Source organism: Poecilia mexicana, unplaced genomic scaffold (genome assembly GCF_051168715.1).
Source record: "Poecilia mexicana isolate PSO_F unplaced genomic scaffold, ASM5116871v1 scaffold_18, whole genome shotgun sequence".
Classification (NCBI taxonomy): domain Eukaryota; kingdom Metazoa; phylum Chordata; class Actinopteri; order Cyprinodontiformes; family Poeciliidae; genus Poecilia; species Poecilia mexicana.
In genome coordinates, this window is record NW_028263387.1 from 25,370,746 (window position 1) to 25,648,297 (window position 277,552).

The following is a 277,552-nucleotide window of genomic DNA, read 5'->3' on the forward strand; positions in this document are numbered from 1 at the left end:
GATCTGCACCTGGGCTGGCTCTCTCCCTGGTTTCTATACTTGTGAGACACCCAGCGTCGGTCTCAGGGCCCTGACAAAAAACCATAAGCCCTAGGAAAATTTTGAAAACATTTTACAGGAACAGGCATGTGTATCTATGTCATGACCAACTTTGAGATCAATAGGCCGCTTTTTGTGCCTGTGAGGGGGAGTTAAAGAGAGTTTTGGAGTCAGACCTCCACTGTCCTGTGTGTGTGTTTCAGAGAGAAATCTTAGTGATGCTGTGAGTTCCTCAGATTAAAGTTTTTTCGTTTTTTTTAATTTATGTCGTCATTTTTACACAGAATCCCACTAAAAGTAATAGCTCCAATGCCGGGATCGAGCCACTCGTTTTGATACCACTTTTGTTGGTGGGCACGCAGCGGTACGAGCCGCATTAACGGTAACGGAAGAAAAAAATGGAATAATAATAAACAGACATTCTATTGGGTGTAGAACAATAGGTGCCTGCCATGCAATGCATGGAGGCAGTGACTGACCTGCTTAGCAGGTCAGTCACTGCTCTCCTTATGCATTGCTAATGGCAGGCCCCAATTAAGCAAATTGGGGCCCAAATGATCAATAAATCAGTTGGCCAATAAATGTATCCTATATTATACATGTATAGGATATAATGTAAACAGCACTATTAGAGATTCAATAAGTTTATAGCAGGTGTGCGAATGATCTAATACTCTAACTGTTTATTCTAGCAATCCACATTGTTAGCAGAACTAGAGGACCCCAAAACCAAATTTTGCTTAGGGCCCCATGGAGGCCTGGGCCGCCCATAGATTATGATCATCCAACCATGTTTGTGTCAGGAACATAACATCAATATTCTGCTCAGAGATTAAGTCAGTAATGAATAGTCTTTTTGCTGATAGTGATTTTATGTGCACACAAGGTCACAGTAAATAACACAAACGGTCATCAAGATCACTGGGCAGGACTAGCCACGGCTCCCACAGCGCCCTCTGGTGGAACTAAGGAAGAAAACACTGAGCACCAGAGGAAACCCCAGATCCCAGACACCAACAGCCAGACCGAGGCCACTTTTTTCAGGTGGTGTCGGTCCGCTTCCAAACAAACTCTGCTTCGCTCTGTGAATACAGACTGACCTCAGTGCAAACCAACTATAGGAAACATACGTCTTTTTGGACTTTATGAGCCACCATTGCTGAGTATTGTGGAAGAAATGAGCCTTTCAGATGCTGCATGTACTGAATGTAATGAAATCATGTCTGATCTTCCATTTCTGCTTCGTGATGCAGCATGTTGTGGATATGGAGGTCCAAAACTGACATAACTGAAAATAAAAGCAGGAATATATTTTGTTTTTCCTCATCCTTACATGTTTTCATCAGGAAAAGTAGATAGATTTTATATATACAAAAGTAAAAAGATGAGATGAGGAAATGACAAAAATGATTTCATTCTTTATGCCAAACTAATAAACACACCATACAGTTCTAACTGGGTCATTTCTTTCCTCCAGTTGAATGCACAGCTTTGTATTTTAGCTAATTTGTGCTCAACACATTTCACAGAGAAAATGAAAATAAAAGTTGCTGCAACATTTGACTTAAACAGCATGACTACAAGCTATAAGTAAGTGAAACTAAAAACAGGAAGAGTTTTCTCCTTTCACAATTTTGTTTTTATTTTTTCATTTTTTCGAGATAAAGGCCCATAATCTCATAACAAAAAAGTTGGATTTTAGTATTTGGTGCAGAGCGACTTCAAAGTCAGGAATTGTCTGCCACTGTATGGTGATAAAGGTTCACGTAACTGTCCTTTAGTTGTGAGTTTAGTGTCCTAAACTTCTGGGAGACTTTTATCAGTCAGGTCAAACACCAGCAGATCCATCAACACTCACAGATCAAACACTGCAGACTCACAACACGACCGGCCTCCTATCACAACTTTAAATATCTGCAATTTGTACAACCACAGCAAATTTTAAATTTTATTTTATTTTGTAAATGTTGTCAACATTTTACATTTTATAAACCACAAATTAGAATCTGTAATCTCTGAACCTTCTGGTGTTGTTTTTGTTATTATTGTGACATTTTTATTTTGTGCTGCTTAGAGGGAGGACTCATACTTTTGTTGTTGTCATGGTAACAATAGAGACTAATGTCTTCTGTTTTCTCCAGTTCTCTTCTATAAAAACATGGGGCCTTGTGGCTTAAGCAAAAATTTATATCGTTATCAAGTATTTCTAAGTCAATGAGGAAATTTCTGGAAATTTATTTCTCTGTTTATTTTGAGAACAAAATGAAAAGAAAAACAACCATGCACAGAGCAAAAGTATATATAATAACTAGTACATTATATTATTCAAATGTGAAATATATATTATTAAAACAATAAAGTCCTCACCTTACAAATTGATGTAGCTGTATTTTTACTCTCTAGGCATAGAGCACAAGGTGGTGGTTCTGTTTTCATGTAGAGCAATTTCAGAAAACACAACTCAAAGAGAATAAACAACACATCATTTTGTTTTTATTCCTAAAGGTTTTATTTTTTCAAGACAAAAAAATAAAACGATGAATATTTTACTTAATTTTTACCACACTCTAAGAAATAATCCTGTAAATTTACAGTAACATACTGGCAGCTATAGACACCAGAAGTTTTCTGTAAATACACAGTAGCTGTACGTAATTAATCCTGACGGTAGGTTATAAAGTGTCCTGGTAACAATACGTCATGTGTTTTGATTCATATTCATTGTCACATGTTGTTTTTATTTTTTCTTTAATTATGTAAAGCACCTTGAAATGCCTTGCTACTGAAATGTGCTGTACAAATAAAATTTGATTGATTGATTGATTGATGTGCATCAGACACTCTAATCCATGCTTCTTTGGAGTGAAGGATTGCATATATCACAGCCTGAATCTGGTTGTACTCGTTCATGGTTGTGAACTCATGCAAGGTTTGCCCCCATGGATAGACCAACACATAATGATTTGATGAAGAAGTAGCTGGACTTTGTTCATTAAGAATTGTGAAATAAAAGAGAGCAATAGAAAATCAGAGAGTCTTGTTGGAAATCACCTCGGCTCCAGCCCAAGTCATCTTATTGGCAACATACTGAAAGCAGCGATTGTTGATCAGAGTCCAGCCAAAAGGACAAGAAATAGATCCAACTTGATCTGACAATAAACAAATGGATTCAGAGTTCAGATCAAGACGTGTATGTGGCTTTAGGCTGATAGTGACATTGTTCTGTTGAATCAAAATGATTTAAAATTAAATTAAATATTAATTACAGAACACATCAACACTTGTGCAGGTCAAACCTACATGTGTGCTTTGCAAGGAGCAGTGGAGACATTTTAAGAAAAGGCTATTAAATAATCTGCAGAGAAAGCATGTGTTATGTTTTAATAAGGTATACTACAGAAGAGTATGACTTCTTCTAGTATACCTTCAAATCATTTAACGTTTGTGTTTGAGCATTCAGTCTGAGAAAATAAAAATAAAAACTCCCACTGACCGCCACCAGGAGCGCCATCAATGGAGACAGCTGTGGATATTTAAAACAGGAATTAGTGTGTTTGCTTGTATTTTAGTCACTTTATGACTTCTGTATAAGTAATAAATACTCACAGACAGGGTCGCGGTAAAGGGGTGAAAAGAGATGACAATTCTAGGGGCCCTGACCAGCAGGGGTCACTCCACAATTTAATTATTTGTATTTTATTCATAGACATAAAATGATTATTATATTGTATTTTCAAAGATTGCTTTAGCAGGAAAAATTTAATGTTACCCCTTCCAGACCAAAAACACACAGATCCATATTTGCCCTGAACTCCCCTCTTTGCGTTAAATAGTTCGTTGCTGCTTGGAGCGCTTTAGAGTGACGCAGCTACAGTCGGTAGGAGCTGCAGCTGAGTACAGCGGTGACTGTGGCGGTTACTATCCTGCTAAGAAAAGTTATAAAATCAGGTTTTCAAAAACAAAATAGAGAGAGGGAGAGAGAGAAAAAAGCAAGAGTGTTAATTTATAACCCAGTTTTTCTCCAAGAGAGGTGTGTAGACTGTGTGAGATTATCAACCATTTAGCATAATTAGCTTAGCTACATACTACTGTTTGTCTCATTTTCATTAGCATTTAATGAATTAAGGAAAAAAATTACCAACATATTCATATATTTAACTTGTCCCTTTTACCACTTAACAACAGATGAGTCAGTCAGCAGCAGCTCTAACCCACGTCCCTCCTGACCTGTTCTCTCCTGAGTGAAATTAAAGCTGCAGTATGTAACTTTTATATAAATATTTTTTCACATATTTTTTAAAACTGTCATTATGTTGTGACAGTATGGTATGAGAGGTAATCTGTGAAAAATCTATTTCCTCTGCTTTCTCCCAGTGCTAGAAACAACCAGTCAGAGACGGAGAGTTTTAATGCTGTCAATCACAATCTCATGTGGTGCTGCTCATTCCTCCTCCTCCTCACTTTGTGCCATGCTGCAGCTAGCATAGCACAGAGCTGTGCAGATTCAAACAGTGAATGCTCAGTTTAGTTAGCATAGCTACCAATGACGGCAGATAAACAGTTTCTTGTAATAAGTTGTTTCTCCACCATTAGCATATTTAGCAGTGAGTGAATGAGGATGATTGACAGCGCTAAGAGCGTCCTACTTGTTCTGATTGGTTGTTTTGGTCAGATTGGTGCATTACTTTAACCAGTAATAGTAATTCAGGAAGGAGGTGGAGGAGATTGATTGTTTTCACAGATTATCTGTCTCATAACAAACTGACATGGTGACAACTTTAACAAATATGGAGACTTTTGACTGTTGCTCATGGGGAGAGACATTTCAGTATCTAAAACTAATAGAAAATGTTAATGCAACCTACCTACATACTGGATGTGGACAGTTGGATGTTAAATTCTTGAGCAGTAAATATTGTGCTAATTATCAGTATTGAACCAAAGAAAGCAAGGCAGATGAAGCCTTTAAAATTGTGATGCTTTTTATGGGTCAAATAGACTCACAAAATTGTAACAGCAGCTTCTGTTAAAATACATTTTTTGTCAGGGGGCCCATGATTTCTGGCAGTACCCCTGCTCACAGACACCACTGGTCAGAGCCACCATGGAAAAGACCAGGAGGAACACAGTCAACAACTTCATGATGGAGACGATGCAGGTTTACAATCTGAAGACGAGCAAAAATAAATCAAACATGTTAAGCAAATTCAAACAATGGCACAAAAAAGATGAGCAGAAATCTGATCAGCAGACCTGGCGCAGAAAGATCTGTCTTCTTGGAAAGTCAGCATCTTTAACTTTTACTGTAAAATCACTGGATATTTATGGAGCTTCTGCTGTTGCAACTTTCACAAGATGAGGAAATGAAATTCCACAGAAATGAACTGATAAATCACTTCTGGTTCAACAGGAACTGAAAGTGTTGCAACTAAGTCCTGCACTTTGACTGCCATATAGTATATTTCTCACTATAGTTTCTTTAGGTACATTCAATATAGGTTTCTCTCTGTTTGGTCGTCGTCTTTGTTTTAAGTGCATTTAGACAAAGTTCACAGATCAAATAATTTATTTATCTTTCCACTTCCATTTAAAAGGCAAAAACGGATAAACTGTTCATATTGAGCACAGTAAACTGCCGTTTGCCTCGTCTCAGGTCGTCCTCAGTGACTGTGGAAGAAAGAGACTAGTGAGAGAGGAAACCAGGACAACATGACCAGGCTGAAGGAGCTCCAAGCTTCAGCAGCTCAGATATGAGACTCTGCATCAGGAGCAGATCGGACAAAAGGTTTGGGAGATTTTCCAAAAGGCCGATCAGTTCTGAACCTGCCACTGGTCAGTGTGTTTAATTTTTTTACCACATAAATAAAGTGCAAATGTACCTTCACATTTCTTCCAAAACACTGAGGAGTGTATTTAGCAATCACAAAGGTGCAGGAGAGAACGTATAGCTCTGATCGTGAGCATCTACATTTATTACCATGAACGCAACACAGCAAAACTTTACACCTCTGCTCATTTGTACACCATGTAGAGTGAGTGGTTCTGGTTTGCTCTCACTGAACAGTTACCCTCCCTGCTTTCTAGGTATATTTGTCAGTTGGTGGAGGAAACTCTCCTGATCGATCTGATTGGACAGATTTTCAATTCAAATCCAACCACAGCCTGCAATGGACTTGGTCTAATTTAATCAGCCAAACATTTTTTTTGATTATTTTCTGAGTTATAATCTTTAAAATGACATGAAAAAAGTATTGAAACATTTTCACTCTTTCAGCTACCATGTGATGTCAGGATAAGTGGCAGAGTTGCACCATTTCTTGTTTTCTCACAACAAATGTGATTTTCACACATGAAAATCACTAAATGCAGTGATATATTGTGCATTGTAATGTCCAGACGTCTGGATGTTTCAGTACTTTGACTCAAATCAGGATCTCGTTGTTCCAAAACAAACAGATAAGCAGCCGTCTCTCTGAACTGCTGCTGCTGCTGGTCGACCTGCTTCAACAGGCTAAAATAGACCTGAATTTTCAAGATCACACAACTCATCTATAGCTCTATATCTCAGAGCTTGTTTATGGCATTTTCACTAAATTCCCAGATATTTGAAAGAGTCAAAATAGTCCAAAATGACCTTACAGTTTGATATATCCTGATATCTTCCTCTTTTCTGTTTTTTATTCACATTAGAAAATGTAATGGAGAAACACTGATTCAATTAATATGGGTGATTGTCATCAGGAACATATTCTGCTCAGGCATGAAGTCAGTATGTTGTGGATATGGAGGACCAAAACTGACAACTGAAAATAAAAGCAGGAATACATTTTGTTTTTCGTCATCCTTGCATGTTATCAGGAAATGAACATAGTTTTTATATATAAAAAAAAGAGACAAGGTAGAAAGGCTTGCATAAAGAGAAGGGAAAATATGTATATATAAATACACTTGAATATGCTTAATCAGGGAAAATTAAATGTATATATTTGACAAACATGTGTAAGGAAAATATATATACATATCTTCAGGAAAAATATTCACATTTATACTTTTCTTTTTAATGTCAGTTTTGGTCCTCCATACATGGATCATTCAGTTGCGAAATGCCAAGCGGTGTGTTGCGGTCAGTGGCAGTGGAACAGGTATTGGTCAGGTTGTTCACCACCTGCAGGTAAGGTGCTGGAGAGTCTTGCCCAAGGAACCAACAGTGATGGATGAGGTGAGGACTTAAACTGGCAACCAGTTGCAGGACAAACTCTTACCAGCTTCATGCCACAGAAAACATCTGGCTTGAAGCCTTCTTTGGGCCATTCCTCATCTGGAATGGGGTTTGGAGGATTTTCAAACTGTGGTTGGATGATGTTCCTGCCAGCATGGGTCACAACCAGAACATGTGCAGATGAAACACCTCCCAATGTCAAAATGATTTCATTCTTTATGCCAAGTGACCCAACCTGGTCATTTTCTTCCTTCAACCCCACAACTTTGTATTTTAGCTCATTTGTGCTCAACATGTTTCACAGAGAACTCCTGACTTGCAACTTATTTATGGAAATAAAAGTTGCAACATTTGATTTAAATAGCATGACTACAAGCTACGAGGTGAAACCAAGTTTCTCATTTCACAATTTTTATTTTGTTTTTGTTGGGGGGGAAGCAGACATCCTCCACTGGATCCGTTTTAGGCCTCAGCAGGTGGCAAGTTTTTCCTGACGCAGATGGAAGGCAGCAAAGTAGAACACTTCACGTCATCCCAGCACTTTTTTTCTAGGAGCAATAAAACAAAAACATCAGATCATAAAAACCACCAAGTGGCCTACACTGTCCTGAAATATTTTTGGAAAGGTCGATCAAATAAAATCACCTCCTGTTAGTGCAGTAAATGTATATAAAGGTCAATTAAAGTTAACATGCACAAGTTTTCCACATGAGTCCCAGCAATGAAAAAACAGATTGTGTGAAATTCTCTTTTACTTGAATAGTTCATCTGAATGCAGTGCTGAAGGGTAAGTGCATTATTAGGCTGTCCTGGACACCAGTTTGTGTAGGTCAAAGGGCTTCCATCGCTCCACAACCAAATGTTTGTCTGGAAGACAATGTACAGCAGACGACACGTTTCATTCAGTGTTTCACAAAATACTTAACCAAAGTGTACTGGTTGCTATACCTCCTGTCCATCAGAGCCTCCAATCCATGCTTCTTTGGACTTTCGAGTTGCCGTAAATATCAGAGTCTGAAGCTGATCGTTATCCTCCTGGCTGTGAACTGAAGCAAGGTTTGCCTCCAAGGTCAGACAGTGTTTCTACAGATAAACACATAATTCTGTGAAGCAGCTTGACTTTAAGAACTGCAAATTACAACAGCAAAAAAAAAAATTGAGAACATTGTCAAATCACCTCAGCTGCAGCCCAAGTCTTGATATCGGCAACGTAGCGGAAACAGCGATCGTTGATTGCAGTCCAGTCAGTGGGACACTCAACAGACCTCCGGAACAAATGAATTTTTTCTGACAAACAAATGCAAAGGAAATAAAAACATCCACTGACCGTCACCAGGAGAGCCATCATCTGGGGCTTTAGAGCTTTTAAACAGGATTTGGTATGTTTGTCACATTATTATTTCTTTATATTCAATAAATACTCACCGTCACCATGTACCAGTGAACATTTCTCCATTATGAAGAGGAAGAACACAGCCAACAACTTCATGGTGCAGATGACACAATGCAGATTTGCAAGCTGAAGAAAAGTCAACACTGACCTTAGGTACAGCTTTTACTACAAGGAGAACCTTAGAGCCTCTTTTTACCAGATCACACAGGCAAGTTTGTAAAAGATTAACAGAGGCACTGCTGCAAATTATATAGAGCTTGAGTTCAAATGTAGTCAATTTTATTGTTCAGAAATGACCACACCAAAAGTGAGTCTACACTGGCCCTGGGATCCGTCAAGTTCAATAATAGTTAAAACCCATTTAAATAAAATTAGACTGCTTGGGGGAGGAATAAGGAAAACATAAATACACCCAAGTGTTCCAACAGAAACACACAAATCCTGGTGAAAAAGAAAAACTCCCCTTCCACTAGTCTCAATCTTAAACAGCTTGGGACTCAGGGACAGCATAGGTCCTCATTTATAACAAGCCAGAGGGCTACAATAGAAACTCACCTTCCATAAAATATACACTTTTAAACAATAACTACCCAAAAAGAACTAAACTAAAGCAAAACTGAAACAGTAGCAGGCCAACCTACACACAAGAGATCAAGTTAAACAAGCATATTAAGCAACCAGATAATCATGAGAAAAGGCCCCCTGCCTTCTCGAAAGTGAAACCAGTAAAGGTGCTCCTGACATCACTCTCTAAAGTTTGTTCCCTAAATCAATCAGTGGCAAAATCAGAAACAAAGTCTAAACCCACCTCAAGATCAATGTTACACATACCTCTGTATGAACCATCAGCCTGGGATGTGAGCTCCTCAGCCATCAACCTGCTTTTAAATGTAAATGCTGATTACCTGTCTCCCTAACAAGCCAGCTGCGCTCAGTCACAGCGTCTCCCATATATGGGCAAGAGGAAGAGTGCGCTGCAGCCTACTTCTGGGACAAGATGCCCCGGCTCCAAAACAAAACATACATGTTAAGAAAATTCAAACAATGGTGCAAAAAAAAAAAAAGATAAGACATTTTATCAGCAAACGTGATGCAGAATGATCTGAATTCTTAGCCAGCCAGCACCGTTAGTCCTTACCGCAGAACCACTGGCTTTTTGTAGAGGCTTTAATTTAGCTACTTTCACAAAATGATGAAATTGGATAGAAATTCCTGATTCATCAGGAACTGAAAGTGTTACAATGAAGTCCTGTACTTTGTCAAAATAGGACAAAACAAACTGATGAGCAGCCGTCTCAGCACACAAAGCAAATTCTCCAGAGTTAAGATTTCAGGGTTAGAGTACAGTGTTGATACTTCAGTGTTGTTTTAACCATAAATTACTCACTAAAAGTGTAATAACCAGCAGTACCAGATTCATTTTTGAGGTGTGGGTCCATTTGGGTGTTTTGTCACCTCTGTTGCACATTTTGAATGTTAAGTTGACATGAGGACACTTGTCAATCAATTCAGTGGGTTTGTCCCAATTTGTCCCAAAGTATTCGCCTCTTACCTGGAGGACAAAGTTGTTGGCTCTGCCTTGCTCTGGGGTCTGGCTACTGATTTGCTGATTGCTTGTTATTAAATGAGCAGTGGTCAAAGTGATTTATGGAAAATAATTGGAAAAATGGTTACAAGTTGTCAGTGGGGAACATGGACAAGACATGCTTTATTTAAGCATTTCTATATATTTATAGACTTTATTCCATTTTCAAAACTGGAGTCTGGAAATAGATAAATTAGATAAATGCCTAGAGCCGACCTAAGAAAAGCTAAACACAGTGATTTAAAGTTACTAAAGCCACATTTTGTTATCATTGCATCATATGTTTAAAGCTACTGTATGTAACTTTTTCGAAACCGTGGATTCCCCCTTGCTCTCTCCTGCATCAGGCAGCATAGCTCTGTTAGCATTTCATAGAGGTTTTCGCTCTACCTGTCTCAGCAGCTGCACGGCATTTATTTTTAGCTCTTTAAGGTAACAATCACCTCTTAGAGCCTTCCTTAGTTTTGCTGGTACAAATGACTCAAAGTTCTATGGAGAAATGTTGAGGGCACAGATTAAGTCCTTCAGAAGTTGTTTTCCAGTCTGGCTCTGTGCTCTTCTTTCATTTGGGAAATTATCCAGATTCACCAGATTTTTTTTCTTTTCTTTCTTTTCTTTTTTATTAAATTACAGCCAATAGTGTCACAGTGTGGCATTGTCTAAAATTACACCAGTCAAACGCAAACGGAAAGTGATAAAGTTAGCCTTCCTGTGTTTACTCTACAGATTACAGTACAGAATGAACCACGGTGCGTCATCAGTCCATCGGTTGAAAAAGATAGACGTGCATGGGGAAAAGTATAACAGAAGATATATATTTTCAAAGTAATTATGAATTTGGTGTATCACAAACATAATTATTTTAGTTAATAGGAAAACTACAACATATTTAGCCCAACATGTTCAACTAATCCTGGACCCCTTAATCGGTTTAACATCCTCAGATGAGGATGGGGAAAGTAATAAAGTAAAAGCCTAAATGTGGAAACCCCATCATATGATAAGGGTCAAAATGATAAGGATTTATTTTTAGAGAGTTGTAACTTTTCAGATAAACCCAGCAGCTCTTGGCGAAGCGTTTGCTCATTCTGCCAGTCAGAGGACTGACCTCAGACTTTGGTCAAGATTTGGTAACACTAAAACTAAGTCCAGTGAATTTTGGGTGTATGTCAAATTACAATGTTGACTTCAATCAAAGGAGTTAAAATGTGTTTTTATGTAGCTTTTGAGTTCAATAAGTTGAGGGCCTCTTTAGATACAAAGGTTTTAAAAATTGACTGAGTTCGGTGGTACTGTGTGTGGAGCCTATGCAGATCGGCCCTGGTCCTCGACCCAGCTCTGACGGGTTCGACTCTCGACCCGTTGATCTTTGCCACAAGTTTTCTCTTCGCTCTCATATCTCACTTTCCTGTCAATCCACTGAAAAACAAAGACAAAAAAATCCTTAACAACAAAACAAACTTAAGTCATTTGAAGTAAAGTGACAGGATTGACCAGCAAGGTGTCCCACAATGCATTTTCTGGTTTCTCCATGTCCAGGATGGCTGCAGTTGAAGTGTTTTAACTTAAGGTAAACGTTCAAAGCACCAGGGTTTTTTATGGAAAAATATTGTGGTTTTAAAGGCAAACATTTCTGATTTTCTATCTGCTCTTCTCTCCACCACACCAGCTGTTGGCTAGTGGTAACGCTCAGCCTCTCCCGATTCAAACTCATCTCATTAAAGTTAGAGTTAAACAGCTAAATGTGATTGAAATATTTTCTACCTTCAACAACAACAAACATAACTTGCGTCTATAAAAGCAATGCAGCCAGTTTAGCTAGTTTTGATTTGCAAGCCATAACGAGGCAGTTTATTATGATTCAGCCAAAGTAATGAAACAAACTGCTGTCTGATTTTTACTGTTAATGTACTCAGGACCAACCAACCACAGCCTGCAATGGTTTGCCTAATTTGCCAATTTTTTTCTGTTATAATCATTAAAATGACAAAAAATTAAGTCTTGAAATATATTTTTTGCTGCAGTTACTATGTGATGTCAGCAGGTGGCAGAGTTGCACCTTTTGGTATTCTATTTTTTACACATTTGTAATGGTTTAATTTAATTGCCTCTTAAAGGTATCAGATGAACCTCTGTTATCCTTTGTTGCATTTGAAAACAACACATCTGAACAGTTCTTCAATTAAAATATCAACACCTGCTTCTGCAACCCTGCCTGACATCAGATGATACAGAACAAACTATTATTACAAGCAAATGGGACAGAGAGATAACTAAAGTAAACAGAAGTGTTGAACGTGAGCCTGAATGTTGGAGCCAAAGCAGATCAGTTAACGAAAGCTGGAAATATCATCTTACATGGATCAATGTGAAATTAAATTAAAGCATTCCACTCAATGACTCAACAAACTCAAATGTATTTTAGAAGAAACATGTAACAACTGCACTTTAAATGTTAATACTGCAGCAAAGAAAGTAGCAAACTAGGAAACTTTCCCCATTTTAAAATTTTCATTAGTTTCAGTGAGATAAATTCTCTACACTCCTAGAAATGGCTGTAAATTTACGGTGGAATTCCAGCAGTAACGTACTGTTATTCCAAAATACGGTAGGATATTGTCAATTTGATGTCTTCTTCTGTTGTCACAAGACTGACGACTAGCAGTAAACTACCGCAAAATAATTATTCAATACAGCTCTTTTCCTAGGCAAGACATTTTACTTGTATTTGCATCTTAGAGAACCGGCATTTAAAGACAATATTAAATGGAAAGAAAAAAAAGTACTTTCCATAATAAATCTTTTAGGAAATGAATCGAAATCTACAGAGCATAATTAAAAGTGTTACATTACAATAGGCCTTCGCAGCGCTTCGCTGCTCGGGCCTAATTACTAGTGTTGGTGTTGTATGTTAACAATATAATAATAATTAAACACTTGTTTAGTCAAATTCAAAGATAGGTTTGTCAGTTTCCCTAAAGAGATGGTCTTTGATAGAGAGTTGCTCCCACAATCGCAACATATCTGTGACGTCACGTGTTTGCCCTGGAGACAGTAGTATGGCGTCTTGTCTGGATCTTATCATAACAAGGTAGTTCCCCAAAGCTATTAAAACATGCTCTTTTTGTTCTTTCTTTAATGTATTTATGTAATGTAATGGTGATGTATTGTCTCAATGTTTGTAACTCCCTGGCGGACATTATACCACACTGTATGCTGCGTTTATACTGTTATATATTCTGTATCTCAATAAAGATCAATTAAAGAAAAAAAAGGTAAGTTCCATGTTAAGACCATCATGTTTTTGTTTTGATTATTTTTTGTGAATGCATTAACTTTCTGTTTGCGCAAGAGTATCAACTTATGCTTAACGTAAGTTTATTTGTTTGGATATCGCGGTACGACTGTTCAGTACAGGGGTCTGTTATGATGACTTCAACACATTTCTTCTGACAGGTTGGTAGAAGAAATGCTGTCCAGAATGTTTCTATAAGCTGATTAATTTCTATAATCCATAATGTCTGAGTTGTGTTCATGGTAATTATTTCTGACATTTTTATGCTTTATGTTGTAGGTGGTGAAAAATGCTCTCCAGGGTAAACCGGGTGGACAAAGTATTTTCAATGACTGTGATGGTGACACACACACACACACACACACACACACACACACCCCCACGCACACCCCCCCCCCCCCCCCCACACACACACACACACACACACACCCCCACACACACACACACACACACACACACACAGGTGGGTCTGGTTAGTTTTGCTCACACTTCTCTTTAAAATCTTTATTTATTATCCTAATGTGTCTCCTATTTATCCTGTTGTTCCTCCAGGCTGGGAAAACCAGGCGTTCTTCTGTTGTTTCATGTGCTTCGTCCTACATCCAAAGGCCACAAGAAGAATCCAAAACAGCTCATGTCAAACTGTGGACCATGTTTTCAGATATGTGCAGGTATGTGGTTATTCTAATGATCCTACTTCTTTGTAGAAGCACTTTCTCATTGGCTTTGTTTGCTATCTGAATGTAGCTGTGCTGCTAAATATATTTAATAATTTTTATTATTCGTCTTCTTATCATTATGTCAAAGATGCAAGCCAGTGTTGAAGCCTTCCTCATTGCCGTACAACCAGGACAGCCCTTCCTCCTGCATGTTGGTGAAAACAAGAGCAGCACCAAAGACACTTCACCATCAGTGATCACAAGATCATCCAAGGTAGCTTTTGATGAACTTTCAAAGCACACTTCACCTTAAGTGCAAAGTACCATGAATTCCTCTATAACTTCTGCACATTAATCCAGCCTGCAGTTTTCAACATTGATGTGACTTGCACGACAATCGAGGAGTTTAAGATCCTTGCTTTTACTTTACCTGGCAGAGTGGACACTCTTTATTATGATGATCATTTAAATGCATACTGTATCAATAAGAGGATTTGTTTTGTGTTCTTCCAATTAAGGACTTGGTTTATTACAGTCCCTGTGGCAAGCAGTTTTCTGCATGGTCAGCATTGAAGGCCATATTGTCTTTGAGAGGCTCCAGCCAACATTCCAGACAGGACAGTGTTGTCCATCTTCTACTTCTTCAACCTCCAATATCAACATGAGGCAGCCAAGACTTTGGAGTTCATTCAACGGTAAAACCATTCCTGTATTTTTTTTTTTACAATGACACGGTTTGAAACTTTTAAAGCAAGTTATGATTAACATTTATTTATATATTGTACCAGCTGTATTCATAATGCCACACTATTTATATTCTCAGGATTGTCCCATTTTTGATTTTGTTTTTTAGTTGCTTCATTGGGATTAACCCAGAAAGGGGCACAAAAGCTGGTCATGGGAAGATGGTATCCAAAAACACAGGAAAGACCATTCAAAACAAAAAGTGACGGTCAATGTTCAGGTTTCCACCCTCATCAAAAACCTGATGGACTTTGAGTGGCATCTCATTCAGGTTAGTTGTTCTATTCTTTTCTTTGAAATCTTTCTGTTTCCATATTATTTAGAATCTAAATTGTATTGTCTCTTCTTTTTCCATGTTGGACGGTGCCTTCATCTGCTTCTAATAAAGTAAGTGCCACTTACACAAGTGGCACTTACTTTAATAGATGAAAAAACCATTAATAGTTCACATCTTAAAACCCTGTTAATATTAGAATTCCACATTATTTCAGCCATGTTGAATTTCAGATTTTGGAAGTAATTTTCTTTGATTTGTTTAGTGATACCTAAAGCATGGATATTTCTTTAAGAACTGTGTTTTTATGTTCATAAGATTGTAGAAATTGAGTTAAACCCAGTTTTTGTCACTGTAAACTGAAAGTCTTCAATTTTTATTCCAGTGTTGGTGAAACTATATATGGACTTTGAAGGCCTATTTTTTTATTTTTTACCAGTTCTCTGAGGAATGGTTTTGTGTTATTCGTTTTGAATGTTTGAATATACTGGAAATATATGTGGTTTGAGGCATAGTGGTGCCTTTAAATAAAAATTTAGTTCTGAAGGTTGCTTATCACATCCTCTTTTGTGTTATGTGAAGTTCTGATTATACAGATTATGCATTTTAGAACCTCACCAATTGTAGCACTTCTAAGAAGCCTACACTGGGTCAGGTATTAATGTCCTATCGTAAAACTAAGACTGTACTTTAAAAAGTAGCTTTACAGTTTTCTTTGCAGTAGCTTTCTCATAAAGTGAATGCAGTAGTAAAACTAAATTTACTGTAAAAATACTGGAACGCTACTATTTGAAGGTATATTTACTTTCACCACTATATTTTACGGTGGCCAACAGATACAAACACCTAGCAAAGATGAGAAAAACACATGCAACAAAAAAGAAATGCAAACAAAAAATGTTGAAAACAGCAGTGATCCAGACCACTAGGGGGAGTCGAACAAAGAACAGCTGTGTTCGAAGTCGGGTTTTGTATCCTTGGGTTCTCGAAGACCGGAAGAGAGAAGCTGTAGCTTTCAGCTACCTGCTTAGCCTCTACCGTGGCGTTCTGTTGCTTAGCAACCGTGACAACGTGAATCACATAGTGGCGAAGGAAAAAAAAAACTGACTCGAAGTATTTTTTTCTCCTTATTTCTCTATTACTCTTAACTACCGGACTTGCATTGACGGTAATCTGCTGTCAGGATTAATTACGGTACAGCTACTGTGTATTTACAGTAAACTTCTGGTGTCTATAGCTGCCAGTATTTGACAGTAAATTTACAGGATTATTTCTTAGAGTGTACATTTATAACTCCATTAATATGAAATCCTGAGGAAATAACTTCAAACCTTTGATGAGAGCAGTCCCAGGATAAAGTAAAGACAAAAATACATCACCAGCTGATAGAAAGTAACGTTTCTCTGCTTTTATGAGGAAAGAACCTCAGGTTTGACTAAAACTTGTTATAATGTGATATTTATATTGTAATAACTAGCATACAATAGTGTTACAAATAATTTGGCAAAACAGAACATCACAAAGTCAGAATAAACCACACATTGTCTTGTTTTGATTCCTCAAAGTTTTATTCTTGCTAAGCCAAAGAACAGAAGAAAGTTTTGCTCAGATGATCCTTTATTATAACTCATTCAGTCTGATCTGATTACAGAGAGACAATCCAGCTGCTGTTTGCTTGTCGCTTCATTCCTTAGGTTGCATTAAAGACAGAAATGATATGAAGTGAAGAAGCAGAAATATATTTTGGGTTTTCTATGAAGGTGCAAAAAGGCAGGTAAACAGAAACTCCTAGCATTCATCCTCCACTGGTTCTGTTTTACACATCAGGCCTCTTTGGGAACCTTTTTTTCAGGCCTTCTTGGAGCAGACAGAAGGTCGAGGGTAATGACACCAGCAGTCATCCCAGCACTTTTCATCTAGGAGCAACACAACAAACATCAAATATCAGTCAAACGTCACATATAGAAAATCCTGAGGTGGCAGATGAATTGTACAGTTGAACTAGATATTTGTATACACAGAATAAGTTAAATCTGACCAAACTTGTCTTGTTTTAAGTTGGATACAACTACCAAAATTATTATGATCTTCAAATTCATAAGTTGACACATTTTGGTCAGTGTCATTGATATCTGTCTCAAAGTCAATGACTTGGTTCAAATGTGTGGAGATCAACTAAAATGTTTATATGCACAGTAAATCAGCTTTTCACCCAAGACCGGTGATACCAACAGAAAAACAGACTTGTGTGATATTTCTTTACTTGTATAGTTCATCTGCAGGCAGTGCTGTGTGCCTAATCCATTATCAGGCTGTAGGTAACACCAGTTTGTGTAGATCATCGGGCTTCCATCACTCCAAAACCAAATCTTCTCCTGCAAGACAAAGTTCAGCAGATGACACATTTCATTCAATGTTTTATAAAATACTTCAGAAGTAAATTGTACTGGTAAAACTACCTGCTGTCCATCAGTGCCTCCAATCCATGCTAGTTTGGACCCGTGACCTGCTGCAGCTATCAGATTCTGAACCTGATGGTACTCGTACGCGTTGTGAACTGATGCAAGGTTTGCCCCCTTGGACAGACAGTTTTTCTACAGATAAACACACAACAACTAAATGAAGTCTGTTTTATTTCTCACTGTGAAATAAAGCAGAGCAGCAGGAAATAAGAGCACAATGTTGTTGGAAATCACCTCTGCATTTGCCCAAGTCATGTCATTGGGAACATAGAGAAAGCAGCGACTGTTGATCGGAGTCCAGCCAGAAGGACAGGTGATGGATGTCTGGATCGAGTCAAAATGTGCTGATGAAAAACAAACACAGGCTTCCAGCTAAATGGTTTATGTGGCATTAGTTTGATAATAACTTTATTTTGTGACAAATTATAACATCAAAATGATGCAACAATAAATTTATTCTAAAACATAATGCCCACATTGTCAAGACATAACTCAGTGTGTACTTTAATTTATTTAATACTCACTGGCCTGAACGACCACAGAGGAAACCAGGAGGAACACAGCCAACAACTTCATGGTGGAAATGATAAGATGCAAATTTGCAAGCTGAAGAAAAGTTAAAATAAAGCATACATGTTAAGAAAAACTGTGGCACTAAGACAATAAGAAATTTGATCAGCAAACCTGATGCAGAATGATCCGTCTTCTTATCCAGCCAGCACCTTCAGTCCTTACTGCAGAATCACTGGGTATTTATAGAGCTTTTAGTCTAGTTACATCCACAAAATGAGGAAATTATATGGGTAGAAATGACCTGATAGTTCACATCTAGTTCAACAGGAACTTAAAGTTGTGACTAAGTCTATGCAATCGGTTTCTCAATGCTGGGTGGTGGTCTTTGTTTTAAATTACACTTTGTGAAAGTTCAGAGTTCAATTCATCCAGTTATCTTTACCTTAACTTTTCTATTTAGAAAGCAAAAACAGATAAACTGTTTATATTGAACACAATAAACAGCCGTTTGCCTCGTCTCAGGTCGTCCTCAGTGACTGTGGAAGAAAGAGACTAGTGAGAGAGGAAACCAGGACAACGTGACCAGGCTGAAGGAGCTCCAAGCTTCAGCAGCTCAGATATGAGACTCTGCATCAGGAGCAGATCGGACAAAAGGTTTGGGAGATTTTCCAAAAGGCCCATCAGTTCTGAGCCTGCCAGTGGTCAGTATGTTTCTTTTTTTTTACCACATAAATAATGTGCAAATATAGCTTCACATTTCTTCCAAAACACTGAGGAGTGTATTTAGCGATCACAAAGGTGCAGGAGAGAACGTATAGCTCTGATCGTGAGCAAGCTATTTATTAACACAGATTAATCAGTTAATAAATAGCTTTTCCCCATTTCATATTGTTTCTGAACTGTTTGTGCTTTGCTAGAGTAGGGCTGCAATACGTCGATCGCGGAAGATTTTGAGTCGATCTCGGGATTAACTGAACGACACCAGGAGGCTGAGACCAGCACTTCCTCCTCTGACTCCTTATCAAAGCGTTTGTAATTTTATTAAAAAACAACAAAAATCAGAAAAAGTGTTCAAATGAATGACCCAACAAAAATAATAATCTCAGTAGTTTATACTCAAGCCCAGGCTCGAAATAAAATTCTATATATCTACCCCATTGATGTGTGTCCTCCATCGCTGTGATTATTTTGTTATGTACTGATCCTGATCTGGGGGGGTGAGGTGGGAAGGAGTGTGATGTTTACGTATCTTAAAGGAGATTGGAAATATGCTGCCCTTCCAAGGCCAGACGGGGAAAGCCAATTCAGATACAGAATGTCTTAGGTCGGATAGATTATGAATTTCAATCTTCCCTAAAGTCTCTCCGATACATCTCAGTTCCCAATTATCCAAATTAGTTTGGTTGTTCCACTGAGCCGAAACTAGCAACTTCTCCAAGATCGATTCTATTCCCTTAATGAGCTTTAGAGTCCTCAGCAGGGCTGAGAGTCTCAGAAAGACTCACATCCAACTTGCGTCTCTGTCCACACCGACAGTCTGAGTGTTTGCTGCTAGTTCGGCCAAGTCCGTCACAAATTCGTCAATAAGCCAGGAATCCACAAGCTCCAAACAGCAGAAATCCTGTTATTATGAATAAATCCCACCGGATGTGTCCCCGCAGGACAAGAGGGCTCAGTTGCAGGACAAACTCTTACCACCATCATACCAAAGAAAACATCTGGCTTGAAGCTGTCTTTGGGCCATTCCTGGTCTGGAATGTCTTGCCTGAGTTTGGGGGATTTTCAGTATGTGAGGTTGGATGATGTTCGTGCCAACATGGGCCAAAAGCTTTGTATTTTAGCTAATTTGTGCTCAACACATTACAGAGAAAACACCCAACTTAGCAACTTATTCAAGGAAATAAAGGTTGTTGCAACATTTGATTTAAATAGCATGACTTCAAGCTACAAGGAGGTGAAATGAAAAACAGGAAGAGTTTCTCATATCACAATCTTTATTTAGTGTTTTATTTTGCAGGAAAAATAAAACATGGAGCAGTGTTGTGGAAAAAAATTATTACCAAGCACTGTTCAGGTAAAATAGCTGGAGATAGGCACCAGCAACCCTCCTGACCCCACTAGGGACAAAGGTGTACAGAAAATGGATGTTCAGGTAAAATCACTCAATCAGGTTTATTTATGAATGGTGCACAACTCAGAGAGCTTGTAGGACAATCAATCATGAAGCAGATCTGGATGAAAAGCTCTGCCAGGCAGAGTCAACACATGAGTTTTATACCAAGGATAAGGAATTCAAAACAAATGGGTAAGACAGTCTGGTTCTCATGCAGCTGTGGGAAACAACTTTCAACCTTGTACATGTAGCCCAAATAGCTTCATTTGCTGAGAGTTAACATTTAATATAACATGATCAGCAGATGTTAACTTGTAGTAATTTTCCACCACAGCAGTCATCCTCCACTGGATCTGTTTGAAGCCGCAGCTCCTTTGGGTGGCGAGTTTTTCTTGACGCAGACAAACGGCATCCTAAGAGGACAACTCACGTCATCCCAGCACTTGTCAACTAGGAACAAGAAAACAAATCAAACATCACATCAGAAAAATCACTAAGCAGCCTACACTGTGTCATAAAATATTTTTGAAAAGTTGATCAAATAAAACTTTTTACCACAAAAATATCACCTCCTGTCAGTGCAGTAAATGTAAATTTAGGTCAACTAAGAAGTTAACATGCACGATAAATAAGCTTTTCACCCATGAGTCCTTTTAGCAACAACAACACAAAAAAACAGATTGTGTGAAATTTTCTTTTACATGTAGTGTTCATCTGAATGCAGAACCGATGGCCAAGTCCATTAGGCTGTTTAATACATCAGTTTGTGTAGGTCATAGGGATTCCATCGTTCCACTTAAAAGCCCTTGACTGGATACAGCAGATGACATGTTTCATTCAATGTTTCACAAATTACTTAACAACCAAAGTGTTCTGGTAACAATACCTGCAGTGTATTAGAGCCTCTGATCCATGCTGCAGTGTTGAGACCAGTTGCCTTTAATACCAGTTTCTGAATCTGTTCATAATCGCTTTTGCTGTGAACTGATGCAAGGTTTGCCTCCAAGGTCAGACAGTGTTTCTACAGATGAGAACATAATGATGTGCTGAAGAATTAGCTGGACTTTCACACTTTCACAATTAAGAACTGTAAAATAAAAGACAGCAAAAGAATGAAGAGAACATTGTTGTCTGAAATCACTTCAGCTGGAGGAAAAGTCTTGGTTTTGCCAGCGTAGCGGAAACGGCGATCGTTGATTTCAGTCCAGCCAGAGGGACACTCAACAGATCTCTGGAGCAAATTAGCTTTTTCTGACAAGCAAATGCAGAGTTCAGATAAAATGGGGTAGGTGGCATCAAAATGATGTAACATTAAATTTATTCTACAAAATAACTCTCACATTGATTAGAAATAACTCAGTGTGTACTTTGAAAAGTACAGTGGTGACATGTTAAGATAATAAGCTAAATAATCTGGAGAAGGAGTACAAATGATACAAGATCTATTTTTGAGTTTGCATTTTGAACTCTAATGCAGAGGAAATAAAAACATTCACTGACCGTCACCAGGAGAGCCATCATCTGGGGCTTTAGATCTTTTAAACAGGATTTGGTATGTTTGTCACATTATGATTTATTTATATTTAATAAATACTCACCGTCACCATGTGCCAGTGAACATTTCTCCATTATGGAGAAAAGGAGGAGGAACACAGATAACATCATGGTGCAGATGACGACACGATGCAGATTTGCAAGCTGAAGAAAAGACAGTCCTAACCAAGAAATCATTACTGATATAAATTTGTTATAAAAGTATTACTGATTGCACTTTAAAAAATTAGGTCACTTTATGTTATTAAAGGTAAAGTTTAAACGGTAATGATTTCTTGGTTAATGTCAAGTTGTCATAACAAAGACATTTTGAATAATGTCAACTTTGTATTAAAAGTGTCATAATTTACCGAATGACACTTTATGACAACAGTCATAAATATTCATGAAGGCTTATTGATGTTCATGACAGGTGTTATGTCATGTTTATGACAGGTGTTATGACAGTCTTATTCACCCCCATTCAAATAAAGTGTTACCCAAAGGGGTTGGCTCTGCCATGCTCTGGGGTCTGGCTACTGTTAGAGATTTTTTGATATCATTTTGTTATTACATTAGTTTATATTCAGTCTAATGTTAATCAGTATTATTGTGATTTTCAGTTAAAGTGTTCTCTTCCTTATGTGTGTATAAACTGACCTGGAGGTCACGACTGTCTGTTCATCTTCATGTGAAACAGTTAACTCTGTATTTCTCAGACCTTAAATTCTTATCAACCAGAATACCTCCTAACTGCCTGTGTGCAGCCGTATTTTGTCTTGTTGACAATTTGACCAAGATTTGAACCGGGCTCAGGCTGTAGATCAGATATCACACCTGGGTTACTAGTTGTTTGGGTTAGAAGTTTTACGACCTCTGTTGTTTTTCCTGACTGCCCCCTTGGCTGTTTTTCTTTGACAATAAAACAGGGGCTCACGCGGAAGCAGACCAGAACGCTCTGTGAACGGCTCGGAGGAGCTGCTACCAGAGACTTCTCCTTTTGCAAAAGCTTGGCCATAAAATTCATGTACGTTGTCTGTGGTTCTTTTATGTAGGTTCAAGAAAAATACCCATCAGCTACTGATTTGCTGATTGCTTGTTATTAAATGAGCAGTGGTCAAAGTGATTTGTGGAAAATAATTGGAAAAATGGTTACAAGTTGTCAGTGGGGAACATGGACAAGACATGCTTTATTTAAGCATGTTCTATATATTTATAGACTTTATTCCATTTTCAAAACTGGAGTCTGGAAAAATGTAAACGTTGGATAAAAGCATGTGAGGTGGCCATTTATGTAATGTTTGCAACTTGTAATTTCTACTAATTTAGTTTTCTATTTTGGGAAGTTTAGAATTTATTTAAGTTAAGTTTAGATCCACAATCTGTAGTTAATTTGTATATTTGAATTGATTATGTTGGTAATTGGTTAGACCTTCCCATTAATTTGAGTAACTAAAACACACCGGGTGCTGAGTGGAGCGATTGTTTGGCAAATGTTTGGTGTGTGGATGGGAGGTTTTTTGTAAATTATTTTTTGACCACTTTCAATTTCACTTTTCATTTTTTTGTACTTGAAACGTCATATTAAGTTTACTTTCATTTTTGACTAAGTTGTAGGACATTTTTGGTAATTATTTTGTCGCTATTTTTACAAGAAATAAAAAACATATTTTTTCAAACAAATTAAGTCGGAAGTGCGTTCAAATCAAAAACCACCTGTTAACACCCACGGCCTTGGTTGGAATATTGTTTTTTGGAAACGAGAAGGCCGCGACAGCATGCAGCCGACCAAAGAACAGCCAGATATGGTGATTGATGGTATTAAAGCAACATGCCAGTATGAAGGTTTAGTTGTCAGTATATGCATTTGCTGTACATTTTGAAAGAAACTATGAGTTTGGTGTATCACAAACAGCAATTTTTTTAGTAAATAGGAAAATTGCAACATATTTAGGCCAACATGTTCAACTAATCCTGGAATCCTTTATCAGTTTAACGTCCTCAGATGAGGATGGGAGAGAGAGAGCAGCACAAGCTGTTCCTCTTCCTGCTCCAAGAAAGAAGCAGTTTCAGATAAAAACATTTAGATGAAAACATTCGTTTTTTATCTAATGTTTTCAGACAAAAACGCTTTAACACATTATATCAATTCAAAAATCAGATTAAAACAACAAAAAGTAATAAAGTAAAAGCCTAAACGTGGAAACCCCATCATATGATAAGGGTCAAAACGATAAGGATTTATTTTTAGAGAGTTGTAACTTTTCAGATAAACCCAGCAGCTCTTGGAGAAGCGTTTGCTCATTCTGCCAGTCAGAGGACTGACCTCAGACTTTGGTCAAGGTTTGGTAACACTAAAACTAAGTCCAGTGAATTTTTGGGTGTATGTCAAATTACAATGTTGACTTCAATCAAAGGAGTTAAAATGTGTTTTTACGTAGCTCTTGAGTTCAATATGTTGAGGCCCTCTTTAGATACAAAGGTTTTAAAAATTGACTGAGGTTGGTGGTACAGTGTGTGGAGCCTGTGCAGATCGGCCCCACACCAGCTGTTGGCTAGTGGTAACGCTCAGACTCTCCTGTTTCAAACTCATCTCATTAAAGTTAGAGTTAAACAGCTAAATGTGATTGAAATATTTTCTACCTTCAACAACAACAAACATAACTTGCGTCTATAAAAGCAATGCAGCCAGTTTAGCTAGTTTTGATTTACAATTCATAACGAGGCAGTTTATTATGATTCAGCCAAAGTAATGAAACAAACTGCTGTCTGATTTTTACTGTTAATGTATTTCTTCCTATTGTGAAAGTAAATAAAAGGTGCTACAGGTCTTTTTCTTTAAGTTTTTACTTACTGTAGGATTTTTTTGGTTGTTCTGCAACCAAAAAGCTCCTCATTTTACTGCTCACTGAAAAGTGACGCTCTCCGTTTAGTGGCCATTTTTGTCACTTGTTGACAGTAGCTCTCCCGATCGATCTGATTGGCTGGATTTTCAACTCTAATCCAACCAACCACAGCCTGCTATGGTTAGCCTAATTGGCCAAGCTTTTATGTTTTTTTTTTTAGTTATAACCATTAAAATGACAAAAAACAAAGTCTTGAAATATGATTTTCCGCTGGAGTTACTATGTGACGTCGGCAGTTGGCAGAGTTGCAACTTTTGGTATTTTATTTTTTACACATTAGTAATGGTTTAATTTAATGGACCTTACCACAGGGGCCGTGTTTCATTGGCAAATGAGACACAAGTGGACTAAATGTGGACTAGCAGACCAACAGAAAGTTTTTGCGTCAGGACTCGAAAAAGAATGGTTCTCCACCGTCAGTGGGGAATCTGTACAGGCGATATCAGGTATCCTGATCGTATTTGCGGAACTAAAATTCACAGATTTCCAAAATCTGAAACGGAAAGCCTTGCTTGGATCAAAGATTGTGCACGACCGCATTTGCAGCTCAACCGTCGTAGGATCAATAACAACAAAGGACTGTCTGCTGGTGTAAATATTATTGTTTTGCTTTCTTTGTGTTTAGTGAATGAAAAAAAGAAAGTCAGTAATAAACATCCATTATGAAAACCTTTTAGCTAAGTACAGCATAATGGCAGTACCGATACAACTTCTACACCTTGAAGCCTGTCTGTTACAATGTGCAATGTGTACCGTATCTGACATGCATTAAAGATTTTATTCTACCTGAAAAGGCTTTTTACTAAACTGTAATTGTGTTAGCCACGTTAGCACCGAGTGCAGTGTATCAGGCCTAGGCACACTGAAACATTTGCCGGCAGAAATGCTAAAGTAATCGACTCAGACATACGTCGCAGAGAGTCAGTCGAAGTGAAAGACGCCATGTTTACATAGAAACTAAGCTCCACGAGGCTTTATTTGTGAGACATGCAGCCACGTGGGATTTTAGGGGGCGTTTCTGGGCGGAGCTTGGTGAGGTCCATTGGGTCAAGACTTAAAGGTATCAGATGAACCTCTGTTATCCTTTGTTGCATTTCAAAACCACACATCTGAACATATCAACATCTGCAACCCTGCCTGACATCAGATGCTACAGAACAAACTATTATTACAAGCAAATGGGACAGAGAGATAACTAAAGTAAACAGAAGTGTTGAACTTGAGCCTGAATGTTTGAGGCGAAGCAGATCAGTTAACGAAAGCTGGAAATATCATCTTACATGGATCAGTGTGAAATTAAATTAAAGCATTCCACTCAATGACTCAACATGTCAAACAAACTCAGATGTATTTTAGAAGAAACAACATGTAGCAGCTCCACTTTAAATGTTGATACTGCAGCACAGAAAGTAGCAAACTAGGAAACTTTCCCCACTTTGAAACTTTTGTTTAAAACATTAGTTCCAGTGAGATAAAATCTCACTTTAAATGAAATTTTTGGTGATTTACTTGTTGCCTATTATTTGCCTGTTTACTGTGTCCAACAACACATTAATTATATCTAGGAACATTGTTAACTAATTATTATTAAATCCAGAGGAAATAACTTCAAACTTTCTTCCACACATGCCTTTTAATGAGAGCAGTCCCAGGACAAAGTAAAGCCAAAAATACATCACCAGCTGATAGAAAGTAACTATTCTCTGCTTTTATGAGGAAAGAACCTCAGGTTTGACTGAAACTCATCATGTGATATTTATATTGTAATAACTAACATATGATAGTGTTAAAAATAATTAAGAAAACAGAACAACACAAAGTCAGAATAAACCACACACCATCTTGTTTTGATTCCTCAAAGTTTTATTTTTTGCTGGACCAAAGAATATAAGAAAATTTTGCTTAGATGATCCTTTATTATAACTCATTCAGTCTGATCTCATTACAGAGAGACAATCCAGCTGCTGTTTGCTTGTCGCTTCATTCCTTAGGTTGCATTAAAGAGAGAAATTATATGAAGTGAAGATGCAGAAATATCTTTTGGGTTTTCTATGAAGGTGCAAAAAGGCAGGTAAACAGAAACTCCTAGCATTCATCCTCCACTGGTTCTGTTTTACACATCAGGCCTCTTTGGGAACCTTTTTTTCAGGCCTTCTTGGCGCAGACAGAAGGGTTCCAGTGAGTACACCACATGTCATCCCAGCACTTTGCATCTAGGAGCAACACAACAAATCAGTCAAACATCACATAATGAAAACCTGAAGTGACCTAACAAGATGACTGAAAAGGATTAACTAAACTAATTTGCAACAATAAATTGTCATAAGCTTTTGCTGTTTATGTAGTAAATATACAGTTTTAACCAGACATTTAATTACACAGAATAAAAAAAAACAGTCTGAAATTAAGTCAGACCAAATGTCTTTGTTTTAAGGTAGTTTGAATTGTCAAAAGTATTTCTATCTGCTAAATGCCATAAAACTTGGCAATAATTTCTTTTGGAGATTTCTTTTGTAATTTTCTCCAAATTCAGAAGTTTACATACATTTGGTCAGTATCATGGATAACTATCTTTTGAACTGAATGAGTTTGATCAAATGTAAACTTCTGCTTTCAACTGTATGTGGAGGTCAACTAAAAGGTTTATATGCAAAGTAAATGAACGTTTTACTCATCAGTCCTTATACGAACAGAAAAGCAGACGTGACATTTTCTTTACCTGAATAGTTCACCTGTAGGCAGTGCTGGCTGTTTTTCCAATTATCAGGCTGCCATGGACACCAGTTTGTGTAGATCATCGGGCTTCCATCGCTCCACAACCAAGTGCCCCACTGCAAGACAAAGTTCAGCAGATGATATGTTTCATTTAATATCTTATAAAATATTTCACAACTAAAGTATCCTGTTAGAAATACCTGCTGTGCATCAGAGCCTCCAATCCATGCTTCTCTGAACCCGTGACCTGCTGCAGCTATCAGATTCTGAACCTGACGGTACTCGTTCCGGTGGTGAACTGATGCAAGGTTTGCCCCCTTGGACAGACAGTTTTTCTACAGATAAACACACAACAACTAAATGAAGTCTGTTTTATTTCTCACTGTGAAATAAAGCAGAGAAACAGGAAATAAGAGCACAGTGTTGTTGGAAATCACCTCTGCATCCGCCCAAGTCATGTCATTGGGAACATAGAGAAAGCAGCGACTGAAGATCGGAGTCCAGCCAGAAGGACACAAATTTGCTGATGAAAAACAAACGCAGGCTTCCAGTTAACTGGTTTATGTGGCATTAGTTTGATAACTTTATTTTGTGACAAATTATAACATCAAATTGAAACATTAAATTTATTCTAAAACATAATGCCCACATTGACAAGGTATGACTCAGTGTGTACTTTGAAAGGTACAATGGAGACATTTTAAGATGACTAATAAATTATCTGGAGAAGGATTGCATTATGTTTAGCAAAGTAAATACAAGAAGATATATTTTAGAGTTTGTGCTTTAGGCAGTCATGCCAAGGAAATGGAAACAATGACTGAAAACATCCACTGACTGTCACCAGGAGAGCCATCATCGGAGACAGCTTTAGATATTTAAAAAAATATATTTTATTTATGATTTCTTAATATTGAATAAATACTCATGGTTACCACTGGCCTGAACGACCACAGAGGAAACCAGGAGGAACACAGCCAACAACTTCATGGTGCAGCTGATAAGATGCAAATTTGCAAGCTGAAGAAAAGTTAAAATAAAGCATACATGTTAAGAAAAACTCACACTGGCACTAAGACAATAAGAAATTTGATCAGCAAACCTGATGCAGAATGATCCGTCTTCTTATCCAGCCAGCACCTTCAGTCCTTACTGCAGAATCACATCCATAAAATGAGGAAATTATATGGGTAGAAATGACCTGATAGTTCACATCTAGTTCAACAGGAACTTAAAGTTGTGACTAAGTCTATGCAATCGGTTTTTCGTGGCCGGGTGGTGGTCCTTGTTTTTAATTACACTTTGTGAAAGTTCAGAGTTCAATTCATCCAGTTCTTTCCCTTTCCAATTATGCCCCTTTTCCACCGGCTCTACTTCAACAAGCCGACCCGACTCGGCTCTGTTTCGGAGTAACCGGGTTTCCACCTGCCCAACTTGGCTCTGTAGCAGGGTACCGCCTCCTGGTGGGGGTGGGGGCGTATCGCCCCGCCTCCAGGCTCTAAAGAAGAAGAGAGAGCTGAGCTATTTTTATAGCCTGATTGTGATTTTTTTCAAGAAAATGTGACAGTGGGAGGAAAGCTGCGATGTGGTGAGGAGGAGCTGATCTCCGCCTTGCAGCGGGAGGAAAGCAGGTAGCTCAGACGGTTCAGGTAAGCTAACGGTGATTTTTGTTTTAAATTACGATGAAACTTGTAATAGTGCCGAGTATACATGAGCTAATGTTAGTCAGGGTGTTGCAAATAACTTAAAAATGTCAGAATTAATTCATAATTTATTCCAATGTGTTTTCATGTTGGTAAACTGCCGCCGCAGACCATCGTGGTTTGTGCAGCCTTTGGGTTGTAGGACGTCTCATCAGTGTTCGTCTTCCTGCCTGCTGGTCGGTCTTTACCTTCAGGATGTCCAGAGACCTTCACCTTTCTGGAGCAGGAATCACATGAGCTCAATATGCTGATGAAATATTTGATTATAAAAATGTGTCTGATGTTACAGAGTTGAAGTGCATTAACAATTTGTTGTTTTTAACTTCTCAATACGTTTAATTATGATTCACCAGATGTCCAAGTTATAGCTGAGAACAAATAAAGCTTTTTTCCTTCTAATCTGACTGGTTCTAGTTCCATGTTTCCACATTTTGGACACTAAGAATTATAAGTTTAAACCGAGTCTTAATTATCACTAAGGTTACAGGTTTTGGACACATTTTCTCACTTTCTTACATTGAAGATTCTCCAGGCAGACAGAAACAGTGAGTGAATAAATGTAGATAATTAACAGTTACTAACGTGTGAGTTACATACAAACAGACATTAAGCTTTATATATACATACAAAAATAATAACAGTAGAGAATTTTGTCAAGAGGGAGAGAGCATAGCTCTGATTGTGATGTTTAGTCCCAGGCCCATGAACGCAACACGGCCAGCAGTAAAGAGCCTTGCAGCCTTAAGAGAGTGAAGTGTTAGACCCTGAACGTCTCATGAAAATATTTAGCAAAAAAGCTTGTTGAGGGTTCAACGTTAATTAGCTGAGAAGTGCAGAAGTGACATTAATAGTTAACTTTTTCACAACATTCTTATTTTCTGAGTTAATCATTAAAATGACCAGAAATAAAATCTTGAACTATTTTCACTCTTTCAGCTGCAGTTACGATTTGATGTCAGCAGGTGGCAGAGTTGCACCATTTGGTGTTTTCTTTGTAAGGTGTGATTTTCACAAACCACAATCACAAAGTGTAGTGATAATCTTTGCATTGTAACGGATAAGCAGGTCTTCCTGCAGAATGCATCTGGTTCCTGCTGGTGCGATACAAGAGAATCTCTGTTTGAATTACTGACAGAAAATCAAGAAAAGTTGATTACAGGAGTCTAGAATAAAATGAAGATTGCTTCATAAAAAATGGATTTTAAAGCTCGTCTTAAAACCCATCTATTTTACTTGGCTTTTAACTCCAGCGGGATCTAGTTTTAAATTGTATGTTTGTTTTGTTTTTAAACTGTCAGTTTATATTTTTGTATTTTTTTCATTATGTTGTGTTTTAATGTACAGCACTTTATATCAGCTACAGTTGTTTTAAAGTGCTATAGCATGGATTGGTTGAGATGCAGTGATTGAACATTTCACATTTATGTCTGGACATGAAACGTTTTATACACTGCCCTACATACTTTTAGTTTCATGCTTCATGGAATTGTCTTATTGTACAAACGGGTTCGATTCTCGACCCATTGATCTTTGCCACACATTTTCTTCTCTCCTATTTTTCAGTGGATTTCCTGTCAATCCATTGAAAAATAACGACAAAAATCCTTAAAAAAAAACAAGTAATTTGAAGTAAAGTGAAAGTTTATGTGACAGGATTGACCAGAAAGGTGTCCCCCCATGCATTCTTTGGTTTTTACCATTTGCCATTATACTTTAATGGTAATACAAAGTAAAAAATAAAGGAGAACATATCGACTTAATTATAAAACTAATCAATTCAATTGATAAAATGATGCAACAGATTCAACTTAAATACAATAATTGTGACTCAACATGTTCGTCTTGGAGTAGCTTTACACATAGGCTGCAGTTGAAGTGTCATAACTTAAGGTAAACGCTCATAGCACCAGGGTTTTTTATGGAAAATATTGTGGTTTTAAAGGCAAACATTTCTGATTTTCTATCTGCTCTTCTCTCCACCACACCAGCTGTTGGCTAGTGGTAACACTCAGCCCCTCCTGATTCAAACTCATCTCATTAAAGTTAGAGTAAAAGAGCTAAATTTGATTGAAATATTTGCTACCTTCAACAACAACAACAAAAAACTTAAGTGTATCAAAGCAATGCAGCCAGTTTTGCTAGTTTTGATTAACAAGTTATAAGAGTTTATCATGATTCAGCCGAAGTATTGAAACTTACACACCCTAGTGAAAAAAATGTATACTTAGTATATTTCAAATATACTTAGATTTGTGTAAATATATTTTAAGTATACAAAGTATTAAGTGTACTACTTATAAATCAGTGGTTCTTAACTAAAACAGGTAAGATCTAGTAATAAACGGCATTAGCTCCAGTTCTTACTCCGGACCAGATGGTGGCGGTATTGCACACTTTCAGTTGTTTTTTTTTAAAATGCGCGTGCCATAAAGAGAAGAACATTCACGGAGCCAGAGAGGATAACGGACGCTGTTAAATTCACAGTTTTTACTCGCATAATATTGCCTTAAAAGTAGAGAGGGCCTTGATAATAGTTAGTAGTTTTGGTAAATTAAAGCTGGTGACGTCCTAGTCTGAGTTAGACGACAACACAACAGGACAAAAACCGATGGAAATGAAATATGGGTCACGAAAGGAACCGAAGGGATGAAGGCTAATAACGTTTTGCTAGCTGGAGGTAAGTTTTCTTATTAATTATCTTCGTTTAATTATAAACAAAGATATAAACCAACTTATGTTGGTTTCAGAAATAATTATTTTATCAATTTTATTGTGACTTTTATGGTTTTTACTATAACAAGCATTCATGTTATAACTGCATATGGAGGCTGTTTGTAGCGACTTCATCATAAACTTAAACTGGTTTTAATTAAGCTCAGTATGCCAAAGAGACTTCGATAATATTGTGAGGTTGCTGTTATAACTCGTTCATCATTGTTTTTATCTTCACCGTGTTTTTGCAGTCTAAGCAAATGAAGGTGAAAGAGGAACCCAGGCGTCAGGAATTAGAAAACCTGCAAAGTTCTTTGCGTTTTGTTGCTTTGCTGCCATGATTCTAACACACCTGAGCAGCTGTGCACAGCAGCAGCAGGTCTCCTTCGCTGCCACACAGGTGTAAACCCAGCGATCGTCTTAGCCCTCATGTTGCATTTGAAGGTGGTCGGAAAAACAGCTTACAATGTGTTAGCAACGGATTAAACAGTTTTAAGTGCTGAAGAAAAAGTTAAAGGGCCCAGATAAGGGAAGTGTGGAAGCCCTTACTGTATTAACTGGACATGGCAGTAACAGAGAGTTGGCCACTCTGAGGTAGAAACAACAAACTGCTTCCAGTCCAAGGTGGGGCACAGTGGACTCTGGGGCTGGGCAATGTCCCCCAATGCCGCTGGGCCTGAACTGGCCACAGTTTTAACAGCAGAAACTGGTGTGTTTCCAACACTACGTGCAGAATAAATGTTATTTAATTTGAAAATAATTGGACATAATTTATTCCCCTTGTTAATCTAACGTTTTTCTTTCATACATTTTATTTGTTGTTGGCTTTCAGGGCCCTGTGATGGACTGGTGACCTGTCCAGGGTGAACGCTGCCTCTCATCTGATGGCTGCTGGAGATGGGCACCACCAGCCCCCCTCACCACCCTGCAAGGATCAGTGTGTTCAGATCATGGATGGAAATATTTTAAGGTAGTTTGTCTCCTTAGGTCCACACTTAAAACAGCTTCAAAGTTGATGCCAACATCAACTGATTTTAATATATTGATGACTATTTTTTTTTCTACTTTTAACTTACACAGGCAAAAAGACACCCAGAAAAGTTCTCCCACCCCAGGCATCCGGTCCCAATCATCATCAGTTCAGATGATGCCACATACATAGAGTCCACAACGTCTTAAAATTGTAAGTCATACATTTTCTTTGCCGTTTTTTCAGTACTAGTGACACTCTCCGTTTAGTGGCCATTTTTGTCAGTTGGTGGCAGTAACTCTCCTGATCTATCTGATTGGCTGGATTTTCAACTCGGGTCCAACTAATTGGTCAAGCCTTTTTTGGGGGAACGGGGTTTCATAATTAAAATAATATGAAATATGTCTTTCCGCTGCAGTTACTATGTGATGTCAGCAGGTGGCAGAGTTGCACCTTTTGGTATTCTATTTCTTACAGATTAGTAAGAAATAGTATTAGTTTGATTTAATTGCGTCAAGACTTAAAGGTATCAGACGAACCTCTGTTATCCTTTGTTCTGTAGCATCTGATGTCAGGCAGGATTGCAGAAGCAGGTGTTGATATGTTCAAATGTGTGGTTTTGAAATGCAACAAACTATCATTACAAGCAACTGGGACAGAGAGATAACCAAAGTAAACAGAAGTGTTGAACGTGAGCCTGAATGTTTGAGCCGAAGCAGATCAGTTAACGAAAGCTGGAAATATCGTCTTACATGGATCAGTGTGAAATTAAATTAAAGCATTCCACTCAATGACTCAACATGTCAAACAAACTCAGATGTATTTTAGAAGAAACCACATGTAGCAGCTCCACTTTAAATGTTGATACTGCAGCACAGAAAGTAGCAAACTAGGAAACTTTCCCCACTTTGAAATTTCCATTAGTTTCAGTGAGATAAATTCTCTACATTTATTACTCCATTAATATGAAATCCTGATGAAATAACTTCATACCTTTGATGAGAGCAGTCCCAGCACAAAGTAAAGACGAAAATACATCACCACATGATAGAAAGTAACTTTTCTCTGCTTTTATGAGGAAATAACCTCAGGTTTGACTAAAACTTGTTATAATGTGATATTTATATTGTAATAACTAGCATATTATAGTGTTAAAAATAATTCGGGAAAACAGAACAACACAAAGACAGAATAAACCACACATTTTCTTGTTTTGATTGCTCAAAGTTTCATTTTTTGCTATACCAAAGAATATAAGAAAGTTTTTCTTCAGTTTGTGTAGGTCATAGGGATTCCATCGTTCCACTTAAAAGCCCTTGACTGGATACAGCAGATGACATGTTTCATTCAATGTTTCACAAAATACTTAACAACCAAAGTGTTCTGGTAACAATACCTGCAGTGTATTAGAGCCTCTGATCCATGCTGCAGTGTTGAGACCAGTTGCCTTTAATACCAGTTTCTGAATCTGTTCATAATCGCTTTTGCTGTGAACTGATGCAAGGTTTGCCTCCAAGGTCAGACAGTGTTTCTACAGATGAGAACATAATGATGTGCTGAAGAAGTAGCTGGACTTTCACACTTTCACAATTAAGAACTGTAAAATAAAAGACAGCAAAAGAATGAAGAGAACATTGTTGTCTGAAATCACTTCAGCTGGAGGAAAAGTCTTGGTTTTGCCAGCGTAGCGGAAACGGCGATCGTTGATTTCAGTCCAGCCAGAGGGACACTCAACAGATCTCTGGAGCAAATTAGCTTTTTCTGACAAGCAAGTGCAGAGTTCAGATAAAATGGGGTAGGTGGCATCAAAATGATGTAACATTAAATTTATTCTACAAAATAACTCACATTGATGAGAAATAACTCAGTGTGTACTTTGAAAGATACAGTGTTGACATCTTAAGATAATAAGCTAAATAATCTGGAGAAGGAGTACAAATGATACAAGAAGATCTATTTTTGAGTTTGCATTTTGAACTCTAATGCAGAGGGGAAAAAAACATCCACTGACCGTCACCAGGAGGGCCATCATCTGGGGCTTTAGCTCTTAAACAGGATTTGGTATGTTTATCACATTATGACTTATTTATATTTAATGAATACTCACCGTCACCATGTGCCCGTGAACATTTCTCCATTATGGAGAAAAGGAGGAGGAACACAGATAACATCATCATGGTGCAGATGACGACACAATGCAGATTTGCAAGCTGAAGAAAAGACAAAACAAAGCATGCATGTTAAGAAAATTCAAACAATGGTTCAAAAAAGACACTTCATCAGCAAACCTGATGTGGGATTATCTGCCTTCGTAGCCAGAAAGCAACTTTAGTCTTTAGCGCAGAACCACTGGCTATTTATATATCTTTTAATTTCGCTACTTTAACAAATCGCAATTTCTATCCAATTCCAATGTTGAAATTGGAGAAGAATTCCTGATTCAACAGGACCTGAAATTGTTACAATGAAGTCCTGTAGTTTGACACTATATGAGCTCACTGTTCCAAACAAACTGATGAGTTTGATGAGTCCTGCTGTTTCAGCACACAACGCAAATTCTCCAGAGTTAAGACTTCAGAGTTAGAGTACAGTGTTGATACTTCAGTGTTGTTTTCACCATAAATTACTCACTAAAAGTGTAATAACCAGCAGTACCAGATGCATTTTGTCCCAAAGTAAACGCCTCTTTCCTGGAGGACAAAGTTGTTGGCTCTGCCATGCTCTGGGGTCTGGCTACTGATTTGCTGATTGCTTCTTATTAAATGAGCAGTGGTCAAAGTGATTTATGGAAAATAATTGGAAAAATGGTTACAAGTTGTCAGTGGGGAACATGGACAAGACATGCTTCATTTAAGCATGTTCTATATATTTATAGACTTTATTCCATTTTCAAAACTGGAGTCTGGAAAAATGTAAAAGTTGGATAAAAGCATGCAGCCGACCAAAGAACAGCCAGATATGGTGATTGATGGTATTAAAGCAACATGTCCCTATGAAGGTTTAGTTGTCAGTATATGCATTTGCTGTACATTTTGAAAGAAACTATGAGTTTGGTGTATCACAAACAGCAATTTTTTTAGTAAATAGGAAAATTGCAACATATTTAGGCCAACATGTTCAACTAATCCTGGAATCCTTTATCAGTTTAACGTCCTCAGATGAGGATGGGGGAGAGAGAGCAGGACAAGCTGTTCCTCTTCCTGCTCCAAGAAAGAAGCAGTTTCAGATAAAAACATTTAGATGAAAACATTCGTTTTTTATCTAATGTTTTCAGACAAAAACACTTTAACACATTATATCAATTCAAAAATCAGATTAAAACAACAAAAAGTAATAAAGTAAAAGCCTAAACGTGGAAACCCCATCATATGATGTGGGTCAAAACGATAAGGACTTATTTTTATAGAGTTGTAACTTTTCAGATAAACCCAGCAGCTCTTGGCGAAGCGTTTGCTCATTCTGCCAGTCAGAGGACTGACCTCAGACTTTGGTCAAGATTTGGTAGATGTGATGTCGGCAGTTGGCAGAGTTGCACCTTTTGGTATTTTATTTTTTACACATTAGTAATGGTTTAATTTAATGGACCTTACCACAGGGGCCGCGTTTCATTGGCTAATGCCCATTTCACGTCACAGCGCAGCTACCACGTGCGTGACCGTCTCACAGACACAAGCGGACTAAATGTGGACTAGCAGACCAACAGAAAGTTTTTGCGTCAGGACTCGAAAAAGAATGGTTCTCCACCGTCAGTGGGGAATCTGTACAGGCGATATCAGGTATCCTGATCGTATTTGTGGAACTAAAATTCACAGACTTCCAAAATCTGAAACGGAAAGCCTTGCTTGGATCAAAGCTTGTGCACGACCGCATTTGCAGCTCAACCGTCGTAGGATCAATAAGAACAAAGGACTGTCTGCTGGTGTAAATATTATTGTTTTGCTTTCTTTGTGTTTAGTGAATGAAAAAAAGAAAGTCAGTAATAAACATCCATTATGAAAACCTTTTAGCTAAGCATAGGGCTGAAACGATTCCTCGAATGATTCGAGTACCTCGATTACTAAAATTCCTCGAGGAAAATTTACCTGCCTCGAAGCTTCGTTAATTTATGTTTTATTAGTTAGCGCACCGTGTTCCGGCCGGGACTTCATTTGCGTTGCGCGGAGCTCTCACTTCCGCCTCTGAGTTGTTGACAAAAGCTAAGTCTCAGCGGCATAAAGTCCAATCTTCAAGATTGGCCCGTGGGGATTTAATTGATTGATGATAATGCCCGACTTTTTATCGTTTTTGGGGAACCAATAAGCATCCTTAAAATGACTGGGGGAATGCCTGGAGTACGGCAGCATTTCTCCTCCGGGGCTGCTGGTTGAAAGCGAATGGCGGGAAGAGCGCTGAGGTGAGCGGATAGACTGAACAGGGCGGGCGGCTGAGTAGCTGATGCTTACCGTGTAAAAGTAGCTTTACCGACGAACCGCACAATAAATTTCATATCCCGGTCTGAAGAAACGGGTGGCAGAGCGCATCGTACATGGCTGGTAGATGAGTTTCTGAGTGTGACCAGTGAAGGTGTCGTAAATATCCCGTATTGCTTCCCCCCGTGTTCGTCCCCCGGTCTAACGGTTCGTCAGTCCGCTGGTCTATTTCCTCCCCTCCACCCCATCTTACGTTCGTTCATTCGCCCTCTCCTCCCACTCCAGGCGACATTTCCCGTATTTTCAAACCCAAAGCGTGACAGGTTAGGTGGCAAGGTGAGTTTAATTAATCTATTAAACTCACTGAAGATGAATACATAAACTAAAGGCTGGATTGTAGACATTTTTATAAGCATATTTGTGAGCCTGCCTCTTTGTTATTAAATTCAATATAATTTCAGATTTTTCTATTACTTTTCTTCTGGTTAACTTAGAAAGTGAGCTATTATTGTTACAGGTTAGTTTTCTAAACTACAAAAAAGCAAATTGGACTGATATTGATATCTGATAGTAACACCGGTATTATGCCAGATTTACCAATATTTCATTTTATAATTTTTTTTTTATCAGATTACTCGATTAATCGTCAGAATAATCGATAGATTACTCGATTACTAAAATATTCGTTTACAACAGCCCTAGCTAAGTACAGCATAATGGCAGTACCGATACAACTTCTACACCTTGAAGCCTGTCTGTTACAGTCTTACGTTAGCTGAACAGATCAATATGCAATGTGTACCATATCTGACATATATTAAAGATTTTATTCTACCTGAAAAGGCTTTTTACTAAACTGCAATTGTGTTAGCCACGCTAGCACCGAGTGCAGTGTATCAGGCCTAGGCACACTGAAACATTTGCCAACAACAGAAATCACTGATTTCAAAAGTAACCCTCAAAACCATGAATGCAGACTTACACAGCCTTGCAAAAACAATAGGCATCAGTGATCTTGTTCACAGCTATATTTCTGCTGAGGGTGTGAGGATCTGCTGTTTTCCGGTAGCATTTTGCTGTGACGCGCACAATGTTGGAGGCATCACGTGGCTCAAACACCTTGATATCGTCCAAAAAAGATGACATGTACTTGTTGGTTCCATTGTCGTGGCTGATATATTGTGAAAATCCGGCAGAAATGCTAAAGTAATCAACTCAGACATACGTCGCAGAGAGTCAGTCGAAGTGAAAGACGCCATGTTTACATAGAAACTAAGCTCCACGAGGCTTTATTTGTGAGACATGCAGCCACGTGGGATTTTAGGGGGCGTTTCTGGGCGGAGCTTGGTGAGGTCCATTGGGTCAAGACTTAAAGGTATCAGATGAACCTCTGTTATCCTTTGTTGCATTTCAAAACCACACATCTGAACATATCAACATCTGCAACCCTGCCTGACATCAGATGCTACAGAACAAACTATCATTACAAGCAAATGGGACAGAGAGATAACTAAAGTAAACAGAAGTGTTGAACTTGAGCCTGAATGTTGGAGCCGAAGCAGATCAGTTAACGAAAGCTGGAAATATCATCTTACATGGATCAGTGTGAAATTAAATTAAAGCATTCCACTCAATGACTCAACATGTCAAACAAACTCAGATGTATTTTAGAAGAAACAACATGTAGCAGCTCCACTTTAAATGTTGATACTGCAGCACAGAAAGTAGCAAACTAGGAAACTTTCCCCACTTTGAAACTTTTGTTTAAAACATTAGTTCCAGTGAGATAAAATCTCACTTTAAATGAAATTTTTGGTGATTTACTTGTTGCCTATTATTTGCCTGTTTACTGTGTCCAACAACACATTAATTATATCTAGGAACATTGTTAACTAATTATTATTAAATCCAGAGGAAATAACTTCAAACTTTCTTCCACACATGCCTTTTAATGAGAGCAGTCCCAGGACAAAGTAAAGCCAAAAATACATCACCAGCTGATAGAAAGTAACTATTCTCTGCTTTTATGAGGAAAGAACCTCAGGTTTGACTGAAACTCATCATGTGATATTTATATTGTAATAACTAACATATGATAGTGTTAAAAATAATTAAGAAAACAGAACAACACAAAGTCAGAATAAACCACACACCATCATGTTTTGATTCCTCAAAGTTTTATTTTTTGCTGGACCAAAGAATATAAGAAAATTTTGCTTAGATGATCCTTTATTATAACTCATTCAGTCTGATCTCATTACAGAGAGACAATCCAGCTGCTGTTTGCTTGTCGCTTCATTCCTTAGGTTGCATTAAAGAGAGAAATGATATGAAGTGAAGAAGCAGAAATATCTTTTGGGTTTTCTATGAAGGTGCAAAAAGGCAGGTAAACAGAAACTCCTAGCATTCATCCTCCACTGGTTCTGTTTTACACATCAGGCCTCTTTGGGAACCTTTTTTCAGATCTCTTTGGCGCAGACAGAATGGTTCCTGTGAGTACACCACATGTCATCCCAGCACTTTGCAACTAGGAGCAACACAACAAATCAGTCAAACATCACATAATGAAAACCTGAAGTGACCTAACAAGATGACTGAAAAGGATTAACTAAACTAATTTGCAACAATAAATTGTCATAAGCTTTTGCTGTTTATGTAGTAAATATACAGTTTTAACCAGACATTTAATTACACAGAATAAAAAAACACTGTCTGAAGTTAAATCAGACCAAATGTCTTTGTTTTAAGGTAGTTTGAATTGTCAAAAGTATTTCTATCTGCTAAATGCCATAAAACTTGGCAATAATTTCTTTTGGAGATTTATTTTGTAATTTTCTCCAAATTCAGAAGTTTACATACATTTGGTCAGTATCATGGATAACTATCTTTTGAACTGAATGAGTTTGATCAAATGTAAACTTCTGCTTTCAACTGTATGTGGAGGTCAACTAAAAGGTTTATATGCAAAGTAAATGAACTTTTTACTCATCAGTCCTTATACTAGGTACCGGCAGCGACGCTCTTTCTACTCAGGAATGTGAGAGAACGCGCGCTGATCATAGAAAATGCCCTAACTTCCCACCATCAAAAGTCCTTTTTAGAATATTTTTTTTCCAAAAGCAACACTACTGTGTTAAAGTTCATTGATTTTCCTTTCCAATGATACCAGTTTTATGTATGTTGAAGCAAATTAAACACTTTAAATTTCCCAGTAATTTTCATAATTTTTTCGAAAAGCCGCATTATTTATGCTAATTCGAACGCCCCTCCTGACACATAGTTCAAGAAAATCAGTTGGCGCGTCACGAACATATGACCAAATGAGTCAACAGTGATATCATATTAAACCTTAAACTATAGGCTTTCTCTACATACCCGGTTTGTCAAGGATTATTTTTTTAGTTTTTTTGTAAATCATAAAAGTATCAAAACTTCGTCAAATAGCGAACGAATTATAAAAAATAAACCAGACAAACTGGGTATCAAAATAAAGATTAATTTGTTAGCTTTAATATAATACAGGAATCACACTTGTAGAATCAATGTGCGTGACGCGCCGAGCATATCATCAACGAAAGGCACGTCGCCCCTCTAGCATAAACAAATGGAGCCGCCTTCTGTGGACGCTGCTGACTGTTCGGATCACTGCTCTATTCCGGACGTACTAATTCCATCCTTGGGTAAGTTAGACACACCTTCTTACATCAGATATCTTTAAAGTAATGTAAAGATAATAGTTAGCGTTATTTTGATATGTGATTGTAGCTATTTAATCCGGTGTGGGAAGGCGGTTTCTGCCGATCTGGTCGGGCTTTCTCTAACTTCGCCGTCCTGTTAGCAAGCTGCTTGTTTTTAGCTGGGTTTCTATATAGCTTACGCTTAAAATACAAAACGGAGTGGTAGAAGATGGAGCGTATATGTGTGAATTTAGATACCTGGTCAATAAAATAAATAATATTGATTGTATATTCTCAGAGAAATGGGTTCGGTCTTGGAGCGGATTTTTATTTTTTTTTCATTAGTGTGCCGCTTGCGCTACAACCAGCGGTTAAGAAACAAAAATATCAATGCTCATTATACATGCTAGTTATTAAAGATACGTTGTTACTTCATTTCTCATATCGGACTCTTTTTATAGACTCTAATTTTACTTGTCTGGTGACATCGCAGCACAAACGTGCGAGGTTTCACAGACGAGAGTCTGTGAAATCGATCGATTTCCCAATGTCTGTACAGAAAAACATCCGACATGACAGTTCATGGATGAAAAAATAAACAAATGAACATGGTGTTTTTTCATGTTTATTAGTTTTATTTTGTGTTTTTTTTAACAATAAGATGTGTTCATTTTTATAATCAAAATCAACGTGAGCAATAAAGAAAATCAGGGTATCTAATTTCAGTAGAAGGTCAAATACATGTAAAGCTTAAAAAAATTTGATATTGAGAATATTCATTGCTGCTTTCTTGTTTTTCAGTGAATGATGACTACTACTCGTTAAAATACATCCTGCTGTTCACTGGAAAAGGGCATCGACCAAGACCACCGTCTTGAGACTTTGTTCAAAGTTCCAGATACCACAGACTTTGACGCCAAGGTCGAAAGCAAATTTGTTTTTGCATGGAACATTTCAGTCACCACTACCAATGGGAGAATCTGGACAGTTCAGGAGATAAAGGACGTCAAGATGCGATTCAAGGAGTATCTTAATTTGTACTTATAAGTACTGACCTGATAACATTCATTGCTAGATAAATTTTCCTTTGGGATAAATAACCTTTTTTTTATTATTATTTCAAAAGATGTTTACTTGCCTTTGGTTTTGTTCCAGAATCCAGTGGTTCATCTCATATATGTAAAAATGAGTGCTTTGTCTGGTGAAGTGACTGGATGTGTCCAAAAAGAATAAACTCTAGACAATTTTTATGAAAAATGGCACCTTCTTTGGCACTTTTTCAGATGGTCGCTAATAGTGAATTTTCCATTAAAAAAAAGGAAAAATCTATATTTTCTGTGCCAGCTTTATTAAGAAAACTACTGAAGATAGCCCTAAGTAAATGTCTTTATCTGATGCAGCAGCCTAATTGACATCTAGGAAGGAAGTTTCTATGAAACGCATAAAACAACAAACATTTTGGAGCAAGTCAAAAATTGTCTAAAATACGAATTTTTTAAAAAACGCCTCAAAATCCATCTTTCCTACCTGCAATATTAAGGAAACTATTGAAGGTAGCCAAAAATGGATGTCTTTATAATGTTCAGCAACCTAATTTACTTGTACTAAAGAAGTTTCATTGAAATCCAATGAAAGATACAAATTTGAGGAGTGGTCAAAAAATACTCAATTTTGTCTATTTTTGAAATTTTGTTCCGTCGGTCAAATTAGCTTAGGAAGCATTTTTGCAGCCAAATAATTTTTTGTTTGACTGTCCCAGACCCCTACAAAAAATTGGGCTTGTTAAAATCACATAGCAGCCTGGGAAAAATGGCTTTTGGGCCTTAGTTTCAATATATATTTTTTAATATCATATCCCAAACATGCCATCTCTGCTGTCAGGGTAAATATTGAAATTTCTGTTATTTTAAAAATTCAATTTTTTAAAGAACCTTCATTTTTAAAGTAAGCTAATTATACTGCACATTTTCATGTTTTACAATATAATTTATATCTATTTAAAGAATGTAATTACAAATAAGTGTTAAATTGATTTATTTTTTGAGTAATCGACTTTCAAAAACCACATCTTTTTCTACTCCAAGGTGCGTTTGTGGGAAGGTACACCTAACCCCCAAAATCTCAAAAACCGTTAGAGATAATGGGCTGAAATTTTTTCTGCTCTTTTTTGGTAATACACTTAGTAGAAAAATGCATTTAGAGTACCAAAAATCTAAAGAAAAAAAATTGGCTGCCGGTACCTACTTATACCAACAGAAAAGCAGACGTGACATTTTCTTTACCTGAATAGTTCATCTGTAGGCAGTGCTGGCTAGCAAAAAAATTATCAGGCTGCCATCGACACCAGTTTGTGTAGATCATTGGGCTTCCATCGCTCCACAACCAAGTGCCCCACTGCAAGACAAAGTTCAGCAGATGATATGTTTTATTCAATGTCTTATAAAATATTTCACAGCTAAAGTATCCTGGTAGAAATACCTGCTGTGCATCATAGCCTCCAATCCATGCTGTTTTGGACCTGTGACCTGCTGCAGCTATCAGATTCTGAACCTGATGGTACTCGTTCAGGTGGTGAACTGATGCAAGGTTTGCCCCCTTGGACAGACAGTTTTTCTACAGATAAACACACAACAACTAAATGAAGTCTGTTTTATTTCTCACTGTGAAATAAAGCAGAGAAACAGGAAATAAGAGCACAGTGTTGTTGGAAATCACCTCTGCATCCGCCCAAGTCATGTCATTGGGAACATAGAGAAAGCAGCGATTGTAGATCAGAGTCCAGCCAGAAGCACAGAAATTTGCTGATGAAAAACAAATGCAGGCTTCCAGTTAACTGGTTTATGTGGCATTAGTTTGATAATAACTTTATTTTGTGACAAATTATAACATCAAATTGAAACATTGAATTTATTCTAAAACATAATGCCCACATTGACAAGGTATGACTCAGTGTGTACTTTGAAAGGTACAATGGAGACATTTTAAGATGACTAATAAATTATCTGGAGAAGGATTGCATTATGTTTAGCAAAGTAAATACAAGAAGATATATTTTAGAGTTTGTGCTTTAGGCAGTCATGCCAAGGAAATGGAAACAATGACTGAAAACATCCACTGACTGTCACCAGGAGAGCCATCATCGGAGACAGCTTTAGATATTTAAAAAAATATATTTTATTTATGATTTCTTAATATTTAATAAATACTCATGGTTACCACTGGCCTGAACGACCACAGAGGAAACCAGGAGGAACACAGCCAACAACTTCATGGTGCAGCTGATAAGATGCAAATTTGCAAGCTGAAGAAAAGTTAAAATAAAGCATACATGTTAAGAAAAACTCACAGTGGCACTAAGACAATAAGAAATTTGATCAGCAAACCTGATGCAGAATGATCCGTCTTCTTATCCAGCCAGCACCTTCAGTCCTTACTGCAGAATCACTGGGTATTTATAGAGCTTTTAGTCTTGTTACATCCACAAAATGAGGAAATTATATGGGTAGAAATGACCTGATAGTTCACATCCAGTTCAACAGGAACTTAAAGTTGTGACTAAGTCTATGCAATCGGTTTTTCGTGGCTGGGTGGTGGTCTTTGTTTTTAATTACACTTTGTGAAAGTTCAGAGTTCAATTCATCCAGTTCTTTCCCTTTCCAATTATGCCCCTTTTCCACCGGCTCTACTTCAACAAGCCGACCCGACTCGGCTCTGTTTCGGAGTAACCGGGTTTCCACCGGCCCAACTTGGCTCTGTAGCAGGGTACCGCCTCCTGGTGGGGGTGGGGGCGTATCGCCCCGCCTCCAGGCTCTAAAGAAGAAGAGAGAGCTGAGCTATTTTTATAGCCTGATTGCGATTTTTTTCAAGAAAATGTGACAGTGGGAGGAAAGCAGCGATGTGGTGAGGAGGAGCTGATCTCCGCCTTGCAGCGGGAGGAAAGCAGGTAGCTCAGACGGTTCAGGTAAGCTAACGGTGATTTTTGTATTAAACTACGATAAAACTTGTAATAGTGCCGAGTATACATGAGCTAATGTTAGTCAGGGTGTTGCAAATAACTTAAAAATGTCAGAATTAATTCATAATTTATTCCAATGTGTTTTCATGTTGGTAAACTGCCGCCGCAGACCATCGTGGTTTGTGCAGCCTTTGGGTTGTAGGACGTCTCATCAGTGTTCGTCTTCCTGCCTGCTGGTCGGTCTTTACCTTCAGGATGTCCAGAGACCTTCACCTTTCTGGAGCAGGAATCACATGAGCTCAATATGCTGATGAAATATTTGATTATAAAAATGTGTCTGATGTTACAGAGTTGAAGTGCATTAACAATTTGTTGTTTTTAACTTCTCAATACGTTTAATTATGATTCACCTGATGTCCAAGTTATAGCTGAGAACAAATAAAGCTCTTTTCCTTCTAATCTGACTGGTTCTAGTTCCATGTTTCCACATTTTGGACACTAAGAATTATAAGTTTAAACCGAGTCTTAATTATCACTAAGGTTACAGGTTTTGGACACATTTTCTCATTTTCTTACATTGAAGATTCTCCAGGCAGACAGAAACAGTGAGTGAATAAATGTAGATAATTAACAGTTACTAACGTGGGAGTTACATACAAACAGACATTAAGCTTACATACAAAAATAATAACAGTAGAGAATTTTGTCAAGAGGGAGAGAGCATAGCTCTGATTGTGATGTTTAGTCCCAGGCCCATGAACGCAACACGGCCAGCAGTAAAGAGCCTTGCAGCCTTAAGAGAGTGAAGTGTTAGACCCTGAACGTCTCATGAAAATATTTAGCAAAAAAGCTTGTTGAGGGTTCAACGTTAATTAGCTGAGAAGTGCAGAAGTGACATTAATAGTTAACTTTTTCACAACATTCTTATTTTCTGAGTTAATCATTAAAATGACCAGAAATAAAATCTTGAACTATTTTCACTCTTTCAGCTGCAGTTACGATTTGATGTCAGTAGGTGGCAGAGTTGCACCATTTGGTGTTTTCTTTGTAAGGTGTGATTTTCACAAACCACAATCACAAAGTGTAGTGATAATCTTTGCATTGTAACGGATAAGCAGGTCTTCCTGCAGAATGCATCTGGTTCCTGCTGGTGCGATACAAGAGAATCTCTGTTTGATTACTGACAGAAAATCAAGAAAAGTTGATTACAGGAGTCTAGAATAAAATGAAGATTGCTTCATAAAAAATGGATTTTAAAGCTCGTCTTAAAACCCATCTATTTTACTTGGCTTTTAACTCCAGCGGGATCTAGTTTTAAATTGTATGTTTGTTTTGTTTTTAAACTGTCAGTTTATATTTTTGTATTTTTTTCATTATGTTGTGTTTTAATGTACAGCACTTTGTATCAGCTATAGTTGTTTTAAAGTGCTATGGCATGGATTGGTTGAGATGCAGTGATTGAACATTTCACATTTATGTCTGGACATGAAACGTTTTATACACTGCCCTACATACTTTTAGTTTCATGCTTCATGGAATTGTCTTATTGTACAAACAGGTTCGATTCTCGACCCATTGATCTTTGCCACACATTTTCTTCTCTCCTATTTTTCAGTGGATTTCCTGTCAATCCATTGAAAAATAACGACAAAAATCCTTAAAAAAAAAAAACAAGTAATTTGAAGTAAAGTGAAAGTTTATGTGACAGGATTGACCAGAAAGGTGTCCCCCCATGCATTCTTTGGTTTTTACCATTTGCCATTATACTCTAATGGTAATACAAAGTAAAAAAAAAAAAAGGAGAACATATCGACTTAATTATAAAACTAATCAATTAAATTGATAAAATGATGCAACAGATTCAACTTATCTACAATAATTGTGACTCAACATGTTCGTCTTGGAGTAGCTTTACACATAGGCTGCAGTTGAAGTGTCATAACTTAAGGTAAACGTTCAAAGCACCAGGGTTTTTTATGGAAAATATTGTGGTTTTAAAGGCAAACATTTCTGATTTTCTATCTGCTCTTCTCTCCACCACACCAGCTGTTGGCTAGTGGTAACACTCAGCCCCTCCTGATTCAAACTCATCTCATTAAAGTTAGAGTAAAAGAGCTAAATTTGATTGAAATATTTGCTACCTTCAACAACAACAACAAAAAACTTAAGTGTATCAAAGCAATGCAGCCAGTTTTGCTAGTTTTGATTAACAAGTTATAAGAGTTTATCATGATTCAGCCGAAGTATTGAAACTTACACACCCTAGTGAAAAAAATGTATACTTAGTATATTTCAAATATACTTAGATTTGTGTAAATATATTTTAAGTATACAAAGTATTAAGTGTACTACTTATAAATCTGTGGTTCTTAACTAAAACAGGTAAGATCTAGTAATAAACGGCATTAGCTCCAGTTCTTACTCCGGACCAGATGGTGGCGGTATTGCACACTTTCAGTTGTTTTTTTTTAAATGCGCGTGCCATAAAGAGAAGAACATTCACGGAGCCAGAGAGGATAACGGATGCTGTTAAATTCACAGTTTTTACTCGCATAATATTGCCTTAAAAGTAGAGAGGGCCTTGATAATAGTTAGTAGTTTTGGTAAATTAAAGCTGGTGACGTCCTAGTCTGAGTTAGACGACAACACAACAGGACAAAAACCGATGGAAATGAAATATGGGTCACGAAAGGAACCGAAGGGATGAAGGCTAATAACGTTTTGCTAGCTGGAGGTAAGTTTGCTTATTAATTATCTCCGTTTAATTATAAACAAAGATATAAACCAACTTATGTTGGTTTCAGAAATAATTATTTTATCAATTTTATTGTGACTTTTATGGTTTTTACTATAACAAGCATTCATGTTATAACTGCATATGGAGGCTGTTTGTAGCGACTTCATCATAAACTTAAACTGGTTTTAATTAAGCTCAGTATGCCAAAGAGACTTCGATATTGTGAGGTTGCTGTTATAACTCGTTCATCATTGTTTTTATCTTCACCGTGTTTTTGCAGTCTAAGCAAATGAAGGTGAAAGAGGAACCCAGGCGTCAGGAATTAGAAAACCTGCAAAGTTCTTTGCGTTTTGTTGCTTTGCTGCCATGATTCTAACACACCTGAGCAGCTGTGCACAGCAGCAGCAGGTCTCCTTCGCTGCCACACAGGTGTAAACCCAGCGATCGTCTTAGCCCTCATGTTGCATTTGAAGGTGGTCGGAAAAACAGCTTACAATGTGTTAGCAACGGATTAAACAGTTTTAACTGCTGAAGAAAAAGTTAAAGGGCACAGATAAGGGAAGTGTGGAAGCCCTTACTGTATTAACTGGACATGGCAGTAACAGAGAGTTGGCCACTCTGAGGTAGAAACAACAAACTGCTTCCAGTCCAAGGTGGGGCACAGCGGACTCTGGGTGGGCAATGTCCCCCAATGCCGCTGGGCCTGAACTGGCCACAGTTTTAACAGCAGAAACTGGTGTGTTTCCAACACTACGTGCAGAATAAATGTTATTTAATTTGAAAATAATTGGACAGAATTTATTCCCCTTGTTAATCTAACGTTTTTCTTTCATACATTTTATTTGTTGTTGGCTTTCAGGGCCCTGTGATGGACTGGTGACCTGTCCAGGGTGAACCCTGCCTCTCATCTGATGGCTGCTGGAGATGGGCACCACCAGCCCCCCTCACCACCCTGCAAGGATCAGTGTGTTCAGATCATGGATGGAAAGATTTTAAGGTAGTTTGTCTCCTTAAGTCCACACTTAAAACAGCTTCAAAGTTGATGCCAACATCAACTGATTTTAATATATTGATGACTTTTTTTTTTTCTACTTTTAACTTACACAGGCAAAAAGACACCCAGAAAATTTCTCCCACCCCAGGCATCCGGTCCCAATCATCATCAGTTCAGATGATGCCACATACATAGAGTCCACAACGTCTTAAAATTGTAAGTCATACATCTTCTTTGCCGTTTTTTCAGTACTTTTTAAAATACAAGAAGTCCATTAAAAGTGCCATGTTTGCAATATTTGGTAAATAATGACATTTTAATGCAAAGGTGGCGCTTTTAATGGACTTTTAATATAACTTTTAAAGAAACTTCTCATTAAAAGTGTCATTATTTATCGAAATACACTTCAAGACAACAGTCAGACATTCATTAAGACTCGTCATGTTCATGACGGTGTCATGTCAGTCTCATTATGCACACCCCATCAAATGAAGTGTTGCCAAATTGGTAATATATTGAAAGCACAATGTAATGTGTTTCACCTGGAAAGACACAAAATAATGTGCTTCATTACCATCCAGAAACCACTGTTGTGAAAGTCAAAGTCAAGTCCAAGTCTTTGAGAATTTTTTCAAGTCAAGTCTCAAGTCTTGATTTTAATGACTCGAGTTTGACTCGAGTCCAAGTCATGTGACTCGAGTCCCCACCTCTGCTACAAGCTACAAGGAGGTGAAACTAAGAGTTTCTCATTTCACAATTTTTATTTAGTTTTTTATTTGGCAGGAAAAAAGAAGCACTGAGCAGTCATCCTCCACTGGATCTGTTTTAAGCCTCAGCCCCTTTGGGTGGCGAGTTTTTCTTGACGCAGATGGAAGGCAGCAAAGTAGAACACTTCACGTCATCCCAGCACTTTTTTTCTAGGAGCAATAAAACAAATCAAACATCACATCATAAAAACCACTAAGCGGCCTACACTGTGTCATAAAATATTTTGGAAATAAAACTATCACCTCTTGTCAATGGTGTAAATGTATATATAGGTCAACTAAAAAGTTAACATGCACAATACATAAGTTTTTCACCCATGAGTCCTTCTAGCAACGGAAAATCAGATTGTGTGAAATTCTCTTTTACTTGAATAGTTCATCTGAATGCAGTGCTGAAGGCGAAATGCATTATTTGGCTGTCCTGGACACCAGTTTGTGTAGGTCATAGGGCTTCCATCGCTCCACAACCAAATGTTTGTCTGGAAGACAATATACAGCAGACGACACGTTTCATTCAGTGTTTGACAAAATACTTAACAACCAAAGTGTACTGGTTGCTATACCTCCTGTCCATCAGAGCCTCCAATCCATGCTTTGTTGGACTTTCGAGTTGCCGTAAATATCAGAGTCTGAAGATGATGGTTATCCTCCTGGCTGTGAACTGAAGCAAGGTTTGCCCCCAAGTACAGACAGTGTTTCTACAGATAAACACATAATGATGTGCTGAAGAAGTAGCTGGACTTTAATTAAGAACTGTACATTAAAAGACAGCAAAAAAAAATAAAAAATAAGAGAACATTGTTTTTGGAAATCACCTCAGCTGCAGCCCAAGTCTTGACATCGGCAATGTAGCGGAAACAGCGATCGTTGATTGCAGTCCAGTCAGTGGGACACTCAACAGATCTCCTTAGCAAATTAACTTGTTCTGACAAACAAATGCAATAAGGCCTCATAGCAAGTAGGGCTGTGTAACAATGTCGATTTTGAGATATATTTTCTTTCCTAGAAAAAAAATCAATATTCATCCGCAAGTATTGTAACATCCAACTGTCACCTTGTTCACTCACTGCTTGCTTCACCGGGAGAGTGATTAGGTCATCAGGCTTAGAGTGATTCCTTCAGATGTTAAGTGTCAAGGTTAAAAAGGTATCAGACTATTCAGAGCATGGTACTTGGTGCACTTTATTTACAGTTTGCACTATTTCAATTAAAAGAAACATGTTTTCTCACCACTTCTGATTCATTTTGTGCAGCTGTCGACTTTACGTGTGTGTTCATGTCCAACCAGAGCCAAGTATTGTGCAGTTGGTGTTTTTAATCAGTTTTCAGTTGCACTAATTCAGTCCAACTCTATAACAGTCACCAAAATCACTCTGTCCTTCTAAAATCTTTCAGAAAATCGCAAAAGTGTATTGAATTGTATTGTTTGATGAATATCGCAATATATATCGTTTTGTGAGCAGGGTAAGTATCGGGTATTGTATCGTGAGATTATTGTATTACTACAGCCATAATAGCAAGCCTCTTATTTGTGACAGTTGGCAACATCAAAATGATGTAACGTTAAATTTATTTGAAAACATATCTCTCACATTGATGAGAAATAAGTCAGTGTGTACTCCGAAAGTGGAGTGCAGTGGAGACATTTTAAGATAAGCCTACTAAATAATATGGAGAATACATTATGTTTCAATAAAATATTAGACAAGAAGATACATTTTAGAGTTTACGTTTTGGGCACTAATGTAGAGGAAATAAAAACATCCACTGACCGTCACCAGGAGAGCCATCATCTGGGGCTTTAGATCTTTTAAACAGGAGTTGGTATGTTTGTCACATTATTATTTCTTTATATATAATAAATACTCACCGTCACCATGTGCCAGTGAACATTTCTCCATTATGGAGAAAAGGAGGAAGAACACAGCCAACTTCATGGTGCAGATGACGACACGATGCAGATTTGCAAGCTGAAGAAAAGACAAAACAAAGCATACATGTTAAGAAAATTCAAACAATGGTTCAAAAAAGACACTTCATCAGCAAACCTGATGGAGAATGATCTGCCTTCTTAGCCAGCCAGCACCTTTAGTCCTTACCGCAGAACCACTGGCTATTTGTAGATCTTTTAATTTTGCTACTTTCACAAGTAGCAATTTCTATCCAATTCCAATGATGAAATTGGATAGAGCGCACTGTTCCAAACAAACTGATGAGCAGCCATCTCAGGACGCTAACCAAAGTCTCCAGAGTTAAGATTTCAGAGTTAGAGTACAGTGTTGATACTTCAGTGTTGTTTTCACCATAAATTACTCACTAAAAGTGTAATAACCAGCAGTACCAGATGCATTTTGTCCCAATTTGTCCCAAAGTAAACGCCTCTTACCTGAAGGACAAAGTTGTTGGCTCTGCCATGCACTGGGGTCTGGCTACTGATTTGCTGATTGCTTGTTATTAAATGAGCAGTGATCAAAGTGATTTGTGGAAAATAATTGGAAAAATGGTTACAAGTTGTCAGTGGGGAACATGCACAAGACATGCTTTATTTAAGCATGTTCTATATATTTATAGACTTTATTCCATTTTCAAGACAGTAGTCTGGATAAATACCTACAGCGAACCTAAGAAAAGCTAAATACAGTGATTGACAGTATTAAAGCAACATGTCCGTATTAAGGTCTTGTCATCATTGCATCATATGCATATGCTGTACATATTAAAAGTATAAGTTTTGATGTATCACAAACAGCAATTTTTTTAGTTAATAGGAAAATTGCAACATTTTTAAGCCAACATGTTCAACTAATCCTGGAATCCTTTATCAGTTTAACATCCTCAGGTGAGGATGGGAGAGAGAGAGCAGGACAAGCTGTTCCTCTTCCTGCTCCAGGACAAGCAGTTTCAGATAAAAATATTTAGATAAAATATTATCTAATGTTTTCAGACAAAAACGCTGTAACACATTATATCAATTCTAAAATCAGATTAAAACAACAAAAAGTAATAAAGTAAAAGCCTAAACGTGGAAACCCCATCATATGATAAGGGTCAAAATGATAAGGATTTATTTTTAGAGAGTTGTAACTTTTCAGATAAACCCAGCAGCTCTTGGCAAAGCGTTTGCTCATTCTGCCAGTCAGAGGACTGACCTCAGACTTTGGTTAAGGTTTGGTAACACTAAAACTAAGTCCAGTGAATGCTAGATTACAATGTTGACTTCAATCAAAGGAGATGATAATGTATTTTTTATGTAGTTAAGCCCTTGAGTTCGATAAGTTGAGGGCCTCTTTAGATACAAAGGTTTTAAAAATTGACTGAGGTCGGTGGTACTGTGTGTGGAGTCTATACAGATCGGCCCTGGTCCTCGACCCAGCTCTGACGGGTTCGACTCTCGACCCGTTGATCTTTGCCACAAGTTTTCTCTTTGCTCTCATATCTCACTTTCCTGTCAGTCCACTGAAAAACAAAGACAAACAAAATCCTTAAAAACAAAACAAACTTAAGTCATTTGAAGTAAAGTGACAGGATTGACCAGCAAGGTGTCCCACAATGCATTTTCTGGTTTTTCCATGTCCAATATGGCTGCAGTTGAAGTGTTTTAACTTAAGGTAAACGTTCAAAGCACCAGGGTTTTTTATGGAAAAATATTGTGGTTTTAAAGGCAAACATTTCTGATTTTCTATCTGCTCTTCTCTCCACCACACCAGCTGTTGGCTAGTGGTAACGCTCAGCCTCTCCCGATTCAAACTCATCTCATTAAAGTAAGAGTTAAACAGCTAAATGTGATTGAAATATTTGCTACCTTCAAAAACAACAACAAAAAACTGAAGTCTATAAAAGCAATGCAGCCAGTTTAGCTAGTTTTGATTTACAATTCATAACGAGGCAGTTTATTATGATTCAGCCAAAGTAATGAAACGAACTGCTGTCTGATTTTTACTGTTAATGTATTTCTTCCTATTGTGAAAGTAAATACAATGTGCTACAGGTCTTTTTCTTTAAGTTTTTACTTACTGGAAGATCTTTTGGTTGTGCTGCAGAGCCACAGCTAGCTCCTCATTTCACTGCTCTCACTGAAAAGTGACGCTCTCTGTTTAGTGGCCATTTTTGTCACTTTGTGACAGTAACTCTCCTGATCGATCTGATTGGCTGGATTTTCAACTCCGATCCAACCACAGCCTGCTATGGTTTGCCTAACTGGCCAAGCTTTTTTTTTTTTTTGTTTTGTTTTCTTAGTCATAATCATTAAAATGACAAAAAATAAAGACTTGAAATATGTTTTTCTGCTGCAGTTACTGTGTGATGTCAGCAGGTGGCAGAGTTGCACCTTTTGGTATTTTATTTTATACACATTAGTAATGGTTTAATTTAATTGCCTCTTAAAGGTATCAGATGAACCTCTGTTATCCTTTGTTGCATTTCAAAACCACACATCTGAACATATCAACACCTGCATCTGCAACCCTGCCTGACATCAGATGCCACAGAACAAACTATTATTACAAGCAAATGGGACAGAGAGATAACTAAAGTAAACAGAAGTGTTGAACTTGAGCCTGAATGTTGGAGCCGAAGCAGATCAGTTAACGAAAGCTGGAAATATCATCTTACATGGATCAGTGTGAAATTAAATTAAAGCATTCCACTCAATGACTCAACATGTTAAACAAACTCAGATGTATTTTAGAAGAAACAACATGTAGCAGCTCCACTTTAAATGTTGTTGCACATTAACTATATATAGGAAAGTGTTTTACTAATTATTAAATCCAGAGGAAATGACTTCAAACTTTCTTCCACACATGCTTTTTAATGAGAGCAGTCCCAAAAATACATCACCAGCTGATAGAAAGTAACTTTTCTCTGCTTTTTTGATGAAAGAACCTCAGGTTTGACTAAAAATTGTAATAATGTGACATTTATATTGTAATAACTAACATAGTGTTAAAAATAATTAAGAAAATAGAACAACACATAGTCAGAATAAACCACACACCATCGTGTTTTGATTCCTCAAAGTTTTATTCTTGCTAAGCCAAAGAACAGAAGAAAGTTTTGCTCAGATGATCTTTTATTATAACTCATTCAGTCTGATCTGATTACGGAGAGACAATCCAGCTGCTGTTTGCTTGTCGCTTCATTCTTTAGGTTGCATTAAAGACAGAAATGATATGAAGTGAAGAAGCAGAAATATCTTTATAAAGTTGCAAAAAGGCAGGTAAACAGAAACTCCTAGCATTCATCCTCCACTGGTTCTGTTTTACACATAAGGCCTCTTTGGGAACCTCACGGTTTTCAGACTGTTCTGGTGCAGACAGAAGGCCGAAGGTAATCACACCGCAGGTCATCCCAGCACTTTCCATCTATGAGCAACACAACAAATCAGTCAAACATCACATAATGAAAACCCTGAAGTGACCTAACAAGATGACTGAAAAGGATTAACTAAACTAATTTGCAACAACAAAATTATCATAAGTTTTTGCTGTTTATATAGTAAATATACAGTTTTAACCTGACATTTACATACACCGAATAAAAAACAATGTCTGAAGTTAAATCAGACCAAATGTCTTTCTTTTATGGTAGTTTGAACTGTCAAAAGTATTTCTATTTGCTAAAAATTACAAAATTATTTTGCAATTTTCTCCAAATTCAGAAGTTTATATTTGGTCAGTATCATGGATAACTATCTTTTGACCTGAATGAATTTGATCAAATGTAAACTTCTGCTTTCAACTGTATGTGGAGTTCAACTAAAAAGTTTACATGCAGAGTAAATAAGCTTTTCACCCATGAGTCCTGATCCCAACTGAAAAGCAGACATGACATTTTCTTTACCTGAATAGTTCATCAGTAAACAGTGCTGGTTGTCTTTCCAATTATCAGGCTGCCCTCGACACCAGTTTGTGTAGATCATCGGGCTTCCATCGCTCCACAACCAAGTCTTCTCCTTCAAGACAAAGTTCAGCAGATGATATGTTTCATTCAATGTCTTATAAAATATTTCACAACTAAAGTATCCTGGTAGAAATACCTGCTCTGCATCAGAGCCTCCAATCCATGCTTTTTTGGGCCCATGACCTGCTGCAGCTATCAGATTCTGAACCTGATGGTACTCGTACTCGTTGTGAACTGATGCAAGGTTTGCCCCCATGGACAGGCAGTTTTTCTACAGATAAACACACAACTTAATGAAGTCTGTTTTATTTCTCACTGTGAAATAAAGCAGAGCAGCAGGAAATAAGAGCACAGTGTTGTTGGAAATCACCTCTGCATCCGCCCAAGTCATGTCATTGGGAACATAGAGAAAGCAGCGACTGTTGATCAGAGTCCAGCCAGAAGGACAGGTGATGGATGTCTGGATCGAGTCAAAATGTGCTGATGAAAAACAAACACAGGCTTCCAGTTAACTGGTTTATGTGGCATGAGTTTGATAATAACTTTATTTTGTGACAAATTATAACATCAAAATGATGCAACAATAAATTTATTCTAAAACATAATGCCCACATTGACAAGACATAACACAGTGTGTACTTTAATTTATTTAATACTCACTGGCCTGAACGACCACAGAGGAAACCAGGAGGAACACAGCCAACAACTTCATGGTGGAGATGATAAGATGCAAATTTGCAAGCTGAAGAAAAGTCAAAATAAAGCATACATGTTAATGAAACTGACATTGGCACTAATCAGCAAACCTGATGCAGAATGATCCGTCTTCTTATCCAGCCAGCACCTTCAGTCCTTACTGCAGAATCACTGGATATTTATAGAGCTTTTAGTCTTGTTACATCCACAAAATGAGGAAATTATATGGGTAGAAATGACCTGATAGTTCACATCTAGTTCAACGGGAACTTAAAGTTGTGACTAAGTCTATGCAATCGGTTTCTCAAGGCTGGGTGGTGGTCTTTGTTTTAAATTACACTTTGTTAAAGTTCAGAGTGCAATTCATCCAGTTATCTTTACCTTTACATTTAAAAGGCAAAAACAGATAAACTGTTCATATTGAGCACAGTAAACTGCCGTTTGCCTCGTCTCAGGTCGTCCTCAGTGACTGTGGAAGAAAGAGACTAGTGAGAGAGGAAACCAGGACAACATGACCAGGCTGAAGGAGCTCCAAGCTTCAGCAGCTCAGATATGAGACTCTGCATCAGGAGCAGATCGGACAAAAGATTTGGGAGATTTTCCAAAAGGCCGATCAGTTCTGAACCTGCCAGTGGTCAGTGTGTTTAATTTCTGTCAGTGGCCCCCAAAGTGGATCCTGGAGGGCCGGCATGCTGCATGTTTTAGTTCTCTCCCTGGTTTAGCACACCTGGATCCAATGATGGGTCATTAGAAGATCATTGACATGCTGGAAAGGTTGTTACTACCACATTTCTTTCAAAACCCATGGAGGGTATTTAGCATTCAATAATTCGCTTTTATCAAGAGGGAGAGCGCATAGCTCTGATGTGAGCATCTACATTTAGTCCCAGGCCCATCAATGCAACACGGCCAGCATCCATCCATCCATCCATCCATTCATTCATTTATTTATTTATTTATTTTCTGTACACCCTTGTCCCTCAGTGGGGTCTGGAGGGGCTGCTGCCTCTCCAGCTAACGTTCCTGGCGAGAAGCAGGGTCACCCTGGTCAGGTCGCCAGTCTGTCGCAACACGGCCAGCAGTAAGGCATCACTGAAGTTTACATTGTACGTCCCAACGCTGCAGAGAGAGTGACAGTGGCAACTGCACCAGCATGCTAGGTGACCTTTGACCTGTCAATAAAGTCTGGTCACCTCATGTGTGGTGATCAGACATGAGGCTCAAATTAAAATAATGGAGCAGGACAGTCTTAGAAACACTATCACAGCATTAATAATGTATTGGCATAAGAATAATATTAATGTTTTTGACCGTATAGAAAACTGCAATAAATTAGAGTTTCTGTTTGCCACAAGCAAATACTTCATTTAAAATAAGAAAATATTAATTTACATCTTATTCATTTAGTCAGCATGTTTTCACTTTAGACTAAAATAGTTTAATAACTCGGGTCATGTTCCTGGCTATATAATTAAGACTGAGGCGACGCTGAAAACAAGTCAATTGGTAAATAGTTTGAAAGTGAAGGACAAAAGGGTGGATTCCACTTTAATGCAGCAACATTCAGTTTCCTCTTTCCAAATTTCAGATAACTAGAAGAAGACTCACAGTGAGCGCTGAGGCGATGAGTTCAGCCTGCGGTAAAACATTCAGGGTTCACAAAGATACAACCGCGCCTAGGAGGAGCCTCTTCCTGCAGCTGCTCCAAGGAACATATTTAAAGAAAACAGCAAAATAAAGAAACTCACAGTTTCAGTTTCATTTGATTAAACAGCTTATGCATCATAAGATTCCTGCAGGTTTAAATAATTTCATAAGTTTCTATTTGCTGATTGAGTTCTGCAACAGTTAATTATTATTAGTTCTTTTTCTCATCTTTGTTTTCCTTCTGCTTGATTAAACCTGCTCATAATGAAGACGTTGCACTTTTCCATTGGTGAAAAATAAATATATTTTACATTCAAGCACAAAGTTGTTTTCTACCCCATGATATCCCAATAAAACAGTTTTAATAATTACAATTTAAATTCTGAATAAATGAACAAACATTTGTGGAAATTATTCTACAACTTAACAAAAATATACAAAAGGAAATAACTTATATGCTTGCTTAAAATAAAATAAATATATTAAATACAGCAGTTTACATAAACATGCTCAGCAGGAACAGGAGAAAAGATGGAAGACCCCAGAAACCATCCCAGAGACCAGTGGTGCAGAAACTGAACATGTTAACCAAAGAACAGCATGTCAAAACTCTAAAAATCAAAACTGCATTAAGAAAGTGTTATTTCATTTATTCAGATTCATTATAAAGTGATGCAAAATGTCAATCTGCAGCTTTTACTTTATAAAATCCTCTATAAAACTAATGTTTTTGTTTAATAACTACATATTATGTTGAATAAAATGTTTTATTCTTTATTCCACTTTTAAGCATTTTTATATTCTTATTTTTGTGTGAATGTACAAGCTTTGATTTCCTGTTGCGCAACAATAGCCTCTCTGGAAGAAGGAATTTATTCTGTTCAGTTTCTACTTTATTCTAATTGTAGAAATCCTGCAGGTTTTTCTGGCAGGAAAATCCACTCAAGCACTCAGCCTTCTTGACTTCATAGTGATTTATCTTGCAATAAACTACCACATAGCAAAAATATGTATTCTGTTTACTGTATCAAAATCATCCTCATGAATTCATAGTTGATCCTCTTGTAAAACATAAGACCTATGTTTCAGAGGCAAACTTTGAAGAAACATTTGACTTATTTGCTGAAAAATTCTTCACTGCTCTGGTAAACGAGGAAGAGGAGAGTACGTGTTTTTAGGACAAAAAGATGGAAGAAGCCCTAACGAGTGTTTGCGTTGAAGCAACCGAGCGTTCCTACGTGGGTCGGTGCAGAGAACCATTTGGGGAGGGGAAACGGTTTCCTCGTACCTTCTGACCAAAGGTGCTGGAATCAACACAGCTGGACAGCTGAGATTACGAACAACTTTGTGTTTTGTGTGAACAAGACCGGGATTCCCACGTTGGTTCTGGGAGCTTGGAAGTTTTGAGGAGTCTTGATTTGTGGCAAGAAACTGTCCATCCTCTGAGTTATGGTCTGAAGACCTGAAGAATTGTGGGTAATCCAGTGGATTGGATTGGATTTTCCCCAACAGTTTAAGGATAATCTGGTCTTTGTTGAAGTTCTCTAACTTGAGATCAGCCAACTCTTTTTGCAGATTCTCGATGGTCCTGTTTGCTGTATTGTCGACCTCATCAGTATCACTCGGTGGGTTTAGTAGGAGAGTGTCTTCGCAGGTGACTCTTGTTAATTCATGATCCGATGAAATTCCTTGCGTTTGCTGCTTCCGCTCAACTTCATGGACAAAAACAAACAAACATAAATAACAAACTTAATTTAGGATGATATTTATTCATAGGAGTGGAATCTGATTTTATTGCCCAGTGTAAAGGCATTAATTAGCATTGGAATAAAAATCACATTCTACATTTAAAATCTTGAGTTTCCAGTTCTAATGTCAGCTCTGCTTGTCTGTACTCAAACAACTACTGCATTAACAATATCCTTTTAAATTTTGGTTAATTTAATGAATAAAGTTCAGATTTACCATGTTTAGAACAAGCCCACCAAACGCCGAAGACACATAGTCCAAGAAAGCAAACTGCAGCTATCACTTCAACAGAGAAAACGGCGAGCTTGACGGGCCTGGACCTCATCCACTGAGCTGAAACAACAACATTCATATGAACTGCTAAAAATTTAATCGACAATTAAATCTGTTCTCAAGTGGATCCTAAATTTGTTCCAGGATCACCAAACGATCTTTGGTATAAAGCATTTTAGCCTGTTTTGCATTTTATTCTATGTTGTTTAAAGAGTCTAAGGTCATTTTTTCTCCAATAAAATGTCACAGCACAAGATTTATGTAGAATACAGAATAGTCAAAAGGTGCCAATATATTGAAATCTAACATTGTGATTAGATTTAGTGAAACCATAAAGTGAGAAGTCAGCTTTGTACCTGAAAGGAGGATTTCTGCAGTTCTGCTCTGGTTCGTCTGTGGCTGTTTGACTCTGCAGACAATCCTGTTAACACAAATCAGAGTTTAAATATATTTATCTTTTATGCTTATTGTACTAGACCTAGTTTTGTATCTTTATGGACACTTTTGGTTTTCATTTATTATCCATTAAAAGAACATTAAACATTAATCTCCCAAAATTTCTAAAACTGGCAGATTCCTAACGACTGCTTTTGAGCTCCCTCTAGTGGTAAAAATAATCAGACACAGAAAGGCCACATGGACTTATTTTAGACTTGTTAGTATTTGATCCATCAACAAGCTTTTTTGCTAAATATTTTCATGAAATGTTCACGAACTAACACTTCGTTCTCTTAAGGCTGCAATCATCACTGTTTCTGAGGCACGCATTTCTTCTTCCACTCAACTTTCTGTAACTATGCTTGGATACATCATTCTGTGAAAAGCCACCTTTTGTATCTTTTTACTGTGGAGGGGGACAATTACCATTTTCTGGAGGCTCAAGGCCTGATTTGAGTTAATTAGCTGAGACGTGTAGAAGTGACATTAATAGTTAACTTTTTCACAACATTCTTATTTTCTGAGTCAATCATTAAAATGACCAGAAATAAAATCTTGAACTATTTTCACGCTTTCAGCTGCAGCTATGATTTGATGTCAGCAGGTGGCAGAGTTTCACCATTTGCTGTTTTCTTTGTAAGGTGTGATTTTCACACACCACAATCACAAAGTGTAGTGATAATCTTTGCATTGTAACAGATAAGCAGGTCTTCCTGCAGAATGCATCTGGTTCCTGCTGGTGCGATACAAGAGAATCTCTGTTTGAATTACCAACAGAAAATCAATAAAGTCAGAACAGTTGATTGCAGTTGCCTAGAATAAACCTCAGATTCTTCCTCTGGCTAACGTAACCTCAATCTGAAGAATTATTTACCACCAAGTCACTTAAATTGGCTCTGCTAAATATCAGCAAAATGACTTTTAGTTCATGACTTCATCACTTCTAACAGGAACATGGTTGGATGAAAATAATGAAGAAAATTTGACTCTTGAGTATTTGGGAATCAAAGAAAAAAGCTTCATGCAAAACTCCAAGGTATGTGGCAAATTTTTCAATGACTTTAGTGAGTTCTTATCTTTAATGAATGTTGGTTTTGACTGTTTAATAATTGTGGAAGACTTTAACATCCATCCATCTGCTGGGATTCAACTTTTTAAGCTATTTTGAATAATTAATTGAGCTAACTGTACTGTTTGATAACTAAATGAATTGGAATGCATGTATGGTTGAATTGAAATTATTTTTGTTTGGTAATGTGCCTTGAGATGATTTCTGTTGTGAATTGATGCTGTATAAATAAAAGGGGAGCAAAAAACCTGTGAAAAATTTCAAAACTTTGGTCTGACTCGACATGTTAAACAGGCAGCACACAATCAAGGATACACTCTGGACCTGATTATCAGTCAAGGTGTAAATGTTTCCATCGTCTGTAAGTGATGCCGTCCTGTCTGATAATTTCTCTGTTATCTTAGAAAGTAAAGTTTCCGTTGGCTCCCTTAGGAAAATGGACAACACAGCAGAAACTTTTAATCAAAACTACTCTTCCGCCTTGCCTCTATTCTGTATGACTTGATAGATAATTTCCATTCTAAAATTTAATGACTTATCATCAAAATACATTAAAAAACATTGTATCAACCTTCCAGATCCGTCAGATCTTCTGGTTCTGGTCTGCTTTGCATCCCCAGAACCAAACATGGAGAAGCAGCATTCAGTTTCTTTGCACCACAAATCTGGAAGAAACTTCCAGAAAACTGCAAAGCAGCTGAAATACTGAGTTCATTTAAATCCAGGGTAAAAACTCCACCTGTTTAGAGGTGGAATATTGATACTTGATTTGTATTTGGATGATGATTTTGATGATGGGGGCAAAATCTAATGTTTATTGGTTGTTTCATAATTTTTTACTGTATTATGTCTTTTTAGTGTGAACTGCCTTGTTTCTGAAATGTGCCATTCTAATAATCTTGACTTAAATTTCTTTCTTCTCTCTTTGTTTTATACCCAGTTTAATCTTTGCGCCCCACCAGTAACTCCTGTGTGAAGTAATATCTTGCTCTATGTTCTGGTAATTGGAAAGTAAGGAAAAGAAAAGCAGGTACCTCAATCTTTCAAGTTGACAACGTTTAACAATAAGCAGGTATATAGTTGAATAGTTGGTTGGTTAATTGACTGAATGACTAAAAGAAATCCTGACTTTCTTGTTCAGAGTTGAGTAATAAGGTATAAACAGAAAAACATGAAGACTTGTTCTGCTACCTGGCTGTGTGACTCTGCACGGTGGCTGTTTGCCTCACTGTGTAACATTCAGTGGGATCTGCTCTTTGTATCTCCACAGTGTCTGTGATGTTGTTCCCTTTTTCATCCACAATCTCCATCAGCGGAGCTGGCAGCCAGCAGGTCGCCTCACAGGCCACCGTCACTCTCTGGTTCTCATCAGAATCCACTGAAAGCTTTGGATTAGACACTGCAGCTGGAGAAATTAACAAACATCTTTATCTCCATGTTAACTTCTCTTGACTCCTGCCTCCCACTTTGACTAGAGTAGACCCAGGGCTTCATGAAAAATCCTCCAGCTTTAAGGATCTGCTCGATGTTGGATGTGAGGAGTTTCAGGTAGTCAAGGTTGTTGTGAGATGTCAAGATGTCATCGACGTAGACGTCTTGTTTTATACATATGTAATAACACAGGAGTCCCTCAGGGATCCATGCTCAGTGCCTTGAATCCATCCATCCATCTTGTAACGTTAGGATGAGGTTTTCTCATGACTCACCAGCGCCCCCTTTGTTGTTGAAACCACTCACATGCAGCAGGTAACCCTCACACTCAGCATCAACGTTTGATTATTTTCTAGTGTTACTCTCAGGTAGATTTTCAGGTCTCTGATGTTCCTTCATCTGCTCAGTGACATTTTCAGCATTTGGCGATCTTTTTAGTATAAATATTTTTATACTTTTTAGACAAATGCAGATATATTTGACCTCTCGTTCTAATGAACAAGCATTTCTAAAAGAACAGGCACAGGGAAGTTTTAAGCTTTGATTCGCAGAGGCTGCGGAAAAAGATGTGGTGTTTTGAGATGAAGCTCTTAATGTGAGAATCTGTGACAGTAAGAAAGACATGAAACATGGAGGAGGAAAAGCTCTCAAACATGAAGAGAGCCCCTAGAGGTCAGTGATGGTAACATTAGTGTCACCATGTTAGAAGGTGAACCTCGTCTTAATTTTCTTGCAGCCAAAACTGTAATGGATTAAGCTAAGATTTAAGTATTATGTTTTTTAAAATGATATTGTGAGTCAGGGGGAAACACAAACAATAGGAACCAGTTCTGGAGCAAAGCTGTAGAGATTGATGGGTTAGTGCAAAAACTTCTTTGTTTAATTTCTTATGTTTAATGTTTAAGTTTTTCTATGAAAAACTAAAAAGCAAAAGTAAACATGAGGATATTGATTTAATAAGTTTACTGTTCTAGATGACTGTAGTTCAGTAGAAACATGAGAAAAATAACTTGTGGCTTTGAAGAGGTTCCTGACCTGTGCGATAGTTATACAGGTGCTCCCTCTAGTGGTGCAGAAAAGATGTTTCACACAATTCAAATCAATTCAATACAACCAAGAACTTATTTTCTAAAGATGTTTACATTTCAGACAATTTCTATTTTAAAACTGGTTTAACGGTTTGTTTTGTGTGTGTTTAAAAGTAATAAAAGAATCAAACATAGCCATTTGCTTCTTATTTATTATTATAGAGCAGAAGAAAAGTGGATACATGCAGCAAACCCTCACCAAATAAAATTTATGCACAATCAACTGAATTACATTAAAGCTAGAGGAAATCATGTCAACCTTTGGTTGATTTCAATCTAATGATTGCATTTTATTTTAGTAAAAAGCAACTCATCATTTTTTGCTTTGAGGTGGTCTCTCCTCACCACCTCAAACCACCACCTTATTAAACGTCCCAGTTAAACGCCGTTTAACTGGGACGTCATCATTTACATCATTAAAACGTAGGCAGTGAGAAAGAGAAATAAAAATAAATTAATAATAGATAAAAAGTAAAAGTAAAAACATCAAAGACATCAAAACCCACTCTAATCCTAATTTAGCCATAAGCAACTCTAAACAGGGTTTTAAGTTGAGATTTAAAGGCTACAGGGAGCCAGTGTAGGGACTTTAAAACTGGTGTTATGTCTCTATCTTCCTGGTTTTAGTCAGAACAGCAGCAGCAGCTTCTGGATCAGCTGCAGCTGTTTGATTGATTTATTAGTCAGACCTGTGAAGACGCTGTTGCAGTAATCAATGCGGCTGAAGATAAATGCATGGAAACTGGAGATTTGGTCCAATTATTTGTTCAAAGGGCTCATTATACCAACATATTTCATACTTTTCAATTGGTTATTTATAAGACTGAAAAATGTTCATTGTTTTTAATTAGTTTCATTTTCTGTTTTTAATGATTTTATTTTGCAAAAATAAAAATAGAATTGTTTTATATAACACAACAAGGCCTGTCACAATAAACAATAGATGTTGCGCAGATCTGCTCATTAGTTCAGATGTGGGTGCATGAATAGACATTTGTGTGTGTACACACACACACACACACACACACACACACACACACACACACATTAGTATGCCACTCTGCAGCACTTCTCAGCAGGTGAAAGAAATCTGGCCCAATCAGCAGCACCCTCAACTCAGGTATATAAGGAATCCACCAACCATTTTACTGGTTTTGCAACAGAGCTGAGGAAGGCGCAAACAGCCTCCAAAGCAGCATTTCATGGAAAAGGACTTATAAGGACTACCGGTGAGCCACTAACTGGGCTCAATTGAATGTAATTTGACTGTAGTTTCACATTTGAGAACTGAAATGAAGAATTTATTGAAGTAACAGTTTGCACTGCTAGTTTTATAGTTTGGTTCCACTAAATGTATGTTAAGATATCTAATGTAAAAAACCTTATGTCCTAAAAAAAAGAAAAAAAAAAAAAACTAATTCTAAAATGTGTGGATTTGTTGATTCAAATTCAACCAGACATGAAATTTAATAATTTAATACTGTGAATTTATGGTTAAAATTGTAAAAGAAATGTATGTTTAAGGTTAAAAATGAAATTAGTCATTAAGATAAATTATTAACTTTGAACCAAATGTCTAAAATGTATGTTAAAATATTTTGTATGTGTTTTGTAGGTTTTTCACCTGTTCTGTTCATTGGTTCTCACTCATTGGTGAAAATAAAAAAGATTGAGTGAATTCCTGAAGTCTTCAAGTCCTCCTTTTCAAGTGTAGGAAGCCATGAAATTATAGGGCACTTGACAATAGATCAATTAATCGCATGATAAATTAAAAGAAACTCAATCATTTTCATTTGTTTGATTTATATTTTTTCTCTTTTCTCTCATTTTACCAAAAACTGAATAATAAAAGTTTTCAGTCCGGTGTTTTGGTTGCAATTATCCCTTTATTTAATTTAATTTTGTTTACAGAGATTTCATGATTTATTTTATTTGTTGATTCTGTTTGCTGCTTGCTTCTTATTTATTATCACAGAGCAGGAGAGAAACTGATTACAGTAGCAAACTATCACCAAAGATTTAAAGCACAATCAACTGGATTATATTTAGACGTAATAATATCAACTTTTGACTTGTGTTTAAGGTAAAATATGACGACTGATTACAAGAAAAAGCAACTCATCATTTTTTGCTGGATGTTTGACCTGCAGATTTAGTTGGCAGGACGAATCTTCATGCTGATGCTCTTCAGGGAGTAATCATATCCCTTCCAGTGATACCATTCCACTCCAACATTACGGAGAGTCTTGTCAGCCCCCCAGCGATAAACCCCATTAGGGTTTGCATGGTGACAATTATTGTACCAGAAAGCACCCAGATAGGATTTGGCACAGTTGCCGCTCGGCGGGTCCTGGTCTTTGTCAAAGGTGGAAAATTTCTGTCCGTTGTGATAGGCAAGGCTGTCTCCTGCAGAAATCATTACAGGACATGAAAACTATATGAATAAAAATAGACAATGAGTTGAAAACTTAAATATTGAAAAAAAAACTGTCATCAGACAAAAATAAGATTGTAATTTTTATATATTAAAAAAAATACTGGTTTTGTAAAAAGTTGTTTATGTTTTGTGAAATACATCATAAGAAGTTATGTTAATCTCTTACTAGACTATTAGCAGTGAGATCAATTAAATTTACTTTGATCAGGTTTTTTGCTGTGACCTGCCAACATCAATCTGTTTGCTTCAGAACCATAAGAACAAACTCTGGGTATAGATATCACTGACACAACACATTTAATCCAATGGAAGTGGTTTCTTATGAATCCTGAATGGTCTAATTATAGCAAATTAGCTTTATTAATATTATAGATGTTATACATATGTAATAACACATCCATCCATCCTGTCTAGTAACGTTAGGATGAGGTTTTCTCATGACTCACCAGCGCCCCCTTTGTTGTTGAAACCACTCACATGCAGCAGGTAACCGTCACACTCGGCATCAACTTTAAATGAGGAGTAAAGGGCAAACTTTTTGTTTCCTTCAAAGTCCTCCATGTCGACCATCAGTTCCTGGTTCTGAAGTCGTGTCAACTCATGGATGTTATCAAGACCTGCACAGACATGAAAACCATTAAAATTGGATTTTTACTGAGACTTTCACACACTAAGTACTTAGTTGGGTCTCCTTCTGCTCAGGTTACTGCAGCAATGCAGAGTGGCATGGAGTCAATCAGTCTGTGGCTTTGCTCAGGTGATATGAGAGCCCAGATTTTTCTGATAGTGACCTTCAGCTCTTCTGAATTGTTGGGTCTTCACTATTGTGTCTTCCTCTTCATGATACCCCAGAGATTTTCTATGACGTTAAGGTCAGGTGAGTTTGCTGGCCAATTAAGATCAGGTACCCCCTGATCCTTAAACCAGGTACTTTGGCTCTGTGTGCAGGTCCCAAGTCCTGTTTGAAAATTAAATCTGCATCTCCATAAAGTTGGTCAGCAGCTGGAAGTGCCCTAAAACTTCCTGGCAGATGGCTGTGTTGACCTTGGACCTCTGTGTGTGATGGTTCTTGAAGCACTGACTCCAGTTTTACTCCACTCTACATTTCTAAATGGGTTTTGTTTCACAATGCCCTCCAGGTTGTGGTTATCCTGATATATTCTAATTTTCTGAAATACTGAATTTGTAGTTTTAATTGTTTGTCAGCACAGGGGCGGAGCTATGGGGGGCTAGGGGGGCAGCAGCCCCTGGGGAGGGCCAGGATGGGAGGCAGAATATGACTTCAGAGATCCAAGTCTGTGTCACGTCTGATGAGGGCTGAGGTGGGCACTCTCCTGTTGAGTACGGTGCATATAGATTATATAAAGGAGTCATCCAGTAGATCATATAGTAGGCTGCCGCCGCCATTGTTGACTCATGGTTGCTAAAAACTTTACAAGACCGACTGATTTTAGTGACGAAGTCGGTGTAAAATATTGAATAAAATATTGTGCTACATGACTGGCTTTATTTTCACTCTTACATTTAACCTTATGACATACAAGTTTATAAGTTGATTGCCAATATTGTCTCCAAGTGTATTCTGGGTAAAACACATTACTAACCATCCACAACGTCATCAGTCAGATACTTATGAACAGATTGTAAAGTAGGTAGATTGGAGTATTTTTACAACAAATATGAGTGGCTTTTATTAGTATTTTATAAAATCATGTTTTCATGAGTTGATTATTTTGGGTATAAAGGGCCCAGTTATTAGCCCCGCCCCCCCGGCCCAACGCCACTGTGTCAGCAATAATCATCAACACTAAGAGAAGTAAACATTTGAAATATATCAGTCTGAGTGTAGAGAATGAATATAATATACAAATGATACTTTTTGAATTCAATTACTGATTTAAATCAACTTTTTCACGATATTCAAACTTTTTGACTTGCACCTGCACACCATCACTTAGCAACACAATAGTGAAGAAGTGAGTCTAGAAAATAAACAGATGTTGACAAATGTAGCTATAATTATGTTATTATTGTCCAAATTAAATAAACAAACCACACATTGACTGTTCAGGTTTGTGTCTCACCCAGCCAGTACTCTCCAGCAGCGTTTCCAAAGCCTCTCTTGTACTCGGCCCAGGGCCTGTAGAAGTTTACGGAGCCGTCCATCCTCCTCTGGAAAACCTGGACAAACAAAGGAATCTGTTCAAGGAGTGAACTAATTTCTCACTTACACACTCAGGCTGAAAAGGAAGTGGGTTTTACCAACTCTGAATTGATATCAATAATCAATATTTAACATGACAACATTTACTAAGTCTTATTTTTAACAGGGAGGTGAAAAAGGAAAGAAAATAAAGACTCTTCTTTCAACAGGACTTGATGTTTGTTGGATGAAAACCTCCAGGAACCTTCAGATAAACCAAGTTGTTCTGCAATCAGAGTTCATGTTGAGTAGATGTGGACACTCACCGTCCAGCGTCCTCCCTCTGAGGTCATGTCACAGTAAGCCTTCACACAAACACACAGATTAATTGGGCTGCAGTAGATATAATATATAGTGGAACAATATATATTATTACTGTCTCAGTAACATGTGAACTTATAATTAAATAAAATGTCATCTCAATAAATAACTGCTTTAGTTGCAGGTGAAACAAACTGGAGCTTGAACTGAATCAACAACATATTAAACATCAAGAAATTAAGTTTCAAATATCCAGTTTAAGTAATATGTGTGAAGACGAGTCACATTGAAGGCAGATTAACCTCCAGTCAGGTTTGGTGATGCACAGAACTCTAATCTGGATCTTCATTCTCATGAACAAACCAAACTTAAAGTTCACCTGAACAGCAGATGTAGATCCACTTGGATAGATGGTGTACACTCCACTGGGGAGTTTATTGTCCACATTGTAGAGGTCATTACAGTCAGCTGGCAGTTTGACCTCTGCACAGCTGACCAGCAGTGGAGCCAAGAGGAGGAGAACTGATGACAGCTAGAAGACATGGCAACTTCTGAGCATCAAAGAACATCCATCTAGTCAGATTAACCCTGATTAACATCCATCTAGTCAGATTAACCCTGATTAACATCCATCTAGTCAGATTAACTGATTAACATCCATCTAGTCAGATTAAACCTGATTAACATCCATCTAGTCAGATTAAGTGATTAACATCCATCTAGTCAAATTAACTCTGATTAACATCCATCTAGTCAGATTAAACCTGATTAACATCCATCTAGTCAAATTAACTCTGATTAACATCCATCTAGTCAGATTAACTGATTAACATCCATCTAGTCAGATTAAGTGATTAACATCCATCTAGTCAGATTAAACCTGATTAACATCCATCTAGTCAGATTAACTGATTAACATCCATCTAGTCAGATTAAACCTGATCCCTGTTCCTTGTCCTGCATGTTGTGCTGCCAGATTTGCAGCCTCAGACTCTCAGACTAAGGCAGATTCTGTCTTAATGGTTTTATTCATTATGCAATAACTCCAGTTCAACTCATTTGACCAATCCTGTTCAGGAATGGTTTTTCCAGAGCCAATTATATGCAGGGAGTTTTTAAACAAATGGCTACTGTAACATTTCAAATAATCAAAGAGCAATGCAAATGTTTTTTTTTTTGTTACATATTTTATTGAGCACTAATGTTTCATAATTTGTTAAAATTTTATCCTTAATGTCTCTGAGATTGTTCTTACTTGGATCACGAGTGGAAAACTCCAAGCCTCAAGGACCTGCGACTTTTAGCTGACCTACAATATTCATCTTCACAGTGATGATTGATTTACCCAAGAATCTTTACAGTTGAAAATACAAGCTTACCTTCATCCTTACTGTTGAACTGGATAAAACTGAAAACCTGGAGTCAGTGTGGATCACTGCTGAAATGTAATACAATAAAAATAAATAAAGTTTAGTGGTGAAAAACAGTTTAAATGAATTCATTCGTTCATCTCTCACCTGCAGCTGGAATGAACTTGATTCAAAACTTCTGCTTCTGCTCTGTGTCTCTGAATTTCAGTCACCGTTATTTATGCCTGCAAATGTGATGATGTGTCACCTCACCTGATTATCAGAAATCTAAATTAAACATCAGCTAATGAAGAAAACCAGTTTGGCTTCATCATTTTACAAACAAATACAAATATGGGATACAGGATGCAGGATCTTGGCTGAGCGTGAAAAGCACTGGGACATCAGTCTAAGGAAGATATAAACAAAGATTCATCACGACAGGCTTCCAAGAAATATTTGCTCTTTTCTCTCAGCTGTGGCATCAGGCCTTTAATTCAATGGACCAGCTTCTGTGTCCTGGTACCAGTCTGACCCAACTGTTTAAGCAATGTAAATAAACTGGGATAGTTTAGAAACTATTTATAAAAAGTTTTTAATTTGCCTAACCCTCTATGGCATACCGTTGCTCTAAGGCAACAAACCACATTTCTGTACCTCACGTTGCTCCTTTATTTTATTTTTTGGGAGGAATGATTTAAAATACCTTCAGACATAATTTTGTCCAAACAAAAGAGGTATCGAGGTTCATGTGACCTTTTATTTAGAAGAGGAGCAGTCCTTTTTATGAAGCAGAGGTGCATGCTACACCTTGCCTCCTACTTGTAAGTTATACATCACTTTTCTTCATGTTTAAATTTGGGTCACTCTAACTAAAAATATTTCCATATCTGTGAGTATGTAAAGAAGCATTATAGATCATTTCAAGACAATTTTTTTTAATAATTTATATGCTAAAACTGTGGTTTTTTTTGTTTGTTGCCTCAGGGCAACATTGCGCAGTTAGGGCCCTTTTGCTCAGACAATATTATTCTAATGTGATGATATTCAATTGATTACAAAATAATTATCACAGTCAATTTTTTTTACTTTATTATTGACTAACAGCAACAGGAGATGGATGCAAGATCATTTCATGGACAAAATGTGCATGGTTCATAAGCTGGGGTCATTCCCAATGAAGACATGAGGATCCACTGTACAACCATTGTTTCATTGGTTGTTTATCCTCAAAACTGACTTCAGTCCCAAAGAGAGATAAGCTGGTCATCAGTGAACTAATGTACTTATTCCAAGGCAGGCAAAGACTGAAGCAATACCTGCCAAACCCAAAAATATGGGTCTTGAGGGAACCTTGCGTGACTGGAGTAGATGGTGTTCCTTACAACCTACACAGGGCGAGCCGTACCACCACCAAATCTACCAGATATGGGAGCTGGTGGAAATGTTGTCCTTTGCTTGGCTCAAATTCTAACAAAAAATCAGAACTACAAACTCTTATAAAAAGAACCTGGAGCCCTAAGTCCTGTTACTGATGTGAATCTGGTCGCTACAACCCATAGATAATCAGATAACCAGATGGTGATTCCCAGGTACACCAATAATCAAGTGCCAAAAATGTGATACACACTTTTTTTCACATCAGCAAGCAATTCCTTCCTGATGTTTAGCATATAATGGGGAAAAAGACTAATTTCAACATCCTTAGTGATTCTAACTCTGCCAACCATACACATGTACAAACATACAAATGCTCGTTTTAGTAATTTGTGCAAATGTACCATTCATTAATGAAAGTTAGTTCTTTATTTTATATTTGGTGATTTGGAACCATGTCTCATTTATTTTTGTCAAAAAAAAGTATTTTATGAATATAGTTTTTGTTTGATTTGTATTTCATTTCTCATAATCACTGTAGAAAACTTGGAGTTTTAGACCCCTTGTAGCGCAATGTTGCCCTGAGGCAACAAACCCAAATCCGGTTCCGGGAGATGTCAGGGTCCGATTTTATGATTGATATGTAATTAGGGACCAACAAGCTCCCAAAGAATGCAGGAAAATATTTTTTCCCCAAAAAAACAAAAAGTCATGCCATAGAGGGTTAAGAAAAATTCACAGTGGCACAAAAAAGATAAGAAATTTGATCAGCAAACCTGATGCAGAATGATCCGTCTTCTTCGCCAGCCAAGAACCTTCAGTCCTTACTGCAGAACCACTGGATATTTATAGAGCTTTTAGTCTTGTCACATCCACAAAATGAGGAAATTATATGGGTAGAAATGACCTGATAGTTCACATCTAGTTCAACAGGAACTTAAAGTTGTGACTAAGTCTATGCAATCGGTTTCTCAATGTGGGTGGTGGTTTTTGTTTTAAATTACACTTTGTGAAAGTTCAGAGTGCAATTCATCCAGTTATCTTTACCTTTACATTTAAAAGGCAAAAACAGATAAACTCTTCATATTGAACACAGTAAACTGCCGTTTGCCTCGTCTCAGGTCGTCCTCAGTGACTGTGGAAGAAAGAGACTAGTGAGAGAGGAAACCAGGACAACATGACCAGGCTGAAGGAGCTCCAAGCTTCAGCAGCTCAGATATGAGACTCTGCATCAGGAGCAGATCGGACAAAAGATTTGGGAGATTTTCCAAAAGGCCGATCAGTTCTGAACCTGCCACTGGTGAGTATGTTTAATTTCTGTCAGTGGCCCCCAAAGTGGGTCCTGGAGGGCCGGCATGCTGCATGTTTTAGTTCTGTCCCTGGTTTAGCACACCTGGATCCAATGATGGGTCATTAGAAGATCATTGACATGCTGGAAAGGTTGTTACTACCACATTTCTTTCAAAACCCATGGAGGGTATTTAGCATTCAATAATTCGCTTTTATCAAGAGGGAGAGCGCATAGCTCTGATGTGAGCATCTACATTTAGTCCCAGGCCCATCAATGCAACACGGCCAGCATCCATCCATCCATCCATCCATTCATCCATTCATCCATTCATTCATTCATTCATTTATTTATTTATTTATTTTCTGTACACCCTTGTCCCTCAGTGGGGTCTGGAGGGGCTGCTGCCTCTCCAGCTAATGTTCCTGGCGAGAAGCAGGGTCACCCTGGTCAGGTCGCCAGTCTGTCGCAACACGGCCAGCAGTAAGGCATCACTGAAGTTTACATTGTACGTCCCAACGCTGCAGAGAGAGTGACAGTGGCAACTGCACCAGCATGCTAGGTGACCTTTGACCTGTCAATAAAGTCTGGTCACCTCATGTGTGGTGATCAGACATGAGGCTCAAATTAAAATAATGGAGCAGGACAGTCTTAGAAACACTATCACAGCTTTAATCATGTATTGGCATAAGAATAATATTAATGTTTTTGACCGTATAGAAAACTGCAATAAATTAGTTTCTGTTTGCCTCAAGCAAATACTTCATTTAAAATAAGAAAATATTAATTTACATCTTATTCATTTAGTCAGCATGTTTTCACTTTAGACTAAAATAGTTTAATAACTCGGGTCATGTTCCTGGCTGTAGAATTAAGACTGAGGCGACGCTGAAAACAAGTCAATTGGTAAATAGTTTGAAACTGGAGGTCAAAAGGGTGGATTCCACTTTAATGCAGCAACATTCAGTTTCCTCTTTCCAAATTTCAGATAACTAGAAGAAGACTCGCAGTGAGCGCTGAGGCGATGAGTTCAGCCTGCGGTAAAACATTCAGGGTTCACAAAGATACAACCGCGCCTAGGAGGAGCCTCTTCCTGCAGCTGCTCCAAGGAACATATTTAAAGAAAACAGCAAAAATAAAGAAACTCACAGTTTCAGTTTCATTTGATTAAACAGCTTATGCATCATACGATTCCTGCAGGTTTCAATAATTTCATAAGTTTCTATTTGCTGATTGAGTTCTGCAACAGTTAATTATTATTAGTTATTTTTCTCATCTTTGTTTTCCTTCTGCTTGATTAAACCTGCTCATAATGAAGACGTTGCACTTTTCCATTGGTGAAAAATAAATATATTTTACATTCAAGCACAAAGTTGTTTTCTACCCCATGATATCCCAATAAAACAGTTTTAATAATTACAATTTACATTCTGAATAAATGAACAAACATTTGTGGAAATTATTCTACAAATTAACAAAAATATACAAAAGGAAATAACTTACATACTTGCTTAAAATAAAATAAATATATTAAATACAGCAGTTTACATAAACATGCTCAGCAGGAACAGGAGAAAAGATGGAAGACCCTAGAAACCATCCCAGAGATCAGTGGTGCAGAAACTGAACATGTTAACCAAAGAACAGCATTTACTTCAAACAATAAAACAAAAATAAAATTGTGCACTTTAAAAGCAGGAGCATAAAAACATGAAACTGGATGCAACTACAATAAAAACATATTTGTAACATATTTGGAGATAAACTATTGCACACATCCAATGTCTTTGCAGCAGGACAGAAGCCACCTCTGTGCATGAGAGGGAATATTTCAATTAAGAAATCACGTTAGTTTCTAATCTTCATCTTTCAACAGGAACAAACTTTAGAGAAATCTGTTTCATCTGCACTACGATAAACTCTGATATCTATCAAAGATTATTTTAGTAGAAAAAGCAGCAGAGGAAAATGTCAAAACTCTAAAAATCAAAACTGCATTAAGAAAGTGTTATTTCATTTATTCAGATTCATTATAAAATGATGCAAAATGTCAATCTGCAGCTTTTACTTTATAAAATCCTCTATAAAACTAATGTTTTTGTTTAATAACTACAGATTATGTTGAATAAAATGTTTTATTCTTTATTCCACTTTTAAGCATTTTTATATTCTTATTTTTGTGTGAATGTACAAGCTTTGATTTCCTGTTGCGCAACAATAGCCTCTCTGGAAGAAGGAATTTATTCTGTTCAGTTTCTACTTTATTCTAATTGTTGAAATCCTGCAGGTTTTTCTGGCAGGAAAATCCACTCAAGCACTCAGCCTTCTTGACTTCATAGTGATTTATCTTGCAATAAACTACCACATAGCAAAAATATGTATTCTGTTTACTGTATCAAAATCATCCTCATGAATTCATAGTTGATCCTCTTGTAAAACATAAGACCTATGTTTCAGAGGCAAACTTTGAAGAAACATTTGACTTATTTGCTGAAAAATTCTTCACTGCTCTGGTAAACGAGGAAGAGGAGAGTAAGTGTTTTTAGGACAAAAAGATGGAAGAAGCCCTAACGAGTGTTTGCGTTGAAGCAACCGAGCGTTCCTACGTGGGTCGGTGCAGAGAACCATTTGGGGAGGGGAACCGGTTTCCTCGTCCCTTCTGACCAAAGGTGCTGGAATCAACACAGCTGGACAGCTGAGATTACGAACAACTTTGTGTTTTGTGTGAACAAGACCGGGATTCCCACTTTGATTCTGGGAGCTTGGAAGTTTTGAGGAGTCTTGATTTGTGGCAAGAAACTGTCCGTTCTCTGAGTTGTGGTCTGAAGACCTGAAGAATTGTGGGTAATCCAGTGGATTGGATTGGATTTTCCCCAACAGTTTAAGGATAATCTGGTCTTTGTTGAAGTTCTCTAACTTGAGATCAGCCAACTCTTTTTGCAGATTCTCGATGGTCCTGTTTGCTGTATTGTCGACCTCATCAGTCTCACTCGGTGGGTTTAGTAGGAGAGTGTCTTCGCAGGTGACTCTTGTTAATTCATGATCCGATGAAATTCCTTGCGTTTGCTGCTTCCGCTCAACTTTAGGGACAAAAACAAACAAAAATAAATAACAAACTTAATTTAGGATGACATTTATTCATAGGAGTGGAATCTGATTTTATTGCCCAGTGTAAAGGCATTAATTAGCATTGGAATAAAAATCACATTCTACATTTAAAATCTTGAGTTTCCAGTTCTAATGTCAGCTCTGCTTGTCTGTACTCAAACAACTACTGCATTAACAATATCCTTTTAAACTTTGGTTAATTTAATGAATAAAGTTCAGATTTACCATGTTTAGAACAAGCCCACCAAACGCCGAAGACACATAGTCCAAGAAAGCAAACTGCAGCTATCACTTCAACAGAGAAGACGGCGAGCCTGACGGGCCTGGACCTCATCCACTGAGCTGAAACAACAACATTCATATGAACTGCTAAAAATTTAATCGACAATTAAATCTGTTCTCAAGTGGATCCTAAATTTGTTCCAGGATCACCAAACGATCTCTGGTATAAAGCATTTTAGCCTGTTCTGCATTTTATTTTATGTTGTTTAAAGAGTCTAAGGTCATTTTTTCTCCAATAAAATGTTACAGCACAAGATTTATGTAGAAGATGATGGTTATCCTCCTGGCTGTGAACTGATGCAAGGTTTGCCCCCAAGTACAGACAGTGTTTCTACAGATAAACACATAATGATGTGCTGAAGAAGTAGCTGGACTTTAATTAAGAACTGTACATTAAAAGACAGCAAAAAAAAAAAAAAAAAATTAAGAGAACATTGTTTTTGGAAATCACCTCAGCTGCAGCCCAAGTCTTGACATCGGCAATGTAGCGGAAACAGCGATTGTTGATTGCAGTCCAGTCAGTGGGACACTCAACAGACCTCCTTAGCAAATTAACTTGTTCTGACAAACAAATGCAATAAGGCCTTATAGCAAGTAGGGCTGTGTAATAATGTCGATTTTGAGATATATTTTCTTTCCTAGAAAAAAAATCAATATTCATCCGCAAGTATCGTAACATCCAACTGTCACCTTGTTCACTCACTGCTTGCTTCGCCGGGAGAGTGATTAGGTCATCAGGCTTAGAGTGATTCCTTCAGATGTTAAGTGTCAAGGTTAAAAAGGTATCAGACTATTCAGAGCATGGTACTTGGTGCACTTTATTTACAGTTTGCACTATTTCAATTAAAAGAAACATGTTTTCTCACCACTTCTGATTCATTTTGTGCAGCTGTCGACTTTACGTGTGTGTTCATGTCCAACCAGAGCCAAGTATTGTGCAGTTGGTGTTTTTAATCAGTTTTCAGTTACACTAATTCAGTCCAACTCTATAACAGTCACCAAAATCACTCTGTCCTTCTAAAATCTTTCAGAAAATCGCAAAAGTGTATTGAATTGTATTGTTTGATGAATATCGTTTTGTGAGCAGAGTAAGTATCGGGTATTGTATCGTGAGATTATTGTATTACTACAGCCATAATAGCAAGCCTCTTATTTGTGACAGTTGGCAACATCAAAATGATGTAACGTTAAATTTATTTGAAAACATATCTCTCACATTGATGAGAAATAAGTCAGTGTGTACTCCGAAAGTGGAGTGCAGTGGAGACATTTTAAGATAAGCCTACTAAATAATATGGAGAATACATCATGTTTCAATAAAATATTAGACAAGAAGATACATTTTAGAGTTTACGTTTTGGGCACTAATGTAGAGGAAATAAAAACATCCACTGACCGTCACCAGGAGAGCCATCATCTGGGGCTTTAGATCTTTTAAACAGGAGTTGGTATGTTTGTCACATTATTGTTTCTTTATATATAATAAATACTCACCGTCACCATGTGCCAGTGAACATTTCTCCATTATGGAGAAAAGGAGGAAGAACACAGCCAACTTCATGGTGCAGATGACGACACGATGCAGATTTGCAAGCTGAAGAAAAGACAAAACAAAGCATGCATGTTAAGAAAATTCAAACAATGGTTCAAAAAAGACATTTCATCAGCAAACCTGATGGAGAATGATCTGCCTTCTTAGCCAGCCAGCACCTTTAGTCCTTACCGCAGAACCACTGGCTATTTGTAGATCTTTTAATTTTGCTACTTTCACAAGTAGCAATTTCTATCCAATTCCAATGATGAAATTGGATAGAGCGCACTGTTCCAAACAAACTGATGAGCAGCCATCTCAGGACGCTAACCAAAGTCTCCAGAGTTAAGATTTCAGAGTTAGAGTACAGTGTTGATACTTCAGTGTTGTTTTCACCATAAATTACTCACTAAAAGTGTAATAACCAGCAGTACCAGATGCATTTTGTCCCAATTTGTCCCAAAGTAAACACCTCTTACCTGAAGGACAAAGTTGTTGGCTCTGCCATGCTCTGGGGTCTGGCTACTGATTTGCTGATTGCTTGTTATTAAATGAGCAGTGATCAAAGTGATTTGTGGAAAATAATTGGAAAAATGGTTACAAGTTGTCAGTGGGGAACATGCACAAGACATGCTTTATTTAAGCATGTTCTATATATTTATAGACTTTATTCCATTTTCAAGACAGTAGTCTGGATAAATACCTACAGCGAACCTAAGAAAAGCTAAATACAGTGATTGACAGTATTAAAGCAACATGTCCGTATTAAGGTCTTGTCATCATTGCATCATATGCATATGCTGTACATATTAAAAGTAATTATAAGTTTTGATGTATCACAAACAGCAATTTTTTTTAGTTAATAGGAAAATTGCAACATTTTTAAGCCAACATGTTCAACTAATCCTGGAATCCTTTATCAGTTTAACATCCTCAGGTGAGGATGGGAGAGAGAGAGCAGGACAAGCTGTTCCTCTTCCTGCTCCAGGACAAGCAGTTTCAGATAAAAATATTTAGATAAAATATTATCTAATGTTTTCAGACAAAAACGCTGTAACACATTATATCAATTCTAAAATCAGATTAAAACAACAAAAAGTAATAAAGTAAAAGCCTAAACGTGGAAACCCCATCATATGATAAGGGTCAAAATGATAAGGATTTATTTTTAGAGAGTTGTAACTTTTCAGATAAACCCAGCAGCTCTTGGCAAAGCGTTTGCTCATTCTGCCAGTCAGAGGACTGACCTCAGACTTTGGTCAAGGTTTGGTAACACTAAAACTAAGTCCAGTGAATGCTACATACAATGTTGACTTCAATCAAAGGAGATGATAATGTATTTTTTATGTAGTTAAGCACTTGAGTTCAATAAGTTGAGGGCCTCTTTAGATACAAAGGTTTTAAAAATTGACTGAGTTCGGTGGTACAGTGTGTGGAGCCTGTACAGATGGGCCCTGGTCCTCGACCCAGCTCTGACGGGTTCGACTCTCGACCCGTTGATCTTTGCCACAAGTTTTCTCTTTGCTCTCATATCTCACTTTCCTGTCAGTCCACTGAAAAACAAAGACAAACAAAATCCTTAAAAACAAAACAAACTTAAGTCATTTGAAGTAAAGTGACAGGATTGACCAGCAAGGTGTCCCACAATGCATTTTCTGGTTTTTCCATGTCCAATATGGCTGCAGTTGAAGTGTTTTAACTTTAAGGTAAACGTTCAAAGCACCAGGGTTTTTATGGAAAATATTGTGGTTTTAAAGGCAAACATTTCTGATTTTCTATCTGCTCTTCTCTCCACCACACCAGCTGTTGGCTAGTGGTAACGCTCAGCCTCTCCCGATTCAAACTCATCTCATTAAAGTAAGAGTTAAACAGCTAAATGTGATTGAAATATTTGCTACCTTCAACAACAACAAACATAACTTGCGTCTATAAAAGCAATGCAGCCAGTTTAGCTAGTTTTGATTTACAATTCATAACGAGGCAGTTTATTATGATTCAGCCAAAGTAATGAAACGAACTGCTGTCTGATTTTTACTGTTAATGTATTTCTTCCTATTGTGAAAGTAAATAAAATGTGCTACAGGTCTTTTTCTTTAAGTTTTTACTTACTGGAAGATCTTTTGGTTGTGCTGCAGAGCCACAGCTAGCTCCTCATTTCACTGCTCTCACTGAAAAGTGACGCTCTCTGTTTAGTGGCCATTTTTGTCACTTTGTGACAGTAACTCTCCTGATCGATCTGATTGGCTGGATTTTCAACTCCGATCCAACCACAGCCTGCTATGGTTTGCCTAACTGGCCAAGCTTCTTTTTTTTTTTGTTTTGTTTTCTTAGTCATAATCATTAAAATGACAAAAAATAAAGACTTGAAATATGTTTTTCTGCTGCAGTTACTGTGTGATGTCAGCAGGTGGCAGAGTTTCACCTTTTGGTATTTTTTTTACACATTAGTAATGGTTTAATTTAATTGCCTCTTAAAGGTATCAGATGAATCTCTTTTATCCTTTGTTGCATTTCAAAACCACACATCTGAACATATCAACATCTGTAACCCTGCCTGACATCAGATGCTACAGAACAAACTATTATTACAAGCAAATGGGACAGAGAGATAACTAAAGTAAACAGAAGTGTTGAACTTGAGCCTGAATGTTGGAGCCGAAGCAGATTAGTTAACGAAAGCTGGAAATATCATCTTACATGGATCAGTGTGAAATTAAATTAAAGCATTCCACTCAATGACTCAACATGTCAAACAAACTCAGATGTATTTTAGAAGAAACAACATGTAGCAGCTCCACTTTAAATGTTGTTACACATTAACTATATATAGGAAAGTGTTTTACTAATTATTAAATCCAGAGGAAATGACTTCAAACTTTCTTCCACACATGCTTTTTAATGAGAGCAGTCCCAGGACAAAGTAAAGACAAAAATACATCACCAGGTGATAGAAAGTAACTTTTCTCTGCTTTTTTGATGAAAGAACCTCAAGTTTGACTAAAACTTGTAATAATGTGACATTTATATTGTAATAACTAACACAGTGTTAAAAATAATTAAGAAAACAGAACAACACATAGTCAGAATAAACCACACACCATCGTGTTTTGATTCCTCAAAGTTTTATTCTTGCTAAGCCAAAGAACAGAAGAAAGTTTTGCTCAGATGATCTTTTATTATAACTCATTCAGTCTGATCTCATTACAGAGAGACAATCCAGCTGCTGTTTGCTTGTCGCTTCATTCCTTAGGTTGCATTAAAGACAGAAATGATATGAAGTGAAGAAGCAGAAATATCTTTATAAAGTTGCAAAAAGGCAGGTAAACAGAAACTCCTAGCATTCATCCTCCACTGGTTCTGTTTTACACATAAGGCCTCTTTGGGAACCTTTTTTTCAGATCTCTTTGGCGCAGACAGAAGGCCGACGGAAATCACACCAGGAGTCATCCCAGCACTTTTCATCTATGAGCAACACAACAAATCAGTCAAACATCACATAATGAAAACCTGAAGTGACCTAACAAGATGACTGAAAAGGATTATTAACTAAACTAATTTGCAACAATAAATTATCTTACGTTTTTGCTGTTTATGTAGTAAATATACAGTTTTAACCAGACATTTAATTACACAGAATATAAAACAATGTCTGAAGTTAAATCAGACCAAATGTCTTTGTTTTAAGGTAGTTTGAATTGTCAAAAGTATTTCTATCTGCTAAATGCCATAAAACAATTTTTTTTGGAGATTTCTTTTGTAATTTTCTCCAAATTCAGAAGTTTACATACATTTGGTCAGTATTATGGATAACTATCTTTTGAACTGAATGAGTTTGATCAAATGTAAACTTCTGCTTTCAACTGTATGTGGAGGTCAACTAAAAAGTTTATATGCAAAGTAAATAAACTTTTTACTCATCAGTCCTTATACCAACAGAAAAGCAGACATGACATTTTCTTTACCTGAATAATTAATCTGTAGACAATGCTGGCTGGAAAAACGATTATCAGGCTGCCATGGACACCAGTTTGTGTAGATCATCGAGCTTCCATCGCTCCACAACCAAGTCTTCTCCTGCAAGACAAAGTTCAGCAGATGATATGTTTCATTCAATGTCTTATAAAATATTTCACAACTAAAGTATCCTGGTAGAAATACCTCCTCCTCATCAGAGCCTCCAATCCATGCTGTTTTGGACCCGTGACCTGCTGCAGCTATCAGATTCTGAACCTGATGGTACTCGTACGCGTTGTGAACTGATGCAAGGTTTGCCCCCATGGACAGGCAGTTTTTCTACAGATAAACACACAACAATTAAATGAAGTCTGTTTTATTTCTCACTGTGAAATAAAGCAGAGCAGCAGGAAATAAGAGCACAGTGTTGTTGGAAATCACCTCTGCATTTGCCCAAGTCATGTCATTGGGAACATAGAGAAAGCAGCGACTGTTGATCAGAGTCCAGCCAGAAGGACAGGTGATGGATGTCTGGATCGAGTCAAAATGTGCTGATGAAAAACAAACACAGGCTTCCAGTTAACTGGTTTATGTGGCATGAGTTTGAGAATAACTTTATTTTGTGACATATTATAACATCAAAATGATGCAACAATAAATTTATTCTAAAACATAATGCCCACATTGACGAGACATAACACAGTGTGTACTTTAATTTATTTAATACTCACTGGCCTGAACGACCACAGAGGAAACCAGGAGGAACACAGCCAACAACTTCATGGTGGAGATGATAAGATGCAAATTTGCAAGCTGAAGAAAAGTCAAAATAAAGCATACATGTTAATGAAACTGACATTGGCACTAATCAGCAAACCTGATGCAGAATGATCCGTCTTCTTATCCAGCCAGAACCTTCAGTCCTTACTGCAGAATCACTGGATATTTATAGAGCTTTTAGTCTAGTTACATCCACAAAATGAGGAAATTATATGGGTAGAAATGACCTGATAGTTCACATCTAGTTCAACAGGAACTTAAAGTTGTGACTAAGTCTATGCAATCGGTTTCTCAATGTGGGTGGTGGTTTTTGTTTTCAATTACACTTTGTGAAAGTTCAGAGTGCAATTCATCCAGTTATCTTTACCTTTACATTTAAAAGGCAAAAACAGATAAACTGTTTATATTGAACACAGTAAACTGCCGTTTGCCTCGTCTCAGGTCGTCCTCAGTGACTGTGGAAGAAAGAGACTAGTGAGAGAGGAAACCAGGACAACATGACCAGGCTGAAGGAGCTCCAAGCTTCAGCAGCTCAGATATGAGACTCTGCATCAGGAGCAGATCGGACAAAAGATTTGGGAGATTTTCCAAAAGGCCCATCAGTTCTGAACCTGCCACTGGTGAGTATCCATCCATCCATCCATTCATCCGTCCGTCCGTCCGTCCGTCCGTCCATCCATCCATCCATCCATCCATCCATCCATCCATCCATCCATCCATCCATCCATCCATCCATCCATCCATCCATCCATCCATCCATCCATCCATCCATCCTCTGTACATCCTCTGTACATCCTTGTCCCTTAGTGGGGTCTGAAGGTGCTGCTGCTTCTGCAGCTAACGTTACGGGCGAGAGGTGGGGTCACCCTGGTCAGGTCACCCTGGACAGGTCACCAGTCTGTCGCAACACGGCCAGCAGTAAGGCATCACTGAAGTTTACATTGTACGTCCCAACGCTGCAGAGAGAGTGACAGAGGCAACTGCACCAGCATGCTAGGTGACCTTTGACCTGCCAAAAAAGTCTGATCACCTTATTTCTGCTTATCAGACATGAGGCTCAAATTAAAAATAATGGAACAGGACAGTCTTAGAGAAACACTATCAAAGCATTAATAATGTATAGACATAAGAATAATATTAATGTTTTTGACCGTATAGGAAACTGCAATATATTAGAATTTCTGTTTGCCTCAAGCAAGTATTTAATTTAAAATAAAAACAATATTTATTTGCATCTTATTAAATTAGTCACAAAGTAAAGTTATGTTAAATTGTTTCCCTGTCTAGAAAGAAAAGAAACAGACATTTTCTTTCTTTCTACATTAGAAAACACACAAAGACAAACAGACAAGAACATATCCCACAACCTAAAAATATACATACATTTTTATTTTAATGATATTTGGAGTTTCTTTTTTCTGTTTTGACAAACTTCAAATTTTCTTTGGCTCTTTTAGCCAAAGAAAGCCGTTTTGCCGTCTTTTAGCCGTTTTGAATCAAAATCAATTGGAATGCATGTTTGCTTAAATTGAAATGAATTATTTTTGTTTGGTAAAGTGCCTTGAGATGACATCTGTTGTGAATTGATGCTATATAAATGAAAGAGGAGCAAAAAAACCTGTGAAATATTTCAAAACTTTGGTCTGACTCGACATGTTAAACAGGCAGCACACAATCAAGGATAAACTCTGGACCTGCTTACCAGTCGGGGTGTAAATGTTTCCAACGTCTGTGAGCGATGCCGTTCAGTCTCATCATTTCTCAGTTATCGTAGAAAATAAAGTTTCCGTTGGCTCCCTTGGATGTTATTACAACATGTTTTATTATGGACAACACAGCAGATACTTTTAATCAAATCTACTCTTCCATCTTCCCTCTATTCTGTATGACTTGATAATTTCCATTCTAAACTTTTGTGACCAAAATACATTAAAAACCATTGTATCAACCTTCCAGACTTCTCAGATCTTCTGGTTCTGGTTTGCTTTGCATCCCCAGAACCAGAACCAAATTATGGAGGAGCAGCATTTAGTTTCTTTGCACCACAAATATGGAAGAAACTTCCAGAAAACTGCAAAACGGCCAAAACATTATAGCTTTATCTTTGCAGGGTTGTTGTGTTTAGTGCGTTTCTCCAGCAGTCATTGACCGAAAGGTTTGGTGCACTCAGGAAATAAGACCATCCATCACAGGACAACACGCTCACAGTTGAAAGAGACTTGTGAAGTCTTTTCATTTTAACTTTGTTGAAATCTTGATTTTTCCATGAAGCCACACACCAGTTGCTGGGAATTAATCTTTGAGAAGATTACAAATATTAAAACATTATTACAACATTTTCAACCTAACGCAGGAATGCAGGAAAAGTTTACTTTGATGTGAGGTCAGTTAGTGAAATAACAGATTATTTCTGGTAGTGTGCGCATAAATATCCTGTTTCTAGATATGTTTTTTTCTGTTGGAATTCTTTCAGGTTAATATTTATGATCCAGGAATAGTGTAAGATATTTTTCTATCTTTATCTTCCATTCATCTTTACAGTCTTTTGACTGCTGTGTGGCCTAAAATAAACATTCAGTCAACTAAAACCAATGAACTATTTCATGCTGAAGCAGCCAAAAACATGTCGGATGTCTCAGGCTTGTTGTTTCCAACTCCAACATGGTTTCAGGATCATTTTCATCATAATTGTAAGTTCAGTCAGACTTAAACAAGGAATTCAATGGTGATTTACTCCAAGGGAATTTTCAGGTAATGCTGTTAAGAGACATTGTCTGTTTCTTTTAAAGTAAGAGCTAAAAGCCACTTGTGATATATTTGCAGTTGACGATGAACCAAATTATGGCAAATTACCAACTTTCATCTAAATTGAATGTGATTTGTTGCACTTCCTTTTTTCCCCCCACTGACGTGTTAAACAAAGATAGAAATGGTTGCCACAAAAAAAAAAAATCTTCATAGTTCTGCTGTCTGAGTTTAGCTGGTTATATAATAAAACAGACTAATGATTTATTTTTGCTTGAGCTTTTTATTTGTTTATAGAATAAAGCGTTGCTGAAAGCAGTTTTCCACAAAAGCAGTTACCTGCTACTGAAGACATCAGACCAAACAGACAACTTTAATCTGAAAGTGTTGCAGATTTTTTTTTTTCTTTTATGTTGTTTAAAAGTGAAAGAGTGAAATTAAGGAAAATATTTTAATGGACACAGTCGCTTCTCTTCATGTATCAGCACTCATTCCAGCTTTTAGGATTCAGTAGATGAATGTGGCTTTCTTGGCACAAACAGATGGTCTTTGGAGATGGCACTGGACGTCATCCCAGCACTTATGATCTGAAAATTTTAAAGAAGAGCAAAAGTATTTGTCTAATCAGTTCGAAAAAATGAAGGCGGTGACATGAAAACAAGAATCGCAGATATCATACATGGCTACAACAATAAATTCGAACCTCTGACATTGTACTTCTCTAATTCAGGCAGTTTCATTTTTACAAAACAGCTTTACCTTTATGGTTCATTTGTAAGCAATCCTGCTTCTCTCTGTAGTTATTAGGCTCTCCGGCACACCAGTTTGTATAGAGGAAAGGAGTACCATCAATCCAGAACCAGTGATTATCCTGGAAAACCAAACAAAACTTAATAGAAAGTTAGCATATGAATCAACATAAAAATGTTGTAATAAGTGAAAAACCTCCTGCGCATCAGAGCCTCCAATCCATGCTAGATTGGACTCGTGACCTGCTGCAGTTATCAGATTCTGAACCTGAAGGTACTCGTCCGCGTTGTGAACTGATGCAAGGTTTGCCCCCATGGACAGACAGTTTTTCTATAAATAAACACACAACAACTAAATGAAGAAGTGGCTGGACTTTGTTAATTAAGAACTATGAAATAAAGCAGAGCAGCAGGAAAAAAGAACACAGTGTTGTTGGAAATCACCTCTGCATCCGCCCAAGTCATGTCATTGGAAACATAGAGAAAGCAGCGACAGTTGATCGGAGTCCAGCCAGAAGGACAGGTGATGGATGTCTGGATCGAGCAAATATGTGCTGATGAAAAACAAACGCAGGCCTCCAGTTAAATGGTTTATGTGGCATGAGTTTGATAATAACTTTATTTTGTGACAGGTCATAACAACAAATTGAAACATTACATTCATTCTAAAAGATAATGCCCACATTGACCAGACCTAACTCAGTGTGTACTGTGTTAATATATTTAATAAATACTCACGGTTACCACTGGCCTGAACGACCACAGAGGAAACCAGGAGGAACACAGCCAACAACTTCATGGTGCAGATGATGAGAAGATGCAAATTTGCAAGCTGAAGAAAAGTCAAAATAAAGCATACATGTTAAGAAAAACTCACAGTGGCACTAATACATTAAGAAATTTGATCAGCAAACCTGATGCAGAATGATCCGTCTTCTCAGCCAGACAGCACCTTTAGTCCTTACTGCAGAATCACTGGATATTTATAGAGCTTTTGGTCTTCCTACATCCACAAAAAGAGGAAATTATATGGGCAGAAATTCTACAGAAATGATCTGATAGTTCACATCTAGTTCAACAGGAACTAAGTTGTGACTAAGTCTATGCAATAGGTTTCTCATGGTTGGGTGGTGGTCTTTGTTTTCAGTTACACTTTGTGAAAGTTTAGAGTGCAATTCTTCCAATTATCTTTCCATTTCCATATCGATGGCAAAAGACAGGTAAACGGTTCATATTGAACACAGTAAACAGCCGTTTGCCTCTTCTCAGGTCAGATCATGTCAGGACCTGGACAGGACCTGACATGATCCATGCCAACTGGCTGAAGAAACTCACTGCCCTCCACGAGCGACTGGCAGCTCAACTGAACCAGCTGCTACAAAATGGGACTCACCCTGAATGGTTAATTGAAGGGCGCAGAATCCTGATCCAGAAGGATCCCTCAAAGGGTTCAGTCCCATCCAACTATCGGCCAATAACCTGTCTCTCTACAACATGGAAGCTCATGTCAGGCATCATAGCGGCTAAGATAAGCAGGCACATGGATAAATACATGAGCACGACACAGAAGGGCATCGGCATAAATAGCAAAGGAGCCAAACACCAACTCCTTGTAGACCACACAGTCGCTCAAGACTGCAAAACCCAACACACCAACCTGTGCACCGCTTGGATTGATTACAAGAAAGCCTATGACTCAATGCCACACACCTGGATCATTGAATGCTTAGAGATGTACAACATCAATAGGACTCTAAGAGCCTTCATTACAAACTCGATGGGGCTGTGGAAAACCACCCTTGAAGCCAACTGCCAACCATTTGCTCAAGTGTCCATCAAATGTGGCATATACCAAGGAGATGCTCTGTCCCCACTGCTGTTCTGCATAGGCCTGAACCCCCTCAGCCAAATCAGCAACAAAACTGGCTATGGATACCGACTCAAGAATGGGGCCACAATCAGTCACCTCCTCTACATGGATGACAACAAGCTGTACGCCAAGAGCGAGCGAGACATCGACTCACTGATCCACACCACCAGGATCTACAGCACTGACATTGGGATGTCATTCGGACTAGAGAAGTGTGGTTGGATGGTTACAAAGAGAGGGAAGGTCGTCCACACAGAAGGGGTCTCACTCCCAGAAGGAACAATAGCAGACATAGAGCACAGTTACAAGTACCTGGGAATACCACAAGCAAATGGCAACATCGATGAGGTCACAAGGAAAGGAGCCACAGCCAAATACCTCCAACGAATAAGGCAAGTCCTGAGAAGCCAGCTCAATGGCAAGAACAAGATCCGTGCAATAACCAGCTATGCCTTGCCAGTAATCAGATACCCTGCCGGAATAATTAGCTGGCCAATGGAAGAGATGAAGGCAACAGATGTTAAGACTCGGAAGCTACTAACCATGCATGGAGGGTTCCACCCCAAATCCAGCACCCTGAGACTGTACACGAGCCGTAAGGAAGGAGGCAGAGGACTAGTGAGTGTGAGAGCCACTGTCCAGGATGAAACATCCAAGATCCATAAATACATCAAGGACAAAGCCTCGACGGACGATGTGCTCAACGAATGTCTCAGGCAATGGGGAACAGAGGACAAGGTGCTGGAGGAACCATCATGGGAGGACAAGCCCCTACATGGGATGTACCACCGACAAATAACTGAAGTGGCTGATATCAGGAAATCCTACCAATGGCTGGAGAAAGCTGGACTCAAGGACAGCACAGAGGCCCTCATCCTGGCCGCCCAGGAACAGGCCCTAAACACCAGAGCAATAGAGGCTCAGATCTACCACACCAGACAAGACCCAAGGTGTAGGTTGTGCAAGGAGGCCTCTGAGACAGTCCAGCACATAACAGCAGGGTGCAAGATGCTGGCAGGGAAAGTGTACATGGAACGACATAACCAAGTGGCGGGCATAGTGTACAGAAACATCTGTGCAGAATATGGACTGCAGAATATAAAAAAGCTCAGAGGTCAGAGGATGAAAGAGACCACCCACGGAGGGTGAGAAGGGAACTTTTATATATTGTGCAGATGGATAATATATAAAAATATATGGACAGATCGCTAGTCTGTGGCAACACGGCCTGCATGTTATTTTCACTATAGACTAAAATAGTTTAATAACTCAGATCATGTTTCTGGCTGTAGAATTAAGACTGAGGTGACACTGAAATCAAGACAGTTGGTAAATAGTTTGAAAGTGGAGGACAGAAGGGTGGATTCCACTTTAATGCAGCAACATTCAGTTTCCTCTTTCCAAATTTCAGGTGACTAAAAGAAGACTCACAGTGAGCACTGAGGCGATGAGTTCAGCCTGCGGTAAAACATTCAGCATTCACAAAGATACAACCGCACCTAGGAGGATCCGCTTCCTGCAGCTGCTGCAAGGAACATGTTTAAAGAAAACGGCAAAATAAAGAAACTCACAGGCAGAGTTTCAGTTTCATTTGATAAATCATAAGATTCCTGCAGGTTTCAATAATTTCATAAGTTTCTATTTGCTGATTGAGTTCTGCAACAGTTGATTATTAGTTCTTTTTCTCATCTTTGTTTTCTTTCTGCTTGATTAAACCTGCTTGTAATGAAGACATTGCATTTTCCATTGGTGAAAAATAAATTATTTTACATTCAAGCACAAAGTTGTTATCTACCCCATGATATCCCAATAAAACAGTTTTAATAATTATAATTTACATTTAATTCTGAATAAATGAACACACATTTGTGAAAATTATTCTAAAACTTAACAAAAATATACAAAAGGAAATAACTTACATACAACTTACAGCTTAAAACAAAATAAATATATTAAATACAGCAGTTTACATGAACATGCTCATCTACAGCAGGAACAGGAGAAAATAAAAAGATGGAAGACCCCAGAAACCATCCCTGAGCTCAATAGTGCAGAAACTGAACATGTTAACCAAAGAACAGCATTTAATTCAAACAATCAAAATAAAATTGTGCACTCTAGAAGCAGGAGCATAAAAACATGAAACTGGATGCAACTACAATAAAAACAAAATGAATTCATTCCACAGCATTTTAAAAACCTGAGAAAAAATATTTCACATTTCCATCCAGCCAACTAGTGTTAGACATTAAATATTAAATTATCCAACCAGCAATGTAACAGTAACGCATTTAGAGATAAACTATTGCACACATCCAATGTCTCTGCAGCAGGACAGAAACCACCTCTGTGCATGAGAGGGAATATTTCAATTAAGAAATCATGTCAGTTTCTCATCTTTTGTATCTTGATGGGCCTGGACCTCATCCACTGAGCTTCCTCCAGTTTCCTTCAGTTTCTCATCTTCATCTTTCAACAGGAACAAACTTTAGAGAAATCTGTTTCATCTGCACTATGATAAACTCTGATATTTATCAAAGATTATTTTAGTAGAAAAAGCAGCAGAGGAAAATGTTAAAAATGTAGAAATCTAAACAGCATTAAGAAAGTGCGATTTCATTTATTCAGGTTCATTATAAAATGATGCAAAATTTCAATCTGCAGCTTTTACGTTATAAAATCCTCTATAAAACTATTGGCAAACTATGTTTTATTCTTCCTTCCACTTTTAAGCATTTTTATATTCTTATTCTTGTGTGAATGTACAAGCTTTGATTTCCTGTTGCGCAACAATAGCCTCTCTGGAAGAAGGAATTTATTCTGTTCAGTTTCTACTTTATTCTAATTGTAGAAATCCTGCAGGTTTTTCTGGCAGGAAAATCCACTCAAGCACTCAGCCTTCTTGACTTCATAGTGATTTATCTTACAATAAACTACCACATAGCAAAAATATGTATTTTATTTACCGTATCAAAATCATCCTTATGAATTCATAGTTGATCCTCTTGTAAAACATAAGACCTATGTTTCAGAGGTAAACTTTGATGAAGAAACATTTGACTTATTTGCTGAAAGTTCTTCACTGCTCTGGTAAACGAGGAAGAGGAGAGTAAGTGTTTTTAGGACAAAAAGATGGAAGAAGCCCTAACGAGTGTTTGCGTTGAAGCAACCGAGCGTTCCTACGTGGGTCGGTGCAGAGAACCATTTGGGGAGGGGAAACGGTTTCCTCGTCCCTTCTGACCAAAGGTGCTGGAATCAACACAGCTGGACAGCTGAGATTACGAACAACTTTGTGTTTTGTGTGAACAAGACCGGGATTCCCACTTTGATTCTGGGAGCTTGGAAGTTTTGAGGAGTCTTGATTTGTGGCAAGAAACTGTCCGTTCTCTGAGTTGTGGTCTGAAGACCTGAAGAATTGTGGGTAATCCAGTGGATTGGATTGGATTTTCCCCAACAGTTTAAGGATAATCTGGTCTTTGTTGAAGTTCTCTAACTTGAGATCAGCCAACTCTTTTTGCAGATTCTCGATGGTCCTGTTTGCTGTATTGTCGACCTCATCAGTCTCACTCGGTGGGTTTAGTAGGAGAGTGTCTTCGCAGGTGACTCTTGTTAATTCATGATCCGATGAAATTCCTTGCGTTTGCTGCTTCTGCTCAACTTTAGGGACAAAAACAAACAAAAATAAATAACAAACTTAATTTAGGATGACATTTATTCATAGGAGTGGAATCTGATTTTATTGCCCAGTGTAAAGGCATTAATTAGCATTGGAATAAAAATCACATTCTACATTTAAAATCTTGAGTTTCCAGTTCTAATGTCAGCTCTGCTTGTCTGTACTCAAACTACTACTGCATTAACAATATCCTTTTAAACTTTGGTTAATTTAATGAATAAAGTTCAGATTTACCATGTTTAGAACAAGCCCACCAAACGCCGAAGACACATAGTCCAAGAAAGCAAACTGCAGCTATCACTTCAACAGAGAAGACGGCGAGCCTGACGGGCCTGGACCTCATCCACTGAGCTGAAACAACAACATTCATATGAACTGCTAAAAATGTAATCGACAATTAAATCTGTTCTCAAGTGGATCCCAGGATCACCAAACGATCTTTAGTATAAAGCATTTTAGCCTGTTTTGCATTTTATTTTATGTTGTTTAAAGAGTCTAAGGTCATTTTTTCTCCAATAAAATGTTACAGCACAAGATTTATGTAGAATACAGAATAGTCAAAAGGTGCCACTATAATTAAATCTAACATTTTGATTAGATTAGTTAAATCAAAGTGAGAAGAGGTCAGCTTTGTACCTGAAAGGAGGATTTCTGCAGTTCTGCTCTGGTTCGTCTGTGGCTGTTTGACTCTGCAGACAATCCTGTTAACACAAATCGGAGTTTAAATATATTTATCTTTTATGCTTATTGTACTAGACCTAGTTTTGTATCTTTATGGACACTTTTGGTTTGCACTTATTATCCATTTAAAGAACATTAAACAGGTGATAACATTAATCTCCCAAAATTTGTAAAACTGGCAGATTCCTAACGACAGCTTTTGAGCTCCCTCTAGTGGTTAAAATAATCAGACACAGAAAGGCCACATGGACTTATTTTAGGATTGTTGGTATTTGAACCCTCAACAAGCTTTTTTGCTAAATATTTTCATGAAATGTTCTAACACTTCGTTCTCTTAAGGCTCCAATAATCACTGTTTCTGAGGCACACTTTTTTTCTTCCACTCAACTTTCTGTAACTATAATGTGGAGAAGCAGCATTCAGTTTCTTTGCACCACAAATCTGGAAGAAACTTCCAGAAAACTGCAAAACAGCTGAAACACTGAGTTCCTTTAAATCCAGACTTAAAAAAATTCCACCAGTTTAGAGGGGCCTGTGATTCATAGTAAGTGGAATATTGATACTTGATGTGTATTTGGATGATGATTTTGATGATGGCATTTGACAAAATCGAATGTTCATTGGTTGTTTCATAATTGCTTACTGTATTATGTCTTTTTAGGGTGAACTGCCTTGTTTCTGAAATATGCCATTCTAATAATCTTGACTTAAATTTCTTTCTTCTCTCTTTGTTTTATACCCAGTTTAATCTTTGCGCCCCACCAGTAACTCCTGTGTGAAGTAATATCTCGCTCTGTTCTGGTAATTGGAAAGTAAGGAAAAGAAAAGCAGGTACCTCAATCTTTCAAGCTGACAACGTTTAACAATAAGCAGGTAGATAGTTGAATAGTTGGTTGGTTAATTGACTGAATGACTAAAAGAAATCCTGACTTTCTTGTTCAGAGTTGAGTGATAAGGTATAAACAGAAAAACATGAAGACTTGTTCTGCTACCTGGCTGTGTGACTCTGCACGGTGGCTGTTTGCCTCACTGTGTAACATTCAGTGAGATCTGCTCTTTGTATCTCCACAGTGTCTGTGATGTTGTTCCCTTTTTCATCCACAATCTCCATCAGCGGAGCTGGCAGCCAGCAGGTCGCCTCACAGGCCACCGTCACTCTCTGGTTCTCATCAGAATCCACTGAAAGCCTTGGATCAGACACTGCAGCTGGAGAAATGAACGAACATTAAAATCCAGTATTAATTTGGAAAGCGTTGAGTCTGCCAGAAAAGGTTAACTGAAGCTGTCATACCAACAACCAGCTGCACATCGGTGGCCTCTCTGCTTCCGTTCCTTCGGATGATCAAACACTGATAGATCCCGGCATCTGACGGCTTCAGGTTGGAGATCCTCAGCGAGACGTTCCCGTTTTTCACCTCTCTCATGAAGAGACTCGTCCTGAACTCAAAGCCCTGGTTCTTCATCTCAAACGTCTCAAAGCCATTGCGGTACAAGAAGACCACGTTCGGCTTCAGGCCTTCCTTGGACCACTCCACTGTTGGCAAATCATCGCTGCCAGAGGTTTTCAAACTGCAGGGCAGGATGGCATTCTCACCTGCAAAGGCCACGACCTTCTCGGGGTTAGGATCTGCAGAGAAACAACCTGAAAAACGAGATTAAGAATGTAAGATGCAATAAAACTCTTCCCTCTAGTTGGTAGAGATTTTCAGTTTTAATCACAAAAACTGATTTTACTCTTAATGCAAAGACAACCAGGTTTCTGAAGAAACTGCAGATACTTCCCCATTCTTCAGCTGATTATGCAATCCTGTACTTTCCTCACAGCCCTCTCAACCTGTATCGACCCACTTTTTGCACAGAAGACACTCCCATCAAGTGAGAAGAAGCAGCATATTAGCCACGTGATTCAGACAACTTGTTTGGGCAAAGCATTAAACAGTAACTCATGCTTGTATAAGATAAAAACCGGCAGATTTGCAGCTCTTTCAGGGTGTGATCAGATTACAAGCAGACTAAACTTTTCCACTCCTACAGGTACGATTCACATGCACAGCACGGCAACTTGAATGGATCAAGCACATAAATCTTCTAGCCTGTCAAAAATAAACTGTCAGTTTCACTACCATCTTGAAGACACAACACAGACGTGAATCATGCTCTCTCTGTTTACAAGATAAAACCGTAAGATTTTGAATGTTGTGCAACCTTGAAAACAGATGTACTCAGGAAATATTTGGCTAGTCAAGAATTACACAGCTAAACCCAGGAGGAACATAAAGTTAATGAACAAATGTCATCTTCAAATTCTTCGCTACATTCTGCAGTGTAATTGAATGTGAAGGGAAATTCCCGTGGTTGTTACTCTGACGTTTCAGCGTCACTAGCATCACTACAGATATGAAAGGAATGTTGATCTGATTAATTGACAGGCACATTTTGTGCAATAAAATTAAATTCACCTACTGAGTTGCTCATTATTTTGGACTGGGATATACTACTTTTCACAGCTCTACAATATTTATGTTGAAATCTTGTCCTTGCTGTAACAGTATTTTTATTTTCATATGTTTGTATACGTATATCTTTGTATGAATCTTCTTGTGTTGATTGCCTGTCACGCTGGTTCTGTTGTGCATAAATTCCGGTTCTATTCTAATTCCCACATCAACTTAACTTACATCAAGTTCTTGAGTTTACAGTAACCATTGAGTTGTAAATCTTGCAAATTTCTTTGCAATAAACCAGACTTATTTCTGCTTGAGAAGAAAGTAATACACATATAGTTTAATATTTATTCAAAATATATATATTACAGGAGTCATGTTGGAATAATTGCATCTGAAATTCCCTTGAGTTGCGATGCTTCACCTTAAATAATGTACTGTATAATGTACATCAGAACAGCCCACACAGTTTATGACCAGACAGGAAACAGGAGCCTGAAATTTGAAAATGTTTTGGACATTTTTGGTGAGCAGAGAGGGTCAAAGATCTGCTGAAGGGAAAACTCCAGCAGCAGAAGTAACTAAATCTAAAACCCAGCTTTATTTGCAGACCAGCGCGTTTCAGCTTGTGGCCTTCTTCAGGGTGACAACCACAAGCCCAGACACACTGGTCTGCAAATAGTTGTTTCTTTCTACTTCAAGTATTGCCACAGTTTTCTCCTCAATACCAGGGGTTCCTGTTGAAACATCAACAATGAAAATGTTTTTATGTCTCTGTGTCCCAGAAGTTAGAGCTCACATCTCTGATTTACATCAGGACTCAGGTGTGACCTGGCTGAGAGTCAGGAATGCTGGTTCAGTTGCACAACCCGACAACTTGAATGGATCAAGCAAATAAATCCTCCAAACTGTCAACAATCAACCGTCATCAGTTTCACTACTGTCTTAAGACGCAATACAGACGTCACTCATGTTCTCTGTTTACAAGAGAGCATTCCTCGGCTTTCTACCACCACCAATACAAACTAACAATAATGCATCTCTGTCTCTGTATACTGAGCATGCTCAGGAACTGTGGCATATCATGTATTAACAAGGCACAACACAGCCAGAAGTACAAATTAAAAGACTATTCTGTTAACTATTGTAATGTTTTGTATTAAGTCTGCTCTGTGAGTTGGCTGGGGCCTGCAAAGCTGTAATGCTTTATCTTTGCAGGGTTGCTGTGTTTGGTGACTTTCTCCAGCAATCGTTGGCCGAAAGGTTGGGTGCACTCAGGAAATAAGGTCAGCCCGTCACATGACCACACACACACACAATAAATGACAATTTACATTCTCCATTATCTCAGCGTTAATTTAGAGAACCCAACTAAACTAACAGTCATGTTTTGGATCAATGGAGGAAGCCAACACACCCAGAGAGAACGCAGGCATGCCTGGAAACTCCATGCATGACGACCCCAGGCTGGGAATCCCAGATTCCTCTTGCTCAAAGGCAGCAGCGTCTCCAGCTGCACTGCTAAACAACCTTAAGATAATCTTTAAAAGATAAAATTTTTCACAGTGTTTCAAGCAGCAATGTGGGCTACAGGCGTTGCCACAAGAATTAGTGGTATTAGATAAACCTCTGTTATCCTGTGTTACATTTCAAAATCACATTTCAACACCTGCTTCTGTAACTGCGTGACATCAGATGCCACTGAACAAACTATTATTACAAGTAAATGGGACGGAGAGATAACTAAAGTATACAGAGGTGAACTTGAGCCTGAATGTTGGAGCCAAAGCAGATCAGTTAACGAAGGCTGGAAATCCCGTCTTACGTGTATCAGTGTAAAATGAAATGAAAGCATTCCACACAATGATTTAACGCGTCAAGCAAACCTAAACCTCATCTCATGTTAAATTTAATACCAGTTCAAACTGGTTTAAGCTGGTGTTTTTTTAAAAGAAACAAACTGGAGCAGTTGCACTTTTACTGTTTATACTGCAGCACAGAATGTAACTAGAAAACTTTCTCCTCTTTAAAAACTTTCATTAGTTCCAGTGAAATAAAATCTCACTTTAAATGGCGTTTTTGGTGATTTACTTTTTTGCAAATAAGTCGCCAATGCCTGTTTACTGCGTTCCACAACACATTCGGTATAGGTACATTTGTAACTCATTAAGATGAAATCCAGGGGAAATAACTTCAAACTTTCTTCCACACGTACCTTTTGATGAGAGCAGTCCCAGGACAAAGTAAAGACAAAAATACATCACCAGGTGATAGAAACTATTCTCTGCTTTTATGAGAAAAAACCCTCAACTTTGACTAAAACTTTCCACATCTGTACGCAACCCTTAAGACGCTTTCAACACAACATCTGATTTGAATCTGAACTTCATTCACAAAATCCCTTTACACTCTCTCTCTCTCTCCCTCTCTCTCTCTCTTTTATGACCAAGGTGTACCAAAGATCAAGTGTTGAAGAGAGATGACTCACACGCTCTCACAAACTTTCACTGGATTATTCTGTACTGACATCAAGCACAACAGATGATAGTGATTTAGTCTCAACTCTTTGTCAAATTTCTGAACCATGAACACATCTAGACTTGGGATCTTTTACTTTAAGAATAAATCAAATCCTTGTAAATCCTGGTAAAATTGGTTAGTTTTTAATGTATCTACAAATTAGTCCAAAGATGCTCTCTCTCTGCATGCATTGGTTCTATGTGCACCCCACTCCAGAACTTGACAATCATAATTGCCCTATAAACTGGATGAGTCCAACTGCACCCTTCACCCTTTGCCTGCTAAAGACAGAATGCAACTCCCACACCATCCGGAAGCAGGAGATTAAAGGATAGTAAAAGATAAGAAATATGGGAGAACAGGACAAAGTTTGCAAGACATATGTGCCACAGCTGAGCGGTGTTATACAATGAGTTATAAGCAGTGGATCTGAAAAGTTTAGAAACACCTACAACATTAGATTTTTAAGGAAAGCATCCTTTCATTCATCCTTTGTCAATACCGGCTTATCCTTGCAGGATTGCAGGGAGGCTGGTGCTCAAAAGTGACTTCTGCGGCATTATTTTACACATTTAGCTCATAAACATAAAGGTATAACATAAACCACAGATTCAGACAGCACAAAAAATAACACTTTCAATTTCAGAGAACATTGGAAGTTAATCAAAACCATCAAATCTGCACAAATCATCAAATTTGTTGGAGGTTTCTGTTTGCAGAAGAGCAAATGGTTAAACAAATGCTTTAAAAAATAAATAATAATAACAAATTCAAGTCAACATCACAAAACAACGGACCTTTAGAAACATGAACTTTGTTCACTGTAAAAGGAAAATTAAAAGTACAAGAGTAACAATGCAAAATGAGTAGTTGGGGAATAAAATGTTATTTAGATTTTACAGATGTTCTTTTTAATATGACTGATTCTGTGTGGTTTATATGTACAGCAGCACAAATCCAGGCTAAATCATGTTAGAATTTATTATATATATATATATATATATATATAAACATTTTCCTACAAATTTAAATGAACTTCTCACCTGTTCTAGTCTTCCTTCATTGATCATTATAAGTCAGACAGGGACGGATTATTTTTTAGGTAGCAGACAAATGCTCAGGGTGGGCCCCATAGAAAAAGAGAAAAAACAAACAAACAAAAAAGTAATATGTATTAATGTAACTTCAAATATGGAAGATTCTGCACTGACTTAGCTGCATAGCAAAAAATATTAAATACTACATCTAAATATAATGACTGTTTGCTTAGCCCCGCCCTCGTTGGTTTGTTCCTGCACCTGGCGCCCCTCCCGCCTCCACTGCAGCTGCTTTGCAGATTTGTAGAGTTTTCTAATGGAAATAACTTCAGAAAGCGTCAAATGTCAAAACGTCAATTGTTTGCTGCCCCAGGAAGAAAAGAGAGAAGAAGAGGAAAACGAGACGAACACAGGTGCAGTAAAACTAATGTAATTAAATTACCTGTTGCTTTAGTTATTTAGCAGAGTAGTGTAGCAGCTAGGCTAGCTAGCCAAACACAGAGCTACTTAGCATATTGCCTTGTCAGCGTTTCTTGGCTGCATTCATTCAGCTTTCAGCTCACACACACTGTGGCACTCACGGTCAAAGTGACACATTTTGTTTGCATTAGGTTGTAACTGTGCCAAAATATATGAAATATAAAAGAAAAGCAAATGTGCTTTCAAGTAATGCAACTTGCAAATAATGGACAACAAAATACAGCAGTCAGTGCAGCATTGCTTAACATTGTAGCCTTTTATATCACTGTGATGCCAGTAACATCTGTTGAGCTGTCAGATTTTATCACTAAAAATTGGATCCAGAATTAGAAATGATTTGATTCAATTTTATTTATTCCATTACATTTTTTACAACCGTGATTGAAAACCTGGAATGTTAAGTAAAAATTGCTCAGTGGATAAGAAATGAACAAAATACAAACAAAATGATTTCTGAATTGCTTCCATTGTTAGAACGATGGAGTTTGGCTGTTTGAATGACATCTGTGTTAAATGTTTTTGTAAAAGGTGAGGAAGACCAACAAGAAATGGATCATAGAGGAATCTTCTGATCTGCTGATGATGAAAACTGAGTGGATCCCAGTTTCTCTAAGTAAGCCAAAGCATAATTATTGTCAACTTGGCATCATAATGACCTTTTTATTTTAAGTAAATAATTCTTAGAACATGGGAAAATATCTTGTTATAAGTGAAATAATCTGCAGGTAGACCCAGTACTTTGTCATCATGGAATTATTTACTTAAACAAGATCCTAGTTCTTGCTGAAAAGTTACTTCTAATTTAGTTTTGTCTTATTTCAGGTGTACTGAAATATTTGCAGTAGAAACTAGACCAAAAGAGTTTGTTGTTGCAGTGTACTGAACAGGTAAAATACACAATGAACAATGAATAAACATTTCTTATGTTTTTACTTTTATTTCTGGAATCATAATATTTTTCCTTCTCTTCAGATTATTGACGGATTTAAATCTCACGGCTGGGCGTCCTGCAGCGCCACCACACGCTCTTCCTGTTGCCTCCACCTAATCGGACCTCGTTAACGCATCACTGCCCATGTCCTAATCAGGTCAGAATATTTTGAATATTTTCGGTTTACAGATGGTTTGTGTTTTGGTGACTATTGTTTTTTCTACACAAAACCTTGCTCCGGTCACAGATGTTGCTATGAGCACCTCTGATGTCACATATCAACTCAGACAGACACCACAGTTTTGTCTAATGTTTGGTTTGTGATTGCAAGAGAGTGACTTTGAAATACATAATTTTTTGTGAAGTTTGTGACACATTGGAGTAGATTTGACTGTCTTTCAAATATTTGCAGTTGTTGGTTTGAACTTTGACCTATTCCAGTCACTATCATGCAAGAAAAACTAACCTGAAAACGCAAAGTGGTTGGTGCAGTTCAAACCTTCAGCCACATTGTGTTCATTCTGTCTTACTACTACATATAAGAACAACTTTAGTGCTAAACGTGTTGTTAATATGTTTGTTTTTAAAGAATAAATTAGCTCTAAACTCAACCACTGTCCTCTTTTGCTCAGCTGGGAGAGGTTTGACTGACAGACCCAGCCACCAGGTCATGTCTGCACTCTTGTAGTTAACAGTAGTCACCCTATATTTGCTTACTCAGCGACTGTCTTGCTACATGTTGCGACATTTCAGATAAATAAACCCTCGTCGGCCAAAATAGGCAGGACAGGCTTTTTAAAGAACAGTAATCGGCCAGAAAGCTTCAATCAGTGACCGTACCTTTATTCCCAGCAACAAGAAACAAAAAGGAAATGGACACAATAAAATGCACATTAAAAACTGAACCTTTAAAATGCCAAGAGAAAACTCCCACACAGCACTGCATGACAAGTGCAGAGGTTTCACTGCCGCCCTGCTGCTTCCGCTGCTGGGTCGGGCAACACGTTACGGCAGTCAGCTTGTCTCCAGGTGAGTCTCCTGACCTCCTGACCCTGCAGGCAGTCTTAGCCGGGTTTCTGTATCCTCCCTTCTTCCTCCCACACATTTCAGCCGTTATGCCAGTTTGCCTGGCTGGCAGCTGATTGGCCACTCCTGGGCAAACCCACACCAGGTGTGCAACAAGTTTGGTTAATTAGATTTGAAACAGATTTAGATATTTCACAGTTTGTAGATTTTTTTCCATTTACATGTTTTTCTCTTTCTTTCTACCAAAACCTGGATGAGAAAAGTCTGTAGTCTGGTGCTTTGGTCTCAACTTGCCCTTTTTTATGAATTTCAGTTTTCTTTAGAGAATCTATAATTCATTTTATTTGTCATTTCTGTGGTTTGTTTATTTTGGATATTTAAAATGTTTTCCAACTCCAGTGATAACTGTTCATCAGAATTTAAAGTTTATTGATCTTTGAGAATTATTATGCCATTACCATAACATTACTTGAAAATGGTCTCAAGACAATAATATTGTCATTTATCACAATGAATATAAAAACAACACACACATCCACTGTGTGACCCAGAATATATCACCTGAATTATTCTCACATTGCGCCATCTAATGTTCAAAGTTGAACATTTCAGCTCTTTCTTTGCCAGTGGAAAATCCCCCTGTTCCTCTGCATGACTTCACTTTCAAGCCAGATTGTATTTATGAAGTTTTTACATTTTAACTCGTTATCTTCTCACCTTTCAACCATTATCTATTCTCCGGTTCTATGGTTCACCAGACTTACATCCACATTTCTGCTCTACATGTTTTCCACTGACTTTCCATCTTCTTCTTGAATGGTTTGCAGGATTTTAAAGCTTTATTTTGAAACCTCATAGATATTTGCAGTGTCTAATTTCCCCCCCTTCTATATTATAGTATGGCAGATACTTTGTCCTGATTACTAGTTGTTGAAGGGCCAACTGTTCGCAGTATCTTTCTCAAATTTGCCATTTATTTTAATCGGGGGCGATTGGTAGGCAACTATTGGAAGCATAACCACGTAGTGCTGATGTTAAAAAAATAATTCAGAAAACAGAACAACACAAAGTCAGAATAAACCACACCATCTTGTTTTGATTGCTCAAAGTTTTATTCTTGCTAAGCCAAAGAACAGAAGAAAGTTTTGCTAAGATGATCCTTTATTATAACTCATTCAGTCTGATCTGATTACAGAGAGACAATCCAGCTGCTGTTTGCTTGTCGCTTCATTCCTTAGGTTGCATTAAAGAGAGAAATGATATGAAGTGAAGATGCAGAAATATATTTTGGGTTTTCTATGAAGGTGCAGAAAGGCAGGTAAACAGAAACTCCTAGCATTCATCCTCCACTGGTTCTGTTTTACACATCTGGCCTCTTTGGGAACCTCACGGTTTTCAGACTGTTCTGGCGCAGACAGAAGGCAGACTCACATCACACGTGTGGTCATCCCAGCACTTGTTGTCTAGGAGCAAAACAACAAATCAGTCAAACATCATATAATGAAAACTCTGAAGTGACCTAACACTACATCATAAAAAATGATCGAAATGGTTGATTAAACCTTCTTGCCACAAAAAATATTAATAGAAGCTCCAGTTAATGCAGTAAATGTAAAGTTGAAACCAGATATTTATATGCGCAACATAAAAACAAAAACATGTTTTTCCTATTCTTTGAAGTTAAATCAGACCAAACCTCTCTTGTTTAAGGTCTGTTAGGATTACCAAAATTATTTATATTTGGTAAATTCCAGAAAACTTAAACAGAACATTTTTCATCCAATCCAGAAGTTTACATACGTTAGGTCAGTGTCGGGGATATCCGTCTTTAGCTGAATGAATTTGATCAAATGTAAACTTCTGCTTTCAACTGTATGTGGAGGTCAACTAAAAAGTTGACTTGCAGAGTAAATAGGCTTTTCATCCATGAGTCCTGATACCAACTGAAAAAGAGAGATACTATATTTTCTTTACCTGACCAGTTCATCACTGCACAGTTCTGGTTGTCTTTCCAATTATCAGGCTGCCCTTCACCCCAGTTTGTGTAGCTCATCGGGCTTCCATCGCTCCACAACCAAATCTTCTCCTTCAAGACAAAGTTCAGCAGATGATATGTTTCATTCAATGTCTTATAAAATATTTCACAACTAAAGTATCCTGGTAGAAATACCTGCTCTGCATCAGAGCCTCCAATCCATGCTTTTTTGGACTCACGACTTGCTGCAACTATCAGAGCCTGAATCTGACGGTACTCGTTCACGTTGTGAATTGATGCAAGGTTTGCCCCCAAGGCCATACAGTTTTTCTACAGATAAACACACAATGATGTGCTGAAGAAGTAGGAGGACTTTATTTAAGAACTGTGAAATACAAGAGAGCAAAATAATAAGAGTACAACGTTGTTGGAAATCACCTCGGCTTTTGCCCAACTCATTTCACTGGCGACGTAGAGGAAGCAGCGGCCGTTGATCGGAGTCCATCCAGAAGGACAACAGGACCCCTGGAGCAAGTTATCTTGTGCTGATAACAAAGAAATAGATATTTTCAGACAGGAGGCGTGGTATGAGTCTTGATGATTCGATATTACATTTATTAAAAAAGATAAATCCCTCAATGACAAGAAATTATCCAGACACTTGTGCAGAAGAAATCCATGATGTGTTTACTTTGCAAGGAACAGTGAAAACTTTGAGATAAATATGAACTTTCTGAAAAAACAGTATGTATTATGTTGTAGTAAAGTATACTATAATAAATTATGTCATGTTTACTATGGATTAGTTGAGGTTCAAGCAATCAGACTGAAGAAATAAAAAGCAATGACATAAAAGTCCAACCAATCTTTACCAGCAGAGCCATAATCTGGGGCATCTGTGGCTTTGTTGAACAGGAGTTGGTTTGTTTTAGTCACTTTATGAATTCTTTATCATTAATAAATACTCACAGACACCACTGGTCAGAGCCACCATGGAAAAGACCAGGAGGACCAACAACTTCATGATGGAGACGATGCAGGTTTACAATCTGAAGATACATGTTAAGAAAATTCAGTGTCACAAACAAGATAAGAAGAAAAATATCAGCAAATCTGATGAAGAATGATCTGTGTTCTTAGCCAGCACCTTCAGTCTTCACTGTAGAATGACTGGGTACTTATAGAGCTTCTAATCTTGCTAGAAAAGGTTGACCAACTGCTTGTTGGTCATCTGAATTCTTTTGTGTCAAAGGTCACAGTGTAAATCTTCACTTCCACTGATCAGAAAAGCTTTTTTTCTTTTCAGTGTCTGTCTTTCCATAGAAGACAAAAAGTAGATGAAATGCTTAGATCAGGGGTGGGTAATCCTGGTCCTCCAGGGTCAGTATCCTGCAGCTCCCTGGTCCAACACACTTTGATGAAAGAGCTGAATCACCTCTCAAGTGGAGTCAGGTTCTCCAGAGTCCTGCTAACGACCTCATTATTTGACCCAGGTGTGTTGAAGTAGATCTTCTAAAAGCTGCACTGCAGGACACCGGCCCTCGAGTTGCCTGGAGTTGCCACCCCTGGCTAACCGTAGCCGAAACCAACGATTCTTAATCTAATAATAATGTAACAGCTGTTTCTACCAACGCCCGGATGGGAATTACCTTCTTTCCTTTAGTTGAGCTTCAGACTGGAGCCTCGGCTTTCCTTTCTGGAAGTGATGAACAGATCCAAGACCAAATCTTATATAGTGTTTCTGCCAAGCTGCCAAACAGGAACGAGCTCCTTTCATGTCTGCATTATGCACACAAACATGACTGAATAAATATATTAAATAACCTATGTTCATTCCAGATGTAGTATTATGTTACTTTTCTCAGAACTATCATCTAGCCTGGGCGTTGTTTCAGTTCTGTGTAATTTGCTTAGAAAGCAATCTAACTGATCATTCTTCTCTTTCTAATTTCAAATTAAGTTTCCACCTAAATATGCAATCTGAATCTGTTATGTATATCAAGCTAACACATCTGTAGCAGATGCTATTAGAAATGCTGTGTACTTATGTCACCTTAAGCCTGAACACAGAACATGTGCTTTTTATTCATTCAGCAAACACATCATGTTAGTCATTAGTTACTGCATGTTTCCATCTATGTTTTTATGCACATTTTGAAGTATTATAGTAGAAACAGTCGAAATTTGAAATAATTTCCTCAATTTTGTAAAAAGTTGAGGAAATTCAACTTTTTACGAAAAAAAGTTGACCAACTGAGGTGGTTTTGGTTTTTCTGACAGAGTTAATGCACTAAAGTGGAGATGGAAACACATTTGCTGAATAAATTCTGACATAGGAAACTTTCTCATCCACTGACTTTCTCTATTTCTCTGAGATGTTCAGCCCATGATAGTTTGCAGCCTCTACTTCCTGTTTTTTACATTCATACGTATCTTTGACATCTGACGAAATTATGCTCTGCTTAGCCTGATTGAGTCGATTCAAGCCAGTAGATGGAAACTTTCATAATTTGCATTTTTTCTGTGACATTTCAAATGTTTGCTTAACATTCACACTTACTGTTGATAGAAACATAGCTAATGTGATTATGCTGTAGAAACAGATGATAAAGTCATCTATTGTACAATTTATATCAAGATTTCATTCTCCTGTTGTACTGTACACTTTTTAAAATTGAGAAGTAAACTCACCGGCCACTTTATGAGGTACACCTGTCCAACTGCTCATTAATGCAAATGTTGAATCAGGCCTGTAGTCACGGCCAAGACGATCTGCTGCAGTTAAAGCCGAGCATCAGAACGAGGAACAAAGATGATTTAAGTGACTTTGAACGTGGCATGGTTGTTGGTGTCAGACGAGCTGGTCTGAGTTTTTCACAAACTGATGATCTGCTGGGATTTTCACTCATAGCCATCTCTAGGGTTTACAGAGAACGGTCAGAAAAAGAGAAAATATCCAGTGAGTCTCAGTTCTGTGAGCACGAATGCATTGATGAGGTCAGAGGTCAGAGGAGAATGGTCAGTCTGGTTAAAACCGAGGTCTACAGAAGAGCATCTCTGAACTCTCAACACGTCAAACCTTGAGGCGGCTGGGCTACAGCAGCAGAAGACCCCACCGGGTGCCTCCCGTCAGCTAACAACAGGAAACAGAGGCAACAATTCACACAGGCTCACAGAAACTGGACAATAGAAGATGGAAAGACGTTGCCTGGTCTGAAGAGTCTGGATTTCTGCTGCGACATTCAGATGGTCGGGTCAGAATTTGGCGTCAGCAACATGAAGCCTGGATCCATCCTGCCTGGTATCAACGGGTCAGGCTGGTGTAATGGTGGGAGGATATTTTCCTGGCCCTTTGGGCCCATTAGTACCATCTGAGCATTGTGTCAAATCCTCAGCCTACCTGAGTATTGCTGCTGACCACGTCCATCCCTTTAAGGCCACAGTGGACCATCTTCTGATGGATACTTCCAGCAGGACAACGCTCCATGTCATAAAGCCTGGATCATCTCAGGCTGGTTTCTTGAACGATGAGTTCACTGAACTCGACTGGCCTCCACAGTCACCAGATCTCAGTCCAGTAGAAACCTTTGGTGGTGGAACCAGATATTCACATCATGGATGTGCAGCTGACCAATCTGTACTAGAGCAGAAGTCCAAACTGGTGTTTCTGGTACTATAAAACCGCTCCATGACATCAATGGGGTCCGGATACATCACATGGGAACCCAAATTATACCCATTTTTTAGACCCTGTTTTCATTTGATCTGGGAATTTTGTTAAAATATGCAAAATCAGCTAAATTATTACTGCTAATTCACTCAATTATGGGAAAACATTAGAAATTGCACTATAACTTTTCTTTGAGTGTGATGATGCAATAATGAAACGGTGGCAACATTTTCAGTCAAGCATGAAGCTGAATAAGGATGTTTGTTCTGAGGCGTCAACAGCCGCATGAAAACTAGTAATGTTGAACCAGAGGCTGAAGGGCAGGGACGCTTCTTTCATGTATCTGGTTACTGACGTCTCAGTTTCCAGTCATCACATTATTTACATACGAAACTTTCACAGTAAACAGCTTAGAGTAAGAATAAGAATATCTTTATTAGTCACTCAGGAGGGAAACGGACATTTCAGTAAAACCCGTCCAAAAAGAGAACATAAAACAAACAACATAAGACGTAAGTCGACGTGTGCCTGAGGCTGCGGTTCAGATTAAACAGATAAAAATAAAAGGGCCAGCCGTGACCAACAGGAAGAGCTAAGCTGTAATAATAGTCAGCATTGATATTTTCCTCTGCAGGAATCAATAAGGATGATTGTTTAGATGATGATTAGCAGACTTTTTGGTTAAAGAGCATGTTGGTCATATTCTGTTTGTTCTATCTGAAATAAAGGAGAAAAGACTCATGAACTGGACATAATGTTAAAAATACACTTAAAAACAAACTAAATGATAATCCATATTTCAAATTAAATGCATTAGTAACATGGAAATGTTTCTCATTAAATAATTCTCAAAACCTTCAGTGGATTATTGGACATAAAATACGGACATTTCAGCTCACGATAAATTACATAAAACTAATCCAAATAAAAGTGTGTCTTGTGATGCAATCATCAGTTAAAACACATGTAACTGAATAAGGGAGTGCTCAGAGATGAGTGTTTGGACTGCAAACATTGTCACCATATCAGTTCTAGGAAAGCAAATAATAATCAAACAGAGTTGGTTTGGCCTCTGGCACCATGAGTCAGCAGCAACTGGTAATAATTTTAATTAAAATTTGTATATTTTCCTCTGCATGTTAAAGAGAAACAAAAACAGTTTTGGAGAACATTTATTTTCAAGCAAGTAACAACTCAAAGCATTCAGCTAAACTACACAGAAATAGTTTGAATACTGAGGAATGGCCCAGTCAAAGACCAAGCCTCAGTCTGAAATGTTGCCTTTGCTCCTTCAACTCTGAACATCTTATGTTTATATGCAGAAACAATGAAGTCTTAAACTTATTGTGATGTTAATTGTTAATGGAACCTTTCTGGTAAGAGCAAAACGTAATGTTTACATCAGTGTTAGTGGGCATAGCATCCAACCCCCCCCCAAAAAATAAAATACAGAAAGAATATATTTTTCAGATAATTTATCAAAGTAATCTTGAAACAAATACAATATGCATACTTGTGTGACTAATTAGGTGAGTATATGCATTTGTTTATTCATTCAAAGTAAGGAAAGTAAATTCTTTTTTACATTCTCAGAAAAGATCTTCATATATGGGACTTATTTGGTTGAGATTTGTAGATGTTTGTAAATTGTAGCTTTAATGAGAACTGCAGAGATTAGGGAAATGTTTAACTTCAGGTGATAAAACATGCTGCCATAAAGGGAAACATGCAGATATCAGGCATACATCTAAAATAAATGTTTATAGTTATTCACTTGTCTACCTGCCTCTACATTGAGGAAGAGGCAGGTAACAAGAAACATAAAATATTAAAACATAAGAACATTATCAGACAGTAAATGCAGCTTGTTGGATTTTCTTGATAAACTGTTAAAAAGGAGCCTCAGGTTGAAAAACAAACATAACTGAGATAAAATGAATTCAGACCTGGTGTTTCTTCCCCTTCTGAAGGTTTTTCCAAATTGCCAAGTCATCCTTACCAAGGTCTACACTATGTGGTATCTAAATATGCATATTCAAAAAGTTTGAGTCTTGGCAAGAATTGCACCCTTTAGATCTCAGTAAGATATTCTGTCATGTTTTCAAAAACTTGTAAAATGAAACAGCCAACTGCATTGATGAATTTGACTAACGTCCAACAGATTTGAGTGTCATTTACTTAAAAATCAGCTCTTAATCAAGAAAACCAAACTAGTTACAGGATTATAGCTAAACTTCCATCCATGTCTAACAAACTTTGCATTAAGATAAAGTTACACAGAATTCATGTGTTTAAAGATTTTCAACATTTCTCAGGGTTGGATCATATCTGAACATGAGATGTTTTACAACATATTGATCTAATACTGTCCTTTTGAGAGTAAGATCCTCCAATTTATACAGAAATATTACATATTAAGAGCAAGTTCTTTATTTTAAGAACTAGTATATTATATTTTTGAAAACAAAAGCTTCAGAAACCGAAAAGGCACAGAAAATAAACCACACCATCTTGTTTTGATTCCTGTTTGATTTCTGCTATGTCAAAGAATAGAAGAAAAGTTTTAGATAATTTATGTAACACATTCAATCTGCTCTTACTAAAAAGAGAGAATCCAGATGCTGTTTGCTATTTGAGGATTCTTTGCATTAAAGAACAAAATGATATGAAGTAAAGAAGCAGAAATTTATTTTGGGTTTTTTATGAAGGTGCAAAAAGGCAGGTAAACAGAAACTCCTAGCATTCATCCTCCACTGGTTCTGTTTTACACATCAGGCCTCTTTGGGAACCTTTCAGAGTTTCTTGGCGCAGACAGAAGGCTTAGGGCCAGAACAACCCAAGTGCTGGGTTAACAGCACTTGATTAACAAATCAATCAAACATCACATAATAAAAGGTGAGCTAACACTATATCATAAAATAATCAGAAAGGATGATTAACTAAACCTTCTTGCCAAAAATAATTTAAAAATGCTCCTGCTGTTAATGCACTAAATGTACAGTAAACCAAATGTTTAGACATATCAAATAAAAATAGTTACAGATTTTTCTCACTGTCTGAAGTTAAATCAGTAGAAACGTCTCTTGTTTCAGGTCAGTTAAGATTATCAAAAATATTTATATTTGCTAAATGCCAGAGAACTTAGCAAGAACATTTTTCTGTAAATTCAGAAGTTTACATACATTAAGTGATTATCAGGGATATCTGTCTTACACTGAATGACTTCGGTAAAATAAACTTCTGCTTTTAACTGTATGTGGAGATCAACTAAAATGTTGGCATGCAGAGTAAATAGCCTTTGACCCATGAGTCCTGATACAACTTAAAAAAATAGACGTGTGATATTTTCTTTTACCTGAAAAGTTCATCTGTAAACACGGCTGCCTGCCTTTCCAATTATTAGGCTCTCCTTTACACCAGTTTTTGTACAGCATGGGACTTCCATCGCTCCACAACCAGGTTCTATCCTGGAATCGTGTTCAGCAGATGACACATTTCATTCAGTGTTTCATAAAATACATAATAAATAAAGCATACTGGCAAAAATACCTTCTGTGCATCAGAGCCTCCAAGCCATGTTAGTCCAGACCCACGACTTGCTGCAGTTATCAGAGCCTGAACCTGATGGTATTCTTGCATGTTGTGAACCGATGCAAGGTTTGCTCCCATGGACAGACAGTTTTTCTATAGGAAAATACATGGCAGTTTTCTGAGGTAGTAGCTGGGTTTTTTCAAATAGTGAAATAATGGAGAGCAAAAGAAAATAAGAGAACGATGGAGAGAGAAATTTATTTTCCCCCTAGTGTCTGTATGTTTCAATTTCCATGTTGAACACATAAAGCAGTAAACACACAGAAAACAGCTGTTTGCCCCTTCTTGGGTCATCTTCAGAAACTGAGTGAATATAAAGGGAGAAATCAGGACACCTGTGACCCCAATGAAGGAGCCAGAAGCTTCAGCAGCTCAGATATGAGACTCTGCATTCAACGAATGTTGTTTTTTCACTAATCTATGGTTTTTGGGAAAGTGGAGTAGAAAAAGTCACTGGTGGAAAAAAGTCTGATCAATCCTGAGACAATTTGCCAAATGACATGTGGCAGACTTTATGATCAAGTGGCAGACTTTATGATCAAGTGGCAGTATTTATGATCAAGTGGCAGTCTTTATGATCAAGTGGCAGACTTTATGATCAAGTTGAAGGAAGTTATTTGCTCTGATGGGATCAAAATGCCACTTATTGCACATTTAGAAGAGAGGCTATGTATACTTTTCACATAGTACCAGGTTAATTAAGATAGCTTTTGTCTTTTAACAACTGAAATCATAACTTGAAAACTCCATTTTGTTTTTACTCCGCTACGTTTTTTTTGATAGTTGTAGACATTTGAGACGAAAAGCCAAAGCAGAACCAGAACCAAATGTCAGAAGGTAGAAATGTTTTATCATAGTCTTGTAACCATTGTCTGTGGTTTGTATCAGCACAAAATCTTTGTTGTACAATTTATGGATTTAAGACATTTTGCCTTTTCTGCACTTTATGTTCATCTTCACACATTAAAGGCAAAAGTAAAGTGTAATGTTTATATTGGTGTTAGTGGGAATAGATGGCCCATAAATTTGTAAGGTCCCAAAATATTTCAACAATAAAAATACAATATGTATATTTTTCACATGATCTACTAAACTAATATTTCCACAAATACAGTTCGCATACTTTTGTGACTCTTGTAATGAGTTCATAAATTTGTTCATTCATTCATATTACATAAAAAAGTAGATTATTTATTAATATGAAAAGGTTTTCATAATGAAAATGTATTGGTTCAAAGTTTGTAGATGTTTTTAAAGTTATAATTTTCATAAAACCTGCAGAGGTTTGGCAGAAAGTCAGCTTCAGGTGACAAAACAGGCAAGGAAACATGAATGGTTACTCTCCTCATCAGATATCAGATGAACTGTTAAAATTATTCTTTACTGTTCTTCACTACTCCCATTAAACGCTCCACCATTATTGTCCGTTCCTGTTTATTTGTGCAGTCTCTGGGTTGCTGGTGTCTCCAGTGGGCATTGGGGCCAGGCAGGTAGACCCTGGAAAGGTCACCAGTCCATCACAGGACAACACAAACACACAGGACATGAAACCATCCATGCTCATAGACACATAGGGACAGTTTAGAGTGACCTTTTGACCTAACATTCATATTTAGACGGTCAGAGGAAGCCAGGATACCCAGAGAGAACACATGCTATGAAGAAACTGTGTTCTTGTCGCAAGGCAACAGAATCCCATCATCTACTCTACTGTGCTGCCCGAGAAACACAAAAGATTAAAATAGAATAAAAACATGTTCAATTCATAAAATTTAGTTTAAATTTGCTTAATAATCTGGTCTTTGTTGAGAAAACCCTGTCTAAGATACAGTCAGACTACAAATGAAGAACTGTCATTTTGTGTTTCTTCACTTTCTTTTACAAATTGCTAAGTCATCCTTACTAAGGTCTACGCTATGTGGTATCTAAACATGCATATTCATATCATTCATGAATCCTTCGCAAAAACTACATTTTAAATGTCAGTTATATATTATGTGATGGTTTCAAAAAAATTTAATTACAAAATGAATCAGTGATTTCACAGCTAATTTTAATTAATTTGATTAATATCCCACTAGCTTTGTGTTGCTATTTGTAGACATAAAAAAAATGCTTTTTATCAAGAAAACCAAACCAGTTACAAACCTCTAAGTCACCTTCCCTTCCAACCTAACAAACTGGAATAAAACAGCAAGGCCGGCCCAGGCCTCCATGGGGCCCTAAGCGAAATTTGTTTTTGGGGCCCTCGAGTTCTGCTAACAATGTGGACCGACTGCAGTCAGCAGTCCAATCATTATATCATTCACACACCTGCTATAAACGTATTGCATCTCTGGCAGTGCTTATTATTATACATGTATAATGTAGGATACATTTATCGGCCAACTGATTTATCGACCAGTCCTCTTCTGCTCTGCAGTGAGAGGTTTGACTGACAGGCCCACCAGGTCAGGCCTGAACGTTTACAGTTAACAATATTCACCCCATTGTTGCAACTCAATGACTTTCTTGCTATATTTAGTGACATTTCAGACAAAAAAATATTGATATCAGTAAAAATCAGCAGGTCAGGCTTTTTAAATATTGGCACCAGGAATCGGCCAGAAATCTGCAATCGGAGCAGCCCCACACACATTCATGACATTCTTTGATTAAATAAATTTCTCTTCAGCATAACTCCAAATTAAATTTACACCAGGTGAGTCTTTCTTCCCTGGAATGTGGACCGGGACTGGTACCAAACTGATTCTGAGCTTTCAAATGGTTTCACATAATTTAGAAGTTGATGTAAAAATAATGTTTGTTTTTAGCCACAAAATGCTTCTGCTCAGCAGCAAACAACAAATCCCAACTAGAGCAGCTCGTTGATGTAGCAGCCATGTAGCCTGACATAGAAACATTTAGCTAGACAATGTCAAACATTGAGAAGTTTTAATTATTGTTATCAAACGTTATCAAACTCGGCATTTTGAAGCCAAAAATACCTCAGAAATATACAGAGCCACCATGAGAATCAACTCATTTAAAGTTAAAACTCAAACACAAAGACCCTAGCTTAAATGTCTGGCTGTTGAACTGGACCGTTCAAGCTAATTTTCTATTAGCAGCTTTACTAATCTTTACATTACTTTACATTATTACCAAGGCTCATTAAAACAAACCTTTATCTTGGTTTTTTTCTATTCTTTCTCTTGCTTTTCTGCCTCCCTGAAGGATACATCCTTTTTTGACACATTGTTTAACTTAACTTCTGACCGGAGCTTTGGACGTTTGGATGCTCTGCTCATTGCAGCTCATGTTACCGGCGAATCATATGGTACCTACTGCGGCCACCATGGGCCCCAAGTGCATTTTTTTTTCTTTTTATCAGTAAAATAATTATTTCTACATACATTATCAAATAAATATTGTAAAAACAAATCACTTCATAGTGAAATTGTGTGTTTTTGATATTATAATGACATAAATTATTAATAAAAAAATAAACTCCACTCAGAGGGTCCCTTAGTGGCCTTGGGGCCCTAAGCGGTTGCTTAGTTTGCATATGCTTTGGGCCAACCCTGTAAGACAGTGGTACCAGTAAAACGATACTGTTTAAGGATTTTCTGTCTGGTTTTAGAGCCCATCACTGCACTGACAGCAGTAAAAGTCATTAATGATTCTCTGATGACCTCAGATAATGGACTTGTGTCTCTACTTGTCCTGTTAGATCTCAGTTCTGCTTCTGGTCCAGTGGATCACAATATTCTCGTGAACAGGCTGAAGAAGCTGCAGGAAGTTTGAGCTGTCTGTGTTGAAGTCTGATACACTGAATGATTTGGAGAAACTTTGTGGGATTGTTGTTTTGTCATTCTGGCTGAAAGCTGAATGTTGTTGATCTTCATTGTCCTGGTGAATCGTCCTTTTTGCTGACAGGTCTCTGAGATTTTCAGCTTCTTGTTCGTCCTTCCTTCAGTGATCTCCATCTCATCATTCACACCTGAAGCTCAGCTCATGCTGGTACTAGTTGCTACTCTTATGTCTGATTAGATCTTTGTCAAAGGTTTTTTTATTTTTGCAGAGCTGCAAATATAAAATAGGAATGGAGTATTTAGCAACACTAACACCCTTTATGGATAGTCCCTGGTTAGCCTCTAAAAGACAAAAATATAACGGAAATATAATGGAAAGCCAAACCTTTGATCATAACATTTTAATGAAAATATAAAAATATTTAAACACAATAAAAACATATTCAATTGGTAAAACGTAAATTATCCTAATCTGTTAAAAAAAATTGAGTTATTAGGTTAAGAAACATGCCTAAGATAATATCAGAATATAAATGAACTGTCATTTTGTGTTTCTTCACCTTCTCAGGGTTTTACAAGCTGCTAAGTCATCCTTACTAAGGTCTACACTATGTGGTATCTAAACATGCGTATTCATATCGTTCATGAATACGTTGCAAAAACTACATTTTGAATTTCAGTAATATATTCTGTGGTGGTTTCAAAAATTTTAAATACAAAAAATGAATCAGCCACTTCAAACCTAACTTTTATTAATTGTATTAATATCCCAATAGCTTTGTGTTGCAATTTATAACCATTTAAAAAAATCAGCTCTTGATCAAGAAAACTGAACTAGTTACAAACTTCTCAGTCACCTTCCCTTCCTACGTAACAAACCAGAATAAGACGGTGTTGGCAGTAAAACAGTTCTGTTGGGAAAGTTTCTGTCTGGTTTTAGAGCCCATCACTGCACTGACAGCATTTTAAAAGTCATTAATGATTCTCTGATGACCTAAGATAAAGGACTTGTGTCTCTACTTGTCCTGTTAGATCTCAGTTCTGCTTCTGGTCCAGTGGATCACAATATTCTCGTGAACAGGCTGAAGAAGCTGCAGGAAGTTTGAGCTGTCTGTGTTGAAGTCTGATACACTGAATGATTTGGAGAAACTTTGTGGGATTGTTGGTTTGTCATTCTGGCTGAAAGCTGAATGTTGTTGATCTTCATTGTCCTGGTGAATCGTCCATTTTGCTGACAGGTCTCTGAGATTTTCAGCTTCTTGTTCGTCCTTCCTTCAGTGATCTCCATCTCATCATTCACACCTGAAGCTCAGCTTATGCTGGTACTAGTTGCTACTCTTATGTCTGATTAGATCTTTGCCAGTGATCTTTTCACTGAGCTTCAGATATAGAAAAGGAATGGAGTATTTAGCAACACTAAAGCCCTTCATGGATAGTCCAAGTTTAGCTTCTAAAAATCTAAAATATAATGGAAAGCCAAACCTTTGATCATAACATTTTAATTTAGTAGCGATATATAAAACATAAACACATTTTTACATGAAATGACATGGCACAATTACTGGCACCCTCTGCTGTTCATACCTTGTACTGCACCCTCCTGGAAAAAGGACACCTAGTCTTGTCTTACAATATTTCTCAAGTTTTAAACATAGATGAACTATTGCGGCTTTACCTTCATACAATCTCTTCTGGCTCACATCTGAGTATTTCCTGGACTGCAGGTCAAATCCTGACCTCAATGTCTCAGATTTCAACACCAAAGAAAATCAAGGAATGCCTGGATTTACTCAGTGCTTCAATTACAAACAGGTGAACGATTCAATGTTTTTGCTAGCTTTTTGTAGCACGTGAATTTATTTAGGGATTTAGATGGTTCAACATAAATGCACACTACATATAAATCCAATGGATCCCTGGCATCCACTGGGATTAGAGACCAGAGTCGCCCATAAGCTCAGATCCACACATTTGAGATTTCCTCTAAAAATGTTTTTAGCTGCCATTTTAATAGTTCAAATGCCACAAATGCCTTAATATGCATTTTAACTCTGCGCTTACTTTTTTCCAACTTTCAAATAATCAAAACAAGACTTTTTTAAAACTTATTTATATATGTTTCAAATGACCTGTAGGAGTAAAATGTAATTTTTTAACATATTAACTAAACATAAAGAAAGTTATCCCGTATTCAGTCTCTCAGAGAGAATGAAACCAAAAAAAGAGAGAAAATAAATAACATAAATGTGTGTATAAATACATATACATCTATTATTAAAGACGATAAAAAGGTGGTAAGGGGCAGTTTCCTCCATATCACACTGATGTGTGTAGAACCACTAAACTGGGCACAAACTACCAATAGTCTTTGAAAGTTTTTACCAGTTCAGCCAATGAAGAGCAGTTCTCTGTGAACTTTTCATAGCATCTCATTTTGCTGTACCTTATTGTTTGTAACTGCAGCATGAATAGCATCTCTTTGATCCAGCTGTCAGAAGCAAGTGGGTTTTTTTTTACTTCCACATAGCAAAGAAAGTGAAAAGTTCTTTGTTATAATGTGATATTTAAATTGTAACAACTACTGCAGGATACTATCAAGACAGAACAACACAAAGTCAGAATAAACCACACCATCTTGTTTTGATTGCTCAAAGTTTTATTCTTGCTAAGCCAAAGAACAGAAGAAAGTTTTGCTTAGATGATCCTTTATTATAACTCATTCAGTCTGATCTGATTACAGAGAGACAATCCAGCTGCTGTTTGCTTGTCGCTTCATTCCTTAGGTTGCATTAAAGACAGAAATGATATGAAGAAAAGATGCAGAAATATCTTTTGGTTTTTTTATGAAGGTGCAAAAAGGCAGGTAAACAGAAACTCCTAGCATTCATCCTCCACTGGTTCTGTTTTACACATCTGGCCTCTTTGGGAACCTCAGCGTGGACAGGATTTCTTGACGCAGACAGAAGGCTTCTTGGCAGAACACTCTGTGTCATCCCAACACTTGCCAGCTAGGAGCAACACAACAGATTAGTCAAACATCATATATAGAAAACGCTAAATGACCTAACACTATATCATAAAAATGTTTGGAAAGGATGATGAACTCAAGCTTTTAGCAAGTACACTTGGTCATTATCAGGAATATCTGTCCTAAACTGAATGACTTGGGTAAAATGTAAACTTCTGGTATCACTGTATTTACCTCAACTGAAAAGTTTACATGCAGAGTATAGGCGCTTTTCCAGTAGACCGAATTTAACCGGTTTGGTCTCAGTCTGCCTCGGCTAGATCCGTTTTCCATCAGCAAACCCGGCGTGTACTAGCAGCATTGAGCAGGGTAGGCACTGAAACTGTTTGACATCTGACCACAATCGTTGATTGGCTCATGATTTATATCACTGAAAACAGCATTCAGCATTTACCCATGAACATGCAGTCTGCTATCAGAGAGCTGCCCAGTACGTAGTACTTCAAATACACATGTGGTAACTTTTGCAGAAGAATGACTCTGAAATACAGACAGTGATAAAGAAGAGAGAAGCAGAGCAGCTGCTTTCTGACGGAGCTGCTGTTTTCTGCTGACAGTGTGAAACACCAGAACTACATAGTATTAATTAGTGATGTGAATTTTATTTTTCTTTTGGATTAGAAAATAATAATAATAAAGTTTATGCGTTGCTATTGGTTCACACCTTTTGACTGCCTAAATCTAAAAGGTTGGACATTAAAAAATACAAAGTGCCAGAATGTAATTATATTTTTATGCATAGCAAAATAATGATCTGAGCTTTATCTTTATGTTTGTGCCAGTAATAAATTTCCATGAGACAAAATTAAATAGCTGGGTTTATTTTAGTCCATCAGAACCAGAACCTTCATTGCTGAGTGTGCACTCCTGCCCACAATAGTGAGGAGCAGAGTGTATAATGGAAAAGCTCAGTCTGGTGTAGAACCGAACCGCACTTTAACCGGCTAGAGAGAAACTTCATTCATGTTGCTAACTAAAAAGAAAACAAACAAAAAAAACAGACATATGATATTTCCTTTTACCTGAATAGTTCATCTGTAAACACTCCTGTTTCCGTGTCAAATTATCAGGCTGTTTGGGACACCAGTTTGTGAACCGCAAAGCACTCCCATCACTCCACAACCATGTTCTGTCCTGAAAGACAGTGTTCAGTAGATGACATTTAGGTGTTTTACAAAATGCATAAAATAAATTTAAATAAAATGAAGCAGACTGGCAAAAATACCTCCTGTGCATCAGAGCCTCCAATCCATGTTTCCTTGGTCTCGTAACCTGCTGCAAGTATCAGACCCTGAATTTGACGGTACTCTTTAATGTTGCGAACTGAAGCAAGGTTTGCCCCCATGGACAGACAGTTTTTCTACAGATAAAAACATAAAAATTATCTGAAGAAGTAGCTGGGCTTTAATTAAAAGTGGTGAAATGAAAGAGAGCAAAAGAAAATAGAACATTGTTGTTGGAAATCACCTCGGCTTTAGCCCAAGTCATGGGTTTAGCAACAAAGATGAAGCAGCGACCGTTGATTTGACTCCAGTGACAAGGACAAGAAAAAGATTTCTCTTGCAAGACGATGCGTTCTGATGACAAACAAATGGAGATTTTCAGTCAAGAGGTACATGTCAGGGTGCATCAATCGCAATCTTTAAAAAGCCTGACCGGTTGATTCTGGCTAACTGATTTTTTTCATTTGTCATTCAAATATTGCTAAATATAGTAAAAAGGTCTCAGAGTTGGCAACAGATGAGTGCCTGTTTTTAAATGCAAACAGTAGAGTGACCATTGTTTACTGCAAATGATGCAACATTTATTAAAACAGATAAATCCCTCAATGACGAGAAATAACCCAGTTACACTTGTGCAGACCAAAAGCATGATGTTTGTACTTTGCAAGGAGTAGTGAAGACATGAAGTTAATAAATATTTTAAATATTCTGAAGAAAAGGTACGTGCTATGTTTTAGTAAAGTATACTACAAGAAGATATCTTGTATGGATATCTTACTTATTAGAGTCGGGGTTCCAAACATTCACACTTACACCCACTAGTCTTTATGAGCACAATAATAGTTGTGACTACTTTAAACAGGGGTTAGTGTTTTAAACTGTTTTTATCTCTGTTTTAGTCAGTTTGTGGTGGGTTTGTATTTAACAAATACTCACTGTGACCACTGGTAAGAGCCATCATGGAGAAAACAAGGAGGAACACAGCCAACAACTTCATGATGGAGACGATGCAGAGTTACAATCTGAAGATGAAACAAAAATAAATTATTCATGTTAAAAAAATTCAGTGTTGGTAAAAAAAAAAAAAAGATGAGTATAAATTTGATTAGCAAACCTGATGAAGAATGATCTGTCTTCTCAACCAGCACCTTCAGCCTTCTCTGTAGAATCACAGGGTACTTATAGAGCTTCTGATGTTGCCCCAGAAAGGGGAAATGACACAGATAGAAATTCAACAAAACTGCACCCTTTGAACAGATCTAGTTCACACCTTGCCTCATCATTCACCATTGACCAAAACCACACCTTGTCTTTGTGTTTGTCATGGTTGTGACAGTTGCAGCATGAAGTGTTTGGTAATGGAGCTACACCAACATTAGCTCAAAGTGTAGCAACTAAAGCCTATACTTTAATGCTACAGGTTGATAACTTCTTGTTGGTAGGTTTTTTACACTTGTTCACAACTGACAAGTCCCAAAATATATTTTTCAGTTAAAATACTCTTTCATTATTGTTCGTTCCTGTTTATTTGTGCAGTCTCTGGGTTGCTGGTGTCTCTAGTGGGCATTGGGGCCAGGCAGGTAGACCTGGAAAGGTCACCAGTCCATCACAGGACAACACAAACACACAGGACATGAAACCATCCACGCTCATAGACACATAGGGACAGTTTCGAGTGACCTTTTGACCTAACATTCATATTTAGATGGTCAGAGGAAGCCAGGATACCCAGAGAGAACAAACCAATCCCATCATCTACTCTACTGTGCTGCCCACCAAGAAACACAAAAAGATTAAAATAGAATAAAAACATGTTCAATTGATAAAATTTAGTTTAAATTTGCTTAATAATCTGGTCTTAGGTGAGAAAACCGTGTCTAAGATGCAATCAGACTACAAATGAAGAACTGTCATTTTGGTTTCTTCACTTTCTTTTACAAGCTGCTAAGTCATCCTTACTAAGGTCTACGCTATGTGGTATCTAAACATGCATATTCAAAAAGTTCATGAACCTACATGAAAACTACATTTTAAGTTTTAGTTATATTCTGTGATGGTTTCAAAAATATTAACTTCCAAAATGAATCAGCCAGCCATAAACCTCTCAGTCACCTCCCCTTCCTACGTAGCAAACCAGAATAAGACGGTGTTGGCAGTAAAACTGAGCTTCAGATATAGAAAAGGAATGGAGTATTTAGCAACACTAAAGCCCTTCATGGATAGTCCAAGTTTAGCTTCCAAAAATCTAAAATATAATGGAAAGCCAAACCTTTGATCATAACATTTTAATTTAGTAGCGATATATAAAACATAAACACATTTTTACATGAAATGACATGGCACAATTACTGGCACCCTCTGCTGTTCATACCTTGTACTGCACCCTCCTGCAGAACAAACACTAATTCTTGTCTTACAACATTTTTCTAGTTTTAAACATAGATGAACTATTGAGGCTTTACCTTCATACAATCTCTTCTGGCTCACATCTGAGTATTTCCTGGACTGCAGGTTAAATCCTGACCTCGATGTCTCAGACGGGATTTTCTTCGTCAATAAAGGAAATCAAGGAATGCCTGGATTTATACAGTGATTAAATTACAAACAGGTGAACGATTGAATGTTTTTGCTAGCTTTTTGTAGCACTTGAATTTATTTAGGATTTAGATGGCTCAACATAAATGCACTCTACATATAAATCCAATGGATCCCTGGCATCCACTGGGATTAGAGACCAGAGTCGGCCATGAGCTCAGATCCACACGTTTGAGATCTCCTCTAAAAATGTTTTTAGCTGCCATTTTAATAGTTCAAATGCCACATATGTATATTTTTTCAAATAACCTAAAGGAGTAAAATATAGTCCATTAACCTACTAACAAAACATAAAAAAAGCAACCCCGTATTCAATCTCTCTGAGAGAATGAAACCCAAAAAAGAGAGAAAACAAATATAAATAAATGTGTATAAAAATTTATACATTTGTTAAGATAGAAAAAGGCGGCAAAGGGGCATTTACCTCCATAGTACACAGATATGATTTGAAGCCATCAAATTGGGCACAATCTACCAATAGTCTTTGAAAAGTTTTACCAATTCAGCCAATGAAGACCAGGTCTGTGAAGTTTTCATAGCATCTCATTTTGCTGTGGCTTATTTTTTCTAACTGCAGCATGAATAGCATCTCTTTGATCCAGCTGTCAACAGCAAGTGGGGTTTGTTAAACTTTCACTGGAGAAGATTGAGTCTGTGAGCCGTTAATGAGGCAAATGCTGTTGCTTTAAGTTTGTGTTTAAGTAACAAACTTCTAGTGGGAAGATCCAAAAGACCCCTACATGGGGGAAACTTTCAACCAGGCAAACCTTCAGGACAACAAAGGAATCACTTTTCCCAAAAGTTGTTTAATAGTTGACAGTTACAAATTATATGATCTACAATAGGTTTGTCTGCATGGCATCTCAGACGGACTGGGGTACATTCTAGAAAGTTTACCGTTAGAGCATTAGACGATAACCGTCTAATTTTTCTGAATCATGAAATATGTTTGAAATATTTTTCTTTGTGTAGGGATTCAGTGCAAGTATCACATCTGTGACATTTTATATGGGCGAAGATGGGAGAGGAAAATGTTTGCTGGCAAAAACTTAAAAGTTGTATAAATCTAAAAAAAGTAATTTGTATGCGAACATAAAATGTACAATAAAAAATTTTTTATGCAAGAACAATAAAATAGTAAAATTTGTACAGAAATACTACATATTAAGAATGTGAAAAGTTCCTTATAATGTGATATTTATATTGTAATAACTAGTCCATGATAGTGTTAAATAGAACAACACAAAGTCAGAATAAACCACACATTGTCTTGTTTTGATTGCTCAAAGTTTTATTCTTGCTAAGCCAAAGAACAGAAGAAAGTTTTGCTAAGATGATCCTTTATTATAACTCATTCAGTCTGATCTGATTACAGAGAGACAATCCAGCTGCTGTTTGCTTGTCGCTTCATTCCTTAGGTTGCATTAAAGAGAGAAATAGTATGAAGAAAAGATGCAGAAATATCTTTTGGTTTTCTTAGGAAGGTGCAGAAAGGCAGGTAAACAGAAACTCCTAGCATTCATCCTCCACTGGTTCTGTTTTACACATCAGGCCTCTTTGGGAACCTCAACGTCTTCTGAGTCTCTTGGCGCAGACAGAAGGCCGACTGTGATTACACCACAAGTCATCCCAGCACTTTGCACCTAAAAGCAAGAGAATAAATATGAGTCGAACATCAAAAAATGAATATAAACTCCTGCTGTTGATGCAGTAAATGTACAGTTAAAACCAGATATTTACATTCACCAAATGATACACAATTTTTATCTTGTCTTTAGTTAAATATGTTCAAACTTCTCTTCTTTTAGGTCTTTTAGAATTACCTGAAATTACTTCTTTTCAGAAAACTAAACTATTTGAGAGACCATTTTTGTAATTTTCTTCAAATACAGAAGTTTACACATTTTGGTGAGAAAACCTAAATGTATGTAAACATTTAGGTTCATACAGTTTTAAAGACAATTATCCCTGATACTGGCCAAAATGTATGAAAACACCTGAATGAGAAGAAAGTCACAAAATGAATTTCTAACAAATATTCTTAAGTTTTTCCTCACAATTTCCCAAATAGAAATAATTTTAGTAATTCTAGCCGACCGACATAAAACAGAAGTTTTGTCTGATTTAACTTCTGATGTGTTTGTACAAAATGCAGAGTAAATAAGCTTTTCACCCACAAGCCATTTATTAACTGAAAAAACAGACGTGATATTTTTTTTACCTGAATAGTTCATCTGCAAACAGTGCTGGCTGCCTCCACCATTATTAGGCTCTCCTGGACACCAGTTTGTGTACCTCATAGGACTTCCATCGCTCCACAACCAGGTTCTCTCCTAGAATCGTGTTCAGAAGATGACACATTTCATTCAGTGTTTCATAAAATAACAAATAAAGTGTAGTGGCTAAAGTACCTGCTGTGCATCAGAGCCTCCAAGCCATGCTTCTCTGGAATTACGACTTGCTGCAGTTATCAGAGCCTGAACCCGGCGGTACTCGTATCCGTTGTGAACTGATGCAAGGTTTGCTCCCATGGACAGACAGTTTTTCTACAGAGAAACACATGAGAATTTTCTGAGGTATTAGCTGGGTTTTGTTAAAATAAAAGAGATCAAATGAACATAAGAGAACAGTTTTGTTGGAAATCACCTCAGCATTCGCCCAAGTCATTGGTGTGGCAACATAGCGAAAGCAGCGACCGTTGATTTTAGTCCAGCCAGGAGGACACGGCTTGTAAGCCAGGTAGCAGATACGTCGGAATCCTGACCAACAAATACAGACTTCCAGTGAAGAGGCGTACGTCAGCGGTGAACCGACTCCAGTTTTCTGGCTGACCAACATTTAAAAAGTCTGACCTGCTGATTCCTATTTTAGCTGGAACTGATTTTTTCTTTTGTCTGAAATGTTGCTAAATATACCAAGAAAGTCACTGTGGTGGCAACAGATGGGCGACTTTGTTTAATGAAAATGAGCAGACATGACCTGCTGGGCAGGTTTTTCACTCAAACCTTTTTCATGGCAGAGCAGAAGAGGACAGTGGTTGATCTTTAGCCCTGAGCTGAGGTGGATAAGATCGGTTTCATCTGTATCAACAGATCAAAGATCTCCCAAAATTAAGGAAACTGATGCTGATTTATCAGTGAGCCCTAGTGTGTGTGTGGCGTTAGTCTTAATGTAACTCCCTCAATGACAGGAAAACCTGTGACTCTTGTGCAAATCAGCAGAGCCATAATCTGGAGCAGCTGTAGATACTTTAACCTGGAGTTAGTTTGTGTTTCTGTGTTTTAGTAACTTAACCAGGGCTTCATAATGAATAAATACTCACTGCAAATCTTGAACCTGAGGCCACTGGTCAGAGCCATCATGGAGAAAACAAGAAGGAACACAGCCAACAACTTCATGATGGAGATGGAGTGATGAGGCACGCTGAAGGCAAACTGAAATAAAGCATACATGTTAATAAAATTCAAACATGTTGATAAAAAGATGAGCAGAAATTTGATCAGCAAACCTGATGAAGGATGATCTGTCTTCTTAGCCAGGAGGAACCTTCTACCTTCACTGCAGAATCACTGGATACTTATAGAGCTTCTGATCTTGACACAACATGAGGAAATGACACAGATAAAAATTCCACAAAAATGCTCTCTGTGACCAGGTCTAGTTCATACCTTGCCTCATCATTCAGCATTGACCAAAACCAAACCTCATTTTTGTGCTTGTCATGGATGTGACGGTTGCAGCAACGAAGGTTCTTAGAAATGTTGTTCCACGAACATTAACTTAAAGTGTAGCGACTAAGGCCTGCACTTTAATACGCCTGGTTGTTAACTTCTTGTTGGTAGCCTTTGTTTTTTTGTGCTGCTTTTTCAGAGGTCAAAGTGTAAATCTTTGCTTCCACCTACAATCATAAATGCTATTTATTTTCCTTGGAATGTATAGCGTTTATGAACACTATGCACAGGGCGTGCGCGGACTCCACATGTACTTTCCATGGACATTTGAGACGTAATACTGACTGCCTATTTTCTTGTGACGAATTCCTTTATTTCTCACAATCCTAATGGAAACTGGTTGGATGCCTAGCTCTGTTTCTTCTCCATCCGGAAAGCCTCAGCTTCAGCATGGGACAAAGTGGCAGTCACATCATCGTCCTGCAAAGTCAGCGAGCCGCTGCTGAGTCAGCACAGCATCCGGCTCTGCATGGCAGCAGCAGGCTGCGATGAAATGAACTGCAATCAAATGGAATCTGTTCATAATGAGTTTAGTTTATTATGTTCCAAAAGCACAATATTGGTTGACGTAATAATTTTAAATCTACATGTGCAGCCATCATAAACGAGCATGTACCCGGTCAGTGCTAGAGACCTTCTCAGAGAAAAGGTTTTCATATTGGAAATGAATTTAGTCGAAGTTTGTAGATTTTTTTAAAGTTGTAATTTTAATAAAACCTGCAGAGGTTGCTGAGAAGGTCAGCTTCAGGTGACAAAACAAGCTACCAGGCAAGGAAACATGCATGGTTACTCTCCTCATCAGATATCAGGTAAACATCTAAAATAATTGTTTACTGTTCTTCACTACTCCCATTAAACGCTCCACCACTGTCTGTTCCTGTTTGTTAGTGCAGCCTGTGGGTTGCTGGTGTCTCCAGTGGGCATTGGGGCCAGGCAGGTAGACCCTGGAAAGGTCACCAGTCCATCACAGGACAACACAAACACACAGGACATGAAACCATCCATGCTCATAGACACATAGGGACAGTTTACATCAGGGGTCTCAAACTCATTTCACCCGGGGACCGTTGGAGACAGAGTCTGGGTGAGGCTGGGCCGCATAAAGGATTCCACAAAAAAACATTTAAACAATATCCTCAAAGGTCATCAACATTTAATTATTTCTCCAGTACATGAACTGCAGGCTTTGGCTTTGACAAAGACATGATGAGGGTGAGACAAAATTTAGTTTATTCCACATGGCGTTGCTCTTGTTCTATGTTTCACATTAGTCTTTAGCCAGCTAGCAACGTATGGAGAATGTCTCGACGCGTGACGTCATTACAGCTTCTACTTGTCACAACAGCGCGGCGGATGATGAGCAGTAGCAGTCGCCTTTCTCTGCGTTTGATCGTGGCATTTGTTAAGGGTATAAAGTACCGGAATGGCAACTGTAGGGAAGGAAAACTGGTACCAGACTGGTCCATCATCCGCCACACTTGTTACAAGCATGGTGTGCATGAAGTCAGTGTAGCTTAGCCTAGCACCGAATGTCAGCCATGACAAGGAACGGCGGGCAGGACTTCCTTCAGAGGTCCGCTCACCCTGTGTGCCGCACTAATATTATGCTTTCATGTCACGGTGGGGCCACGAGACATCGTGCTGCAGGACGCAACTGGCCCGCAGGCTGCGAGAATGAGACCTCTGCTTTAGAGTGACCTAACATTCAATGTTGGACTGTCAGAGGAAGCCAGAATACCCAGAGAGAAGGAAACGATCCCATCAACTACTCTACTGTGCTATCCAGGACACAACATAAAAAGGTTTAAATACAATAAAAACATATCCCACTGGTAAAATGTAGTTTACATTTTCCTAATTTGATAAAAAAAAGAGTCTTAGGTTAAAAAAGATGCCCTAGATTAAATCAGAATATAAATGAACTGTCATTTTGTGTTTCTTCACCTTCTCAGGGTTTTACAAGCTGCTAAGTCATCCTTACTAAGGTCTACACTATGTGGTATCTACACATGAATATTCAAAAAGTTCATGAATCTACATGAAAACTACATTTTAAGTTTTAGTTATATTCTGTGATGTTTTCAAAAATATTAACTTCCAAAATGAATCAGCCAGTCATAAACCTCTCAGTCACCTTCCCTTCCTACGTAACAAACCAGAATAAGACGGTGTTGGCAGTAAAACAGTTCTGTTGGGAAAGTTTCTGTCTGGTTTTAGAGCCCATCACTGCACTGACAGCAGTAAAAGTCATTAATGATTCTCTGATGACCTAAGATAATGGACTTGTGTCTCTACTTGTCCTGTTAGATCTCAGTTCTGCTTCTGGTCCAGTGGATCACAATATTCTCTTGAACAGGCTGAAGAAGCTACAGGAAGTTTGAGCTGTCTGTGTTGAAGTCTGATACACTGAATGATTTGGAGAAACTTTGTGGGATTGTTGGTTTGTCATTCTGGCTGAAAGCTGAATGTTGTTGAGATCTTCATTGTCCTGGTGAATCGTCCTTTTTGCTGACAGGTCTCTGAGATTTTCAGCTTCTTGTTCATCCTTCCTTCAGTGATCTCCATCTCATCATTCACACCTGAAGCTCAGCTCATGCTGGTACTAGTTGCTACTCTTATGTCTGATTAGATCTTTGCCAGTGATCTTTTCACTGAGCTTCAGATATACAAAGGAATGGAGTATTTAGCAACACTAAAGCCGTTCATGGATAGTCCAAGTTTAGCTTCCAAAAATCTAAAATATAATGGAAAGCCAAACCTTTGATCATAACATTTTAATTTAGTAGCGATATATAAAACATAAACACATTTTTACATGAAATGACATGGCACAATTACTGGCACCCTCTGCTGTTCATACCTTGTACTGCACCCTCCTGCAGAACAAACACTAATTCTTGTCTTATAACATTTCTCTAGTTTTAAACATAGATGAACTATTGAGGCTTTACCTTCATACAATCTCTTCTGGCTCACATCTGAGTATTTCTCCTGGACTGCAGGTCAAATCCTGACCTCGATGTCTCAGACGGGATTTTCTTTGTCAATAAAGGAAATCAAGGAATGCCTTGATTTATACAGTGATTAAATTACAAACAGGTGAACGATTCAGTGTTTTTGCTAGCTTTTTGTAGCACTTGAATTTATTTAGGATTTAGATGGCTCAATATAAATGCACACTACATATAAATCCAATGGATCCCTGGTATCCACTGGGATTAGAGACCAGAGTCGGCCATAAGCTCAGATCCACACGTTTGAGATCTCCTCTAAAAATGTTTTTAGCTGCCAATTTAATAGTTCAAATGCCACATATGTATATTTTTCAAATAACCTAAAGGGGTAAAATATAATCCAGTAACATACTAACAATACATAAACAAAGCAACCCCGTATTCAGTCTCTCTGAGAGAATGAAACCCAAAAAAGAGAGAAAATAAATAATATAAATGAATGTGTATAAAAATTTATACATTTGTTAAGGTAGAAAAAGGGGGCAAAGGGGCATTTACCTCCATAGTACACAGATATGGTTTGAAGCCACCAAATTGGGCACAATCTACCAATAGTCTTTGAAAAGTTTTACCAATTCAGCCAATGAAGACCAGGTCTGTGAATTTTTCATAGCATCTCATTTTGCTGTACCTTATTTTTTCTAACTGCAGCATGAATAGCATCTCTTTGATCCAGCTGTCAACAGCAAGTGGGGTTTGTTAAACTTTCACTGGAGAAGATTGAGTCTGTGAGCCGTTAATGAGGCAAATGCTGTTGCTTTAAGTTTGTGTTTAAGTAACAAACTTCTAGTGGGAAGATCCAAAAGACCCCTACATGGGGGAAACTTTCAACCAGGCAAACCTTCAGGACAACAAAGGAATCACTTTTCCCAAAAGTTGTTTAATAGTTGACAGTTACAAATTATATGATCTACAATAGGTTTGTCTGCATGGCATCTCAGACGGACTGGGGTACATTCTAGAAAGTTTACCGTTAGAGCATTAGACGATAACCGTCTAATTTTTCTGAATCATGAAATATGTTTGAAATATTTTTCTTTGTGTAGGGATTCAGTGCAAGTATCACATCTGTGACATTTTATATGGGCGAAGAGGGGAGAGGAAAATGTTTGCTGGCAAAAACTTAAAGTTGTATAAATCTAAAAAAAAGTAATTTGTATGTGAACATGAAATGTACAATAAAACATTTTTTATGCAAGAACAATAAAATAGTCAAATTTGTACAGAAATACTATATATTAAGAATGTGAAAAGTTTGTTATAATGTGATATTTATATTGTAATAACTAGTCCATGATAGTGTTAAATAGAACAACACAAAGTCAGAATAAACCACACATTGTCTTGTTTTGATTGCTCAAAGTTTTATTCTTGCTAAGCCAAAGAACAGAAGAAAGTTTTGCTCAGATGATCCTTTATTATAACTCATTCAGTCTGATCTGATTACAGAGAGACAATCCAGCTGCCGTTTGCTTGTCGCTTCATTCCTTAGGTTGCATTAAAGAGAGAAATAGTATGAAGAAAAGATGCAGAAATATCTTTTGGGTTTTCTATGAAGGTGCAAAAAGGCAGGTAAACAGAAACTCCTAGCATTCATCCTCCACTGGTTCTGTTTTACACATCAGGCCTCTTTGGGAACCTCAACGTCTTCTGAGTCTCTTGGCGCAGACAGAAGGCCGACTGTGATTACACCACAAGTCATCCCAGCACTTTGCACCTAAAAGCAAGAGAATAAATATGAGTCGAACATCAAAAACTGAATATAAACTCCTGCTGTTGATGCAGTAAATGTACAGTTAAAACCAGATATTTACATTCACCAAATGATACACAATTTTGATCTTGTCTTCAGTTAAATATGTTCAAACTTCTCTTTTTTTAGATCTTTAAGAATTACCTTAAATTATTTCTTTTCAGAAAACTAAACTATTTGAGAGACCATTTTTGTAATTTTCTTCAAATACAGAAGTTTACACATTTTGGTGAGAAAACCTAAATGTATGTAAACATTTAGGTTCATACAGTTTTAAAGACAATTATCCCTGATACTGGCCAAAATGTATGAAAACATCTGAATGAGAAGAAAGTCACAAAATGAATCTCTAACAAATATTCTTAAGTTTTTCCTCACAATTTCCCAAATAGAAATAATTTAAGTAATTCTAGCCGACTGAAAATAATAGCAGTTTTGTCTGATTTAACTTCTGATGTGTTTGTACAAAATGTGGGTGAAAATAAGCTTTTCACCCACAAGCCATTTATTAACTGAAAAAACAGACTTTTGTGATATTTTCTTTACCTGACCAGTTCATCTGCAAACAGTGCTGGCTGCGTCGAGCATTATCAGGCTGCCCTCGACACCAGTTTGTGTACCTCATAGGACTTCCATCGCTCCACAACCAGGTTTTCTCCTAGAATCGTGTTCAGTAGATGACACATTTCATTCAGTGTTTCACAAAATACGTAACAAATAAAGTGTAGTGGCTAAAGTACCTGCTGTGCATCAGAGCCTCCAAGCCATGCTTCTCTGGAATTACGACTTGCTGCACGTATCAGAGCCTGAACCCGGCGGTACTCGTACGCGTTGCGAACTGATGCAAGGTTTGCTCCCATGGACAGACAGTTTTTCTACAGAGAAACACATGAGAATTTTCTGAGGTATTAGCTGGGTTTTGTTAAAATAAAAGAGATCAAATGAACATAAGAGAACAGTTTTGTTGGAAATCACCTCAGCATTCGCCCAAGTCATTGGTGTGGCAACATAGCGAAAGCAGCGACCGTTGATTCTAGTCCAGCCACGAGGACACGGCCTATAAACCGGGTAGCAGATACGTCGGAATCCTGACCAACAAATACAGACTTCCAGTCAAGAGGTGTTCGTCAGTGGTGAACCGACTCCAGGTTTCTGGCTGATCAACATTTATAAAGCTTAACCTGCTGATTCCTATTTTAGCTGGAACTGATTTTTTCTTTCGTCTGAAATGTTGCTAATATACCAAGAAAGTCACTGTGTTGGCAACAGATGGGCGACTTTGTTTAATGAAAATGAGCAGACATGACCTGCTGGGCAGGTTTTTCAGTCAAACCTTTTTCATGGCAGAGCAGAAGAGGACAGTGGTTGATCTTTAGCCCTGAGCTGAGGTGGATAAGATCGGTTTCATCTGTATCAACAGATCAAAGATCTCCCAAAATTAAGGAGACTGACGCTGATTTATCAGTGAGCCCTAGTGTGTGTGTGGCGTTAGTCTTAATGTAACTCCCTCAATGACAGGAAAACCTGTGACTCTTGTGCAAATCAGCAGAGCCATAATCTGGAGCAGCTGTAGATACTTTAACCTGGAGTTAGTTTGTGTTTCTGTGTTTTAGTAACTTAACCAGGGCTTCATAATGAATAAATACTCACTGCAAATCTTGAACCTGAGGCCACTGGTCAGAGCCATCATGGAGAAAACAAGAAGGAACACAGCCAACAACTTCATGATGGAGATGGAGTGATGAGGCACGCTGAAGGCAAACTGAAATAAAGCATACATGTTAATAAAATTCAAACATGTTGATAAAAAGATGAGCAGAAATTTGATCAGCAAACCTGATGAAGGATGATCTGTCTTCTTAGCCAGGAGGAACCTTCTACCTTCACTGCAGAATCACTGGATACTTATAGAGCTTCTGATGTTGCCACAACATGAGGAAATGATACAGGTAAAAAGTTCCTCAGAACTGCTCTCCATAACCAGGTCTAGTTCATACCTTACCTCATCATTCAGCATTGACCAAAACCAAACCTCATTTTTGTGCTTGTCATGGATGTGACGGTTGCAGCAACGAAGGTTCTTAGTAATGTTGTTCCACAAACATTAACCGAAATTGTAGCGACTAAGGCCTGCACTTTAATGCGCCTGGTTGTTAACTTCTTCTTGGTAGCCTTTGTTTTTTTGTGCAGTTTTTTCAAAGGTCAAAGTGTAAATCTTTGCTTCCACCTACAATCATAAATGCTATTTATTTTCCTTGGAATGTATAGTGTTTATGAACACTATGCACAGGGTGTGCGCGGACTCCACATGTACTTTCCATGAACATTTGAGACGTAATACTGACTGCCTATTTTCTTGTGACGAATTCCTTTATTTCTCACAATCCATCCGCCACACTTGTTACAAGCATGGTGTGCATTAAGTCCGTGTAGCTTAGCCTAACACCGATCGTCAGCCATGACAAGGAACGGCGGGCAGGACTTCCTTCAGAGGTCCGCTCACCCTGTGTGCCGCACTAATATTATGCTTTCATGTCACGGTGGGGCCACGAGACATCGTGCTGCGGGACGCAACTGGCCCGCAGGCTGCGAGAATGAGACCTCTGCTTTAGAGTGACCTAACATTCAATGTTGGACTGTCAGAGGAAGCCAGAATACCCAGAGAGAAGGAAACAATCCCATCAACTACTCTACTGTGCTATCCAGGACACAACATAAAAAGGTTTAAATACAATAAAAACATATCCCACTGGTAAAATGTAGTTTACATTTTCCTAATTTGCTAAAAAAAAAAGTCTTAGGTTAAAAAAGATGCCCTAGATTAAATCAGAATATAAATGAACTGTCATTTTGTGTTTCTTCACCTTCTCAGGGTTTTACAAGCTGCTAAGTCATCCTTACTAAGGTCTACACTATGTGGTATCTAAACATGAATATTCATATCGTTCATGAATCCGTTGCAAAAACTGCAGTTTGAATTTCACTTATATATTTTTCCATGCTTTCAAAAATACTAACTTCCAAAATGAATCAGCCAGTCATAAACCTCTCAGTCACCTCCCCTTCCTACGTAACACACCAGAATAAGATGGTGTTGACATGAAACCATCCACGCTCATAGACACATAGGGACAGTTTCGAGTGACCTTTTGACCTAACATTCATATTTAGATGGTCAGAGGAAGCCAGGATACCCAGAGAGAACAAACCAATCCCATCATCTACTCTACTGTGCAGCCCACCAAGAAACACAAAAAGATTAAAATAGAATAAAAACATGTTCAATTGATAAAATTTAGTTTAAATTTGCTTAATAATCTGGTCTTAGGTGAGAAAACCCTGTCTAAGATACAATCAGACTACAAATGAAGAACTGTCATTTTGGTTTCTTCACTTTCTTTTACAAATTGCTAAGTCATCCTTACTAAGGTCTACACTATGTGGTATCTAAACATGCGTATTCAAAAAGTTCATGAACCTACATGAAAACTACATTTTAAGTTTTAGTTATATTCTGTGATGTTTTCAAAAATATTAACTTACAAAATGAATCAGCCAGTCATAAACCTCTCAGTCACCTTCCCTTCCTACGTAACAAACCAGAATAAGACGGTGTTGGCAGTAAAACAGTTCTGTTGGGAAAGTTTCTGTCTGGTTTTAGAGCCCATCACTGCACTGACAGCAGTAAAAGTCATTAATGATTCTCTGATGACCTAAGATAAAGGACTTGTGTCTCTACTTGTCCTGTTAGATCTCAGTTCTGCTTCTGGTCCAGTGGATCACAATATTCTCGTGAACAGGCTGAAGAAGCTGCAGGAAGTTTGAGCTGTCTGTGTTGATGTCTGATACACTGAATGATTTGGAGAAACTTTGTGGGATTTTTGTTTTGTCATTCTGGCTGAAAGCTGAATGTTGTTGATCTTCATTGTCCTGGTGAATCGTCCATTTTGCTGACAGGTCTCTGAGATTTTCAGCTTCTTGTTCGTCCTTCCTTCAGTGATCTCCATCTCAACATTCACACCTGAAGCTCAGCTCATGCTGGTACTAGTTGCTACTCTTATGTCTGATTAGATCTTTGCCAGTGATCTTTTCACTGAGCTTCAGATATACAAAGGAATGGAGTATTTAGCAACACTAAAGCCCTTCATGGATAGTCCAAGTTTAGCTTCTAAAAATCTAAAATATAATGGAAAGCCAAACCTTTGATCATAACATTTTAATTTAGTAGCGATATATAAAACATAAACACATTTTTACATGAAATGACATGGCACAATTACTGGCACCCTCTGCTGTTCATACCTTGTACTGCACCCTCCTGCAGAACAAACACTAATTCTTGTCTTATAACATTTCTCTAGTTTTAAACATAGATGAACTATTGAGGCTTTACCTTCATACAATCTCTTCTGGCTCACATCTGAGTATTTCCTGGACTGCAGGTTAAATCCTGATCTTGATGTCTCAGACGGGATTTTCTTCGTCAATAAAGGAAATCAAGGAATGCCTGGATTTATACAGTGATTAAATTACAAACAGGTGAACGATTGAATGTTTTTGCTAGCTTTTTGTAGCACTTGAATTTATTTAGGATTTAGATGGCTCAACATAAATGCACACTACATATAAATCCAATGGATCCCTGGTATCCACTGGGATTAGAGACCAGAGTCGGCCATGAGCTCAGATCCACACGTTTGAGATCTCCTCTAAAAATGTTTTTAGCTGCCATTTTAATAGTTCAAATGCCACAAATGCCTTAATATGCATTTTAACTCTGCATTACTTTCATTCCAACTTTCATATAATCAAAACAAGAGCCCAAAGACTTTGTAGGGGTCCTCATGTAGGACTCCTTCATGGGAAAAAGCTGTTGCTTCAGGCAAACCTTCTGGACAACGAAGGAAGAAGTTTTCTCAAAAGCTGTTTAATAGTTGACACCAAAATATATGATCTACAGTAGCTTTGTCTGCATGGTATCTCAAACAGACTGGGGTACATTCTAGAAAGTTTATTAGAGCAATGCAGATGATATAAAACCTTGAATTGTATGAGACACTGTCCAGTGCAGATAGAGGAGGTGTGAATACTTCCAGGCAGCGTTGCCAGAACCCCTCAGTAATCTCTCATCCAGATTCTGTTCCCAAGATATTCTTGTCTTCACCCATTGCGAAGGATTATTGTTCTGAATCATGAAATATATTTCTGAAATATTTTTTTTTGCATTGGGATTGACAAAACTTAAAAGTTGTATAAATTTAAAAAAGTGAAATGTACAAGAAAACATCTTTTTGATGCTTGAACAATAAAATAGTCACATTTGTACAGAAATACTATATATTAAAAATGTAAAATGTTCTTTGCTACAATGTGATATTTATATTGTAATAACTAGTGCATGATGTTGTTAAACAGAACATCACAAAGTCAGAATAAACCACACATTGTCTTGTTTTGATTCCTCAAAGTTTTATTCTTGCTAAGCCAAAGAACAGAAGAAAGTTTTGCTAAGATGATCCTTTATTATAACTCATTCAGTCTGATCTGATTACAGAGAGACAATCCAGCTGCTGTTTGCTTGTCGCTTCATTCCTTAGGTTGCATTAAAGAGAGAAATATGAAGAAAAGATGCAGAAATATATTTTGGGTTTTCTATGGAGGTGCAAAAAGGCAGGTAAACAGAAACTCCTAGCATTCATCCTCCACTGGTTCTGTTTTACACATCAGGCCTCTTTGGGAACCTCAACGTCTTCTGAGTCTCTTGGCGCAGACAGAAGGCCGACTGTGATTACACCACAAGTCATCCCAGCACTTTGCACCTAAAAGCAAGAGAATAAATATGAGTCGAACATCACGTACTGCAAACCCTGAAGTGACCGACGCAGTATTATGAAAATGATTGGAAAGGATGATGAAATAAACCTTCTTGACACAAAAAATGAATATAATATTGTGTTTGTTAAAAATATACACAATTTGTATCTTTTCTGAAGGTAATTAAGTACTAATTTCTCTCTTTTTTAGGTCAGATTTATTAGAATGATTTATTTTTGATACATACCAGAAAAGTAAACCAGAATATTTTTTGAAAGACCATTTTTGTAATTTTCTTCAAATTCAGAATTTTACACACATTTTGGTCATAAAACCTTTAGGTTCATACAGTTAAAAAGACAATTATTCCTGATTCTGATCAAAATGCATATAAACATCTGAATGAAAAGACAATTACAAATCTCAAAGAAATAATCTCGCAGTTTAGGAAATGGAAATAATTTTAGTAATTCTAGCCGACATAAAACAGAAGTTTTGTCTGATTTAACTTTTGATGTGTGTGTACAAAATGTCTACATGCAGAGTTTTTCACCCACAAGCCCTTTTATTAACTGAAAAAACAGACGTGATATTTTCTTTACCTGACCAGTTCATCTGCAAACAGTGCTGGCTGTGTCCTGCATTATCAGGCTGCCCTCGACACCAGTTTGTGTACCTCATAGGACTTCCATCGCTCCACAACCAGGTTCTCTCCTAGAATCATGTTCAGTAGATGACACATTTCATTCAGTGGTTCACAAAATACATAACAAATAAAGTGTAGTGGCTAAAGTACCTGCTGTGCATCAGAGCCTCCAAGCCATGCTTCTCTGCAGCTACAAGTTGCTGCACGTATCAGAGCCTGAACCCGGCGGTACTCGTACGCGTTGTGAACTGATGCAAGGTTTGCTCCCATGGACAGACAGTTTTTCTACAAAGAAAGAGACAATGGTGGAGTGTTTAATGAGAATAGTGAAGAACAGTAAACAATTATTTTAGCCCTTTTCTGAGGGGTTGGGTTTTGTTAATCAAGAACAGTGAAATAAAAGATAGCAAAAAAGAAAATAAGAGAACATTTTTCTTGGAAATCACCTCAGCATTCGCCCAAGTCATTGGTGTGGCAACATAGCGAAAGCAGCGACTGTTGATTTTAGTCCAGCCAGGAGGACAGATCTTTAAAATCGGCAAGTGAAATCGCCCTGATGACAAACAAATGGAGACTTCCAGTCAAGAGGTGTAAGTCAGAGGTGCACAGATTCCTGTTTTCTGGCTGATTGTTTAAAAAGTCTGACCTACCCAGTCCGAGTTTAGCTGAAACAGATATTTTTTTTTGTCTGACAAATAAACTTTTTTGCTACATATAGTAATAAACTCACTGATTTGGCAACAGATGGGTGACCCTTGTTAATGAAAATGACCTGCTGGGCAGGTCTGTCAGTCAAACCTCTCTCAATCAGACCAGAAGAGAACAGTGGTTGATCTTTAGACCTCTGCTGAGGTAGATAAGAGACGTGGAGAAGATCGGTTTCATCTGTAAATATCAATTGATCCCCAATCTCCCAAAGTTAAGAAAATTGGGGCCGATTTATCAGCACACCCCTTGTGTATGTGGCATAAGTATTAATGATGATAGAACATTACATTTATTAACAAAAAGATAAATCCCTCAATGACAATAAATAACCCAGTGACACTTTGCAAGGAGCAGTGAAGACATTAAAATAATAAATCTATGAAATATACTGAAGAAAAAGTATTTATGTTTTAGTAAACTATACTACAAGAAGATATGTCATATTTACTGTGGATCAGAATTGGGGATCCAAGCAGTCACACTTAGGAAATAAGAAAACAATGACAAAAACACTAAATAATGTTTACCAGCAGAGCCATAATCTGGAGCAGCTGTAGACACTTTAACCTGGAGTTAGTTTGTGTTTCTGTGTTTTAGTAACTTAACCAGGGCTTTATAATGAATAAATACTCACCGTGATGGATGATACGGAGACCACTGGTCAGAGCCATCATGGAGAAAACAAGAAGGAACACAGCCAACAACTTCATGATGGAGATGGAGTGATGAGGCACGCTGAAGGCAAATTGAAATAAAGCATACATGTTAATAAAATTCAAACATGTTGATAAAAAGATGAGCAGAAATTTGATCAGCAAACCTGATGAAGGATGATCTGTCTTCTTAGCCAGGAGGAACCTTCTGCCTTCACTGCAGAATCACTGGATACTTATAGAGCTTCTGATGTTGCCACAACATGAGGAAATGACACAGATAAAAATTCCACAAAAATGCTCTCTGTGACCAGGTCTAGTTCATACCTTGCCTCATCATTCAGCATTGACCAAAACCAAACCTCATTTTTGTGCCCGTCATGGATGTGACGGTTGCAGCAACGAAGGTTCTTAGAAATGTTGTTCCACGAACATTAACCGAAATTGTAGCGACTAAGGCCTGCACTTTAATGCGCCTGGTTGTTAACTTCTTGTTGGTAGCCTTTGTTTTTTTGTGCAGTTTTTTCAAAGGTCAAAGTGCAAATCTTTGCTTCCACCTACAATCATAAATGCTATTTATTTTCCTTATAGTGTATGTTTATCATTGAATTTCCACTTAGAACCAAAAGGGAAGATAAACTTAACCCTTGTGTTTACAAATGGGCTCCATCCGATGCCACACCCATATCACTTGTATCATTTGCCTCAGTCCTCGCAGGCACAAAGGTTAAGGCCCCACATACGTGTGCATAGTGTCAAATCTTTGTGAGCTGGCTGGACTCTGAACGTATTGTCCATGGACATTTGAGACTTCACACTTGACCATTCTGACTGCCTAATTTCTTGTGACAAATTCCTTTATTTCTCACAATCCTAATGAAAACTAGCGAGTTTGATGAGCTAGTTGGGCACTTAGCTCTGTTTCTTCTCCATCCGGGAAGCCTCAGCTTAAGTGCGGGACAGAAAAGAGCGGTCACATCATCATCACCGTCATCATCACATAAAGTCAGCGAGCCGCTGCTGAATGTAGCACCCTGCTGTGCATGGCGGCTGTGGAGCAGCAGCAGGCTGTGATGAAATGAGCTGCAATCATAATAAGTTTAGTTTATTATGTTCCAAAAGCACAATTGTGGTTGACGTAATAATTTTAAATCTACATGTGCAGCCATCATAAACGAGCATTGTCATGAGGCGTGTGGTTGGTGGTGAGGAGATGACGCCGAGACCCAGGTAAGATGATGAGTGAGAAGAGTTTAATGATGATGATGCTCGGTACACAGTCCAGGAAAGGCAGCACGGCAGAAACAAGCATGCAGCTAAACGCCGGTAGCAACAGACTATACGGACTGAACGGGAGCAAGCACAAACCAGGACTTGGCACTTCTACTGGAGAGTGCGGACTACATTCGACCAACAACTAGACATTCGTAAGACACAGTTAGACAGGGACCCGACGAGGAACACAGACAACAGGTGGGTTTAAATACACATGGGGTAATTAAGGGAATGAGACACACCTGGGAAACAATCAACGGGGAAGACGCAGAGACAGACTCACACGGAACAGTACTACACAGAAACTCAAAAAAACCACACAGAAACACGGAACATGACAAGCATGTACCCGGTCAGTGCTAGAGACCTTCTCAGAGAAAAGGTTTTCATATTGGAAATTAATTTGGTCGAAGTTTGTAGATTTTTTTAAAGTTGTAATTTTAATAAAACCTGCAGAGGTTGCAGAGAAGGTCAGCGTCAGGTGACAAAACAAGCTACCAGGCAAGGAAACATGCATGGTTACTCTCATCAGATATCAGGTAAACATCTAAAATAATTGTTTACTGTTCTTCACTACTCCCATTAAACGCTCCACCACTGTCTGTTCCTGTTTGTTAGTGCAGTCTCTGGGTTGCTGGTGTCTCTAGTGGGCATTGGGGCCAGGCAGGTAGACCCTGGAAAGGTCACCAGTCCATCACAGGACAACACAAACACACAGGACATGAAACCATCCATGCTCATAGACACCTAGGGGCAGATATAGTGACCTATTGACCTAACATTCATATTTAGACGGTCAGAGGAAGCCAGGATACCCAGAGAGAAGGCAACAGTCTAATCAACTACTCTACTGTGCTGCCAACAAAACAACGTAAAAAGGTTTAAATACAATAAAAACATATTCCATGGGTAAAATGTAGTTTAAATTATCCTAATCTGATTTAAAAAAATTAGTCTTAGGTTAAAAAAGATGCCTAAGATAAAATCAGAATATAAATGAAGAACTGTCATTTTGTGTTTCTTCACCTTCTCAGAGTTTTACAAATTGCCAAGTCATCCTTACTAAGGTCTACACTATGTGGGATCTAAACATGAATATTCATATCGTTCATGAATCCTCTGCTGAAACTGTTTTAAATTTCAGTAATATATTCTGTGGTGGTTTCAAAAATACACATTTATAAAGGTATCAGCCACTTCAAAGCAAACTTAAAGAATTTTATTAATATCCCAATAGCTTTGTGTTGCAATTTATAAGCATTTAAAAAATCAGCTCTTGATCAAGAAAACTGAACCAGTCATAAACCTCTCAGTCACCTTCCCTTCCTACGGTTGTGCCCTGTCGGTCCTGGAGGGCCAACATCCTGCATGTTTTACTTCCCTATCTGGTGAAAGTAACAACCTTTTAAGCTCTTACCTTACGCCTTTTAACGAGGTGTGTTAAAAGTAAGACATGCAGGATGCCGGCCCTCCAGGACCGACTTTGGGCCCCACTGGTGTAAGAAAATTAATGGATGGATGTTTTCACTGAGCTTCAGATATACAAAGCAATGGAGTATTTAGCAACACTAAAGCCCTTTATGGATAGTCCAAGTTTAGCCTCTAAAAATCAAAAATATAATGGAAAGCCAAACATTTCATCAAAACATTTCAATTTTGTAGCCATATATAAAACATAAACACATTTTTACATGAAATGACATGGCACAATTACTGGCACCCTCTGCTGTTCATAGGGCTTGAACGACTACATATTTTTTAAGGCCGACTACAACATGATACTAGACGAGTCGATGTCGACTAATCGAGGTGACGTCATAGTGCAAAATGCTTCACAACTACTTGGAGGCTTTATCAGCTATTTTCACAGCAATTATTGTCACCCCTCCCCTTCTCCCGCTTTTACTAAGTCTAGTATGCAGAATTAAAAGAGCAATAAACAGATCATTCTTCGTGAGCAGCGGAGAAAAGTTTGTTGCACAAAGTTGGGTCTGACTTTTTTTTTTTTTTTTCCAAACACCGGCTGATGCTAATGATCTCTGGACAGCTACTAGTATAGGAGCCAAATTATCACACTGACCACAATGGTGCTTTTGGAACATCACAAACTAAACTTATTATGAACGGATCCTGTTTAGTTACAGTTTAATAAGCCTCCTGCTGCTCCTCCTGCTGCTCCTGCAACTCCTGCTGCTCCTCCTCCTCCTGTTGCTCTTCCTTCTGCTGCTCTTCCTCCTGCTGCTCCTCTTGTTGCTCCTCCTGCTGCACCTCCCGCTGCTCCTCCTGTTGCTCTTCCTCCTCCTGCTCCTCCTCCCGCTGCTCCTCCTGTTGCTCTTCCTCCTGCTGCTCCTCCTGCTGCTGCTCCTCTTGTTGCTCCTCCTGCTGCACCTCCCGCTGCTCCTCCTGTTGCTCTTCCTCCTCCTGCTGCTCCTCCCGCTGCTCCTCCTGTTGCTCTTCCTCCTGCTGCTCCTCCTGCTGCTGCTCCTCTTGTTGCTCCTCCTGCTGCACCTCCCGCTGCTCCTCCTGTTGCTCTTCCTCCTCCTGCTGCTCCTCCCGCTGCTCCTCCTGTTGCTTCTCCTGCTCCTCCTCCTGCTGCTCCTCCGCCCGATGCGCAGCAGGAGGCTCTGCTGACTCAGCAGCGGCTCTCTGAACCGACATGCAGACGGTGGCAGACACCGCCTCGATCAGATCCTCAGGATGAAGCTTGGACTTAGTTTCCAGATGTAGTCAAACCACATCTGTAAAGGAGCGTAAAGCTGCCAGGTTAGAAGCTTCAATACGCAGGGTGACGCTGATCAGTTGGGGTAGTTGAGGGATAAAAAAGCCTGACATCATGACGCGTTGTCGCTCCGGTAGTCTTTTTATTTATATTTTTTAAAGGATTTTTTCGGCACTAGTTTATTTGACAGCAGTCTGACTGTAAGGGGGCAGAGAGAGCGGAGAGAGGCCTGGGCCCAGAGAATGGAGGACGGGAGTCGGACTCCTGACTACCGCGGGCTAAAGTCTCTGTATGTGGGGCGCCGCGCTAACCACCTATTGCAGTAGCCTATACTGTAAATTTCTCTTTGTTAAATTATTTACATTTTTATATAATTTGAGCTTTCTGACAAACTCATCTAGTTCACCTTCTGTCATTTCCTTGGAAAAATCTGTTTTGTCACGTGATAGCAACTAGTCGACTGGCCCAGAAAAAAGTCATTGCAGAGAAAAGAATCGACTAGTCGACTATTTGGTGCAACACCTAGTTCAAACCTTGTTCTGCTCCCTCCTGCAGAACAAACACTTAGTCTTGTCTTACAACATTTCTCTAGTTTTAAACATAGACTAGAGGAACTACTGAGGCTTTACCTTCATACAATCTCTTCTGGCTCACATCTGAGTATTTCTCCTGGACTGCAGGTCAAATCCTGACCTCAATGTCTCAGATTTCAACACCAAAGAAAATCAAGGAATGCCTGGATTTACTCAGTGCTTCAATTACAAACAGGTGAACGATTCACTGTGTTTTTGCTAGCTTTTTGTAGCACTTGAATTTATTTAGGGATTTTGGATGGCAAAAATCAATAAATAAATAAATGCAGTGTGTATTTAAATGCACACTACATATAAATCCAATGGATCCCTGGCATCCACTGGGATTAGAGACCAGAGTCGGCCAAAGCTCAGATCCACACGTTTGAGAACTCCTCTAAAAATGTTTTTAGCTGCCATTTTAATAGTTCAAATGCCACATATGCCTTAATATGGATATTAACTCTGCATTACTTTCATTCCAACTTTCATATAATCAAAACAAGAGCCCAAAGACTTTGTAGGGGTCCTCATGTAGGACTCCTTCATGGGAAAAAGCTGTTGCATCAGGCAAACCTTCTGGACAACGAAGGAAGAAGTTTTCTCAAAAGCTGTTTAATAGTTGACACCAAAATATATGATCTACAGTAGCTTTGTCTGCATGGTATCTCAAACAGACTGGGGTACATTCTAGAAAGTTTATTAGAGCAATGCAGACGATATAAAACCTTGAATTGTATGAGACACTGTCTAGTGCAGATAGAGGAGGTGTGAATACTTCCAGGCAGCGTTGCCAGAACCCCTCAGTAATCTCTCATCCAGATTCTGTTCCCAAGATATTCTTGTCTTCACCCATTGCAAAGGATTATTGTTCTGAATCATGAAATGTATTTTTGAAATATTTTTTTTTTTTGCATTGGGATTGACAAAACTTAAAAGTTGTATGAATTTAAAAAAGTGAAATGTACAAGAAACCATATCTTTTTGATGCTTGAACAATAAAATAGTCAAATTTGTACAGAAATACTATATATTAAAAATGTAAAATGTTCTTTGTTACAATGTGATATTTATATTGTAATAACTAGTGCATGATAGTGTTAAACAGAACATCACAAAGTCAGAATAAACCACACATTGTCTTGTTTTGATTGCTCAAAGTTTTATTCTTGCTAAGCCAAAGAACAGAAGAAAGTTTTGCTTAGATGATCCTTTATTATAACTCATTCAGTCTGATCTGATTACAGAGAGACAATCCAGCTGCTGTTTGCTTGTCGCTTCATTCCTTAGGTTGCATTAAAGAGAGAAATGATATGAAGAAAAGATGCAGAAATATCTTTTGGTTTTCTTAGGAAGGTGCAAAAAGGCAGGTAAACAGAAACTCCTAGCATTCATCCTCCACTGGTTCTGTTTTACACATCAGGCCTCTTTGGGAACCTCAACGTCTTCTGAGTCTCTTGGCGCAGACAGAAGGCCGACTGTGATTACACCACATGTCATCCCAGCACTTTGCACCTAAAAGCAAGAGAATAAATATGAGTCGAACATCACGTACTGCAAACCCTGAAGTGACCTACGCAGTATTATGAAAATGATTGGAAAGGATGATGTAATAAACCTTCTTGACACAAAAAATGAATATAAACTCCTGCTGTTGATGCAGTAAATGTACAGTTAAAACCAGATATTTACATTCACCAAATGATACACAATTTTTATCTTGTCTTTAGTTAAATATGTTCAAACTTCTCTTCTTTTAGGTCTTTTAGAATTACCTGAAATTACTTCTTTTCAGAAAACTAAACTATTTGAGAGACCATTTTTGTAATTTTCTTCAAATACAGAAGTTTACACATTTTGGTGAGAAAACCTAAATGTATATAAACATTTAGGTTCATACAGTTTTAAAGACAATTATCCCTGATACTGGCCAAAATGTATGAAAACATCTGAATGAGAAGAAAGTCACAAAATGAATTTCTAACAAATATTCTTAAGTTTTTCCTCACAATTTCCCAATTTTAGTAATTCTAGCCGACCGAAAATAACAGAAGTTTTGTCTGATTTAACTTCTGATGTGTTTGTACAAAATGTCTACATGCAGAGAAAATAAGCTTTTCACACAGAAGCTATTTATTAACTGAAAAAAACAGACGTGATATTTTCTTTTACCTGAATGGTTCATCTGCAAACAGTGCTGGCTGCCTCGTGAATTATTAGGCTCTCCTCGACACCAGTTTGTGTACCTCATAGGACTTCCATCGCTCCACAACCAGGTTCTCTCCTAGAATCATGTTCAGTAGATGACACATTTCATTCAGTGTTTCACAAAATACATAACAAATAAAGTGTAGTGGCTAAAGTACCTGCTGTGCATCAGAGCCTCCAAGCCATGTTTCTCTGGAATTACGACTTGCTGCAGTTATCAGAACCTGAACCCGGCGGTACTCGTACGCGTTGTGAACTGATGCAAGGTTTGCTCCCATGGACAGACAGTTTTTCTACAGAGAAACACGACAGTTTTCTGAGGTATTAGCTGGGTTTTGTTAATTAAGAACAGTGAAATCAAAGAAATCAAATGAACATAAGAGAACATTTTTGTTGGAAATCACCTCAGCATTCGCCCAAGTCATGGATCTGGCAACATAGCGAAAGCAGCGACCGTTGATTTTAGTCCAGCCACGAGGACAGCACTTATAAAATGGGAACCGGTAAGGTCTTCCTGAAGACAAAGAAATACAGACTTCCAGTCAAGAGGCGTACGTCAGCTGTGAACCGACTCCAGTTTTCTGGCTGATCATCCTTTAAAAAGCTTAACCTGCTGAGTCCTATTTTAGAAGAAACTGATTTTTTTTTGTCTGAAAAACATATTTTTTTGCTAAATATCAGTGTTGTGGTACTCAAAATTGTTCTTGGTCTCGAGACCGGTCTTAAGACCATTTTTTCTGTGTTTTAGTAACTTAACCAGGGCTTCATAATGAATAAATACTCACCGCAAAGCCTGAACCTGAGGCCACTGGCCAGAGCCATCATGGAGAAAACAAGAAGGAACACAGCCAACAACTTCATGATGGAGATGGAGTGATGAGGCACGCTGAAGGCAAATTGAAATAAAGCATACATGTTAATAAAATTCAAACATGTTGATAAAACGATGAGCAGAAATTTGATCAGCAAACCTGATGAAGGATGATCTGTCTTCTTAGCCAGGAGGAACCTTCTGCCTTCACTGCAGAATCACTGGATACTTATAGAGCTTCTGATCTTGACACAACATGAGGAAATGACACAGATAAAAATTCCACAAAAATGCTCTCTGTGAACAGGTCTAGTTCATACCTTGCCTCATCATTCAGCATTGACCAAACCAAACCTCATTTTTGTGCTTGTCATGGATGTGACGGTTGCAGCATGAAATGTTCTTAGGGATGTTGTTCCATGAACATTAACTGAAAGTGTAACAACTAAAGGCCTGCACTTTGACACTGCTGGTTTTTATCCGTTTGTTGATAGTCTTTGTTTCTATGAGCATTTTTCAAAGGTCAAAATGCAAATCTTTGCTTCCACCTACAATCATAAATGCTATTTATTTTCCTTGGAATGTATAGCGTTTATGAACACTATGCACAGGGCGTGCGCGGACTCCACATGTACTTTCCATGGACATTTGAGACGTAATACTGACTGCCTATTTTCTTGTTACGAATTCCTTTATTTCTCTCAATCCTAATGGAAACTGGTTGGATGCCTAGCTCTGTTTCTTCTCCATCCGGAAAGCCTCAGCTTCAGCATGGGACAAAGTGGCAGTCACATCATCATCCTGCAAAGTCAGCGAGCCGCTGCTGAGTCAGCACAGCATCCGGCTCTGCATGGCAGCAGCAGTCTGCGATGAAATGAACTGCAATCAAATGGAATCTGTTCATAATGAGTTTAGTTTATTATGTTCCAAAAGCACAATTGTGGTTGACGTAATAATTTTAAATCTACATGTGCAGCCATCATAAACGAGCATGTACCCGGTCAGTGCTAGAGACTAGTTGATGTCGACTTTTATCATGTTGCTGTTGACTTTAAGAAAATAATGACAGGTATTTTTCCTTTCGAACCTACATAAAAGAACCACAGACAACGTATATGAATTTTATGACCAAGCTTTTGCAAAAGGAGAAGACTCCGCCAACTGCTCCTCCGAGCCGTTCACAGAGCGTTCTGGTCTGCTTCAGCGTGAGCCCCTGTTTTATTGTCAAAGCAGAACAGCCACAGGGAGCAACCAGGAAAAACAACAGAGGTCGTAAAACATTTAACCCAAACAACTAGCAACCCAGTTCCAGGTGTGATATCTGATTTACGGCCTGAGCCCGGTTCAAATCTCGGTCAAACTGTCAACAAAGAGGGAAGATAAACATAAGACAACCTAAGTTAGGAGGTATTCTGGTTGATAAGAATTTAAGGTCTGAGAAACACAGAGTTAACTGTCTCACATGAAGATGAACAGACAGTTGTGACCTCCAGGTCAGTTCATACACACATAAGGAAGAGAACACTTTAACTGAAAATCACAATAATACTGAATGTTGATTAACTATTGATTAACATTAGACTGAATATGAACTAAAGTAATAACAAAATGATAATACCATAAAATCCCTAACAAATACTAAGCTGTGTAACCCCATTCTCAACTTTATCATATTGTTGTCACATTAAAAATAGTTCGATGTGAACACTGTTTCCACCGGGCAGTTTGCTGTGTGACACCGAGTACGCACACACTGTCGTAAAAAATTGATCTTTGGGTGGACATGTATGGCAGATGTCCACTTCTAGTCCGTGTTGAGTCTGCCTCAGGTACATGCAGGCTGAAGTACGCCCGAGTGTGTGTGGACCTTTAGACGAAGTACAGTAAAAACCATTTGCCCATTTGTCATCCTCACAAACTGAGTGACTATAAAGGGAAACTAGAGAGGTGGAAACCTGGACACCTGACCTATGAAGGAGCTACAAGCTTAAGCATCTCATATGGCAGAGACTAGCTGATATTCCAGTTAATATTATTTTCAGAATCAATGAACACAATATATTTATTCAAAAAATGTTTCTTAATGTTCCTCAGTAACAGTTAGATAACATAAATACCAAATATATATTTGTAACTTTCTCTTAACCCTCCTGTTGTCCTCGGGTCATTTTGACCCGAGGACAACAGGAGGGTTAAGGACCATTTTACTTTATTTCTAATTGAATATGTGGTGAAAGCTGAAAAATAACTCACTGGACACCACACTAAAAATATTAAAACATATTTTTTGATGAAAAAGGAAGCCTATGAGGGGAGAAATGCTTCATCATAGTCCTGTAACCATTGCCTGTGGTTTACGAAACCGTTGTGCAATTAATAGTTTAATACATTTTGCATTTGCTGCATCTTAATGCGTCTAATGTTTATCTGCCAACACTAAAACGTCTTAAACTTATTGTGACGTTGCTGGTGTGGGTTTCTGGTGTTTCTCTCCAGTGGGCATTGGGTACAAAGCAGGTAGACCCTGGAAAGGTCACCAGTCCATCACAGGACAACACAAACACACAGGAAATAAAATCATCCACATTCATAGACACACAGGGGCAGTTTAGAGCAGGGGTGTCAAACTCCAGTCCTGCAGGTTTTAGGTGCGCCACAGGTACAAAACACTGGAATGAAATATCTTAATTACCTCCTCCTTGTGTAGATCAGTTCTCCAGAGACCTGATTATTTTATTCAGGTGGTGCAGCAGAGGCACATCTAAACGTTGCAGGGCAGTGGTTTAGAGTGACCTTTTGACCTAACATTCATATTTAGACTGTCAGAGGAAGCCAGGATACCCAGAGAGAACAAACCAATCTAATAAACTACTCTACTGTGCTGCCAAGGAAACAACGTCAAAAGGTTTTAAATACAATAAAAACACATCCCACTGGTAAAATGTAGTTTAACCCTTTTGTCCAGAAATGGGGTCCAACTGACCCCACACACGTAAAACTTGTATCATTTTCCACAGTCCTCTGTTTAACTCAGTCCTCGCTCCCGCAAGGGTTAAATTATCCTAATCTGATAAAAAAAATTGAGTCTTACGTTAAAAAACATGCCTAAGATAAAATCAGAATATAAATGAAGAACTGTCATTTTGTGTTGCTTCACCTTCTCAGGGTTTTACAAGCTGCTAAGTCATCCTTACTAAGGTCTACACTATGTGGGATCTAAACATGCATATTCAAAAGGTTCGTGAGTCCAGTTGTGCCCAAAGTCGGTCCTGGAGGGCCAACATCCTGCATGTTTTAGTTCCCTACCTGGTGAAAATAACAACCTTTAAAGCTCTTGCCTTACACCTTTTAATGAGCCATCATTTGATCCAGGTGTGTTAAACCAGGGAGAGAACAAAAAATGCAGGATGCCGGGCCTCCAGGATGTAAAATGTTCTTTGCTACAATGTGATATTTATATTGTAATAACTAGTGCATTATAGTGTTAAACAGAACAACATGAAAACAATAAACCACACATTGTCTTGTGTTGATTCCTCAACGTTTTCTTGCTAAGCCAAAGAATAGAAGAAAGTGTTGCTAAGATGATCCTTTATTATAACTCATTCAGTCTGATCTCATTACAGAGAGACAATCCAGCTGCTGTTTGCTTGTCGCTTCATTCCTTAGGTTGCATTAAAGAGAGAAATGATATGAAGAAAAGATGCAGAAATATCTTTTGGTTTTCTATGAAGGTGCAAAAAGGCAGGTAAACAGAAACTCCCAGCATTCATCCTCCACTGGTTCTGTTTTACACATCAGGCCTCTTTGGGAACCTCAACGTCTTCTGAGTCTCTTGGCGCAGACAGAAGGCCGACTGTGATTACACCACAAGTCATCCCAGCACTTTGCACCTAAAAGCAAGAGAATAAATATGAGTCGAACATCACGTACTGCAAACCCTGAAGTGACCGACGCAGTATTATGAAAATGATTGGAAAGGATGATGTAATAAACCTTCTTGACACAAAAAATGAATATAATATTTTGTTTGTTAAAAACATACACAATTTGTAACTTTTCTGAAGGTAATTAAGTACTAATTTCTCTCATTTTTAGGTCATATTTATTAGAATGATTTATTTTTGATACATGCCAGAAAAGTAAACCAGAACATTTTTTGAAAGACCATTTTTGTAATTTTCTTCGAATTCAGAATTTTACACACATTTTGGTCAGAAAACCTTTAGGTTCATACAGTTAAAAAGACAATTATTCCTGATTCTGATCAAAATGCATATAAACATCTGAATGAAAAGACAATTACAAATCTCAAAGAAATATTCTCGCAGTTTAGGAAATGGAAATAATTTTGGTAATTTTGACCGACATAAAACAGAAGTTTTGTCTGATTTAATTTCTGATGTGTGTGTACAAAAAGTCTACATGCAGAGAAAATAAGCTTTTCACCCAGAAGCCATTTATTAACTGAAAAAACAGACGTTATATTTTTTTTACCTGACCAGTTCATCTGCAAACAGTGCTGGCTGTGTCCTGCATTATCAGGCTGCCCTCGACACCAGTTTGTGTACCTCATAGGACTTCCATCGCTCCACAACCAGGTTCTCTCCTAGAATCGTGTTCAGTAGATGACACATTTCATTCAGTGTTTCACAAAATACATAACAAATAAAGTGTAGTGGCTAAAGTACCTGCTGTGCATCAGAGCCTCCAAGCCATGTTTCTCTGGAATTACGACTTGCTGCAGTTATCAGAGCCTGAACCCGGCGGTACTCGTATGCGTTGTGAACTGATGCAAGGTTTGCTCCCATGGACAGACAGTTTTTCTACAGAGAAACACGTGAGAATTTTTTGAGGTATTAGCTGGGTTTTGTTAAAATAAAAGAGATCAAATGAACATAAGAGAACAGTTTTGTTGGAAATCACCTCAGCATTCGCCCAAGTCATGGATTTGGCAACATAGCGAAAGCAGCGACCGTTGATTCTAGTCCAGCCAGGAGGACACGGCCTATAAACCGGGTAGCAGATACGTCGGAATCCTGACCAACAAATACAGACTTCCAGTGAAGAGGCGTACGTCAGCGGTGAACCGACTCCAGTTTTCTGGCTGATCAACATTTAAAAAGTCTGACCTGCTGATTCCTATTTTAGCTGGAACTGATTTTTTCTTTCGTCTGAAATGTTGCTAAATATACCAAGAAAGTCACTGTGGTGGCAACAGATGGGCGACTTTGTTTAATGAAAATGAGCAGACATGACCTGCTGGGCAGGTTTTTCAGTCAAACCTTTTTCATGGCAGAGCAGAAGAGGACAGTGGTTGATCTTTAGCCCTGAGCTGAGGTGGATAAGATCGGTTTCATCTGTATCAACAGATCAAAGATCTCCCAAAATTAAGGAAACTGATGCTGATTTATCAGTGAGCCCTATTGTGTGTGTGGCGTTAGTCTTAATGTAACTCCCTCAATGACAGGAAAACCTGTGACTCTTGTGCAAATCAGCAGAGCCATAATCTGGAGCAGCTGTAGACACTTTAACCTGGAGTTAGTTTGTGTTTCTGTGTTTTAGTAACTTAACCAGGGCTTCATAATGAATAAATACTCACTGCAAATCTTGAACCTGAGGCCACTGGTCAGAGCCATCATGGAGAAAACAAGAAGGAACACAGCCAACAACTTCATGATGGAGATGGAGTGATGAGGCACGCTGAGGGCAAATTGAAATAAAGCATACATGTTAATAAAATTCAAACATGTTGATAAAAAGATGAGCAGAAATTTGATCAGCAAACCTGATGAAGGATGATCTGTCTTCTTAGCCAGGAGGAACCTTCTGCCTTCACTGCAGAATCACTGGATACTTATAGAGCTTCTGATCTTGACACAACATGAGGAAATGATACAGGTAAAGTTCCTCAGAACTGCTCTCCATAACCAGGTCTAGTTCATACCTTACCTCATCATTCACCATCAACCAAAACCACACCTGGTCTTTGTCCTTGTCATGGCTGTGACAGTTGCAGCAAGAAGGGTTTGGGAAATTGAGCAACATTAACCGAAATTGTAGCGACTAAGACCTACACTTTGGCACACCGTTTGTTGATAGGTTTTATTTCTATGGAAATTTTTCAAAGGTCAAAGTGCAAATCGTTGCTTCCACCTACATTCATAATGCCATTTATTTTCCTTGCGGTGTCTGTTTATCATTCAATTTTCATTCAGAATACTAACAGCAGATAACCTTAATGCCCCACATACTTGGGCATGCTGTGCACACTTTGTGAGCTGAGCAGACTCCGCGCCTACTGTCCAGATGTTTGAGACTGAATACTCGAGCGTACTGCCTGCTTATACTCTTTTGACAAATTCCTTTAATTTCTCACAATCCTAATGGAAACTAGTTGGACTAGTTTCCACTGTTTGTTACCTAGCTCTGTTTCTTCTCCATCAGCTCACCTGTCAGTGTGGGACAGAGTAGCAGTCACATCATGGCGTCACATGAAAAACAGTTCAATGTGAACACAAGACAGCAGGGAGTTTACTGTGCGACACCAAGTACGCGTACATGGTTGTTAAAATTTATTGTTCGGCGGACATGTATGGCAGACGTCTGCTTCTAGTCTGTGTTGGGTCTGCCTCGAGTACGTGACCTATTGACCTGACATTCAATTGTGGACTGTCGGAGGAAGCCAGGACACCCAGAGAGATGGCAACAATCCAATCATCTACTTTACTGTGTTACCCTGGAAACAGCGTAAAAAGGTTTAAATACAATAAAAACATAGCCAGTTGGTAAAATGTAGTTTTAATTTCTTAATCTGGTTAAAGAAAGGAAACTTGGGTGGAAAAAAACATGCCTAAGATAAAATCAGAATATAGATTAAGAACTGTCATTTTGTGTTTCTTCACCTTCTCAGGGTTTTACAAATTGCCAAGTCATCCTTACTAAGGTCTACACTATGTGGGATCTGAACATGAATATTCATATCGTTCATGAATCCTCTGCTAAAACTATGGTTTGAATTCCTGTTTTATATTGTTACAGTACAAATGGCTGGATTTGTACTGTAATTAAATTACAAACAAGTGAACAATTTACTATCTTTTGCTAACTTAGCACTTTTGGTAGCATTTGAATTTAATTAAGAATGTCAGATAACTCAATATAAATGCCTGCTACACTTAAGTACAATGGATTCTTGGCATCCACAGGTTGGCACCAGAGGTACCCTTGAGCTAAGATCCAAACATATTTGACACCCCCTGTGTATAGCTGCTATTTTAATATTTCATACACCTTAATAAGTACATGATATATACCTTAATAAGCACTGATATTCTCCAGGCTCATACTACACCTCCATTGAAATGTCTGCATTTGTTTTGAACTTTATGTGGTTGGGGTCATTTTTGACCCAGCTTTTAGAAAATGGTTTGAAAACAATAATTAATGTCCAAACTGAAACTCATCACTTCACTGACACTTTTAGCCATCAGGCCACTGACAACAAGCTCTTCTCCCTTTCATAGCTCTATTCAGGGCTTCTCTTTTCACCTCTTGCTAAACTAAAGAACATAACCAGACATGCTTGAGATGCATGCAAAATTCCAGGTAGACCCTGGAAAGGTTGCCAGTCAATCACAGGACAACACAAACACACAGGACATAAGATCGTCCATGCACATACCCACTCCTAGGGACCGTTTAGAGTGACCTATTGACCTGACATCCATGTTTTGGACTGTTAGTGGAAGCAGGGCTCCCCAGAGAGAAAACATGCTATGAACAAACTGCATTCTTGTCATAAGACAACAATCCCAACAGCCACTCTACCAAAAGGTTAAAATATGATTTTAAAAAAGTATTCCATTGGTCAAATGTTGTTTAAATTAAGGAGTCTTAGGTGAGAAAAACATCAGAGATAAAATCAGAATATAAATGAAGAACTGTCATTTTGTGTTTCTTCACCTTCTCAGGGTTTTACAAGCTGCTAAGTCATCCTTACTAAGGTCTACACTATGTGGTATCTACACATGCATATTCAAATCGTTCATGAATTCTCTGCAAAAACTGTGTTTAAATTTTGGTAATATATTCTTTTACACTTTAAAAAATATTAACTTAAAAAATTAATCAGCCACTTTAGTTAATTTTGATTCATATGATTAATATCCCAATGGCTTTGTGTTGCTTTGTATTTTAAGCCTTAAAATCAGCTCTTGATCAAAAAACTGAATCAGTTAACTTCTAAGTCACTTTCCTTTGCTACCTAACAAACTGGAATAAGATGGTAAAACAGAACCGTTTGAAGATTTTCTGTTTCAGAGCCCAACCTCACTGACAGCACTTCTACAAGTCATTAATGATACTTTCATGACCTAAGATAATGATCTTGTGTCTCTACTTGTCCTGTTGGATCTCTGTGCTGCTTTTGATCCAGTGGATCACAATATTCTCTTGAGTAAGCTGCAGGGATCAAAGGAACTTCATTAGGCGATTTTAGTTTATATTTAACAGGCAGGTTCCAATTTGGTTGTATAAATAATGAGTTAGATGTGGAGTACAACAGAGTTCAGTGCTAGGCCTGTTCAAATGCTGTATTCAACTTTGAGAATAATTCAAGAGCATTGAATACATTCACATTGTTTTATTGTTGGTTCTAAGATAAAGATCCACACAATTAATAAAAATTCCCTTCTCACCCTCCGTGGGTGGTCTCTCTCTCTCTCTCTCTCTCTCTCTCTCTCTCTCTCTCTCCTTCATCCTCTGAGCTCGGGTCCTCTACCAGAGGCCTGGGAGCTTGAGGTTCTCCGCCAGTATCTTGGCTGTGCCTAGAACTGCACATTTCTGGACTGAGATGTCTGATGTTGTTCCTGGGATCTGTTTGAGCCACTGCTCCAGTTTGGGGGTGACTGCCCCGAGGGCCCCGATGACCACAGGCACCACTGTGGTCTTCACCTTCCAGGCCTTCTCCAGTTCCTCTCTGAGGCCCTGGTATTTCTCCAGTTTCTCCTTTTTCCTGATGTTGTGGTCACTTGGTATTGCTACATCCACCACAACGGCTTTCCTCTGCTCTTTATCCACCACCACAATGTCCGGTTGGTTCTCCATTACCATCTTGTCTGTCTGGATCTGGAAGTCCCACAGGATCTTAGCTTGGTCATTCTCCATCACCTTTGGGGGTGTTCCCCACTTTGACCTCGGGGCTTCCAGTCCATATTCTGCACAGATGTTCCTGTACACTATGCCCGCCACTTGGTTATGTCGTTCCATGTACGCTTTCCCTGCCAACATCTTGCACCCTGCTGTTATGTGCTGGACTGTCTCAGAGGCCTCCTTGCACAACCTACACCTTGGGTCTTGTCTGGTGTGGTAGATCTGAGCCTCTATTGCTCTGGTGTTTAGGGCCTGTTCCTGGGCGGCCAGGATGAGGGCCTCTGTGCTGTCCTTGAGTCCAGCTTTCTCCAGCCATTGGTAGGATTTCCTGATATCAGCCACTTCAGTTATCTATAATTCATAATCATTTCAGTGCTCTAAATGCACCACAGGCATATCCTAACAAGAAAAGTCTGGATGAAGTTTAAGTTCCTGGGATTCAGATGCTCTGATCCTATCAGACCATCTGAAACCAACTAACTGTTTTCAACACTTAACTTCAACCTCAGTAACCAGGCCTTCTAAAGACCTTAGTGGTGTTATCTTTGTCCAGATTGTATCTTTGACGGAGTCCTTTAAATCACACCAGTTCAATCAGTTAAATGAATCAACCGCTTAAGTAAGATAACAGACTGCCTTGGTGACGGTTATCTCAAGTTTCCTGAAATCCAATGATTTGTCTCCTCTGGTAAAATAAAAATGATCATGGCTTCTTGAGGTCTGATGATGATTAAGCTACTAAAATGTGAAGGTATTAATACATGTAATGACCAGTTGGTTGATAACTCAATACCCTTTTACATTGCATTTCTAAAATCAATCATTCAACTCCTGTAAGTCAGTATATGCCCCAGTGACTGCAAACACAGCATGGGGTCTGTGTGAACAGGATTTCATGTGTTTCATTAGAATGAAATGTAGCAACAATTCATACATCTTGGGTTAGCCTGAAAATGGCAACATAGGCCATTTTCACCTCAAACTAAATCCATTAGACAGTTTCCAAAAACCAAAATGGTGAAATATTATTGAGCTAATTTGTGAACAATGTTGATAGATATATTTTGGGAAATCTGCCAGAAGACTCTAATGGTTGTAAGAGTGGAAAGATGACTGCAGCTCAGTTCTCTGCTGCACCAAAGCCACCCTTCTCGGTATTAAAGTCACTCGTTAAGCCAACACTTCTTCTTTTCTGTCCTTTTTCTGGTGGTGGTTGAAGAACCTGTTAAAGCTGGACAGTTTTTATTATGATGTTCACTTTGGGATTTGCAGGTTGCATCTTGGACTCTGGTTGACCTTTGAGTCTCACATCTTTAACCCAGATTGAGAAAGGAAAATGCTATTTTTTGAGTTTTGATCACAAAGGAAGTTTGGGGTGTCTGTTAAAGTCTGAAGATGTCTGGTGGGGTAGAGGGAATGATTTGGAGAAACTGGGGGATTAATGGTTGGTTATTCTGGCTAAAACCAGGATGTTGTTGTGATCTTCATTGTCTTTTGTTGATAGTCTCATTCTACTGGTGAATGGTCCGACTTTGCTCCATCTCATCATTCACATCTGAAGCTCAGCTCATGCTGGTACTGGTTGCTACTCTTATGTCTGATTACATCTTTGTCAGAGACGGTTTTTGCTGAGCTGCAGAAATAAAAACAAAAAGGAGCTTTTAGCAACACCAAAGCCCTTTGTGGATAGTCCAAGTTTAGCTTCTAAAAGACAAAAGTATAATGGAAACACAAACATTTCATCATAACATTTTAAGTTAGTTTACATGCATAAAACAGAACCACATTTTTACATGAAATAGCATACCACAATTACCAGCACCATCTGCTGTTCATACCTCATACTGCACCCTTCTGCAAGAAGCACACTTAATATTCTCTTATAACATTTCTCTAGTTTGAAACGTTGAATAGAGGAAATTTTGAGGCTTTGCCTTCAATCAATCTCTTCAAGTTTAAATCTTGTACAAACCATGGACAGTTTTTCTGGACATTTCTGATTTAGAGATGTGTAATAAATGTTCTCTTAGTATTGTCTCTTAAGAACAATGTTAAGAAAATAACATGGATGATAAGAGAACCATATTGTTGGAAATCACCTCGGCTTTTATCCAATTCATGGGTTTGGCAACATGGCGAAAGTAGCGACCGTTGATTGGAGTCCAGCCAGAAGGACAACAATTAAATCTCTGGAGCAGGACAAGTCGTTCTGATGGCAAACTAATGGAGACTTTTAGTTACAAGGCGTATGTGGCATGAATCCCAGTGACTTCTGTGCAGACCAAAACCATGAGGTATGTACTTTGCAAGGAGTAGTGAAGATATTAAGATAAGTCTGTAAAATAATCTGAAGATAAAGTTTGTATTATGTTTTAGGAAAGTATACTACAAGAAGATATGTCATATTTACTGTGGATTCGATGACAAAAACACCAACTAATCTTTAGTTTAAAATATGTACAGAGACAGCTGTGGATATCTGTGTTTTATTAACTTTACCAGGGCTTTATAATTAATAAATACTCATGATCAGCAATGGTCAGAGCCATGGAGAAAATAAGGAGGAACACGGCCAACAACTTCAAGTTTGAGATGAAGTGAAGAAGCTGAAGACAAGTCAAAATAAAGCATACATGTTAAGAAATTGCAAACAATAGCACAAAAAAGATGTGCAGAAATTTGAACAGCAAACCTGATGAAGAGTGATCTGTCTTCCTAGCCAGGAGGCAGCTTCAGCCTTCACTGCAGAATCACTGGATACTTATAGAGCTTCTGATCTTGACACAAAGCAAAAATTTGCATTATCTTTGAAAAAAGTGTAGAGAAAAACAGACTACCGACAAATGGTTAACAATCAAGACTGTCAAAGCAAGAGGAAATTATATACATGGAAATTCCTCAGAATTGTACGCAAACATATCTTTCCTCATCATTCACAGCCAAACAAAACCACACCTTCCATTTGTGCTGTTATGGCTCTGACAGTTGTAGTAAAAAGGTAAAATGCTGTTACAGCAGCACCATGAAAGTTTAGCAACTAAGGCCTAAGCTTTGACACTTCTGGTTAACCATTTGTCAGTAGTCTGTTTTTCTGTGCACTTTTTTCAAAGATAATGCAAATCTTTGCATCCATTAACAGTCATAAATGCTATTTTTCTTTGTAGTGTTTGTTTATCTTTCAGTTTCAATTTAGAACACAAAAAGCAGATAAACTGTTTAGACCACATGTGTCAAACTCAAGGCCCGCAGGCCACATGTGGCCCGCCATGTCATTTTATGTGCCCCCCCCCAGCATTTTATAGGGCCATGATTGATTTAAAATAGGTTTTGAGCACGAATTGACTACAAACTACATCTCCCACAATGCATTCCGATTGTTACCAGCTAACATTACGGCTTCTCGCCACTAGAGAGCAGCAGAGTCACCTCAAGCTGCTTATTGATTTTCCCAGTGAATAAAACTGAGACATCGACTAGCTAACATCAAAAGGTCCAAGAAAAGAAAAATCGATTCACAAGTAAGACTGTGAATGAAGATGTGTGTGAGTTGGTGTCAGGGGGGCAGGTCGCGCTAGACTTTTTTTTGTTATTCTTAACTTGACCGACAACATAAAAAAAATCGGTCATGTACTATTTTTATCCGTGAAATTACAATCATATTAACATCGGCTATTTAGCCGCATTTTATGCGGTTTAGTTAATATTCGCTGTGAATCCAGATCCCATCACAAATTAAGCAGATACATGTATCTACATTTTCTCGTAGTGACAAAAACCACTGACTGAGGCCCCAATAACTTTTAATAAATTAAATTGAGCGACTTCACTTAAATTAGTGTCGCTGTCCTCCAGAACGTCTCTGCTAATGACATCTTCAATATATTTTTTGTATCCCAGGCTTAGTTTATGGACTGAACAGACAGAAACAGTTACCATTATACATTTTGGACTGTTGATTTTATTTTTGAACCATTTTTAATTGTAAAGTGTTTTTATTTTTGAAACCTTATTTATTGTAGTGTTGATTTTATTTTTGAACCATTTTTAATTGTAAAGTGTTGATTTTATTTTTGAAACCTTATTTATTGTAGTGTTGATTTTATTTTTGAACCTTTTTAATTGTAAAGTGTTGATTTTATTTTTGAAACCTTATTTATTTTGAAGTATTGATTTTATTTTTGAACCCTTATTTATTTTGAAGTGTTGATTGTCTGAAAGACCTTAGACACGAAGTGACCAGTACGGGATTTGAACCGATGACCTCAGCATTACCAGCACCGTGCTCTAACCTGCTGAGCTAACTCACCTACCTTACAAACTGTTGAGTTTCCATGGATTTAAGAAGAACTTACATGATCTTACCACAATGAAGATTTGATAAAAGTGCTTATATTCTAATGTTTTTCAAAACAACATACATCATATTTTATTTTCCAGAGATTTTGTATTTTGAAGTGTTGATATTATTTTTGAACCATTTTTAATTTTCAAGTGTTGATTGTATTTCAGAGATATTTTTTATTTTAATGTGTTAATTTTATTTTTTAACCATTTTTTATTTGTAAGTATTGATTTTATTTTTTAGCCATTTAGCCAAGTCTCTGTAGAACCATTTGTCTCTGCTAATGACATTTTCAATACATTTTTTGATCCCAGGCTTAGTTTATGGACTGTAATGTGAAATTAGGCACAAGTATAAGTCTGACAGTTTGTTCACCAAGTTACTGTGCTCTCTGAGAGGATCTGTGGAATAAGTATTTGACATTGTTCCATGCCCATTGTTGACGTTAGTCTCTTAACAAAATGTGGCTCATCTACCAGGACCACTGTAAAGAGCATGAGTTTCTGTAGTGTAGTGGTTATCACATTTGCTTTACATGCAAAAGGTCTCTGGTTCAAAACCAGACAGAAACAGATTTTGCATGTTCTATTCATTACAGGTGTTTACTAAAGGTCAACAAGGGCTCTATGGTGTCATGGTCTGTACTCTGAATCCAGGCATCTGAGTGCAAACCTCAGTTGAAATTTTCATGCGTTGCATCTCACATCATCAACTTCGGAACCTCAAACTGAAACAAGGCAGAGAAGTTCAGTTCCTGTAGTGTAGTGGTTATCACGTTGGCTTTACATGCAAAAGGTTTCTGGTTCAAAACCAGACAGAAACAGATTTTGCATGTTCTATTCATCACAGGTGTTTACTAAAGGTCAACAAGGGCTCTGTCGTGTCATGGTCTGTACTCTGAATCCAGGCATCTGAGTGCAAACCTCAGTTGAAATTTTCATGCGTTGCATCTCACATCATCAACTTCGGAACCTCAAACTGAAACAAGGCAGAGAAGTTGAGTTACTGTAGTGTAGTGGTTATCGCGTTGGTTTACATGCAAAAGGTCTCTGGTTCAAAACCAGACAGAAACAGATTTTGCATGTTCTATTCATTACAGGTGTTTACTAAAGGTCAACAAAGGCTCTGTGGTGTCATGGTCTGTACTCTGAATCCAGGCATCTGAGTGCAAACCTCAGTTGAAATTTTCATGCGTTGCATCTCACATCATCAACTTCGGAACCTCAAACTGAAACAAGGCAGAGAAGTTCAGTTCCTGTAGTGTAGTGGTTATCACGTTGGCTTTACATGCAAAAGGTTTCTGGTTCAAAACCAGACAGAAACAGATTTTGCATGTTCTATTCATCACAGGTGTTTACTAAAGGTCAACAAGGGCTCTGTGGTGTCATGGTCTGTACTCTGAATCCAGGCATCTGAGTGCAAACCTCAGTTGAAATTTTCATGCGTTGCATCTCACATCATCAACTTCGGAACCTCAAACTAAAACAAGGCAGAGAAGTTCAGTTCCTGTAGTGTAGTGGTTATTACGTTTGCTTTTCACGCAAAAGGTCTCTGGTTCGAAACTAGACAGAAATGGTTTTTGTAGGTTATGCATCTCTTGGGGTGCAGTGAGACAACAAGAGCCTTCCTCTTTGGTGATGGTTCATTTGCCAATCGACTTCAATGTAGGCTTCTTTGAAATCAAAGCTACTTTACTTCAATTACCAATTGGCAGTTCTATGGCGTAATGCACGTGTCAAACATGCATTACACCATCAGAGACCATGAGATGATATTGGAATGTTTTTAATGAATTGGTTTCAGTTGCCTCTGAGACTAAATCTTTGCTTAAATATGTCTGCCCATGTGACTTGTTTTTATTATTTGCTTGCTCACCTTTAAACACTGATTTAAATATTGTAATTTTTAAACTGAGCAGTAATTTTATATCCATGGAAACTCAAATGTAATATTTAAAACTTCAATACATAAAATCAGTTATTTGACAATATGAGGTGGTGTTTAATTTATTTTTAACATTATATTTTTATACATTTATGCTAGGGGTGCCCAAGTCTAGTTTTCCAGAGCTACAATCTGCAGCTTTAGATGGATTCCTTCTCTAACACACCTGGACTAATGACTCATTATAAGCCTCTACAGAACTGAATGAGGGAAGTCAACCTTTTGTCTGCGGTGTGTTTTAGCAGGGATTCACTTCTTATTTGTACCGTCAGTGCGGCCCGTTGAGGGGGGCCAATATGCTGAAGTGGCCCTTGGTGAAATTGACTGACACCCCTGGTTTAGACTAAGCACAGTAAATGCTGTTTGCTTCTTTCTCATCCTCACAAACTGACTGTAAAGTGAGACTAGTGAGGGAAACCAGGACACCTTCATGACCTATGAAGGAGCTACAACAGGTACCTTCCTATGGTGTTGGTGTCGCTACCGACCCCATTTACTTTTAACAAAGTACCACATGAAATTTGTTTATTGCATTAACATTTCTTGACTTTGTCAGAAAGCTCTGTATTGACAAAATTTTAAAATACTCTGGTAATGTTAAATTGCTTGGCTTTCTTGACCAAGAGCTGATTGTTTTTAAAGTTGTAAAAATGGCAACACAGAGTTATTGGGATACTAATTGAATTCATCAAAATTAGCTCTGAAGTGGCTGATTCATTTTGTAAGTTAATATTTTTGAAACCATGAAATAATATATTACTGAAATTCAAAATGTAGTTTTTGCAACGAATTCATGAACGATATGAATATGCATGTTTAGATACCACATAGTGTAGACCTTAGTAAGGATGACTTAGCAATTTGTAAAACCCTGAGAAGGTGAAGAAACACAAAATGACAGTTCCGAATTTATATTCTGACTTTATCTCATTTTTTTCACCCAAGACTCCTTATTTTATTGTCAGATTAAGAAAATTTAAACTACATTTTAACAATGGAACAAAATGGAAGAGTTTTTTTTTTTTAGTTTAACCTTTTGATGTGTCTTGGTGGGTCGCGCAGTAGAAGAGTCGTTGGGATTGTTGTCTTGTGACAACAGGTTCTACATAACATGTTCTCTCTGGAAACCCTGGATTCAGCCTCTTCTTTCAGCTGCCTGTTCGTCAGTGATCTCCATCTCATCATTCACATCTGAAGCTCAGCTCATGCTGGTACTAGTTGCTACTCTTATGTGTGTTTACATCTTTGTCAGAGGCTGTTTTCACTGAGCTTCAGATATAGAAAAGGAATGGAGTATTTAGCAACACCAGAGCTCTTTATGGATAGTCCTAGTTTAGCCTCTAAAAGACAAAAGTATAATGGAAAGTATAACTTTAGAAAACATTTTTATTTAGTGGGCTTGTGTATAACATCAACACATTTTTACATGAAATGCAATACCACAATTACCAGCACCATCTGCTGTTCATACTTCATACTGCACCGTTCTGCAAGAAGCACACTTAATAGTCTCTTAACATTTTTTAGGGTTACAGGATAGATGGTTATAAATGTTGAAACACCATAAAGGGAAACATGCAGATATCAGGCAAACATTTAAAATAATTGTTTATTGTTCACTTGTCTACCTGCCTTTACATTGAAGAGGCAGGTAACAAGAAACATAAAATATTAAAACATTAAAATGCAGCTTGTTGGATTTTCTTGATAAACTGTTAAAAAGGAGCCTCAGGTTGAAAAACAAACAGATAAAATGAATTCAGACCTGGTGTTTCTTCCCCTTCTGAAGGTTTTTCCAAATTGCCAAGTCATCCTTACCAAGGTCTACACTATGTGGTATCTAAATATGCATATTCAAAAAGTTTGAGTCTTGGCAAGAATTGCACCCTTTAGATCTCAGTAAGATATTCTGTCATGTTTTCAAAAACATTAACTTGTAAAATGAAACAGCCAACTGCATTGATGAATTTGACTAACGTCAGCAGATTTGAGTGTTATTTACTTAAAAATCAGCTCTTAATCAAGAAAACCAAACTAGTTACAAAATTATAGCTGAACTTCCATCCATGTCTAACAAACTTTGCATTAAGATAAAGTTACACAGAATCCATGTGTTTAAAGATTTTCAACATTTCTCAGGGTTGGATCATATCTGAACATGAGATGTTCAACATATTGATCTAATACTGTCCTTTTGAGAGTAAGATCCTCCAATTTATACAGAAATATTATATATTAAGAGCAAGTTCTTTATTTTAAGAACTAGTATATTATATTTTTGAAAACAAAAGCTTCAGAAACCGAAAAGGCACAGAAAATAAACCACACCATCTTGTTTTGATTCCTGTTTGATTTCTGCTAAGCCACAGAACAGAACAAAGTTTTGCTTAGATGATCCTTTATTATAACTCAGTCTGATCTTATTACAGAGACAATCCAGATGTTTGTCGCTTCATTTCTTAGGTTGTGTTAAAAAGAGAAATTATAAGTATATGCATCTATTATATGCATCTTTGCATTAAAGGAAAAAAAAAACAGGTAAACTCCTAGCATTCATCCTCCACTGGTTTTAAACACCAGGCCTCTTTGGGAACCTCAACGTTTTCTGATCGTCTTGCTGCAGACAGAAGGCCGAGGATCAGCACAGTTCAAGTCATCCCAGAACTTTTTATCTAGGAGCAAGAAAATAAATTAAACATCACATAATAAAAACCATCCAACACTATATGATAAAAATGATTGGAAAGGTTGATCAACTAAAACGTTTTGCCTTTTTATTTAAGCTTGTGCTGTTAATTCAGTAGCTGAGTTTACAGTTAAACTAAGATGTTTAGATAACCAGCAACAGAGTCCTGATACCACCTGAAAAAAATTAAAAAAAGAAAAAAAATCAGACCTCTGTGGTATTTTGCTTTACCCGTCCAGTTCATCTGCAAACAGTGCTGGTTTCCTCTGTAATTATTAGATTCTTTTGGACACCAGTTGGTGTAGCTCATCGGTCTTCCATCGCTCCAAAACCAAATCTTCTCCTGCAAGACAAAGTTCAGCAGATGACTCGTTTCATAAAATACTTAAAATAAAGTGTACTGGCAAAAATACCTGCTGTGCATCAGAGCTTCCAATCCACGATTTGGTCTGACGACTTGCTTTAAATATCAGAGCCTGAATTCGACGGTACTTGTTCTTATTATGAACTGATGTGAGGTTTGCCCCCATCTTCAGACAGTTTTTCTACAGATAAACACGTAACAATTAGCTTAAGAAGTAGTTGGACTTTGTTGCATAACTGTGAAATAAAAGAGACCAAAAGAGAAAAAGAGCACAATGTGTTTGAAATCACCTCGGCTGTAGCCCAACTCCTGCGTCTGGAAACTTAGCGGAAGCAGCGATTCTTGGTCCGAGTCCAGCCAGAAGGACAATAAATGGATCTCTGGTGCAAGTCAACTTGGTCTAATAAACAAATGCAGAGTTCAGATCAAGTGGTGCATGTGGCATTAGTTTTATAAAGATCTTATTTTATGACGGGCTATAACATTAAAATGATGTCATTAAATTTATTACAAAAGATAAATCCTTCAAGGACGACATAACAGTGACATGCAAACCAAAGCTATGTGTGCTTTGCAATGAGCAGTGGAGACATTAAGAAATCTATTAAATAATCTGAGGATAAAGTATGTGATATGTTTTAATAAAGTTTACTACAAGCAGATGTAAGCATCAAATTTGCTATGGATTAGATTCAGCGTCGCACTCAGGAAATAAAAGAACATGACAGAGAAATCATAAGGGACAGCTGTGGATATTTTAAACTGGAGTTAGTGTGTTTGTATTCTAGTCATTTTATGGTTGGGGTTCTGACTGAGCACTCAGGAAATAAACCGACAAACACCCACTGACCATCATCAGGGACAGCTGTGGATATTTAAAACAGGAATTAGTGCATTTGTGTTTGTCACTTTATATTTAATGCATACTCACGATCAGCAATGGTCTGAGCCATCATGGAAAAGACCAGGAGGAACACAGCCGACGACTTCATGATGGAGATTTACAAGCTGAAGTCGAGTCAAAATGAATCATACATGTTAAGGAAATTCAATCAACGTTGAAGAAAAAGATGAGCAGAAATTTGATTAGCAAACCTGATGCAGGATGATCCGTCTTCTTAGACAGCCTTTAGTCTTCACTGCAGAATCACTGGATACTTAAAGAGCTTCTAATCTTGCCCCAACATGGGGCAATTCTGCAGAAATTTCACAGAACTGCCCTGCATAAACATGCAGTTTATACCTCGCCTCATCATTTACCATCAGCCAAAATCAAACCTCATCATGGCGGTGATGGTTGCAGCAAGAAGGGTTTTGGCAATTATGTTACATGAAAAATGACTGATGGTGTAGCGACTAAGGCTTTAATGCTGCTAGTTAGTTTGTTGGGTTTTTCCCTACATGCACTTCACAGTGCAGAACTTTGCTTCCACTAATATTCAAAAGTGATTTTTCTTAGCATTTTTTTAATCTTTCAATTTACATTTAAAACAAAAAGCAGATATACTGTTCAGGCCAAGCACAGCAGTCACTTAGTCCTCATCAGGTTGTCCTCAATCTGAGTGACCGTGAAAGAGCAAGACTAGAGAGGAAACGGGACTCGTAACCATGAGCTCCAAGTTTCAGCAGCTGGCATTGGAGGGACTCTGCATACAACTGTTGCCTGGATTTTTCACAAAGCGTCATGGTAAAGCAGCAATGAGGAAGTCACTGTTGAAGAAACACACCACGGCTCGACTAGAGTTTGCCAGGTGGAAGAAAATTCTTTGGTCTGATGAGATGAAAATGGCGCTTCTTGCTATTAGATGGGAAGCTCATCACTCTGCTGGATTCTACTATCGATTCTGACCCGACTCCTCTGAGTTGTTCCTCTTACAGCCCTGTCCAGACAGACCATACTAGATGCATCCACAAAGCTTTTTTGTCATTTATGCTCTGCGTTGACATGATTCTGCAGTTTTCTGAGATCATTTATTCAAACTGGTGACTGGAGAACATATTTCAATGTATAAGTCGCACCTTAGCATTGCAGCTCCATTTCTCTAAGAAACCTGCGTACACATCACTCCATGAGGTAAAAACTTCACAGGTTCAGATTTAAATCTAGAAGTGCAGCCATCTTAAGCAAAACAATGTAGTAGGAATGTGATGTAAAAGAAATCCACAAGAGTTGTTTTTCTTTTGCCTCAGAGGTTTAAGAACAGAACAAATTACTTTGTATGAACAATTTATTTGGCACAGATGATTTAAGAAATACATTTTGATTATAAGTTAGCTGAGGAACTAGTTCAGCATCGTTTCCCCTCAATTCATAAATGTATACCCACAATGAAAATCAACCCCCCCCTCATCACTGATTTCCAGAGAAAAGTAAACCTTAAAAGTTACAATATATCCATCATATCCTACTTAAGTCTTTTTTCATGCATAGATGAACTGAAGTTGCAGGCAGCAGCTTCAGAAAGTCGAGTCGTGAGGCTCTTTCCTCCTCCGATTCTCTGAGGCCATGTTGGTTCATCCATGTGCCAACAAATAGCTGAGAGAGATGGAGTTTAAAATCACCTGACTGAACATGAGAGATAATGTGGTGTTTTTGTGACTTACCGATCAAACGTATCAACCATGGTCTGGAAAATGCTGCCCAGGAACAGCATGAAACCAAGCACAGGCGGAACAAAAAATACTGAGTGCCAGAAAAGGGAGGCTGTCAAAGAAGAAAACAAGTTATACGTTTCACTTATGACATGGGAAAAGTGTGTTGCTATAAGTGAAACAAAAAACAAACTTCTAGTGCAACTTGCACTTATCAAAATTATGGAATCAACAAGCTGAAAAGTTATTCAGTTAAAGTTAAATATTGATATCCAGGTCCAATACTCAGTCACTTTTTGCCTAAATGCTCCGAGACCTTCAGGGTGCACAATTAAATTTTACTTTTAATTCAACATTAAATACAGTGAAATAGGAAGTATAGTTTTCAGTGTCATTATTGGGTTGAAACAGGAACATTGAAACGTACCAATGGTGCTTTCACGTCTTCCAAATCTACTGATTTCATAAACTAGCATCCGCACAAGGAGCAACATGGCCGTCATCGACACAACCATAAGCAGCGCAAGGAAGATGATGTGAAGGCAAAAGACCACAGTAGAAACTGCAAAGAAAACAAAACCAGGAGATTTTATATACAAAGCCCTCAAGACAATTTAGAATTGGTCATGCAAGAAAAAAATATTCTGATATGTGTTTTATAATGTAAAGCCAGAAAATGAATCCACAAAGTGTGAAAGAGACATTTGAAACTAAATATTTGTTTATACCAAAAACATGTATACTCCTTTTTCACAATATCAATAAAATTCCAGAAGGATGAGTTTTTATCCCAAACGTTTGCCTCAGTAGTCGAAAGGATCACATTTGAACTGTAATGTTGACGAGGAGAACTCTTACCAGAGAGCAATTCGTCAACTCTATCCATTGCATCTTTTGCTTTAATATCAGAACATTACAAACATGATCACTCTTCTGCATCTTTTGTTTGCATTCTCTGGTATTTTTCATTATGATGAAGACAAAAATTTGGCTTTACTTTAAGTGTCTGTCTTGCTTTTCAGGCATACATGCCAACACCTGGATGTGCACAGAGAAAGATGAACGGCTTGAAACCACCGTAACCAAGAGCAACAAAGGACATGCGGACGTGGCTTTGGACGGCCACCGACAATAGACAAGGTACTGCTCAAAGCCAACATGCTCAATGAAAGGCCACCAGCAAAGAGCATGAAGCAAGCAGCAGTTGGTGGAACATGTTCTTCTTTCTCCAAGTCCAACAGTCATGTAGTTGTGTTATTGTGGTCAGTTATGTGCACCATTGTCAGATGTTGGACATCTAAAAACATCAGCAGCTTAGTGAACGCTGTTAAAGCCAGACAAAAGGACTGTAAACAAAAGAACATTAATCTCTCAGGAGACAGTGGGTGTTGCCCGATACTGATCCTAAAATAGCCTGTGAAAGTTTGTCTTCACAAAACTAAAATTTACACAGTTGCTGTCAGAACAGTCAACAACCAGGTAAATTGCACCAGCTAATAAATGATGAATATCCAGTCAAAATATGTCTGAGGAAAAATGAACCTGACATTTAAATCCTTTTTATTAGTGTTTTCTCTTCCTAACAGCAATGAAGAACATTCCCACCACAACATGGCTCTTCCACTGACATCAAGTCTGCTCCAGTAATGCAGACGATCATCTGTCTAAATCAGTGGATGTGTTGGTTTCAGCAGTTTGCTATGTGGAATTTATGTTGCTCCACAAACAGACAATTTTACTTTGTTAATGCAGTTTTAAGCAAGCAGAGCTTTTAAAGCAATATTAATATTTTTGCCTAATGTCACAGAGATAAATATAATTCCAAATCCGATGTCTCTGACAACAATTTGTACAACTTATATTTTGCAACAAAATGTCTCCTAAATCAATTGGCCTTAAAATGTTTTGAAATAACTTTAAACCTTGTTACACAATGCTGTTTTATGTTTTTTATACAAGGCTATTGTTGCTGAGAATCATGTGTTAAATATTTGCTTCCTTCATGAGCCAGTGTCTTTACTGAAATAGATTATTTATTGCCGTAAGACTTTGATTACTCTCTAAATTAGCACTGATATTAGTTCTTATTTGACCTGTATAAAGAGAGCAAAGAAGAGTTTGTTGTGTTAAAGTAGAGCAAATAAACATTTCTTCTAGATTATTCAAAGTTGTATAAATTAATGTTTTTTACCTTTGAACAACCAAAATTACAATCTTACCTGCAAATGTCATCTCAGAAGGCTTAGTTCAGAGTTTGCCTGTACACAAATCAAGCTTCCTTGTTAGTCAGTTGTTTCTCTTTCCTCTGTCCTTCAGACATATGACTGTGTTGATTAAGACAGCTGGGACAGCTAGTTTGCAGGAGGTGTCACAGCTGCTGCTGAGCTGCGACACCTCACACCTGATCATCATCACCTGATCTTCAGGTAGCGATGGGCTCTGAATCCAGGTTCGAGGCGTACCGGGTAAAAAGGGGGCTTGTCAGATGAAGCCCCACTTTGATGCTTGTGTTGTCTTGCCGAAAACCACGTGACTGACAACAATCAATAAAATTTATTTCAGCAACAATGCAGTTCAAAGAGATTTACATCATAAAATCACAAAAATATAGAGTCATAAAAACCATCATTACCAACAATTGTGAAAACGGTAACAAACATTACATTTTGATTAATGTGATTATTAATGATTAATGTGATTAATTTTATACACATCAAATATGTCGGTCAATGTTCATTTTATTTTGGCCACTGAAGACAAACGTTCTCCTCTGATGCCACCGAATGACCTACAACAAGCCATGAAGCAGCACAGCGCTTTTATTTTGAAAACCGACATGCAAAATGAAGCAGTCACGTATCCCAGGTGATGTCTTTGTTGTCAGTCATGTGGTTTTCATGTTTTCTGGATAATTTTAAGTTAAATCAGACTTAATGGGGAAATCAATGATGATTTACTCCAAGGGAATTTTCAATTAATGCTGTTAAGAAACATTGTCCATTTCTTTTAAAGTAAGAGCCAAAAGCCACTTGTGATTTATTTGCAGTTTAAGATGAACCAAATTATGTCAAATCACCAACTTTCATCTAAATTGAATGTGATACAGCATTTATTGCACTTCCTTTTTTCCCCCATTAACGTGTTAAACACAGACAGAAATGGTTGCCACAAAAAATCTTCGTCATAGTTCTGCTGTCTGAGTTTAGCTGGTTATATAACAAAAAAGACTAATTTTTTCTTTTTGGATGAGCTTTTTATTTTTTACAGAATAAAGTTGTGCTATAAGCAGTCTTCTACAAATTCAGTTGCCTGGATTTGAAGACAGAAACAGGGAGACAATTATCAATTTGTAAATGTTGCGATTTTTTTAAAGTTACCTAATAGCAATAGAGCAAAAAAAGAGGAAGATTTTCATAACGACAGATGGCTTTCTTTAAGTATCAATACTCAGTCCAGGTTTCAGCATTTAGTCGAGGATTCAAGTGGCTCTCTTAACACAGACAGATGGTTTATGGTGGTAGCACTGGAAGTCGTCCCAGCAATTCCTACCTGCAAGAAAAGGAACGCATAGGAATTTTCCCAATCAGTCCAAAAAAATTAGTGTGGTAGTACAAGACAATGAATTGATGATAACACCATGCATGGTCAGTTTTATATATTTTTACCTCCAGTGTACAAGCAATGCTGTTTTCTGCTGTTATTAGGCTCTCCAGGACACCAGATTGTATAGTGGAAAGGAGTACCATCGCTCCAGAACCACTCATTCTCCTGGAAAACAAAGCAAAATCTAATTGGAGTTTATGCATATGAAGCAAAATAAAAATGTTGCAACACATGAAATACCTCCTGTGCATCACTGCCTCCAATCCAGGTTGCTTTATATTCATGACTTGCAGTCACTATCAGCTTCTTAATCTCATGGTAATCCTCCTTGTCATGAACCGATGCAAGGTTTGCCCCCATGGACTGGCAGTTTTTCTACACATGGTATTCAAATAAGACAACACAATAATAATGAATAATACACTGAATCAGAGGCCTTTTATTACCTCGGCTCTGGCCCAACTCATGGGTTGTGGGATGTAGCGGAAGCAGCGGCCGTTGAACCCAGTCCATCCACGGGGGCAGTCGGTTGACCTCTTCACCAGGTCACTCTTTGCTGAGAACAAATACAGAGACTCTAGTTAGAGCTCCTGAGTGTGACGGTGAGAGACATGTTCATGGTTTGGACCTTCAGTTTGACTTTTGACATCTAAATTCAGCATGATAGACACTGAAATTGTACCTAAATGTCCTAAAAGCAAAACGAAGCACCAAGGAAATATTTGCAAAGGAACAATGCTAAATAAATATTCAAACTTTTTCTTTTCAGGAATACTTGTCTATAGTTGTGTGGCCATAATTAGCCCTAAATTTATACAATGTCCTATTCTATTAAGCTGTGACACTTTGATTCTTTTAATTTTCATCTTTCATTTACAAAAAATGCTTTTAGAAAATTAGTTCTACAATGCATTTTTATCTTTGTACCGACTAATATATCGTAGTCATAAAACACAATTTGACAATAGAAAATAAGGGAACATAACATGTTGTGTTACATCAACATTTAAATTTTCATGAAACTATAATTTACAAAATATTGTAATGTAAGGATATTATATATTAAGACATATTTCTCAAGAAAGATGAATAAAAATTATTTTACTTTGCCGTGTAGCTATTTTGTGTAAATATTATTTTAGAAAACCAGGAAGATGGAGACATAACACCAGTTTTAAAGTCCCTACACTGGCTCCCTGTAGCTCAGAGGATAGACTTTAAAATACTGTTAGTTTATAAATCACTGAACGGTTTAGCACCACAATACATTAAAGATCTGTTGTTGCTGTACCAACCGTCTAGACCCCTCAGGTCTTCTGGTTCTGGTTCTGCTCTGCATCCCCAGAACCAGAACCAAACGAGGAGAAGCAGCATTCAGTTTCTATGCACCACGGATTTGGAACAAACTTCCAGAAAACTGTAAAACAGCTGAAACACTGAGAGCCTTTAAATCTCAACTTAAAACCCTGTTTAGAGTTGCTTATGGCTAAATTAGGATTAGAGTGGGTTTTGATTTTTTGTTTTTTTGAGTCCTTGTCAAATGGCGGTTTTTAAATCTATTTATCTTTACTTTAATGTCTTTATTTCTCTTTCTTTAAATCTCTCTCTTTCTCACTGTTTATTCTATGTCACATGCTGTTTTCATTTTAATTATGTAAAGCACTTTGAAATGCCTTGATGCTGAAATGTGCTATACAAATAAAATTTGATTGATTGATTGATAGAATATGAAAAATCGATTACCCTGTTTTGCTGAGTTTGCTTCTGGAAGAGCTGGAAAGTTAGAGAGAATACTTATAAATATATTACTGTTTATGTACAATATTACTGCAAGTTTTCAAAGATAATTTTTAAGAAATGATTCAATTTGCAGTGAAATAAGAACTTTGTTGGTATTTCATGATATTTGTATGTTAATACATTTTGACTATTGAAAATAAAAGTACTATAAATAAGTTAGGATGTGATAAGAACAAAAAACTTTTAGAAAACTCACCAAGGGCAGAAGTCAGGACCATCATGGCAAACATGGCTGCTGAAAAAAGGAGGACCCTCATCATGCAGGTGATGGATGCTGATAAATGGAAACAATCTGATGTTGTAGGGAGCAGCTGAGCAGCCAGACTGATTGTGTAGAGAGGAAACGTCAGAATATAAGCTTTAAGTAGATTCCTCTATCTGCTGCTGCCCGACACGTTCCTCTTTTTCAATACCAAGTAAGGTCAGATGATTGGCTCAGTTTTACAAACTGCTTAACAATGGTTCAAAGAAGTTTTCTATAAGCTGAAAGCATCTATGGGCTTTTTCTGGTAGTCATTTGTTTGAAAAAAAAAAGACTGAGTCTTCAAAGAAAGACTTTTATTTAAATTGACAGTTTTGATGGTGTTTTTTGGTTGTATCTTTTTTTCAAATGTTAGTGTTTATTATTTTTTTATGTATTTTTTTTCTACAGAAATGTAGAAACTGTCACTAGAACGTATAATTAAAGGGAGATTTTGACAGCTTACTTTTCCACCATATGAGTGTTTATCATTTACTGTTTACACAAGATTGGTAAAATATGAGCCTTGTAAATAACCAAAACATGACCCATAGTTACATAGTAGCGGTTAATTAACTTTGTGAAAGAAAAAAATATATATATTTTTTACATAATTGGATTGATATGTTTCACTGTCGTGCTGCAAAGTCATGCTTCAAAGAACAAAGATGACATTTAAGATAAAGTTAGCTTGTTTGAAGAACTTTCCACTTCTGTATGTGGCGACAGAGCTTCTCTTTTGATGCATTACCTCCTTATTTAGGTATATTTTTAACAGTTTTGCCCCAAAGCTTCCGAATGGAGAAAAGAAAATGTTCAGATCACTGTTGAGTGAGATTCTTTCAGAAAATCTAAAAAAACAATTTCCATTGTTAATATGACATGCATCTAATAAAATTAAAACAACAAATATAAAAAACCCAGCAACCTGGTTATATGTAACCCACAGAAAATCTATAGAGTATTCTCAAGATAAAGATGAGACATAACAGAGCCAACAGGTCAGATGAGCTGCAGGAGAGTAGCCTGAGCTACTTTAGTCAATTTAATATTTGATGTTTAAAGTTATGCATTTTTTATGAAGAATCCACCTTTTCCATCTTGCAGCTCACAGCTGGTGTTTTGTACAATTAGAGGCATTATGAGTAAAATGCTGAAGTCTATATTTAGGCTAGACTTCCTGCTTTTTTTACATTTGCACAAAACCAACTCACCTCTTACAGATGATATTTAGAATATTTTTTGTAAAAATTGCTTTGAGTTTCCATCCAGTTATACTTGTATTCTGTAAAAACAACAAAATGTTTTTTAATCAAAAATTGCTAATATTTTATCTGAACATAAAAGTATATATATCTTGATAATGTGATTCAACATTTCCACCTAATGTCTTTTTCAACATCTGCTAATTCTAAAGATGTTTTGTCATGTTCAGATGTTCCTCCTGTAGCAAAACACACACAATTGGTCAAATTACTGCCTGCTATTTGATTCTAAAGATAAGTTCACTTAAAATAATGAATAATTATTATGAGGCCAAACTTTAGCCCTTCATTGGGTCATAAACAATCTCACAATCTTCCACTAAGGGGTAGAATAGAGTTATACAGAGATTTTGAAAAAAATACGAAGGGGAGATCATACACATACACAAAAAATCTGAAAAATGAACCTTTAGGGAGAGTAGACATTTTTGGATTGAAATACATTATAGACTATGCTGAGCAGTGCTAAAGCTAAATCTAATTGGAGATGGTTGTTTGGTCCCCAAAGGCAAAAGAGTCCACCATCTTTGTTGTAAGACCTAAAATATATTCTGTCAACTAAAATCAATGAACTGTTTCACGATAAACAGCCAAAAACATGTCAGATGTCTCAGGCTCATTGTTTCCAACTCCAACATGTTTTCTGGATCATTTTCATCATGTTTGTAAGTTAATCCTTGTGCCCAGAAATGGGGTCCAACCGACCCCACACACGTAAAACTTGTATCATTTCCCACAGTCCTCTATGTTTGCCTCAGTCCTCGCACATACAAAGTCAAACTTTAATGTGGAATTCAAGGATGATTTGCTCCAAGGGAGCTTTCTGTTACTTTTAAGAAACATTGTCTGTTTCTTTTAAAATAGAAGCTAACTATGACAAATCACCAACTTTCATCTAAATTTAATATTCTCCTGACTACCAGGAAAAAATGTATTGTCCAATCACCATTTTTTTTAAATCCCACATTCTTTGTAAGGTAATAAAAGTTTTTATGCACTTACTGTGTCTCTTCCCATAAAATGTGTTATTAATGATGAACGCAATTTTTATGTATTAGAAAAAGATACAAACAAAAGTCCCACCCCTTCATATGTGGTATCATTGAAAAGCCCTAAATGTCCTCTCCAGATACCAAAAGGAATTAATTCAGTAGAATGCAGGGGGTGGGAGATATTCAAGTCTAGAAATGTCCTCTACAGAGGACAAAAATGAACTACTGGTAATCAGGAGGATATGACACAGCATTTGCTGCACTTCCTTTTTGTTAAACAAAGATAGAAATGGTCACCACAAAAACATCTTAGTCATAGTTCTGGCTGGGTTTAGCTTGTTGTTGATTAAAACAGACTAATTTGTTCTTCTTTTTGCTTGAGCTCTTTATTTATTTATAGAATAAAGCATTGCTAAAAGCAGTCTTCCACAAAACCAGTCGCCTATTACTGTAGACTTAAGACGAAACAGACAACCTTAATCTGAAAGTGTTGCAGATATTTTTTGTCTTTTACGTTGCTTCAAAGCGAAAGAGCAATATTAAGAAAAAGATTTTGATGGACACAGTCGCTTCTCTTCATGTATCAGTACTCATTCCCGGTTCCAGGATTCGATCCAGCTTTTAGGATTCAGTAGATGAATCTGACTTTCTTGGCACATACAGATGGTTTTGGGCGATGGCACTGTACGTCATCCCAGCACTTATGATCTGAAAAATAAAAAAAGAGCAAAAGTATTTGTCTAATCAGTTTGAAAGAATGAAGGTGGTGACATGAAAACAAGAATTGCAGATATCATGCATGGCTAAAACAATAAACCTCTGAAGTTATATTCCTCTTATTCAGGAAATTTCATTTTTGCAAAACTTAGCTTTACCTCCATGGTTCATTTGTAAGCAATCCTGCTTCCGTCTTCCGTGGTTATTCGGCTCTCCAGGACACCAGTTTGTATAGAGGAAAGGAGTACCATCAATCCAGAACCAGTGATTTTGCTGGAAAACCAAACTAAACTTAATAGAAAGTTAGTCACATGAAGCAAAATAAAAATGTTGTGATAAGTGAAATACCTCCTGCGCATCAGAGCCTCCAATCCAGGTCTTTTTATACTCGTGACTTGCAGTCATTATCAGTCTCTGGATCTCATGGTACTCCTCCATGTCATGAACTGATGCCAGGTGTGCCTTCATGGATTGGCAGTTTTTCTACACATTTAATGAGACAAAACTCTGAGAAACTTTCTGATGCATAATCTGTTAGCTCAAAGATTTACCTGAATGATGTAAACTGTCAGAGGCCTTTTATTACCTCGGCTCTGGCCCAACTCATGGGTTGTGGGATGTAGCGGAAGCAGCGGCCGTTGAACCCAGTCCATCCACGGGGGCAGTCGGTTGACCTCTTCACCAGGTCACTCTTTGCTGAGAACAAATACAGAGACTCTAGTTAGAGCTCCTGAGTGTGACGGTGAGAGACATGTTCATGGTTTGGACCTTCAGTTTGACTTTTGACATCTAAATTCAGCATGATAGACACTGAAATTGTACCTAAATGTCCTAAAAGCAAAACGAAGCACCAAGGAAATATATGCAAAGGAACAATGCTAAATAAATATTCAAACTTTTTCTTTTCAGGAATACTTGTCTATAGTTGTGTGGCCATAATTAGTCCTAAATTTATACAATGTCCTATTCTATTAAGCTGTGACACTTTGATTCTTTTAATTTTCATCTTTTATTTACATAAAATGCATTTTTTTTCTTTGTGCTGACAAAGCACAATGTGACTACAGACAATAAGGGAACAACATGGTGTGTTACATGAATGTTTAAGTTTTCATGAAACTATAAATTAGGGCTGAAATGATTCCTCAAGTGACTCGATTATTAAAATTTCTCGAGGAAAATGTATCTCCCTCAAAGCTTCGTTGAGTTATGCTTCATTATTTAATGCACCGTGTTCCGGCCGGGTCATTTCTTGTGTTTCGCAGCGCTGGCACTTCCGCCTGAGCTGTTGACAAAAGTTAAGTGTTAGAAGCATAACGTCCAGTTTTCAGTTTCGGCCTGGGAGGATTTTATTGATTCATGATAATGTCTAAGTCTTTGTCGTTTTTCGGGGGATCATCCTTAAAATGACGGGAGCGATGCCTGGAGTATGGGAGCCTTTCTCCTCCTGGAGCTGCTGGTTCAGAGCGAACGGCGGGATCACTTATACAGGTGAGCAGATAGACTGAACACAGCTGCGCTTTAGATGCACAGCTTTATGGACGAGCCAGATAGTAAATTTCACATCTTCCTGGTCGTAACAAATGGATGGCGAAGAGCATCGTGACGTTACAGACCTGTTAGATGCTTCTGTGAACACAAAGCTATAAATATCTGGGCATCTGTTACACTGACTGAAAATGAATACATAAACCAAAAGCTTGAGTATAGACATTTTTTATAACCGTATTTGTGAGCCTGCCTTGTTATTATTAAATTGAATATAGTTTCAGATTTTTGTATAACTTTTCTTCAGGTTAACTTAGAAAGTGAGCTATTATTGTTCCAGGTTCATTTTCTAAACTACAGAAAAGTTGTTAGGGAAGCTCAAATGTGAAAAATTGGACTGATGTTGATATCCAATAGTTTTCCTGCTGTTATCTTAGATTTACCAATGTTTTATTTGATCTTTTTTTATACAATTACTTGGTTAATCGTAACAATAATGGATAGATTACTCGATTTCTAAAATATTTCCTTATAACACCCATACTATAAATTACAAAATATTGTAACGTAAGACCAATAGGATATCATATATTAAGGAATATTTGTCAAGACAGATGAAGTAAAATAATTTTACTTAGCCGTGCAGCTATTATGTGTAAATGTTTTTTAAAAAGATGAAAAGTTCATTATTTCCACTGACCTGTTTTATCATCATCCGACTTTGTTTCTGGAAGAACCGGAAAGTTAGAGAGAATATTATAAATACTGTACTGTTTACGTACAATTTTACTGCAAGTTTCAAAGTTATTTTTAAGAAATGGTTCAGTTTGCAGTGAATTAAGAACTTTGTTGGTGTTTCATGATATTTGTAGGTTAATAAATGTTGGCTATAGAAAATTAAAATACTATAAATAAGTTAGGATGTGATAAGAACAAAAAACTTTTAGAAAACTCACCAAGGGCAGAAGTCAGGACCATCATGGCAAACATGGCTGCTGAAAAAAGGAGGACCCTCATCATGCAGGTGATGGATGCTGATAAATGGAAACAATCTGATGTTGTAGGGAGCAGCTGAGCAGCCAGACTGATTGTGTAGAGAGGAAACGTCAGAATATAAGCTTTAAGTAGATTCCTCTATCTGCTGCCCGACACGTTCCTCTTTTTCAATACCAAGTAAGGCATAATGCGATCGGGTCAGTTTGACCAGCTGTTTAATGACGTTTCAAAGAATTAATCTTTTTTATAAATTGAAAATAAATGGTCTTTTTTAGTAGGAATTTGTTTATTGTTTTGTATTCATTTTTCTCTAGAGAAAAGCAACTGGAACTTATAGTTGAAGGGAGATTTTGACAGCTTGCTTTTTCACAAAATGAGTGTTTTTAATGAACCATTTACTCTTGATGAAAGATTATAAAATATGTACATTGGAAATAACCAAAAAGTTTACTTTGTAAGCAAAAAAATATATATTCTTTTACATATTTGCTTTGTCATGTTTCACTGATGTGCTGGAAGTTCTTGTTTTAAAAAACAAAACCGATGTTTATGATGACCAAGCACTTCACACCGATGCTTGTTTAATACTTAAATGATGGAGATACAAGTAAAAAGATGAGTAGCTTGTCATGTAGAAGAACTTTCCACTTCTGTATATCATCACTGAGCTTCTCTTGAGATGTTTCAACACCTTATTTAGTTATATTTTGGTAACACTTTATTTATGGCTCTGTCTTGTGCAACAAGCAGCAACACAGAGCTAAAGTGGTCTTGTTTCTCTGTCTATATTTGGTAGTGGATCAGTAAAATCATTTTGACGCTTTGAGAAAGCGATTTTAATGTTTGCGCAACAGGATTGTTCGGTCAGGACATTAAGGTCATTCTACACACAGCTGTGATGTTCTCCATGTCTTTCAGATGATATTTTTAGAGTTTGTAATGTTCAACAACTCTTGACGATGCTGTAGTTTATATTCTGTTGCTGTTTGTTATAATCACACCAGTCGGCTGCTTACGTTTCATAAAGAGGGTTTATGAGTATTGAAGAAAATGGAGTTAGACAGAAGGAGATGAGAATGAGGTTTAACATTAACATCAAAGTCAGACTAACTTACTAAGTGGTTTTAAGATCTCCTTCTATATATTTTTTTAGAAATAAAGAGTTGACACAGAGTAAACAAGTAAAAAAGAGATCACACAGTAATCAGCTTACTAATCCAAGTCTTCATTCAATCCCGATGATTTCCATAAATCAGACCCTATAATTACCTAGACAATGTGGCTTCTGCCTATAATAGAGCCATAAAATCTCTGCATGAGTTTCGACTCATCAGTGTTTCCATATGTTTCTTCCTGTCAGTCTGAGGGGAAACATTTGGATCTCTGTTTATCCTGCAGTTATTATGAAATTAATGAAAACGCCTTAATGTTTATTAAAATACTTTGCTGTACCCAACTATTTCTAATTTTAGAAATGTATTTAATTTGTCTGTAATAAATTAAAATAATAAAGTTAATAAACATTGACCACATGTGTTGGTACAGGTGTAAATCTTCAGTTATCTTTAGGAACTGCATAAAATCATTCTATGGGCAGCAAATGGCCCACAGGCCGCACTTTGGACAAACCCTAGAATAAACAGAAAGCTGATGTGTGCAGAACTCCCTGCAGTAACCTGTAAAGACCAGCAGGTGGCAGAAGAGAACAAGCAGTTAAAAGATGAGGGCAATCGTCCCATCCTCATGTAATGACTCAATAATACCAAAAGATGGCAGCAAAACTGACAGCATCATAATTACACTTAATCTTTTACTTTAGAATAGATAGATCAAATTACAATATGAAAAATAAAAATAAGATAAATGCATAAAATGTAAGATGTAAGATTATGTACAGTATGAACAGTGAAAATTAATAATCTGCAGTCTGTACAATAGTGCTTTGTAAACAATCTGTACAATATCGATATGTACAAAGGTACATATCTGCCCATAACTTATCTGCATTATCAAACATCTGGAGAATTATACCTTTGCATTTTATATAAACCATAAACCATTTCATTTTATTACTTCAATGTGCAAATAAAAGCTGTTGCCTGTAAAAATGAGCCGATGTGTGTTTCTGCTACCCATCCAAGAGAGCAGGAAACTCAGTGGTATAATTTTTAACAGCTTTTTTTTTCTTTGGTTAAAAAGAAGCTAACAGGCATTATTTAAGAACAATTACAAAAAAGTGTGGTGTATGAGTGTTTGCTGCAGTTCAGTGACTTGGTGCAGTAGCTGCAGGTTGACTGCGTAGCTGCCTCCACTGACATACGACTGGATTTGTTTTTATGTTGTGCAGCTTAAATGTGTGGTTGGACAAATATCTTAGAATAATACAGAATGATTGTGGTGTGATAGGAAATAAAAACTTTATTTTTTTCCACATTTTTCTCTTCACCTTTAACCCATACCAGGAAAACGTCATATTTAAATTAAACTTCTAATGCAAAAAAGAAGTTTTTGCATTAGAAAAAACTTATTTTTTCTAAGTAAACAGGCAGGATGACATTTATAGATTAAATCTCGATGAAAACTTGTGGCATCATAATGCAACAACAAAAATATTGTCCTGATCTGTGTGACGGACGTGACTGTGAACGTTGCAGCAGAGGTGTTGCCTAACAATGACAGGAGAAAAGGAGATATGAAAAAAGGTCAGACTTTTCTCTGCGTTAGAACATGGAAGCTACGTTACAAAACCGAGAAAAAATAACTACTTAACACATGCAAAAAAAACCATCATAACTGTTCAGCTTCAGTTTTAATATTTGATTTTTATCAAAACAATATTTTTTTCTGAATAATAAAATCTTGAATGTCAAATCATTCAGAAACACAGCTAACAACCGAGATCTGTATTTTCTCTAAAGCAGCACTTGGTGAATGAACATGTTGATTTCAGAATGACGTGATGTTTCTCTCCCACAGCGCTGCAGGATTTCCTCGAGTTAAACTTGTCAACAGCAAAGAACAAACCAGAGCTACAGTGGTACTGTTGGTACAGCAAGAAAGTCTGGTGTTTAATTTACTGGCCTCTGGGTTCCCAGCATGCATTTTTTTCCCTCTGCTCTTGTGGGTTTACTTTGGAGTCCAGCTTCCTCCCTCAGTCCAAAAACATGACGGTCAGGATTTTTGTTTTCATTTAATCAGGTATGAGTTCATGCATGAGTGGCTGTCTTGATGTTTCTGGTCACCAGCTGCGTTTTCATGACAAATGTGCACAAATCTTTGTTGACATTCTGCTAATTCTGAATTGTGGTGTTTCCATTACATAACAAATGTATATAAAACGATGTGAATAAGTTTGTTCATGCAGTAAATCAATCAGTCAAGTTTATTTGTGTGGCACATTTAAGCAACATAGCAGTTCAAAGTGCTTTACATCCTGAAAACATAAAAAACATCACAAATAACGAACAATTGTGAAAACCAGTAACATGCTAACATTTTGTCAATGAACATCAAATATGTTGGTCAACGTTCCAGTTATTACGGTTCAAAGGCAACAATGAACAGGTGTCTTGATTTAACGAAACTCAGCCTGTGAGCACATCAGTGTTGTCACAGCGGCATTATTATCGTTTCATCCATCATTGAATGTGGTGCATTATTGATTGATCAATAAAACCTTCATTAAGTAGCCACACATTTACACTGCTGGTTTCAACATCGGCCCACTCAATCTTTCTGCGCTACATGTCAGCATAATGCAACATTTGGGCCTCGAGCCAGAACACAAATTCATTTATCTGAAGTTGCAGCTTCCTTCTGCAGTGAGTTAGCAGAAACATTGCATTAGAGCCATCAGCCTTTGTTTGTGGTCGTTCATAATTAACACTATTTTTCAGTAAGCTATGTAAAATCAAGTGCATGGATTTAATAAATAGCAACCATGAAATGCTTTCTGCTAAACCTTAATGTTTATGGTGTGAGATTAAGTCACTTCTCTGCTGTTCTGTACAATTCAAACAGGCTGGAGACTCCAAAACTGCCAAACAACCCAAAGTTAGACTGAAACAACAATAAAAATTGGTGTGACATTTATTAAATGAACCTCAGCAGACATTTGTTTAAAATTCTGCCAGTTGTGTTTTTTTATTTTCAGGAAGTGAGAACTGAGAGAAGGAGGAAGATGTTCAGCTGAGGTTTAGGGTTGTGGAGTCAAACACCTGCACCTCTACGCCATGCTGCATTGCTGCTTTTACACTGCAAACAAGGTTTTACAATTACTTTTCCATTTCACAGTTGAATCTAACATCTGAAACCTGCCAGGTTTATTTGACTTAGAGATTAGAAGTTGGTAGACGCAGCTAAAAGGGTGTTTCAAATGTTTCAGAGCCAACAGGCAGATTTCATTTGTTGTGCCAACAAGCGCTGCAGATGTTGACTTAACTTTTTGACTTTCTCAGATTTATTTGCAGACTTGAATCTGAGCACACATCAGTCTCTAACAAAGCAAATGATTAATCTACAGAAGCAGCAATAAGTGGGGATTATCTTGTGTTTGTATAGCACTTTATCAAATCCAGAGAACACTGAAGGACTTCCCACTACATTCACATACACACGTTCACATGCTTTTATCACACGTTTTTCTTGTGTAAAGCACTTTAAACTGCCTTGTTTCTGAAAGGCAGTGAAAGTTTATCCTGTACAAATGAACTTTTTGGAGGCTCCAGTACCTGGACTGTGAGGAGTGAGCTGGGCCCAGTGTGGGTCAGACGTGTGTTAAATGTCTGAGTTTCTTCCAGCAGGGGGCAGTGCTGCCACATTAATGCAGCCAGCAAGCACTCTCGATGCTTTTTGGTTTGCAAAGCACTTTGTGCAGCATCAGTTGCTGGAATTAGTGCCACAGCTACTGTCGTGGTGACAGTATTGAGCAAATTGTTTCTACTTCAAGCTACATTTTAAAGGGGTAGCACTATGTGTGCTCCATTTTATAGCATAATCAATTAACTATGTTACCTTCAATTGTTGTCAAAATGCTATATATCAAATATGACTTAAACAAAATTGTACTTCCTGATTTAACACCTTGAAATTGGGCCTGTCTTTATAAGAACTCATGCTCATTTTGAAACTTCGCCTTTAGGAAGTCAAATATCATGAAATACTTAAATAATTTATTAAGCTTTCAGGAAGAGGCTTTGTACATCTTACCCCCCACTTTGCTTGTTTGTTAGCCTTTTTGAAGACTTTTATGGGCAGATTTGAAATATGTTGTTCTGCTGACCCATTTTGTTCTGCTTAGCAGTTTAACTCTGCTCTTGATTGAGTCCAGAAGCTTGTGTTTGGGAGGTTCGGTGCTCCATTAGTGTTTTTATCTTGGTCCTTTTGAATTTAGTTCAGATTAACTTGTTTATTTGCTGGAGTTGCAACTCTAGACCTTAAGGGCCGGTATCCTGTAACTCTACTTCAACACACATGAGTCAAATAATGAGAGCATTAGCAGGACTCTGGATAACTTGACTTCACTTCAGAGGTGATTCAGCTATTTGATTGAAGTGTGTTAGACCAGGGAGACATCTAAGAGTTGTGGAACACCGGCTCTCGAGGACTGGGATTGCCCAGCCCTGCTCTAGACTTTGGGGTTGTAACAGAAGTGGGGGCTCGTCCGGGATTTGAACCAGGGAACTCTCAAAAAGAGAGACTGCACAGCCTCTAGAGGCCAGGGGCCGTAACAGGATTTCTCAAACATGCATGAAAGAATCACGGCAGCAATGTAGGTTTGTTTTTGATGAGGAAATAAAATAACATAATGTAATGCTCAAAAAAGTTGCTTTTACACTCTGCCCCTTTAAGACATTTTTTCATAGTTAAAAAATATTTATGCAATTTTTAAGGATATTTACTTAATTCAGAAAGCATTTTATTTTGATGCTTCAAAGGTTTATTTTTGCAAAGCCAAACAAGGGAAGAAAGCTTTAATTTGAATGATTCTTTCGCAGCCCAACCAGTCGGCTTTCATTAAAGAGACGATCCAGCTGCACTGTTTTTCTTGTTGTTTCATTCCTTCAGTTGTGTTAGAAAGAAAGAGTAAAAAAAAGGCTGTAAAATCGCAGAAAGAGCCTTTGGGATTTATCTCAAAGGTTGGTGAGGAAGTGCATCCGCCACCGTTTCATGGTGCTGACGTCATTCTTCTATATGAACCGTGGAGCGATTTATGACAATAAGGCTGCTGTTCAGTGTTTGCATGTCTTTTTAGCTTGTCGATACTCACAGAAGACAAGTGTTGATCCACATTTACCAAGTTCCTTTTAACCCTGGTATGAAGAGAGCGTGTTGAAGTTAGTTCCATCCATCCATTTTCTTACACCCTACTGGGGTCAGGAGGGGTGCTGATGCCTATCTCCAGTGAGACGTTTCAGGAGATAGGCGGGGCCACCCTGCCTGTCGCAGGTTGCCAGGTTGCCAGGTTTCCAGTCCATTGCAGGGCAACACAGATGCAATGCACACACTCACACCTAGGGAGAATTTATACAGACCAATTAACCTGACAGTCATGTTTTTGGACTGTGGGAGGAAACTGGACTACCTGGAGAGAACCCACCATGCAAACTCCATGCAGAAAGACCCCGGGCCGGGAACCGAACCCAGAACCTTCTGGCTGCAAGGCAACAGCTCCACCAACAGCTGGCTTGCAGTTGGTGGAGCTGTGCAGCCCGTTGAAGTTAGTTTAGTTTTCTTTTTGTTCTTTCTCTATAACATGCAGAGGAAAAGTTTTATTTAAAATTATTACCAGTTGCTGCTGACTCATGGTGCCAGAGGACAAACCAACTCTGTTTGATTATTATTTGCTTTCCGCAGTCCTCTGTGACAACTCCCTGATTCAGTGTCATGTTTGCAGTCCAAACACTGATCTCTGAGCACTCCCTTATTCAGTTACATGTGTTTTAACTGATGATTGCATCACAAGACACTTTTATTTGGATTAGTTTTATGTAATTTATCGTGAGCTGAAATGTCCGTATTTTATGTCCAATAATCCACTGAAGGTTTTGAGAATTATTTAATGAGAAACATTTCCATGTTACTAATCCATTTAATTTAAAATATGGATTATCATTTAGTTTGTTTTTAAGTGTATTTTTAACATTATGTCCAGTTCATGAGTCTTTTCTCCTTTATTTCAGATAGAACAAACAGAATATGACCAACATGCTCTTTAACCACAAAGTCTGCTAATCATCATCTAAACAATCATCCTTATTGATTCCTGCAGAGGAAAATATCAATGCTGACTATTATTACAGCTTAGCTCTTCCTGTTGGTCACGGCTGGCCCTTTTATTTTTATCTGTTTAATCTGAACCGCAGCCTCAGGCACACGTCGACTTACGTCTTATGTTGTTTGTTTTATGTTCTCTTTTTGGACGGGTTTTACTGAAATGTCAGTTTCCCTCCTGAGTGACTAATAAAGATATTCTTATTCTTACTCTAAGCTGTTTACTGTGAAAGTAAATAATGTGATGACTGGAAACTGAGACGTCAGTAACCAGATACATGAAAGAAGCGTCCCTGCCCTTCAGCCTCTGGGTCAACATTACTAGTTTTCATGCGGCTGTTGACGCCTCAGAACAAACATCCTTATTCAGCTTCATGCTTGACTGAAAATGTTGCCACCGTTTCATTATTGCATCATCACACTCAAAGAAAAGTTATAGTGCAATTTCTAATGTTTTCCCATAATTGATAATAATTTAACTGATTTTGCATATTTTAATGCAAAATTCCCAGATCAAATGAAAACAGGGTCTAAAAAATGGATATAATTTGGGTTCCCATGTGATGTATCCGGACCCCATTGATGTCATGGAGCGGTTTTATAGTACCAGAAACACCAGTTTGGACTTCTGCTCTAGTACAGATTGGTCAGCTGCACATCCATGATGTGAATCTCCGGTTCCACCACCAAAGGTTTCTACTGGACTGAGATCTGGTGACTGTGGAGGCCAGTCGAGTTCAGTGAACTCATCGTTCAAGAAACCAGCCTGAGATGATTCAGGCTTTATGACATGGAGGGTTGTCCTGCTGGAAGTATCCATCAGAAGATGGTCCACTGTGGCCTTAAAGGGATGGACGTGGTCAGCAGCAATACTCAGGTAGGCTGAGGATTTGACACAATGCTCAGATGGTACTAATGGGCCCAAAGGGCCAGGAAAATATCCTCCCACCATTACACCAGCCTGACCCGTTGATACCAGGCAGGATGGATCCAGGCTTCATGTTGCTGACACCAAATTCTGACCCGACCATCTGAATGTCGCAGCAGAAATCCAGACTCATCAGACCAGGCAACGTCTTTCCATCTTCTATTGTCCAGTTTCTGTGAGCCTGTGTGAATTGTTGCCTCTGTTTCCTGTTGTTAGCTGACAGGAGGCATCCGGTGGGGTCTTCTGCTGCTGTAGCCCAGCCGCCTCAAGGTTTGACGTGTTGAGAGTTCAGAGATGCTCTTCTGTAGACCTCGGTTTTAACCAGACTGACCATTCTCCTCTGACCTCTGACCTCATCAATGCATTCGTGCTCACAGAACTGAGACTCACTGGATATTTTCTCTTTTTCTGACCGTTCTCTGTAAACCCTAGAGATGGCTATGAGTGAAAATCCCAGCAGATCATCAGTTTGTGAAAAACTCAGACCAGCTCGTCTGACACCAACAACCATGCCACGTTCAAAGTCACTTAAATCATCTTTCTTCCTCGTTCTGATGCTCGGCTTTAACTGCAGCAGATCGTCTTGGCCGTGACTACAGGCCTGATTCAACATTTGCATTAATGAGCAGTTGGACAGGTGTACCTCATAAAGTGGCCGGTGAGTTTACTTCTCAATTTTAAAAAGTGTACAGTACAACACGAGAATGAAATCTTGATATAAATTGTACAATAGATGACTTTATCATCTGTTTCTACAGCATAATCACATTAGCTATGTTTCTATCAACAGTAAGTGTGAATGTTAAGCAAACATTTGAAATGTCAGAAAAAATACAAATTATGAAAGTTTCCATCTACTGGCTTGAATCGACTCAATCAGGCTAAGCAGAGCATAATTTCATCAGATGTCAAAGATACGTATGAATGTAAAAAACAGGAAGTAGAGGCTGCAAACTATCATGGGCTGAACATCTCAGAGAAATAGAGAAAGTCAGTGGATGAGAAAGTTTCCTATGTCAGAATTTATTCAGCAAATGTGTTTCCATCTCCACTTTAGTGCATTAACTCTGTCAGAAAAACCAAAACCACCTCAGTTAGTGGTACTAACTTTTTACAAAATTGAGGAAATTATTTCAAATTTCGACTGTTTCTACTATAATACTTCAAAATGTGCATAAAAACATAGATGGAAACATGCAGTAACTAATGACTAACATGATGTGTTTGCTGAATGAATGGAAAGTGCTGAAAACGCAGCTTTGTGGAGCACCTTGATGCAGAGTAAAGGAGTCTGCAGCCGAGATGTGGGACAACCTGAGCTATAATCCACATATAGCAACATGGTCCATGTTCAGGGTTAAAGGTGACATAAGTACATGTTATTAGCATCCGCCACTGATGTGTTAGCTCGATATACATGTAACAAATTCAGATTGTATATTTAGGTGGAAACTTAATTTGAAATTAGAAAGAAAAGAAAGAGATGGAGGTTCGATTAGATTCCTTTCTAAACAAATTACACTGAACTGAAACAACGCCCAGGTTCATGTTAGATGATACAGTCAAGACAAATGTAACATAATACCATGTTGGAATGAACATAGGTTATTTAATATATTTATTTAGTCATGTGTGTGCATAATGATGACATGCATGGAGCTCGTTCCTGTTTGGCAGCCTGGCAGAAACACTATATAAGATTTGGTCTTGGATCTGTTCATCACTTCCAGAAAGGAAAGCCGAGGCTCCAGTCTGAAGCTCAACTAAAGGAAAGAAGGTAATTCCCATCCGGGCGTTGGTAGAAACAGCTGTTACATTATTATTAGACTAAGAATGGCTGGTTTACTGTAAGTTATTGTCTTTGACTGACTGTATTTCTTTGTTTCTAGGTGACGATTGTCTCCACCATGAGGCTGCTGACTGTGTCCGTCCTTCTCTCTGCCCTGCTGGCTCTGAGCTGTGCTGCTGGTACGTCTCTGTGGACTATACAGAAGTAAAATGTTCAATCTACAAAGTAGCATTATTAGCATTAGCATTTGATGTCTTGATGAAGGTCAGTCTTATAGTTGCATGTTTTTAAGCCACACATTAAGTTTCTTGAACTAATAATGTTTATGTCAGTCACTTTATGCCATAAAAGTTTATATGTTGTGTTTATTTTATATTTTGAGCTCATTTCTGTTTTAAAATATCTCAATATACAATATTTGGCTCTTGTTCATTGTTGGCAAGTGGTTTAATGACCACTGTTGGCATGGCAACGGCAGTGTTTGGGTGTTTGTGCAGTCAGGTCTGATTAATCAAAGAAGCCTCCATAAACCTAATGCAGTCCTGAGGATCAGACTTAAACAGGCCTCGTTTAAAAATCCCTCAACACAAATGTCTGCTGCCATCAGATAGAAGAGCCGAGTGAATGAAGAGTAAAAACACTAACTCTGTTTAACCTCCACAGATTCCCAGGAGGAAACTGCCACCCAAGGTGAGCTTCATCCTAAATTATTAAGAAAAATGGAAATTTTTCTGTGACACATGGTTTAAAATTATTTGCAGAAATTCAGGCTATTTAAATGTTTGTTTTCATGAATACTACTTGACCTGCTTCACATGCTAGCAGCCAGTGTTTACACAGCACAACACATTTTGTTAACCAAGAATTCATTTATGACTGAAATCTTCTGACTTTCTTTTAACTACATGAATCTTCTCCAGAACCTCAGGCTGAGGAGGCTGCTAGGAAGGTGAGCTGGATTTGATTTATTGTTGAACAGGAAGTAGGAAACATGACAGAGTTTGCCCCAAAACATATATTTAATGATGAGTTAATGTTTGTTTTTCTCCAGCTGTGGAAGAGGAATCTGAGGGGGCCGAAGCAGCTCCAGAGGGTTTGTTGAAATAAAATCAACTTCAATTATTGTTACAGCATCTTTTCAAACTAATCAAGCTAAAAATATTAGCTACCTAAAATTGTGTAATTGTTTTAGAAGAAGCAAAAGAAGAAGAACAGGTAGAAGAAGAAGAACAAGTAGAAGAAGAACAGGTAGAAGAAGAACCTGAAAGTGATGCTGACACATCAGGTAGGTCTTTATTTTCCTCAATATTTTTTTTATTGTAAAAGAAACAAACATGAAGGTTTTCTTGTAAAGTGGGTTTAAGGTTTTAATGGATGACTATCAGATTCCTGCCTGTGTTTCCTTCAGAACCAAGTCATGTGGTCAAGAGAGCGACGTCTTGCCCAGCGGTTGGACTTTATATCGATCTCGCTGTTTCCGCTACTTTTCATCTGCTTACACCTGGGCTCAGGCTGAGGTAACAAGATGTTTAACTGAGCAAACTATGTTTGACTTTTGTTTTGTTTATATAAAGTATTCATATTTTTCTTCTTCTCATTTTTCCCTCTGTAGAACTACTGTAGAGCACAAGGTGGAAACCTGGCAACCGCACCAACCAACAGTGAATATGATTGGCTGAGAAGCTTCATCTACAGCCAGGCTAACACATACAGATTGTCTTGGATTGGAGGTTCTGATTCTCAGGAGGTATGTCTAAGAAATCATTGCAATTATTGTTCTGCAGAATTTGTGAGACTTTGGAAAAGTTCTTTTTAATTTTTTGCCCATTTTAGAAAAATTACCAGAAATTCATTAGTTGATAACTTAATTTAAAAAGTTGCTAGTTGAAGGAAATGTTTTCAACCCAACAGATTATTTATGGATTTCAAACATTCACCCTTTACTTCTTCTTGCTCCTTGTGCTTCGTCCTTGTAGGACCGCATCTGGTTCTGGAGTGACGGCTCACGATTCCAATTCAACGACTGGTGCAATTCAGGGCCTCCAAGCAGCGGCACTTACAACTGCCTGGCAGTGAATTATCCTATCTCCAGTAAGCTATTCCTGAAATCACTATTAGTAACTTAAACCACACAAAGAGCCTTTATTGTGAAAATCATTGTTTGTGCTTGCAGGTTGCTATTGTGGGATTGCCCGCCCATGCAACTACCGTTACCCGTTCGTCTGTGCTACGAATTAAACTCAGAACTGAAGGAACATCCGACGAAGACGTTGAACGTCTAACTTCTCTCTCTCTGCTGTAACGCTATGAAATGAGTGACGCGACAAGATTCAGGAGGTGGATTTTCTCCTGAAAACTGAATGTGTTGTGGAAAGAATGCTTTTACCTCAGCTTGACCTTCTTCTCTTCTCTATTGCAAAATAAAGTTTCTGACAGAAACAAATTGGTTTTGTGTATTTTTTATACCTTAAGTGACTTTGGAACACAACAAAATGTGTAACACAATGAAGGAAATAGCAGCATGTTAAGAAAACAAAACACACGGTTGCAGTGAGTTATGGTCTGGTTCCTAAGATGCCCCTTGGCCTGAATTGGTCACACATTGTGTGGAGCGCTCTCTGCTGAGCTTCACTGGTAACTACAACTTTAAGTCACAGTTTCACGTCTTGTATAATAAACAACTAGACTCAAAATGCAACGCAATTCAGTCTTCATCAGAGTCCAGAACAGCATAAAAACCAAGCAACAACATAATTAACCAAAAACAGTTATCCTCAAATTTTATTATCAATTATTTGGCTTCAAAGGAAAGAAGAAAACATTTTATGTTAAAAATGTAATATTACCTAAGACATGACACATCAGGCTTATGTGGATTTGGATTTACTGTTGTATTAGAAATCAATTAGAAATCAATAAGGGACATCTTCTCTGATTAAACAGTTCAGATGTATATTAAGCCTTTTGTTGGTGTCTTTTTAAAATTAATTAAAATAATGAACCCCTCTCTTGCAGTGTCATAATGCGACCAATAGGAGTCAGTGTGGAGCGCTTTAACCTGAAACTTGTTTAAGATACTGAGCCAACTGCAGTAAATTAATCTGCTCACAACTCATTTATTAAAGACTAGAAGAAAACATGAAACATTCAAAAGATGCATGATGATGTCAGGCTTGTAAGCAGCCTCCACATTTTTGTTTCTTTTTAAATAAATGAGCCATGACGTGGCACCTACTGATAGAGCTTTTTGTTTAGCTTTACAGAAAAATTACAAATGTGTGAAACACCTTTTTCCTAAAATTAGTAGAAATTTGTTGTCATTTTGTGCAGTTTAGCTCTTGGCTGAGTTAGTTAAGGATTAAACCCACTATTGTGGGTGTTTTAAAGGTACAGCACTGAAAAGAGAACTTACCCTGAAATCTTAAAGTTTATCACATAGACATTTTTATTCACAGACGCTTAAAGGTGCCACCTTCATCTGTTCAATTGTTTACAAGCTCAGACATGAAGCAACTTTCCAAACCCTGTAGGAGGAAGGAGAAAAAGTGCTGATCCTATCCGTCAAATATCATTCAAATAAAAGTTAAAGTGGCTCCATAAAAGTATCACCTAATGCACATACTTAAAATACTTAGGTATTGCAGTACTTACAAATTCGGATTTTTTTTTACAATGCATCTCACACTTTAGTGAGATTATAGTCTAATCTAATTATGGACACTGGAGATAATGACATCGTCAAAGAAAAATGAGAGATTCTGAAAAATGATTTTAATCATCTTCTAACCTGAAATCCCAAAATGGAGGTGAATATGAGGGAACCACTACCGACCGCTGGACATGAAATGAGAGATACAGCAGATTGATTATTGATTAATGAATGGCTCAGTGAACTTTATGGACACATAGGATCTTCTGGGAAATGCTACCTCCTCTGCAGACATGATGGATTCGGCCTTAATCAATCTGGAACTAATCCTAATCCCTAATCTGAACCCATCATGTGGCAGAACAAGTGGCTCCACATTACAGCCACATATTTAAAAAAAGAGAGAATACCTTTTTGGAAGTACTTTAATTAAATTTAGTTAAACAAACATAACAGTTTAGATTGCAGAAATATGCCAGAGGTTCTGGTAGTTTTAGTTCAGCAGAGAAGGCCTTCATGTAAAACCACGAGTCACAATGACTGAAGATGTGGGTTTGTTAGCATGAAGCCGAACATGACTCAGGGAAAACGAGATGAGATACGGTACGGTTCTGATACTTTAAAGAAGATACAAACAACAACCGCTAAAATGTGTTTTCTGCAAGACACACAAACACGAGGTCAACAGTGTTGTGACGTTTGGTGTCCAAGTCCATCTCTGGGCAAAAGCATTTCACAAAACAAACACAGGACAAACAACAGAGGAGTCGACTGCACGTGTATTAACTACTGCATGATACCAAAGCTATTGTGCAATGTATGTGCAACATCTCTGTCTTGTTCATTATTTCCTCTTGTGAGTCAAATAAAAATAATTCTGTTTAAAGAACTGTATGCAAACTGACAGTGACAAAAAGTGAGAAAAACTCTATTGGTCAATTTTACAAAAAGAACTAATAATACTAAATGCTTCTGTTGAATACGAGCTTTTCATGATGGGAACTCAGCCACATTTTAATGTAAAATATAAAATGATGACGTTGTGAACACAATTTTATGGAAACCATAATTATAATGATATTATTATTGCTAATAGATATACGATTTAAAAAAAAGAAAAGACTGGAGATAATCTTAATTGTGTCACTAGTTGGAAATCCAGGAGCAGAAGGAAGATAAGTGGGAGCATACATGTTCACATAAAAATAAAAACAATTAAAATGATGGAAACGGTGCAGCAGAAATTTTATGACATTAAGAGCTAATAACACAATACAGACAAAAAATGTGCAGCTTCATAAAATGTAAAGTAAGAAACATGCATAAAGTGTGGAGAACAAAAAAGTCTTTGTTTTGTAACATGAGAAAATATGACTAAGTTTTACAAGTTTCAGTAGAAAACGGCAGCAGATAATATGACAGGGAGCATGCAGGTCAATGATGATGCCAAGAAAGTCCCAGCTGCCCCTTCAGATGAAACTACAAATATATTAAATTATGTAAGAGGAACAAAACACAAGTGACATTTCAGTTCAAGATTAGAGGAGCAAAGCAGCAGGCTTTTTTCCCCTACCAACTATCAACATGTGTTTTGTTGTAAGATCAGTAGACATCGGGACGACAGCGCAGTGACCTTTTGATCAAGTCCATGCCAGGAAAAAGCATTTCACAAAACAAAAAGAGGATCTCACAAAAGAGAAGTACATTTCACACCCACTAGCTTACTGGGTAACTTTTTTGCTTATTGCATAAGGCGCATTTTATCAAATGCAGGACATTTCTGTATTGTTCATTACCTCCTCCTTTGGGTCAAATAAAACATTTCCATTTAAGGATGTGCACTCAAGTCAAGAGAGAGAGAAAGAGAGAGAGAGAGAGAGAGAGAGAGAGAGAGAGAGAGAGAGAGAGAGAGAGGCATCAAGGAGTGAGGGAGAGCAAATAGAGAAATAAGAAAGGATTATGTGAATGGTAACTAAAGAGCCCAGAAAAAATGCCAAAGAAATTAAAGTTTAACTTCAGGATTAAGGTTCGTCAGTGTCCAATTGCACCAGCTGTCGCTGTTTGACTTCATGCAAAACAAAGGACTGACTCTTTGGTCAGATGAAACTAAACTTTATGACCACAGACTCAAAATGAAGCAGACCAAGAAAAAACTCTGTCCCGCAGAGAAACATGGAGGAGTGTTGGCTTTGGTCTGGGCTGCATCTTTAATCTGTTCAGGATTCAAATTTAATCTCAATAAAAGGCATTTTATAGTCTGACACCAGTTCTGGAGTCAGAAAGCTTGGCCTCCGTCACAGTCGCAGGCCTTCCAGCAGGAAAATGACCTAAAACATGCAGCTGAAAACACCCAACCATCTAAAAGCAAAACAACGGACCATTCTGTAAATGCTACTGAACATCTGAACTGAAACACGTCGCCTGGAGAAGACAAACTTCAAACCTGAGATCCGTTTGGCCTGAATACCTGTGGAGTCACAGAAATCATTTGATTTGTATGAAGTTACAGGAACCATCGTTTGTTTCATTTAGTTTTAAATGATTCTACTGAACTGCATTTCAAAAGCGATGCCTGATTGTCATTGGTTCATTTTTAGTACATTTGTATCCACCATGACTGTTATTGGGTTATTTCCATGACCGTTGTGGGATTTTGACACTTTTTTTTTTTCATTAATTGAGGTTACCAAAACTGTGTATATGTGCATGAATAATAATAACAGACGTTTTTAAGTAAAAAAAAAACAGGAATGTTTGTTTCTGATGAATCTCAGTAACTTTGAACTAATTTAAGTTATAAATTTGGTTTCTGAGGAAGAAACAAATGTTCCATAAATGACTGTTGAGTTGGACGCAGCATGATTAGCTCAGAAAACTCAGCCTGCATGTGGCCGCCCCTTTAATGTTTCTGTTTCCTCCTTTAAGATGTGATGTTAAGATAAATGTGCCTATAAAAGCTGAATGCTGTTCCTCCATCTGACCTGAAACTTTCTGATTCAGAGCTGAACGTAAGAAGCTGATTCTTCTATTTTGTTCCAAGTCCTTTTTACTTAACTTTCTCCTGTTATTCTGCTCCACAGAAGGTGATAATCACCCAACAGGACCTGCAGCCATGAGGATGCTGACTCTGCCTTTGCTTCTCTGTGGTTTGATGCTTCTGAGCAGCATAAACGGTCAGTAAGTGTGAGAAGAAAGAATCCTTGAGTTGTGCAATTAAAATGACTTAACCTGCTGCCTAAAAGAAATTAAATGTCCTTTTTTAACATTAAAAATATATCATTTATAGATAGAGATAGAAGTTCCGTTTCTAGATTGTTGGTGCACTTTCTACTTATGATTTAGTTACACCAGCTGAACCTGAGCTGACCAGAAAAGGCTTTTTATATCTCAAAAATGTACAGTTACAACCTTTACATGATAGTAGTGAAGATTAGTTTAATATTTTTCAGTGCAACATTCACTATTAGGTGAAATGGTATAATAGATAATGTTTGTTATATTTTTTTTCCCACAAAGAGATCAATGGATTGAGAACTGAATGCCCGTCTGGTTGGACTCTAATCCAGGGACGCTGTTTCAAATATATTCCAAGACGTTTGACTTGGGGTAAAGCTGAGGTATAACTGGACAATGATTCGTGTTTAGGAACATGAAGCTGCCTTTACATGTTGCGTCTTCCTAAACAAAAGTAAATGCTTCATCAACATTGTTTTTCCAATAAATTGTTCTTTTTTCCCAATTGATTGGCAGAGAAATTGCGTTTCCATGGGAGGAAACCTTGCATCTGTGCACAGTTCTGAAGAATACCATGAAATTCAGTCGCTCATTATGCGTGTCACTTATGAGATGAAGGTTACATGGATCGGCGGCTCTGATGCAACGGAGGTTAGCACTACCCAATATTACTCTATTCATCAGAACCTGCTCAACACAGACTCTGAGAGTCATTCTCCTGATGCGTCTCCTTCCAGGAAGGTACTTGGTCTTGGAGTGACGGGAGCCTGATGACTTTTACAAACTGGTGTCCCGGAGAACCCAACAATCTTGGCGGGAATCAGAACTGCATTCAAATGAATTTCTCAGGTAAAACTGTTCTTTCTTTTAATTAATGATTAAGGCACATATTATAGATATCTGATCACATGCAAAAACATAAAATAAAGATTTATTGATAACACTTTATTTGAAGGGGGATGAATAAGACTGTCATGACACTTTCATAAACATGACATAACACCTGTCATGAACATGAATAAGCCTTAATGAATATTTATGACTGTTGTCATAAAGCGTCATTTGGTAAATTATGACACTTTTAATACAAAGTTGACATTATTCAAAATGTCTTTATTATGACAACTTGACATTAACCAGGAAATTATTACTGTTTAAACTTTACCTTTAATAACATAAAGTTACCTAATTTTTAAAGTGCAATCAGTAAAACATTTATAACAAATTTTTATCAGTAATGATTTCTTGGTTAATGTCAAGTTGTCATAAAGACATTTTGAATAATGTCAACTTTGCAGTGTTGTGTTCAAGACCACCTAACCCGAGACCAAGACAAGACCAAGACTTTTAGGGTCCGAGACCAAGTCAAGACCAAGACCAGCTACAGCTACATGACACAATGAAATGTAAAATATGATCGAAATTGCTTCTCAAAATAATCTGAAAGATCCATATTCCCATAAAAACACCTAGATATTAAATACTTAATACATTTTACCAATATTAAATATTCCATTTCTGTGTTACAATGTGTGATGGTCTCGTGCCATCCCTAAAAACATAACACCCTGGACATTTGCCCATATTGCTCATGTAAGAAACCACCACTGTTGCACCATTAAACATAGCAATTGAGGCAATGCCCTGATGGTAAATAACGCTCAACCATGAACACTGACCAAGGAGCAACAAGCAAGAAGTAACCAAGCAGAAGGCGCTCATCGTGACTGTTTTCACTCTCTATCCCAGTACATGAAGCCAGGTAGTCTGACACCATGGCAGACATTACAGTTGCCACTTTGAACAAAAACAATCAAAGAGCAATGTGCATGCTCTGCGTGCTCTTTCGTTCTTGTGCTTTAGTTCTTTTTTAATTTAAATATCAACGTACATAATTAAATATAATAATGATGCAGTGTACACAGAGCATTACAAGAACAAAGAACCGGTGTTCTGTCAGGTCAGATCGTCATACGCTTAACACGAACTCATGGTGTTCTGTCAGGTCAGCATACGTTGTCAGATAGTTGTACGCTTAGCTCAGACATGCATACGCTGTCATTACCATATGATTTTATTTAATCAGCAACATAGAATCATGACGTAGATCATCATACACTTGGTTATTAACAGTTGTATGGCATCCAGCTGCAGCCAGACCTGCTTTAAATACACTTTGAAACCATGAAAACGCATGTATATCTATCTAGTTATCATATTATGTCATATTATAAACAATTTAATGACTTATTTTCGTCATAACTTGTTGCGTATACTGACAACTCCACTGACGGTCGGACTTAATGCGCATGCGCTGGCGTGGTACTCACTGCATGTATACTATTCTGACAGCGTATGGCTATCTGATAGAACACCGGCTACATCTGTCAGACACGTCATTACCATAAGATTTCATTTAATCAACAACATAGACTCATGACATAGATCGTCATACACTTTGTTATTAACAGTTGTATGGCATCCTGACTTAGCAGTTAAGTGAGTTTTACATGGGCGTGTGTTGTAGTTGACTCCAGCTGCAGCCAGACCCTGCTTTAAATACACTTTGAAACCATGACAACACATGTATATATATATAGTTATCATTGAAAACTATTTAATGACTTATTTTCGTCATAACTTGCTGCGTATGGTGAACTGACAACTCCTCTGACGGTCGGCCTTCTTAATGCGCAGGCATGGTACTCACTGCACGTATGCTATCCTGACAGTTTATGGCTATCTGATAGAACAACGGCTCTCAGCAACACTCCAGTCCTATCTAATAAGTAAAGAGATGAGCAGATGAATCGACTGTTCCTGAATGTCACATCACTATATTGCAGACTTTTGGACACAGCGCCGTTGTCCCATATATGCGACAAGTCAGTCAACATCTCCGCACAATAATTCAGCGCAGTCAGTGACAACTTTTTTTCATCACAATGCTTATGTGTGTCTATACAGCTAGCTTTGCTAACATCACGTCAACGGATCTTACCTTCTTTGAGCTACTTTTCTAAGTGACGAAAATAGTTAGACGTTATCCCCACCGTCTGTGAAAGCGAAGCGATGTTGAGTTAGCTGCCGCTGAGAGAAAACCACTGCGCATGTCTCAGAGCATCGCGTGCGAGTGAAAGGTGGGGAGGGGAGGGGAGGGGCAAGGGGAGAAACACGTAGTTGCTTGGATTTTAATTGGTGCGTTTTGCATCCACTGAAAACAAAGATGTTAACAAATAAACTGGACAGTATGCTGTACGTTTAGTGATATTTTCACAGTTGTGGTCTCGACTGGTCTTGAAATAAAATGCCAAGTCCTCAGCGCCCGAGACTGAGACAAGACCGAGACCATCAAAAAATGGTCTTAAGACCGGTCTCGAGACCAAGACCAATTTCGAGTACCACGACACTGCAACTTTGTATTAAAAGTGTCATAATTTACCGAATGACGCTTTATGACAACAGTCATAAATATTCATGAAGACTTATTCATGTTCATGACAGGTGTTATGTCATGTTTATGACAGTGTCATGTCAGTCTTATTCAACCCCCTTCAAATAAAGTGTTACTGATTTATTTTATCTTTAGTGGTTTTCCTGAATAATTCCAATCTGAATACAGCTGTGACCTTAGAAAAGCTTCAGGCCTTTTTGGTATAAAACTGTTTTCTGTCTTTCTCGCTTGCAGAAGAAAAGTGCTGGGACGATTACAGATGTTCATTTTCCCTACCCTCTGTCTGCGTTTTGAAAAAAAGGAAGCGGAACTGAGCTGAAGACATGAAGAAGCATCTTCGTTTTGCATCTTTTTATTTTCTATCTATGCTGCTTGAAAGATGATGCGGGGCAGCACATCGACAGAGGATCTCTGTCTTGCTTCTCATTCGATCAGGCCAAATGTACTGTAAGCTAACAGCTTTATGTACTTTTTTGCTGATTAAACTTCCCTTCTTGTTCTTTGCAAAATTAAACGGCAGGCATTAAAATACGCTGGTCTGGATGTGTTTTTGTTCGTGTGTAAAATGTTTTATTTTGAGCAGTCTGGGTCCTCAGCTGTAGCTTAGCCAAGTTAACTTTATTTGTATTGTACATTTTAGCAATAAGGCAGATCAAAGTGCTTTACAATATGAAACCATAACACAATAAGCAAACACCGTAAAAGGTTTGAGGCACATTTAGTTGTTTCTATTAACTTCTAGACATTAAATCAAATCAATCTTGCAAATTTTAGATTTTGAACTTAAGTGTGTGTTTGAAAAAAAAAACTGATTAAAAGTGGAATTGTGAGGCTAATACAATCAATCTGGTACAATTTGAAAGTTGAGTTTAACCCTTTACACAAAACATGGAACAGTTCTGTAGCAATTAGGAGCTTGGGGAGGACTAAACCAATGAAATCTTTGTTTGAATTCTTTAGTTTTACTCCTGTAGATCTTACATGAGAAGAAAAACAAAACATTAACGACGGGTAAAATTGGTTTGGCTGTTATAGCCAAATCTTATTTGAAAAAGGGGAAAAATAACTTGGTGCTTTGAAGAGATTGCTGACTGATTAACTACTCATACAGGCGCGCCCTCTAGTGGTGTAGCAACTCCCGGTCCGTGGACCAGTTGGTACCGCCATGCGCAAGACATAATTAAATATTTCCCTTTTATGTATTGAGTCTGGAGGATCTTTTATTTTGAAAATCCTTTAACCAGAATCTCTGTTACTTGCGCGTCAACACTGAGCCCACAAGCAGCAAAATGAGTAAGAAACGGATCAGATGTCTTTGGAAAGTTTCTTAGCAAAGGGGAAAAGGCCCAGAGAAGAGACAGGAGGATGGATTTATCCCGGACCGGTAGGTGAGTCAAACATTACAAGCCGCTCTGTGTAACATGCGGCGACCGGCTGCTAATGAGGCAATGAAGCTTCAAACTGCTTCTCCACGTAGAGAAAAGCAGGCTGTGGATATAAGCAATACTTCGGGTGTCATTGTCTCCCATCACTCCCAAATGGGACCGTCTCGTTGCAGAGAAACAAGCTCAGGGCTCCGTTAGTCATTATCGTGAGTTAAAATGTTCACGAAAGTAAAATGCTCGTTTTTGTGGCACATCTGTATCTTATTTTGAAGGGATATGTATGTTGGCCGATTCTCCAAACCTCTGTGACCACAGAGCTGATAAAAGACCAACAGGTTCAATCGGTTCGTGTTCAGCCACTCGGCAGGAGCAACACGAACCGATTCAAGTCACAAACATCGCGATTCCAGAGGATAATCCAGTAAAACCCCCAACATAGCGGGAATTTAGAATAACCAAACACTGATGACGATGTAGAAGCAATAGTGACAGTTTTTATTGTAAGAGATAAAAGAAACAAAGAAAAGGCGGTGGTTAAAAGATGGCGGGAGCAGCCGCTCTATTTGTTGCACTATGATTTGGAGGTGAATATATTTTTTCATAATTAACATTTTTAACTGATATATAATAATGACCTAATAATAAACATTTCCACATATCATCTCTGATATCCACCGGACTCTCAGTTGCGCGATATGTCAGCTGTTTGGGATTCCCCTCTGTTCTGACGTCACCGCGCTTTCTGATTGGTTACCTGTCACATTCAGAAGGTTGTATTCTCGCTCCCAGTCAGGGTAAACCCCACAGGCTGCGATAAAAGGGCCAAGACAACCCAAATTGGGTATATTCAGGATTTAGTGGGAACACCGACATGCAGAAGCCTTATCTGACGGTTCACTCCCCCCACCCCTCCGGACCGCAGCAAAATTTCCAAGTCTTGACCGGTCTGCGGTAATAATAAAGTTGGGGACCACTGATTTAGTGCACAGGATAAAAAATTTGAAGGTAGCAATTACAGGAACAATAAACTGGGATTTGGGAGGGACTGTGGCCAGTCTGAGACAGAGGATGCAGAATATTAGTTTTTTTTTTTTACTTTAGTTGTACAATAAATTCTTCTGTCTTGTCTTGTAGGCTGCTGTATGTGCATCGTTGTGTTGGTTGGGATGTACAGTGTGTACATTGTTTTTGTAGGAAAAATAAAATATATTTGTTACAGTTTATTTGTGTGTTCTGAGTATAAAAAATATTTTAAAATATTTTACAAAACACTAGGGGTCGCATTAATGGAGCATTTTCCGTATTTGACCGGTATTTTTATAATTGACGGAAAAATATGAAGCTTTTCCGTCTTTCTGACAGATTATAATTCACTCCCTGGCTATACTATGTGCAGACACACTAAATCGATCAATATAGAAAAGCATCCCTTCTGAATATCATCTGCAACATAGACACTGAACTAAATGCATCTTGTTGACAGGGAGCTGACAGCGTGCTGAAGAGCTATGGGCAGGGAACTTAAAACCTAGATAATGATCCAGTGAAATCAAAGATTATGTTATAGAGTTGCTATTAAGTATTACTTGAATCTGGTTGTTCATCTTTGATCACATTTTGCAGTGTGGTGCTGCTCCAGTTTGTTCTCTGCTGCCCTGAAGCAATCATGTCCTGTTTTTCAGCATCTCAAACTCTTACAGCTCTAGTTTGAGGGGTCTCAAAAATTATCTGTATATGGAAAAAAAAAAGTGGAGTGACACTTAGAAAAATCACGTTTTATTAGAAATTCTTTGTAATTTTTACTTGAAAAAAATCCAAGTTAATCTTAAATAGTAGTAAGACGTGTTTTTAGCAAATACTTTCAGGGTTTTTTGTGTTTAGAGGTTTTCTGTTGGACCAAAACACCTAAACTGACACAAAGTGCTAAGTTTGACCTAATTAGTTTATGGATTTTCTCTTTAGAATTAAGCACCAACATCCCATCATATTAAAAAAATACATTTGATTAAGCTTTAAAATAGCATAAAGACCCTTATGGTTGTCTAACAGTTTGATGAAACAATATGCAGGTATAGGTAAACACACATCCTGTACTGTTTGTGTTTATAGCATCAAGAAATTTAGTGGACACAATATTAAAATTTTATTTTGGGCACTTTTATCACTTTATTTCTTTCAGGAATGAGGAGAGCAAGTAGATCCAAAACAATGTCTCAGTTTGTCCAGTTTGTCCAGTTTGTCCAGTGCTAACTAGAAAACAAAGTCGCTATTCTTCATTCTAAGGTTTCTACTGGGAGGTTTCACAGCTGAATCATTATTCAGCAGCAATGCAGCTCTTCAATTAGAACACTGACAAATAACAAACCTTGAACAATGGGATCAACTTGAATCTAATCAGTTTGAGGTGACAGTCATTACATTCAGGTGTTAGAGAGAAGCTACTTTCTAAAACTCCACTAACTTTGGGTTTAGTAGTTTGCAAAAATGCAGTGAAAAATATTATAGATAAAACAGTAGGATATTTCCTGTGACTAATTTATAGCTTCTGCTTCTTGTGCAGCCTGGTTTTCATCAGGCCTTTCATTGAGCACAGGAGCAGATTTTCTTGGCGCAGACAAATGGTAGAGCAAAGTTACACCACAAGTCATCCCAGCACTTTTCTGCTGTAAAAAACAAACAAACAAATTAAATAAATAAATAAAAAAGTAATCTACATATCACATAAACGGCTATACTGATCAAATAAAGGTTCTGCACTAATGAAATGCAAAGCATATTTTCTCAGCCAATAACAACTTTTTGCTCTTTTGTCAGATATCACTTACCTTTATCATTCATTTGTAAACATTGCTGAACGCCTCTGGGATCAGTAAGGCCATTATTGGGCTCTCCAGCGCACCAGTTTGTGTAGTGAAATGGACTTCCATCACTCCACAACCAGGTGCCTTCCTGGGAACAAAAGTTAATAAAAGACTGATATAATTCAACAATTCACTCAAAGAACCAAACAAGTAATTCCTAGTACTAAAGTTACCTCTTGTCCATCATAGCCTCCAATCCAGGTATTTACAAGCTCATTAGTTGCAGCTGTTATCAACCTTTGAATCTCATGATACTCATCAATATTATGGATGGATGCAAGACTGGACTGCAAGGACACACAGTTTTTCTACAGTGTGGAGAAAACAGAGAGGTGGTGTTTCAGAGCATTAGAAGAACTCAGAGATAAAAGAAAGTTACATAAATTCTGCAAGAAAATGTGAAAGTAAAGCACAGATACCTGAGCTGAAGCCCAACTCATCGGTGAAGAAAAGAAGCGGAAGCAGCGTCCATTAAACTCAGACCAGCCAGAAGAGCAAGGGCCTGAACTATTGATCGGGTTGTTTACTGCAGTTCAATCAATCATCACACAATCACAGTCAGATGGATTCACATTCATCAATTTAAAACAAACGTGGCAAACGTAAAGAATAAATATCATCACACAGAACTTGAATCTGTTGTCCGCAGTTTTCAGTTCAGTCTTCTTCATCCACTGACATGTTTCATCAGAACAGGTTGTGTTTTAATGTATTTATCAGAATACTCTCTAGTCTGATGAGAGCGATTGTTAAAACATAAATGTGCAGTTTTTTTTTTACATAATGACCAAATGCTTGGTAATCAGGGATTCATTTTTCTTTCTTCTGGAGAAGAACAGGAGAACCGATTCATGTAAAACTCTTGGCTGGAAAGGAAATAATTAACATCCATCTCTACATGTGTGCTTTCCAGTAAATCACTTGTTAAATGTATATTTATTTCTGGTAAGATAAAGTTACACAGAAACTTTTATAATGATAAAACAAGTATTAAAAAACAAATAGGTGAATTATATTAAGGTAAATGCTGTAAATAAGCTTTTAATTTTTTCATAATTGTTATGTAATTTTGACATTTATTACATGTTTTAAAAGAAATCATTACAAGGAAACATAACGTTACCTGTTGGAGCTGCTTTCTCTTCTCCTTGTTCATCTTGTGAGGATGAAAATGTTTTTAAATCTCATAATCTTTGTCATTTCAGTGGAAAAGATCAGAAGAAAGATGAATTTATTGCTGAATAATACATGAAGCACCAACCTGCTGCGTCAGTCAGTTTCAGGTCCTTCACGGCTGCTGCTTCAGGAGGGACTGCAGTTTGACACAAATTCAGTTTGGACTTTACTTTTCCACAAGATATGTGTATGATTTTTTATTAACATCATGATTTTATTTAAGGATAATTAAAAGCATTATGCTTCTTAGCTGAACATTATTCAAGAAAGTATGTCATTTCATACATTTAAACTAAAAATCCAGGGTTAAGACATGTTTGAACAAACATTCATTGTAGGCTGATTATTATTTGTTCAGTTTTTATGAGTATAATAATTCAAACACTCACCAACATCTTGGCCTAAAGCCAGCAAGGCACAGTGAAGCAATGATAGAATCAGTATCTTCATGTTTGGTTAATGCAAACGGAGACAATAATCACCTTCAATAAAGACAACATTTATTGACCCAAGCGTTATTTACAGATCAATTAAGAAATATATGAATGAGAATTACAGCAGGGAAATCTTCTTTCCTTACCTCAGCATGCAAAGAGGAATGACCAACTTTCATTTACTGTTGGTGGCACGTACAAAAACAGAAACTAGGAGAGGGCATATAAGTAAAACACACACCCACACACACACACCCACTCGTACAAAGAGATTACCGACTCTCATTTAGCCAAAGTCGAGAGTTCCCTGAACTCCTCAGATAACGGATGTTTAATTGTCTTAGATGACCTACATATACATGCAACGTGCTGAGATAAATAACGTAATGTAAGCCAAATATCTTACCTTTATTTATTTAACCTTTATTTAACTAGAATAATTAAGTACACATTATTACTTACAGTACCAACCTACATAGAAGCACACATGTTGTAAATAATATACATTTATTGCCCTTTAAAAAACATCCAATAACTTGCATTATATTGTTGATTTTGTTATATATGGTTCCTATAAAATGTCTTATTTGCAGTTACAATGATAATAAATACACAATGTCACAAATGCTTATCAACATGTTTGATTAAAGAAAAACCTCGGATTGAAAATCCTCACATTCATTATCCATTGGATTGGATGACCGAACCAAACAGCTTATTTTATACCGTGTGTTGCCTTTGACGTAACTACGACAGCATGTGTAATTTGTAATGAAGAATTTATGTCTTTCATAACAAAAGCTTCAGTATCTGTAAGGCTTATTTTTGTCGTCTCTTTCAGAAATCGTTTATGGAGCTCCAAAGCGGTCAGACTCATTGAGTCCAGCTTTTATCCACTTGGCCACTTCGTGGTCTCTAGCCACCCTCAGCCTTTGGTTCCTGCTGTCTCCCAGGACCAGCAATGCTGTTGCTGCCTGTTCACAGTCACTCAGTGTAATTTTCCATTCATAAAATATTGGCATTTATTGAAGCTGCATTTCACTGCAGCTTCAATAAAATAGCTTCATATCATTATACGTTATAGAACATAATTATAAATACACTCAAATCAGAAGAAATGTAATTGAATATTCCTGAAATCAGAGGATTTCAGCCCTGGTTCTAAAGAAAAGTTGATCCAAATGATTGCATTACGTCCTAAACATGCTGTAATTATACGGTTGGTCAAATGTCATCTCTGCTCAGTTGATAATAAAGAATAAAATTTGTTCTATTTAGAAACAGTTTTGGGTTACAATCTTTATCATGTTACAGTTATGTTCACATTAGGGTCACCAATGCCGATGCTTTTTGTGTGTTTTGTTTTTTTAGATAAGATAAGATTAGAGGTTCTGATTGTTAGGAACTACGTTTCCTTAACTGATACCAGTAGTCTTTACTGGACGCCACAGCCGACTGTGAGGCAGACCTTTGACTTCTGCTTTTAACTTCATAACCATAAATCAGATAAAACACAACAGAAAACCACAGTGACACACTGCGTTGCTCATGTATAAATAAGGTCAGGATGTCGGCCTTTCTATCTTTGCTCATTTGCTTTTATAAATGTTTTCTGCCAAAATCCACAATTTTTCTATTTGCTCAATTATATTGAAACAACTATTTTAAATTATACAGTTATATGGAGTTGATTTTTTTAAGTTTGTTTGACAGCTCAGATGAAAAATGCAGGTTAAATCCATAAAAGGCTGGACATTAGTATGTTTATTGATATAAAAAGGTGTGTCAAGGAATATCAAAGGTAAGAAATAGCTTAGAAATATCTACCTGTTAATGACAAAGATCTAATCCAGCCAGCATGAAGCTGCAGTGAATGCTCCTCCCATTAACTTTATGTAGATTTTGTTCAAATGTTGGAGTATTTTTATTCAGTTCCTCAAAATGCTTGATCACATTTTTAGATCAAAGCAGATGAAAACACAGCTTTACAAAGAAAATCATAGAATATTATTGGAAATAATAAAGGAAATCTGTTTGCATAGAGCCTGAATGTAAGACACATTTTGGAGTTATACCAGGAAAGTCTAAGAAAATAACTTATAAAGATTTAGTGGAAAAAGAAAAATATCCTTGACCCCAGATTTATACAAGTCAGGGTTATGAAGAGGATTCAATTAAATTAGTTTTATTTCACACAATCTAAATTTGTTTTATGTAGGAAGGAGGAAAAACATTACAAACGAATATAGATAACATTGATGAAATAACAGGTCTTGGATGTGACGTTGTAAAGATTTATCTGGAAAGCTTTTATCACTGGTTGCTCAGAAGTTAAGTCTGTGCCAAACACGTGCGTCTGAAATGCACGTGTCGAATTCCCGGATCAGGAAACAGAAACAGTATAAAAGAGACGTTTTCCAGACTCTGTGCAGCCAAGGCTTCAGGAGCTAAACCGAAGAAAACATTCCTGCTGAGAGGTTGGTGGAAATCAAGTTAATAATATTTATCATTTTTCTCAGAGGCTTTCTGAAGGCAACATTTTTTCAATCTTTGCAGGTGATTTTGTTCTTAATCTCCATCTTTTCCAAAATGAAGACTGTGACGGCGCTGCTATTCTTTGGTGCCTTCTTGGCTCTGAATGAAGCTGCTGGTAAGTGTCTCTGTACAGGAGCAACATTATCAATATTTAACCATAATGATTATTGTTCACTCGTTATGTTGCAACATATAAAAATGTAACCAATGTTAAAAACATGCAGCTTTTCCAGATCCTGAAGTTCAACCTGACGATCCTGTTCCAGACGGTGAGTTTTAGTCACCGTAGTTATCATTCATAAAGTTATCTACCAATCAGATAAATTACTCATTACATGTGGTAATAAAAGCTTTGCCAAATGACACAGTTGTTCCAGAAGCAGAAGGTGGAAACTGGGCAGAAACAGCAGGTCAGTGAATCTGACAATCCGACTAAACCAACCAAAACAATTCAAGGTTAAAAATCTAACAATTATCCAATACAGACCTCGATCCTGAGGAGGAGGAAACTCATCCAGATGGTGAGTCTGATTCCTGTTGTCTCATGAAAAACCGTTCATATATATGAGAGTCAGAAGCCTCAGTTGATTATTAACACATCATTTTTAAACAGAAGCTCTGAGGATAAAATCATGTATTAAAAGTTTGACTTCTATTCAAATGGTCAAAAAACTTGGTTGCCTGATAATTATCTTTACAAATAAACATCATTACATATGTGAAAGGTTTATATTGTTTGGATTATTTATATGTTTTTCAGGAGAAAATATTTTGTTTTTATCTGCATTGTGGTCTTTATATTGTTCTAGCACAACATTAATAAAAATTATACGACTGTAGCAAATCTCAAAGAATCTTTAAGGATAAAATTACGTTAAACTCTGGTGTGTTTTCTTTGCCAGCTGACCTGATGATGAGTAAAATATCTTGTCCTGTCGGCTGGTCTGGATTCGGGAATCGATGCTTCCGGTATTTTGGATTATTCAGAACTTGGGCTAGAGCTGAAGTGAGCTATTTTATTTTACCAACTCTTTGCAAACTATCTAGTCTCACTTTCTTTTACTAATGAACATTTTATGCCTAACGTTCGCCTCTCCCCTGCAGAGACACTGCTTGTCCCTGGGAGCACAGCTGGCATCCGTCCACAGTTTATTAGAACACCATCAGATTCAGAACCTGATTTCAGAATCAGGTGGTGGCGATCAGGAAACGTGGATTGGAGCATCTGACGCAGAAGAGGTATCCTTACACACTGTGTTTGTAGCTTGTCAAAGATCTTTGAGAGAAATCAGCGATTCATAAATCTGTTGTCTGCAGAATTCCTTTTGGTTCTGGAGCGATGGGAGAGTTTTCCAATTTACAAACTGGTGTAGTGGACAGCCGGATAACATCGGGGCAAAGCAGCACTGCGTGCTTATGAATCATTCAGGTACATGAAAACAATGCAAATTTCAAACGTTTGATAAGTTTGAATGACGAAAATTAAACTTTAGTTTTTTGTTTTCTGTAGAACAGAATAAATTTTGTTAGTTCAAATCACATTTTATGCTAAAAGTTTTAAAAGAGAGTTTTGTTTCTGCTGAGTCACTGATTTCACTTTTTGTTGTTTTACAGCGAACAAGTGCTGGAATGATGAGCAGTGTGCCTTTAGCCGACCGTATGTGTGTGTCAAAAAGCTCTGATGGCTCCACAGCTCCCAAAGAAGTCAAACATACAAGCAACAGAGGAAATATGTTGGATCTTTTGACCCTATCAAGCATCGTGTATATTTTTAAGAATTAAACCTTTAACTAGTCATGTGCAAAAACAATCGATTGTTTAATGAATAATTTCTCTTTGTTTTTCTTTATAAAACACTGCAACAAGATGCCATGTAATATTTTGTTATGTAATGTAACTGTGTCTAATAAACACATTTAAAATGTTACTCTCACTGTTTATGAACTAAAATGAATGAATAATCGAGATGCAAGACTCTGGTAGCTGAAACTAAAAATCCAGTTTCTCTCCCAATTATTAAAACTGCAGTTTGTGACTTTTACTTTTATCCATATTTATTAAAACAGTCACCATGTTGTGACAGATAATCTGCCCCGTCCTCCCGGTGTTACTATTTCCGTCTGCAAAAATGCACCAAAAACAACCAATCAGAGGCAGGAGGCGGGTCTTAGCGCTGTCAATCAACTGCCTTTACACCGATCAATGTGATAACGGTGGAAAAACAACTTCCTACAGAAGAAAACCATTTATCTGCTATCATCAGTGGCTATGCTAACTTAGTAAGATGCAAAAGGTCAAAGTTGAAAAAGTCAAATATACAATTGAATAATATTAACACATTGTTTCCTAGAGGACTGAGTGTGGGGTAATAGAAGAAGTAGAAAAAACTAAAACAGAAAAACGAATTCACAGACTGTAATGATCTTGATACAAACATTTACTGTATTATTAAATCTCACCTGTATTTATAACAGATCAGTTTTTACCTGGAACGTTTCCTGACAAAATGAAGAAAGGATTTCAAGATTACAAAAGCAACAATAAGCAAATTTGAACAAACTTAAAGGAGGACCAATATCAACAAAAATCTGATTGAAGACTTCTACAATATTCACGTTGTGGTGTCATTATGTTAAATACACACTGGGACATTATGATGTTTTTAATAACTATTTATTATCTGCCTTAATTTTTCTTGAGCAGCCAAATAAAAGGTTTGATATTATGAGTTTTAGCTTAAACAGGTTTTGCTGTTCTAAACTAATTTTATTCAGTAGAAACAAGGACAACAATAACCTGATGCTTTGAACAGGTTACACTACTCACACTGCTGCGCCCCCTAGTGGTTCAGCAAAAATACTATTTATGTCGTACATTCTGCTGTAGCGCTGAAGATGTGATTTTAAAAGAAAACACAAAGGGACAGTTTGATGTATCTGCTGTAATATCAACAGCCTAAAACCTAAACAGAAGTTTATCAAACTTAAATGAGAGAAGTTGTAAACTTAACACTCTTAAAGCTGCAGTAGGCAGCTTTTATGAAACAATATGTTTCTTGCAGATTTGGTAAACTGTCCTGGTGGTAAAATATAATCTGTGAAAAACCTAATAAATATTTAATAAAACTTAACCTACTGTAGCTTTATTAAGTTAAATGTGTTATAACACCTTATCTGTTCTAAATAAACCAGAAATGAGGACAGAATAATGACTTGTAGGGCAGGTTTGTTTATGCTGCCCTATTTATTCTGTAATTACAGTGAATTTTATTCCCATGAAAGGAAAAACAAAGCAAAGCAAGAATCAATTTCATAAAAGAAAAATAAGCTAAATTACATTTACTCAAGGCAAAATAAAAACAACTCATTTGTCAGATTGTTTGATCAAAAGTTTCAATAAACACAAATGTTTCATGTGTAAACCAGTGTTCTTGTTTTGCCATAACTTCCAGATAAAATCTGTTATCAGTCAAGGACGTGTCATTTATTTCCCTGTGCAGGTTTTTCCCTCCTCTGAGGTCAAACATGAGGTTCTGGATGATGGCTGTACTTTCAGTTTATAAAATGTTTTATCTTAAATATTCAGACATCCAGCACTTAAGCTGTAAACTTTCCGGTTGCAATGAAGACATAAAATCTAAAGTTTGTATCTGATGCACTGATGAGATCATATAGAACAGATTTGATCTTATCATTTCAGAGGGATCAGAAATATTCACAGCCCTGTTTAAAATACATATAAAGCTAAATGTTATGTCCTGTTTTTGTTCAATATTCTGTTAATTTGGCCATTTATGATGACTGTATGATAATATGCATCAACATATTGTCTTATGTGACTGAACTGAAAACAAAAGAATCAGAAGATGCAAAATATTTCATTTAGGTTTCATGTAAATGTTATTTTAGGGTTGAATATTAATGTTCTTCAAACATCATAAGAACTGGATTGACTTGAAAAATGTGCTAAACATGACTAATAGATGCAATAATATTTGTTTTGTTTTCCACCTAAACTGTCCATTTTATGATTTATCAGGGAATCAACAGTTATTTAAGATATGAATCATTAGTAAATGTATGAAATATGTGCCAGCAAACATTTGATACTCATTTAGAAAGAGAAAAATTGTTAGTTCCTGATTTCAGGTGTTGCATCTTTAAAGAATTAAGTCACATATTGTTACAATGTTCAGTTCATGTGATGAGGAAGTTTGATAAGCTTTTTATCAGGATTAAACATTTGCAGTTGATCTGGAACAGCTGTGACATTAACGAGGCAAACAGTGGATCCAGTTATGGAGATCTAAGCAGTGGACATGTAATATTTAATATAATTACATTTCAATTCAATGTAAATTTTCATCGACTAACATTTTAAGTAGTAATTATACGATCATCTCTGAAAAATAAAGTGTAGTCATATAAAAAGTTTGCACAAAGCATGTTATAAAAACCACACTTGGACTTTGGTAACTGATAGATGAAAACAATGTTTGTTCAAAAGATAAGAAATGAAGAGGGGAATGTTTTTTCTGAAATGCACGCGCCAGCTTCCTTGTTTTGAGGCTGGAAGGAACCGAATATAAGAGCCGATGTTTCACTGGTGCAGCACATTCAACCTGCAGGCTGACTGCAACCGTGGGAACTTCAGAGTGTCCTGTGGTGGGATTGGTCGAAATTAGCTTCTCGTTTCTCCATATTGAACTTTTTACCGTCTTCAACCTGCATCACCAAAGCCATGAAGGCTCTGAGTCTGCTGCTGCTGCTTTGTGCCACGTTGGCTTTGAGTCAACCTGCTGGTGAGTTTGTGTTTGTTTATTACTCCCTCCTTCAGTTATAAGATTTTTACATCTCTATATTTCAAACTATCATTTCATTGCTATGTTTAATGCAGCTCTTCCAGATACCACGGATGTGACTGAGAGCGATGAAGCTCTTCCAGAAGGTGAGACTGTTTTTCATCAGATTTCTCATTTTTAATGTCTTCCAGATGTGTTTCTATACATCTGTCTTTAATTAGCGAGTCTTCTCTGTCTTAATATGAACAGTTTAAACATATTTCAGTTCAATTCCACTTGATTATGTCTTCTGGAAATTCAGCTTTTCCTGCTTTTTGAGCTTAGTGTGTTATTCTGAGTGTTGTACAACATTTATACTGCTTTAGAAAACAGGTCAGGCAAGTTTTGTAAAATACACCTGATATTGATCATAAAAAATAATACAAAATACCCTGACTTTTAGTCGTATATTCTTAGTTTTGTCATATTTTTTGTTCTATATAGTATTAATATTAAAAATCTGAATTGTATCCAGAAACCAGAGAAAATCCTGACACTGAGGATGTTTTTCCAGAAGGTAAGTTTACGTTTGCCAATTATGAGCGTTAAATTCTGTAAACACACAACAAAATGAATTTAACATGAAAACTTTTCCAGAACATTTGACTCTTCATGAAGAGGAACCTGGAAACTGGACAGGTGCAGAAGGTTGGTGCTGTTTTTTCTTATGTTTTATTAAAAAAATACAGAAACGTTCATCCTCCTCTTTCCTCGTGTTTTTCGCAGAACCAGCCTTTGAACCTGTGGATGAAGAAGCTTACCTGAAGGGTGAGTTTACCTTTCCTCATAATGTGGGCCAGGTTTTGTTTTGCAGCAAATAAGGGGAACAACAGAGTTTCAACCAAGACAACTGGCCATAAAATAGACCCAGAAAGTCCAGCTTCCTTCCTGAAGAGGCTCAAGTGAATAACTAAAACCATCAAAAATAGATGATGATAAAACAATCACTAGTCTGTTCTTAAGCTTCATCAGCCCTAATCGTAATGTTGTTGGAGTTGTAAACATATGACCTTCAAACCTAAAACAGATTGAGACGTTTACTCAGCAGACTGGGAAGCAAACTAGCGTTTTTTAATACATATGTAATGTTCTATCATATTTTTATGTCTTTTATTGCATGAAATATTCACATGCAAGCAATGACTGCTGATTTTATGAAGACTGGATGAAGGTTTTTCTAGTTCCCTCCTTTTTTTCAGAAACAGCTGAGTTGCTTTTTTCCACAACATTTGTGTCCCACCACCACATAATTAAAACTACCAGCTGAATATTGTAAATAATTTATCTGAGACTTTGTGTTTGTCTTCAGCTCTGAATGGAACAGCTCAACGTTCCGGATCCTGTTCTTCTGGCTGGACCCGGGTCAAAGGTCGCTGCTACCACGTCTTTCCATTCGCTGCCACTTGGCATAGAGCTCAGGTGACCATGGATTAACTTTGCTTTTATTTCACACCATCTCCTTCCTGTATTGGTGTAGCAGCTCTCCTTGTCTCCACTGCAGGGGAACTGCAGGTCCCTACAAGCAAACCTTGCCTCAGTCCAGGACTACGAGGTGAATAATCAGCTTGTGAGGATGATAATAGCCGCAGGCCGGGGCCATACTGCAGTCTGGATTGGAGGCAATGACATAAGATGGGTAATCTCACATGTGCACCTCATGGGTCAGCCTTCAAAAAAATGCATTTAAATGTTTTACTCAGACAGCGTTACCTTGCAGGACGGCCGATGGGGCTGGGTGGACGGAAGCCCTTTTCGCTACAGTAACTGGTGTCGATTCGAACCCAACAACTTCTTCGATCAGGACTGTTTACAGATGAACTACGGTCGTAAGTGAAATGATCTCATCTGGGTGTGGAGATGCTAATTGTAAAGATTAACAGTTACATAATTAATTGCAGAGATGACCAGGCTCTTAAACTTACTAGTTGTTTCTACATTTTAGACTTCAGATGTTTCTATGATTCAACATGTTTTTGTTTGTTTTCTTGCAGGGCACAGATGCTGGGACGATGCGCAGTGTTACTTTGAAAGACCATTTATCTGTGTCAGAAACTTCTGATGACTGTTTGTCTAGAAATGACAAAGTGTTGGTACCAACACTCATATGCACTGCATATAAACATTATTACACTGTATATAAGGAAAATATGCAATGATGACTGAACATCTGTATTCAAAAATGCAGATATTAAATTTAAATCCATTTGTCAGATTGTTTGATCAAATGTTACAATAAATGAAAATGTTTAATGTGTAAACCAGTGTTTATTATTTCTACATAATTTCTACATAAAATCTGTTATCCAAAAAGGGAATGTAGTTTATTTACTTGTGGCAGCCTTTTCCTTTCCCCAAAGGTCAGATATGAGGTGTAAAGGTGATGGTTGGACTTTCAACTTTAAAAGTTTCTCCTCATGTTTTACAAAAATGATCTGGAAAAAGCTAAAGTTTGATCTTATCATTTGAGATGAACGATTAATATTTTCAGTCCACATCAACACATCATTTATTCTTGCAAGCTGTTGTCTTGTGTGATTGAGTAGACAACAAAAGTACCAAGAGATTTCAAATATTTAATTTTGGTTGCATGTAAATGTTACTTTAGGAGTGAATATTAAACACATGGATACTTATGTTGTTAAAAAATAATAGAAAAAACATGTCTGACTTGAAAAATGTGCATCTGCTAATAGTGGATGAAATAATTATTTTTGTGTTGTTTTTCACCTAAACTGTCAATTTTATGAGCTGTTAGTGTCTCATAATTTATAATTTAAAGTTATAAATTATCAGTAAATGCATGAAATATGTGCCAAAAACATTTGAGGCTAAATAAAAAGGGCTGTTAGTTCCTGCTTGTTTAGATATTATATAGAAAGTTCAGTTCCTGAGATGACAAAATATGATGGAACGACTTTTTATCAGTATAAAACAGTTTGTGTGTCAATGTGGGACAGACAGGAAATCAATAAGGTAATCAGAAGGTGGGAATTCAGCCACATAAATACAGTATGATATTCATTGATTAACTTTTTAAGTGTAAATGATAAGATCACCTCTGTAACATGAACATTTTCAACAGAATATGCTATAAAAGCAGGTGTGGATTTTGGTAAAATATAGATTTAAATAGTGTTTGTTCAAAAGCTTCCTTGTATTGAGGCTGGAAGAATCAGTATGTAAGAGTCGATGTTTTACTGGTCCAGCATATTCAACCTGCAGGGTGACTCTAAATGTGGGAATTTAATGTTCGGTGTGATTGGTCGAAGCCAACAAACTAGCTTCTATTATCTCTTTATTGCAAACATGTATCAAATGAATTCTCATCAGTGCAAATAATGACGGAAGTTTCTAAGTTTTCCTTGCAACTGAACAATTTTACAGTTTGCGACAGAATATAGGAACATTTACAAAGACAAACTGATGATTTTCTACCATTCTGTTTTAGCATTGTGATACTTTTCTGAGAAAATATCAATTTATTTCTGACTCTTGGTTTTCCCTAAGATCAGGGAGTAAAGAAAACAAATAATCAGATAGAAATAAAGGTTTCAGCTAATATAGTTAAGGCAAAAAATTATTGATAACCGTGGAAGGTCCAGTTTTAAATTATTTCCATTTAACTAAAGAAGTATATATAAAACTTTTAAGGTTGCTTTATTTATACTGTATTTATATTTATACTGATTAGGTCAGTCAGAATAAAAAGTCTCAATAGCCTCAATATTGTGATAACTAAATAAAGCAACTTGTTTCTACAGGCCTTTCCTGTTCTTTGATTTGACACAACTGTCCCTTTCTCGCCCACAATTTGTTAAACATTTTAGAAATATAAATCCTATTTTTCTATATTTGTAACAACTCTCATTTTATTGTGGTTGTCGTGTTATTCCCCCCTCCTCAAAAGGGGGTGGCCGTAAAACAAGTGGGGGCTCGTCTGGGATATAAAATTCCCAGAGCTGAACACAAACACAATATTTGAGATCAGATGTTTGTGACTGTTTGGAGATGAGCTTCAACTTGTAGGAGTTCATTCAGGATCCTAGTCAGGAGAAGAGATGTGTCTCATTGATGACTTGCTGTGTATTACTGAACAATTTGATATTCCTGTGGAGAAACATGTTGCTAAAGATGAAATTAAGAAATTATGAAAATATTTGAGCTTGTTAAACTGGTTGCGCTTCAAATTTTTGTGGAGTCAAGGAAAACTGATCTAAATGTTTGTGATGATCAGGTTCCTTCTGTTGAATTGGGACTCTACCCTTCGAAAGAGGAAGCAGCTGCTGCCATGGCAACTCCCCAAAACAGGCTGGCAGTTTTGAACATGCAAATTCCATGCAGAAAGACCCCGGGCCAGTAACCGAACCCAGGACCTTCTTGCTGCAAGGCAACAGTGCTTCCAACTACACCAGTGTGCAGCCCATATGGTTGTACTTTTAATCTTAAAAACCTTTCCTGTTGTTTTTTCTTAAACATTCAGATATACACAATTTATGATGTAAAACTTTCCAGTTGCAATGAAGGCTTAGAACATCTAAAGTTTATATTTGCACTGATGAGATCAAGTACAAGATATTTTTTCCAAACATTTGCAGCTTAATTATAAAATATTGCACAAAATATTAACAGAACTCAATCAATCAACCAAATTTTATTTGTATAGCACATGTTACATTGAATAAACAGTGAGAAAGATTTTGAAAAAGAAAAAAGATTAAAAAAAGATAGAAACATTAAAATCCTCAACCCCTTTAGGACTTCAGTTTGTCATGATCCGTGTTTCTGTGTGTTTATTTTTGACTTATTTCTGTGTTTATTGTTATCCTGTTCCCTGAGTCTCTGTCTCTGCGTCGTCCCCGTTGATTGTTCCCAGGTGTGTCTCATCCCCTTGATTACCCCTGTGTGTATTTAGTCCCACCTGTTGTCTATGTTCTTCGTCGGTTCCTTGTCTAACGTCGTGTGTAAATCACTCCTTGTTTGACTCTCCAGTAGAACTGCTAAGTCCTGGATAGCGTCAGCTCTAGATTCCAGTCTTCAGCGTATCAGTGCTACCGGTAATTAGCTGCGTGCTACTTCTCCGCCGTGCCGCCTGTATTGGACTGTTGAGCTTCCGTCATTAAACATCACTTTATTCATCATAACCTGGGTCTCAGCGTCTCTCCTCACCACCTCAAACCACCACCTTATGACACAGTTAAACGTCGTTTAACTGGGACTCAAACCCTCTGGGACTTTAGTCAAAAACACCGTTTGACAAGGACTCCAACCTCTAGGTTTTTAGTTGAAACGCCGTCAACTGGGACTCTAAACCCTGTAGGACTTTTGTTAAACGTCGTTTAACTGGGACGTCATCATTTACATCATTAAAATGTAGGCCGTGAGAAAGAGAAATAAAAAGAATAATAGATATAAAAGTAAAATAAAAACATTAAAAACATCAAAGACATAAAAACCCACACTCTAATCCTAATTTAGCCATAAGCAACTCTAAACAGGGTTTTAAATTGAGATTTAAAGGCTCTCAGTGTTTCAGCTGTTTTACAGTTTTCTGGAAGTTTGTTCAAAATCTGTGGTCCATAGAAACTGAATGCTGCTTCTCCTCGTTTGGTTCTGGTTCTGGGGATGCAGAGCAGAACCAAAAGTTCTGAGGGGTCTAGACGGTTGGTACAGCAATAACAGATCTTTAATGTATTGTGGTACTAAACCGTTCAGTGATTTATAAACTAACAGTATTTTAAAGCCTATCCTCTGAGCTACAGGGAGCCAGTGTAGGGACTTTAAAACTGGTGTTATGTCTCTATCTTCCTGGTTTTAGTGAGAACAGCAGCAGCAGCTTCTGGATCAGCTGCAGCTGTTTGATTGATTTATTAGTCAGACCTGTGAAGACGCTGTTGCAGTAATCAATGCGGCTGAAGATAAATGCATGGAAACTGGAGATTTGGTCCAATTATATGTTCAAAGTGCTCATTATACCAATATATTTCATACTTTTCAATTGGTTATTTATAAGACCGTTGAAAAATGTTCATTGTTTTTAATTAGTTTCATTTTCTGCTTTTAATGGTTTTATTTTGCAAAAATAAAAATAGAATTGTTTTATATAACACAACAAGGCCTGTCACAATACACAATAAATCAATTAATCGCATGATAAATTAAAAGAAACTCAATCTCTTTTCTCTCATTTTACCAAAAACTGAATGATAAAAGTCTTCAGTCCGGTGTTTTGGTTGCAATTATCCCTTTATTTAATTTAATTTTGTTTACAGAGATTTCATGATTTATTTTTTTTGTTGATTCTGTTTGCTGCTTGCTTCTTATTTATTATCACAGAGCAGGAGAGAAACTGATTACAGTAACAAACTATCACCAAAGATTTAAAGCACAATCAACTGGATTATATTTAGACGTAATAATATCAACTTTTGACTCGTGTTTAAGGTAAAATATGACGACTGATTACAAGAAAAAGCAACTCATCATTTTTTGCTGGATGTTTGACCTGCAGATTTAATTGGCAGGACGAATCTTCATGCTGATGCTCTTCAGGGAGTAATCATATCCCTTCCAGTGAGCCCATTCCACTCCAACAGCATAGAGAGTGGCATCAGCCCCCCAGCGATAAACCCCATTAGGGTTTGCATAGTGACAAGTATTGTACCAGAAAGCACCCAGATGGGATTTGGCACAGTTGCTGCTCGACGGGTCCTGGTCTTTGTCAAAGGTGGTAAATTTCTGTTCATTGTGATAGGCAAGGCTGTCTCCTGCAGAAATCATTACAGGACACGAAAACTATATGAATAAAAATAGACATTGAGTTGAAAACTTAAATAATGAAGAAAAAAAACTGTCATCAGACAAAAATAAGATTTTATTTTTTATATATTAAAAAAATACTGATTTTGTAAAAAGTTCTTTATGTTTTGTGAAATAAATCATAAGAAGTTATGTTAATCTCTTACTATGCTATTAGCAGTGAGATCAATTAAATTTACTTTGATCAGGTTTTTTGCTGTGAACTGCCAACATCAATCTGTTTGCTTCAGAACCATAAGAACAAACTCTGGGTATAGATATCACTGACACAACACATTTAATCCAATGGAAGTGGTTTCTTATGAACCCTGAATGGCCTAACTACAGCAAATTAGCTTTATTATTAATATTATAGATGTTATACATATGTAATAACACAGGAGTCCCTCAGGGATCCATGCTCAGTGCCTTGAATCCATCCATCCATCCATCCATCCATCCATCCATCCATCCATCCATCCATCCATCCATCCATCCATCCATCCATCCATCCATCCATCCAGTAAAGTTAGGATGAGGTTTTCTCATGACTCACCAGCATCCCCGTTATTGTTGAAACCACTCACATGCAGCATGTAACCGTCACACTCAGAATCAACTCTAAATGAGGAGTAAAGGGCAAACTTTTTGTTTCCTTCAAAGTCCTCCATGTCGACCATCAGCTCATGGTTCTGAAGTCGTGTCAACTCATGGATGTTATCAAGACCTGCACAGACATGAAAACCATTAAAATTGGATTTTTACTGAGACTTTCACACACTAAGTACTTAGTTGGGTCTCCTTCTGCTCAGGTTACTGCAGCAATGCAGAGTGGCATGGAGTCGATCAGTCTGTGGCTTTGCTCAGGTGATATGAGAGCCCAGATTTTTCTGATAGTGACCTTCAGCTCTTCTGAATTGTTGGGTCTTCACTATTGTGTCTTCCTCTTCATGATACCCCAGAGATTTTCTATGACGTTAAGGTCAGGTGAGTTTACTGGCCAATTAAGATCAGGTAAACCCTGATCCTTAAACCAGGTACTTTGGCTCTGTGTGCAGGTCCCAAGTCCTGTTTGAAAATTAAATCTGCATCTCCATAAAGTTGGTCAGCAGCTGGAAGTGCCCTAAAACTTCCTGGCAGATGTCTGTGTTGACCTTGGACCTCTGTGTGTGATGGTTCTTGAAGCACTGACTCCAGTTTTACTCCACTCTACATTTCTAAATGGGTTTTGTTTCACAATGCCCTCCAGGTTGTGGTTATCCTGATTGCTTGTCCAGTTTTTTTCCACTACATCTTTTCTTCCCTTTCCTCTCTCTCTGTGAACACAAAGCTTCTTTACCAATGACATGTGTGTCATTCCCTCTTGTGCACGGTGTCAAAGGTCATCTTTTGGACAACTTTCAGGTCAGCAGTCATCCCCATGATTGTATAACCTACAGATCTGGACTGAGAGACCATTAAAAAGCCTTTGCAGGTGTTTTGAGTTAATTAGTTGATTAGTGTGTGGCACCAGGGCTCTGCAATATTCAACCTTTTCACAATATTGTAATTTTCTGAAATACTGAATTTGGAGTTTTCATTAGTTGTGAGTTATAATCATCAACACTAAGAGAAGTAAACATTTGAAATATATCAGTCTGAGTGTAGAGAATGAATATAATATACAAATGATACTTTTTGAATTCAATTACTGATTTAAATCAACTTTTTCACGATATTAAAAATGTTTGACTTGCACCTGCACACCATCACTTAGCAACACAATAGTGAAGAAGTGAGTCTAGAAAATAAACAGATGTTGACAAATGTAGCTATAATTATGTTATTATTGTCCTAATTAAATAAGCAAACCACACATTGACTGTTCAGGTTTGTGTCTCACCCAGCCAGTACTCTCCAGCAGCGTTTCCAAAGCCTCTCTTGTACTCGGCCCAGGGCCTGTAGAAGTTTACGGAGCCGTCCATCCTCCTCTGGAAAACCTGGACAAACAAAGGAATCTGTTCAAGGAGTGAACTAATTTCTCACTTACACACTCAGGCTGAAAAGGAAGTGGGTTTTACCAACTCTGAATTGATATCAATAATCAATATTTAACATGACAACATTTACTACGTCTTATTTTGAACAGGGAGGTGAAAAAGGAAAGAAAATAAAGACTCTTCTTTCAACAGGACTTGATGTTTGTTGGATGAAAACCTCCAGGAACCTTCAGATAAACCAAGTTGTTCTGCAATCAGAGTTCATGTTGAGTAGATGTGGACACTCACCGTCCAGCGTCCTCCCTCTGAGGTCATGTCACAGTAAGCCTTCACACAAACACACAGATTAATTGGGCTGCAGTAGATATAATATATAGTGGAACAATATATATTATTACTGTCTCAGTAACATGTGAACTTATAATTAAATAAAATTGCATCTCAATAAATAACTGCTTTAGTTGCAGGTGAAACAAACTGGAGCTTGAACTGAATCAACAACATATTAAACATCAAGAAATTAAGTTTCAAATATCCAGTTTAAGTAATGTGTGTGAAGACGAGTCACATTGAAGGCAGATTAACCTCCAGTCAGGTTTGGTGATGCACAGAACTCTAATCTGGATCTTCATTCTCATGAACAAACCAAACTTAAAGTTCACCTGAACAGCAGATGTAGATCCACTTGGATAGATGGTGTACACTCCACTGGGGAGATTATTGTCCACATTGTAGAGGTCATTACAGTCAGCTGGCAGTTTGACCTCTGCACAGCTGACCAGCAGTGGAGCCAAGAGGAGGAGAACTGATGACAGCTAGAAGACATGGCAACTTCTGAGCATCAGCCATCAAAGAACATCCATCTAGTCAGATTAACTCTGATTAACATCCATCTAGTCAGATTAACTCTGATTAACATCCATCTAGTCAGATTAACTGATGAACATCCATCTAGTCAGATTAACTCTGATTAACATCCATCTAGTCAGATTAACTGATTAACATCCATCTAGTCAGATTAAACCTGATTAACATCCATCTAGTCAGATTAACTCTGATTAACATCCATCTAGTCAGATTAACCCTGATCCCTGTTCCTTGTCCTGCATGTTGTGCTGCCAGATTTGCAGCCTCAGACTGTCTTAATGGTTTTATTCATTATGCAAGAGCTCCAGTTCAACTCATTTGACCAATCCTGTTCAGGAATGGTTTTTCCAGAGCCAATTATATGCAGGGAGTTTTTAAACAAATGGCTACTGTAACATTTCAAATAATCAAAGAGCAATGCAAATGTTTTTTTTGTTACATATTTTATTAAGCACTAATGTTTCATAATTTGTTAAAATTTAATCCTTAATGTCTCTGAGATTGTTCTTACTTGGATCCCGAGTGGAAAACTCCAAGCCTCAAGGACCTGCGACTTTTAGCTGACCTACAATATTCATCTTCACAGTGATGATTGATTTACCCAAGAATCTTTACAGTTGAAAATACAAGCTTACCTTCATCCTTACTGTTGAACTGGATAAAACTGAAAACCTGGAGTCAGTGTGGATCACTGCTGAAATGTAATACAATAAAAATAAATAAAGTTTAGTGGTGAAAAACAGTTTAAATGAATTCATTCGTTCATCTCTCACCTGCAGCTGGAATGAACTTGATTCAAAACTTCTGTTTCTGCTCTGTGTCTCTGAATTTCAGTCACCGTTATTTATGCCTGCAAATGTGATGATGTGTCACCTCACCTGATTATCAGAAATCTAAATCAAACATCACCTAATGAAGAAAACCAGTTTGGCTTCATCATTTTACAAACAAATACAAATATGGGATACAGGATGCAGGATCTTGGCTGAGCGTGAAAAGCACTGGGACATCAGTCTAAGGAAGATATAAACAAAGATTCATCACGACAGGCTTCCAAGAAATATTTGCTCTTTTCTCTCAGCTGTGGCATCAGGCCTTTAATTCAATGGACCAGCTTCTGTGTCCTGGTACCAGTCTGACCCAACTGTTTAAGCAGTGTAAATAAACTGGGGTAGTTTAGAAACTATTTATAAAAAGTTTTTAATTTGCCTAATGAGCCTCATCAGAATGTATTCAAGTTCAGGAATTTGACTGAACATTGTACTACCTTAAAGTTATGTTGTCAATATGTTGAAGGTGTGAGATAAAATCTGATTTGCTGTATTTACACAAATTAGGTTAGTAAGACTGGAAAGTCTCTATAGTTGCTATAACTAAAACCAATAACTAATAACCACCACTAGGGGCTCCAGTGCAAGAGCAAACAGAAGCGGGGATAGAGGACAACCCCGTTGAGTTCCTCTATGTATTGTAAAAGGTGGAGATTGAACACCATTAGTCATGGCACAGGCTGATGGGGAACTGTAAAGTATCTTGATCCATTTCAGAAAATCACCCTCAATCCCGAATCTCTCCAAAACATACCATACCAACTTTATTTCTAAAGCACTTTAAAACAACCACAGCTGATACAAAGTGCTGTACATTAAAACACAGTCTTGTGAAGGAGACTGGTCAACACATCGGTCATGGATGCATTTAAAATCCCCTCACAATACAATATATGGTGTGTGTACTGATGCAATATTCAACAAAAGTTTTGGGGAGAAAGTAGCCTCATATATATTTGGACCATATATGCAACCCATTAAAATGTGTTCTCAATAAAGATAACCTGACATACGAACATATCGGCCATCATTGTCGCTCATGGTTTTCTCCGATCTAAAGGGAAGGCTGCGATGGATTAGTATGGCAGCTCCACTACTCTTAAAGTTATGTGACGAGTAAAGGCCACCCAATTCCTCTTAGGTTTAAGGTGCTCATTGTCGGTTAAGTGGGTTTCAGACAATAATGCTATTTTTGTGTTTTCCTTTTTCAAGAATGTTAGGATATTTTGTGTTTTTATCACATTATTTATTCCCATTACATTAAGGGAGACTATTCTGAAATCACTCATAGTAAAGCTGATAACAGCTTGACAATCTGTGAGAGAGCGTTCCAAGTAAAACTCCATGAATTTACAAAAATTTACTGAAAAATCTGAAAAACTCTAATCCCCACACCCTCCTCCCCTCCACCTTGTGCGGTTCTGGGACATTGACCACAGTAAGAAAACTGGGGCACATGAACCGAGAAGAGCCGTCGCCTAGAAAAGAAGACCAGACATCCTCCCTAAAGCTAAACTCCCCCCAACAATTAGCCACATACCTTTGCAACAGAGTTCTGCACCGAGGAGAAAATAAAATCAAAAGGAGCGATTAGCCGGCTCTGCCTCCAGCCGGCCCAGAACACAATATACAAGTGCGCGGTCGCTCAAGACATTATTTACGTGCTGCTTTCACAATAAAAGCGCACATCCGGTCTAACTAATCTCTCTCTCTCTCTCTCTCTCTCTCTCTCTCTCTCTCCATATATATATATATATATATATATATATATATAAAAAATTCCCTTCTCACCCTCCGCGGGTGGTCTCTTTCATCCTCTGAGCTCGGGTCCTCTACCAGAGGCCTGGGAGCTTGAGGGTTCTGCGCAGTATCTTGGCTGTGCCTAGAACTGCACATTTCTGGACTGAGATGTCTGATGTTGTTCCTGGGATCTGTTTGAGCCACTGCTCCAGTTTGGGGGTGACTGCCCCGAGGGCCCCTATGACCACAGGCACCACTGTGGTCTTCACCTTCCAGGCCTTCTCCAGTTCCTCTCTGAGGCCCTGGTATTTCTCCAGTTTCTCATGCTCCTTTTTCCTGATGTTGTGGTCCTCTGTTCTTTATCCACCACCACAATGTCCGGTTGGTTCGCCATTACCATCTTGTCTGTTTGGATCTGGAAGTCCCACAGGATCTTAGCTCGGTCATTCTCCACCACCTTTGGGGGTGTTCCCCACTTTGACCTCGGGGCTTCCAGTCCATATTCGGCACAGATGTTCCTGTACACTATGCCCGCCACTTGGTTATGTCGTTCCATGTATGCTTTCCCTGCCAGCATCTTGCACCCTGCTGTTATGTGCTGGACTGTCTCAGAGGCCTCCTTGCACAACCTACACCTTGGGTCTTGTCTGGTGTGGTAGATCTGAGCCTCTATTGCTCTGGTGTTTAGTGCCTGTTCCTGGGCGGCCAGGATGAGGGCCTCTGTGCTGTCCTTGAGTCCAGCTTTCTCCAGCCATTGGTAGGATTTCCTGATATCAGCCACTTCAGTTATTTGTCGGTGGTACATCCCATGTAGGGGCTTGTCTTCCCATGATGGTTCCTCCAGCACCTCGTCCTCTGTTCCCCATTGTCTGAGACATTCGCTGAGCACATCGTCCATTGAGGCTTTGTCCTTGATGTATTTATGGATCTTGGATGTTTCATCCTGGACAGTGGCTCTCACACTCACTAGTCCTCTGCCTCCTTCCTTACGGCTTGTGTACAGTCTCAGGGTGCTGGATTTGGGGTGGAACCCTCCATGCATGGTTAGCAGCTTCCGAGTCTTAACGTCCGTGGCCTTTATCTCTTCCATTGGCCAGCTAATTATTCCGGCAGGGTATCTGATTACTGGTAAGGCATAGCTGTTTATTGCACGGATCTTGTTCTTGCCTTATTCGTTGGAGGTATTTGGCTGTGGCTCCTTTCCTTGTGACCTCATCGAGGTTGCCATTTGCTTGTGGTATTCCCAGGTACTTGTAGCTGTGCTCTATGTCTGCTATTGTTCCCTCTGGGAGTGAGACCCCTTCTGTGTGGATGACCTTCACAGGTTGGTGTGTCGGGTTTTGCAGTCTCGGGTGATTGTGTGGTCTACAAGGAGTTGGTGTTTGGCTCCTCTGCTATTTATGCTGATGCCCTTCTGTGCCGTGTTCATGTATTTATTGTTCATTACGTGTTCATTCTGTAGCAGTTGGTTCAGTTGAACTGCCAGTCGCTCATGGAGGGCAGTGAGTTTCTTTAGCCAGTAGGCATGGATCATGTCAGGCCCTGGTGCTGTCCAGTTTTTCATACCCGAGACTCTTTCTTGGACATCTGCCACAGTGATGGTTACCGGGGCTTGTTCAGGGAGCACCTCTCTCGTAGAGAGGTTAGCCACTGTGCATTGCTGTTGTGGGACGCCTCCCTCAGTCTCCAGCCTTGGTGGGTCTGCTCTGTTGTTATTACCCTGCCATTGAGAGTACACTTTAGCTGGTTGGGTGGAGAAGAGCCGGTTAATCCTCCTGGCTTCATTCTCTCTTGTGTATCTCTTTAGGCGGCTGGCCAAGGCTTGGAGCCTTTGTTTGGCAGTTTCGAGTGCTTCAGGTATGGGCATCTGGCTGTACTTCTTAGGTACTGGTCTTTTCATTGCACCTCTTTGGAGCTCTGACAGTTGGCTCACTTCCCTCCTTGTTATCTTGATCTTAGCCTCTAACCGTCTTTTCCATGATGGATATTGGGTCTCATAGTTGCTCTTATAGCCGAGCATTTCAAGGATCACTGATGCTGAGTTGTATATCAGCTCATTGGTTTCTGTTATGGTGTTGGTAGGGATTGTTCTCAATGCTGCATTCACATCTTGAATGAGACTTTCTGATGGTACTTCACTCAGCCGTTGTAATTGGCGTCGGGGTTGCCTGGTGTTCATTCGGGCCACGATTCTCTCTCTCAGGTCAGTTGCTGTCTCGTTCAGCTTTGATAGTTCGTTCATTACTGGGGCTGCATACCCAGTCTCGGGGTGGGGAGTAGTTAACTCCCCCCTGACCTTATCTTTGGGCTCCTCCCTTTTGCCGTAGCATTTGTGTTGTACCTCGTCAATCTCAAGTTGTGATAGCAGTTGCCGTTTGCGGATGTTGGAACACTGAGCTACTAGTTGTTTGGCAGTCATTGTAGACTGTGGGTGTCGAAGTAACCATTCCACCCTCAGTCTTTGCATGTAGCCCCTCTGACTAGGGTTACTTGAGTAGTAGCATTCCAACAGATCCATGTTTTCGTCTCTCGCCCATTTCCGTCTTGTTCCAGTAGCCCATTTTTCATCAAGGTGCTCTGGTTCCCCAGCACCTGACGCAGACCTTGTTTGGCCGGGCGACGTCTGAGCCGGCATGTTATGCGTATCAATGTCTCTCATGGTATGAGGTAGGCTATATAGCTCCAAGGGTCTTGCCTAAGGACCCACACTGCATAGCTCAATTGCACTGTTGTAACTCGCCCCAGCCCGGATTCGAACCCCGGTCTCCCGGGTGGTAGACTGGTGTCTACCCACTGAGCTATACAGTCAGCTATATATATATATATATATATATATATATATATATATATATATATATATATATATATATATATATATATATATATATATATATATATATATATACACACAGAATGGGACTCACCCTGAATGGTTAACTGAAGGGCGCACAATCCTGATCCAGAAGGATCCCTCAAAGGGTTCAGTCCCATCCAACTATCGGCCAATAACCTGTCTCTCTACAACATGGAAGCTCATGTCAGGCATCATAGCGGCTAAGATAAGCGGACACATGGATAAATACATGAGCACGGCACAGAAGGGCATCGGCATAAATAGTAGAGGAGCCAAACACCAACTCCTTGTAGACCACACAGTCGCCCGAGACTGCAAAACCCGACACACCAACCTGTGCACCGCTTGGATTGATTACAAGAAAGCCTATGACTCAATGCCACACACCTGGATCATTGAATGCTTAGAGATGTACAACATCAATAGGACTCTAAGAGCCTTCATTGCAAACTCGATGGGGCTGTGGAAAACCACCCTTGAAGCCAACTGCAAACCGCTTGCACAAGTGTCCATCAAATGTGGCATATACCAAGGAGATGCTCTGTCCCCACTGCTGTTCTGCATAGGCCTGAACCCCCTCAGCCAAATCATCAACAAGACTGGCTACGGATACCGACTTAAGAATGGGGCCACAATCAGTCACCTCCTCTACATGGATGACATCAAGCTGTACGCCAAGAGCGAGCGAGACATCGACTCACTGATCCACACCACCAGGATCTACAGCACTGACATTGGGATGTCATTCGGACTAGAGAAGTGTGGCCGGATGGTTACAAAGAGAGGGAAGGTCGTCCGCACAGAAGGAGTCTCACTCCCAGAGGGAACGATAGCAGACATAGAGCACAGCTACAAGTACCTGGGAATACCACAAGCAAATGGCAACCTCGATGAGGTCACAAGGAAAGGAGCCACAGCCAAATACCTCCAACGAATAAGGCAAGTCCTGAGAAGCCAGCTCAATGGCAAGAACAAGATCCGTGCAATAAACAGCTATGCCTTACCAGTAATCAGATACCCTGCCGGAATAATTAGCTGGCCAATGGAAGAGATGAAGGCCACGGATGTTAAGACTCGGAAGCTACTAACCATGCATGGAGGGTTCCACCCCAAATCCAGCACCCTGAGACTGTACACGAGCCGTAAGGAAGGAGGCAGAGGACTAGTGAGTGTGAGAGCCACTGTCCAGGATGAAACATCTAAGATCCATAAATACATCAAGGACAAAGCCTCAACGGACGATGTGCTCAGCGAATGTCTCAGACAATGGGGAACAGAGGACGAGGTGCTGGAGGAACCATCATGGGAAGACAAGCCCCTACATGGGATGTACCACCGACAAATAACTGAAGTGGCTGATATCAGGAAATCCTACCAATGGCTGGAGAAAGCTGGACTCAAGGACAGCACGGAGGCCCTCATCCTGGCCGCCCAGGAACAGGCCCTAAACACCAGAGTAATAGAAGCTCAGATCTACCACACCAGACAAGACCCAAGGTGTAGGTTGTGCAAGGAGGCCTCTGAGACAGTCCAGCACATAACAGCAGGGTGCAAGATGCTGGCAGGGAAAGCGTACATGGAACGACATAACCAAGTGGCGGGCATAGTGTACAGGAACATCTGTGCAGAATATGGACTGGAAGCCCCGAGGTCAAAATGGGGGACACCCCCAAAGGTGGTGGAGAATGACCGAGCTAAGATCCTGTGGGACTTCCAGATCCAGACAGACAAGATGGTAATGTCGAACCAACCGGACATTGTGGTGGTGGATAAAGAACAGAGGAAAGCCGTTGTGGTGGATGTAGCAATACCAAGTGACCACAACATCAGGAAAAAGGAGCATGAGAAACTGGAGAAATACCAGGGCCTCAGAGAGGAACTGGAGAAGGCCTGGAAGGTGAAGACCACAGTGGTGCCTGTGGTCATCGGGGCCCTCGGGGCAGTCACCCCCAAACTGGAGCAGTGGCTCAAACAGATCCCAGGAACAACATCAGACATCTCAGTCCAGAAATGTGCAGTTCTAGGCACAGCCAAGATACTGCGCAGAACCCTCAAGCTCCCAGGCCTCTGGTAGAGGACCCGAGCTCAGAGGATGAAAGAGACCACCCACGGAGGGTGAGAGGGGAATTTTTATATATATATATATATATATATATATATATATATATATATATATATATATATATATATATATATATATATATATGTTTTATATATATATATATATATATATATATATATAAAAATAAAAGCCTATCAAAAAAGTCATTTTTTATCTTTTTCCCCTAAGTTGCCGTGCTCATTGCTGAAAAACTTTGTGTTTCCAGTGACTTCTCTCACTTCTGGATGACAGAAGGACACCTCTAGAAGACAACCAGAAAATATCAAACACATGTGATCTATAATTTCAAAATTAAATCCTTTTAAAATAATATGTTTTTACTTTTATATACAAAAATAAGTAGAAAATGTAAAGAGCTGCCTCACTCAATCATCTTTTTTATATACAGATTTTTCTATAATCTCCTATACATGTACTACTTATATACAAACCAGATTTCCAAACAGGTGTGACACTAAACAATTTGTGAATAAAAACTGAATCTAATGATGTGGAGGTGCCAACATATAATATTTTATATGTAATAGAACATAGATGGCAGATCAAAAGTTTAATCTGAGTAAATGTAACATTTTACAGGAGATATATGTTGAGTCAAAATTTCACAATGTCTATAAATCCCCAAAAAGTTGGGACACGGCCATTTTTACCTCTCTGTGGCATCTCCCCTTCTTCTTACAACACTCAGACGTCTGGGGACAGAGGAGACCAGTTTCTGTAGTTTAGAAATAGGAATGCTCTCCATTCATGTCTAATACGGGCCTCTAACTGTTCAATCGTCTTGGGCCTCTTTGTTGCTCCTTCCTCTTTATGATGCACCAAATGTTCTCTATAGGTGAAAGATCTGGACTGCAGGCTGGACATTTCAGTACCTGGATCCTTCTCCTACCATGATGTTGTGATTGCTGCAGAATGTGGTCTGGCATTATGTTGTTGAAAAATGCAGGGTCTTCCCTGAAAGAGATGAAGTCTAGATGGGAGCATATGTTGTTCTAGAACCTGAACATAGTTCTCTGCTTTAATGGGGCCTTTCCAGACATGCAAGCTGCCCAGGCCACCAGCTCTCATGCAACCCCAGACCATCAGTGATGCAGCTTCTGAACGGAGCGTTGATATTGGGTTATCCTTGTCCTCTCTGGTTCGGATGACATGGCGTCCCAGTGCTCCATAAAGAACTTCAAATCGTGACTCATCTGACCACAGAACAGTCGTCCATTTTGCCTCACTCCATTTTAAATGACTCCTGGCCCAGTGCAAACGCCTGAGCTTGTGGAGCTGCTTAGAAATGGCTTCCTCTTTGCACTGTAGAGTTTCAGCTGGCAGCGGCGGATGGCAGGTGGATTGTATTCACTGGCGATGCTTTGTGGAAGTATTCCTGAGCCCAGGCTGTTGTTTCCTTGACAGTGGCATTCCTGTTTGAGGTGCAGTGACATCTCCTCTATACCCAGACGTCTGGTACTGTGACTTTATCTTCAGTTTGTGGTTTGCTTTGCTGTGTAGTTTGACTCACTGTTTGTTCAATCTCTCTTGTTTTCTGTTCCTTCACATTTTTAACTGCTTCTGCATAGCTTATGTTTTTAGTTGTTTTAATCTGTACGATTTCTTTTGCTCTCTTTCTTACTTCACATCCTCCAAATGTAACTCTATGATTCCCTCCACAGTTACAACATTTCTCTTGTGCTTCTTCTTTACACTCCTCTAATTTATGATCTTCTCCACATTTTGGACATCTCTGCTTCCCTTTACAAACTTCTGCTATGTGTCCAAACCTTTGGCATTTGAAACACCGAAGTGGTGGAGGTACAAAGGGTCTGACCTGGAAATTGAGGTATCCTATTTTGATGTTTTTTGGCAACTCTTTTCCTTCAAACTCAATAAGGATTGACAAACTTCCAACTCTTTCTCCATTCACTGTTTTTGACAATCTTTTCAAGTTATTCACTTTTGCACCTACAACACTTCTCTTAACTTTATCCAGATCTTCATCTAGAGGTATCCCATAAATCACTCCTCTAATTTTTTTTATTTTCTCCCATGATTTTCTTCTCCAGCACAGATCTTTTGCAAATATTATCCACATTTAAAGCCTTATTTTTTTGTTCTACATCTTACATACTATCAATAGATTTCCGTCTCTCAAAATCTTAACCATTTCAACATCTCCAATTTTCTTTTTAATTTCTCTTGACACCCCAGTGGGGCTGATTTTATCCTGTTCCTCCTCGTTTTTCAGTTTTAATATTACTTTAAATTCCTCCCTCACAACCTTCCTCCTCACTATCCTTTCTTCTTCTGAGCTACTACCTTCCAGTTCCCGTTTACTGCCTTGGCTATCACCAATGCCCTTTCCTTCATCCATTTTATTTCTTCCACAACCTCTCTCCCTCCCTCTTCCCATTGACGTCCACCCTTCAAAATCTCCGTCTGTCTCATTTCCTACCTCCATTTCCATCTGAACCATTCACATACCAGTTTATGCCAAAACCACCTTTTCCCAAAGCAATGTTTCTATTTTTGTTTTTTCCGCGTCACTCCAACATACAACTCTCCAGGTTCTCCACAAAGGCGTCAAACCGGATCAACCAAACAAAACCAACAGGTCAGCTGTCGAGCAAGTCTTCCCACTCCACTGTCCACGCTCTGGACTCTCACACACCTGTGGACCTGCACGGCACATCTCCTTGACACCAGCAGTCATATCCTTGTCTGATGAAGAAAGTTTGGCCTCGTATGTGAGCGGAGCCTGCTTCCTGGCCGCCGCCAGGATCCTGGATGTATCTCTGGAGTGATGCAGCTTCCTGTTAGGTCTCGGCGGTCCGAGGCTCTGATGACGCCCTGCTTACACTCTAAGACGAGAAGAGATGGGAGCCATCTGTCAAAAAATGAGACTGGTTGTCGGCCTTCTGTGTCTTCTTTGAGTTTGTAAATCAAGATATTATTCCTACGGCTCCTTCGCTCCAAATCGGTACATTTCTCTGTCAGAATGCCCACTTTCGACTCCAGAGCTCCTTCATCCTGGTTCCCACAGCCGACATGTCATCCTCCACTGCAGAGATGCGGTGCTCTGCTTCCGTGTTGTGCTCCGTGTTGCCTTCTAATTTTGCAAAGATGATGTTCAAAGTGGTGGTGAACTCCTTAACGTCCTATCCATAAGAGCTAAAATCTTCTCAGTGACACATTGGGAAATATCTGCAGCCACAGTGTCAGAGCTGCTAGCAAGGACCTCGTGCTGCTGAGCTACCTGGTTAGCTTCTTTGCTAGTTAGCATATTCTTCCTTGTTGTCTCTTCAGCTGGTTTATTAGCAAAAGATTTGGCTGTCTTAGGGTTGGACATGATGTCGGGTTGCTATAAGATAAGCTTACAGCTGTTTAGTTTAGATAAAAATACATAAATAAGCTAAATTGGCTCGAGAGAAATGGGAGCCTAGCAACAAGCATCCGCTCAGGGTCACTGCATCACGTGACTCCTCAGAATTGAAGTTTAACTTGCTGAACATTTCCAACAGTTTTTGAAATTGGAGACATGATAACACTTTTACATGAGCTGTATTTATTTAACTGTAACACTGGAACTGTTGGATACCTGGAACACCAGGTGATCACATTATTTATTCCCAATACATTAAGGGAGACTATTCTGAAATCACTCATAGTAAAGCTGATAACAGCTTGACAATCTGTGAGAGAGCGTTCCAAGTAAACCTCCATGAATTTACAAAAAGTTACTGAAAAATCTGACATGGGTGGGTAATTGTGTGTTTTTGTTTGTTTTTATTGATCTGGATAGCACTTTGAGCTTCTTTTAGTATGAAGGGTGCTTTATAAATGAAGTTGATTGATTAATTATCTATTCATTTAACCCAACAACCAATAGATGAGAGATATTGCTGTGGGAGTTGAACTAAGGAGGTTAAACAAGGCTTGAGAATAATTTTTATTTCATAAAAAGAAGGGGAAAAGCATGTCAATTAAATAGGTTTCTACGATGCACAACACAGACAATCACAAAAAATTTCTGTTTTTTTAATTCATATTTAAACACTGACATCACTGAGGAGATCAAGTGGATCCATCCAGCTTCACTGAAGGCTTTGAAAGTGACGCAGAAACGTTTGACCATCACAACCACTTGGTGTCGCTGTTGGGAGTCTTGTGATATCAAAGACTGATGATGGAGCTGGGACTGATTTTCTCTGGTTGTCAACATTTAAAAACACTTAAATTCATATAAAAATGATTTCTTCATATTCAATAATGATTAACAGTTATTGATTAATTCTTTAAGTTAAAAAACAAACAAACAAAACTTAAACCTGCTTCTAACACTCATACATAACCCAAAAATTATGTTCTGTCACCTGTAGGACTCTGAGTTTAGGTTGATCATTTTGCTATTTGAGTTTTGAACGTTTGATTATTTTCTAGTGTTACTCTCAGTTAGACTTTCAGGTCTCTGATGTTCCTTCATCTGCTCAGTGACATTTTCAGCATTTGGCGATCTTTTTAGTATAAATATTTTTATACTTTTTAGACAAATGCAGATATATTTGACCTCTCGTTCTAATGAACAAGCATTTCTAAAACAACAGGCACAGGGAAGTTTTAAGCTTTGATTCGCAGAGGCTGCGGAAAAAGATGTGGTGTTTTGAGATGAAGCTCTTAATGTGAGAATCTGTGACAGTAAGAAAGACATGAAACATGGAGGAGGAAAAGCTCTCAAACATGAAGAGAGCCCCTAGAGGTCAGTGATGGTAACATTAGTGTCACCATGTTAGAAGGTGAACCTCGTCTTAATTTTCTTGCAGCCAAAACTGTAATGGATTAAGCTAAGATTTAAGTATTATGTTTTTTAAAATGATATTGTGAGTCAGGGGGAAACACAAACAATAGGAACCAGTTCTGGAGCAAAGCTGGAGAGATTGATGGGTTAGTGCAAAAACTTCTTTGTTTAATTTCTTATGTTTAATGTTTAAGTTTTTCTATGAAAAACTAAAAAGTAAAAGTAAACATGAGGATATTGATTCAATAAGTTTACTGTTCTAGATGACTGTAGTTCAGTAGAAACATGAGAAAAATAACTTGTGGCTTTGAAGAGGTTCCTGACCTGTGCGATAGTTATACAGGTGCTCCCTCTAGTGGTGCAGAAAAGATGTTTCACACAATTCAATTCAATACAACCAAGAACTTACTTTCTAAAGATGTTTACGTTTCAGACAATTTCTATTTTAAAACTGGTTTAACGGTTTGTTTTGTGTGTTTAAAAGTAATAAAAGAATCAAACATAGCCATTTGCTTCTTATTTATTATCATAGAGCAGAAGAAAAGTGGATACATGCAGCAAACCCTCACCAAATAAAATTTATGCACAATCAACTGAATTACATTAAAGCTAGAGGAAATCATGTCAACCTTTGGTTGATTTCAATTTAATGATTGCATTTTATTTTAGTAAAAAGCAACTCATCATTTTTTGCTGGATGTTTGACCAGCAGATTTACTTGGCAGGACGGATTTTCAGACATAACCAGGTCACAGGAGAAGGAGCGAGTATGTAAAGCCGAGTTGATTTAAAACTTTAAATCCATAAGTTGGGAATTGAAGCTGAGAAGGAGATCAAATTAAAACAGCTCGATGTGGAAGCTCTGAGACTTTCACTAAGTCACCTCTAGGTTCATCTGTTCATTTATTATTTTCTCCAATGTCAGTTATGAGGTGTCAGGATTCCTAGATAATGTTTGTACTTTTAATCTTAAAAACCTTTCCTATTGTTTTATCTTCAATATTCAGATATACACAATTTATGATGTAAAACTTTCCAGTTGCAATGAAGGCTTAGAACATCTAAAGTTTATATTTGCACTGATGAGATCAAGAACAAAATATTTTTCCAAACATTTGCAGCTTAATTATGAAATTTTGCACGAAATATTAACAGAAACTGGAGATTTGGTCCAATTATATGTTCAAAGGGCTCATTATACCAACATATTCCATAGTTTTCAATTAGTTATTTGTTGAAAGATGTTCATTGCTTTCAATTAGTATTAATGCAAATAAAACCATAAAAGATATTTAAATTCTGGCACATATCAGCTTGGGAAAAATACAAATGTGGGTTTGAGGCCCAGCTGGTTCATTCATGGATACATTTTTCAAGTTTTACCTGGGAAAACCTACTCAGCAAAGTTATTAAAATGCATGAAGAGGTTTTGAAAGAATGATCCATATCCAGTTCTTGCTACTTAACCACAAGATTTTCAACCCAAAACTTAAAAAGCAAACTGACGACTTTCTGCAGTTCTTGTTTAGCTTCCTGATTGTTTTCTGATAAAACTCCAATTAAACTTAATTTCCTTCTCTGAGCTAACATCAGAAACACTTTATGTTTTCTGTGAGTGACAAAAACAGATAATCAAATAGACAAAGGTTCACACTGACAGAATTGAGCATAAAATTATTGAGAATCATGGAAGATCTAGATTTTTCAATTAATTGCATTCAACCAAGAGGTTTGATTCTAAAAATGTTTCCATTTGGCCCAATTTCTGTTTTAAAACTGGCTTATTTTAAGTTTTACATGTAAAACAATCCAGACACACAAACATTGCTGCTTGCTTCTTATTTATTATCACAGAGCAGGAGAGAAACTGATTACAGTAGCAAAATATCACCAAAGATTTAAAGCACAATCAACTGGATTATATTTAGATGTAATAATATCAACCTTTGACTCGTGTTTGAAGCCAAAAGTTGATGATTGATTACAAGAAAAAGCAACTCATTATTTTTGCTGGATGTTTGACCTGCAGATTTACTTGGCAGGACGAATCTTCATACTGATGCTCTTCAGGGAGTAATCAGCTTCCTTCCAGTGAGCCCATTCCACTCCAATAGCAAAGAGAGTCTTGTCAGCCCCCCAGCGATAAACCCCATTAGGATTAGCATAGTGACAAGCATTGTACCAGAAAGCACCCAGAAAGGATTTGGCACAGTTGCCGTCCCACTTGTCCTGGTCTTTGTCAAAGGTGGTAAATTTCTGTTCATTGTGAATGGCAAGGCTGTCTCCTGCAGAAATCATTAGGGGACACAATACTATATGAATAAAAAGACATTGAGTTGAAAACTTAAATAATGAAAAAAATCCTGTCAGACAAAAATAAAATAGTAATTTTATATATATATAAAAAAATACTGGTTTTGTAAAAAGTTCTTTATGTTTTGTGAAATACATCATAAGAAGTTCTGTTAATCTCTTACTAGGCTATTATCATGATATCAATTAAATTTACTTTGATCAGGTTTTTTGCTGTGACCTGCCAACATCAATCTGTTTGCTTCAGAACCATACGAACAAACTCTGGGTATAGATATCACTGACACAACACATTTAATCCAATGGAAGTGGTTTCTTATGAATCCTGAATGGTCTAACTACAGCAAATTAGCTTTATTAATAATATTGTAGATGTTATACATATGTAATAACACATCCATCCATCCTGTCTAGTAACGTTAGGATGAGGTTTTCTCATGACTCACCAGCGCCCCCTTTGTTGTTGAAACCACTCACATGCAGCATGTAACCGTCACACTCAGCATCAACTTTAAATGAGGAGTAAAGGGCAAACTTTTTGTTTCCTTCAAAGTCCTCCATGTCGACCATCAGCTCATGGTTCTGAAGTCGTGTCAACTCATGGATGTTATCAAGACCTGCACAGACATGAAAACCATTAAAATTGGATTTTTACTGAGACTTTCACACACTAAGTACTTAGTTGGGTCTCCTTCTGCTCAGGTTACTGCAGCAATGCAGAGTGGCATGGAGTCAATCAGTCTGTGGCTTTGCTCAGGTGATATGAGAGCCCAGATTTTTCTGATAGTGACCTTCAGCTCTTCTGAATTGTTGGGTCTTCACTATTGTGTCTTCCTCTTCATGATACCCCAGAGATTTTCTATGACGTTAAGGTCAGGTGAGTTTGCTGGCCAATTAAGATCAGGTAAACCCTGATCCTTAAACCAGGTACTTTGGCTCTGTGTGCAGGTCCCAAGTCCTGTTTGAAAATTAAATCTGCTTCTCCATGAAGTTGGTCAGCAGCTGGAAGTGCCCTAAAACTTCCTGGCAGATGTCTGTGTTGACCTTGGACCTCTATGTGTGATGGTTCTTGAAGCACTGACTCCAGTTTTACTCCACTCTATATTTCTAAATGGGTTTTGTTTCACAATGCCCTCCAGGTTGTGGTTATCCTGATATATTCTAATTTTCTGAAATAGTGAATTTGTAGTTTTCATTATTTGTCAGCACAGGGGCGGAGCTATGGGGGGCTGGGGAGGCAGCAGCCCCTAGGGAGGGCCAGGATGGGAGGCAGAAAATGACTTCAGAGATCCAAGTCTGTATCACGTCTGATGAGAGCTGAGGTGGGCACTCTCCTGTTGAGTACGGTGCATATAGATTATATAAAGGAGTCATCCAGTAGATCATATAGTAGGCTGCCGCCGCCATTGTTGACTCATGGTTGCTAAAAACTTTACAAGACCGACTGATTTTAGTGACAAATTGTAAAACATTGAATAAAATGTTGTGCGACATGACTGGCTTTATTTTCACTCTTACATTTAACCTTATGACATACAAATTTATAAGTTGATTGCCGATATTGTCTCCAAGTGTATTCTGGGTAAAACACGTTACTAACCACCCACAACGTCAGTCAGATACTTATGAACAGATTGTAAAGTAGGTAGATTGGAGTATTTTTACAACAAATATGAGTGGCTTTTATTAGTAATTTATAAAATCATGTTTTCATGAGATTATTATTTTGGGTATAAAGGGCCCAGTTATTAGCCCCGCCCCCCCGGCCCGACGCCACTGTGTCAGCAATAATCATCAACACTAAGAGAAGTAAACATTTGAAATATATCAGTCTGAGTGTAGAGAATGAATATAATACAAATGATACTTTTTGAATTGATTTATTGATTTAAATTAAAGAGATTTTCTATGACGTTAAGGTCAGGTGAGTTTGCTGGCCAATTAAGGTCAGGTAAACCCTGATCCTTAAACCAGGTACTTTGGCTCTGTGTGCAGGTCCCAAGTCCTGTTTGAAAATTAAATCTGCATCTCCATAAAGTTGGTCAGCAGCTGGAAGTGCCCTAAAACTTCCTGGCAGATGTCTGTGTTGACCTTGGACCTCTGTGTGTGATGGTTCTTGAAGCACTGACTCCAGTTTTACTCCACTCTACATTTCTAAATGGGTTTTGTTTCACAATGCCCTCCAGGTTGTGGTTATCCTGATTGCTTGTCCAGTTTTTTTCCACTACATCTTTTCTTCCCTTTCCTCTCTCTCTGTGAACACAAAGCTTCTTTATCAATGACATGTGTGTCTTTCCCTCTTGTGCACGGTGTCAAAGGTCATCTTTTGGACAACTTTCAGGTCAGCAGTCATCCCCATGATTGTATAACCTACAGATCTGGACTGAGAGACCATTAAAAAGCCTTTGCAGGTGTTAAATCAACAATTAGTTGATTAGTGTGTGGCACCAGGGCTCTGCAATATTCAACCTTTTCACAATATTGTAATTTTCTGAAATACTGAATTTGGAGTTTTCATTAGTTGTGAGTTATAATCATCAACACTAAGAGAAGTAAACATTTGAAATATATCAGTCTGAGTGTAGAGAATGAATATAATATACAAATGATACTTTTTGAATTGATTTACTGATTTAAATCAACTTTTTCACGATATTAAAAATTTTGACTTGCACCTGCACACCATCACTTAGCAACACAATAGTGAATAAGTGAGTCTAGAAAATAAACAGATGTTGACAAATGTAGCTATAATTATGTTATTATTGTCCTAATTAAATAAACAAACCACACATTGACTGTTCAGGTTTGTGTCTCACCCAGCCAGTACTCTCCAGCAGCGTTTCCAAAGCCTCTCTTGTACTCGGCCCAGGGCCTGTAGAAGTTTACAGAGCCGTCCATCCTCCTCTGGAAAACCTGGACAAACAAAGGAATCTGTTCAAAGAGTGAACTAATTTCTCACTTACACACTCAGGCTGAAAAGGAAGTGGGTTTTACCAACTCTGAATTGATATCAATAATCAATATTTAACATGACAACATTTACTAAGTCTTATTTTTAACAGGGAGGTGAAAAAGGAAAGAAAATAAAGACTCTTCTTTCAACAGGACTTGATGTTTGTTGGATGAAAACCTCCAGGAACCTTCAGATAAACCAAGTTGTTCTGCAATCAGAGTTCATGTTGAGTAGATGTGGACACTCACCGTCCAGCGTCCTCCCTCTGAGGTCATGTCACAGTAAGCCTTCACACAAACACACAGATTAATTGGGCTGCAGTAGATATAATATATAGTGGAACAATATATATTATTACTGTCTCAGTAACATGTGAACTTATAATTAAATAAAATTGCATCTCAATAAATAACTGCTTTAGTTGCAGGTGAAACAAACTGGAGCTTGAACTGAATCAACAACATATTAAACATCAAGAAATTAAGTTTCAAATATCCAGTTTAAGTAATGTGTGTGAAGACGAGTCACATTGAAGGCAGATTAACCTCCAGTCAGGTTTGGTGATGCACAGAACTCTAATCTGGATCTTCATTCTCATGAACAAACCAAACTTAAAGTTCACCTGAACAGCAGATGTAGATCCACTTGGATAGATGGTGTACACTCCACTGGGGAGTTTATTGTCCACATTGTAGAGGTCATTACAGTCAGCTGGCAGTTTGACCTCTGCACAGCTGACCAGCAGTGGAGCTAAGAGGAGGAGAACTGATGACAGCTAGAAGACATGGCAACTTCTGAGCATCAAAGAAACCCTGATTAACATCCATCTAGTCAGATTAACCCTGATTAACATCCATCTAGTCAGATTAAACCTGATTAACATCCATCTAGTCAGATTAACTGATTAACATCCATCTAGTCAGATTAACTGATTAACATCCATCTAGTCAGATTAAACCTGATTTACATCCATCTAGTCAGATTAAACCTGATTAACATCCATCTAGTCAGATTAAACCTGATTAACATCCATCTAGTCAGATTAATCCTGATTAACATCCATCTAGTCAGATTAACTGATTAACATCCATCTAGTCAGATTAAACCTGATTTACATCCATCTAGTCAGATTAACTGATTAACATCCATCTAGTCAGATTAATCCTGATTAACATCCATCTAGTCAGATTAATCCTGATTAACATCCATCTAGTCAGATTAACTGATTAACATCCATCTAGTCAGATTAATCCTGATTAACATCCATCTAGTCAGATTAAACCTGATTAACATCCATCTAGTCAGATTAAACCTGATTAACATCCATCTAGTCAGATTAATCCTGATTAACATCCATCTAGTCAGATTAATCCTGATTAACATCCATCTAGTCAGATTAAACCTGATTAACATCCATCTAGTCAGATTAAACCTGATCCCTGTTCCTTGTCCTGCATGTTGTGCTGCCAGATTTGCAGCCTCAGACTCGCAGACTAATGCTGGATTCTAATGGTTTCTGGTCGGTGGGACCCCACAATTTTTAAACAACTCATTTGATCAGTCCTGTTAAGAAATGTTATTTCCAGAACCAATGATATGCTGTGTTTGCATCCATCCAATGTTTAAATATGTTTAAAAACTCAAAGTCACTCAACATTTACCTAACTCTTTAAATAGTCAACAGGCTCACTAGAAGTTGTTTGATTGGTACATTTTTGACTACATTGTTAAATATGTTGTTTGTATTCATATTTTAATCATCATTGATGTTCCATAATTTGTACATTTTATGTACAATGTCTCTGTGCTGTTTCCATCTTGTTATTGATGAAATTTTGAATCTTAAAAAAATCTTTCCAGGTTAAAGTAAATAAAGATAGATTAAACCTGATCCCTGTTCATGTCTATCCTTGTCCTGTAAACTGTGCTGCCAGATTTGCAGCCTCAGACTGTCAGACTAATGGTTTTATCATTATGCAAGAGCTACAGTTCAACTCATTTGACCAATCCTGTTAAGGAATGTTTTTTCAAGAGCCAATTATATGCATGGAGTATTTAAACAAATGTAACATTTCAAATAATCCAAAACTCCAAGCCTCAAGGACCTGCGACTTTTAGCTGACCTACAATATTCATCTTCACAGTGATGATTGATTTACCCAAGAATCTTTACAGTTGAAAATACAAGCTTACCTTCATCCTTACTGTTGAACTGGATAAAACTGAAAACCTGGAGTCAGTGTGGATCACTGCTGAAATGTAATACAATAAAAATAAATAAAGTTTAGTGGTGAAAAACGGTTTAAATGAATTCATTCGTTCATCTCTCACCTGCAGCTGGAATGAACTTGATTCAAAACTTCTGCTTCTCCTCTGTGTCTCTGAATTTCAGTCACCGTTATTTATGCCTGCAAATGTGATGATGTGTCACTTCACCTGATTATCAGAAATCTAAATCAAACATCACCTAATGAAGAAAACCAGTTTGGCTCCATCAATTTGAAAATAAATACCGGATACAGGATGCAGGATCTGGGCTGAGCGTTTGTTCATATCTTCTCAAGGAAGATATAAACAAAGATTCATCACGACAGGCTTCCAAGAAATATTTGCTCTTTTCTCTCAGCTGTGGCATCAGGCCTTTAATTCAATGGACCAGCTTCTGTGTCCTGGTACCAGTCTGACCCAACTGTTTAAGCAGTGTAAATAAACTGGGATAGTTTAGAAACTATAAAAGCCTCTTCAGAATGTATTCAAGTTCAGGAATTTGAACATTGTACTACCTTAAGGTTTTGTTGTCAATATGCTGAAGGTGTGAGATAAAATCAAATTTGCTGTATTTACACAAATTAGGTTAGTAAGACCATAAAGTCTTCATAGTTTGTATAACTAAAACCAATAACTGATAACTGATTCCAGCTGCTCAAATGGAAAAACAAATCTACAAACATCAGTCTTGACGTGACAAAAGAGGTCGTTTCCTCCTCTTTGCTTCAAGCAAACACCAGATGCATGAACTTGCCTGAGGACTTTGTGACAACTGGGACTTATAAGTAAACACTAGTAATTGCAAGCAAAGCTGTAAAAGGGGAACATTGAAGTAAAAAAACAAAACAAAACAGAAAATTGTACGCTGTGATGCCTATCACATTACATGAGTAGATAATAAGGAAGAGAAACAGAAAACAAACAAAAAAAGCCAATGTCACATCATGTCAAATTATGTCTTCAATGGTCGCCAAACACAGACACATTTACAACCTGACAGAAACACAATCATAGCTAACTGGGTGATAAAAGAAAAGAATAAGAAAGATGGGTAGTAATACAAAAGGAGGATGTTCTTAGTTAAGACCTGGTGAGACTTTGTAGGATTCTGACCTCTCATCACAAGGTGCGTCAACTCTATAGGTAAATAACAAAGCACAGGAGCCCACTGATCAATGAAATGTTTCTCATTACCCTTAAGATGCACTAATCCTTTCATGACGGAGGACCCTAAATAACCACTGCGTGATAGTTGGTGGTTTATCCTTAATCTAATTAATTAAAATGCATTTTCTAGCCAACAGCAATAATTTGTCACAAAGTTTGAAGTGTGATTGTGTCAGAGTGACTGAATTTGACAGGAGGCCAAGAAGAAACAATCCTGGGTCTGATCATCTGATCTTTACATGAAACACTTCACTCAGCTCTTTAGAAATTGCACCCCAGAATCTTTTGATCAGTTTCTGAAATAATGGTAATAGGTTCCAACCTCTCTTCCACATTTATTGCATAAGAGAGCTTGTGATCCATCTTATTCAGTATAAAATGTGTTTCTTAGGGAGGGGGTAAATCCCTCACACTTCCCTCCCCTTCAGGAGACTCGCTGTGTACACAGCGAGACAAAAAGTCTGCAACTGTGTTCCCTTTTCCTGGAATGTAACCTATCTTGAACCGGTAAGGTTGAAGAGCCAGGAACCATCGTGTGATGCGACTGTTTGTGTCTTTCATGGCCTCCAACCATTTCAATGCACGATGGTCAGTCTCAAGGGTGAATTCTCGCCCCAGCAGATAATATCTGAGAGAGTCTATCGTCCATTTGATAGCCAGACACTCCAGTTCCACCGCCGAATATCTGGTCTCTCGCAGAAACAACTTCCTGCTAATGTAGGCGACTGGTTTCTTTTCCGCTCCTTCTCCCTGCAAAAGAACCCCACCAATTCCCCTGGCAGATGCATCAGTATGTACTATGAAGGGTAAAGAGAAGTTTGGGCTCTGAAGTACAGGTTCTTGACACAGTGCCTGCTTCAAATCCTGGAAGGCCCTCTCCTGTGCTTCTCCCCACACAATTCTTGTCTTTGATATCCCAGTGAGGTCAGAAAGAGTGGCTGCTCTAGCAGAAAAGTTCCTGATAAATCGACGATACCAACCTACCAGGCCCAAAACGGACCTGACTTGTCTTCTGGTTGTCGGTCTCTCTGTCGCTTTGATTGCCTCCATCTTGTCTTTCACTGGCTTTATGACTCCTCCACCCAGGATGTGACCTAAATATTGGAGTTCCTTCTTGGCCAATGCACATTTCTTGGGATGAATAGTCAGGCCAGCTTGCTTGATGGTCTGTAGCACCCGACCCAGATGAATTAGGTGTTCTTGCCACGAGTTGCTGTAAATGACAATATCGTCAAGGTAAGCTGCAGTAAATGATTCCATACCTGACAGTACCTTATTCATCAGTCTTTGAAAAGTGGCGGGTGCGCCATGAAGTCCAAAAGGCATCTTTGTAAACTGCCATAATCCCTGCGGGGTCCTAAAGGCAGTGAGAGGCTTAGCAGCATCCGTTAGAGGGACCTGCCAATATCCCTTGCACAGGTCTAAAGTACTTATATATTTAGCCTGGCCAACACATTCAATGAGGTCATCCAACCTGGGTAATAGGTAAGCATCAAAGTCTGATTGAGCATTTACCTTTCTAAAGTCAATGCAAAAACGGATACTCCCATCTTTCTTGATCACCAAAACCACTGGGTTGCTCCATTCGCTGGTGGATGATTCAATCACGCCCAGCTTCAACATGACCTCAATTTCTTCCTTTAATACAGGAGACATCTTCTCTGGGATCCGATACATTTGTTGTCGAATGGGAACACTGGACTTCAGACGAATATCGTGTTCCACCAAGTTTGTTGAACCTGGTTGTTCTTTGAAAAGATCTGAAGGAATAATGGCCGCCAACTCCTGTTGCTGGGTGAGAGAGAGATGAGAGAGATCAAGTGAAATAACAGAGTCTTTTACAGATGGCAGCTCACCCTCATCATCATCTTCCTCTTGCACTGCACGCACAAAACACTGCTGACTAAGGGGCGGAGCCCGGGATTTCCACTCCTTAAGCAGATTGATATGAAAGGTTTGCTTTGAATTCCTTCTCTCAGGCATCTCAATCTCATAGGTGGTAGCACTTAGCTTCTTCACAACAGTATATGGCCCCTGCCATTTTGCTAAAAGTTTATTGTCAGATGTTGGAAGTAGTAAAAGAACCTTCTGACCTGGTTTGAAGGATCTGCATCTGGCCGTTTTGTCATACCAGGTCTGTTGCTGCTGTTGAACCTTCTCCAGGTGCCTTCTGACGAGGCTGGTTGTCTCCTCCATCTTCTGTCTCATATTCAGAACGTAGTTGATGACATTGGTTGACTGATCCTTCTTGCCAACCCAGGACTCTTGAAGAACATCCAGAGGGCCCCTCAGCTGCCCTGCATATAGCTGGACTTCTGTTGAGGGTTGTATCGGAAGGTTTTTGGTCCCCGTCGTGCAGCCAGGAAGTTTTCAACAAGTTCTGCTGCTTCTTGTGCCGATGCTGGGCTCCTCTCTTTGACCCATACTCTGAGCTCCGGTGGCAGAGAACTGTAGAACTGCTCCAGGATGAGGATCTCCCCAATCTCATCCTTTCTCCTCTTCTGCGGCTGTATCCACTTTAGGTAAAGATCCTTCAGACGGTTGTAGAACTCTCGGGGGGTTTCATTCACACGAACATCTGGCTCTCTAAAGCGTTGTCGGTACACTTCTTCATTAATTTCATACTTTGTCAAGATGGCTGCTTTTACTTCACCATAGTCACAGGACTCCTCTGCAGCCATGGCCACATACGCTGCTCGGGCTCTGCCGGTGAGATGAGGTACCAACCTTACTGCCCAGTCCCTCTCAGGCCACTGGTATGCCATTGCTAATCTTTCAAAGGTTGTCAGGTACTGTTCAATGTCCTCACCCTCCTCAAACTTTGGAATGTCAGATTGAATCCAGGCTCTTTGTTTTGGCTCACCTCTAGATTTATGCCGAGAAGCCGGTTCTAAATCATCTTCCGAAGAGGAGCCTGCATGAGAGCAAGCTTCCGTTTGCTGCTTCTCCAAGTCATCTCTCAGATTTTTAACTTCAGCCTGTAACTGATGCCATCTCCTTTCTTGCTTACACTCTTCTTTGTCCCATCTGTCAACAAAGTCACTCTGGAACTGAAGACATTTTTCCAGCATGGCAGCAACATTTTTCATATCCACAGATGCTGCTTCATCACTGAACTGCCAAGTCTGCTGACCTGTAGCTCCATCCTGCTCCGCTTCCTCCACTGGATCCGCTTCTGCAGCCTTGAGGCCTCTTGTCTGCGGCTTTGGACCCATAATCAACCCTTATCTGGACATCAGCGTCGCATCCCACTCCTGACACCAAGTGTTAGTTATACGACTCAAGAGGAAAGAGACTGGAGTCAGCAGTTGTCGTGTACTCAATATATTTCTTTTCTTTTATCTTCTGTTTCATACCTTACAGTTCAGTTCCGTTCAGTTCAGCACAACACATTTGTCAAAACAACAAGAGGGGAAAAAAAACTCCCCCTTATCTCAACCACCTGGTTTTTAAAGGATGGGCTCCCATCCGGACTAATTAGAGGGGTGGAGCCATTTTCAGCTAAAACAAACAAACATGTGCACTAAACTATACCTAGAAAGTGTCTATCAAGTTACCATTAACTCAAACACAACTAAAAACAAAACTAGAAACAAACAATCTGGAATCCAGTCAAAATAGAAATGCATCTCTCCCTCTCTGAAAATTGATTTTCCCAATGAGGCTGATTGAAAACACCAAGTCCTTGTCAGCGTTGCTCATGGGCACGCTTCCACGGCAGCACAAGACCAGGTGACCTCAAAGAGATGAGAAAGATGATTAAAACAAATCAAACCACCTCCCAAAACAATACATTCACCCAAATAACCCAGAATATATAAAGAACATGCAAAACAGCACCTCTTAGGGAGGGGGTAAATCCCTCACAGTGTTATTTATAGGTGATGTAGTATTTTATACTGTCTCCCTGAGTGTTTTACATATAAAGGTGGAGTTAACTACATTAATGGGTTCTTGCCAGTCATCCTCGTTGTATACTGTGTCAAGGTCTGATTTTTGATTTTCTGTCATGGCCAAATGAATCTAGAAAATGTTCTCTCTATATCCGTAGTAACAAAGGGGTAACATTTGGAGGGGATATAGAAGTCGTGGGAAAATGTTCATTTCAATTAAACTTATATGCACCATAAATGATAAGGGAAGGTCAAGCCACCTCTATAAATCCCTCTTTATATTCCTAAGTGTTGGAGAGAAGTTAAGCTTTCATAGCTCTGTCAGATTAGGGGACACATTAAATCCAAGGTAAGTGCAACCATGTTGGGAACAACTGGAGGGAAGGTCCTGGACAGGAGCAATACCTAATAGCATTGCTTCTGATTTATCAAAATTGACTTTATAACTTGAGAAGGAACCAAACTCATGAATAGTGAACAAGATAGCTGGTATTGAGAAATCAGGTTTTGTTACAAATATCAGAATATCATCTGCGTATAACTCTATTTTATGGACTTTACCTCCAATCATCACGCCATGTACATTTTGCTGTGATCTAATAGCCACCACTAGGGGCTCCAGCAGGAGAGCAAACAGAAGCAGGGATAGAGGACAACCCTGTTGAGTTCCTCTATGTATTGTAAAAGATGGAAATTGAACACCATTAGTCATGGCACAGGCTGATGAAGAACTGCAAAGTATCTTGATCCATTTCAGAAAATTACCCCCTATCCCGAGTCTCTCCAAACATTAAATAAGTACTTCCACTCAATCCTATCAAATGCCTTTTCAGCATCCCACGATATAGCAAAGGCTCTACAATTCATTTGGCTTGAGTACTGCATTATGTTAAGTAATCTTCTCACATTTGGGAAGGATAGATGGTTTTGTATGAATCCAGTCTGATCTGGGTTTATTAAGAAAGTCGAAAGCTTCTCCAGTCTCGTTACAAGTAATTTAGAGAGCAGCTTACCATCTACCCCAATAAGACTATTAGGTCTATATGAGCCAGAGATGTCTGGTGGTTTATCTGTTTTAAGGATGAGGTTATGTTCACCAGGCTTAGTGTTGGTGGAAAGTCTCCACGCCCAAACAAATGTATAAACATGTCGGTAAGTGGTCCTACCACCAGGTGGCTCAGTTTCTTATAGACAGAAGCCGCCAGGTTTAGGAGCCTTTCCACCCTTAAGGGAGGTGATGGCTTCTCTGACTTCTAGCTGAGAAATTGGAGCACCTAAGATTTCTTGTTGTTCCTCTGTCAGGCGAGGGAGAGTCAGTCCACTTAATAATTTTGTTAATTAAACATTGGATGAATTGTGTTCAGATGAATACAGTTTTTGATAGAATTCCCTCGTAACCCTATTAATGTCTGTTGTTTTGTGATGTCTGTCTCGGTTATTGTCTTGTAATGATGAAATTGTGTTCGCTTCCATTCTGCCTTTTGTTAGCATTGCTACTAACCAGCCAGGTTTATTCCCTGATTGTTATAATCTGTGTTTAGCAAAGAAAATGATAGATTCTGACTCTCCAGGTGTCAAATAGCTTTAAGTCTTGGCAAAACTCTTGCAATCTCAGATTTTTTCTTGAGGTTGCAGTAGATCTGGGAGGAGACTGGTCAACACATCGGTCATGGATGCATTTAAAATCCCCTCACAATACAATATATGGTGTGTGTACTGATGCAATATTCAAGAAAAGTTTTGGGGAGAATGTAGCCTCATATATATTTGGACCATATATGCAACCTATTAAAATGTGTTCTCAATAAAGATAACCTGAGACAAGAACATATCGACCATCATTGTCGCTCATGGTTTTCTCCAATCTAAAGGGAAGACTCCAGTGGATTAGTATGGCAGCTCCACTACTCTTAAAGTTATGTGACGAGTAAAGGCCACCCAATTCCTCTGAGGTTTAAGGTGCTCATTGTCGGTTAAGTGGGTTTCAGACAATAATGCTATTTTTGTGTTTTCCTTTTTCAAGAATGTTAGGATATTTTGTCTTTTTATCACATTATTTATTCCCATTACATTAAAGGAGACTATTCTGAAATCACTCACAGTAAAGCTGATAACAGCTTGACAATCTGTGAGAGAGCGTTCCAAGTAGACCTCCATGAATTTATAAAAAAGTTACTGAAAAATCTGACATGGGTGGGTAATTGTGTGTTTTTGTTTGTTTTTATTGATCTGGATAGCACTTTGAGCTTCTTTTAGTATGAAGGGTGCTTTATAAATGAAATTGATTGATTAATTATCCATTCATTTAACCCAACAACCAATAGATGAGAGGTATTACTGTGGGAGTTGAACTAAGGAGGTTAAACAAGGCTTGAGAATAATTTTTATTTCATAAAAAGAAGGGGAAAAAGCATGTCAATTAAATAGGTTTCTACGATGCACAATCACAAAAAAAATCTGTTTTTTTAATTCATATTTAAAAACTGACATCACTGAGGAGATCAAGTGGATCCATTCAGCTTCACTGAAGGCTTTGAAAGTGACGCAGAAACATTTGACCATCACAACCACTTGGTGTCGCTGTTGGGAGTCTTGTGATATCAAAGACTGATGATGGAGCTGGGACTGATTTTCTCTGGTTGTCAACATTTAAAAACACTTAAATTCATGTAAAAATGATTTCTTCATATTCAATAATGATTAACAGTTATTGATTAATTCTTTAAGTTAAAAAACAAACAAACAAAACGTAAACCTGCTTCTAGCACTCATACATAACCCAAAAATTATGTTCTGTCACCTCTAGGACTTTGATTTAGGTTGATCATTTTGCTATTTGAGTTTTGAACGTTTGATTATTTTCTAGTGTTACTCTCAGTTAGATTTTCAGGTCTCTGATGTTCCTTCATCTGCTCAGTGACATTTTAAGCATTTGGCGATCTTTTTAGTATAAATATTTTTATACTTTTTAGACAAATGCAGATATATTTGACCTCTCGTTCTAATGAACAAGCATTTCTAAAACAACAGGCACAGGGAAGTTTTAAGCTTTGATTCGCAGAGGCTGCGGAAAAAGATGTGGTGTTTTGAGATGAAGCTCTTAATGTGAGAATCTGTGACAGTAAGAAAGACATGAAACATGGAGGAGGAAAAGCTCTCAAAGATGAAGAGAGCCCCTAGAGGTCAGTGATGGTAACATTAGTGTCACCATGTTAGAAGGTGAACCTCGTCTTAATTTTCTTGCAGCCAAAACTGTAATGGATTAAGCTAAGATTTAAGTATTATGTTTTTTAAAATGATATTGTGAGTCAGGGGGAAACACAAACAATAGGAACCAGTTCTGGAGCAAAGCTGGAGAGATTGATGGGTTAGTGCAAAAACTTCTTTGTTTAATTTCTTATGTTTAATGTTTAAGTTTTTCTATGAAAAACTAAAAAGTAAAAGTAAACATGAGGATATTGATTCAATAAGTTTACTGTTCTAGATGACTGTAGTTCAGTAGAAACATGAGAAAAATAACTTGTGGCTTTGAAGAGGTTCCTGACCTGTGCGATAGTTATACAGGTGCTCCCTCTAGTGGTGCAGAAAAGATGTTTCACACAATTCAATTCAATACAACCAAGAACTTACTTTCTAAAGATGTTTATGTTTCAATTTCTATTTTAAAACTGGTTTACCGGTTTGTTTTGTGTGTGTTTAAAAGTAATAAAAGAATCAAACATAGCCATTTGCTTCTTATTTATTATTATAGAGCAGAAGAAAAGTGGATACATGCAGCAAACCCTCACCAAATAAAATTTATGCACAATCAACTGAATTACATTAAAGCTAGAGGAAATCATGTCAACCTTTGGTTGATTTCAATCTAATGATTGAATTTTATTTTAGTAAAAAGCAACTCATCATTTTTTGCTGGATGTTTGACCAGCAGATTTACTTGGCAGGACGGATTTTCAGACATAACCAGGTCACAGGAGAAGGAGCGAGTATGTAAAGCCGAGTTGATTTAAAACTTTAAATCCATAAGTTGGGAATTGAAGCTGAGAAGGAGATCAAATTAAAACAGCTCGATGTGGAAGCTCTGAGACTTTCACTAAGTCACCTCTAGGTTCATCTGTTCATTTATTATTTTCTCCAATGTCAGTTATGAGGTGTCAGGATTCCTAGATAATGTTTGTACTTTTAATCTTAAAAACCTTTCCTATTGTTTGATCTTAAATATTCAGATATACACAATTTATGATGTAAAACTTTCCAGTTGCAATGAAGGCTTAGAACATCTAAAGTTTATATTTGCACTGATGAGATCAAGAACAAAATATTTTTCCAAACATTTGCAGCTTAATTATGAAATATTGCACAAAATATTAACAGAAACTGGAGATTTGGTCCAATTATATGTTCAAAGGGCTCATTATACCAACATATTCCATAGTTTTCAATTAGTTATTTGTTGAAAGATGTTCACTGCTTTCAATTAGTATTAATGCAAATAAAACCATAAAAGATATTTAAATTCTGGCACATATCAGCTTGGGAAAAACACAAATGTGGGTTTGAGGCCCAGCTGGTTCATTCATGGATACATTTTTCAACTTTTACCTGGGAAAACCTACTCAGCAAAGTTATTAAAATGCATGAAGAGTTTTTGAAAGAATGACCCAAATCCAGTTCTTGCTACTTAACCACAAGAATTTCAACCCAAAACTTAAAAAGCAAACTAACGACTTTCTGCAGTTCTTGTTTAGCTTCCTGATTGTTTTCTGATAAAACTCCAATTAAACTTAATTTATTTCTCTGAGTAACATCAGATACACTTTATGTTTTCTGGGAGTGACAAAAACAGATAATCAAATAGACATAAAGGTTCACACTGACAGAATTGAGCATAAAATGATTTAGAATCATGGAAGATCTAGATTTTTCAATTAACTGCATTCAACCAAGAGGTTTGATTCTAAAAATGTTTCCATTTGGCCCAATCTCTGTTTTAAAACTGGCTTATTTTAAGTTTTACATGTAAAACAATCCAGACACACAAACATTGCTGCTTGCTTCTTATTTATTATCACAGAGCAGGAGAGAAACTGATTACAGTAGCAAACTATCACCAAAGATTTAAAGCACAATCAACTGGATTATATTTAGATGTAATAATATCAACCTTTGACTCGTGTTTGAAGCCAAAAGTTGATGATTGATTACAAGAAAAAGCAACTCATTATTTTTGCTGGATGTTTGACCTGCAGATTTACTTGGCAGGACGAATCTTCATGCTGAAGCTCTTCAGGGAGTAATCATGTCCCTTCCAGTGATACCATTCCACTCCAACAGCATAGAGAGTCTTGTCAGCCCCCCAGCGATAAACCCCATTAGGGTTTGCATGGTGACAATCATTGTACCAGAAAGCACCCAGATATTTTTTGGCACAGTTGTTTTCGTTCCACTTGTCCTGGTCTTTGTCAAAGGTGGTAAATTTCTGTTCATTGTGAATGGCAAGGCTGTCTCCTGCAGAAATCATTACAGGACATGAAAACTATATGAATAAAAAGACATTGAGTTGAAAACTTAAATAATGAAAAAAAAATTGTCATCAGACAAAAATAAAATTGTAATTTTTATATATTAAAAAAAATACTGGTTTTGTAATAAGTTCTTTATGTTTTGTGAAATAAATCATAAGAAGTTATGTTAATCTCTTACTAGGCTATTAGCAGTGAGATCAATTAAATTTACTTTGATCAGGTTTTTTGCTGTGAACTGCCAACATCAATCTGTTTGCTTCAGAACCATAAGAACAAACTCTGGGTATAGATATCACTGACACAACACATTTAATCCAATGGAAGTGGTTTCTTATGAACCCTGAATGGTCTAACTACAGCAAATTAGCTTTATTATTATTATAGATGTTATACATATGTAATAACACATCCATCCATCCTGTCTAGTAACCTTAGGATGAGGTTTTCTCATGACTCACCAGCGCCCCCTTTGTTGTTGAAACCACTCACATGCAGCATGTAACCGTCACACTCAGCATCAACTTTAAATGAGGAGTAAAGGGCAAACTTTTTGTTTCCTTCAAAGTCCTCCATGTCGACCATCAGCTCATGGTTCTGAAGTCGTGTCAACTCATGGATGTTATCAAGACCTGCACAGACATGAAAACCATTAAAATTGGATTTTTACTGAGACTTTCACACACTAAGTACTTAGTTGGGTCTCCTTCTGCTCAGGTTACTGCAGCAATGCAGAGTGGCATGGAGTCGATCAGTCTGTGGCTTTGCTCAGGTGATATGAGAGCCCAGATTTTTCTGATAGTGACCTTCAGCTCTTCTGAATTGTTGGGTCTTCACTATTGTGTCTTCCTCTTCATGATACCCCAGAGATTTTCTATGACGTTAAGGTCAGGTGAGTTTGCTGGCCAATTAAGATCAGGTAAACCCTGATCCTTAAACCAGGTACTTTGGCTCTGTGTGCAGGTCCAAAGTCCTGTTTGAAAATTAAATCTGCATCTCCATGAAGTTGGTCAGCAGCTGGAAGTGCCCTAAAACTTCCTGGCAGATGTCTGTGTTGACCTTGGACCTCTGTGTGTGATGGTTCTTGAAGCACTGACTCCAGTTTTACTCCACTCTACATTTATAAATGGGTTTTGTTTCACAATGCCCTCCAGGTTGTGGTTATCCTGATATATTCTAATTTTCTGAAATACTGAATTTGTAGCTTTCATTGTTTGTCGGCGCAGGGGCGGAGCTATGGGGGGTTGGGGGGGCAGCAGCCCCTAGGGAGGGCCAGGATGGGAGGCAGAAAATGACTTCAGAGATCCAAGTCTGTATCACGTCTGATGAGAGCTGAGGTGGGCACTCTCCTGTTGAGTACGGTGCATATAGATTATATAAAGAAGTCATCCAGTAGATCATATAGTAGGCTGCCGCCGCCATTGTTGACTCATGGTTGCTAAAAACTTTACAAGACCGACTGATTTTAGTGACAAAGTGGGTGTAAAATATTGAATAAAATGTTGTGCTACATGACTGGCTTTATTTTCACTCTTACATTTAACCTTATGACATACAAATTTATAAGTTGATTGCCGATATTGTCTCCAAGTGTATTCTGGGTAAAACACGTTACTAACCTTTATTTTCACTCTTACATTTAACCTTATGACATACAAATTTATAAGTTGATTGCCGATATTGTCTCCAAGTGGTATTCTTGGGTAAAACACTTTACTAACCATCCACAACGTCGTCATGAGTTTATTATTTTGGGTATAAAGGGCCCAGTTATTAGCCCCGCCCCCCCGGCCCGACGCCACTGTGTCAGCAATAATCATCAACACTAAGAGAAGTAAACATTTGAAATATATCAGTCTGAGTGTAGAGAATGAATATAATATACAAATGATACTTTTTGAATTCAATTACTGATTTAAATCAACTTTTTCACGATATTCAAACTTTTTGACTTGCACCTGCACACCATCACTTAGCAACACAATAGTGAGGAAGTGAGTCTAGAAAATAAACAGATGTTGACAAATGTAGCTATAATTATGTTATTATTGTCCTAATTAAATAAACCAACCACACATTGACTGTTCAGGTTTGTGTCTCACCCAGCCAGTACTCTCCAGCAGCGTTTCCAAAGCCTCTCTTGTACTCGGCCCAGTTTCTATAGAAGTTTACGGAGCCGTCCATCCTCCTCTGGAAAACCTGGACAAACAAAGGAATCTGTTCAAGGAGTGAACTAATTTCTCACTTACACATTCAGGCTGAAAAGGAAGTGGGTTTTACCAACTCTGAATTGATATCAATAATCAATATTTAACATGACAACATTTACTAAGTCTTATTTTTAACAGGGTGGTGAAAAGGAAAGAAAATAAAGACTCTTCTTTCAACAGGACTTGATGTTTGTTGGATGAAAACCTCCAGGAACCTTCAGATAAACCAAGTTGTTCTGCAATCAGAGTTCATGTTGAGTAGATGCGGACACTCACCGTCCAGCGTCCTCCCTCTGAGGTCATGTCACAGTAAGCCTTCACACAAACACACAGATTAATTGGGCTGCAGTAGATATAATATATAGTGGAACAATATATATTATTACTGTCTCAGTAACATGTGAACTTATAATTAAATAAAATTGCATCTCAATAAATAACTGCTTTAGTTGCAGGTGAAACAAACTGGAGCTTGAACTGAATCAACAACATATTAAACATCAAGAAATTAAGTTTCAAATATCCAGTTTAAGTAATGTGTGTGAAGACGAGTCACATTGAAGGCAGATTAACCTCCAGTCAGGTTTGGTGATGCACAGAACTCTAATCTGGATCTTCATTCTCATGAACAAACCAAACTTAAAGTTCACCTGAACAGCAGATGTAGATCCACTTGGATAGATGGTGTACACTCCACTGGGGAGTTTATTGTCCACTTTGTAGAGGTCATTACAGTCAGCTGGCAGTTTGACCTCTGCACAGCTGACCAGCAGTGGAGCCAAGAGGAGGAGAACTGATGACAGCTAGAAGACAGAACATGGCAACTTCTGAGCATCAAAGAAACCCTGATTAACATCCATCTAGTCAGATTAACCCTGATTAACATCCATCTAGTCAGATTAAACCTGATTAACATCCATCTAGTCAGATTAACTGATTAACATCCATCTAGTCAGATTAACTGATTAACATCCATCTAGTCAGATTAAACCTGATTTACATCCATCTAGTCAGATTAATTTATTAACATCCATCTAGTCAGATTAAACCTGATTAACATCCATCTAGTCAGATTAATCCTGATTAACATCCATCTAGTCAGATTAACTGATTAACATCCATCTAGTCAGATTAACTTATTAACATCCATCTAGTCACATTAACTCTGATGAACATCCATCTAGTCAGATTAAACCTGATTAACATCCATCTAGTCAGATTAACTGATTAACATCCACCTAGTCAGATTAACTTATTAACATCCATCTAGTCAGATTAAACCTGGTTAACATCCATCTAGTCAGATTAACTCTGATTAACATGCATCTAGTCAGATTAAACCTGATTAACATCCATCTAGTCAGATTAACTGATTAACATCCACCTAGTCAGATTAACTTATTAACATCCATCTAGTCAGATTAAACCTGGTTAACATCCATCTAGTCAGATTAACTCTGATTAACATGCATCTAGTCAGATTAAACCTGATTAACATCCATCTAGTCAGATTAACTGATTAACATCCACCTAGTCAGATTAACTTATTAACATCCATCTAGTCAGATTAAACCTGGTTAACATCCATCTAGTCAGATTAACTCTGATTAACATGCATCTAGTCAGATTAAACCTGATTAACATCCACCTAGTCAGATTAACTTATTAACATCCATCTAGTCAGATTAAACCTGGTTAACATCCATCTAGTCAGATTAACTCTGATTAACATGCATCTAGTCAGATTAAACCTGATTAACATCCATCTAGTCAGATTAACTGATTAACATCCACCTAGTCAGATTAACTTATTAACATCCATCTAGTCAGATTAAACCTGGTTAACATCCATCTAGTCAGATTAACTCTGATTAACATGCATCTAGTCAGATTAAACCTGATTAACATCCATCTAGTCAGATTAACCCTGATCCCTGTTCCTTGTCCTGCATGTTGTGCTGCCAGATTTGCAGCCTCAGACTCTCAGACTAATGCTGGATTCTAATGGTTTCTGGTCGGTGGGACCCCACAATTTTTTAACAACTCATTTGATCAGTCCTGTTAAGAAATGTTATTTCCAGAACCAATGATATGCTGTGTTTGCATTCATCCAATGTTTCAGTATGTTTAAAAAGTCAAACTCACAAATACCTAACATTTTAAATAGTCAACAGACTCACTAGAAGTTCTTTGATTGGTAAATTTTTGTCTACATTGTTAAATATGTTGTTTGTATTCATATTTTAATCATCACTGATGTTCCATAATTGGGGCATGCCATAGCAATGCATAGGGAGAGCAGTGACTGACCTGCGAAGCAGGTCAGTCACTGCCTCCATGCATTGCATGGCAGGCACCTATTGTTCTACACCCAATATAATGTCTGTTTATTATTATTATAACAACTTCTTCCATTACCGTTAATGCGGCTCGTACCGCTGCGTGCCCACCCACAAAAATGGTATCAAAACGTGCGGCTTGATCCCGGCATTGGAGCTATTATTTTTATTGGGGATCGGACTTATGACGGCGACGTAAAAAGCGAAAAACGAGCAAAATTTCCAACTGCCGAACCTTCGACGAATCTTAGAGTGTAACTGAAACCAACTGCCGCTTTTTAGAGTGAGAAAAAGAGTGGATTTTTGACCCCAAAATAATTTTGAAATCGCTCTCATGGGTGCAAAAATTGGTCTATCGGTCTGAAACTCGGTCATGACATTGATACGCATGCCTGCTCCGGTAAAATGTCTTCGAAATTTCTCTAGGGCTGACGGTTTTCTGTCAAGGTGCTTCAGAGCAAAATCAAGTGACAGGGTACCTTCAGGCACTCCACCATTCATTTTCAGACTTTTCTGAAAAATTTCTGAGCTCAGCGCACACCATTTTTCTCTCATCACTGCAATTACTGTGATTGAGCTACAGATATGAATCGCGGTAATAGATGAGATGAGAAATAGCCCTCTCATATGCTTCAAACGGTTTTTGGATCGGACTTACGGAACCCGAACGGGAAGCAGTCGTTCGGACTGCTTTTTCCATTCAAACTGACTGGGTGTCTCATAAAGATAGATAAGTCTGACACACACAGGGCACTTTCATCACTATAGCAACAGAATGCAGAGGAAGGCTGGCAGCTGGTTTGGACTACAAAGACTCTGTAGTTCTAAATATGGCGGAACACTTTAATACAGAGGGCAGAGCAGGAGGTCAGAACTACAACATGGCGGAACACTCAATTATTACAGAGGAGGAGTTGGCTGGTATTATAAACAACTTGTGCTTTGAGCATTATATAACTGATTTAACCTGATCACTATTACACATGAAATTAGTGTGGCAATTTCAAATGAAGCTTATTGAAAATTTTCAAAATAAAAGCCTTGACAATTTTTACATCATGTAATTGCTCTTTTTACATACATTTCTGCAAAAAGTTCTGAGCTCAGCGCACACCATTTTTCTCTCATCACTGCAATTACTGTGAATGAGCTACAGATATGAATCGCGGTACTAAATGAGACGACAAATAGCCCTCTCATTTGCTTCAAACGGTTTTCGAATACGTATCACGGTTCCCGAATGGAAAGGAGTTGTTCGGACAGCTTTTTGGAGTGAAACTGGCTGGCTCAAACACATAGAATTGTTTCTCCCCCTGTCTGGAGAAACACAGGGGGAGGCTTGATCACTATAGCAACAGAACACAGACAAAAGCCAAACTGCTCCTTAGGACTACAAAAACACCATCTTTGTAGTTCTAAACACGATGGAACACTTTACTACAGAGGCCTGAGCAGAAGGTCGGAAGGTCAACATGGTGGAACCCTCAATCATTACAAAGGAGGGCTGAGCTGGCAGTTAAGAAGTACATAATGGTGGAACTCTGACTTATTACAGAAAGAAGGTGAGCAGAATGTTATAACTACAGACAGGGCAGAATGTTCTGGGCTTTATATATAAACTGGTTTAACCCAACCACTGTTAGACATGGGATTAGTGTGGCCATTTAAAATGAAGCTTACTGAAAATTTCAAAATAAAAGCCTGAATATTCCTCTCAGGCCTTTATTATGTTTTTCTCTCAGGTTAGTGCAGAGACAACTACAGATTTAAATCGTGGTTCCATCGGAGACAAGAAATTGCCCTCTTATATGCTTCAAAAAGTTTTCGGATTGCTCTTATGGATGCTGAACAGTAAGCCGCTTTGATCAGAAAAACTAACTGCTTCAAAGAGTTGCTGCACTCCTCTCATGCTAGTGCAACGCCGTAGGCGTTGCAATAATATTAAGCTTTTTTCGCATTTTTTTTCCTCAGGATAGTTAGGATAGTTAATGTTGTGCACAAGATTGTGCACAACATTAGCACAAACTTTAGCATTTTACTACCCCCACTAGTGCACTGCCTTGCGCAGCAAGGCAGTGCACATCCTAACATCCTAACATCCTACATGAATATTAGTCTTCACGCTAATATTAGCATTTTGGCTTATGCATTAATTTCAACATACTGAATGGTACAGGTGCAGTTTAGTCAACATGTTTCTGACTCACCATAGGTTATTGACTACATTGAAGCTTTCTTTAGCATTAATGCTAATTTTTTGCATTAGAACGCTTGATTAAAAAGCGACGGGCACACTTTGGCATGCCCCTTAAAATTTCTGCGGAATTTTCTAGTTTGTACATTTTTATGTACAATGTCTCTGTGCTGTTTCCATCTTGTTATTGATGAAATTTTAAATCTTAATAAAATCTTTCCAGGTTAAAGTAAATAAAGATAGATAAATCATTGTTCATTTTTCCTACATTATACATCATTAAATTAATAATTCAGTTACAGATATTTTTATAGTGCATGGTACAGGCTTACCTTCATCTTTACTGTTGATCTGGATAAAATTGATCAAAACTGATGAAAATCTGGAGTCAGTATGGATCACTACTGAACTGCAATACAATGAAATTCCCTGTCAATGTAAAATAAATAGAGAAACTTTAATGGTCAAAGACAGTTGTAAATGAATTCATTCGTCCATCTCTCACCTGCAGCTGCGATGAACTTGATTCCAAACTTCTGCTTCTCGTCTGTATCTCCGACGTTAAGACACCGTTATTTATACCTGCTGAATGTGCTGACGTGTCGCCTCACCTGATTATCAGAAACCTAAATCAATCATCACCTAATGAAAATAGACTTTGGCTTCATCATTTTACAAAGCAAATACTGGATACAGGATCTGGACGAACGTGTGACTGAAAGGGAACACCAATGCTTCCAAAGAAGATATGAAGGAACAACTTTTATTACAGGCTTCTAAAAACATTGTATCTTTCCTCGTAGACATATTTACTCAGTGTTGTTATCAGACCTTTTAGTCAATACATCTGTATCCTGGTAGAAATCTGACCCAACACCAACACGCCATACACAAGCAAAACGTTGGCCAGCTTCCTGTTGGGGATTGAATTAGGATTGATTATATCTAATGTGGTTCTGATCGACTGGATCAGCATTCAGCCGATCAGACATCTTACTGTTGCATGCCATTATGTCCGACTTCGTTACACTGCTAAACTCACAGTATCCATCAAAAAGTGTCAGTACTGGAACACATAGACACAAAATGAAGATATATGTGATAAAAATAAATAAATAAAATTGTACAAAACTATTACTAATCAATTCTCTCTTTCACAGCATCTGGAGGTTTATTGATAGTTTCTAAGTCTTTTATATGCAGTATATTATATCTAACTTGCTCATTCATTGCATGGATAATTTTGGACAAATATTGTGTATCATCCTTTACATATACTAACAACAGTCCGAACTGGTCCCTACCCTCTGGTTCACCAGGGTGAAGCCCAACGCTCATGTATGTTGGGGGGCAAAAACCTTCAGGTATGTTCTTGGCCCCCTAACAAGATAGGGGGGAAAATTATGCCCACTCCTCTCACCAGGGGCAACTCTAGAGTAAAAGAGTGTCCAACCCTGTAAAGGAGACTTGTCCAGAACCAGAACCATGTGTTGAGGTGAGACTGACTATTTTCAGCTGGAACTTCTCAACCTTATAAAACAGCTCAGGCTCCTTCCCCAACAGAAACTCAGTATTTAACCCTTGTGTGTGCGAGGACTGAGGAACGTAGAGGACTGTTGGAAAATGATACAAGTTTTACGTGTGTGGGGTCGGTTGGACCCCATTTCTGGACACAAGGGTTAAAATGTAAATTTTACATCAGAACATAAAAAAAAATCAGTAGAGAAATATGAGTTTAATCTATGGTGTATTAATTACCTGCCTAAAGGTTGTTAATTTGAGTATTTGCTTTCGACCTGGAAAAAAAAAAAAACATGTTCAGAGCCCATACAGATGACTGTATATCCAAACAGCTTAAAGTTAGGTTGTCAATGTGTGGAGTGATTCAATATACCTACAATAGCTTTAAAGGTGTAAAAACCAAATACATAAACCATCTTCAGACACACATCTCTCTTACTTCTTTATGTGGATCCAAGGCAATGAACATCAAATTGTGGGACAGGAGAACATTTCTTCCTCATTGCTCTAAGCAAACACCATGTGCAGGAAGCTGGCGGAGGATGGTATTACAACTGGAAACTATAAACCAAAAATCAATCAGCCCATGACAGCTTTTTCGAAGGGCTTTTATTTTTTTAACTGTAGCAGCAGAACTCATAAGTAAACACTTTTGTTTGCCTAAGTAACTGAAAACAAAGGTGTAAGATGGAAATATCCCAAAGATTTTATTGAAGATTTCCTTTCTGAACTTTTGATAATTAGTCTCAATTGCACAAAAAATGCCTAATAAAATGTTACATTATTATAACTGGAGATGTAGCTTCCATGGTTTTGGACGGTTGAATGGATGGATGGTAGCCACCTCACCTCACCTCACCCCACCTCACCTCACCTCACCTCACCTCACCTCACCTCACCTCACCTCACCTCACCTCACCCCTCCTCACCTCTCCTCACCTCACCTCACCTCACCCCTCCTCACCTCTCCTCACCTCACCCCTCCTGACATCACCTCACCTCACCTCACCTCACCTCACCTCACCTAAAATTCATCCTTAGCAGAACCAGTTAAATTAAGGTTTTGCAACCACTTAATATTTTCTGAAAGTCAAAACATATTTCTGCAGCTCTACCATCAGCTTTGTTGCAAAGATTTGCCCTTACAAGAGCGTTTAATATTCGAGAGTTTAAGAAAGTATGTAAAATCTGAAATTGTTGATGATCTGAATACAAGGGCTTTCCTCGATTAGTTATTTGAATACAAATGTGTTGTTTAAATATATTTAATTATATTAACAAAATAATTAAATATATAATATAATATGAAACCCAATTTTATTACATTATTACATAATGCAGTGTAACAAGCCCCATCCAACACACAAACATCACCCCAAACATAGAAGCCATAATTCTCCTTTGAACAAAAATAAGGAAAGCGAATTCTACCTGCAGGAACTTGGCAGTGTAATAACTAAAAACCACAATGCTTAAGTCAAACAGTCCCATGACAGGTTATTAGAAAAGTGATGACACTTTTACACAAGCAGTATTTATTTAACTGTGACGCTGGAACACCTATGGGTGTCAGATGATATGGAACCATCTGATGGTAACATTCCACTATTTTTTTAAGCTTAACTTCCTGAACATTTGATCATGAATATAAATGATGTAATTAACTCTGAATAAACTCCCAACTAGTAAAACTAGTGAGGATTAGATCCATAATAATAAATAATACTTAGATATTAATATCAATATTAATTAGATATTAATACTTATTTGTTTGTAGCTTCATTCAACAACAGTAAAAATAGTTCCTCACAAATGACCACATTTTCTTTAAACCTCAAATTTAAACATCTATCCACTTTTGAATTGCAATTATTATAAAATAGTTATTCCTAACAAAATAAAATACAAAATCAATTAGCCAGCAAAAATAGAAATAACCAATGCTTCTTAAATCTTGACCCCAAAAGGCTCGTTACTTTAAGCATTTTTATCTAGGATGTAGAATCTATTATCATTATCTATTAATCTAAGTCAGCAGTCAATAGATGAGAGACACTAATGTGAAAGTTATACTATGAGGGTTAGCCAATCACAACAATTCCTGCTTTTTTTATTCATATTTAAAAACCGACATCACTGATTAGACCAAGTGGATCCATTCAGCTTCACTGTTGGCTTTGAAAGTGACGCAGAAACATTTGACCATCACAACCACTTGGTGTCGCTGTTGGGAGTCTTGTGATATCAAAGACTGATGATGGAGCTGGGACTGATTTTTCCTGCTTGTTCAGATTTAAAAACACTTAAATTAATATAAAAAAAATGATTTCTTCATATCCAATAATAATTAAAAAATACATATTGATTAATTTTTTTAAAGAAAAAATAAAATAAACTTAAATCTGCTTTTAACATTTCTACACAATCTAAAAACTATTACATTCTGTCATCATCTGTAGGTCTTTGAGTTTAGTTTGGTCATTTTGGTATTTCTGAGTTTTGAATGTTTGGTTATTTTTTAGTGTTACTCCCTCAGTTGGGTTCTCAGCTCTCTGATGTTCCTCAGCTGACCTTCATCTGATCACTTAGTCACATATTAAGCATTTGGTGATCAAATCCTTTGATCAGTCTATACTTCTTAGACTAAGGCCTATGCATAATATGCAGATATATTTGATCTCATTCCAAGGAACAACCACAGGGAAGTTTTAAGCTTCGATTCTCAAAGGGTAAAGATCATTACAGATCAAAGCTGAGGGAAAAGATGAAGCTCTCAATGTGAGAATCTGCAACACATCTGAGCTGTGACAGTAGAAAAGACATGAAACATGGAGGAGGAAAAGCTCTCAAACATGAAGAGAGCCCCTAGAGGTCAGTGATGGTAACATTAGTGTCATCATGTTAGAAGGTGAACTTCATCTACATTTTCTTGCAGCTTTTACTGTTAGATTCAGCTTGGAAAAGCTAAGACTAAAATATTAACTCATTAAAAACTATATTGTGAGTCTGGGGGAAACACAAACAACAGAAACCAGTTCTGCAGCAAAGTGGGAAAGAATGATGGATTAGTGCACAAACTTGTTTGCTCAAAATGTTTTAGTGTTTAAGTTTTTCTATGATTTAATAAGTTTACTGTTCTAGATGACTGTAGTTCAGTAGAAACATGAGCAAAAATAACTTGTTGCTTTGAAGAGGTTCCTGACCTGTGCAGTAGTTATACATGTGCTCCCTCTAGTGGTACAAAAAAGATGTTTCACACAACTAAGTTCAATACAACCAAGAACCTAAAAATGTTTTCTTTTGCAACAATTTCTGTTTTAAAATTGGTTTAAGGTTTATTTGTGTGTTTATTTAAAAAGAAATCAAACACATAGCCATTTGCTTCTTACTGTCAAAGAGCAAAAGAAAAGTGGATTACATGTAGCAAACCCTCACCACAAATTTTTAAACACAATCAACTGAAATATTTTAAAGATAGAGGTAATCATGTCAACTTTTGATTGATTTCAATCTAATATATATATATATATATATATATATATATATATATATATATATATATATATATATATATATATATATATATATATATATATATATATATGAATAAAAAAATTCCATTCTCACCCTCTGTGGATGGTCTCTCTCTCTCTCTCTCTCTCTCTCTCTCTCTCTCTCTCTCTCTCTCTCTCTCTCTCTCTCTCTCTCTCTTTCATCCTCTGAGCTCGGGTCCTCTACCAGAGGCCTGGGAGCTTGAGGGTTCTGCGCAGTATCTTGGCTGTGCCTAGAACTGCACATTTCTGGACTGAGATGTCTGATGTTGTTCAAATAAAATTTATGCACAATCAACTGAATTACATTAAAGCTAAAGGGAATCATGTCAACCTTTGGTTGATTTCAATCTAATGATTACATTTTATTTTGGTAAAAAGCAACTCATCATTTTTTGCTGGATGTTTGACCAGCAGATTTACTTGGCAGGACGGATTTTCAGACATAACCAGGTCACAGGAGAAGGAGCGAGTATGTAAAGCCGAGTTGATTTAAAACTTTAAATCCATAAGTTGGGAATTGAAGCTGAGAAGGAGATCAAATTAAAACAGCTCGATGTGGAAGCTCTGAGACTTTCACTAAGTCACCTCTAGGTTCATCTTTCATTTATTATTTTCTCCAATGTCAGTTATGAGGTGTCCAGATTCCTAGATAATGTTTGTACTTTTAATCTTAAAAACCTTTCCTATTGTTTTATCTTCAATATTCAGATATACACAATTTATGATGTAAAACTTTCCAGTTGCAATGAAGGCTTAGAACATCTAAAGTTTATATTTGCACTGATGAGATCAAGAACAAAATATTTTTCCAAACATTTGCAGCTTAATTATGAAATACTGCACAAAATATTAACAGAAACTGGAGATTTGGTCCAATTATATGTTCAAAGGGCTCATTATACCAACATATTCCATAGTTTTCAATTAGTTATTTGTTGAAAGATGTTCATTGCTTTCAATTAGTATTAATGCAAATAAAACCATGAAAGATATTTAAATCCTGGCACATATCAGCTTGGGAAAAATACAAATGTGGGTTTGAGGCCCAGCTGGTTCATTCATGGATACATTTTTCAACTTTTACCTGGGAAAACCTACTCAGCAAAGTTATTAAAATGCATGAAGAGTTTTTGAAAGAATGACCCATATCCAGTTCTTGCTACTTAACCACAAGATTTTCAACCCAAAACTTAAAAAGCAAACTGACGACTTTCTGCAGTTCTTGTTTAGCTTCCTGATTGTTTTCTGATAAAACTCCAATTAAACTTAATTTCTTTCTCTGAGCCAACATCAGATACACTTTATTTTTTCTGGGAGTGACAAAAACAGATAAATAGACATAAAGGTTCACACTGACAGAATTGAGCATAAAATGATTTAGAATCATGGAAGATCTAGATTTTTCAATTAACTGCATTCAACCAAGAGGTTTGATTCTAAAAATGTTTCCATTTGGCCCAATCTCTGTTTTAAAACTGGCTTATTTTAAGTTTTACATTGTAACATAACCACTATGTTTGTTTTTTTCTATATAAAATACATTTAAGAGAAAATGTAACGGTGATTTGGATAACAGTTGCTGTTATTTCTGTATAAAAATTATTCCATATTTCCACTTGTAAAACTGATTTTTTGGGCAGGTCATGCTGATTTTAGGTGTGACTGAGATTTGGCGTATAAAAGGGGGCGTGTGCGTCGGCGCGGGGCGGCGCAATCAGAGAGGAAGACGCTCACCGTCAGTCCGTGCAGCGGGAGACTTGATGTGATTTAAAAGTTTGGATAAGTGATCGATCAAAGGAAAATAAGATAACAGCAATCAGAAGTCGCCCCAGCGCCACGGATCGTGCGCTGTCGGATGCTAAATTGGAGCTTGTACTCAGAAACTGCCGCCAGCTGCAAGTGGACGCCAATTTGCCGGAGGACGCCGACGGTGCGAGAAGACGCCACCGGGGAGGGAAAGGAAAGATTTCCCGGTGAGATCTGGACTTTACTTTTCTTTTTGGGGATTTTTTGGTGGTACCACATTCTTATTTCTCATTTTGGGGGGCGGGGGTTGACGAGCTGGATTTCGTTTGGATTGGGGCTATGAATTAAAGCGGAGAAATTCTCCCCGCATATGGAACTCGATTGTGGACAATAATCACATTAAGAAAGGGACGGAAAAGTTTGGACATTTACATGGACTGAGTGAATTAAAGAGAAACTAACCTCATTTTTGAAGGATTTTTTGGGTTATTTGATCTGTATCAAACTAACTATTATTATTTCTTAGTTGGTGGTTCCTGTAATAAATCACTGTTGCTAAACATCAACAAAACTTATATTGGATGGTTGTTTTTTTTTTATTCTATTTCTCAATTAACCAGTGTAACGTATTTTCCCTGAGGCCTGTGACGAAACCCCCTTGCGTGTATTTGTAAGTTCCACTTTAAGTAGAAGTTGAATTTTACAAAATGGTGGCCAGAATGGGGACCAGGATTGTATAATCTCAGGTTTTGTGTTATATATGTTGACACAGTTAAAGAACATTTTGGTGTAGATTTTGAATTTATTTGTTTGAGTGGTTTTTCTGCTCAAGATGGATGACATAACATCTCAACCAGAACATGTTGATGAAAAAGATACTGATCAGGGTGAGGAAGAAAGGGAAGCAGGTCTTCTTGTAGATCAGGAAGAAGCGATTGACAACAGAGGAGGAGAAGCCTGGGTTACAAGGAGAAATCCTGTAGGTGAAATAACTTCTCTGATTAGCTCCCTTTATGTATCAGATAATGAAGTTGAAGACAGAGAGGATGATGAGGAAGAATATCTCACTATGTCAGACATTAAAGGCATTAGGGGTGATTTAACTAACATGGGGGTTAGGATTACATCACTGGAAGAAGATTTCCGGGCCTCTGTAGATAGTGCTTTGAATAGGGAGCAAAACATCAGGACATATATAGATAGGAATGTCGAGGCCATGGAGCAATGCATGAACACAGCTTTTAAGGAATTTGAAGCTAAGGTTGTAGACTGTTTGCTGCGACGAGATGAGAAGTGGAGGGCTGAAATAGAGAGGCTGAAGCGCGCTAGACTCTCTACAGCTATTCACGCTTTTGATAGTGTTAGACCAGGTCTCCCTGTGCCATCTGAGCATCTCTCCTCCACCATGAGACCTACTTTACCCGAAATCTCATCTCCACCTTTAGCCCTACCTGTACAAAGTCTACCACAAGGAAGTCTTGGACCTTCACACGCACCAAGGAAGGATCAAACTACTGCCTACATCACTCCAGGAATGGTTCCAGTTATGCCATCAATAAACAGTGGGATGACAGACTTTCCGGCATCAACCTCCCATTTGACCGTTCCTACATCAAGCAGAACACCTGTGATTTATTCCAAACCTCCCGTGCTCTTGGAGTTTCCCACATTTGAAGGTTCAGGAGAAGTTTCTGATGTTTTAAACTTCATTGATCAGTGTGAGACATATCTAACAGTAAGACCCCTGTCTGATCCTGAATTATTAGGAGCTTTAACAGCTGTCTTAAAAGGCTCTGCACGGAGTTGGTGGAGTGTGGCTAAAAACAAGATACACAACTGGCTTGAATTTAAGAACGCCTTTTGTGCTGCTTTTTTACCTCCAGACTACCTTTCAGAGGTAGAAGAGAAGTTAAGAGACATGGTCCAGTTGCCAGAACAATGTCTGAGAGACTTTGCCTTTGAGTATCAAGCACTGTGTCTAAGATGGAAGCCGGACATCAGTGAGGCAGAGCTTGTGAGGAGGATTTTAAACAATTGCAACCCGAAAATAGCAGGCTGTTTGAGGGGCACAGTCACATCCATGGATCAATTAATAAAGGTGGGGTCCCAGGTTGAAAAAGACTGTGCTGGTGTTAAAATCTACTGGGGGAAAGTGGATCAGCACAAAGCCAAAGAGAAAGGCCCAGCAAGAGGACAACCTAAGGGAAATCCCAGAAGGTCAACCAACTCTGTATCTGTTGTTCAGCGTGGCCCTGCATCCTCCCTCCTTCATGTTCCCATAGAGGTGCGCGACAGGATGTATAATGCTGTACTGGATACAGCCTGCACCTATTCCCTGATGAGAAATAGTCAGTGGAAAAGGATTGCTCGAGAAGGGGAGGTTTTGAAGCCAGCCGACAATCAACAGTTTGCACTTGCCAATGGCAAAACATATAGTGCTTTGGGGAAAGCCACAATCATTTATGGGTGGCATGGGATGATGTGGTCTTTAGAGACCTTTGTGGTGGAGGATAATAACCTCACCTTTCCCATCATCTTAGGTCTCGATTTTCTGACCAAAACTTCTGCTATTATTAACCTAGGCGACTACACATATGGGGTAAAAGGGCCAAAAGGTTATACCTTTTACCCTTTTTCATCTTCAGCTGTGGCCGCAACATCTGTGCCTGCTAGATTTTCTCCAATTCATCTGATCGTGGCTCTGCCCATGGAGGAGAACAAGGCATCAACCACAGAGTCATATCCTTGGATGACAAAGCAACCACCGGAAGTCCAGACGCTTTTAAAGGCCTGGCCATCTGTATGCTCAGATGCATTGGGTAGGACATCTGTGGAAGAACACAGAATAATGACCACAGATGAAATACCCATTCGCTGCAGAGCTTACCGGGTGTCTCCTTTCAAGCGGCAAATAATCAAAGAACAGATTGATGCAATGCTTAAAGATGATATTATAGAGCCATCACAGTCCTCCTGGGGGTCGCCTGTTGTCCTTGTTCCCAAACCAGACAAATCCTTTCGATTTTGTGTGGACTATAGAGCTTTGAACACCAAAACTCTTCAGGATGCCTATCCTATGCCCATCATCCATGAGTTGTTGGAGTCAATGTCTGGAGCAAAATTTTTCAGCACCCTGGATTTAAAGTCTGGCTATTGGCAGATGGCGGTGGCAGAGGACAGCAAAGCAAAAACTGCTGTTATTACCCCATTTGGACTTTATCAATTTAAGTGCATGCCATTTGGATTGAAAAATGCTGGAGCATCCTTTCAACGCTTAATGGAGAAGGTTTTAGGAGAGCTACGGGGAAAGATCTGCTGTGTGTACATCGATGATGTGATTGTCTTCTCAGCCTCTCCTGAGCAACACCTGAAGGACCTGGACACAGTATTTGCAAAGCTACACCACGCCAATTTGTCCCTCAATCTTAAAAAATGCAACTTTTTCCAGCAAGAACTCAAGTTTCTGGGACATATTGTGTCAGCGGAAGGTGTTCAAGTGGATCCAGAGAAAACCCACGCCATTACGGTTTATCCAACTCCAACTAACCATAAGACTCTCCAGAGATTCCTTGGGATGGTTGGTTGGTACCACAAGTTCATCTCACATTTTGCAGACATAGCTACGCCTCTTTATCAGCTGCTCAAAAAAGATGCAAGGTGGGAGTGGACAGGGGACTGTCAACGCGCTTTCATGACGCTGAAGAAAGCTTTGGTGGAGTCACCCATACTGGGGCAGCCAGATTTCGAGTTACCATTCGAAATTCATACAGATGCCAGTGATGTTGGTCTGGGGGCTGTCCTGGTCCAACCTATCCCTGATGGAGAAAAGGTCATTGCTTTTGCTTCAAGATCATTGAAAGGAGCAGAGCACAACTACTCCACCTCTGAGAAGGAATGTTTGGCGGTTGTTTGGGCCGTGGAAAAGTGGAGACATTTTGTAGAGGGTACAAAGTTCACCGTTTACACTGACCATGCTGCTTTAACCTGGGCATTCAATTGCCCCAGAACCAGTTCTAGGTTAACGCGCTGGGTGTTGAGGTTGCAAGACTTCAATTTTGAAGTACGATATAGAAAAGGAATGCACAATGTAGTGCCTGACGCGCTGTCCCGAGCGATGCCCACTGATTCAGCTGGACCAGCACATGTGGCCCTGAATTCTGCTAAAGCCATGTTAGGCTTACCCTTATCATTAGTAGAAATCAAGGAAGCTCAAGAAAAAGACTCAGACATCATGGATATGGTCCAAGGCCCGAGATACCGGAGACCTGACAGGATCCTCTTCGACAAAGTTCACGATCTCTGGTATAGGAAAACCCCACTAAAAGATGGCATGAAATACCAGCTGGTGGTTCCCAAGTCCTTGGTTCCTCAGTTTCTCCAGTACTTCCATGATCGTCCATTGAGTGGACATCTGGGCAGGCTAAAGACACTTCTCCGGCTGTTGGAGGTTGCATGGTGGCCGTCAGTCCGTAAGGATGTGTGGACTCATGTAAAGAACTGTGCAGTTTGTCAGAAGTACAAACCCGACAATCAAGCTCCAGCTGGTTTTCTGCAACCCACTCCTCTAACTGAACCCTGGGCAAAACTTGGGGTGGACTTGATGGGACCTTTTCCACACAGCAAAAAAGGAAATGTTTTCCTTTTTGTCGTGATCGACTACTTCACAAAGTGGGTGGAAATGTTTCCTATAAGAGACAGCAAGACACAGAAACTTATCACTATCCTCCGGGAGGAGATATTCACTCGCTTTGGCGTTCCACAAAGCCTGGTGTCTGATCGGGGGCCCCAGTTTACCAGTCAAGAGATGTCCAGTTTTTGTGCTGCGTGGGGGGTAAAACACCATTTTACCACCAGCTATCATCCCCAATCTAACTTGACTGAACGGGCTAACAGAACCATCAAAACAATGATAGCCTCATTTGTTGGACAACATCACAATCTATGGGACCAACATATCTGGGAGTTCCGTTTCGCCATCAATGGTGCTCAACATGAAACCACAGGGAAATCCCCTGCAGAGCTAATGTTGGGACGTCAACTTCAAGGGCCATTGGAAAGGATGATAGCCAAACCACCATCCCCGCAGCAAACTGTATATAAATTGTTGGAGCGACACAATGAGATGAAAGAAGAAGTCAAACGGAAAGTTGGGATAAGTCAAACCCGACAAGCCAAATACTATAATGCCCGGAGGAGGGGTGCACAGTTCCGGCCGGGAGATTTGGTCTGGGTAAGGTCTCACCCCCTTTCCAAAGCCATAGATAATTTTTCCGCAAAGCTAGCGCCAAAGTGGTCAGGACCAGCTACAGTGAGGAAACAGTTAGGCCCAGTAAATTATCAGCTCCAGTGGAAAGACCAGTGCCAGGAAACAGACACGGTTAATGTGGTTAACCTAAAGCCTTATTTTGGGGTTCAGCCTCCCTTGCCTCCGGCTGGGGGGGGGGGATTGTAACATAACCACTATGTTTGTTTTTTTCTATATAAAATACATTTAAGAGAAAATGTAACGGTGATTTGGATAACAGTTGCTGTTATTTCTGTATAAAAATTATTCCATATTTCCACTTGTAAAACTGATTTTTTGGGCAGGTCATGCTGATTTTAGGTGTGACTGAGATTTGGCGTATAAAAGGGGGCGTGTGCGTCGGCGCGGGGCGGCGCAATCAGAGAGGAAGACGCTCACCGTCAGTCCGTGCAGCGGGAGACTTGATGTGATTTAAAAGTTTGGATAAGTGATCGATCAAAGGAAAATAAGATAACAGCAATCAGAAGTCGCCCCAGCGCCACGGATCGTGCGCTGTCGGATGCTAAATTGGAGCTTGTACTCAGAAACTGCCGCCAGCTGCAAGTGGACGCCAATTTGCCGGAGGACGCCGACGGTGCGAGAAGACGCCACCGGGGAGGGAAAGGAAAGATTTCCCGGTGAGATCTGGACTTTACTTTTCTTTTTGGGGATTTTTTGGTGGTACCACATTCTTATTTCTCATTTTGGGGGGCGGGGGTTGACGAGCTGGATTTCGTTTGGATTGGGGCTATGAATTAAAGCGGAGAAATTCTCCCCGCATATGGAACTCGATTGTGGACAATAATCACATTAAGAAAGGGACGGAAAAGTTTGGACATTTACATGGACTGAGTGAATTAAAGAGAAACTAACCTCATTTTTGAAGGATTTTTTGGGTTATTTGATCTGTATCAAACTAACTATTATTATTTCTTAGTTGGTGGTTCCTGTAATAAATCACTGTTGCTAAACATCAACAAAACTTATATTGGATGGTTGTTTTTTTTTTATTCTATTTCTCAATTAACCAGTGTAACGTATTTTCCCTGAGGCCTGTGACGAAACCCCCTTGCGTGTATTTGTAAGTTCCACTTTAAGTAGAAGTTGAATTTTACAACATGTAAAACAATCCAGACACACAAACATTGCTGCTTGCTTCTTATTTATTATCACAGAGCAGGAGAGAAACTGATTACAGTAGCAAACTATCACCAAAAATTTAAAGCACAATCAACTGGATTATATTTAGATGTAATAATATCAACCTTTGACTCGTGTTTGAAGCTAAAATATGATGATTGATTACAAGAAAAAGCAACTCATTATTTTTGCTGGATGTTTGACCTGCAGATTTACTTGGCAGGACGAATCTTCATGCTGATGCTCTTCAGGGAGTAATTATGTCCCTTCCAGTATAACCAATCCACTCCAACAGCATAGAGAGTGGCATCAGCCCCCCAGCGATAAACCCCATTAGGGTTTACAGAGTGACAAGCATTGTACCAGAAAGCACCCAGAAAGGATTTGGCACAGTTGCCGTCCCAATTGTCCTGGTCTTTGTCAAAGGTGGTAAATTTCTGTCCGTTGTGAGAGGAAAGGCTGTCTCCTGGAGAAATCATACAGGATACTCAATGAATAAAAAGACATTGAGTTGAAAAACTTAAATATTGAAAAAAAACCTGTCATCAGACAAAAATAAAATTGTAATTTTTATATATTAAAAAAAATACTGGTTTTGTAAAAAGTTGTTTATGTTTTATGAAATAAATCATAAGAAGTTATGTTAACCTCTTACTAGGCTATTATCATGATATCAATTAAATTTACTTTGATCAGGTTTTTTGCTGTGAACTGCCAACATCAATCTGTTTGCTTCAGAACCATAAGAACAAACTCTGGGTATAGATATCACTGACACAACACATTTAATCCAATGGAAGTGGTTTCTTATGAATCCTGAATGGTCTAATTATGGCAAATTAGCTTTATTATTAATATTATAGATGTTATACATATGTAATAACACAGGAGTCCCTCAGGGATCCATGCTCAGTGCCTTGAATCCATCCATCCATCCATCCATCCATCCATCCATCCATCCATCCATCCATCCATCCATCCATCCATCCATCCAGTAATGTTAGGATGAGGTTTTCTCATGACTCACCAGCATCCCCTTTGTTGTTGAAACCACTCACATGCAGCATGTAACCGTCACACTCAGCATCAACTTTAAATGAGGAGTAAAGGGCAAACTTTTTGTTTCCTTCAAAGTCCTCCATGTCGACCATCAGCTCATGGTTCTGAAGTCGTGTCAACTCATGGATGTTATCAAGACCTGCACAGACATGAAAACCATTAAAATTGGATTTTTACTGAGACTTTCACACACTAAGTACTTAGTTGGGTCTCCTTCTGCTCAGGTTACTGCAGCAATGCAGAGTGGCATGGAGTCAATCAGTCTGTGTCTTTGCTCAGGTGATATGAGAGCCCAGATTTTTCTGATAGTGACCTTCAGCTCTTCTGAATTGTTGGGTCTTCACTATTGTGTCTTCCTCTTCATGATACCCCAGAGATTTTCTATGACGTTAAGGTCAGGTGAGTTTGCTGGCCAATTAAGATCAGGTAAACCCTGATCCTTAAACCAGGTACTTTGGCTCTGTGTGCAGGTCCCAAGTCCTGTTTGAAAATTAAATCTGCATCTCCATAAAGTTGGTCAGCAGCTGGAAGTGCCCTAAAACTTCCTGGCAGATGTCTGTGTTGACCTTGGACCTCTGTGTGTGATGGTTCTTGAAGCACTGACTCCAGTTTTACTCTACATTTCTAAATGGGTTTTGTTTCACAATGCCCTCCAGGTTGTGGTTATCCTGATATATTCTAATTTTCTGAAATACTGAATTTGTAGTTTTCATTATTTGTCAGCACAGGGGCGGAGCTATGGGGGGCTAGGGGGGTAGCAGCCCCTAGGGAGGGCCAGGATGGGAGGCAGAAAATGACTTCAGAGATCCAAGTCTGTATCACGTCTGATGAGAGCTGAGGTGGGCACTCTCCTGTTGAGTACGGTGCATATAGATTATATAAAGGAGTCCCCCAGTAGATCATATAGTAGGCTGCCGCCGCCATTGTTGACTCATGGTTGCTAAAAACTTTACAAGACCGATTGATTTTAGTGACAAAGTGGGTGTAAAATATTGAATAAAATGTTGTGCGACATGACTGGCTTTATTTTCACTCTTACATTTAACTTTATGACATACAAATTTATAAGTTGATTGCCAATATTGTCTCCAAGTGTATTCTGGGTAAAACACGTTACTAACCATCCACAACGTCAGTCAGATACTTATGAACAGATTGTAAAGTAGGTAGATTGGAGTATTTTTATGACAAATATGAGTGGCTTTTATTAGTATTTTATAAAATCATGTTTTCTTGGGTTTATTATTTTGGGTATAAAGGGCCCAGTTATTAGCCCCGCCCCCCCCGGCCCGACACCGACTTGTTCTGCCACTGTGTCAGCAATAATCATCAACACTAAGAGAAGTAAACATTTGAAATATATTAGTCTTAGTGTAGAGAATGAATATAATATACAAATGATACTTTTTGAATTCATTTACTGATTTAAATCAACTTTTTCACGATATTAAAAATTTTGACTTGCACCTGCACACCATCACTTAGCAACACAATAGTGAAGAAGTGAGTCTAGAAAATAAACAGATGTTGACAAATGTAGCTATGATTATGTTATTATTGTCCTAATTAAATAAACAAACCACACATTGACTGTTCAGGTTTGTGTCTCACCCAGCCAGTACTCTCCAGCAGCGTTTCCAAAGCCTCTCTTGTACTCGGCCCAGTTTCTATAGAAGTTTACGGAGCCGTCCATCCTCCTCTGGAAAACCTGGACAAACAAAGGAATCTGTTCAAGGAGTGAACTAATTTCTCACTTACACACTCAGGCTGAAAAGGAAGTGGGTTTTACCAACTCTGAATTGATATCAATGATCAATATTTAACATGACAACATTTACTAAGTCTTATTTTTAACAGGGAGGTGAAAAAGGAAAGAAAATAAAGACTCTTCTTTCAACAGGACTTGATGTTTGTTGGATGAAAACCTCCAGGAACCTTCAGATAAACCAAGTTGTTCTGCAATCAGAGTTCATGTTGAGTAGATGTGGACACTCACCGTCCAGCGTCCTCCCTCTGAGGTCATGTCACAGTAAGCCTTCACACAAACACACAGATTAATTGGGCTGCAGTAGATATAATATATAGTGGAACAATATATATTATTACTGTCTCAGTAACATGTGAACTTATAATTAAATAAAATTGCATCTCAATAAATAACTGCTTTAGTTGCAGGTGAAACAAACTGGAGCTTGAACTGAATCAACAACATATTAAACATCAAGAAATTAAGTTTCAAATATCCAGTTTAAGTAATGTGTGTGAAGACGAGTCACATTGAAGGCAGATTAACCTCCAGTCAGGTTTGGTGATGCACAGAACTCTAATCTGGATCTTCATTCTCATGAACAAACCAAACTTAAAGTTCACCTGAACAGCAGATGTAGATCCACTTGGATAGATGGTGTACACTCCACTGGGGAGATTATTGTCCACATTGTAGAGGTCATTACAGTCAGCTGGCAGTTTGACCTCTGCACAGCTGACCAGCAGTGGAGCCAAGAGGAGGAGAACTGATGACAGCTAGAAGACAGAACATGGCAACTTCTGAGCATCAGCCATCAAAGAACATCCATCTAGTCAGATTAACTGATTAACATCCATCTAGTCAGATTAACTGATTAACATCCATCTAGTCAGATTAACCCTGATCCCAGTTCCTTGTCCTGCATGTTGTGCTGCCAGATTTGCAGCCTCAGACTGTCAGACTAATGCTGGATTCTGTCTTAATAATGGTTTTATTTATTATGCAATAACTCCAGTTCAACTCATTTGACCAATCCTGTTCAGGAATGGTTTTTCCAGAGCCAATTATATGCAGGGAGTTTTTAAACAAATGGCTACTGTAACATTTCAAATAATCAAAGAGCAATGCAAATGTTTTTTTTTTGTTACATATTTTATTGAGCACTAATGTTTCATAATTTGTTAAAATTTTATCCTTAATGTCTCTGAGATTGTTCTTACTTGGATCACAAGTGGAAAACTCCAAGCCTCAAGGACCTGCGACTTTTAGCTGACCTACAATATTCATCTTCACAGTGATGATTGATTTACCCAAGAATCTTTACAGTTGAAAATACAAGCTTACCTTCATCCTTACTGTTGAACTGGATAAAACTGAAAACCTGGAGTCAGTGTTGATCGCTGCTGAAATGTAATACAATAAAAATAAATAAAGTTTAGTGGGTAAAAACAGTTTAAATGAATTTATTCGTTCACCCAATTCCTCTTAGGTTTAAGGTGCTCATTGTCGGTTAAGTGGGTTTCAGACAATAATGTCATTTTTGTGTTTTCCTTTTTCAAGAATATTAGGATATTTTGTCTTTTTATCACATTATTTATTCCCATTACATTAAGGGAGACTATTCTGAAATCACTCATAGTAAAGCTGATAACAGCTTGACAATCTGTGAGAGAGCGTTCCAAGTAAACCTCCATGAATTTACAAAAATGTACTGAAAAATCTGAAAAACTCTAATCCCCACACCCTCCTCCCCTCCACCTTGTGCGGTTCTGGGACATTGACCACAGTAAGAAAACTGGGGCACATGAAACCGAGAAGAGCCGTCGCCTAGAAAAGAAGACCAGACATCCTCCCTACAGCTAAACTCCCCCCAACAATTAGCCACATACCTTTGCAACAGAGTTCTGCACCGAGGAGAAAATAAAATCAAAAGGAGCGATTAGCCGGCTCTGCCTCCAGCCGGCCCAGAGCACAATATACAAGTGCGCGGTCGCTCAAGACATTATTTACGTGCTGCTTTCACAATAAAAGCGCACATCCGGTCTAACTAATCTCTCTCTCTCTCTCTCTCTCTCTCTCTCTCTCTCTCTCTCTCTCTCTCTCTCTCTCTCTCTCTCTCTCTCTATATATATATATATATATATATATATATATATATATATATATATTCTATCAGAAAGTGGCAACCAGATCTGATGTGAAATTTAAAAATAAAAGCCTATCAAAAAGCCATTTCTTTTATCTTTTTCCCCTAATTTGCCGTGCTCATTGCTGAAAAACTTTGTGTTTCCAGTGACTTCTCTCACTTCTGGATGACAGAGGGACACCTCTAGAAGACAACCAGAAAATATCAAACACATGTGATCTATAATTTCAAAATTAAATCCTTTTAAAATAATACATTTTTACTTTTGTATACAAAAATAAGTAGAAAATGTAAAGAGCTGCCTCACTCAATCATCTTTTTTATATACAGATTTTTCTATAATCTCCTATACATGTACTACTTATATACAAACCAGATTTCAAAACAGGTGTGACACTAAACAATTTGTGAATAAAAACTGAATGCAATGATGTGGAGGTGCCAAAATATAATATTTTATTTGTAATAGAACATAGATGGCAGATCAAAAGTTTAATCTGAGTAAATGTAACATTTTACAGGAGATATATGTTGAGTCAAAATTTCACAATGTCTATAAATCCCCAAAAAGTTGGGACAAGGCCATTTTTACCTCTCTGTGGCATCTCCCCTTCTTCTTAAAACACTCAGACGTCTGGGGACAGAGGAGACCAGTTTCTCAAGTTTAGAAATAGGAATGCTCTCCATTCATGTCTAATATGGGCCTCTAACTGTTCAATCGTCTTGGGCCTCTTTGTTGCTCCTTCCTCTTTATGATGCGCCAAATGTTCTCTATAGGTGAAAGATCTGGACTGCAGGCTGGACATTTCAGTACCTGGATCCTTCTCCTACCATGATGTTGTGATTGCTGCAGAATGTGGTCTGGCACTATGTTGTTGAAAAATGCAGGGTCTTCCCTGAAAGAGATGAAGTCTAGATGGGAGCATATGTTGTTCTAGAACCTGAACATAGTTCTCTGCTTTAATGGGGCCTTTCCAGACATGCAAGCTGCCCAGGCCACCAGCTCTCATGCAACCCCAGACCATCAGTGATGCAGCTTCTGAATGGAGCGTTGATATTGGGTTATCCTTGTCCTCTCTGGTCCGGATGACATGGCGTCCCAGTGGTCCATAAAGAACTTCAAATCGTGACTCACCTGACCACAGAACAGTCGTCCATTTTGCCTCACTCCATTTTAAATGAATCCTGGCCCAGTGCAAACGGCTGAGCTTGTGGAGCTGCTTAGAAATGGCTTCCTCTTTGCTCTGTAGAGTTTCAGCTGGCAGCGGCGGATGGCAGTGGATTGTATTCACTGGCGATGCTTTGTGGAAGTATTCCTGAGCCCATTCTGTTGTTTCCTTGACAGTGGCATTCCTGTTTGAGGTGCAGTGACATCTCCTCTGTCCCCAGACGTCTGGTACTGTGACTTTATCTTCAGTTTGTGGTTTGCTTTGCTGTGTAGTTTGACTCACTGTTTGTTCAATCTCTATTGTTTTCTGTTCCTTCACATTTTTAACTGCTTCTGCATAGCTTATGTTTTTAGTTGTTTTAATCTGTACGATTTCTTTTGCTCTCTTTCTTACTTCACATCCTCCAAACGTAACTCTATGATTCCCTCCACAGTTACAACATTTCTCTTGTGTTTCTTCTTTACACTCTTCTAATTTATGATCTTCTCCACATTTTGGACATCTCTGCTTCCCTTTACGAACTGCTGCTATGTGTCCATACCTTTGGCATTTGAAACACCGAAGTGGTGGAGGTACATAGGGTCTGACCTGGAAATTGAGGTGTCCTATTTTGATGTTTTTTGGCAACTCTTTTCCTTCAAACTCAATAAGGATTGACAAACTTCCAACTCTTTCTCCATTCACTGTTTTTGACAATCTCTTCAAGTTATTCACTTTTGCACCTACAACACTTCTCTTAACTTTATCCAGATCTTCATCTAGAGGTATCCCATAAATCACTCCTCTATTTTTTTTATTTTCTCCCATGATTTTCTTCTCCAGCACAGATCTTTTGCAAATATTATCCACATTTAAAGCCTTATTTTTTTGTTCTACATCTTTACATACTATCAATAGATTTCCGTCTCTCAAAATCTTAACCATTTCAACATCTCCAATTTTCTTTTTAATTTCTCTTGACACCCCAGTGGGGCTGATTTTATCCTGTTCCTCCTCGTTTTTCAGTTTTAATATTACTTTAAATTCCTCCCTCACAACCTTCCTCCTCACTATCCTTTCTTCTTCTGAGCTACTACCTTCCAGTTCCCGTTTACTGCCTTGGCTATCACCAATGCCCTTTCCTTCATCCATTTTATTTCTTCCACGACCTCTCTCCCTCCCTCTTCCCACTGACGTCCACCCTTCAAAATCTCCGTCTTTCTCATCTCCTACCTCTACGTCGCTCCAACATACAACTGTCCAGGTTCTCCACAAAGGCGTCAAACCGGATCAACCAAACAAAACCAACAGGTCAGCTGTCGAGCAAGTCTTCCCACTCCACTGTCCACGCTCTGGACTCTCACACACCTGTGGACCTGCACGGCACATCTCCTTGACAGCAGCAGTCATATCCTTGTCTGATGAAGACTGTTTGGCCTTCGTATGTGAGCGGAGCCTGCTTC

At 38.1% G+C, this 277,552-nt stretch overlaps 29 protein-coding genes, 2 long non-coding RNA genes, 1 other non-coding gene and 1 pseudogene across 47 annotated transcripts; 5 read left to right on the forward strand and 28 right to left on the reverse strand.

Annotated features, from left to right (window-relative positions):
* Positions 1-7,652: 7,652 nt before the first annotated feature.
* LOC106907335 (ladderlectin-like) lies at positions 7,653-35,029 on the reverse strand. 6 transcript variants are annotated; one of them, XM_088015800.1, is made up of 6 exons: positions 35,009-35,029; positions 8,690-8,743; positions 8,436-8,545; positions 8,207-8,341; positions 8,014-8,125; positions 7,653-7,806 (listed from the first exon to the last, which is right to left on the reverse strand). In XM_088015800.1, the coding sequence occupies exons 1-6, from the start codon at positions 35,010-35,012 to the stop codon at positions 7,721-7,723; spliced, it is 501 nt and encodes a 166-aa protein (XP_087871926.1). In that variant the 5' UTR covers positions 35,013-35,029; the 3' UTR covers positions 7,653-7,720. The 6 variants fall into 6 exon arrangements, with proteins under 6 accessions (XP_087871926.1, XP_087871925.1, XP_014828467.2 ...); XM_088015799.1 differs by lacking the exon at positions 35,009-35,029 and adding an exon at positions 9,483-9,609 and having other exon boundaries at positions 8,690-8,777; XM_014972981.2 differs by lacking the exon at positions 35,009-35,029 and adding an exon at positions 9,483-9,609 and having other exon boundaries at positions 8,684-8,777.
* Positions 16,750-18,465, reverse strand: LOC106907337 (ladderlectin-like). The gene is made up of 6 exons (XM_014972984.2): positions 18,355-18,465; positions 18,195-18,276; positions 17,905-18,014; positions 17,668-17,802; positions 17,472-17,583; positions 16,750-17,124 (listed from the first exon to the last, which is right to left on the reverse strand). The coding sequence occupies exons 2-6, from the start codon at positions 18,244-18,246 to the stop codon at positions 17,057-17,059; spliced, it is 477 nt and encodes a 158-aa protein (XP_014828470.2). The 5' UTR covers positions 18,247-18,276; positions 18,355-18,465; the 3' UTR covers positions 16,750-17,056.
* A 4,375-nt stretch (positions 35,030-39,404) lies between the features above and the next one.
* LOC106910380 (type-2 ice-structuring protein-like) lies at positions 39,405-44,633 on the reverse strand. The gene is made up of 5 exons (XM_088015817.1): positions 44,138-44,633; positions 43,637-43,743; positions 43,400-43,534; positions 43,204-43,315; positions 39,405-39,771 (listed from the first exon to the last, which is right to left on the reverse strand). Exons 1-5 carry the CDS (start codon positions 44,190-44,192, stop codon positions 39,704-39,706), a joined length of 477 nt encoding a protein of 158 aa, XP_087871943.1. The 5' UTR covers positions 44,193-44,633; the 3' UTR covers positions 39,405-39,703.
* Positions 44,634-49,349: 4,716 nt separating this feature from the next.
* LOC106910378 (ladderlectin-like) lies at positions 49,350-53,126 on the reverse strand. The gene is made up of 7 exons (XM_088015200.1): positions 53,079-53,126; positions 52,723-52,830; positions 51,245-51,344; positions 50,190-50,299; positions 49,938-50,072; positions 49,742-49,853; positions 49,350-49,524 (listed from the first exon to the last, which is right to left on the reverse strand). The coding sequence occupies exons 1-7, from the start codon at positions 53,124-53,126 to the stop codon at positions 49,433-49,435; spliced, it is 705 nt and encodes a 234-aa protein (XP_087871326.1). The 3' UTR covers positions 49,350-49,432.
* Positions 53,127-54,377: 1,251 nt separating this feature from the next.
* On the reverse strand, positions 54,378-56,197 carry LOC106910379 (ladderlectin-like). Its single transcript, XM_088015815.1, has 6 exons — positions 56,082-56,197; positions 55,936-56,017; positions 55,646-55,755; positions 55,412-55,546; positions 55,216-55,327; positions 54,378-54,737 (listed from the first exon to the last, which is right to left on the reverse strand). Exons 2-6 carry the CDS (start codon positions 55,985-55,987, stop codon positions 54,670-54,672), a joined length of 477 nt encoding a protein of 158 aa, XP_087871941.1. The 5' UTR covers positions 55,988-56,017; positions 56,082-56,197; the 3' UTR covers positions 54,378-54,669.
* A 1,700-nt stretch (positions 56,198-57,897) lies between these two features.
* On the reverse strand, positions 57,898-62,913 carry LOC106909773 (uncharacterized). Its single transcript, XM_088015201.1, has 5 exons — positions 62,885-62,913; positions 62,339-62,572; positions 59,997-60,061; positions 59,584-59,700; positions 57,898-59,330 (listed from the first exon to the last, which is right to left on the reverse strand). Exons 1-5 carry the CDS (start codon positions 62,911-62,913, stop codon positions 58,753-58,755), a joined length of 1,023 nt encoding a protein of 340 aa, XP_087871327.1. The 3' UTR covers positions 57,898-58,752.
* Positions 62,914-65,532: 2,619 nt separating this feature from the next.
* LOC148154334 (microfibril-associated glycoprotein 4-like) lies at positions 65,533-70,202 on the reverse strand. 2 transcript variants are annotated; one of them, XM_088015795.1, is made up of 7 exons: positions 70,085-70,202; positions 69,947-70,002; positions 68,947-69,099; positions 68,573-68,611; positions 68,188-68,284; positions 66,550-66,720; positions 65,533-66,072 (listed from the first exon to the last, which is right to left on the reverse strand). In XM_088015795.1, exons 2-7 carry the CDS (start codon positions 69,950-69,952, stop codon positions 65,819-65,821), a joined length of 720 nt encoding a protein of 239 aa, XP_087871921.1. In that variant the 5' UTR covers positions 69,953-70,002; positions 70,085-70,202; the 3' UTR covers positions 65,533-65,818. The 2 variants fall into 2 exon arrangements, with proteins under 2 accessions (XP_087871921.1, XP_087871922.1); XM_088015796.1 differs by having other exon boundaries at positions 69,947-70,005; positions 70,085-70,180.
* Positions 70,203-73,908: 3,706 nt separating this feature from the next.
* LOC148154335 (uncharacterized) lies at positions 73,909-76,244 on the reverse strand. Its single transcript, XR_015766145.1, has 2 exons — positions 75,915-76,244; positions 73,909-75,661 (listed from the first exon to the last, which is right to left on the reverse strand). It is a non-coding gene; the product is annotated as an uncharacterized LOC148154335 (long non-coding RNA).
* A 4,363-nt stretch (positions 76,245-80,607) lies between these two features.
* Positions 80,608-82,431, reverse strand: LOC148154336 (ladderlectin-like). The gene is made up of 6 exons (XM_088015816.1): positions 82,334-82,431; positions 82,188-82,269; positions 81,898-82,007; positions 81,661-81,795; positions 81,465-81,576; positions 80,608-80,964 (listed from the first exon to the last, which is right to left on the reverse strand). Exons 2-6 carry the CDS (start codon positions 82,237-82,239, stop codon positions 80,897-80,899), a joined length of 477 nt encoding a protein of 158 aa, XP_087871942.1. The 5' UTR covers positions 82,240-82,269; positions 82,334-82,431; the 3' UTR covers positions 80,608-80,896.
* A 2,813-nt stretch (positions 82,432-85,244) lies between these two features.
* LOC148154337 (ladderlectin-like) lies at positions 85,245-163,784 on the reverse strand. 2 transcript variants are annotated; one of them, XM_088015811.1, is made up of 6 exons: positions 163,760-163,784; positions 86,469-86,562; positions 86,175-86,284; positions 85,927-86,061; positions 85,741-85,852; positions 85,245-85,568 (listed from the first exon to the last, which is right to left on the reverse strand). In XM_088015811.1, exons 2-6 carry the CDS (start codon positions 86,527-86,529, stop codon positions 85,489-85,491), a joined length of 498 nt encoding a protein of 165 aa, XP_087871937.1. In that variant the 5' UTR covers positions 86,530-86,562; positions 163,760-163,784; the 3' UTR covers positions 85,245-85,488. The 2 variants fall into 2 exon arrangements, with proteins under 2 accessions (XP_087871937.1, XP_087871938.1); XM_088015812.1 differs by lacking the exon at positions 163,760-163,784 and adding an exon at positions 86,645-87,519.
* Positions 89,405-96,812, reverse strand: LOC148154338 (butyrophilin-like protein 1). 2 transcript variants are annotated; one of them, XM_088015792.1, is made up of 6 exons: positions 96,617-96,812; positions 93,249-93,599; positions 92,950-93,163; positions 91,913-91,977; positions 91,511-91,627; positions 89,405-91,257 (listed from the first exon to the last, which is right to left on the reverse strand). In XM_088015792.1, exons 1-6 carry the CDS (start codon positions 96,660-96,662, stop codon positions 90,680-90,682), a joined length of 1,371 nt encoding a protein of 456 aa, XP_087871918.1. In that variant the 5' UTR covers positions 96,663-96,812; the 3' UTR covers positions 89,405-90,679. The 2 variants fall into 2 exon arrangements, with proteins under 2 accessions (XP_087871918.1, XP_087871917.1); XM_088015791.1 differs by lacking the exon at positions 96,617-96,812 and adding an exon at positions 93,692-93,768.
* LOC106909770 (ladderlectin-like) lies at positions 101,486-104,148 on the reverse strand. Its single transcript, XM_088015814.1, has 6 exons — positions 104,020-104,148; positions 103,340-103,419; positions 102,809-102,915; positions 102,566-102,700; positions 102,370-102,481; positions 101,486-101,858 (listed from the first exon to the last, which is right to left on the reverse strand). The coding sequence occupies exons 2-6, from the start codon at positions 103,392-103,394 to the stop codon at positions 101,791-101,793; spliced, it is 477 nt and encodes a 158-aa protein (XP_087871940.1). The 5' UTR covers positions 103,395-103,419; positions 104,020-104,148; the 3' UTR covers positions 101,486-101,790.
* Positions 105,436-111,189, reverse strand: LOC106909772 (ladderlectin-like). Its single transcript, XM_088015202.1, has 4 exons — positions 111,076-111,189; positions 109,590-109,724; positions 109,360-109,507; positions 105,436-105,503 (listed from the first exon to the last, which is right to left on the reverse strand). Exons 1-4 carry the CDS (start codon positions 111,187-111,189, stop codon positions 105,436-105,438), a joined length of 465 nt encoding a protein of 154 aa, XP_087871328.1.
* On the reverse strand, positions 116,061-118,944 carry LOC106912497 (type-2 ice-structuring protein-like). The gene is made up of 6 exons (XM_014979322.2): positions 118,791-118,944; positions 118,613-118,698; positions 117,921-118,030; positions 117,679-117,813; positions 117,476-117,587; positions 116,061-116,433 (listed from the first exon to the last, which is right to left on the reverse strand). The coding sequence occupies exons 2-6, from the start codon at positions 118,671-118,673 to the stop codon at positions 116,357-116,359; spliced, it is 495 nt and encodes a 164-aa protein (XP_014834808.2). The 5' UTR covers positions 118,674-118,698; positions 118,791-118,944; the 3' UTR covers positions 116,061-116,356.
* LOC106912498 (ladderlectin-like) lies at positions 121,537-123,936 on the reverse strand. 2 transcript variants are annotated; one of them, XM_088015804.1, is made up of 6 exons: positions 123,780-123,936; positions 123,594-123,694; positions 122,918-123,030; positions 122,683-122,817; positions 122,493-122,604; positions 121,537-121,914 (listed from the first exon to the last, which is right to left on the reverse strand). In XM_088015804.1, exons 2-6 carry the CDS (start codon positions 123,667-123,669, stop codon positions 121,838-121,840), a joined length of 513 nt encoding a protein of 170 aa, XP_087871930.1. In that variant the 5' UTR covers positions 123,670-123,694; positions 123,780-123,936; the 3' UTR covers positions 121,537-121,837. The 2 variants fall into 2 exon arrangements, with proteins under 2 accessions (XP_087871930.1, XP_087871929.1); XM_088015803.1 differs by having other exon boundaries at positions 123,594-123,705; positions 123,780-123,926.
* On the reverse strand, positions 128,356-130,761 carry LOC106909581 (type-2 ice-structuring protein-like). Its single transcript, XM_088015806.1, has 6 exons — positions 130,606-130,761; positions 130,420-130,531; positions 129,745-129,857; positions 129,510-129,644; positions 129,316-129,427; positions 128,356-128,733 (listed from the first exon to the last, which is right to left on the reverse strand). The coding sequence occupies exons 2-6, from the start codon at positions 130,493-130,495 to the stop codon at positions 128,657-128,659; spliced, it is 513 nt and encodes a 170-aa protein (XP_087871932.1). The 5' UTR covers positions 130,496-130,531; positions 130,606-130,761; the 3' UTR covers positions 128,356-128,656.
* LOC148154339 (ladderlectin-like) lies at positions 134,214-136,908 on the reverse strand. Of its 2 annotated transcripts, XM_088015808.1 has the most exons (6): positions 136,758-136,908; positions 136,572-136,672; positions 135,676-135,782; positions 135,380-135,514; positions 135,186-135,297; positions 134,214-134,588 (listed from the first exon to the last, which is right to left on the reverse strand). In XM_088015808.1, the coding sequence occupies exons 2-6, from the start codon at positions 136,645-136,647 to the stop codon at positions 134,512-134,514; spliced, it is 507 nt and encodes a 168-aa protein (XP_087871934.1). In that variant the 5' UTR covers positions 136,648-136,672; positions 136,758-136,908; the 3' UTR covers positions 134,214-134,511. The 2 variants fall into 2 exon arrangements, with proteins under 2 accessions (XP_087871934.1, XP_087871935.1); XM_088015809.1 differs by lacking the exon at positions 136,758-136,908 and having other exon boundaries at positions 136,572-136,683.
* LOC106913010 (galactose-specific lectin nattectin-like) lies at positions 142,294-144,443 on the reverse strand. The gene is made up of 6 exons (XM_088015807.1): positions 144,336-144,443; positions 144,150-144,250; positions 143,769-143,878; positions 143,523-143,657; positions 143,329-143,440; positions 142,294-142,671 (listed from the first exon to the last, which is right to left on the reverse strand). The coding sequence occupies exons 2-6, from the start codon at positions 144,223-144,225 to the stop codon at positions 142,595-142,597; spliced, it is 510 nt and encodes a 169-aa protein (XP_087871933.1). The 5' UTR covers positions 144,226-144,250; positions 144,336-144,443; the 3' UTR covers positions 142,294-142,594.
* On the reverse strand, positions 147,750-150,081 carry LOC106913661 (galactose-specific lectin nattectin-like). The gene is made up of 6 exons (XM_088015805.1): positions 149,964-150,081; positions 149,778-149,878; positions 149,102-149,214; positions 148,867-149,001; positions 148,673-148,784; positions 147,750-148,068 (listed from the first exon to the last, which is right to left on the reverse strand). Exons 2-6 carry the CDS (start codon positions 149,851-149,853, stop codon positions 147,992-147,994), a joined length of 513 nt encoding a protein of 170 aa, XP_087871931.1. The 5' UTR covers positions 149,854-149,878; positions 149,964-150,081; the 3' UTR covers positions 147,750-147,991.
* On the forward strand, positions 158,170-158,242 carry trnav-uac (transfer RNA valine (anticodon UAC)). Its single transcript has one exon. It is a non-coding gene; the product is annotated as a tRNA-Val (tRNA).
* A 1,090-nt stretch (positions 163,785-164,874) lies between the features above and the next one.
* LOC148154341 (uncharacterized) lies at positions 164,875-167,589 on the reverse strand. Its single transcript, XR_015766144.1, has 4 exons — positions 167,476-167,589; positions 165,684-165,818; positions 165,269-165,368; positions 164,875-165,200 (listed from the first exon to the last, which is right to left on the reverse strand). It is a non-coding gene; the product is annotated as an uncharacterized LOC148154341 (long non-coding RNA).
* Positions 167,590-168,487: 898 nt separating this feature from the next.
* LOC106909580 (type-2 ice-structuring protein-like) lies at positions 168,488-171,415 on the reverse strand. Of its 2 annotated transcripts, XM_014975979.2 has the most exons (6): positions 170,856-171,409; positions 170,603-170,632; positions 169,306-169,415; positions 169,100-169,234; positions 168,922-169,024; positions 168,488-168,805 (listed from the first exon to the last, which is right to left on the reverse strand). In XM_014975979.2, the coding sequence occupies exons 1-6, from the start codon at positions 170,917-170,919 to the stop codon at positions 168,735-168,737; spliced, it is 513 nt and encodes a 170-aa protein (XP_014831465.1). In that variant the 5' UTR covers positions 170,920-171,409; the 3' UTR covers positions 168,488-168,734. The 2 variants fall into 2 exon arrangements, with proteins under 2 accessions (XP_014831465.1, XP_014831466.1); XM_014975980.2 differs by lacking the exon at positions 170,603-170,632 and having other exon boundaries at positions 170,856-171,415.
* Positions 171,416-173,517: 2,102 nt separating this feature from the next.
* Positions 173,518-176,469, reverse strand: LOC106909579 (ladderlectin-like). Of its 2 annotated transcripts, XM_014975977.2 has the most exons (6): positions 176,319-176,469; positions 176,063-176,089; positions 174,461-174,570; positions 174,223-174,357; positions 174,033-174,147; positions 173,518-173,865 (listed from the first exon to the last, which is right to left on the reverse strand). In XM_014975977.2, the coding sequence occupies exons 1-6, from the start codon at positions 176,380-176,382 to the stop codon at positions 173,786-173,788; spliced, it is 531 nt and encodes a 176-aa protein (XP_014831463.2). In that variant the 5' UTR covers positions 176,383-176,469; the 3' UTR covers positions 173,518-173,785. The 2 variants fall into 2 exon arrangements, with proteins under 2 accessions (XP_014831463.2, XP_014831464.2); XM_014975978.2 differs by lacking the exon at positions 176,063-176,089 and having other exon boundaries at positions 176,319-176,464.
* Positions 176,470-186,465: 9,996 nt separating this feature from the next.
* Positions 186,466-188,678, forward strand: LOC106910113 (galactose-specific lectin nattectin-like; annotated as a pseudogene).
* Positions 188,679-192,954: 4,276 nt separating this feature from the next.
* Positions 192,955-197,213, forward strand: LOC106910112 (ladderlectin-like). Its single transcript, XM_014976690.2, has 6 exons — positions 192,955-193,004; positions 193,077-193,169; positions 193,513-193,613; positions 193,747-193,881; positions 193,968-194,079; positions 196,919-197,213. The coding sequence occupies exons 2-6, from the start codon at positions 193,109-193,111 to the stop codon at positions 196,996-196,998; spliced, it is 489 nt and encodes a 162-aa protein (XP_014832176.2). The 5' UTR covers positions 192,955-193,004; positions 193,077-193,108; the 3' UTR covers positions 196,999-197,213.
* A 2,938-nt stretch (positions 197,214-200,151) lies between these two features.
* Positions 200,152-203,801, reverse strand: LOC148154342 (type-2 ice-structuring protein-like). Its single transcript, XM_088015203.1, has 6 exons — positions 202,490-203,801; positions 202,192-202,242; positions 201,350-201,456; positions 201,104-201,238; positions 200,895-201,018; positions 200,152-200,732 (listed from the first exon to the last, which is right to left on the reverse strand). Exons 1-6 carry the CDS (start codon positions 202,554-202,556, stop codon positions 200,650-200,652), a joined length of 567 nt encoding a protein of 188 aa, XP_087871329.1. The 5' UTR covers positions 202,557-203,801; the 3' UTR covers positions 200,152-200,649.
* A 303-nt stretch (positions 203,802-204,104) lies between these two features.
* Positions 204,105-207,007, forward strand: LOC106910117 (ladderlectin-like). 2 transcript variants are annotated; one of them, XM_088015797.1, is made up of 9 exons: positions 204,106-205,017; positions 205,097-205,190; positions 205,300-205,344; positions 205,444-205,485; positions 205,561-205,596; positions 205,978-206,081; positions 206,180-206,314; positions 206,393-206,504; positions 206,690-207,007. In XM_088015797.1, exons 2-9 carry the CDS (start codon positions 205,130-205,132, stop codon positions 206,755-206,757), a joined length of 603 nt encoding a protein of 200 aa, XP_087871923.1. In that variant the 5' UTR covers positions 204,106-205,017; positions 205,097-205,129; the 3' UTR covers positions 206,758-207,007. The 2 variants fall into 2 exon arrangements, with proteins under 2 accessions (XP_014832180.2, XP_087871923.1); XM_014976694.2 differs by having other exon boundaries at positions 204,105-205,190.
* Positions 207,008-209,512: 2,505 nt separating this feature from the next.
* Positions 209,513-212,173, forward strand: LOC106910115 (type-2 ice-structuring protein-like). The gene is made up of 9 exons (XM_014976692.2): positions 209,513-209,876; positions 209,972-210,022; positions 210,391-210,432; positions 210,513-210,563; positions 210,642-210,683; positions 211,225-211,334; positions 211,417-211,551; positions 211,633-211,741; positions 211,907-212,173. The coding sequence occupies exons 1-9, from the start codon at positions 209,816-209,818 to the stop codon at positions 211,972-211,974; spliced, it is 669 nt and encodes a 222-aa protein (XP_014832178.2). The 5' UTR covers positions 209,513-209,815; the 3' UTR covers positions 211,975-212,173.
* A 3,966-nt stretch (positions 212,174-216,139) lies between these two features.
* On the reverse strand, positions 216,140-220,424 carry LOC106912850 (microfibril-associated glycoprotein 4-like). 2 transcript variants are annotated; one of them, XM_088015793.1, is made up of 7 exons: positions 220,330-220,424; positions 220,192-220,247; positions 219,352-219,504; positions 218,978-219,016; positions 218,593-218,689; positions 217,267-217,437; positions 216,140-216,679 (listed from the first exon to the last, which is right to left on the reverse strand). In XM_088015793.1, exons 2-7 carry the CDS (start codon positions 220,195-220,197, stop codon positions 216,426-216,428), a joined length of 720 nt encoding a protein of 239 aa, XP_087871919.1. In that variant the 5' UTR covers positions 220,198-220,247; positions 220,330-220,424; the 3' UTR covers positions 216,140-216,425. The 2 variants fall into 2 exon arrangements, with proteins under 2 accessions (XP_087871919.1, XP_087871920.1); XM_088015794.1 differs by having other exon boundaries at positions 220,192-220,250; positions 220,330-220,422.
* A 13,282-nt stretch (positions 220,425-233,706) lies between these two features.
* Positions 233,707-239,633, reverse strand: LOC148154343 (microfibril-associated glycoprotein 4-like). 2 transcript variants are annotated; one of them, XM_088015447.1, is made up of 7 exons: positions 239,483-239,633; positions 239,345-239,400; positions 237,774-237,926; positions 237,400-237,438; positions 237,015-237,111; positions 234,642-234,812; positions 233,707-234,167 (listed from the first exon to the last, which is right to left on the reverse strand). In XM_088015447.1, exons 2-7 carry the CDS (start codon positions 239,348-239,350, stop codon positions 233,914-233,916), a joined length of 720 nt encoding a protein of 239 aa, XP_087871573.1. In that variant the 5' UTR covers positions 239,351-239,400; positions 239,483-239,633; the 3' UTR covers positions 233,707-233,913. The 2 variants fall into 2 exon arrangements, with proteins under 2 accessions (XP_087871573.1, XP_087871574.1); XM_088015448.1 differs by having other exon boundaries at positions 239,345-239,403; positions 239,483-239,630.
* Positions 239,634-242,874: 3,241 nt separating this feature from the next.
* Positions 242,875-243,982, reverse strand: LOC148154344 (uncharacterized). The gene has a single exon (XM_088015445.1). It carries the CDS (start codon positions 243,799-243,801, stop codon positions 242,875-242,877), a length of 927 nt encoding a protein of 308 aa, XP_087871571.1. The 5' UTR covers positions 243,802-243,982.
* A 5,541-nt stretch (positions 243,983-249,523) lies between these two features.
* On the reverse strand, positions 249,524-257,173 carry LOC148154345 (microfibril-associated glycoprotein 4-like). Its single transcript, XM_088015446.1, has 6 exons — positions 257,077-257,173; positions 252,862-253,014; positions 252,488-252,526; positions 252,104-252,200; positions 250,463-250,633; positions 249,524-249,987 (listed from the first exon to the last, which is right to left on the reverse strand). The coding sequence occupies exons 1-6, from the start codon at positions 257,080-257,082 to the stop codon at positions 249,731-249,733; spliced, it is 723 nt and encodes a 240-aa protein (XP_087871572.1). The 5' UTR covers positions 257,083-257,173; the 3' UTR covers positions 249,524-249,730.
* A 12,821-nt stretch (positions 257,174-269,994) lies between these two features.
* Positions 269,995-274,239, reverse strand: LOC148154346 (microfibril-associated glycoprotein 4-like). Its single transcript, XM_088015288.1, has 6 exons — positions 274,140-274,239; positions 273,419-273,571; positions 273,045-273,083; positions 272,660-272,756; positions 271,017-271,187; positions 269,995-270,455 (listed from the first exon to the last, which is right to left on the reverse strand). Exons 1-6 carry the CDS (start codon positions 274,143-274,145, stop codon positions 270,202-270,204), a joined length of 720 nt encoding a protein of 239 aa, XP_087871414.1. The 5' UTR covers positions 274,146-274,239; the 3' UTR covers positions 269,995-270,201.
* Between the last annotated feature and the right edge of the window lie 3,313 nt (positions 274,240-277,552).

Coding starts and splice junctions, on each gene's coding strand:
- LOC106907335 (XM_088015798.1), bottom strand. CDS start 9,525: ATGGCTGAGGAGCTCACATCCCAGGCTGATGGTTCATACAGAGGTATG. Junction 8,778..9,459: donor TGTGTAACATTGATCTTGAG/GTGGGTTTAGAC, acceptor ACTTTTCTTCAG/CTTGCAAATCTGCATTGTGT. Junction 7,807..8,013: donor CATTCAGATGAACTATTCAA/GTAAAAGAGAAT, acceptor TATTGCTCCTAG/AAAAAAAGTGCTGGGATGAC.
- LOC106907337 (XM_014972984.2), bottom strand. CDS start 18,246: ATGAAGTTGTTGGCTGTGTTCCTCCTGGTTTCCTCTGTGGTCGTTCAG. Junction 18,015..18,194: donor CTCTGTGGTCGTTCAGGCCA/GTGAGTATTAAA, acceptor GTTTTTCATCAG/CACATTTTGACTCGATCCAG. Junction 17,125..17,471: donor CCTGCAGATGAACTATACAA/GTAAAGAAATAT, acceptor TGTTGCTCCTAG/ATGAAAAGTGCTGGGATGAC.
- LOC106910380 (XM_088015817.1), bottom strand. CDS start 44,192: ATGAAGTTGTTGGCTGTGTTCCTCCTGGTTTCCTCTGTGGTCGTTCAG. Junction 43,744..44,137: donor TGTGGTCGTTCAGGCCAGTG/GTAACCATGAGT, acceptor GTTAACTGGAAG/CCTGCATTTGTTTTTCATCA. Junction 39,772..43,203: donor CCTACAGATGAACTATTCAG/GTAAAGAAAATG, acceptor TGTTGCTCCTAG/TTGCAAAGTGCTGGGATGAC.
- LOC106910378 (XM_088015200.1), bottom strand. CDS start 53,126: ATGAGTTTGAATCGGGAGAGGCTGAGCGTTACCACTAGCCAACAGCTG. Junction 51,345..52,722: donor TCGAGGACCAGGGCCGATCT/GTATAGACTCCA, acceptor TCTTTTCTTCAG/CTTGCAAATCTGCATCGTGT. Junction 49,525..49,741: donor CATTCAGATGAACTATTCAA/GTAAAAGAGAAT, acceptor TATTGCTCCTAG/AAAAAAAGTGCTGGGATGAC.
- LOC106910379 (XM_088015815.1), bottom strand. CDS start 55,987: ATGAAGTTGTTGGCTGTGTTCCTCCTGGTTTCCTCTGTGGTCGTTCAG. Junction 55,547..55,645: donor TGACTTGGGCGGATGCAGAG/GTGATTTCCAAC, acceptor GTTTATCTGTAG/AAAAACTGCCTGTCCATGGG. Junction 54,738..55,215: donor TTTACTGATGAACTATTCAG/GTAAAGAAAATG, acceptor TGTTGCTCATAG/ATGGAAAGTGCTGGGATGAC.
- LOC106909773 (XM_088015201.1), bottom strand. CDS start 62,913: ATGCTGAGTGTGAGGGTTACCTGCTGCAT. Junction 62,573..62,884: donor GTGAGGGTTACCTGCTGCAT/GTGAGTGGTTTC, acceptor ATGGAGATAAAG/ATGTTTGTTAATTTCTCCAG. Junction 60,062..62,338: donor GTGCAGAGTCACACAGCCAG/GTAGCAGAACAA, acceptor TTGTGTTAACAG/GATTGTCTGCAGAGTCAAAC.
- LOC148154334 (XM_088015795.1), bottom strand. Junction 66,721..68,187: donor TGCTGGAGAGTACTGGCTGG/GTGAGACACAAA, acceptor ATGTCTGTGCAG/GTCTTGATAACATCCATGAG. Junction 66,073..66,549: donor CAACAACAAAGGGGGCGCTG/GTGAGTCATGAG, acceptor TGATTTCTGCAG/GAGACAGCCTTGCCTATCAC.
- LOC148154336 (XM_088015816.1), bottom strand. CDS start 82,239: ATGAAGTTGTTGGCTGTGTTCCTCCTGGTTTCCTCTGTGGTCGTTCAG. Junction 81,796..81,897: donor TGACTTGGGCAAATGCAGAG/GTGATTTCCAAC, acceptor GTTTATCTGTAG/AAAAACTGCCTGTCCATGGG. Junction 81,577..81,660: donor GAGGCTCTGATGAGGAGGAG/GTATTTCTACCA, acceptor TTTGTCTTGCAG/GAGAAGACTTGGTTGTGGAG.
- LOC148154337 (XM_088015811.1), bottom strand. CDS start 86,529: ATGAAGTTGTTGGCTGTGTTCCTCCTGGTTTCCTCTGTGGTCGTTCAG. Junction 86,285..86,468: donor CGTTCAGGCCAGTGGTAACC/GTGAGTATTTAT, acceptor GTTTTTCATCAG/CACATATTTGCTCGATCCAG. Junction 85,853..85,926: donor GAGGCTCTGATGCGCAGGAG/GTTTTTCACTTA, acceptor TTGGTTTTCCAG/GATAATCACTGGTTCTGGAT.
- LOC148154338 (XM_088015791.1), bottom strand. CDS start 93,743: ATGGGGAAGTATCTGCAGTTTCTTCAGAAACCTGGTTGTCTTTGCATT. Junction 91,628..91,912: donor TGCAGAAATCCTCCTTTCAG/GTACAAAGCTGA, acceptor TTGTTGTTTCAG/CTCAGTGGATGAGGTCCAGG. Junction 91,258..91,510: donor GTGGGCTTGTTCTAAACATG/GTAAATCTGAAC, acceptor TTGTCCCTAAAG/TTGAGCAGAAGCAGCAAACG.
- LOC106909770 (XM_088015814.1), bottom strand. CDS start 103,394: ATGAAGTTGTTGGTCCTCCTGGTCTTTTCCATGGTGGCTCTGACCAGT. Junction 102,701..102,808: donor TGAGTTGGGCAAAAGCCGAG/GTGATTTCCAAC, acceptor GTTTATCTGTAG/AAAAACTGTATGGCCTTGGG. Junction 101,859..102,369: donor TGCAGTGATGAACTGGTCAG/GTAAAGAAAATA, acceptor TTTTGCTCCTAG/ACAACAAGTGCTGGGATGAC.
- LOC106909772 (XM_088015202.1), bottom strand. CDS start 111,189: ATGGATGGTTTCATGTCCTGTGTGTTTGTGTTGTCCTGTGATGGACTG. Junction 109,725..111,075: donor ACACCAGCAACCCAGAGACT/GCACAAATAAAC, acceptor ATTTTCCTATAG/AAAAACTGTCTGTCCATGGG. Junction 109,508..109,589: donor GAGGCTCTGATGCACAGAAG/GTATTTTTGCCA, acceptor ACACGATTCCAG/GATAGAACCTGGTTGTGGAG.
- LOC106912497 (XM_014979322.2), bottom strand. CDS start 118,673: ATGAAGTTGTTGGCTGTGTTCCTCCTTGTTTTCTCCATGATGGCTCTT. Junction 117,814..117,920: donor TGACTTGGGCTAAAGCCGAG/GTGATTTCCAAC, acceptor TTTTATCTGTAG/AAAAACTGTCTGTCCATGGG. Junction 117,588..117,678: donor GAGGCTCTGATGCACAGGAG/GTATTTTTGCCA, acceptor ACTGTCTTTCAG/GACAGAACATGGTTGTGGAG.
- LOC106912498 (XM_088015804.1), bottom strand. CDS start 123,669: ATGAAGTTGTTGGCTGTGTTCCTTCTTGTTTTCTCCATGATGGCTCTG. Junction 122,818..122,917: donor TGACTTGGGCGAATGCTGAG/GTGATTTCCAAC, acceptor GTTTCTCTGTAG/AAAAACTGTCTGTCCATGGG. Junction 121,915..122,492: donor TTTGCAGATGAACTATTCAG/GTAAAAAAAATA, acceptor TCTTGCTTTTAG/GTGCAAAGTGCTGGGATGAC.
- LOC106909581 (XM_088015806.1), bottom strand. CDS start 130,495: ATGAAGTTGTTGGCTGTGTTCCTTCTTGTTTTCTCCATGATGGCTCTG. Junction 129,858..130,419: donor CCTCAGGTTCAAGATTTGCA/GTGAGTATTTAT, acceptor TTTGTTGGTCAG/GATTCCGACGTATCTGCTAC. Junction 129,428..129,509: donor GAGGCTCTGATGCACAGCAG/GTACTTTAGCCA, acceptor ACACGATTCTAG/GAGAAAACCTGGTTGTGGAG.
- LOC148154339 (XM_088015808.1), bottom strand. CDS start 136,647: ATGAAGTTGTTGGCTGTGTTCCTTCTTGTTTTCTCCATGATGGCTCTG. Junction 135,783..136,571: donor TCTCCGTATCATCCATCACG/GTGAGTATTTAT, acceptor GTTTGTCATCAG/GGCGATTTCACTTGCCGATT. Junction 135,515..135,675: donor TGACTTGGGCGAATGCTGAG/GTGATTTCCAAG, acceptor CTTTCTTTGTAG/AAAAACTGTCTGTCCATGGG.
- LOC106913010 (XM_088015807.1), bottom strand. CDS start 144,225: ATGAAGTTGTTGGCTGTGTTCCTTCTTGTTTTCTCCATGATGGCTCTG. Junction 143,879..144,149: donor CCTCAGGTTCAGGCTTTGCG/GTGAGTATTTAT, acceptor CTTTGTCTTCAG/GAAGACCTTACCGGTTCCCA. Junction 143,658..143,768: donor TGACTTGGGCGAATGCTGAG/GTGATTTCCAAC, acceptor GTTTCTCTGTAG/AAAAACTGTCTGTCCATGGG.
- LOC106913661 (XM_088015805.1), bottom strand. CDS start 149,853: ATGAAGTTGTTGGCTGTGTTCCTTCTTGTTTTCTCCATGATGGCTCTG. Junction 149,215..149,777: donor CCTCAGGTTCAAGATTTGCA/GTGAGTATTTAT, acceptor TTTGTTGGTCAG/GATTCCGACGTATCTGCTAC. Junction 148,069..148,672: donor TTTGCAGATGAACTGGTCAG/GTAAAAAAAATA, acceptor TCTTGCTTTTAG/GTGCAAAGTGCTGGGATGAC.
- LOC106909580 (XM_014975979.2), bottom strand. CDS start 170,919: ATGATGAGGGTCCTCCTTTTTTCAGCAGCCATGTTTGCCATGATGGTC. Junction 170,633..170,855: donor GGTCCTGACTTCTGCCCTTG/GTGAGTTTTCTA, acceptor CTAACTTTCCAG/CTCTTCCAGAAGCAAACTCA. Junction 169,416..170,602: donor AGCAAACTCAGCAAAACAGG/GTAATCGATTTT, acceptor ATTTGTTCTCAG/CAAAGAGTGACCTGGTGAAG.
- LOC106909579 (XM_014975977.2), bottom strand. CDS start 176,382: ATGATGAGGGTCCTCCTTTTTTCAGCAGCCATGTTTGCCATGATGGTC. Junction 176,090..176,318: donor GGTCCTGACTTCTGCCCTTG/GTGAGTTTTCTA, acceptor CGGTTCTTCCAG/AAACAAAGTCGGATGATGAT. Junction 174,571..176,062: donor GTCGGATGATGATAAAACAG/GTCAGTGGAAAT, acceptor ATTTGTTCTCAG/CAAAGAGTGACCTGGTGAAG.
- LOC106910112 (XM_014976690.2), top strand. CDS start 193,109: ATGAGGATGCTGACTCTGCCTTTGCTTCTCTGTGGTTTGATGCTTCTG. Junction 193,170..193,512: donor GCTTCTGAGCAGCATAAACG/GTCAGTAAGTGT, acceptor TTTCCCACAAAG/AGATCAATGGATTGAGAACT. Junction 193,882..193,967: donor GCGGCTCTGATGCAACGGAG/GTTAGCACTACC, acceptor GTCTCCTTCCAG/GAAGGTACTTGGTCTTGGAG.
- LOC148154342 (XM_088015203.1), bottom strand. CDS start 202,556: ATGAAGATACTGATTCTATCATTGCTTCACTGTGCCTTGCTGGCTTTA. Junction 201,239..201,349: donor TGAGTTGGGCTTCAGCTCAG/GTATCTGTGCTT, acceptor TCCACACTGTAG/AAAAACTGTGTGTCCTTGCA. Junction 201,019..201,103: donor GAGGCTATGATGGACAAGAG/GTAACTTTAGTA, acceptor TTTTGTTCCCAG/GAAGGCACCTGGTTGTGGAG.
- LOC106910117 (XM_014976694.2), top strand. CDS start 205,130: ATGAAGACTGTGACGGCGCTGCTATTCTTTGGTGCCTTCTTGGCTCTG. Junction 205,191..205,299: donor GGCTCTGAATGAAGCTGCTG/GTAAGTGTCTCT, acceptor AAAAACATGCAG/CTTTTCCAGATCCTGAAGTT. Junction 206,082..206,179: donor GAACTTGGGCTAGAGCTGAA/GTGAGCTATTTT, acceptor TCTCCCCTGCAG/AGACACTGCTTGTCCCTGGG.
- LOC106910115 (XM_014976692.2), top strand. CDS start 209,816: ATGAAGGCTCTGAGTCTGCTGCTGCTGCTTTGTGCCACGTTGGCTTTG. Junction 211,552..211,632: donor GAGGCAATGACATAAGATGG/GTAATCTCACAT, acceptor GTTACCTTGCAG/GACGGCCGATGGGGCTGGGT. Junction 211,742..211,906: donor TTTACAGATGAACTACGGTC/GTAAGTGAAATG, acceptor GTTTTCTTGCAG/GGCACAGATGCTGGGACGAT.
- LOC106912850 (XM_088015793.1), bottom strand. Junction 217,438..218,592: donor TGCTGGAGAGTACTGGCTGG/GTGAGACACAAA, acceptor ATGTCTGTGCAG/GTCTTGATAACATCCATGAG. Junction 216,680..217,266: donor CAACAATAACGGGGATGCTG/GTGAGTCATGAG, acceptor TGATTTCTGCAG/GAGACAGCCTTGCCTATCAC.
- LOC148154343 (XM_088015447.1), bottom strand. Junction 237,112..237,399: donor CAGAGGGAGGACGCTGGACG/GTGAGTGTCCAC, acceptor TTGTTTGTCCAG/GTTTTCCAGAGGAGGATGGA. Junction 234,168..234,641: donor CAACAACAAAGGGGGCGCTG/GTGAGTCATGAG, acceptor TGATTTCTGCAG/GAGACAGCCTTGCCATTCAC.
- LOC148154344 (XM_088015445.1), bottom strand. CDS start 243,801: ATGGGTCCAAAGCCGCAGACAAGAGGCCTCAAGGCTGCAGAAGCGGAT.
- LOC148154345 (XM_088015446.1), bottom strand. Junction 252,201..252,487: donor CAGAGGGAGGACGCTGGACG/GTGAGTGTCCGC, acceptor TTGTTTGTCCAG/GTTTTCCAGAGGAGGATGGA. Junction 250,634..252,103: donor TGCTGGAGAGTACTGGCTGG/GTGAGACACAAA, acceptor ATGTCTGTGCAG/GTCTTGATAACATCCATGAG.
- LOC148154346 (XM_088015288.1), bottom strand. Junction 273,084..273,418: donor GATCTACATCTGCTGTTCAG/GTGAACTTTAAG, acceptor GTTTGTGTGAAG/GCTTACTGTGACATGACCTC. Junction 270,456..271,016: donor CAACAACAAAGGGGATGCTG/GTGAGTCATGAG, acceptor TGATTTCTCCAG/GAGACAGCCTTTCCTCTCAC.